This window comes from Falco peregrinus, chromosome 5 (assembly GCF_023634155.1).
Source record: "Falco peregrinus isolate bFalPer1 chromosome 5, bFalPer1.pri, whole genome shotgun sequence".
NCBI lineage: Eukaryota > Metazoa > Chordata > Aves > Falconiformes > Falconidae > Falco > Falco peregrinus.
Window position 1 is genome coordinate 13,220,529 of NC_073725.1, and position 206,936 is coordinate 13,427,464.

Consider the following 206,936-nt stretch of genomic DNA (forward strand, 5'->3'; position numbering starts at 1 on the left):
TTATTAGAAGTAGACACAAGAAATTACAAACAACCAACGGATCAGCTTCTACACTGATTTATACCTGTACCTCACAACTTCTATAACTTGGTTTAGCATCCTGAGAGATGGTGCTTGTCAGTAATTAGGAGAGGGAGCTCATGGGACATTCCAAACTACCTAGAATAGTAAAAAAAAAAAAACAGAATGGTCATTTATGCAAAGACAATTTAGCTTCTGCATTTGAAAGCAAGAATGAGATAAATTGTGACATATTTTCAACCAAGATGTTTGTTAAAAAAATTACATGGGCACAGCACACTGATAAACCACTTCCTGAAGCAGGGTTAAACTAGGTTTCACATTTTAAACCAGTGCTGGCAGTTTGTTGTTTCTCCATCTGGAGTGCTCACAGATACCTTCTTTATATGTATCACTGCGGTTTTAGACTGACAAATGACAAACACAGTCTGTATTTATAAGGGTGTCATTTACCTGACTTTTTATTAAAATCACCAGCTACAAAATAGACATTTTGTACATACTAGCGCTACATAGGCAACTATGAGAAAGTTACATTAGACCCGAAATGAGATCATCATATTGCGCACCGGGGACATGATAAGGGATCAGAAATAATAGAAAAGATATGGAGATTAGATAAAGTACGCACACCACACTGGAAGGTTAACCTACACCTTTGAAGAAAGAGGTGTACATGTTGAGCGGAGAGACCTACTTTCTGCAAACATAATTTTTTTCCATTTTGCTTTCCATTCGTTTAAAAATACTAGAGCCACTAGTGCTACAGAAGGGAACTGTGTTACTTCAGTCTGACATGTGCCACAAGTGTCACAGAAACAGAGAAATGCACTAACAACATGAAGAGAAACAAGGCAGGAACACTTCTTTTGATCATAGTGGTGTCATGAAACACCACAGACCAACTTCTTAGCTGATGGAAGGTGACATAGCTCTCCCTGAAACAAAAATCAAGTACTCACCAAGAGTCTGGACCATAATCAAAACATCCGGACACTGTATTCTGTCTTTCCCTTCCAGATCAAAAGAGAGAAGGAGAAGGGGTAACTGAAGGGGAACTGTCCAACTCAAGAAGCAACAGCAGCCATCCCATCCACCCAACACCCCTTCGTGCACTCTGCACTCTACCCAGAGCGCCTGGGAGGCTAAATAAGCCTTATGGGCCCTGAATTTAGTTAGGGGCTTTCCAAGATCACGACAGCTGGTATAGCCAAAAGCACAAGGCAATAAAGTGAACTTGGGTATTGCGGGGCAGAATCCAGGGGCCACTTTGCGATACACATTTTTATATTAATATCAATGTGGGTTTGGCTTAAAGTCCAGTGAATCACTGTAATAGCACAAAAATATTCACTTCCAGCACTGTAAAAGGCATCTGCCATTGCTGCAGGGTAACTCTTGCTCCTATCTACCACTCCAATAGTGTGACCTCCTTGGTTATCATGACCTTGTTAATCTTTCCACACCACCATCCTGGAGACTGAAAGAAGGAATTTCATGCAATGTTGGATCCTAGTACAATGTAGGAAATGAAGACAAGATATCATTGTGTTTAAAGACAGCTTTCAGCAGGACAGATAACGTTATAGCAGAAAAGTTCGCATTGGTCAGCGCTACTTCAAATGCAGAATAAGGAGCAAACATCAAAACTTTGAAGCTAAGCAGCTGTTGATTACAAGGTGAAAGGCATGGCTATTTCCATTACTTTGCTGCAAGAACTTCACCCCAAGAAATACATTTCTATCTTTATAAAATGGATCATTTCATAGAATCAAACCAGATCAAAACTGTTCTGTGATTCTTAACACAAAGTTTAGAACTTAATTTTGCAACTTAAGATTGACCAAAAATGTTCAAGCTGTTCATATCCTAAAATCACAGGCAGGCCTTCTCTGATCACCACCACCTTAATTTCAGTGTCAAAATACAAATTATACAATAATAACATAAGATTATGTTATATTATATAATACATGTTCTATATATTATATATTCTAACACTGATAACATCTCAAATCTGTAGGAAAATACAAGCAGACAATGACGTATAATTAATTCTGCTATATTCTTAATATATAGTCACCAGACATAAAAAACTACATATCTTTCAGGTAAATGTATTTTTTTCTGTTATAATTTTAAAATGCATCTAAAAGCTGCTAAATAAATCTTTACACTTTAAAAATAGAGGAAGGTGAACAGCAGTTCAGAAATGGTAGGTAATTCCTGTTAACAAAGAGGTACGAAGCTTTAAGTGCTACTGCAATATTCTTAGCTCTGCTAAAGGGGTTGTGATATTCAGGTGGGCAACGCTAGCAAACACCGACTGGGCCCAATGATTATATTTCACAGAATCACAAAATCCTGTAGGTTGGAAGGGACCTTAACAGGTCATCTAGTTTAACCTGCTTAAAGCAGGGTCAATATTGGTTGCTCGGGGCTTTGTGTAGGGGCATCCTGCAAACCAACCAGGACAGCGACAGCACAAGCCCACCAAGCCCCATTCTACCGTCTGCCTGTGCTCACAGCGGAAAACCTGGCCAATCCACCTAGTGAGGGGCCGCGAGGAACTCTTCATATAAGCCCACAACTTCCAGTCTTACCCGTGTAACTACCAGCCAGGCCTCTACCCTTAAACACAGAGCAAACTACAATATTGACAGAGTATTAACTAGCATTTTAAGGCTCACTGAGCTAAATCCACTCCTAACAGTAACTTAGAAGAGTATTGCCTGCATACGTAAGTGAGCAGTTTGAGCCACACTGTGCATAGGCACCCCGTAAATAGCTGCCCTCCCTGGGACGTAGACACCATTTTCAGAAGTGCTCCCTTTCTGAAGGAAACACTTCCCAGAATGGCGGCAGCGGCAGCAAGCCTGCCCCAAGCCACTCTCAGCCCCCATCGGCAAATACTTTCCTGGGAAGGGGTGTCATACCAGCAAAGCCCTTAGCATCACTCTGTAAAACGACAGTTTCCAAACTATATGTCAAGCTTTATACTACCTTCCACAATATAGCACCAGAATGCTGCTGCTGTTCTCCCTCCTTAAATATCGCATGTGAGCAGCGCCTGGTGCCACGGAGCTACAGCTACAAGTCCTTAGCAAGCAGTTCGATTTCATCCAGCAAGAAGTCCATGTCTTCTCGACTAACTTGCGGGCTGATCACCACCTGGCGGAAGAAGTTGACTTTGCCCTGGTGAGGCTGGTACCCAAGCATCATGCTGCCCTTCTTCATCATCCTTTCTTTAATTATAGGAGCAACCTGAAAGCAGAAACAAAAAAGGGTAGATGTCACGCTCAGAAACACAGCAGATCTGGGCAGGAACTGTATTTTGTGACTTAGGGAGTTTTTTTGAAGGTCCTCAGTTTTGCACCTCTTGCCTGCCCTTGCACTGCCTGCCCGCAGTTAATATTAAGCAAGAAGGTGGCCTGATCCTGGAGCTTAAGATTTCATCTCTTAGATTTAAGGCCTAAGTAGCTTTGGCTACACCACCCTTGTACCGAATGGAATAAAACCTCATAGGTGTCTCACTGCAGGAAAAAAAAAACATGGGTAAAATTGGTAGAGTCAGGTCCTTATAGCTGAACACCTGATCTCATCCCAGCAGGGCTATTAACCTTGTCCAGTTAATCTTGCTCTTAATTTTAAGCAGACGAATACTTCTGCGTTCTCATGCTTGAAATCAGTCGTAAGCTTAAACACATTGCTGGTTTAAGTACTCTGTTCCCTTGGAAGACATCATTCAATGTAAGTATTTTGACCAAAGTAGTATTTTTTAAGATGTGTTGCATTTTAATACATAACTAATAATATCAATGTATTTCAGAGCAGTGCATTCCTCTTCTTCCTTTTGTGACGGCTTGACTTTGAAAGAAGCAAATAGGTGTATGACCAAACCTTGTTTCTGCATTTTCAGCTCTAAAATGTTAGTGCCAGAAACTACCACCTAATTTGCAGAAGAAAAATGATGAAGCCAACCTTGTCTTAATAGGTTTATTTTTACACAGCATACTTTAATAGGCAAGTCCCATACAGTTTGCTTAGATAGAAACAGCTAAGGTTTTCAACACTAACAGCCTAGCTTTCCCATGTTTGTTTAGTGTCATGTGTCTAAATTACTTTTGTTTCAAAATGTGTATTAAATTCAGAGGAGGAGCATTTATGGCTCTGACTTAATCTGCCTCTCTGATTTTGATTTATCTTTGTGATAGAGCTATGTCTTTTTTTTAAATAAATATTTTATTAATTTTTGTATACATAAAAACTTACTGGTTTTGTATTTTTTATTACGTATCTACATTTTATATACTGTTTTTAAACTATGAGACTAACAGAGTCAAAATTCTAAGTCCAGACTGTGACATCAGTATGAATTATGTATATGAAAGCAATGACTATATCTTTTCAGAATGCAACGTGCAATCAGAATTTTGATTTTTGCACATTGCTGTAAGTTGTAAAAGTAGTTCTGATAAACATTTGGGAAACAAGAAGATAACAATGAGGACAGGAACACTCAGAATTACAGCAAAAATGTTAAGAGGCATACTGTGATCCCTTCAGTCACATTCAATAGCACCTTTTCCATAAAATCCGTAACATCTAATGTGGAGCTCCAGGTGTGCCTCCTGTGTAAAGATGCCCAATGGAAACACAATGTTCTTCTGTACCTTCAATGCGTACATCATTTAGAAAGAAGTCATCAAATATACCCCTATACCATCACCCACCTGGGTTTCTGTCTGCCTAGTAAATGATTCAAGGATTCCTCAATTTTCTTGTTTCATAGCTCAGAATTACTTCAGACTAACTCATTTAGTCCATACTTAATAAAAAAAAAAAACAATAACCAAGCCAAACATCTGGAGTTCTGCTTGGACAAAGATGGTAGCTATTTTGCATGAGACAGCCGCCTTCACCCTGCAAAGTATGTTATTCAGCAAACAATCCTCTCCACTCCAGACCAAATCTTCCAACCTGCATCCTAACAAACCACTGCGGGCAGTACTGTACAGGGCTAACACTAGAGCAAAATCCATGCCTTACAATTGTTCTTGCACAATTTGCCAGTGGTGGAGTCAAATGAGAGGACTTCTGGTTGGGAACACTCCGGGGTATGCACACTAGTGTATGGATCTGCAACACACGCTCTCTTAAACAGTGAATAACTTTAGCACGATAAAAATTCTCCTACTTCTACGGTTTGCATGTGTTGAACCCTTTAACAGCACACTAGGCTACTAAGAGCTCTACTCCTCCATTTTTATTCAGGTCAGCTATGGCCTGAGATAGTAATGACATCGTGACAATGCTCGGAAGACATTGTGCCCAAGAGGCATTGTGCTGGGCACCACACACATGCAGAAAAGAAAAAAATTTCTCCACTCCTGCACTTAACAAGAACCCCCAAGTGACTTCTGCTCATGGAATAAAGACACTACAATTGTAAGGGGAGAAGCAAATTCTTCTTAAAATACTTTCTCAAGCTCTTCTTTAAGGTTCAAAACCCTATGGCAAGTCTTAGCCTTTACTGATGTTCCATCAGAGTTATTTCAGCTTTTGTATCACACTATTGATTCTGTTAATCCCAACACCCAGTCCTCCACAATCCATCATCCCAAACTGTGTAGTAGCACAAATGGAGACCATGAAAGCAAAAACATTTAGAGCTTCAGTAATTCAAGGACTGTAAATATACTGCATTTCAGCAGATCATCTCTCATGGAAAGGAAAGGTAGAAAAATCTCACTTTCATTATCCCATTTATTATCTCATTCATCCTCCATGCTACTGAAGTTGTCCTCTTAATTTGAAGTGCATCCATCCCTTTCAGAAGGCAAAACAAATACTTCCTACTTAAAAAAACCCAAAACAAACCATAAAACTGTCTTATGAGCTTTTGATAGGATTATTTTTTGAAAGATTTTTCCACCAAGTATTTTGCGTGTTCTATTTACTAACATGACACAGTCAGCCTAACAAAACTATCGGAGATCCTATCCACAGAAAGCAGAAAGGTACAAAATACATGCACAAATGCTTGAATACGTATCTCGCAAAGGAACCATTAAATGATACAGGCATGCTAAGGCTTGGACTTGAGAAGCACAGGGTACGACTGCTAACTAAAAGTAAAGGCAGCTACCACTTTGCAGCAGAAAAATTAGACCTATAAGGAATTAATTGCTTAGTGAGGAGTTCAATGAATTTAATTCCCACTGAGTCAATGAGACCCGAGGATGCTCAAATATCAGGAAGAGCTGCACAGCCCTGTTCAGGATAGGCTCCTCAGAAAACAATTTACTGAGAGTGAGATTGCTTCACCAGCCCAATTATTTTCCTACGGAACTTACTTCAAATTGTACATCTAATTCTTTATGTGGCCCATCTGTAGAACAGTCTCAGAATTTTAAGCGTAATGTATCCTAACACCGAAGTCCTTTTCTCTCTTTTGCTCCCTTCACCTCTTCCTCCACACTGCTGGCCTCCCCTGCCAATCCATCCTGAAGACTATTATTTCAAACGCCCACTACAGCAGCATATGAGCTACCAGATGTGCCCTTCTTCCACCTAGCAGGGTGGGAAGGAGGTGCAGCGTGCGGCAGGCCATCCTGCAGCAGAGCTGCACACATCGCACTGTGCAGCCAGAGGACCAGGGAACTGCTCTGCCTGAGGACTGATGGGTGCATCACAGTCTCCCCGTGGAGACCTATCCAGAGGCTGAAAGATCTCATGCTTCCCTTACTATCAATAGCAGAGGTTTCTAAACTACAGGTAGTTCAGCTCCTTCCCCATCCACCTGGGTTACAGGATAATTTCTTCTCCCACTCTCAGCCATCATTCAGCCACACTACAAACAACAAAGTTTTAGCCCTAAACTTTAAGCTGTTTCTATCAAGAGTCCAGACCACAGCTGACCCTCACATAATTCACATGGAACATACCAATGCTCCTTCCCAGCACATACACACACACACACAGAGCAGTGTGATAAGTAGCCATGACCAGCTTGCACACTACAGCTAAAGTATCTAGTGCACCAGGAGGATCAGGAAAGTAATATATCTCCCTTTCCATATCTCAAATACCCATGAGAAGCGTGGTTCTGCACAATTATACCACACAGCAATGCCTTAAAAACTGCTGTGTTCCTCCTAACTGACTCATCAATGGCATTGAATGCAAGTTTCTCCGACACTTAAGAATCTCCACCAAGCTCAGGCTGTGACCACCTAATACATTTCAGCAACCACCATTAAAGACCAATCGATCAACAGAGCTGCGCACATTCTCAGCAGCAGAAGCATATACCTAGTGTCCAAGAGTTAGTTCCCAAATTTGGACACTTAAAAATCCTTTCAGAGGACTTGATGAAACACCTGTTTGAGATAATTTCCTCTTCTTCCAGCTAGCAAGGCCTCCAAAACCATTCTCACAGTGGCTAAGCTATCTAAGCCTGGTTCTTAAGCTAGAACACTTTCCTAGCACATGGGTGTCTTGTATAAAGTGAAATCTCCAGAGCAGCTCTGTTAAACAGGTATGTTACCACCCCACTAGTCATGGCGCAGTATTATACTTTGGAATTCATTCACTGTAAGCTGCCTCCTGTTGAACAGCGTGGACATTTACAATTAGCATTGGTTTATAAAAGTTTATTCTAACTACCAAAAAAAAAAAAAAAAAAAAGATAGTAAGATAACTGGGTGCCTAGCTTTTTCAAATCACACAATCCCACTAACTTCTAAAAAACATGCCCCGCTATTACTAGTTTATAGTTCAAGTCCTACACTTAGTCCAAAATAGCTGATGCTTTCTGATGAGAAGGGACAGAAAAGAGTAATGTAGCTCTTTTGTTCATAAGAGGTAAATCCACTGAGCCCCCAACCCCAGCTGCACTAATGCTGCTGGGTAAGTCGTCCTGAAGAGAAGCGAGATCTCCCAACAAATATGCTACCTTGTTCTTCTTGCTGAAATAAAGAAATAAGCACCTACTGGTTTTAATTAGCCTCTTATTTTTCTGCTCTAATGTAGTCTCTGACAATTGCAATTAACAGTTATGCTGAAAGTGCAAGAAAGCTGGATAACTGCAGAATAGCTTGCTGATAATGGAAGACCATGTCCAACCTTGTTATAAATTTGTTTTTCCATGCCCTCCCCTAACCTGTACAGGATCTCATTTTAGACTAATCCAGTATTTTCAAACTGTCCCATCACAAATGATTTTCTATGCTTTTGACACTACCCCTGCTACCCAAATGCTACCTTACTGCCGTCAGTCTCACAGAGTCTAGTTGTATTAATCTAGTCATACCAGACTCTGACATAACACAACAGCTCTTCCAAACTGTAGGCTAGAGGCTATACTCTTTAAAAGCAACATTCTGTAAATTTTGTATTTAAACAGTACAGCAACAGGAATGAGTTGCAAATTAATAATAATGCTGAGTTAAATTACTCTGATAAGCAATGAATTTATGAAAATACATTGCTTCAGGGGGAAAAAAATGTGGATTTGACAAACAGCCAAAGTGAAAAGATAGCATTAGCCAGAAAAATTAAGAAACCAGAAAAGCTTGATTTTTTTCTGAATTTTTGAAGCAAAAATATTTTAAGTATTTGCTTCAAAACACTGTTTTCAATTAAAACTTAAATTAAATTGGAAATTGACCCATTTTTATTGCAGGCAGTAGAAAAGGACTGAGGAAACCAAAACTAAGCAAATTGCTTCATTTTAGCTTGTCTGAAAACAAAAATTCTTTCTGGTCAAGTAAAACCAAGAGACTTGCTTCCAGTTTCTCAATTGAATGCCCAAGCCAAAAAATCCATTATTTGTACAACCATAAATATGTGGGATCAAAAGTGCTGACACAGCTGAAACATCTGCAGAATTTTTGATCCCCAGGAGAGACAGAAAGTGAGAAAATTCATGGGGCTGCCTGTTCTGTTGGCAAAATCTGACTGGAAGTCTCATGTGAACAGCTCTGAGTAGTGTGGATGACTCTAAACATGCTAGCCCAGCAAGTACTACAAAGTCAGAATGCTTAAAAAACCCTGGTGTTAATAGCGGCAGCTGCTATCAAAAACATTTTTCCAAATCTTTTGAACAGTTCCCAGGTCACCGAGCGTCGACGCAACATAAAGCTGAAGAGCTCTTCCAGCTGCTGGCAGCAGTGACTCTCAGCCCTCAGCCCCCATTCTGCTCCTCCTGAAATTCATTGCCACAGACTTCAATGGAAGCAGAGTGCAATTATCTAAATCTCCTCCTTATGCGTCTGCTTCAGGTGGCAGTTTGCAAACAGCCTTCAGCTTTTACTAGGGAAAGCCACACTCACAGTAAATCAATAACCTTTCTAGGGATCCACAAAAGCAGGCTAGACAGTGTTGGAAGGACAGGAGCAGGAGCACATTAGCAGCTCAAACTATTTCGCTTCCTCAAATACAGCCTTGATGAAATTTTCCGAGGTACTGAATACTGCACTAGAAATTGGCTGGAGATTTGTAGCTAGAAGACAAAAAAAGTCCCCCTACTGACAAAATGGAAAGATCACATTCTCATGATTTCACAAAAATGGAAAACACATTTTGTATTCTCGCCTCAATTATTCCTTGCAAGGGAAGACAAGCTTATACAGAACAGTGTCTCTCATCTGACCACAAAAACTATTTTGGCTCCCCCCCGAAGGGCCAAATTTTCATCTGGAAGTTCATGATTTTTTCTTAAAAGGCATCTTACCGGCTATTCAAAGTCTGACAAGTTATGCTTCCTGCTAGAAATTACCAGTTCAGATTCACATATATTCATAAGAAAACAACTACTGTAACAGCAACTGCCACCAAAAAAGTAAACAACGCCCCAATTCATTAATTATTTGGACGCAATCTTAAAATTTTACATATGGGCTATTAATTTCAGTTGATCTTCACAATACTGTTTCTTAGCTTGCTTAAATGATAGCACAGCGACCGAAGTACTGGATACAGAATCAACAAACAGGACTGGTTTGTAACCCTGCCAGAGGCTGTTCAGACCAATCACCCCATCTCTTTCAGATAACATGTTTCTTTTTCCCCTCGCAGGATGCATATAACCCGTCAGGGCAGGGAAGTCTCTATGTGTTCATATATCCGTTGTAATCAGCCCTGATACCTCATGGGTGCTCTGCACACTGGTAAGATATATATTAAATAATTCCTGTATCAAATAAGTCTCACAAACATCAGTCACAACATACCTGCTGCATTTCCCAGTGCGACTGCAGAAGATAACTTTGATATCAATGATACCAGTCAGTATTAAGTAAGAACAGTAGCTGGCATTTTAATATCAATCATTGGCTGCAATACAAGGGAACAAAACACATTCCTTTGTTGGTTGTAATCACAAAACTAGCTAAATACCATAAATATTTGGAAGTAATAGTGCTTTCAACGTATTACAACGCTGAGAAAGTATATACTCCACCGCTAAATATCTTTTCTTGCCTTTTGCTGCAACATCAGTTGCTGGCTTTAATACAACAGGCTTTTCCCCTTTTGGTGATAATTAAAAACAAACTCGGACCATTTGTCAGCTGTCACCCCAACTGGGACAATCGAAATACCAAATATTTGCACACCCAATCACAACTTTGTTCCTGTAGCCAAGGCATTCTGTAAAACCCAAACATGTTTTTCTTTTGTCTAGAATTTGTTCTGGGCCCACATCCCTAAACCACTAATAAATTATTGCCCTACCTATTGCGCCAGTGTTCCCCTTGTGCCACACCAGGCAACAAAAGGAGAAATAAGCGCATTTGTCAAAATAGCAGTAACCACTTCCACATTCTTCAGAGCAACTAACATATCAAAGGAGAACAGCTGCTGCTGCATTTTTGTCCCGATAGCAATGTTCTCTGTGCACCTCCAGCTCAGGGCCATGCAGTACAGCTACGCTACCGTATTTTGCACATCATCTTATTACCCGCTCTTTTCACCAAAAGATACATTAATGAACCCCACAAATCACTGAAAATGACCTGACTAATAGGAGATGGCAGCCTGGCTTCGGATTTTGATTGCCTTAAATGACTTCTTTAGCCAATCATTTATGCAACAAAAACCAGCCTTCAGATAATGGCTTTTACACTAACGGTATTTGCCTCTGAAAAGGAGGAGCCAGGACAATCAGTGCCCAGACCAGAATCAGCACTTAAAGATGTTTGTGCACGTGTTCTACTTACAGCTAAAATGTACACTGGTGAACAACATGGTTTTCCAAGTGGACAGTGCTATGTCTTCCATCTGAGCAGCACATGTGGCTTTTCAAGACAATTCATGTGTATTTCTTACTATTTTTCTGTCATTTCTGTGTTGCTTTACCAAGGCCTTATTAACAAGCCACGTGGAACGCGTAGGCATTAAGAAAACTCCTAAGGCTAGCACACCGCGCTATGAATCCAGTGCTCTGATCTGTTCAAACAAGAGTTGAGCACTACTGGTTTTATAAAAACAATTATTTTAAAAGCTTTCATAGCATAGATGAGGTTCTTCTGTGCAACATGTTGCTTAGTTCCCACTTTACTGACCAGATTTTCCAGTCCTTCAACCCTGCCAAAGACAAGCTCTCCTTCTCCATCCAGGATGAAAGGATAGCTTGTCATCTTGAAAGCAAGACTAACTAAAAAAAAAAAAAAAAAAAAAAAAAAATACCCTTTTTAGTTTGTATGCACTGGGATGACCTTCTGTTGTACTCCACTGGGGGAAAAAGAAATCACAGTGCAACATGAGCGTCTGGGGTGGGAAGGAGCACTTTACAGTAAGAAGATTACATTTATGGTGACACAAGTTCAAAAACTCAACACATTTCTGGTGTAGAAAAAGGAATGACGCTTCAGAAACCTGGAATGATTCCCATATGTTAAGATCTCATTTGCTACTTGCACAGGTCAGCTTCTGGCATAAGGTAGCAGCACCTTCTGTATTTGCATTATAGCAAGGATTAAAGAACAGTAATACATCTTTGTTCATATTATTTAACCAGATCTAAAAAAAACCCCAGTATTTCAACAAAACTAGATATGTTTTGTGTCTTTATTTTCTCCCTAAAAATATCAAAACAACCTTCTCAGAGGCTGCTTACAATCTCTTGGGGGTGATGAGGGGATGGTGTCTACCATGACCCAGGCTGCTACAAAAGCAAGGGTGCTGTCTGATCTGATCATCCAATTTTGCAAAGCACAAAAAAAAAGTCTGATCTGGCCACAAAATAAAGGCTAACAAACCCTGCCACGTGGAGCCTTATCAAAGTCAACAACACTTTTCCCATATACATCTTGTCCCAGGACAATGTTCATTCCAGCTCAGCCCTCCTCTTCTCCTCATCCCCAGCGAGCACGTTTTCCTTTGGGTTTTTTTTATCCGCAATTTAAATGCAACATATGTTACCAACCTCTGTGCTTAACTGCATGGACAAGCAGGGAACTGAAAGAACAAAGGAAGATCTCTAAGGTTTCAAAATTCATAAATTTTCTTGCAGTCTGAAAGGGTGGAAAGTAAAGGGAAAATAATCGTTTGCACCTACAAGTATTTCCAAACTACAAAACCAAAATATAGGCAATTATGATTAATAAAAGTCTTAGCTGAATAGAACTAGACTGCAGCCAATCCCCAGATAATTTAAGGGCAGCTGGACAGGGAAAGGCACACTGAGCTCAAAATCTAGCATCTGTTTTGCAGAGATTTGTAACCTCAAAGGAATACAGGGAACAAAAAATTTGCTAACCTCAGGCCTACCCTACACCCACCCCCACAGATACAGCTCAGCATTCAGAGACACAGATTAATCTTCTAATCCTGTACACCAAGTTGCTTTGAGAACCTTATTCTTTGGCCAGTCTGACCAGGTATTCAGTTTGGACCATGAGTAAAGCCACAATTTCCCTTAACACCAGAATTACCTACAAATCACACCAAAAAGGTTAAAATGGTACAATTAGAAGGAAAAGAATAGCAAGGTGAAAAACTTGCACATTTTTGTCAGGCTACCACACCAGCATAGATATTTTTACAAGAGAGAGAAAGCAAGAACAATCTTTTGATCTTTGAAAGCAATTGCAATCTACTATATAAAACTCATCCATGAAAGCCTGCTAGATTTCACTTCATTTATTGAAAAGGTTCTGCAGAATTTCATAAATACAAATAATCTTCCATCAAAACGTATAAAGTCTCCCATTGATCAGTGGCTCTGGAAAAAACTCTCTACGTTAATCAACATTCACCTGCAGAAGGCTGCCATTGCAGTCACAGGGAGTTTTATAGCTGAATTCACCTGCAGTAGAGTTAGACTAACACATGCTTCCTTATAACTCTATTAAATTTGAAAGGAAGGTCTAAATATCTACTGAACGGATATCAGTCTCTAGTATTTTCTACTGCTTTTAGAGGAATGCTTCTCATTTACAAGAAATTTTGTAAGACTTGTAGATATTTCTGACCATACTGACCCCTTTGGAAGGTAACAAGAAATTCATCCCTTGTAGGCATGAAAAAGAAATATATTCCATCTCAATCCTCTTGAGATGCCTACAGTTAGAAAGCAATCTGTGCTTAAATATCTGAAGCACAAAATGAAATCTGAAATCCTAGAAAAAACTCCTATCTTAGTACATATGAAGGAGAAGGGCTCCCTCCCACTCAGCCCCACAAATATTTCTGACACCACTCACAACATTACACAAAACATAGAGACTGCTTAATTGAGTAGATGATGCAAGCCACACACTTCTTCTGTGGCATTACTAGTAACTGATTTTTTTCTGAACATTTCTGAAATTTCTTTTCAAGCAACATAAGGAAGGGCAGTTTTAGATACAGAAAGGACAAGGATTTCAGGCCCCAACCCTCTTTTCCTCCATTTGCAAATTCAATGTTTTCTTACAGTTTCTTGAAGAGGCATTTGATGCAGCAGGAGGGAAGCGCAGCTACCCTCTCCTCCTACTGAAGTTGGTGATAGGAAACAGAAGAGTGCTAACGTAATAAGTAGATACTCATTTAAGTGGAGGCAAGCTTAAGATTTATTGACCTGAGAGCAAGAGGTCAATATTTGTTCAGAGAACAATAGATCTTGATACTTGGTTCTAACAGATGTTAATCCAATGTATTATTAAATCCATTCCATTAAAGCTAATTAGATTGTGTGTCCTTGTGAGCCTTGTTGCCAATAGTCATTAGTATTGCATGGGTCCTAATTACTGTGCTTTGATAATTAAATCATCTAATTTCTGATAAAATCAAATATCTAGGGATAGAAATACTTCTTTTTGTCTACCATAACTATATTATTGTACATTTCATTGGGTTCTTCCTTCATGCTGCTGTAGACATTCCTTCTTCTGCTAGGATGAGCACAGCTAAGGAATCAAAAGCTCTGTTTGAACTACATCATTTTTTAAACTTCCACATTTGTCTTAAAAATCTGATACTCCTAAAGCCACATCCATCTACTATTCATGCACTAGGCAGGTAAGGAGCAGGGACACAATCAGTAGTAGCTGCTGTCACGGAAAAGAAAAAGGAGTCATACTCCCAAGTATAAGTGAAGAATTCCTTCTATTTTGGAGTTATACAGTGCCTTCCATTCCCACATTTCAACGTACTTCATAGATAAGAGGAAATACTATCATATCCATCTTCATCTCTGGAAGGAACTGAGGCACACAGAATGGAAATAACGACCAAGATCTTAATCACAACTCTACGCCAAAGCTAGACATCACGCAGGTACCTTAGTGAGTTAGCAGGTGGGACAGGGTATTTTTAGTGCAAATTTAGTCTCGCAAATACTCTTCAGAATACATACAAACTCGCTGCCATGTGGGTCACAGTGGCTTCTTTCCTTGAGTGTCCCACTTGCAGTGCAGATGACAGCTCCTCCAGTGGTTAGCACTCCGTGCAGTCACAGCATACACCCAGGGCTGCTGACTGGTGTGAACTTCACTGCTGGTGAAGACTTAGTGAGGACATGAGGGATCAGAGAAAATCAAATCCTGGTCACTCCATCTTCTTTATACCTCACCCATCAGTAATATAGACTACAGATCCCAATTTCACATATTAACTTATAAAGATCCTTGACAACATTTCTGCATCAGGACCTGCGTCATTTACAGATGGTTATTTATGCCTCTCACACATGAAGGGAGTAAAAGCTTGAGAGGAAGTGTTAGGTGCATTGAACTGTACGTTATGTGTTACCCAGAGACATGGCCTCCAGCAGTCATGGTAAAATATGGAAAGCAGGATTCAACTTCCATCATTTTGGCAGTCTAAAAGTCAGACATCCAGCCTAAGCTAATCATCTAGGCTTTACCTTTAATTAACAGAGAAAAAGAAGCACCTCTAGAGAGCGATTCACCTCATTCTCGAGTAGGCACCTAAGACAGACTGACTCAATTTGGAAAAGCTTCTCTCCTCCTCCTCCTCCATGGGCTTCAGTGGAAGACCTCTACCCAAGTTTTAGATGCCTAAAACAAGGTAAGATTAAGTCTATGCAGACAGTTGATCTTAAATCAAAGATACCTAAAATCCACATTCCTCTACTGTTTCTAGGCTATGGAACTGCTGGACAGGCCCAAGAGCTGCACTGGTCCCAGTGCAGAGGGAGGATACCCAGAGTACAAGCAAAATCAAGGGGAACCAAGAGCTCCTCTAGTTACTAACGTGGTGAATGTGCATTAGGTGATGTGACAAAGGCTAACCATAGAGAACACAAAGACTCAGCAAGAACCAGAGAAAAAATAACAAGCAGAGGAACTTTAGTAACCTGATCAGCGAAAATGGAGCACATCACATGGACAACTACTCTGGCTATCAGAAGACACTTGTCCCTAGTGTGAAACCCAGAAAGAGAAATAAAAGAAAAACTCTCACAGGAATGCCAGGCAAGGGGTACAGTACTTCCTATGGGATGCATAGGGAAGAAAATTCTGGGACTGTAGAGAATGTAGAGAATGAAACATGGGATGTTCAGATGAAGGACTAAAGGTGTGGACAGAGAGAGGCCAAGGAGGACTGGGGAGGAACAAGCGTTGGAAAAATAGAGGAAAAAGAAGATTAACAGGGCAGTCAGATACAGAGTGCTGGTCGGTACTGTCACCTGGCTGAACCTTGTACTTGATCACTGCAGACTTATCCTTATTAAATTCTCTTTCTCTCTTCTGTGTGGATGTGTGAACACTAGTGAACTTCAAGACGGACAAGCCAGCTAGCAGGCTAAGAGGTCTGAGTACCTGTACCCTGAGAGGTTTGCAGACCAAGGCACCAGCAACTGGATAGACTCAATTTCTAAGACGAGCTACCAGAGAGACCATACTGTGCAGATATTTACCCCACAAGATTTCAGTCCTTTACCAGCTGAAGAGAATCTAGTTGTTCATACTGTTTGTGTCTGTATGACTGTCGTATGTGTTTATAGGGGTGCCAGTAAAGACACTGCTCTCTGTGTTGATCTACGCAACCAGGTGTGTGTGTGTGTGAGTGTGCGTCCATGTGCACCTATTGGTATGTGTGTACCCACCGGACCTGGGGACAGGGACCCACAGTGACCTCATACCTACTTGGCTGGAAAAGGAGGAATGCTCTTGGATCCCAAGGGCAACTGGATTCGGTCACCTTCTGACACTGTACTGAATTGCCACTGCTCTGATGTCTTTTCTGTGGTTGAAAACTGACAAATGGTGGGACATGTACTTTGTATTATTTTCCAGATATAAGAACTCATTCGCATTTGATCCCAAGAGCATCCCATCAGTCCCACACATATGTTCTGATCATTAAGAAAACTTTGTCTTCAGGGTGGAAGTTCATCTGACATAAATTTGAAACTGAACTTCAGACTAGGATTAAATCCATATATGCTTTTACCTCATTATCTTATCATATATTATGTTCTCTAAGATCAAAAACTTCAAATGCACAGAATGAGACAATGTGAGGTTTGCATTTGTGATTCTGTTTGAGGAGGAGCCATCTTTAACCAAGAACAGTTGTGAGAATACGTGCTAACATCATACTAAGGGCGTGCCTCAGCTCTCGATGCTATTTCCCTTCGACATTCAAAGCCAGTTTTTATACATTTAATGCATACAAATCCCTTTGGTGCACTGCTGTCAAAGCTGTCTATGTGTACACGCAAGGATCCATTTTTCATGTATACACAGATGATTTGCATGCATATACTACATGCATGCAAGTGTATACATGCAGCTGTGTAGGACCAATTTAGAACAAAAGGCAGATTTGTAGTGGACTCCTCCAAACAACACAAACCCAAAAAACAAGCCAAAGAAAAAACTCCATCTAGTACATGGCACAACCTCCATCTCTCGCAACTTGTAACAGAGCAACTGACTCTCTCCATCTAGCACAGCCACAGGCTACTGCCCTCCTACAAGCTTCAAACTGTTGTTATTTTATTTCTCTCAGATGATTCTCATTACAACCAGGCTGAGTGCTGAGTTAAAAAGTCAGTGTATGAATCATATCATCAACTCAGTTGTCTGGAATCTTGCTTTTCCATGCATTTCCTCATTGCTACATGGATCACCAGTGTAAAACATGTTGTAGCTGCATCAAATTTCCTTTTGCTCTTTTTAACCCTACAATTGCCTGTGAGCAGATACTTAATTTACCATTACCCAGCTTCCTAACCACTGACGGTCTGTGTCTTCACTGTCTGCTTTGCAGAAGGCGCAAAGAGTTACAAATATTTAACTTGTGGTTATTGCCCAAGGGGGATCACTTTATCCAGCTACTAGGATAAAGCCTCAGTGCTGAGCATCTGTGTTCTGCTCATGAAGAAAAAAAAGGATGACTCTTAATTCAAGCCTAATTTAAGCCATACCACTGTTCCACATACCTCCAGATCTCCTCCATCTTTCCATGCATGAAGGTGGCTTCACAGCACTGTATCTTTCACCACAGCCATCTCCCATGGGACCTCCTCCCATGCTGGAGCAGCAAGATGGTTGGTTCCACCAGCTTTAAACCCCATCAGAGCAAGGATGTATGCACAAGAGTGGCTCTGAGCACTAGTCCTGAGAAAGGATTCTGCTGCCTTACTAACAGACATACACAGCAGACAAAAAAAAGCAGCTCTCAGCTTTTAAGACATATTATTTATGTGACACCCTCCTCCTCTGAACTGTGCTGTTGGCCTGTCATGGCTATAGGACAGTCCAGTGTGTTGTACAATGGCATCTTACAGTCCCATGTGTTGTACATTCCCCTTCTACTATCTAAAGACTGCACCATTGCTATTTTTGACTACCACTGCTCTACAAGTATTGTACTACCTTTCCCCATGTCCCTAATCTGTCTAAGTCCATCTATCAAGTCTCCATTCCTGAAAATTTTACTTTAGTTTTTAGTAATTTTTTAGAATTTAGAATATTTTTTACTGATTCTCTTCAGTGGAATGCATTTTTCCAGTTACAGAATCCAAAATACATCCTGCAATCTTTCCCTTCGAAGGCAGCAGTATTCCCAAGGTACAGGATTAGAGCAGCTTTTGTAATTTCTGGGTGGGCAGTATGGAAACCATTTCTCCTTGGTTTGTTTTTAATCTTACAAAAATCTGTAATCGTGTTTTCAGAGCAGTGCTCCCCCTTTTCCATTACTACGTTGTATTAACCACTAGTAATCAATTTGTACATTCAGAGACTGCATTTCAGTCCATAGGAACAATTTAATGAACCGCTATATTTTAACTCCTGTATTGTGGAAACAACACTAAGCCCAGCTTGAAGTTATGGGATATTTTACGAATATTTTGTGATGACACAGACAGAAGGACTTCCTATGTGTTTATCAAACAACTGATTTAAAAATCACAGTTCCAACAGGATATATGAATTTAGCAGCACCACTAAACGCTTTCATTTATACCTTAACCCTTCAGAGGATTCTGCTAAACAGGTTAATCATTCATGGACGAGAAAAAAAGTTTAAAACCTTGGCAGGAAAAATGGTCAGTCTCATATGCTTTCATTTTCCCCTGTCAACTGTGACTTTGGGAAGCAGGAAAGAGCACAGACCTTGGGCTGCTTTCGATCACCACCTAGTGCGTGAATTACCGAACTGCACAAACTTAAGGAGCGACCGATTTAAAGTTAATTAATGGTTTTTTCATCATTTTTAGAAGACTTAAGATAGGCTTAGTGAACTAGAAAAAGCGGGAATTTCCAGATGCCCCCAGCTGCCTGATGAAAAGTAGATGTTTCATGATGACACTGTTTTCTAGTAGTTTGTGACTATGATGGTTTAGGGATATAAAGACAGCAAGACCTGCATAATGAAGGAGTATCTTTTCCAGGCCAAATTACTTAGTGAGAAAAAACAACATGGTTTCAGGCAAGGAGTTCTTTCATCAAGTCTCCGTGTCTTTTCCAGTTACCTAAATATGTTACAATCATTTCGTTGTTTTTTGGTTTTTTTGTCAAGATCGTCAGAAAACTATTTGCAAAAATTTTCCACTTACAAAAATGAATTGTACATGTTGTTATAACTAAACCCCACATTCTGATTAGGCTTCAACGTTCATCCATGCAACGGGGATTTCACGGCGGGTAAATCTGTAAAACAACTGGAGAAAGGAAGACCACCAGCCCCACTGGCTATGCAAGTCCCTGGCAGCTTTAGGTTTTGATCATTGCAGATGACTCAGGATAACTTGGACAATGCTTTCCAGCAGTGCCAGCCAAGCAAGGCCAGCTCTCTGCTCTCGGCTGGTAGCCCTGCCTTTCAGAAAGCACGCTGTGACTCAACACATGGAAACTCAGGATCTTCACACTGAGGAACTTAAAAAGTCTAATCCAAAGCAGAAAACATCTCTTGACTTAAACAGGATCACACTTGCAATGTTAAATAATAATACTATAAATTTTCATCAAAGATTAGCAGGAGGAATTTCAGGAGACACTTGGAAGAAACCTTTGCCTGTACAGAGCAGAAGAGCTTTCTTTTTAAATGGGAAAATACTACTTCCCATCCATTTTCTTGTGAGGCCAGGTCAGGGAGCATGCAAGGATACTCTTAACACCATTTCTTACCAGCAGCCTATAGTCACTGTCCTACGTTATCTACTGATGCTAAAATCCACATAGACAAACTAGCCAGAAGGGATGTCTTTAAGTATCCCATCACATCTGAAATTCAGACCATTAGCTGAATTGTCACTCAGTAAAAAAAAAAAAAAAACAAAACCAACTAGAACCCCCCCCAAAAAAACACTCATCTGGATTCAGACCTTATATAGGACACTCAGATGCCTAGAAAGGAGAGAACTGTAAAATCTTTACAAGCAGTTTTGTATTTTGTGAAGACACTGACCTCTCAATGATAATTATTGAAAATACCTTATTCAAAATAACTTTGTAGTGTAAACGTTCTAAGCAACAATTTTATTCAAAAGGAAAGAGGGGGAAGGAAGGAAGGAAAGAGGGGGAAGGAAGGAAGGAAAGAGGGGGAAGGAAGGAAGGAAAGAGGGGGAAGGAAGGAAGGAAAGAGGGGGAAGGAAGGAAGGAAAGAGGGGGAAGGAAGGAAGGAAAGAGGGGGAAGGAAGGAAGGAAAGAGGGGGAAGGAAGGAAGGAAAGAGGGGGAAGGAAGGAAGGAAAGAGGGGGAAGGAAGGAAGGAAAGAGGGGGAAGGAAGGAAGGAAAGAGGGGGAAGGAAGGAAGGAAAGAGGGGGAAGGAAGGAAGGAAAGAGGGGGAAGGAAGGAAGGAAAGAGGGGGAAGGAAGGAAGGAAAGAGGGGGAAGGAAGGAAGGAAAGAGGGGGAAGGAAGGAAGGAAAGAGGGGGAAGGAAGGAAGGAAAGAGGGGGAAGGAAGGAAGGAAAGAGGGGGAAGGAAGGAAGGAAAGAGGGGGAAGGAAGGAAGGAAAGAGGGGGAAGGAAGGAAGGAAAGAGGGGGAAGGAAGGAAGGAAAGAGGGGGAAGGAAGGAAGGAAAGAGGGGGAAGGAAGGAAGGAAAGAGGGGGAAGGAAGGAAGGAAAGAGGGGGAAGGAAGGAAGGAAAGAGGGGGAAGGAAGGAAGGAAAGAGGGGGAAGGAAGGAAGGAAAGAGGGGGAAGGAAGGAAGGAAAGAGGGGGAAGGAAGGAAGGAAAGAGGGGGAAGGAAGGAAGGAAAGAGGGGGAAGGAAGGAAGGAAAGAGGGGGAAGGAAGGAAGGAAAGAGGGGGAAGGAAGGAAGGAAAGAGGGGGAAGGAAGGAAGGAAAGAGGGGGAAGGAAGGAAGGAAAGAGGGGGAAGGAAGGAAGGAAAGAGGGGGAAGGAAGGAAGGAAAGAGGGGGAAGGAAGGAAGGAAAGAGGGGGAAGGAAGGAAGGAAAGAGGGGGAAGGAAGGAAGGAAAGAGGGGGAAGGAAAATGGAGAAAAAAAGCAGCAGCTAGTGCTGTCTCGAAAGTAGGAGATAACTCATGCTTGCTACAGTTTATTCTTTAACAGCTCATGCCTCCAAAACAGAGCTGGCAGTATTACTGAGGAAATTACGTTGATTTAAGAACTGGAAGAAATTTCCTCCCCTCCTCAAACACGGTTTTTCCCTGACTGCACCAAGCCGGCATTCAGGGGATGAGCGTCACGAGCAGTGCCGCGGCATTGCTGTTGCTCTGGTGCCCCCCGGTGGCCACCCGGCCTTACTACGAGCCACAGCTGCGACCCCTCTCGTGGAAAAGCTGCGCTCCAGGGGAACCCCCGAACGCACGCGCAGGTCCCCATCCCGCTGGAGCCAAGCTCTGAGCCCCCCCACTGCTACCGGCACTGCAGAATTCCCATACGTGGCAGCCAGAGGCGGCACGCAGGGCAGGTCCCGCAGCCCGGTAACCACCACCGCTAACCAGTTCCAGCGGAGCGCTTTGGCAGCTTGAGCAGTGAGCCCTCCGGGTCAACACAACCACCTCGCTGCCACCGTTGGTTGCGAAAATTAATCTGAGTCGCAAGCACAGATGCCACATCCAGGATCTCTGGAGGATGCTGCATTACAGTAACAGAACTGAGGCATCACTCAAGCAGCTAAGACACATGGATACCCAGCACCAGCTGTGTGTTCCCTCCCTTCCCCAGTCACCACATCCCGTTACCTCACGCGCTGACCTGGCACATCCAGATAGTCTCTATCTCATACAACAATCAGTTTTGCACAGCAATACATCCTGTCCCAAGTCACCAGCAGGGGTGGCATGGACCCAGCATCACATATCTTCATTTCCATCCACACCGTGGCACAGAGAAATTAATCGCTGGTCTATAAATCAGCACTTCCCTCTGTGAGATGATCACAAACTGACTACGCTCACTGCAGCCAAAGCAAAAGGATGGTCCTAATCGCAAAGGGTGTTTCAAAAGACTTCATTTCCAAAAAAATTCAGGTAGGAAAGACAGATGAAAGCTTAAAAGTCTTTAAGAAGAGATTAGATGGCCAAAAGCTGCAATCCTTCAGTCAAGAAAGAAGACAGCTTTATCTAAAAGTCCATCCTGGTTTATTGGCAAAGCGAAGGTAGCAAAGTAATATTTAACAAGTTGAAAGGGGAAAGTGTATCAGATAGCAATCAATACAAACGTGACACGAAGAAAATTTATCAGAAGGAAAAGAAATCCTTGATTGACAGGACTAAGGAAAGAAGAAACACTTCAGTATGTACATTACCAATAAGTGAAGCCCTACCTATGGTTAATAATTAAAAATGCAGGCAAGCTAAAAGTGTTCAAAAAGCTTTCAGTTTCTGCAGGGAATGATTCCTACCACAAACCTGATGAACTTTCCAAGCCATCAGCAGCTACTGGGATGTTAAAGATCTACTGAGGGCAAATTTTTAGATCTACAAGCCTGGATCGCTTGTATCCAAGGTTAAAAAAGACTCACTGACTCTTTGGATAATCTTGGGGATACCATGGAAATTTCAGAAAGCAAGCACCAGTACTAGAAGTGGTAAAGAGACAGACCTAGTGAAATAAGGATGCTTAAACCAATATGAAGTTACAAAAAAAGAAATACTCATACCAGATTTCATTTATAATGAATTCAAGGGCAAGAATATAAGTACATATAGTAATTTTAAAATTGATCGAAACAGATTAAAAATTTAATGTTTCGTGTTCAGTTACCTTTGCCAAACACCATTTTTTTTGGTCAGCCCCCCTTCATTATTTTGCTGATACTACAAGTTTTCTTGATGATTTACTTGCACATACAGCATTAATAAGAAAGCCTTGCACAAGCCATTTAGATGAAAAATAGGAACAATTCACACAGCAACAGCACAAAAAAATTAGAATCACACATTAGCAATACAGTAAAACTAAGCAAGATTTGAATAACTAGCATATCTCCACATGTAGTAAATAGGGCGTCAATCAAATGCTGCTGCTAGTGAGGTTCCACGGAGATCAGGATTATCCTTGATGCTAATTCTCATTGTTGGTTTTCTGGAAGTCAATAAACAACAGCCGATACCATTTGCACGTGAGAGACTCCTAAAAACAGAAAACTGAGGAAGACAAGCCATCGCACACATCTGGAGTGCTCAAACCTACTCTAGCAACAGCTTCTCAATACAGCCAAAAGGTAAAGTTGTGCATGTAGGGAAAACAAACACAGGCAGCTCAGAATGGATGAGCATCCCAAAAACAATGACTCTGAAAAGACTGTAACAGTCAACAATAAAACAAAACTCATATGAGCTTCCAAGTCACATATCAGAAGCCAAGAGCCCTTCCTGGCAAGAAAACTACTTCCCTGCAATTGTTTTCACTCTACATCAGAAACAAAATCAGCTTCAAAAAGTCTGTCAAGAGACAGGCTACCAAGTTTTGTAATTAGGTCATTTATGTGGATGCTTTAAAACAGTCAGGGCTGCTCTTACACACAGAACCCCAGATCCTAGGACCACTGGTTATACTGGGACATCAGTCCGTTTTCCATGGGCCAATATGAAAAAAAACCCTAAGTTGCCTTGATAATTTATTTTGCTCTTGAAATAGTCATTTATACACACAAGTTTTTCATTTCAGCATTTGTTATCACAATATATATATATTTTACCAAGTCTCATCAGCTTGAGCTCCCAGAGAAATACAGTAGAAGAAAAAAAGTTAATAAGATCCACAATTTTATAAACAAGTGCACAGGCATTAAGGAGGCAATTTTATCTCCACATACAGTAGTGAAAACTCAGGTGCTGGCAAAAAATACATAGGTCAGCTGTTTGCTTTTCTTTTTTTTTTTTTTGCCCCAAATGATAATGAAAACCTGGCAGGATGCTGATGACAGCCACAGAAACGATTCAACGGCTAATGAAGACTTAAAGATGTGAATCTACTTCATTTATAAATAAAAGAATGAGAGGTGACTTAATGATAGCTTATGAGCATGCAAAAAGGGAAAAAATAGAGGCTAGTTTTGTGTGGAAAGATATTTTTTCACCACCTGTTTTCCTCCCTTCTCCATCAATCTCCTTTCATACAGGAAGGCTAATTAGCCATTGAAAAAAGATGCAGAGGAAGATGGCAGTTTTACCGTTCCTTGGTATTTTCCAGTCAAGAATAGATGCCTTTCTAGAAGATGTGCTTATACAAAAGTCACTGGGCTACCCAGAGAAAAGTCCCCAAAATACAGAGGTGGCCAGGTAATTCCTCCTGTCATTAAGCTCTTTTTGATTCTAGGCTTCAGTTTTATGGCTAGATGCAAATCAGCTGCAAACACGTATGTTAGTTCGTTCTTTTATTTTCATAAGTCACATGCACCAACCTGAAGTTTGTTGAACAATATAGCTAGTGCATTCCTGTCTGGTAGGCTCAATTCAGTTGAAGTGTACTTTCAAGGCAAAAAAGTAAAGCCAGCTGATGCCTTCCCACACACCTCCAGACTGACTGCACTGGCTCATCTGCTCTGCCCGAAAGAGGAAAAGGGGAGAGGAACCGCATCCCCTGTCCAGACGCATCTCTCCCAGCACACCTGGTCTGTTCAAAGAGTAAGAGCACAAACACTGTACTGGTAAACAGCTGCGGCTGCAGGAAGCAGCAGGAAAGGGTGGGAATGGCAGGGAAAGTATAACAGCTTCATTGCTCTTCTTTGACAAAGAGGAAATGCTTTCCTCTTGCACTCCTATTCTGGTGCCCAAGAAACACACCTTTTGGATTACCAGGAACAAAGTAAGGACACTTCCATGCACTACCACTCTTCCACAAAATCTGTGTAAGCTGTCCAACATAAGCAGATTTGCAAAGCCATAAATGTTCCATTTGTACCCTGAAACAAAAACTAAACAATTCTCTGTTCAAATATTTGTAACCCAGGTATGTTTGTCATTCTTTTCTAGAAATGCTGCATATGCCCAAGTGGCCGCATCCTTTGCAAATCCACCTGACATGGGAGTTCCCTACTTACGCCTGATATAACAAATACAATTAAATATTTTCCCAGATAATTTCAACACTCGTTTAACCTATCACCCACGTTTCAGACTACAGCAAAAGTTTACCTTTCTGTGAGATAAAGGCTTACACTGTCAGGCAGCTTCTGTTTTCTAGCTGATAAGACAGAAAGATAACTCATTTCCCTTCAAATACATAGTAACTCATGCTATAGGGGGCCATTAATTAAGGGTGAAACTCAAAAGATTTTATTTTCCTTCTGTCCAATTCCCTATAAAATGACCAAAAAAATCACTGTGCTATTTATCTTGTAATCACTATTACTGCACTACAGCCAATTCATTGCTGTTATTTACTAAACATACCAAACCCAACAGAATACTAGAAAACACTTGGTTCATTCAGAAACCACGGCAGGTACTAGCTAGCAGGGCGCAACGGTCGTGATGCCACCAGAAATATTTGTAAATGGAGGAAACTTTATTGTGTAGTGTAGAAAGGGTTCATTTAAAAAGCCACAACCAACAGACCACACCAGCACTCATTTATCATTCATGAGATCATCATTTAGCCCACCCACAATTTCTGATACTCAAGTACCTTTATAAGGCATTTAAAGCATTCAGAGCGGCTCCCGTTACCACAGCCTTGCAGAGGGAGAGGCTGCACTTAAAAAGATGCTAACCAAGAAAGTGGTGGCTTTCATTATACATTGTAGTCTTGCTGCGTGCAAAAACATGAAAAATCATACACTAACAATTAAACAACTGCTGAAAATAATATTTGTTTGGCCATGTTCTTTGCTTTCACTCTCAATGAGATTCATCCTGTGCAAAGGACCGACAGGAGGGGCAGATGTTACTTTTACCCTACACATATCCTTCAGCATTGAAATATCAATTATTAGCAAGGATAAGGAATATATAATCATCATGTATCAAACCAGCAGCTCTGCCAGGCAGTCACCTCATCAATCCCTGGTGTACCCTAAAACATTCACTGCAAGTGCTCACCTAAAAATCATCTGTTATTCCCTCCTTCACGTTCCTCAGTCATCAACCCTATTCGTTCAAACTCCCACTGTATAACAGAAAAGACAAAACTCCTGATCCTCTGCACTGCATACCAAAATCCTCGCAGGAAGCCACAGCTTGGACAGCTGCAGGAAGGGCAGCTCTAGGAGCAGCTTAGAAGCACAAGGTGAAACAACGATGGTCCTCAAGGAGCACCACTGCTCACCATGAGATGGAGCTGATTGAGCTGCATGGCTACCTCTGACCCCAGGGGCTCTGGATCAGCCAGCATGGCCCACACCAGCAGAGTTCTGCTACAATCACACCATGCAGCCCTGGCACAGGAGCCCCCATCATGACAACTCAAGAAAAGTCCAAGGGTCTCAATCTGGCCAGGCTTCCTACAGTTTCATTCCAATTTTTTTTTTTTTTTTTCTCTGTCAGCAGGATGCTGCAAAAGTCAACCTTCTTTCCACCACCTTCACAGAAGAACAGAATTTATCCCCTGGGCAAACCACAGAGAACCAAGTCCACAAAACCGTTCTGTGATTGCTGCTTTCCTGAGACGAGACTATACATGCTCCCCATATCCCCACAATACCACCTGTGCAGCCCCAGGGTTAGCAAATTATTGTGTTCTCATCACCAAGGGACCAGTTAGGATCCTTCAGAGAGCCCCCAGGGCTTCTTCATATGAAAGCAGTAAATTCAGAGCTGGTGTGCCGATCAGCTTCACAGACCCAGAGAACGTGTTCAGTGCCCCTGTGGGACCGTTCTGCAGACACCCAGCACAGACACAGACAGCCGTGAGTCGAGTGTACTGAAGACACTCTGAAATGCTAATGCCTCTGAATGACTGTTTTCCTCATTCCACAGAAAATTAGGGGGTGGAAGGGAAAGAAAATGGAGTTCATTGTTCCCCTAAACACCAGATAAAATAATTTAAACCAGTGCATTAAAATTTGTTACAAAAAGAAAAGATGATGGAGGAAGGAGACAGCCTTTATTCAGGTAAAAACTGAGCACAGAATGAAGCTTCTAGTGACCTCAAGACTCCAGTACTTAGGCATTCCCAGGATGCTTCAATTATTGAGTTCCCCTCTGATGTATATTAGGTTTCATTTTGATCCACAGGCTATTAAACATGATCTATGACACCTTCAGAAAAGCAGTAGTTTGGAGTTCAGCCTCTAAAAACTTTTTTTTTTCTTCCATTGTTGGTTATTAATGTGCATATGGCACTGACAGAACATAATGAAGGGGTGCACAGATATGCAGGAGCACGGTGCTGCTTTATAAGAACATAGTCAATAGGGTCAACTAGAACTAAATTAACTCTGTTGAGAGTCTTCAAACTCTGCTTTCTTATTAAAAGCAGTTCTCTTCACTGGCAGGCAAAAAAAGGCTATTTAAAATATAAGTCAATATGCTCCAACTCCAAATTGAAGCAAAGAAGAGTACTTAGTCCTATTTAAGCAGAGGAAAATACATGATGTTTGGGCAAACAAGTACTCTGCAGTCAAGAATCTGGATGCACTAGCTGAAACCAACAGAATACATCAAGAGTGCAGCAACTTGCCATAGCTCAGAACAGAAAATATTTGACTGCAAATAGACTAAGAATGTATACTGTATTTTTGTCAAAAAATAAACCATAGATTTGGAGGTTAGCATTTCTTGGGAAGTGTATATTCACGAGTAATATGGTTGTGTGTGCTTTTGTAGGGTTGTGGGTTTGTTTTGGGTGGGTTGGTTTTTTTTTCCCTAGAAATAGCCAAAGACTATTAAGACAGCAAAAATATTCACCAGGTTTAAGAGGAACCGGAACATGCAAACTACAGAGGCCAGAGAAACGGGCTGACAAGTACCTCATGAAGTTCAAAGGAAAATAAGAAATCCTGCCTGTGGGGAGGAACAACCCATGCACCATTAAATGCCAGGCATCACCCAGCTGGGAAGCAGCTTGGCAGAAGAGGACACAGGGGGCCTGGTGGACACCAAGTTGAACATGAGCTAGCAACGTGCCCTTGCCACGAAGGCAGCAGGGGTAGCCTGGGCTGCACTAGGCAAAGCACTGCCAGCAGGTCGAGGGAGGTGATCCTTCCCCTCTACTCGCAACAGTGAGGCTGCACCTGGAGTACCGCATCCAGTCCTGGGCTCCCCAGTACAAGAGAAACATGGACATACTGGAGAGAGTCCAGTGAAGGGCCACAAAAACTATTAAGGGACCGGAGCATCTCCCCTGTGAGGAAAGGCTGAGAGAGCTGGGACTGTTCAGCCTAGAGAAGAGAAGGCTTGGGGGGGATCTCATCAGTGTACGTAAACACCTGAAGGGAGGGTGCAAAGGGGATGGAGCCAGGCTCTTTCAAGTGATGCCCCGTGGTAGAACCTGAGGCAATGGGCAGAAACTGAAATACTGGATGTTCCCTCTGAACATCAGCAAACACTTTTTCCACTGTGAGGGTGACTTTACACTGACACAAGTTCCCCAGGGAGATTATGGAGTCTCCATCCTTGAGATACTTAAAAACCACCTGGACATGGTCCTGCCTGGGCAACCAACTCCAGCTGTCCCTGCCTGAGCAGCGGGCTTGGAGAAGATGACCTCCACAGACCCCTTCCAACCTCAACTGTTCTGTGATTCTGTTAACAAGTTTTTCCAAGAATCTAGTTATTTCAGTAACAGTATGCCTTACTCCACCCTGTCCCTTTTCAATAATAATTTTCTTTTACAGTATTCCAATATGTAAATAAATAATCATATACATGCGTACATATGAGCACTCTTATTCATGATACACACATTTACATTCAAAAAGCACCTATGAACAATTCTAAAAAGTCTCACTGCATCATGTTGCATTACCAAACATGAAATTTTTCATTTCTATAGCAGTAATGAACAAAAATGCAATACTGTTCTGTGTGGCAACATGACTAAGACAGACATGTTTATTTTTATTACATTACTGGGAAATGATGAGAGCTACAAATAAGGATGACATGCTGAAGTGCTCTTTGTGCAAAAACAGAGGATAAACTCTTCTATCCATGCCTTTTTTTCCTTATTTTCTTCATCTGTAGAATATTGATAATTCATCATTACTTTACCTGCCTTTCAAATACGTAACAAGGGCTCACTAGTGGGACAGATTCAATGTAAATTCCCTTCGGCTTCCTATACTCTGAAAATAGATCAATACTTGCTCTTTAAAAATGTCAGAGAGTTGACTCAGTTTCTAGATTAGCTGGGTTTGCCTATTGTTCTTTTCTACCTTGGTCATTCGTAGTAGGATATACCATTCCAATGCTTTTTTTACCCTAGTAAATAACCTAGTTTTACCTTAGTATAACCCTTTAATCAAAATGACCATTATCTCCAAATTGGGAACATTACTTTTTCAATTCTTCACACACACAGATAAACTATTTTCTGAGGTATGTCACCAACTGCCTATTTAATTTATAAGAACCATGCCACTTCCACTTAATCCCCCCAAAAATTCCCTTTTCCAGAAAAGAAATGGGTTTTAGTTTTACCTTCTCGGTCCTTCTACAGTCTGTGAGACTCAAAACAACAGATGCAAAATGTCCACTGCTCTGGATAACATGCTGTATCTATTTGAAAGCCATACAAATTAAATCGTACTTTGTTCACACAGAAATAGCAAGAAGCACTTATGCAGTGCTTAAGCACCCTTTATCTGTGGCAATAAAGTGGTGAATGCAGTCCCACTGAATCCCCACAGCCTTTGTTGATCTTTCAGTTCGAAAATAAGGCTTTTTAGATGCTTCCTAAATGTAAACAGAAAGATTTATTGAGTGTGAAACTTTTAACCATGCAAAGGTTTGAAATCAGCTTGTGGGTCGTTTTTTTTTTCTATATCTGAACTGAAAGCTGCAATGACCCCCAAGTTTTAGCAAGGCAGTATACAAAATTTGTACGACATTGGGCAAGTGGAACCTATACTTCCCCTGTAAGAAGGGAGTACACCCACACAAAAAATACCCCACTATCATAGGTGATTTAGTTGGGTTCTGAGAGAAGAGTCAAGTTAAAAACTATCTCACAAGGACTAATTAGTTAACCTGAATTAAGTACCACACTTATGTGTAGCTATACCACTCCCAGTACCTGAGCTAGCTAAGGTACTTTCACAGAGCATTACATACTCCGATGAAAATACATCTTGCACTGATCTCCCTCGAAGGCTTCGTCCTTTACTTTGAACCTGTCACACTGTCATGATTTTATTTCGTCACAATATTCTTCTTCACTTTGTCTATCCCCCCCAGCTTCATTTCATGCCATCATGTGTATTGCCACACAGAGAAATTATTGGACCCTCCATCACCCTTAAAAGGATTTCAAGCAAGAAACAGCTACTGTGAAACCTACCTCACCTCCAGAGATGTGAGCAATCTTGCTCTGCAGGTGGCTCAGGGAAGATGAAATCCTTGTTCAGCCTAAATGCAACACATGGAGATGCAGCAGACTCCCTCCCCACAGCTCTGATGGTTTCTGTAGGCTTAGCACTTGGGATCAACACACCTCAGTGCCCAGCGGGCCTTGAACATGTACAGCTCAACTTTAAGTCTTTAACAAAAGTTGCCCTGCACTCTCAGCTAATAAACCATACAGCAGCAAAGCTACTTGGGTTTCTTCTCTTCGTTCCGAGAATTGAGGGGTAGTTTCAGCAGCTGCCTGACAGTGCTCTTAAAATAGAGATTTTTTTCTGCCAGATGTGCTGGATGGGATGTAAATATTGTCAGTTCAAGGTATCACCTGATATTACAAGCCTGGAAAGGGAGGGACTTAGGGGTAGAATAGAAATAGCCAGCTATCAAAAGGACAGAATTTAGATGGTCTAAAGTTAAATGGATGGTTATCTAGTGATATTGATTCTTGCCCTCAGTTGAAACAGTACCACCAATCTAAAAAAAGTAAATTCTGCATGAATACAACTGCTTTTAATTGGAGCCCAACTGGTACTACCCACTCCTGAAAAACCAGTCTGGAAGAAGGGCAAAGCAGAGAACTAGAACAGAAATCTCTATTTTGTTGAATTGCCATATCATGAATTACTAAAATATCACTTAGGACCATTACAGAAAGCGTAGGCTGGAAGCAGTTCACATCCTCACCTTGTCTTACTACATGTGCTGTAGGTTACAATACAGTCACACAAATATACCTCCTTTCTGTTCCCATGCACACATCCGATATGCCAGTCATGCCATAAAAGAGCACGCATGAAATCAGGTCAGTCTCACAAACCATTACATGCGGCTGAAAGTTAAGCAGGCGTACAACCCCAGCAATGTAAAATACATACTGAAGTGTGGCTAGCACCTGGGTCTAAAGCTAAGGTGAGATGGACACCGTCAAGGTGAAACATATTGATCCCGGCTCCTCCTGATGAGACTTTAACAGTGCATTTGGCCCCTTAGTCTAGCATTACTACTTCAGTACACATGCAAAGATAAATATAACAGAGAACAAAGACATTAATTCCAGTTATGTGCAGATTTACAGTCAGGAAATCAAAGTATTCTATTTTGAATTAACAATTCTTTTAAAAAGGCATCTTTTTTTGTGTTCTTATAACTCAAATCTACGGAGGAGACATTCAAGGCAAAGTCATGCTAAATATCTTTATAATTAACAGCTACAGCCACTCGTACTGATGAGTTATATGAAACTGCAGAAAAGATGATATTAAAAAGGGAAGTGTGCAAATCCCTCATTAACAAGGCACTGAAACACTGCTATAATTTTTCTCTGCTATTATATTGCACTGTACTGTTTCTTCTCATTTATCAGAGCTCAGATCTCTCTTCTTAACAATAATAGTCGTTTATATGCACCTAAACTACATTATTCTGCTGCTGTGTATTATATACTATTAGTTGCAAAATAAGAGGAGATGTTACTTTAACAAGTGACTGCTTATTTTATTATTAAATTTCTGAGCGCCATCCTCTGCTGAGGAACAGTCACACTACAACGTAAGTCCTGGTTATTATTGTATTACTCACTTCGTGGTTTCAGGGCTTATTGTGCCTCTCTCCCCTAAGGTCCTTGCCTGCAGACCTGCCTCCCCCGGGCCTCCTGCTCTCATCTCTCCCAGAATGCTGCATTTCTGCCCCTCTTGAACACAACACTGAGAATTCAGCTGGGCCCACTGAATTAGGATGAGATTTTGTAGCTCTTCTCTCCAGGAGTCTGTAAGAGAGGCCTAAAACAGCACACAGCATGCTGAGGATTTATTGTTTTGTCCTTCTTTCTTGTGTTTCTGAACTAAAGCAGCCAAGCTAGGATCCTCTCCTGAATCTTGAAGACTGACAATCTTTCCCCAGAGTGCTTCTGACTGTAGGTTGCCTAAGTCATGATCTGGGAATTCCCCTTCTCCATGTTTAAGATTCAGGGAAACTGTGCCAACTCCTCAAGTAGCTTCCTTGGTTAACTGCCTCAAGTTATATAGGATGAATCCAGAGCTTCTGTTGACCCTGAGGATTTCCCCGATAAACAAAATTTCTTCAGACAACCCCTTTGGAGATCCCAATCTGATCTGCTGAAATGACAACCCATCCCCCCCGGAAGGTCTTTCCAGGTCACTCCAGGGGGTCCTGCTGGCCACACTATTTCTGATACAAGCCAGGATGCTACTGGCCTTCATGGCCACCTGGGCACTCTGCTGGCTCATGTTCAGCCTGGGCCCCCCCACGTCCTTCTCCACTGGGCAGCTTTCCAGCCACCCTTCCCCAAGCCTGTAGCACTGCCTGGGGTTGTTGTGACCCAAGTGCAGGACCCAGCACTGAGCCTTGGTGAGCCTCATACAATTGGCCTTGGCCTATCAGTCCAGCCTGTCTGTCCAGATCCCTCTGCAGAGCCTTCCTGGCCTCCAGCAGATCAACACTCCTTCCCAACTTGGTGTCATCTGCAAACTCACTGAGGATGCACTCAATCCACTCGTCCAGATCATCGATAAAGATACTGAATAGGACTGGCCCCCAGTGCTGAGCCCTGGGGAACACCACTTGTGTCGGGCTGCCACCTGGATGTAACTCCATTTCCTATCAGTCTGGGCTCAGCCAGCCAGCCAGCTCTTACCCAGTGTAGAGTAGACCCATCCCAGCCACAAGCAGCCAGTTTTTCCAGGACAATGCTGTGGGAGATGGTGCCAAAGGCTTTACTGAAGTCTAAATAGACAACATCCACAGCCTTTCCCTCATCCACTGTGCAGGTCACCTTGTCATAGAAGCCAATGATTTAGCCATACTCCCATATACTTCTGTGTAAATTCTACCATTGATTTTCCGTGGCCCTCCACAGAAACTTGTGTCAAACAGAATTAGATGCTAGAGTAAGTAGGCTACTTGTTACTGTAATAATTACTCATGTAAGTAACATTCATAGAAATGGGTCTCTATCATTACTTTTCAAACACCCACATTAAAATACTGGGGTTTTGTTCAAGTGTAAGAAAAACTCAAAATATAGTACACAAGGATGCCAAGCATTCAAATAACATTTTACACACAAATCCCAAGTGGAAATAGACTTGCAGTGACATGCTGGGGACCTTTCTTATGCATAAAGCTGGGTTTACTGCATTTAATGTGGCGGTTATAGTCTATGTCATTTTTCTCTTGTTCTTCCAAAATATACAGGGCAAACATTATTAATATAACCAACTGGAGGTCTTGTTTTCCCTTCCATTCAAACCTCAAACTGTTGTCAATAGGTATTTTGAATACATAAAGAATACTGAATCGGGTCCTTAATTAGCGTTTGATTTATACCACAAAGACCGTAAGTCTCAGAGGTTGCCAAGGCAACACCACTTCAACCTCCTTACAATTCTGCTTTGATATGAAACCTCTCATTATATAAATGTATCACAACACCAGTCAGCATGACAGGCTATTTTACAAATATGTCTTCAGATAGCAGACAGCTATATTCTTCTCTTAAGTGGGGTGGGAATGGCAAGAATAAGGTTACCTATTTATTACTAAGGGGGAGAGGGGAGGGGCAAAATTGTCATTCCAAGCTGCACAAGCTTTAGTATAAAATTGTATTCTGAGCCTTCTAATACAGCCAATATATGTTGTATTATTTGGCCGAAAGTCCACAAAAGAGCAGGAAGCAAACTAAACAAAAAAACCCAAATCCACCACACAACTAAGAGTGTGAGATGGTAGACTTTTGAGTAATTGGAACTAACACCTGCATATAAAAGCTTTACTGAACCACTGGAAATCTGATAATCCAGCATATGTTATTTAGAACTACAGACCAGGCAAAGTTTAGTAAGGCAGAAAAGACCTACCAGGAGTCTACTGACACATTTTTAACACAAATTTCGAGGTCTAAAGGGGTACTTAGCAACATGCCACTAGCTGCCTTTACTGAGCAGTGTTTAATATGCAGTACTCTACCTGCAGTTACACTCCAGGATCCTTTGGCGAAGTCAGGCTCCCATAGGAGGGCTCTGTTAAAGACTGTTACTTCTGTGTCTCCTTCTTAGTCTTCTAGACCACACTGAGTTTGAGCAGACTACAAGCTGATCCAAAAAGCACAATGCATAGCTGGCTGGCTGTGTTAGCAACAGGATGGCAATAGTTCCAGATGCATCCCTCCAAACCCTCCCTTTGCCCTAGCATCCTCTGTGCTGCCAGCAGGGTTTCCAGAGACGGTATTACTATCAGCTAATTCTGCATCATCTGGAGACATTTCAGCATAAACTGGGAAAGCTGATTTTTCTAAAGAGAAGATTGTTACAAGTAAGAGCATGCACAGGTATTTGTAGTTATAGAAAAAATACAAAAATTGGAATGGTCTGGGCTTAAATTTTTTACTTCTCCCCTCACTTCCATTTCTGGCTTGTGATTTCCAGTTACTTTTCTCACTGTGACCCTGTGACATACTGACCATCCTCAGCAGTAAACAAAGTAAATCTTACAGTGTATCACAAGAGGAAAAGGACCAAAATTACCACAAGAGGGCACATACAGTACTAGCAAAGCAACTGTTCCATCATCCCATCAATTATGTCAGTTCCAGGCCAGAGACAACTGCCCCCAGTTTGCGATGACAAAATTACACCCCTTACAAATATCTTTAGCTGGATGTAACAGCAGCTCCCCAATTACCACAGAATGCCCATTTGTACGGTTTCTACAAGAAATCCGTCTTCACTTACTTGTGAAAAATGTCACTGAAAAACACCTTACATCACAGGTTTCTTTACGGGTTATGTAATCTGCTGTGCCCTCAGCATACTGCAAAACGTTCAGGGCATGGACTGCCTTGGACCACCCGACTGCACCCAAAGCCTTCCTGTACCATCCACAGAATCAGTTTCACTACACAGTCAATTCCTGCTGTAATCCCAAAAGATGAAAGTGGTGTAAGACTCTGGATATTCAGAGTCTTCTCTGAATATCCAGAATTCCCAGTTTCACTGGGTAGCGGAGTAAAGTATAATTTATGCTTTTCTTTACTTCTTCACCACCATGTTGTTTCTCTTTCCCTAAGTGTTCAGGTGTGGTGAATCAAATAACCAGATGGTGGCTGTCCCAGATCCTTCAGGCCACTCTTTCCTCTCACCTCTCTGGTTTGCACATTGGAGACTCTGAAGAGGGTAAATTTTATACCTAAAGTCCAAGACCCCAGATCTTAAAAACAAACAAACAAACAGCCTACCACACACACACACCCAAAAAAAAAGGCTTCTGAGAGACACAGTTTATGTAGGACAGCTAGAAGACCAACATCACAATCAGGTATCACACTGTGATACACCAGTCAGCCCTGACACTTTTCCACATAAAGTGGGCCGTGGAAGCTGGAGAACAACCAATACAGCAGAAAAGCAGAAAACCTTCAGGGTTATTTTGCATAGTACTACGCAAATTCTTCACGAAGCTGAGGACTTGAGATCAGAGCTATTTGCTTATCAACTTTCACCAGCACTAACTCACATAACTAACCTTAGAAGACAGTATGTTATTCTGAACAATATTGCTGAACAAGCAGTTGAATAAAATCAATTACTTGCTCAAAGGATTAAGACATACATTTCCTTAATTATTGTCAAATATGCAGATCAACAAAAAGGAAGATTGATTTCTCAATAAACAGAATAACTGCGATGTTAAAATGTTGTTTGAAAAGATAAATTGTGAATTAAAGCATTTTAATACTCGTTTTAGTGAAATGATGGAATATACAGGAAGCACTTGCAGTCAAGAAACTGTACACATCCTATCTGTCCATCAATGGCATAATGCAACAACCTCTTCAGTCTTCACCTTCTTATCACTTACACCTTTACTGATGAGGACACATTCCTTCTTGCCCAGCCATATATTTGTACTGATTAATGTAATATAATGACTATGCTGTTTGCATCAGCAATGTTAGAACAAAATGGACGTTAGCTGGAAAAGTCAAGTCAGTCTTATTTTTTGTGATCCACTGCTGTCATCTCATCTGCTCACTGATACGTGTTGTGCCCCAAACTGGCCCTCAGCATTCAAAAATCAAAGTAACCCTAGACCTGTCCCTGTAGAGAAACACGGAGATGAAATAACACATTTTAGTTGTGCAACGGGCTCATTTCTGTAGCGTCCACGGACTTCCCAGCAGCACCTAAAGCAACATAACTAACAATCATCATTTATTGTTTCCTCTGGGAGAGAAATTTGTGCTATTCAGTGCCTTGCTTTGCTAGGGAATTTTGGTCTGATTTGTGGTAAATATTTTTCAGGCTTTCGTGGGGAGGAAGGAAACAGGTTATGGTTCAGGATTTTGGGTATCTTGGTGCTTCACCAGAGAAGGTGTAAGAATCAAGAAAACGTCACCTTGCTCATGAAAAGAGTGGTTGAGATCTGCAGCAGTGCTCAGTTCTTGGGAGAAACTGCACATGAGCTCCTTTCTCTCAAAGTTCTCTTCCACAAAACACTGGCTAGGAAATCTGCATTTCCAGCATCAGTCTATCTGTATCAGTACATAAAATAAAGCCAGGCATCTATATTCCCCACCCTAACTAGAAGCACCATAGAGCAGCAAAGCAAAGAACCAGTTACTTGCACTCAGTAAGCCACTCATAATATATGTGCTCAAAACTATTAATCGTGTTTCACCCCTTCCTTCCTCAGTCCCTTCCACAGCATATGGAAATCAAAAGGTGGCAGTTGCAGCATTATTTCTTCTGTGTCTTCCCATTGCTTCTTTCCATATCCTCACTCCTTCATGGGTAGAGGAGCTGTTGTACAGCTCTGTGTGTGTGTGTGTATATATATATATATACACACACACACACATATATATATATAGGCTGTCCACTCCAACGAGTGGAAGGGAAGCCCCATATGAAAGGATTATAACCCATCCACGCTTTGTGAAAGCACAGTAAATGCAAAGCCCTTGTATCCATACTGTGCATGGCTTTGTGTTGCAAAAGTTAAATATACTTTCCAAAGCAATACAGACAGGGTTGAGGAAGACCTCACCCCCTAAAGACACCAGCACCCAGCATAAATTGAATACAAGTCCTGTGAAAGTAGAGTTGTTGAAAGGACAGCAGACACTATAGAAAGTGTGCATGTATATATAGTATGTGTATCATGTGTGTGGATAGTATGTATACCATATGCAAGTGTGCACACAGCACACACATCTATGTTCTAGTTTAAATTTCTGGTAGCAAATTCTAGGAAAAAATAAATGCAGAACACCAAAGCTACAGAGAGGAGCAAACAATGAAATAAATTCAACTCCTCACAGAATAGCTTATTCAGTAGAACATAATACCACAGTGTCTATTGGCTTGTTAATTAAGTCTTAACTACTTATTCCCCACTAGTAACCTCAAAATTTTACTGCTGATTTCTCATTGTATTCCTGTTTTCATTTATGGGTTGTTTAACATCAGAAATGTATTCTTAAGCACTTCCTCACTTGCATTATCACAGATTATCACAGATAATAAGACAAGTTCCAAGGACAGTGGTTAAGTGTCTGAAACACGTAACGAATAACCTGTCTAGACAGGAGATGCAGACAACACTGTTCCTCTTCTCTCAGCCAGCCAACAGCTTTGCTAGTAAGCTGAATACCTGGAAATGCATGCATCTCTTACATTAGCCTTGTCTAAACAGAGAACAAACTTAAATCCTACAAACAGCTATCTAAGGATTAGATCTCCATTCTACTGGTAGGTTAGTGCTGAACAAAGTCAAGGGCTATTTCACATTCTTATCTGGCACACAGAAAAATCCTTGAGCTACAGATAACACTGTTCATGTGACACTCACCTGGTGTAGCTTCTGCCAAAATTCAGGTCTATCCTCCATTTTTCTTAAGCTTGGTGGAATGTACCAAAAGCAAACATTTGCATACTCCGGCTAAACAAGAGAACAAGTGATTATTTATGAGATGCAACAAATGGGACAGGAATACATATAAAAGCTCATCAAAGAGTTTGCTTTATTGGGGGGCGGGGGGGGCAGGGGGAGAAGCCTTTGAGTTGATACCCTTCTCATTAAAACCTCCTTCTGCAACTCACCTTTTGTTTCCCTTTTTTGAAACTAGAAATAGTTCTGATATCATCCATTTCTCTTCTTGCTGCCAAAAAAAGGAAACCTGCTGGGGTTCCTTTTTTATTTCTCCTTCCTACATACATATTTAACTCTGCTTTGCTCACTAAAAACTTTGGTTAGGAAAAAAGTGCATGACAGAACAGAGAGATAACTTACAGATTTCAGAATAGAAGCAACTTTAAAGAGAAGAACACACTTTCTTTTTAGTGTTGTTTTTTTTCTAAATGGAAATTTCTATGATGCATTTTACACAACTCTATTTTTGTCACCATTTAACACTTGCACATTAATAATTTTTCTACTGAACAATGACAATCACCTTTTATATCACACAGCACTACATAGTACTGGAGTTAATGCTGGCTTTCTCAATTTCCACATTTTATAAGAATCTCAGGACCCCTTGCAGGTATGTGCCATATCCTGGATAGATCTTTTCCGATATCTAAGAAGGTCTTTTGAGCAAACACTAAGACTCCACGCCTCTGCTTCACTCCAGAGAAATTGTGCCTTTAAACTCAGCAGAGAGTTTAGCTGCAAGACTCCCAACAAAAACTGCTGTTCACCATGCATTATAAAACAAGGCATTTTGTGCTCAAGAGGTTTCCATTTCACGTATGATTGAGAAAATGTTCCCAGCAGAGCAGTCCAGGGTCTCTCTACATTTCCTGCTAATTTGGAGCAATTTTTATTTATTTTTTTTTTTTACCCGTACAGATAGCAATAGCATGAGGAACAGACGTACCTCCCAATCCCATCCAACACTATTTGTAAAACCACTCAAACTCTCTACCTACATTATTTGCAACACAGTATTTAACTGGAGTCTAGATTATAACATGGATTATAAACTCACACACCCCTCTCCCTTCCCACACACTATCCTCATTAGTGGTGGTTGAAAGAAAAAATAATTAAAAAAAAAAGAAGTTTAAAGGGGTCTTGGTAGCTGGGTCACACCTCCTCTTTGCCCCACTGTGAATGCGGCTGCTATTACAGTCCCAGGCAGTCTCCTGAATGAGGAGAGCCCACCAGCTGCGCCATGTTCTTTCATGAAAGGGCACTGAGAACTGCTCATATAATTTTCCACCTCACTTCAAAGAATGCATTAAATACAATTTAATCATCAAGAATATCGTTGTCAGCAGGAACAGAGCTGCAAACCTGCCACCTGCTGCCACTGAATGAAATAAAGCTCAGCTCTTAAAGTCCCATTTCTTTCCCCAAAGAGCACGCACTGAGTACACACATAAACACAGACCCTGAAAAGGCAGCAGCTTCCTCATGAGCGCAAGCACTAGCTTGCTGTTACAGGGTTTATTTTAAAACTACTTAAAATCAGACGGCAGGAGTAGACAGATGGCATGTATTACATATTGCCATTGCCTATATTGTATTCTTGATTATCTCAGTTTCTTTTCACACATCAAATACATCACCCCCCTCTGTAAATACCATTCATCCCAGAAAAATGTAACTACCCTCTGCTATGCTTCACTGTTTCTGGTTATCTTGTCACAGCTCTTACCCAAACAGGTAAGCAGTTATACCACAGAAGAGTTCAAGATGACTCAAGCCCGAGTGGCATTTCCAGGCGATAGGGCAGTTCTCCTTACAGGACTTTCCTCACTGCATGTACCACAGGATCATCTTCCTCAGCTTCTTGTCCAAAGCCCAACTTCCGTTCAGAAAGGGCTCACGTAACAGGGCCCAACTGCCTCCCAGCAGTCTGTCTTTGAATTCTCACTGCTTGTCCCCCTGCATTCCTGAAAACCTTTTCTTAACCCTTGCTCAACTCTGTTCTCATAGCCCATACTATAGCACTCCCCCCAGTCCCACTTTTAACAGATGTCCTGTTCCTGCAGGAACTAAACAGCAGCCTCTGCTCTCCCCAGCAGCTTTCACATCTACAGTAGATCTGGGCTCCCTGCTAAACTCTACGACAACAGAACATGGAGACCTTTTAAAAGGCTTGCCACTTCAGTAACCCCATCACGTGCTGCTGGCCCAAAATTCTTCATGTAAAGTCACCCAGTATGCACTTTCAAATCAGCAGTTTTCAAAGTCAAAGGGAAAAGTTTATATTGTATGAATGGTATAAATTATTATTTACATTTCATGTTTCTTCTTGAATGCTCATGGCCTAAGCAAGCGTAAACCAAACCTGCATCATTACAGTTTATCAGTCTCCACGTGTGGCACTTCCTCTGTTTCCCTTCCTACATCTGCTCTCTTCCTCCCCACGCTACATACCCAGCTGTCTTTCACATACATACACTTCCAACATTGCAGAAGGTTTTTCTAAGAATGACAGATCTTTGCAGATTCCCTAGATATTAGCCTTCTTAACCAAAAAGCAGATGATATGTGGAAAAACAGCACTTTAGCTCTGCCCCCTTTACTCATTCTCCCCCCAAGCAAGGTCACTAACAGGTAATAAGAGGACAGGTTTAGCAAAGATCAGTGAAAAGCAACTTTGGGGTAGTTTTTAGGAAGATGGGTGTAGAAACAGAGTCAAGGAAAAAAAACATGGACTTTGATGATGAAAAGTCCATTTTTAAGATCAAAATATTCTTCCATCCAGCACACAGTCTTATCTGTAAGTCTGGCAAGCACTGCTTTTTTGCAGCCAGACTCTTCACTTTCACAAAAAAGTGTTCCATCTATACCTCCTGAGGCAACACAGGACCAGAAGGTAGGAAAATAAGAGTGATGGGAGGGAATACAGAACATGTTATGTGTCTTCAATCATATCTGTATACCTCCAATACATAAACTTATTACATTACATATTTCAAATACAAATTGGCAATTGGCTAAAAAGAACAAAAATCAAACACTACCCAGTCTCCATAACATCAATAGTTCAGTTTCATTTTCACTTACCTCCAAAAGAAGCTGGAATCCCTCTCTTTTCTTAATTTCCTCCACTAGATATCTGTAATCAAAAATGCAGAGTTTAAAAGCATAGAATAAAACAATACATACAGACAACAACGAAAAAGGTCTTGAACATGTATACATTTTTTCTCCTCCTTTTCTTTTTCTCCCCCAGCCGCAAAGGAATCACAGAGTTAAACCTCATTTCTACCTGCTGTGAAAATGCAGTAGCCATCAATTCCTGGAAACAAATGAAGGCTATAGCCAGCCAAGGAGCACTGAGGAGAGGCCATATTCTGTCCTCAAGCACAGATTTTCAGTGGAGCCACAGAGCACAAATTGATCCTATTAGCATGAAGCCGAGAACTTCCCCAATGCAAATTTCCACTGAAGTTGCTCTCTACAAATTAATTCCTCCATCTCTTTTTCTCAAATGCTGATTCTGTGCTGCTTATTTCATGGTCATGGTCACCTTGACATCTCTTGTGCTACTCCTGTCACCATGACCTCTTAGTTTAGCCCAGAATTTAAAAGTTTCCACATACTTCCAGCCCAGCAATTTCCCCAGTACTATCCTTGCTCCACACTGTACACAACAGTACACATTTCCATTCAGTGAGTCACTGCTGATGCACAATAATCCCTGGGCATCCTACGTTAACAAAGCATTGAAGTAAGTATTTCTTTTCCCTTTCACCTGTCAATATGAAAATCACAGAAGCCTTCAATGGGAAGATGCATTTGAATCAAGACTTTGGAGCCAAAGAGCTTCAAATTATAGAATTTTTTTTCAAACATGACCTCAGCTTTGCCACGGCACACATCACACAGGAATTCCAAAGCAAAGAGGACGCTCTGACAAAACATGGACTTCTCTCTTCATTCCCCCTCCTCAAAGCCCTCCCAAGGAAAACTACAAAGAAATCACCTCAAATTCACACAGCTTTTCCATTTCAGCATAATTTTAGTCTTCCACATGAATATTTGCTGTCTAACAGTAATAAAACTGAGACAGTTCAACTACTGGTCTTTGTACAAATCTATTCTTTTGTTGTATTTATTTGGCATTTTCCTGCCTGCAGCTGTATAACTGGTCATCACACAAATTTCTTTTACCCACTACTTGGGGAAGAAAAATATTGTCAAAATAACCCTCCTTGGTCCTATCCACATGCCTGAAACCTGCCCCCACAGGGACACCTCTAGCACAGTTGTATCTGCAGTGCCTGCTATTAGGCAGACATGCTGCAGAAACAGGTTGGCTAGGGAGGCAGTAAACAATACCCTAGATGGTATACATTTTTCAAAACAGAGCAAGGGGATTTGTCACACTGTTTATCATTAACAAGTATTGTTCATGTGACTCATTACCTCTTAGCACACATCCCTGCAAAATGACTGCTGTGGTAGAGTGCCAGTTCCCACATCATGCAAGTCTATGAGTGTTGTGCACTGCTGAGATGTTTCCTCTCACTGTAACAAGTCAAGGTCCTGGATCTTTCCTGCCACGATCATTCAGATCCTGCTGTGTGCATTCATTTGTTACCTGCCTGTTAATGCCCACACTACTGGGCATGCCCACCTAGGCATGATTGCCTTTTTGAAGTCTTGAATTGTTAGAGCTGTTTTACAGTGCTTAATACCCTTTCCTCTTGCCACAAGTGCCTTTTTTACAAACCACCACCTGACGTCAAATCTCTTATGTTGGTCAAGCTCACAACACTGTTAATCATGTTCATAACTATACTGTCAATAGCTTAAGGTGGCAGCCATTAGAAAATCCATCACCCATGATTTATCTTGCCAGGACCATTTGATGGCAGTGGAGCCGTTTACCCTGTGTATCTTTCCACAACTGACAATGGAGTTTTATTATTGTGTCATGGTTGTAGAATGTCAGAAGAGTTTGAGTCTCAGTGAGGACTGGAGTGCAGAAAGAAGTGGTATTCGCTATGATTAAGCATTGCAGAAAATGAGGGGTGGAGATCTGCAGTGAAAGTAGACATATGCCTGCTAAGAGCAGGTGTCAGAACAGGAATCAGGCAGAAAAACTGCAGAGATGCTGAAGCATAAACCGCAGAGGTGGTTATAGTTATATTCTAAAAGCAGTTTATTTCTATTGTCTTTTTAGTGTTGTTCATAAAGCAATATCCCTGCATCAAAAATAACTGGGGGGGGTGGGGGGGAAGAGCGGAAGACATTCTGAAACAATCAGTAGGATGCTCTACTGTAAGTATTTTATAAATAAGCCTTTCCAAATAGGTAGTATCACAATGTTCCTGGGATATCTAATACACCAAAACCATGATTCATCTCCAGAACAAGAAGAGATTAATGGAATAGCCAATAAGCAAAGTTTGATGCAACAGAAATACAAGCCCACAATTTCCCAAAAGCCTTTGCAGCTCTGCCTGGCCATGGGAGGGGAAAAAAAAAAAAAAAAAAAAAGTAATCCTGCTCTTAAATTCTATAGCCAGTGGACTAGTTCCAGAATTAATCCAGGTCTGTGTTCAGGAATGTTGAAACACTATCTTTGCAACATGAAAGTAACACCTACTGTAACAAATCAGGAGAAAGGCTGCACAGCTGTTGAGTAGCTCAGAAACCTGGCATAGTTCCCATGTCCGTGCAAACTCAAGATAGCAATGCAGCTACTGTAAAGAATGCATTTCATCAGATAATGACTAAGAATTAAATTTCTTCTTAAAGAAGGAAAAAAAAAAAAAAAAAAGAAAAAAGACAATCCAGTCACTCCTTAGAAGCACTACCAGCTGAATCCTAAAGCTCAAAGAAAATATCGATCTCAGAAAGGTCATTAATCACTACACTTTCAGTCAAACGACCTTGGCCAGTGACCTTGGTAAGGCTAAATTCTCCGGCTGATAGTGGAATGAATTACTTACTCTGCACAGACACAGAATAGTACAATGCTTCTGAACAAAAACAAGGTGCAATTTAACTAGAGGTTATTAAGGAACACTTAACCAGCCAAACAATGAGTGGCTTTAAAAAAAATAGGAGAAAAAAGCCACAGCTCATTTGGGCTTTTCTGGGTTTGCTTCTTTTTATTCCTTTCTAATCCATTCTGGGGTTAGTTTATGCATATTTTTACCTTTTCTTTAAGTTACTTCATTGAAGGGAGATTATTCCTTTAATTTTCATTGCAGTGAACGTTCAGTTATTTTCAACTTGGTAGTTCATATAACAAATAGAATAGCAATATGATATGGGTGACTTTTTCAGTATTAATGATTTAACTTATGGTAGTGTGGTAAGGTAGCTAGCCCAGGAATTGGTGAAGATTTCATTGTGATGTATCTTGTATAAATACTGAACAAATATACTTCAAGTGAACTGTTTTTAATGGGCCATTACCTTATTGCAGTATTATTTCTTCTATCAGAAGACAAAACAACCTGTGTATGGAAGTTTCTTCCCAGAAACTGAACCACCACCATTACTTCAGAAACACCTTCTAGCAAGAATTTTGCAGAACTGACTTGTGAAACTCAGTTCTGCAAGACCAAAAACTTAGTAAAACTGAACAGGGTGAGCGAGGGGAAGATAGCAAGAAAAATGTGCTTCAGCCCCTAGCAGAACATACTGTAAGCATCAAGAACTTCAGCAAACTTGTGGAGAAAAAATCAAGCAGTATCTCCGAACAATATGGAGAGGGGGAAAAAAACTAACATTGTGGTCTGTTCCAGGATATGGCGTGTAAGCAGCGTCAACATTTGAGTCCATTAAACAAAGCAGACATATTGAAAATTAGGAGGTGGTACCTAGCCAAAGCCAGTGCCCTGTTTACTCTCTCCTCCAGGCCTGTGGTTCCCAATGCCTTCCACATCAGCCAGAATTTGAATGAATCCGGACGCCTGCTGCACTGAATGGACTTGTCACCAGTGTCATAGCTGACATCGTAGAACTTGTCCTGCTGGAAGAGGTATGCAGCCTTGGCAGAGTAACACTTCTTCAGGAGGCCCTGTTAGAAACACAGTAGAAACTTAGATTTCTGATAAGCATTTTCAAACTTTATCTTCACAACCCAAAGCCTTTTTTTCCTGTCTGTACCAACTGCTTAGAAAAACAGAACTGGATGTGCAAGAAACTATCCAAAGCTTATGGTATGGTTGAAGAGCTCTGGATGAATCTGAACCCAGTGAAGTCAGCACTGCAATGAGGAAACTTTTTTTATTATTATTATTTTCTTCATAACATCACTCAAGAGTTGCAGATTGAAGAGGAATTATGACTCAGATAACAAGAAAACATAGGAGTGGGTACCACAGAAACAGTTATCCGAAGACATACATGGGTGGGAAAGAGGGAAGAGAAGGAGAAGCCTATACCCACTGTTCCAGTCGTTAGATTGGAAGAACAGCCACTGAGAAGGTTCCTATACGTTCACAAATGGCTCAATCTATTCCTTCTTGTACAGCACAGTTAGTTGCAGGTAGGGAAGATTTTAGCCCTAAAAAATAAATGTTTAGCCCTTAGCAGAAAATAAAGCCACTGAGAATTTAGCATAGGCTTTCTGACTGAGTGGAAACACCACAAGGAAGTTAGTACAACCCCAAATTCTGTCTCTTTTCACAGTTCAGAGAATTTTTATATTTGAAAATAAAAAGGTACTTTAGCATACCCTAATTAAGGTTTGTTAATAAAATTATTTTTATTCAGCAATCTCTAGCCTCCCACTTCTGCGAGGCTGCCTGGGCAGAGATCACCAGCAGAAAACAGACAAAGATAAATGAGTAACATGGAAAGTTCCAGCAAAGAACAAAGCTGGGAAACAGAAAATACAGAGGCTGTTACAGGTTTAAAGGTACAGAGGAAAAGAAGAGGCACAGGACTGAAGAACTGGCTTAAGAATGAAATATCAAAGTATACTCCATAATACTATGAAGTAGAGAGAAGGGCTGGCAGAAAGCAGGTTTCAAAGAGCAGAGATAAGGGTGGCCCTACAAGGAGCCCAGGAGACACAAAAGGTTGTTAATGTCAGTGATATTAGAAGTGCGTAAGAAAAACAAACCACAGTCTAAGATAATACTAGAACAGAAATTCAGATGAGGTTAAAAATATGGCTACAGCATATGATTCACATCTGCAAGCAGGTATTTAAGTGACAGTTGAACCAGAAGTCTTCTGTGCAGAACAGACCAAGGAACAGAAGTGGAAAGCATGACAGAAGCTGTTAAACAGTATCTCGAAGAGCACAATTAATTTTCCAATTCAATATCACTCTTCAATTTGAACGAACTGAAAAAGTGTTTCACATTTTATTCTTTTCTCTGCATCTGCCACAAGTCTGATTTTAAAATGGCAGACAGTGTCTGACATCACCCTTAATCAAAGTGTCATATTCCTGGTACAGAGGTACAATTCTTGGTCTACATTACAATACCCTACCGATAACTTTGGAACTGACAATAAAATAGAGGGAAAAAAGGTCAGGACAAAAAAAATCCAACGGAGAAATAATCCACTGGGTTACACAGAATGTCCCCCTCTCTACTAGTCTTTTCAGCTCCCTCCATCAATACAAAACAAACAAGAACACCAACCTGCGCACCTATTCATAGAGCAAAAAAGAACTCCACCAAAGGTTTCTCCACAACTTCTGTAAGGATTTGACAATCCCATTGTAATATTGCTGGTTTGCAAAAAGGACAGCAATTTCAGCCTGAACTCTTAAGCCACAGCACCAGCACATTCAGCCTTCTGAAAAGACAGTTTATGTGACAGCTTGGGAAAAAAAAGGGGCAGTGGCTGCTCTCCCTCTGCAGTCATCAGTGATAACGTGCTGCAGCAGCACACGGGTAGCCATAGCTGGAAAGCCAATGCTGGGAGCAGCTTCTTTACAGTACTTAAGATTCTCACACCCACTTTTCAGCTTTCTCAGAAAAAGAAAGGCAAGCAGATGACATCAGAAACCAAAGAAAAGTCAAGCATTGAAGCATAAATAAAAATTAATTAAAATAAAAAAATAAATGGAAAATCTTAACAGTTTTTCTACAGCTTTGTATTCTCTGGTTAACAGCTGCATAACAGAGACAAGAATCTGTTTGTCAGGCCAGTGTGTCCTATTCATTTAGGTCTCCACACCTTGATCTTCAGGGGAAATACAAGGTTACTAGGAATGGTATTTAAAAAAAATTAGAAAAGAAGCAACATCCATAAATTTAAGTTAATTGCTACGTCTGTTACTGACTTTAAAATTCTGCAGTGTTTCTGCAGTGACTGTTTAACAGGGTTGATCAATGTGGGACTACCTTCTGCCTTATCAGAATCTAATACAGCTGCACAGTTGAGGACATCACAGGATACTAGTTCCCCTTGTGCTTGTTGTCTGAGTAATAGTAACTTCTGTTTCTCACAAGAAACCTAAACTAAACTGGCAATATTACTGAAAGACTGGAAGTTCACTTATGATCACAGTACAGCTCCAGAGTTTCATAGTTTAAAAACAAATGCTCCAGAATGAAAATGCAACAAGAAAAAATAGTTCTATATCTCTGAATGATCTCATATTCCTGGGAACATATTTCATTATGAAAAAAAAAAAAAAAAAGAAAAAAGAAAAGACAAGACAGGTACTGTCTTACTCTCCTGGTGCATTCAAATCTGACAAGATGTGCTGGCTTGATGAGCCTTTTCCATCTGCTTATCTTACTAATAATGCAACATGCTCAAGAAATCCTGCTGAAGATACTGTCTACTGTCAATCTCCAGAGGCAAGTACAGTGACATCCCCCAGCATGGAACTAGAGCAGACAGAAGAAACAAAACCCGTGCTTTGTGAGAAAGGAAGAAATATGCCAGACCAATGCAAGCAGCAAGATGGAGGACAAAGAGTAAGGAAGAGAAAGGGAATGCTGCAGAATTGAATTTGGGCAGGGAGGACAACAGAAGACGAAAAAAATCCGAGATAAATTTTATGCTCAAGAAAGCAGTTACTCCTTGATTACTGTTGTCTCAAAAGTAATAGACTCAGACAGGCTGCAGACAAAGTCATGTCATTTTTCCTAGCCAAACGATGGAAAAGTAGAACAAAATAAAAATTAAAAAAAAGGGAAAAAACAAAAAAGTAGACTAACTCAACATCTCAACATTCTTAGTCCCAAGAAGACCTTAACAGTTTTTCACACAAACTCAGCTGCTCCATCTACTCAGAAGAATTGCAAAAATTTCATTAGAACTGCCCTGTTTGACAAGTTAAGAGACTCTTTCTTCAGCATCTTTTATCTTCCTACCCTTTGTACAGAGACTAATGGAAGTGCTCCGACTTATACTGGGGCTGTTAAGGTTTAGAAAATGGAAATACTACTTTTGTGGAGGGCCCAGTCCACTATGAAGTTTCAAATAGCCTTTGGTTTTGATGTCTATGAATAGTTGCTCTGCATTCTAATTAATGGCAAATAAATTAATAGTAATTGATACTGAAATCAATATATAAGAGCTCCAGTTTCATAAATCAGCATATTTTTCTCATTGAACACACCTACAGCAAGCCTTCCAATCTCTTTCCATTTCCATTGCTAGTTAAAGGTGAATTATAATTTCATTAACAAAACACCTTTTTCCCCCAAGACTTCTTCCTGATTTGCCTCATCTGAAGCAATAACCACAATCTTTTGAATATCATACTTGAAAATTCTCAAAAGCAAAGGGTCACCCCTACAGTTCAATTCAAGAGATGAGAAGGAGCTCTCAGTTGTACTAACCCCAAGCAGAAAGCAATGGGAATAGATTATTTCCTGCAGCTGCCCTGAAAAGGAGTCAGGAAAGTACATATCTGTGATACTGCTAATGATGAGGAAGAAATTAAACTGTAGATGGCTACCATGATCACCTCAATTATATTCTGTGCTAAACTGGGATTTCATTAGCTAGATTCTTTAAAACTTTATTTTTATCTAGTAAGTGCAAATTCTGCTCATTACCTAGAATTGATTACTAATCACCTAACATAGTGCTACACTCCTAACGAGTCACAGAGCTTCGGCATTGGTGATAAACATTAATTCTCTATTTATATAGATTTTATAAATCTATCTAATAGTTATCTATTTATATAGATATTTACATGGATTATAGCAAGGACAGACTGGAGTAGCTCTGTGGTCTTAAGGGAACAGGTACAACCCAAAATGGATTCATAGCATTTTAAGATCATAGAAGAATAAAGTTGACTCACTAATGTTTTGAGAATATTGGTCCATCTAGCTTTGTGTTTAAACAGTCACTGTAATTCACACCACAGCAATACAAGTGTTTTCTGAATAAGTCTTTCTTATTACAGAAGTGATGAAAGTTACTCAGGGCATGGCAGTGAAAAAGGAATAGCTATGCATTTCTTGAGTGCTTTAAGCACTGAAGAACTACTGCCATTGATCTGAGCTTTTACAGAGGATTAATCAATCTCTCTTCCCCTTTGGTGAAAACGCTTCTCCGTTCTAATCAAGTCAAACATGTATTTCTCTTCTCTATCTCTACCTTCTTCGGAAATCATTCCAATTCTGTTTCACTAAGGCTGGAAGATACTCTGTTATCAGCATTTCACTGCAGGTTTGTTTTTTGGGTTTTTTTTAACCTGTATAGGAAAATATTTAAATACAATGTTTCATTCTGTTAATCTAGCTGCAATGTTTTAAGCCTATTAACGTTACTAAATCACATAGCTTTATTGCTGCCGTGTGGCAAAAAAACCCAAATCAAACAAAACCAGTCACTATTACTTTTGCTAATGGGAAATCAGGGTATTACCACTACATCAAGACCTGTGATGATTCATTCTAAAGATTATTTTTTCATACAATAAGTAAAATACAAAGCTTGGGCTTATTGAACAATCTATACCTTTAAAAAAAAAAAAACCAAAACAAGTGTGAGAAAGAAAAACTGAAGGGGATTATTTGTCCACTTATAATCACCTAACCCTACTCCTGAGGTAGCTCACAGTTTCCAAAAGGACCTCAAAGCAAATGGGAAGACAGGTTACTAAACTTCCTTAATTAGATCTCCAAAGGGAGCTAGGGCTTGATTCCTAAATGGGACTTAACATCTATGTTTAACATTTTGCTGCTCCAATTTCTTGCAGAATTTACCACTTCAGAAACTACTTGAGGTTCCTTGAACATTCATGGTCACTAGCAGAGCAATGTGTGCCCAACTTCCAGCTCCCACGATGCATCCCAACCACAGTGTGAAGAAACTATGTTCATATACTAATGTGTGCCTCACCTGCAGCCATAGGTATTTATGTCATTCAGGAGCAGTGGAACAAGCTCCAAAGTGAGAAACCCAATACACCTACTCTTCCCTTCTCTTACTGGTGTGAAAACAGCATTTTTAATGGGAAACTGGATTCATCTGCCTGTTCTGGTATGGAGAGGATCAAAGTGAAGCAAGACCTTTCTGCCTAAGCATCTTAAATATATGTTTGATCTCTTTTTTTTTCTTAAGCATTTATGTTCCAACACTTTCAAAAAGCTGATAAAGTACTGAAATTTTTATGTGCTTGTTTGCGTATAGACTGCACTGGCACGTACACAAAACACAAGTGCCAATTTTCCAGGAATTAAACACAAGAGTAAAACACCCTCTCCTCCCCATGCAGAGAAATCCTCTACTTGCCAGAATGTGTCTCACTGTACAACAGGATCTGATTGTATGATCAGTAATACTTGTGGTTTACCCCCCAACGGCCTAGGATTCAGCTCTACAAGTATTTCCAGCACAACAGTGGCTAGCTGTGATTCAGAAGTTGAATAGGTTTGCTCTACCAGGCATTGCACTCCATGGAAGGAGAACACAGAAAGGCTGCCAGAACCCTGAAGTTAGAACAGTGTTTGTAAAGTGACCCTACATGCCAGAGCAGCTCCTCTCTGCTTCTTTCCTCTTTCTTCCTGACAAATTTCCAATACGCAGTCCAAGTAGTCTAATCATTACCTGGGGCTGTATCTATGTACTGGGCCTAATTAGTTAAAAATATAGCACTGAATTCTTCCCAAGCCTGCAATTAAGACACCACATTAATCTTAGTCACTAACTTCATTCTGCTTGTTTTTCTTCCTGGAATAAAGATGAAGTGATGGATGGGTAGTCCTGGAATCTAATCCTCTTTAATCCCACAGACTCCAGTCTAAGGAAATGAGGAGGCACACTTCTCCTTGCTGTCCTGCCACGTTTCACCCCTGACTTAAGAGCAATCAGCTCCAAGAGAGCACTGATAGCATCTATGTTCTTTGGTTCTGATCAGTTATTACTGTTAGTAACCAATTACATACATAGCTAACCACTAGCAGCTGAATACAAATTATCAGCTGTTTTGACACAAGATTTACAAACCATGGCCCCAAAACAGTGATGCATACCTCAGGGGCTCCATATCTTCATGACATTCAGTCATTTATAACCTATGAAGTATAAGCAAAAACTCAGCCCTGATGGGGTGGACAACAGGCGTAAGTTTTAGCGGGGCTGAGTTTGAAATGGGACTTATAATAATTAACCACTTACTGGTTTCTTTATTAAGACAGAAGAACTCCACAAAGATATAAGCAGGGACTTTTATGACACTGCAGACTCATCCCACATTTGTGCCACTTGAGATCAGAGCTCAGTTGTTTGCTTGCTAGACCTTTTAATTAGTCATGGCTTTTGGAAAGCCTAAATCACCCCGGTGATGAAGAACTAGTAGAGCGAGGAAAAAGGCTTAGCACCTTTACCTGCATGTGCTCCAACTCCTAATCCCTCTCCTTTCCCACTCTGGTGCACCCATTTAAGGGGGTGTAAAGAGGAGCTCTGCCTTCTTTAAACAGAGACGCAGTACTGCCGCAGTCCCAATGGATGACAGCTATTCTGAGGACTCTGACGAGCTCAGTGTTTAAGTGCTGCAGACCCAGGTGAGAAAATACTCAATTCTGAATGCAAATCATGCACAGAAGTTAACCAGCAAGGGCACCAGTTGCAGAATTTGACCACAGGTGAGCACGGTGACTTGGATCAGTTTGACCCTGCTCTCTTATTCACTATTTATTCATTCTGTGGTGAAATTAAACTTCAAACTAATACCATTCAGCCTTTGCACTGCAGTATAGTAAAACTGACTTGCAGTTGTTTCTTGTTTCCACTTCCATACTACAACAATGACAGCCTACCACATTATATAAAAAAAAAAAAAAAAAAAAAAAAAAAGGACAGAAAAGGACAGGAGGACTTACAGAGTTGTCTTTCACCAGAAGAGCACAGCACTGGATTCCGGCCAACAGCATTTTATGGGGATTCCATGCAACAGAATCAGCCCTACAAAATTTATAAATGGAGAAAGGGAGGTGGAAACCACATGTATAATCATGAGTATTAGGTAATTAAAAATGGCCAAACACAACGCAAGCAGACAGATTTCCCCTTTCCACACACACATTCAGAAATCTCGCCAATTAATAGTAATATGTATTTTGAAAAACGCAGCTCTCATGGAGGCCACAGGCCCTAACTTTCACCTCAGCCCCTGGTAAGCGTGCCCACCAACTGTACTGACATACCTGTGGATGCCATGAAGAAGTCTGCAATGCTTCCTTGATACCAGAGCCGAGCCACCCCAAGAAGCCTGTTGGAACATTTAAAGAGCCAAGAAAATATTACTTGTATAAAGTTCTTTTGATAATGCTTCAAGTAATAAATTTCTGAAGATGTTTCATCTCATTTAAAACTTATTTTACTGCACAGTCAGGGGACTAAATTTTGCCTTTAGTATCATCTATTGAAATAAAGATGGCAACCTGGGGCTATGCCTAAAATAGAGGCGTTGATGGTTTGTGTCACTATGTGAGCCACAAACGACACTGTCCCTTCTATGTAAGCAAGGGCACGAACTGAAGTGTCCTTGCATAACCAGCCCCATTCCTGGTACTGACCCCCAGCGTAAACCTAAGCAGTGAGAGCAGAAAGGCCCATTTTACATATCTTCTTCCTGCTAGCAGTTTCATTTCCGAGACGTTCACAAAGGATGATACAGGATGATAATCTCTGCCAATTGCAAAGCCCAGGCTCAGTTTTTCCAGAATTTGGATAAAGTCAGTGAGTAGGCAATAGCAGCATTTCTGTTACCAGCAATACATCCAATGTTAGAAATGTTACAATGGAGTAAGACTCACAGCATCTCCCCCAGGTCATCTAAGAAACTAGTGTGCAGTCCAAGAGTCATTTAGGCATTCTCTGTAGTGAGGAGCTCTCCACTGAAACCCTTTATCAAGTGTCATCTTATCTATTCTAGATAACTATCTTTGGGTGACACCTTTTGCAGATGCCTCTCTCCACAGACTAATAGGAAGAACCCTGACAACAAACTTTTATAACACAAGTTTAATTTCTGGGCAACTGGAGTAAGGGAAGGTGATTGCCCTCCATGAATCTGATTTCACCCACCAGGTGCTGTGAATCTTCAGTTCTCAACAGTATTTGCCCACAGGGGAGGGGTGGGGAGAACATGCAAACAGTAGACATGTCATACTGAGTGCATCTGAGAATTATTAAACATGAAAAATAGGATTTTCAATGTTTATGCAGGCAGAACCCACTTAAGCAAATTTCCCGTGAAGTAAGCAAGGCTCCTCAGAGATGTGCAGGAGGTATTGGTTCATAAAACAACTGGACTCAGCTTATTTAAAAAAAAATAAAATAAAAAAAATAAATTCATATATTTTGGGCTAATGAGAAGAAGAAAAAAAGTCACTGACTTGAAGATTCCTGAACTAAGCATGGAGAATACATGCTTGTTTGGCTTTTGTTCTTTTTTTCCTTGAAAGAAACAGTGTGTTAGCTGAACTATGAATTTAGCATCAGTATTTGCTTCACAGGCCATACATTAGGAATAAGATCTGCTATCTCTGGTAGACAAAAATGCTAAAGACTCACAAGAGAAACAAAAGGTAAATAACTTGTCTTAACACATCATTCTCATTAATGCAGCACATTAACATACCACATCATATTTTATGTTACCATGCTCACAAGAGCCTTGCCGAGGAAAGGGCTGCTGCTCAATCTACAGGTGGGACCTAAGGTAGGAAATTATTTGCCACAAACTTCACAGTAGTCCCATGGCAGAACCATGACTTAAAACTGGGTTTCTCCAGCTAACCCAAATTTGTCATGTTATGGAAAGACAATCAAACCAGACTTCCTATTCATAGACAAATTTTGCTCTTTTCATTCCCTGATCAATAAAGTCAGAAGAGTTACTAAATTATTTCCTGATTTTCATAATTCATAAGCAACCCACTGAAATATAATAAATCTTTACAAAATCTGCATCCAAAAGGCTCTGTATTTGAAAAAGTTGACATAGTCACACTTTCTCTGAAAAACAGGACTAGAAAGACCCTCAAGAGGTTATCGCAACAGTATGCCACCCCCAAAGGCAGGATTAGCCACACTCATCTCATTTCTGTCAAACACTTGTATTTTCTAGAGGTTATTAATCGATTAACAAAACAGCTTGTGATCAGCATCGAAGTGAAAAATAAGGTGCAGACAGACATCAGCAATTGCTACCTCCACCACACTACTGGCAGTACTTTCTGCCTTTGTATTAAAAATTACTGCTGGAGATCTGGAAGAGAAGGATGATAGTACTGGAGGTCCAGACATTTCCACCACCTTTCACTCTCTCCTTGAGCCATAGTACTACAAGATGAATTTGTGCTCCACGCTTCTTTACCCAGCTCAGAAACCAAATGCCTAGGGATCCAGGGCTGGCAAAAAAACCAAAAATGAATGAGAAGACACCTAAGACAACTGAGAATCACTGGGTTTGTCTGTTTTTAAAGACCTCTAATGATGGAGGCTACACAAATTAACCACTTTAATCTGTGTGAATGGTAACCCTACTGATTTAAAAGTGTCAGTCCTAAGCAGCCTTACCTGTTGTCATACCTGCAGCAGTTACGGGAACAGATTATTCGTTGTCTTTTTTGCAGCAGTTTTCAAAGCTTCTGTAGACTACTACATATTGTCTCTTTTTCTCTTCTAGCCTCAGTAACAGCAGTGCTTTCAATCTTTCCTCACTGGTCGTAATTTCTAGACATGGTTATGTTTACCCCCATTGTTTATTTTCTTATTTTCTAGTCTTTATTATTTTCTAACCTTTCTCCTGTAGGTCCTTAACCTTCTTGAAATGCAGCTTTTTATTTGGGTGCAATCTAGATAAAGCAGATTGAGTACCAAGCAGAAAGAGACAATTATTTTATATATCTTCTTTATTTAATTCTCAAAGACATCTAACTCTGTTTGAAAATGCTTATGATTGCTGATTCGTGATATACTCCAAACCCCAGATCTTTTTCTGAAGATCTGCTGTCTAGCCAACAATCCCCAGCCTGTGTTTGTGCAGTTGATTATTACAGCTAAACTTAAAAGCTCTATCTTTATTGAACTGTAGCCTAGTTTTTTCCACTTTCTTCTCCAAACTGTCAAGATCTCTTTGATTTCTAATCCTGTCCTCCCACTGCCTTTTGCAGCAGTTTTGTGTCATTTGCAAATTTAGTCTGCATATTCTTTTTCATCCAAGTTATTAATGAAAATACCAGATAACATCTAACCTAGGATGGACCTTTGTGGAATCCTGCTCGAAATTTTCTCCTCTTTCAGTAGTGAGCCACTGGTAATGCTCTTTAGGACTTTCCAGCCAGGTTTTCACTCACTACCACAGCTGCAGCTTGGCATGTTTCTCTGGCTTTCTGACAAGATATTGCAAAGACAAAGTTAACTGCTTCTCCTCCATCCATGAGGATACAGAAGAAAGGTACGTTGACCACACTACATTGACACATCTTGTTTATGACAAATCCAGCTGAGAGCAATGCTGAGTAGCTCAAAACACAAAGACTATCACCTGTGTCCCACGCAATGTAATTGGTAACCAGGTATGAGAAAACTCATATGCAACAAACTGATTACAGCTGAACGACGGGAATCACAGTGATCACAGTGTGATTAAACTAACCACCTGAGCACAAGTTTATAGGTCAAAGCTGATTTTCTGTACTGGTCTAGCCATAGGAAAAAAAAAGTCGAAGGACCAGCAGGGAAGAAATACTCATAGTGTTTAAAGCTACATGAACACAATACATGACATATGCAAGTGCTGGAGCTTGAGTGCATATTGATGATACAAAACAAGTCATCAAGAAAGGCATCATAGATGTATGATAGAATGCAATAAGCAACTGGAATGCATGTATGAATACTGTAATATACACAAAATAAGCCTGGTTATAACCTCTGCACTTAGGCTATTGAACTGCTTGACTGCTGAGACAGTTTGGGTTTATCGATATTACCTTCTTGAAACAACTTTTTCCTTAACTCCTTTTTCCTCTTTAGGATTGTCTCCATATGAGAGCTTATCTACTATTTCTGACTCTACTGAAATTTGTCTTCCTGAAGCCCACTGATTTTATGTTGATATTCTCCCTTTTGCCCTTCCTAAGAATCGTGAGCTTTATCATTCCATATTTAATGAAAAGAGTCTCCCTAGGGCAAACATATCAATTTTCAGAATCAGAAAATATTCTGAAATGAGATACATCAGTGTAAATCTGGAAATAACACCACTGACATTCATGTAAGATATTCTTCTAAACACCTCGAGACCATTTGCAGTAGATAATCCCGATTCCCATCAATTATACATGAAAAGTCCTAAATTAGACAGAACTTTCCCTGGTTTTTAATCTGTTTTAATTGTTTTGTATTTTTTCCTCCAAAGTTACAGCAGGCCCAAACAGCAACTCAGCACTCTCGTTTGCTGTAACTCAGACTGCATAATGTGCAGATCATTCAACAACAAGCCAGGCCTTTCAGAGGAATGCAGATCCTCGGAGCTTTCAAAAATACCATGTTCTTGCCTACAAGGCTAGAAGCAGGTAGGCTTGCTTAAAAACAAATAAAAAAAAATCCATCTCTTCACTATATTTCTTGTACTCTCTTTCTGAATGGCAGATGCCTGGTCTCACTGTACCTCTTCACATATTACTCTAGTAAACCTATTTCTGACAGTGCTGTGAGTGAAAAAAAGGTCACATTATAAATTACAGTCTGCTTATTTTATTATAGCACATTCGTATATACATGTATGGCTGGTGTCACATGGAAAGCTTTGTCATTTCCCCACACCCTGTTCTCCTACAAAAACAGCTAGAAACTTTAAACAAAGAAACAGCCATCCACTCAACTCCTCATAGAAAGCGAAAGGAAAGATGGAAAAAAATACTGTTAACTCCCGAGAACCACTGAGAGGTTCAATACATGAATCTCATCTTAACTGAATGATTGGTCTTCCAGACCATAAACCCAAATTATTACTGGACATTTTCCCTTCTACTGGCAACCAATTAACATCTGACTAATACAGTCACTGTCCAAACAGAAAATTAGCTTTAAGATATTCACTGACACTTTTACCTTACTCTTACACTTGAACGTGAGGCAAAACTGGAAGAAGAAATTTAATTCTTTACAAAACACTATCCACTGCCTATGACTTATATAGTTCAGAATACGGCCCAGGCTCATCCCACCTGATTTTAGTTATTTGGCTACAGGGGTTATGTTAGTAAACTACTCATTGTCCTCCTACAGCCATTGGAGATGGCTCCAGCTACGTCTATTCAACACACCTAAGATCCAACAGAGTTTGAACACATCCCTCTTTCCACCAGCTATATATAGACATGGCAAGAAACTAGCACCTAATGCTAACGCTGCACTTCTGCTGCAGATCGGCTGGGTTGTTCTCACCAGCACACAGCAGACATTTTAAATACTAGGGCTAAACTCTGCATCTTTGCCGCCAAGTCAATAAGAAAACTCTTTTGCCTCACACACGCAGCAACTTTATTAACGTCTGTGAGACATTTACTTGAAACACACATGAATGCCTAGGTAATTTTTCTTCAGATACTCAACATTAAACAAACACTTCAAACAGGTCTAAAAATCTCAGTCAATGCTGCTCCAGATTCTCCATTGCTTCGTGGCTTTTAATCTATCCATTCTGGATTTGTGGCATTGCAATTCTAAAGAGAATGCAATTTTAGAAAACATAAGGGACCTAGTTTTAGAATAACACATTTACAGCTAACTCTTTCAGGTAACAAAAAGGCTCAATGATTATTCCAAAAAGATTTATAGATGGATTTTAATATCAAAACCTAAAATGATAAAGAAATGAGAAAAGAAAATTTCTGAACAATTCAGGAAAACATAAAGATATCTACAAGAAACTCAAACCTGTAAATGTGAAACAGAATAATTCACAACTGGTTGAGTCAGAATCTACCTTTATCTTAACCTGTACAAACCACAAAGCTAATGTGTCTATTCTCCAATAGAATATGGAAACAATCTGAAGTTGTATTTGTATATAATCACCCTTGAAGCATTGATTTTAAAATAATTTTGAAATATAACCCGACAATGACAAAATAGCTTTGACTGCTTGTCACAGCCAAATTATTTGCTGTTTTTCAGCACGTGTAACAGAGACAAATCAGAATTTACTTCTGGTCTCTACGCAAAAAAGAGAAGTATTAGAGCCCAACTTACTTCTACAAAGAAATATTAAAAGTCAAGAAAAACATCAATTATAAAAAAGCAATGCTAAACAAAACTACACAGTATATAAAACTCACATCAACATGAAGCCAGAGGCCATGCTTTTCACAGATATCGGCAATGCTATCCAGAGGATCAAATGCTCCCAGCACTGTTGTGCCTGCTGTAGCACAGACAAGAAATGGTGCTGACCCCTGCAACAGGATTAAAAACAAAATTGTCATTTGCACTGCTCATCTCCTCCAGTGTACCTGCAGAGCTAAAGCATGAAAAGGTCTAGGAATGTAGGACAAAGATGTGACAGTCTACATTTAGTTTCCCAGCAGAAGGTATTGCATTTAAAAGCACTTAAAAAAAAAAAAAAAAAAAAGGAGGCGGGGGGAGGGCATTTCCCATTTCCAGATTCCCAGTTAACACCATCACAGGGCAGACTTCGCCAGCTTCAGAATGTTTTGGCAGATGCTAGTTATGTCAAGATCAAAACGTACTGGATATTTGACATCTCTCTTCATACACTGATTTTCATTTTTAAGTCTTCCACATTTTACTACCATTCTGCTGAATAAAATAAAGCTACTAGCTCAGCCAGCGGGCTACCCATGCAAGGTAAGGGCTCATCCCTCTACGGTTTCCACCTGCATTGTCTCTGTAATGCCCCTGTTCTCTGCCATCCCTCTACGGTTTCCACCTGCATTGTCTCTGTAATGCCCCTGTTCTCTGCCATCCCTCTACGGTTTCCACCTGCATTGTCTCTGTAATGCCCCTGTTCTCTGCCTGGTGAGGAAGAACCTTCAGTTATGGAACACTACTTGCCTTCGGTAGCACTGGCACAAATTGTGACTGGGACGGTCATTGCTGCCTGACCCCCGTGCCTGATCTACAGCGAAGTGCTATTCTCTTCCTCCTACGCCTGTCTAGGAAACAGGAAGGGCTGTAGATGTAACTGCATGTTAGGAGTGAGACTGCTGAAAAATCTCAGGCAGTGTTAAGGCTAGGCAGGTGACATAAGGTTGCAGTCTCAGACAACTACCGTAAGCTATCCATTTTGGTTTCAGTGGCTTGGCTCACCACTTTCCCTTTCAACTAATATCAACTAATAGCAGGAGTGCAATGACAATAGCAGACTGGGTCAGGTACCCTTGCAGATGTATGTTCCTGTGCCTACTCAGAAGCAGAAACTGAAACAATGAGAAGAATCGGTGGAGTCTGTAACAACCCCATGAAATTGAGGGTATCAGCCCTAGCAATGACTGTGGGGTCTCACTTGCTGGTAAATACATGCTGAAGGAACTCCTCTGCATGTTTCAGCATCTGGCCCACAGCACGACAATGCAGTTAATAACAATGTTGTGACTCTTCAGTACGTTGTACAATCTGGGAACCCTGGAGTTAATTTGCAGTGAATTAAATCTCACAGATGATGTAGAAGTCTCTCTGCTGATGTAACTCAATGTAGCTTCACTGAAATCAGACATCAGCTGGCAAGTCAAACTCTGCATGCGTCTTTATGTATCTTCAGCTGAAATCTGATTTCTCTTTTTAAAAAAGATTATTGTTACTTTTAAACATCTGCTACAGAGACAGACAGGCTTGATTTACATTTACAATCTGACAGTTTTATACTTCCTTGACAGTGTAGAGGACTGTTAGAATGGTTATTTGTATTATAGAATTCCTTTACCAATTGCTAAACAGTGAAAAGTAACCTTGGAATGAATTTAAATTAATCCCATACAGTCACAAAGAATTACCAACCTATAATTCACTTCTTGATCATTCATTCCTAGTACAACCTACCACAAAAGTCAATCAAACTTACAAACAAGCCTGAAGCTCAAGTATAAAACAGCTGCAAGTGAGGCAAAGATATATTTGCTGCACCTAGTTTCTCACCAATTTTCTCCCACAGCTACATCAAAGTCAAAGGTCCTCCAGCAGCCAGCAGGTAACATGACTGAATATGGGCACAAGCCTTGGATCTTTACAAATTCCAAAGACAGTTGCCATTACATTTTTCCCTGCAAATAAGGGAATTAAATTTCTGTTCTTCTTGACAATATAGTTAAATACATCTTCCAGACAAAATTCTCTAAAAAGAGGCCTAAGACTCTTGCTATTCATAGCCAAGTGATCTTTTTGTGCTCCTGTCACTAGCAAATACACCTCTGTTGTCTAGTCACTCGAATATTTACTGTAATTCACTGAAGTGTCCTTCTATAAAAGTTGTAAAGCAGAGCTTCATGAAGAACAGACACACTTACTGAAACTGATGACATAAAACTTTCCAATATCCCTGTAACTTCTATTAAAATGCAAGTAAAAGAGTGTTCTCCTGTAAGCAGAGCATTTAAATATAGAACAATTGGTTTTAAATTGCAGAGAACCCTACTGAGGTTGATCTTTTCTTGTTTCAAGTCATAAATGCCAGAGGATTTCTTTCAAATAACCACTTATTTTGTTATTATACCAACAAACAAGAATTCTGGTTCTGCAAGAGCAAAGAGGTTATTCTTCTGTCAGCCTGCTTCCTCTTGTTCAGTTTTATTTCAGATCTTTTCTTCCTCCAGCTTGCTGTTGTGGTTTAACCACTTTGAACGAGTGAAGGATAAGTTGTCTTCCACAGGTAACACGAAGTACAGAAAAAGGCAAACAAGAGAGTTTGCTGGATCATTAGGGTCAACATTAATCAACAGTTACACTATCTAGCATGAAACTCAAAGAAGAGCTGATGATCTGCAGAAGATGTATGTAAATCAGATCTTAGTGAAAGCTGTTGTGACCATGCCAGTGCACAACAGGGCAGCACTGCCTTTGCTTTTCTATCAGCTACAAAAGCAGGCTTCCCAAGGTAGGATTCCACGGTAGGTATCATCCACACCATGCACATTGCACTAGTTGCTTGGTATTCACAGACTGTGGACTAAGAGCTGAGTGCTGAATCCTACTGCTCTGATGCACAAACTGGAATTGAGAAATAAGGTGAGCTAACCAAGCCAAAAGATGCTCTATGCCTTAGAACTCACATTCAGTCCTCCAAGCTCTCTAAAATAAATTACGCTGACTACAGTAAGTGCTGTCTTACAGATTGTGGGAACGTATGTTAAAAGTTGTCCAACACCCACATCAGTACATTTCCACATGCTGGCCTTTGACTGACTACTTGGCAGAGTCCCTGGGCGAAAAGAGACACAGGACTGAATCTCTGCATTCTTACTACAACACTAGAGAGGACCACATTTAGCATTTGTAGCTTGTACAGTAGCCTTAGAGAATGAGCCACGTGTTACAGTTCTTGCTCACTGTAGAGTACAGAGCAATAGCTCCTGTAATTAACTGAAAAACCTACAGTTTTCATTTACCGTTTAAAGAACACAAATACTGCATCCATTTAAAAAAGGATTAAGGGCAAAAGAAATCCTAGAAGAAACGTGCTAAATACTTCAGAGCAGCACTGTACTCAGGACTTTGATTAATAGTAAACACTCTGTGGAATTTTTCTCCCTCATTAAGAGTGTAGCACCTAGAAGTCTTGGCTTGCTTCACAAGTTTGTGGCAAGCAGACTGCACCTGTAAGACACACACTGTCACATTAACTGCCCTATTTTTAAGATTTCACTCACTCTTAGTTTCCCTTCCTTTCACTCAGACACAAGCACACAGTCTGCATGCACTTTTCTCTCCTTCATGTTCTCCTTCCCCCTCTCACCTCTTTCCTGGCCCGTTGGACTTGTTTCTCCAGTTCCTCAGGTACCATCTTACCTCTAAGGGACACAGATTTAAAACTTTTTCAGTTACATTCAGATAGGTTAGTTATCTACCACACTACTGCATTTTAAAAAGGCTCAGAGACCACAGTCATGGCCTTTGTTTCCTTACCTTTCATCTGTTTTGATGAAGTAAACGTTCTCTGTACCAATACCCAGGAAGGAGGCTGCCTTCTTCATGGAGTAATGACACTGTAAATGAAAGAGGCGTGAAAGAACAGTTAAGTACACAATTAAAATGAAAGAAAGAAATTTCTCTGCATAGGGAAAAGGGACATTTCAATTAGTTTGATAGCAGCTAACAGCCATGGTAACAGTGTATACTAACACAAAAAGCAAACTGAGAAAGCTACACATCACCAAGACTATCTTGTATTTAACAATGACACATACTGCAGAAAATAAGACACAAAAAAAAAAAAAATGTGCACTGTGTTTAAAATGTAGGCTTAAAAGAAATTTTCTACTCCATACATTTTTTTAAATTGCATTAGAATGAAAAGTAGAAATTTTGAAGTGTTGTCAGGGAAGACTTATTAACCATTTTAAAATATTTTAATAGAACCTTGTCAAAAGCATCATGGAGTGTAAGAGTTAGAAAATGCATGAGAAGGTGCAAAGGCTGTTGAACCCAACAGCCTAGAAGCAATCGATAGGTCTGAAAGCCCAAAAGCACCCCTCCTTGGAAACTGGACCCTTAATTAGTATGTATCTTATGATATATCTAAAGCCTCTACCTCTTTATCCTTGTAATTTTTCTATAAGCTTTCTTGAAACAACAACTGTTGGCCACTGCTAGAGATAAGGTACTATGCTAAACTAACCCTTGGCCTGATCCAGCAACTCTCTTCATGGGATCAAGAAGCTCAAGTCCCAGGACTCGCCAAAGCTTGGAGAAGTGGTACAATTGGGACTTCCAAGGCCTTCAAAGCACTATCTCTGAAAAAGGAGGCATTGTGAAGGTTGTTCACATGAACGTGATCTTAGAAGCCATTGTGAAAGCAAGCAGACTTTAGACAAGACTCAGCACATCTGCAAAAGTTAGCATGGATTTTGCAAAAGGCTGCAGTCCGGACCAGTCTGCATTTTTCAGAAAGTGAAGTTACTATTTCAGCAAGGTCTCATCACAAGGATGTCTTTGAATAAGTACAGATACATGGAGCCCAATTCCCACTTTGCATTAAATAAAGGGCATTTATTTACTTATGAAGGCTATGAAGTGAGTGTAAAAGATGCCCCTTCACCTGCTCAAAGGATACTAGAAATGAGCCTTTATTCAATCAGAATGTGGGAAAATGGCTCTGGTGAGAAGGACTCAAAGCCCACAGTCCACCAAGTACTTTTTACAACTTTTTTTCTATTAAACAAACATTCAAGGTATATATTATCATATTTCCAGCATTCACCTCAATAAGGACTTGCTCTACTGTGTTTACTGTTGTTCCAGTATAAGAATATTTTCTTATTCCAGAATAAGAGTATGTTGATCTTGGCTTAACTCATTTTCAAGATTAGCCTGGGAATTCAAGATACAGTGACCTTCTTAATCTGAAGATATTGTTAGATGTCGAAACCACTCTGAATAACCTGCAGCATGCCAAATGTCTAGCCATTCATAGCAAAGGAATCCATTTTGAGAGTATGCAGCATATCATAGGATTACACAGTTCTCAGAATCAAGATCATCCAAGCCTTGGCCTACCACTACTTTTCCTCAAAAATAAAATCGGCTCTTTTTCACATTATTACTGAAGAGTTAAAATAACACATACTCCAGCAACTGTGAAGATGTCTAGAATTGTTACTTTTCAAACAGGAGGTGAAGCCAGGTGGTTAATTAATTCCATTTTCTTCCAGACAGTTCACACAAATGCAGTTACTGTGGAACATAATTATGAAAAATGTACAACATTTTAATGTGTGGGCACGAATATATTAAGGGTATTAAAGCCTGTCATGCTTATTTTGATCAGACTGATCATCTCAAAGGGCTCTTTTTCTTTCCGACAAAAAGGTTTCCGAAACCATCACCTGCTTTTTAAATAAAGGCATACAAAGACACTACCTGATACTACCAAGTAGTTTAAGAAAGCTTAATTTTGTAACATGACACATCCACAAAGCCTTCAGGGCTCATTCATTTAGACTGTTACAAGAATAATAACATACATAGGTGGATAATTAGTCTTACATTACATCATCAAATTGCATCAATAATGGTAATAATGATTGTAGAGTGGCTGTGTGTTGTTCAGTAGAAGTTTGGAGGTGTTTTCAACTAATTAGTGAATCACTTAAAATACAAGTTGCCTCCATCACTGATTTCTATCCATTAGGTTCAAATGAAAGGTATGAATCACCAAGCATAATCAGATCGCTCCACACTGAGGAAGCAGTAGACCTGCAAATTCAGTATACTAGTAAACAGGCAATCGCTAAATCATGTATTTTATTATAAAAAATGGTATGGGAGACTGGGAGGAAAAATAGAAGAGGGTTGAGCATCTGAGAGATGATACCAAAAAGCAGAGTGAAAGAGAAGAACAAAGGGAATACCAAAACAAAACAGGCTGCAAGACACAATTTCTTGTCTCCGCAAGTACTTCTATACCTCTAGGAAAATTTTGTCACGTCTTCAGCAGGACAGAAAAGGGACAAGATATGTACTACTACATGGACTTCGAATATGCTTTCTTTAGTGAAAAAAGTAGTCTTTCAGTTATACTGAAAGTCAGTTATACTGACTGAAAACATAGAAGAATTTCTTTTTTTTTTTCCCCTATTGCTATTATCACTAGAAGCCTTTATGCTAAATTACACTGCATCATTTAGCAGCTCCAGTTGCAACAATGTCAATTCACTTGTTCATAGTTCACTGTCGGGAGGGGGGGGGGGGGGGATGTACTTGTAACTAGATTACATAGTAATTACAAATAATTTAAAATACAGAGAGTTCAGTTTACTCTTGCCATGTCTTCTGCAGTTTTGTTTGTTTGGACATATTAAATTTGTATCCATTAGTAGTAAGAAATGAATGCCTTTGAGCACAGCATCAAATTGGAACAGCGCATTTAAGATGTGCTACTGTACTACTTTTAACTATAGCTAGACACAGTTTTTGTTTCCTAATAACGTTTACAAAGACATGGTACTTTCCCCCGTGCTCATTAAATCAGAAGATAAATTTGTATTTTCTTGATTTAGAAAAAGTTTCCTAGAAACATGATTGCATAAAGCAATTACATTATTGTTAGATTGTTTTATTACTCATTTTTGTCTGTTGTAATTTCAACAGGGGACAGCATGTTGAGTTAATGTTGTGCTCTCTCACTTTATTACTTTCATGATCAAGTTGCACTGGGGAGGAATTTAGTTTCATTGCATCTAAAAAACTGCTTATATCAGCATGCACATTTTACAGATCTTCTACCCTCAGCTACCTCAAATTTAGCAGATTTCTACCTTTTAGATCAATGCAATACAGTCTTGGGGCAGAACAAAGTTGAGATGGAACTCAAACAGCAAAAAGTGATCAAAAGGTGAGCTGACATCTGTAACTACAACTGTATTCAGCTCCTACAGAGCCACAAATGATGCCTCAAGGAAGTGGGATGTAGCAATTTCTCTACTACTGCTACTGTCTCCATAGGAATCACTCTGTAATGGTCCAGCAAGAGAACTACACAGTAGTAGCATGAACAGTGTTCATTGTGTATAACCGTAATTTTAAGTAGCTAAGCATTTTACTTGCAGGAACAAGGAGCCTGTTTATTCCTGAAAGCAAAACAGCACAAGAGGACCTTGGGTGGGCCATGCATTAAACACACATCTTCATGTCATCCAAGAACATACAAAAAGCACATAGCCCCCGTCCACATAAAATTAAGTCACTGACAAGTCTGTGCATTTTCCTGCACTACAGCAAGGCAACTTTTTCAAGTCTGCCAAGTGCTAGACTGAAGCTCTGGGACATGGCAACTCAAGATAAAAACAATTTCATTTCAACAGTGCTGAAGCCAAGCCCTAAAATGACACAAGTGCCTTCAGCAGCCATGTGTTTGGACTCCTTATCAATACTCTCAGTTCATTATAGCCTCATGGCTTCTCCATGCCAACGGTTTGTCTGATTCATATTGAAGATAAACACAGGTTGTTAACTTCTCCAGGACCTTTTATTTAAAAAAAAAAATAAAAAATTTCTTCTCCAGGTACCTCTTCAGGGAAAAAAAAAAAAGCACAAATGCCAAATAGAAGAAATAAAAGAAGACTCAAAATAAAAACAAATTTTAAAAGATTGTGTGACACAAGCATTTCAGCATACTTTTTACTACACATATACTCAATATGATGTAAACAAACTTCCAAAAGGTAATATAACTTGAACTCAGTACAGGTGGATCTAAAATAAGTATATATGAATATATTACCATTAATAAACACTAAAGACCTTAGACAAATGCCACAATATCTAACCACTAAAATGGGCAGTTTTACAGCAAGTGATTATTAAGTACTGAAGACAACACCATTTTGTGAATCAAGCAAATTATTACAGATCAAAAGCATCGCCTTACAAATAATTTACCAAGTTTCATGGTTTTGGTCTTCCGGGTGAACCAAAGAGACCAAAATAAATTTACTCTGGCAGTCAAATAAAATTTCTTTTGCCATGAAATTAAATGCTTGTTTGGTTTGGAGTATGAGAGTATATGTTTTAGTAAAATCTTGCAATGAAATAAAATGTTACTTTGCGATAAAAATTCCACATGCTTCACTTCAAAAGTATTAATGGAACATGTTTCAGTCTCATTTTCCCCTCCTTAGCTATTTTTAAGATATAATGTGGTGGATTAAGTATGAACTGGCACGCCCATTCACATGCACACTTTTCAGAATGAAAAACCTAAATATATTTTGCACGTGAAAAAAAAATCCCTTTATTTAGGATATTTGGATTCAGTACTAAAATATATGTGCTGTCTTGGACAACTTATGCAATACCTCAATCCCTCAGGCCTCTTCAAAATAAGTCTCTTGTCTATTTACACTGTAAACTGTTTGAAGCATAAACTTAACAGCTAAAATTATTCTAGTAACTATATACTTCCTAACACAAGATTCTCACTTCCACTGGGGCCTTTATATAGTGGAGTCAGAACTAGTAACAACTCTGTACTAATCAAATTATAAATTCTTAAAATTGGAGGGACAAGTGAGAGAGAAAAAAGCCTTAAAAAAATCTGCTTCAGAATAAATGTATGACTATACCTCGATTCCCACAGGCAGTTTGGGCACATATGACCCAAAAACTTTAAAGCTAGCCACATATTTTCAGTTATTTAACGAAGAACTGTCTAAAGTTCCAGCAGGTTTTTTTTTAAATGCTTTATGGTGGGTTTGGTTCTGTACCACAACCAATCTGTATCAAGACACAGGGCAGAGTGTGAGCTGCACAAAACTATCCCACAGGTCCATAAGTGCTCAGCTTAGTACAAATAAAAAACTGCAGAAAAAACTTTACATCCAAAACCTACCTAAGGTTCCTGCTAGACTTTATGCAGTGGGAAACAAAAAGCTACAGACCTCCACAACACACCACATGCATGCTGCTTCAGGTTTGCCCCATGTACTACCTATTCTTATATTAGCAATTTCTAAGAGCAGGAACATCTGTGTTTGTGTTCTGAAAGCAAGTAAGCTTCTGCAGGTAAACTTACCACTAGACTTCTCCACTTAGTTCCAATATTCCACGTCACACACTGACAACAAATTTATTGTAACAGTGCCCCATCAAATATGCAAATGATACAATTTTAAAGCCATTGAAAAATAAAAGCTCAACAAGCTTTTTTTGTTTTGTTTTTACCTCTTCCGAAGCAAACAGGACTAGTCTTGGCAAACCTGAAAGCCCTTTTTCCTTTATCTCAGGACAAAACTTGTATCTTGCTAAGTTCATCGCATACATATTAGAAACAGAGCCACCTGCAGAGAGACATACAAATATCATATTAGCCTGAGTCCTAGTATCTCTCCTGTGTTTCAGTGCTTGACCTATTAGGGAAAAAATAAATACAGTTAGCCTATAGATGCATCCATCATGGCCTATTTCCTTCTCAAAAGCCTACAGACCATTTGAACTTTGGGCTCTGCAGCATGCATGGAAACAGAGTGTATTTGAATGCTTTTTGGGGGTATTTCCTGAAGAATAAGAATTATGCCCAAACAGCTCTCCCCAACAGAGAACACCCTGCAACAGCTCCTTCCCATTCACCCTGAAGCACTGCCAGCTCAGCCGCCCGCACTGAGCTCTGCCGTGGCCTCACCATACACAGCCTAGGAGATCTCTTGGGCAGCCAGGGCTCATAGTATTGCGGGAAGAAAAAAGCCATTAGAAAAAAACTACAGTAAGCGGGAACTGGAAGATCTGCAAGGTGAGATCTGTATGGGCTTTATTCACTTAAAAGAACAAAACCAAAGCAGTAAGAAAACCCTGACATGAAACTAGCACAAAAAAAGTACAATTCATTTACCTTTTGACAGTACCTCAGTAAGTTTTAATTAAACAATTCTGCCATAAAAATCAAGGATTCTACTGAAAATATACATCAAATCTGATATAGGAAAAAAATCCACACCATTAGTATTTTTTTTCAAAAAGAATTCTAGGGGATTTTCGTTTGTTTGTTTTCCTACTACTACCATGTAAGCTAAAATTACTAACTTTGTTCTGTTTTTGGAGGGGGGTGTTAAATCCATTTACTCATTTAATTTCTCTTCTCACTCTCAAATTAGATAGAAAACCTTCACATTTAGCCTTATCATTTGTTATCCAAATAATCTGTGGAATAAAATCATTATGCTTCATTATTTCAATACAGTGGGCTAGAACACTGCTTTAAGAAACAATGGAAAACCATAGCTTATCAAGAAGCTTAAGAAATATTTGTTTGCTTGGCCTTATTGTAACATTTAATAAAACTATCAAAGGAATTAAGCTCACGACACTCCCACTAAGATAATTCTGGCTCCCACAGCTGATAGGCAGGATACACAGATCAGTGTCCTCAAGCACCACTGGTTGGTGGTCTCTGGCTCATAAACTGGCTCCCTGTCTGTCAGTTTGACTCAGTGCCATGAGGTTGTTGGTATGGCTGTTAATAAGGGTAGGAAGGGCACTAGTTACAAATAATTAATTTCCACATAATTATAGATTTATATTATTTAATATAGAACTGTTTTCATTCATTTGCTGATCAGATTCACAGAATTATTACCAGAAACACGTAAAATAAGCCTGAATTAAATAGCTCTGTGTGTGCATCACTTTTTTTTTGCATGCATTTTCAAATACTCTAAATGAATCCAATGTTCATGGAATTACTGGTATTAGCTGGTTTATAATGACTCAGCTTGAAATTTAAACAGTTCCTACCTGGATTAAATAGACCATCACCTTCTTCCCAGCCTATGAACTCAATCATTTTTTTGATGACTGCTTCTTCCACCAACAGAAACACAGGGGATACTTCATATGTATATCTGAACAAAAATAAAAACATCATGATTGGCATTAAGAGTACAGAACTCATGCCACACAATATTGCTAAAACTAAATAAAGGTTTCTTGCAGCTTTCTCTAATCTATCAGAAGCTGACCACCACCAGCAGAACTCTAAACTAAAAACACTATGTATCCAACCCAGCAGAGTAGCTGACAGTTCCAGGCTGCCTTGCATTGACACTTCCACTCTCAAAGTAATTTACCAGAGTTTGCTTTTAATGTAAGTCTGACACCTAAAAATCAGTTATAATGATCTATTGAAAACAACAACTACTTTTTGTTTAGGCTTTACATTTGCAAGCAAACAACAGGCAGGTAACCATTTGCATTCTACTCTGTGTAGAATACTTCAAAGGAAATGAACAATGGAGTAAGTCCAATTAACTTTTGTGCACTAAATAAAAGTCTAGGTTTAAAAGTACTGAAAAACAAAGATCTCTCCTCTTAAGCCTCACCTCACAAACTATGAAAAAAGGCCTTGTCAGATTACCCAGCCTTCTGGCAAGCTATTCAGCAAATCCAAACTATTTTCCCTCCCAAATTCCTGCACAATTCCTACCTCCTCTGTAGTACTGAAAACAGAAATCAGAATGGGCGGGGACAAAAAAACGCTGTTATTCCAAAAAGCATGCTAATTCTTCATCAAGAGAAGAACTACACTTACACACTTGGGTTCAGTGCTTCTGTAATGAAACGAGCCACTAATGAGTAATAATCTATTCCGGCATACAGCTGATTGAAAAATCTTGGATGACCTGAAAATGCAGATGAAAAGCAAGCAGTGACAAGACGTACATAAAAAAGAATATATCACAGGCCCTCTCAGTTGAACACTGATCACTGCAAACCACAATTCACTCCATCATTCTCTCAGTATATTCTGGACTTACTGTCCTTTTCTTAGGCTAGGCAATCTTTTCAAAGGAAATTTAATAAGCACTTTCAGGTCCCAAAACTAGGTCTGATTGATGTAAGTAGTGCACAGAATGAATGCAGGTTTTTCACAAGTTTCACAAATCAAAACAAGAAAAGGCATTGACAATTGAGTATACACGGTGCCTTTTAACAGTGGTCTTAAGAACCTGCAATGGATGCTTAGCCAAATTTTGCTAAGCAGTAGAATACAGAAACCTGCTGATCCCAGGCAGCTGTGCTTGTGCTCCCACCAAAGTCTGAGTATTGCAAGACAGGTAGTGTAACGGCTTGGAAAATACTGATGCAGACTTAAAACGACAAGTTAAGAGAATTTATTTACCTGCCTTGAAACACTGAGATATAACTAACTACGAGAAGATTCTGTACTATTGCTGACTATAAAAATGTCAGTTCAGCTTACGAGGGACCATCACCTAAATTTTAATCCACAGCATAGTAACTTTTACATGCAAAACCAGGTAAACTCTATGGCCCCATTTTATTATATCTGGGGCTTCACTAGATGTTTATACTTAAAGACTATTTGCCCAGCACGTTTTTACATGCAGTATCCTTCCTAAGGTCACAGTGTAACAAATGAAAATCTAACAGCAATTTGCAAAAGTAAGATAAACAGAACACCTTCCAGTAACTCAGTAATTATATCTGCATATTATTAGTGCACTCCCCCTGTAGATCAGTATTGCTATTTTTCTATGGTTTTCAAAGGCATGAGTTGACTCTCAAAATTATTTTACAGCTTTACTTTGTAGAAACGGTGACTGTAGCAGGGAACATGCCCTGGAAAAGCACAACTAACTATATCAAACGTTCTTCTCGCTTTCCAAAACACCGCTTAAGCTATGCTGCATCTGAAATCCTGAGCTACTGATCCACAGCGCTATTTCCTGAACAGATGTTGTTCATCTCTTTTCGCTAAAATTGAATTATACTACACGTGCTGCAGAAAGGTTAGCTGTAGAGAACTAATCCTGCAGAGATGTGGCGTACTGTCTCTGAAACACTGCAGGCTCTCTTCTCACAGCATCTGGAAGAGAAATTACTGCCTATCAGCAAATTAACACCCTATGAGACTATTGCTCAAAAAGAACAATAGTAAATGTAGGGTAATCATCACTAAGAATTTATGAGGGCAATGATGGTGACTCCACTCCTCACCGCTCAACAAGAAATCACGCACACAAAGGTCCTTCTCCTGCCGCCTGTTTTGCTACACTGTTATATCACACTTGTCTAGGCGACTTTCACAAGACTTCAAAATGACAGAAACTACCATTCATGTCAATGGCATTACAGGAATTAGTTTTCACTTAGTTTGCCATGATTACACATTTTAGTCAAACCTACGGTGACCAGCATTCAGTCAAACAGAAACACGGCCAAATGTTTGCATGCTTGTACAGGCAGGCAGAAAACAAACATTCACCCCCCTGGTCTTCTGAAATGCAACAGAACATTGTAAACATTATCCTGTCTTCCTAAGATAGCATACAAAATAACGTCACTAGCAATCACATTCCTACTGGTTTTGACGCTGTATTGTATAACATCCCGGCAGAGTTGCAAGAGTTTCTGATGAGATTCTCCCGTGTCCCTCATCTCCAGGTCAAGAATCTGCTTCAGTGTTTCAGGGGCTTGCCACTCACAAACCTAGTGAAGGGGATGGGGCGGGAAGACATGAGCAGTGAAAAGGTTAGCCAAGAGGAAGAGGTCATAAAGGTACAAACGCCACAATCAGCACTAGATGCCACCAGAAAATATCTCTGGTAAACCGGTCTCACAAAATCTTGGTTTTATTTTGTCTCTGGCATTGCTTGACCATAACAATTACGGTGGGAGATGCTGGAAGGCAGAAAAGCAAGAGGCCTGCAGCTCAAATTCTGTCCTTAGCTAAGGATTTGTAATCGCAGCATTTTCACATGCTGTTCTACCCAAGGGGTGAGAGAGCAACCAGTGCATGCCCAAAGGCAAGCATGATTAATTTGCAGCTCCTCTTCCCATACAGCCTCTAAAGCAGGGGTTCTGCAAAACCCATTGCAATCTCATAACACTGCCCTTTCGCAGTGGAAGCACATCTACTGTTCCTCCTTCTCCAGTACCAGTGCCCTTGAGGAGCGAACAAATAACTTCCCCTGCTCCAAACAAGAAAAACACTACACCCATTTGTCATCTCAAAGAAAGTGACCATTGTACTCCGAGATGAAAAAACTCATTATTTTCTGGCAAATATGCATGCTAACTATGTTCTTGAAAGGTTTTATAATATGATCTTTTTCAATTTGTAAGGCTGTCTTTTTATTTCAGAGCCAGGCGCAGACTAGAAGCAATTCTGAGGCTATTTAAAGTGCAATAAAATACAGCTTAGATGTATTTACTGTTTTTTTATCTCTGTTACAAATTCTCAACAACACTCTATGCCTTTACCTTTTCTGTTACATCATCAGCTTTCCGGATGACTTCTTCCATTATAATCTTACAAGCCTCTTCCACAAATTTCTCTCCTGCTTTTGAGTCCATTATTGGACCATTTAGGATGACCCCATCCACCAAAACAGCATTCTTCTTCTTCTGGAGCATCTCCTGTTTGCAAATACCAACTGTAAGATAAATAACTCATCGTTAGAGCAAGGCCTGGACAACCAAACCATCAACTAAAGAAATACTCTTTCATTGCTGAAGATTTAGTCAATTTAAGGAAAAAATTCACATGGACTTTTCACATGTACAAAAATCCTAGATTTTAGTGGAAGAATCTTTACAGACAAAAAACCCCGACGCGTTACTTCAAATCTAGATTGTTATTATGTAGATAATAATAGCCTACAGTATGGTATCTATTGCTTTCTGTAGCATACAAAAGCAGGCACGGCATCTTCCAAACACAGACGAAAATAACAGTTCTGGCCTAGAACATGATACAGCTGGATAAACAGAAATAATGTACGAGATAATAGGTATTTTTCTTAGCTGAAAATGTTTCCTTCCATACGTCAACCCTCCTGCTCCCCTTTTTTCACAAAATAATTTTCAGCTTCATTTCCCGTATCTTTATGCTGCTCCTTCCCACCTGCCAGTCCTATTGCTCTGAGCCTTCTTCGTCCTTTGCAAAGTTTCACTGACCTACACTCCGTGAAGATTAAAACCTCTTGAGATTGCTGTCAATATCACATACCTGTACTTCTCTCCTGTCTACACTTGTCCTATTAAGTGCCCTCAGTCACTAATTACAGTAATTTTCTGTGCAGATTATCTTGTTTATTCACTTTGATGACAATCTCTTTCCTCCCCCTCACCTTCATCCCCTACAAGATGTACTCTCCTGATGTGTTCCACAAACACATTGCTGCTTCCCCCTTTACGTTACTTCTGAAAGCACATCCAGGACGCTTCTAAGACGCTAGCCGATAGCAACAACCACATATCTATTTCATGTATTGATTTCATATGGCAAGATCAGGACTCCAGTTTTAATCAACATGAGGATAAAGGCCAAAGTGAGACATCTGGAGATATCAGGGAACAGACATTTGAAACAGTATAGCACTGAAAGGAGAAGCTGGAACTACCCATATCCAAATTATCTGGGTTACAGACAGCATCTGTCCACTGATCGCGCCTTAGAACAGCTAAGATCTACAAAGCCAGGCAGCGTTGCCTTGAAGGGTTCTCCATCTACAGTGAGGATGGTGGAAGGGTAAAGTGTATGAAGGAGAAAGTTCTATGCCCAAAACAACTTTATCGACTGCTTTACTTTTTGCTCCAGTTATAAAGTGCAGAAGAAAGGTAGCTTTTTCACATGTCTAAACAAACAACTGAATTTCCAGAAGACTGCCAGACACTGCCGTCTAACACATTCATCACACTTATCATAATTACAGCTTCTCATGCGCAGGAGGATATAGAAGAACAATTCTGCCTAGAAAAGCGTATGACTTTGAAGTCCATTGATTGAAAGAAACCCTGTCAATCCCATGAGGTTTTATTCACTGATGACTCAGAGAAGCTATTCAGTTTACTTTCACTTATCAGGAGAGATATGACAAACAAGATAAAATTCTAACATGAGATGGAACCTCAGGCTTCCCATAATACTGATAGCAAAAATGAGACCCCTAGCCTCTGCATTGCTAAAATTACTTCTATTTTTAATCCAAAGGGGTAAAATACTGAATTTTGCTGAACAAAGCAGCCTTTGGCACATTATTGTAGAAGATGCATAAATGTTCTTGTGGTACAGATACAGAACAAGAAGGTAAACAGTATTAAATCCTCAACAGGCAAAAAGGGAAAATCATAGGCATCAAAGACATCAATTCTCATCATGCTTCCCACTGCACCACGGCAGAGGCACCGTACAGAAACTGCAGCTTTGAAAGCCTTACAGGTTTTTCTCTCAAAACACAAGCTAGCAGGGCAACTTCACAAAACCCAAAACACCAGGTATTAACAAGGAATTGGAAGGCATCACGTCTTTGGGCAGAGAAAACAGGGACTATTTTTGGATTAAGAGTTATTTGATGCATAAATGGCTGCCTTAAATACCAACTAGGGTTTAACAAACACAAAAGAATCTCAACCTTGACATCACCTGGAGATGTTACCACCTCCACATATGTCAAAGGTGTTTTGTTTCTATGGAAAATCTAAAAAATTGTATGGGAGATTAATATCTATCACAGAGCACAGATGTTGGTACTTCCTTTGGTTACAGGAAGAACTGACAGTGGAGCAAAAGAACTCACTTTTTTATTTTCCCTCTGCTCCACTTCTCAGGTGTCTGCTAGAACCAAAGCTGTGCAAAAGCTTTTTGTTGGTGCCCTATTTCTGACACTTTCACACAGATACTACATGGATACTTTCATGACTTTATAATGACCTCTTCCAGGGATTGCGTAAAAAACAAAAGCAGAAGTTTACATTATTTTTTCTACCAGGTCTTTAGGGGGCTGGGTGATAGGTCTAACAACAGCTCCCTACTTGAAGCAGGTCTATTAACCTTTACACACAGTTTTACAGTCTCCATAGGAGACTTTGTGGAGCCCAAGGAAGAAGACATTCTCTAGAAAATGGGTGAGAGTCTACCACTAGTCCCAACGCATCTGTGTTGAGCCTCAGGTATAGTCTATGAAAGAGAAAGGCAAAGCAGAGGGGTCAGAAGGAAGGGGGGGAGAGGAGTCTTCATTTCAACAGCAATTTACCTGTGTAAGGCTCCAGCAAACAGTTCAGGACTTAGACCACATTATATTTCATGAAATAATAAACCTTGAAGTTATTTAACACTTTTTCAATATTTTTTTGGTTATCACTTACCGTTTCAGTCTGAACTTGCTGAGAGAAATTCTGCCCTGGATCACATCATAAGGATGCTACTGGAAATTAATAGGAACAACTATTTCATAATCAGCAGCTAAATCAAGCCCCCAAAATACACAATTTCTAAGATAAAGGTCTTCAGGTCTGGAAGAGCACTGTTGGATATACATACATCATGACTTTACTGCAAATCCTGTGAAACTTAATCTACTTATAACTAACTGACTTTGGAAGTTCTTATGAGAATTCCAAACTCTTCTTTACTGAAAAATAAACTTAAGATTCCTCTTGGTAGATTAAAAACCTTGCAGAGGAAAACAAAGCAGATCATAAAAAGATCTGAATTTCCACAATATTTTTTTATCATGTATATTAAAAGATCCTATGACCAATTCATTATGTTTTAGATAGGTGAAACTCCAGAAAGATTCAAGGTTCGCTTTTTATGTCACAGTACCCAAATTAAATAGCACATCTTTTAACACCTTCTCAGAGGTCAGCATTCAAGGTAAGAAACACACACGCTGTCTTTACAAGCTGATAATTCATGTTGGCTCTTTAAAAATGCTCAAAACATTATTTTTAAATAATTTGGGGCCTTTTATGTATCTGTCTCAAAGACACCTGATTGCACTAAGAGAATGTGTTTCACATGAAGCCCACTTCATAGAAACTGCACCTTGTCACATAAACCTTTTTTGTTTCCAAACGTGATAGGCAAACCATCTAGAGATGTGGCTGCAATAAATCTACTCTTTTCTATTTAAAAATATAGAAACAGACTCCTAAGCAGACTCAGAAAACAGATTTTCAGAAAGTATATCAAATGCAATTGAGCCAAACGGCCCCAGGCTTGAAACAACTAAAACTTTACCAAATGGAAGTGCTTTAAATCAGAGATTAAGGATTATTGACTGTTGAAGATATCCTTCTGCAAAAGGGAAGACTCAATCCTGCTCCAATGGAAGGCAACTGGGCATTTAGCCACTGGCTTCAGCAGCGGCAGAATCAAGCCTGCAATTCTTACATTTTATCCTGAATGAAATATTCTATTACAGAAGCCTAAGGATTTCCAACCAGCATTTCATTTTTATGATCAATGTTATTCTCCCAGCAGAAAACAAATCAATTGGAGCTGAAATAATGCACAGAAAAATAAACATTATTTTAGATGTTTCCGTATCTTTATGTAAGCGCTACCAAGTATTTTAAAAGCTGCATCTGTGTTTCCATAAACATACAGAAAGTTTCACTGCTAAATTCTTGCACTACAGAAAGAAACTGGAGCCTTGTACTTGGCATGTTCTGACAACATTTGGGAGAGTAGAATAAAATAACCAGAAAGATTTACTGCTCGCAAGAAAGAGGCAGGAACAGAAGGGGGTGAAAGAGTAGCTTGTGCTTGAATGCAAGAGCCAAATCCTGTTCACCGCTGACTATTTGAGCAGATGCAAAAGGCTGGCTTTGGCCAAAGGCTGATTTCTCCTTTGTAACAAATGCAACAGGAATTGTCAGCATTAATCAAAAACAGAATTTCAAAGTTCTTATTCTGTATGATCTAGTCATGGTTCTTCTTTCAGAAGACCTCAGTATTTTCTCCAAATGTGTCCAGCAAAAAAAAAGCAAACTTGAATGTCAAGACTCCACACCACCATGTTTAATGATTGCTGTGGTGCCATGTGGTGTATCAAAGCATTAAAACACAAACTTATCCCATAGTATGCAGCTATTTGAGACCCCTGGCATACATGATCTTTAAAGACACTTTTTTTTTCCCCCCCTTTAATCACAGCTTTCTGTATGCACATGACTGAAGTAAAATCACTCTGGTTTTTAAAGCAAAATACATTGTTTCTTAGTAAGCTGATCTCCCAGACATGCTGCCAAGTAGAGGAGATGCAGGTTTCTTAGAATACAGTATATAAGTTGACTTGGTGTCCTGATAAGACCATCCATATGAAAAAAAAGTAGGCACAGGTCCCGTAAGGCTCATGCAATTGTGCCTGTACTAGCTGTTCCTGTTTTGCAGGTTTATGGACCCGGCCTGTGGACAGGGAACAAGCTGGGTGCTTCCTTCAGAAGGTCTGCAACGGCCCTCCGCACCCAAGAATCCTCCGACTTGAAAATGCAGACATGACCTTCACAGAGCAGGACCAGAGGAACACAAAAGCGCTTGTGTTCAGGCTCAAAGGCCCCTCAACAGACTCTCGGAGCACACTGCTAGCACTGAACCACAACAGTACAACAAACGGGTCCTATTCTCCGTCCCACACCAGAGTTTCCCATTCTGGAAGGACAGGTTGGGAGGAGAGAGAGAAATCTGGAGAGGAGCCCCACAGAGAATGCAAGGTCTGTGCTAGGAGAAAGGTTCTGCTTTCCCGAGTCCTGGCGGATCACCCTCATTAGCTGAGTGGCATGATATATTGCACCCGTTCACTGCGTGCCCAGTGTTTGCTATACACAACAGTACTAGGCAGAATATGCTTTTGTCAGTTTTTTCAAAAAAACGTTAAGAAACAAAAATCAGGAATTTTTATGTGGCCAAACCTCAGGAACTGATGTTAATATTTAATAACTTCTCAATGCCCTAACCAAGTAACTGCAGGAATGAGTCATGCGGTAACATTTCCAATTAGGAAGAAAGGCTGTGGAGAATTGGAATTCACCTTGATGCAAAACTGAGAAACGGCAGATGCCAGCAATGAAATGGAAATCACAGCACCCTGACCCCAACGAGATTCTCTCAGCTCACATGTTCTGATTTTTAACACCTCCCAACAACAGGAAGCATCTGAGAAACAAAATGGCTTTTATTTTAATTAGAACTTGCACATTGATAATGAACATTCCTTTTTCTGTGGGGAAGTAAATATATTTGCAACATACAAGTCAATCACAGGCACTATGCATGGGACAGCAAAGTTAACAACTTCAGCAGGCGAAGTTCAGACAGAAGTGGTGAATAAGTGTGACTGACATGGAATATAAAGAATCCTTGAGATTTCTTTCTCTGCTTCCCACTGGAAAAAACTGAAATGAAAATGCAATTGAGGTTGTTTTCCAAATGTAAGTCCTGCAACTTGACTTAAGAGTCCACTACAGCCTGTAATTTCATGCAAGAACTGTATTTTCAGTCACAATATAAAACCAATTTTTAACTCCAGTCTTTCAAAAATCAGCTAAGAAAGCAGTAATTTACTAAAACTGAGTTTTCTGGGATTCAATGCAACTTAAAATGTAACAATAGATGGAAAGCCTAAATTTCTTTTTAGGAAGTTTTCCCTCTACGTTCAAGTGACAGACAGAACAACTTTCATTTTTTGTTAACATCATAAACACTTCCATATTTTCTGTTTCCTACAAAGAATTTCCAATTACTGCTCACTAACTTAGGTTAACGACATTGCTCTGAGATATGTCATTATTTACTAACAACACAGGGAAGCTAGTGCACAGTAAAATGGGATGCAACTTCACAGCCCACTAGGTCCTCTGAACTAGTTTCTACATAGACATTCATAATTTATTAGCATATTATGTATGGCAAAGTAGTTCAATCCACTTTCAAAATGTAGCAAGCTGCCTTGCATAAACTACTTTAACATTGCTGGTGAGATCAGCAGCAACCACACAGATGAGGGACCCAGCAGGGCTCTGGATCCATCACTTCAGATTGTGCCTGCCTTGATTTTTCCATGTGGTTTTGGTGAAACCACTCCTGAGCTGCAAGAAGCCAAGCTGCTGGGTGACAAGACACATTGGCAAGTGCCCACAGAAGACACTGGCAGTCCTTTTCAAGGGCAGCAGCCTGGATGGTGCATGGCTGAAGCACAGACCTGACCACGCTATGCATCCTAGGGCTCACCAATGAGACTGAGTAAACCCTGCCCCAGCAGGGCAGCTGGAAGAGGCCCCGAAGGCCCCACACCACTCGCAGTCTGACTGCACTCGTATCTTCCATTTTTCCTCTAAGGAAAGCAAAAGATGGATGACCTGCTTTGGGGTTTTTTTGACCAAGCCAAAATTTTAATCTGTCATCTGAGATGAGCATCAGCACTGCAACCAAACACCAGGTACATACAGGATTTGTTGCCTGCTCTTCCCCCTTCAGGCAGGTGTAACAGCTTTTTAACAAGATCCATTGGCCCCAAAGGAGGCTCAATAATCCTTGAACAATGGAGTAGGTCTGCTTGAGAAAAACGAGTTCAAGAAGTGCAATGAGACACAAGCTCTCTTGCAGTGTAACCAGTGGAGGGATGCCAAGCTGCTTATGAGACAACCTTTCTTGTTGAAACCCTGACATTTGCCAACGGATAACATCATATTTATGAGGCTTTTCAGCTTACGTAAGGTGAGATGTTACGAAGGGCAGAGACATCCAAGCTTTACAGCCAGAAGCTCTTCCAAAGTATCTAGATTTAACCAACTACTTTGTAGAGTTATTGCTACTTCACTGACAAAAGACCTTGGTCACTAAGGGCCACTTTCTTCATCATATTTATGGCACTGAAAAACCTCTGGTCCAGTGACTTTTTCTTCAAAGACACCTTTATTTGCTGATACTTGCAAGTTTTTCATTTAAAAAAAAAAAAAAACAACACACAAATAAAAAAAACTCAAAAAGCAAGATCACATATACTCAAGAAACAGTAATAGAGATGGATATACACACATTTCAACCAGGTCAAAGCCACTCTTTTATCGTCAGACTAGCCTGACAATAATCAACAGAAACAACTGCCACTGACAGGCCAAAAAGCAACAACCATTTGCTTTTAAAATTTATTATTTCATCATTGCACACATATAATCCCCATTAATGTTAAAATAACTTGCATGCACAGACAGGAGAATAAAGGGGGGGGGGGGGGGGGGGTAGTGGCACCAATTTAGCCATGTAAGCTGAGTATCCTTGAGCTATCAATGCTTTATAACCAAACACCTCCAACAACCTCTATAGTCTGTGACACAAGAAAAGGCAAAAAGGGGACATAAGAAATTTAACTTTTTTTTTTTGCAAAGCCTGAAGAGGTATTTTCTGTAAATATCTGGAATAAGCGTTAGGACTGACTGTCCCAAACCTGACTGTGGGGGGCCGGAGGAAGTCAGCAAAATACAGACATGCATTTCAATGGGTCCATTTTTTCTGTTTTAAATATGTAATAAATGCTTATGGAAATACAAATGGTCTAAAAAAAAAAGCAGACTGCTTAAAATAATCAAGGGCAGCAAAATTAAGGCACATGAAATCTAAACTGTTTAATAGGCAATAACTGCTGAATCAGTATGCAACAAGATCTCCCAATGCATTAAAAAGTCACAATTCTTGGTTGTGTAAGTGACAGCTTAAAAGATGCCTTAATCAAGAAAGAAGAATTATTTATTGAACTTCTCAAATGTCAAATTAAGCTTCTTCACTAAACATTCATTAACTGCCAAGAAAATTCTTATTAATTTTAAAGCATAACAAATGCACTCACACAGAATGCCTTTATTTGATGCAAACTTCATTTCTTGCAAACCTATGTTTCCCTTCCTCTGATGAAATAATATTAGCAAAGATCCTAATATCTTTTTTATCAGATCAGATGTTAAGATGCAGGAGAGATCCTGTCCCTCTGTTCTGACCAAAATACTAACGCGAGTGTCACATTACCAGAGCTTTAAAGTCACCCTAACTTCCAGGATGTTTTACCATGCTTCACATTACAGCTGTTTGAGATGGCAACACAGCAGCATCTTACATGAAATATATGTTTGCTGACTTATCTCCCCAGTCTGCTGGCAGACTCAAATGACGTAACACCTCAAACATACCATAAACACACACCAAGCAGCCAGCAATTCAGAAGTCAAAAAGCAGCATACTGCATAAATGCTGGCTGCTCCCTTCCCCTTGTGGTTTCCAGCTCCAACTCTGTGGTACTTGATGAGCTAGTAAACTACTTCAAATCCTGCTTAATAGACTCAGCCTTTATCCCCACAAGGAAACATCTCACCTTTTTTTTTTTTCCTTTTTTTTTTAATCCAAACACAGAATTATCCAGGCTTTCTCCGTGCCAAAACAACCTTGGAATGCTACCTCATGTCAAATGACTGAAGGATATATGCAGTCAAGATCCGTTTCTGCAGCTAGAAGTCGGAATCTACAACTTGGCTGCCTCTCATTAATGGGATTTTGCTACCTTTTGCGTTACTGGGAGCATAGCCTAAAAAATCCTCCTACTCACCCCTGCACAGTCATTAAGGCTGACCATGTGGACAACGGTGATAAGGTCTGCGAGAAATTAGGCTCAATTAGCAACAAGCAAGATGAACCTCACAAGCACTTGCTTTCAGATACATTAAGGGTGCTTAAACAAAACCAAAAAAGGAAAAAAACCAAGTGTCACCCCCAAAGAGTACTCCCGCTGTATTCACCACAGTGGCCACTACAAGGGTAACTCTATGCACATCCAAGTATCTGCTCCAGCTGTACCCACTCTGCCAGCTGCTCCAGATGTGCAAAGCAAACGCAATGCTACTGCTGCAACAAGCAGGTACCTTCAGACTCTCTCTCCTAGATGTTCTCCCATATAACCTTAAAAGCTAGGAGTACATCAAACTAGTACTGAAAGGAGAAGTGCACATATCAGCCCAGAAGGCCTGGTTTTATCTGTGGATTCACAACTGCCAGGGGGAAAAAAGGCAGCTTTCAGCAGGCAGCAAAGACCTTACCACCTCAAGAACCAATGAGCCCCATTTCTTCAACAGCTCATTATAACAGGAGCAAAATCTTTCCCCTGATCCCAAATCACCTGAATTCACAAATAAAGCAACGATCACCATCTGTAGAAAAGGCTACAATGCAGCTCAACCTCCTTCACCATCCCACCCATGTGAAGTTAATTCACCAGACACAACCTGACAGAAACCACCACAGCAAATCACTAAAAGTAAAGGGAAGAGAAGACAGGGAAAGTAAAGAATTCCTCACAAGAGATAAAAGTATGCAAAAGTTACAGATGCTACTAATGAACATGGCAGAGACTGAAAATCCTGCAGCAATAAAGGCAGGGATTGTATTTTCATTAGATGCATTCTGTCTTAACAGTACAAAGGCAATTAGACTTTTGGTAGAATACTTCAGGCAATACTTGAACAAAAATGCTACTACCCAGCTGAAGGGGAACACCAGGATCTCAGTCTTAGCAACCACTAGCAGCTTATACTTGGTGTTGTCTTGGCAGAGGATATTAAGATAAGCTGCAAATAGCTTTTGGACCTGCTGTCACTCATACAGTACTGCCCTTGATACTCACATACTACAGCTGTTGCTACTTGCACAGTACAGCCTTAAACTACTATGCACTTTAGAACACATTTACTGCACACTAGAATTGTCACGTAACTCTACAATGCTCATTCAATTTATATCAAATCAATCAAAACGGAACCACTGTTCTTAAAATACTAAGCTTGTGGACTTTTCCTTTAAATACATTATTTTGTTTGGAGATTTTCCACCAGTACAGTGCTAATGACTTGGGTCACCCATAAATACACGGCACTGAACATCTGGGAGACTTTCTCAACCAGGGAGTAAAAACTTTCATAGCATCTCATCCATGCTTAGGGTAAAAAAAAAAAAAAAAAAAAAAAGTGCCCGAGTTTTTTTTGTTTTCATAAGAGATTCCTAGTTTGGGGAGCAGATAAATTCTTATCAAGAATATTGATCTTGTAGGAAAGGGGGCAGCCATCTGCAAATGCTTTTACAATTTTCTGACTTTGCAACTGGTTTCCACTTGCAAGCCCAAGGAATTAATTTCTTAACTTTGCACATAATGGCACAGGTGAAGACCTGGTGCACCACAATTCAGTCTCTGCACTTCCTAGGCTTCCCCAGAGGTCTCATTACTGTATCAACCATAGGTCTTCCACATTCCCAACTATCACAAACACATGGTCGACTTTTATTTTTTCCTTACATAATGATGCAAGGCCTTCCTGTTACGCAGGTAAACTAGTTAACTCGGTAATACATTTGTAAAACAGGATTAACTTCTCCCTTCCTGGGGCCTTTTGCTGCAAAGCGAATCCCTGTATGTACGGCCATGCCCGTTTTATTCTGATGCCTAGCAAAAATTACAGGACACCAGTCTTTAAGGATCATTTACTTCAACAAAAATACTGTGCCATCGTAATGTTTTTATAACCACTGTTGCAAACTCTGTACCTGATTAAACCCTTCTGGCTGCGTTACCGCGGCTCTGGAGCTGGGCAGCAGCAGCCCCCGCACGGCTCCGCGCTGGGGAAGCCCCCCCCGCCCCGCACCGTGCCTGCGCGCCCACCCTGCCTCCCTCCTCTACCCCGGGGTCCCTCTCCTGCCCGGGCCCGGCGGCAGCGGCGGCGGGGAGGCTCCGGGAGCCCCAGCAAGCCGGCGGCCGGCACAACAAGGGGCCCAAGGCCCCGCGCGGGGCAGGGAGCGGGGCGCTCCCCTCCTCCCCGAGCACCGCCGAGGGGCGCCGCGCCGGCGGCCGCTGCCTGAGGCGCGGCGGGCGGGGGCCGCTGCCCCGCTGAGGTGCGGGGTGAGGAGGGAGAAGGCGGCTCTGGCCCCGCCGGCATTTACCCTCCATCTCGCCTTCGTGGTGGGAGCCAGGTGCGGACCGGAGGGGAGGCACCTCCCCGGCGTCGCCCTGTCCGCTCCCGCGCCGAGCCGTCCAGTGCCGCGCCGCGCCCGCAGCCTTCCCCCCACACGCCGGCAGCCGCTCAGCTGCTGCCTCCGGGCCGCCTATTAATACCCTCGGCGCTGCTGGCCCGGCGCCACCGCCTCCTCCGGCGGGGGGGAGGGTGGCGGGGCACGGCCGGGCGCGGGAGGGAGCTGCCCGCAGGGTTCCCCTGCCCGCCGTGAGGGGACCGGCGGCGGGGAGGCTGCCCTAAGCAAGGAGGGAGCTTTTCTTGCCCGGGCGCTGCCCTTACTCCGAGGTCGAGGGTTCACTGCTGTCGCTGCTTGTGACAGAGTTTGTTTCGGTACCTCAAAAAAGCCTGACCCGGCGCCGTAAAACCCTTCCCGGGGGTGAGCGGCGGCAGGCGCGGTGAGGCGGCCCCTCCAGGCCGCCCCTGCCGGGCCCGCCGCCCTGCCTGCACGCTGCCGCTCTCAAAGCCCGCCGGCCGCTGAGACCTATTTTAAGGCCTCCGAGCGAGCTGGGGCTGACCTCCTTATTCCAGTTGATTCCAGGACGCCAGCCCCATTCAACGCAACACAAGCCTTCTTGGTTCTCACCCCTCTATTTCCTCGTAACTGCCGCCGCCTTTAAAAAAAAAAATGCAAACAAGCTTGCTTTCTGTTAAAAGGCGTTAGTGCTGTCACAGCAAGGTCTGAAAGTGTCCAAAAACTAACCACCAAAGCCCCCAAAAGCTCACGTCTTCCTTTAAAATTTCAGCCTGATTAAAAGTTTGGCAAAGAGTTTTGGAAGCTGGTGAAATACCCGGGTGCGGATTAAACATTTATTCATGCGTAGTATCCTCATCTTTCTTGTTTGTGAGGAAACCAGCTTAGCTGTTTTCTAGTTTCAACTGCAGACTTTACTAAGTCATTAATAACTTCTACAAGTTGCAGAAGGTAATTCTGTAGCCCAACAGCTACCCTATGCTGCGAGAGATAAGTATTTGAACCTCATTGTGCTAGACAAAAATGGTAGATAGCATAAAATTAAAAGTTCATCGTTGCCTGGGAACAAGTGATCATGGCCAGATAGCGTTCATCATGGGTGAATGAAGGACAACCCTAATCAAAACTATGTATTTCTGCTGCTTCAAAAGAGCTGATTTCCACAAACTGCAAAAAACAAGAAGGGGAGCTGACATGGCAAAACATACTTGGTGAGAACACCGAAGGGAGGGCTCTCTTAAGAACTCTATGAAACGGCCAAAAGATGATGATTTTGCAATCATAGAAGGCAGTCACTTTCCCATAAAAGCTCAAAGCTGGCAGTTAGAAATAAAATGGAAAAAACAAAGATAAATGATATGTTACAGTTGCTGCAAATTACAAGTTACAATATCAAAAATTGATAAGGGGAGTTAATAGACAAGAAAAAAACTGTGGTTGTAAGAGCTGAAGACAAATGAGACATTTTAAGCGTGTTGGGAATAAAAGAAAACCCAGCGGTGATACTGGCCCATCAGTAAATGTAGTTCATAAGCAGTTTTGTGCTGATGTGGAACATCTAAATATGTTAAATAAGTACTTCTGCACTACAAAAGAAACAAACAGATGGATCTCAAGGGGATTATGAAGAACTGCCCCAGCCTGCCAGTAATAAGAAAGACAGGAATGACCACCATTCTTCTATAAGCAAACTTAGGTAACTTTTACTCCCTGTTCCAGGATAGCTACTTGGACCCTTTCACATGTTTTAGTAAACTTTGGAATACTTGTGAAATTCCAAAGGGGTGCTAATGTTATTATCAGTAGTCAAAAAAGGACAATTGCAATGACAGGAAAATATGGGCCAACATCAGAACCCTAAAAAATAATGGGAATACCTGGTTTAAATTAAAAATATTTCAAAGACATTAATATCAATAATTCCAGTCTTTTTAATGAAGACCAGGTCTGATCACATTTCTCTGATTTTTTTATGAGATTGCTCATTTGGTTAAGTGCACATTGATGATTTCAATTGTTAAGACAGTCTGAAAGAAAATGTGGTACCCCATGATGTCATTAAAGCAGATGCCAAATTGACTAAGACTTGCCTAAAGGACTGATGACAAAAGCTAGCTGACAGTAAGGAACCTTCATTGAATGGGTCTGTTTCTGTGAAAAGGGGGTCATGTCTGAAAACAAGACAAAAAGGAGAGAAATGGTAGAGTTAATAAGGACCAAGCAATAACATGAAGTAGTCTGAACTGAGTGGCAAACTGAGCCTTGTCAAACAAAATACATTTACTGTAACTAAATCACTGTAACAAGCTTGAAAGATTGTAGGTGCTGTGTACTGAGAGGGAGATGGCACTTGCTGAAAAAGATTTAGGGGTTGTAGTCACCAATTTATCATAAACGCTCACACTGACACTGGTGACAAGAAGGATTAATCTGCATCAGAGGAGTAGGAAGTAGGGGAGATAGTTTTATCTCTGGATGTATCACTGATGAGACCAATCTCGTGTACTGTGTTCCTGCCCATGTTTTGAAAAGAAACCTTGAAAAATTGGAGAGCGAGCAGATTAAGAGCTGAAAATGTGATTTAAGAATTGGAGAAAAATGCTGCTGTGAGACTTAAAGAGCTCAATCTGTTTATCGTTTCAAAAAGATTGACTTGATTACAGCATATAAGTACCTCTATGGAGAAAAAAAAAATACTGAATTCTGAAGGGCTCTTTAATCTAGCAGAGAATGGCATAAAAAGAATCTGTGGTAGAAACTGAAGTCAGACAAATTCAAATGAAGGACACGTTTTTTTCTTCTTAAGGTGGACAATACATCACTGGAACAAGATAACAAAGGCACCAAGACATTTTTAATGGGTTTATGTCTCCCAGCCAGGACAAGATGTCTTTCTGGAAGACAGGTTTTCACCAAATGCAGGTTACTGCCCTCAGTGCTTGTACATGCGTGAAATTTAATGAAATAGGATACAGAGGGCATCAGACCATATGACTAAAATGGTCCTTTGTGGTCTTACTTGACTATTTCTTGTTATGCTAAGTAAATATAAGAAGGGGTGGCTGCTGGTGAGCATCTGCTCAACATGATATTCTTTGTCAACTGACTGCAATCAGTCTCTGAAAAACATGACTACCCTGGGTGTGTAGGATTTTAAATGATAGCAGTACACGAGACGTTTTTGGCAAGCAGAGTATGAAACACCAAAAGACAATCAACATTAGTCACCTATTTTCATTTGTCAGTGCACTAAGCCGACAAGATTTCAATTCATCTGGGTCACAAAGGAGCTCAGAAGAGCTTAAGGAGAAGCTGAAGGAAAGGGCAGAAGCGTGAATCCATTAAAAACATTGGCCATCAGACTTAGGTAACGTGATAATTAAACTGCAAGCTTTGAAATGCTGGCAGACAAACCAGACAACTAATTCTATATGCAATATTACACTAGTAAATATACATCAGTTTTAAATATTCATAGATTTCTTGCCCAGCTTGTGCTTAAACGAATCAAGTTACCTCACCTGAAGCTATGATCCCCCATAATGAGCTGTGGTATGCAGTGAAGACTAAAAGGTTTGACACTGACAAGTAATACCTACCTCTCTGAAAGCAGCCAGGACCACACAACTGAATCATGTTGCACATAAACTATTGAGAACTGCATTTAAACATTAATGAACTAACATTCTTTTTAAATTGTTGTATTTGCCAGGATGTGAACTTGCATCTTCTCTCTTCTGCTTACAAAATTAACATAGCAATGTTCACTTCAGTGCCCTTTCTGTTCACATCACCTGTCCCCCCCTCCCTGAAGTTCGTTACATGAAGATGCAACCTGTTCAACCAGTGGGGAACCTCCTCTAAACTGTGCAGAAAACCAATGGCTGTAAACAAATAGTCAGAACACTGGAATAGCAATACATTCCTTACTGAAGGAAGAAAAAATACAGTTGGAGAGGGAGAGTTAATTTTGGAGATAGCATGTAAACTTTTTTTTGATTCTACTACTCCAAAATTGAAACCAAGGGTGCTTTCCAAACAAGAAAGCCATTTTATCTGAAAGAGACTCAAATATTTGGAACTATCTAATTTTGGCATGCAAACCCTAACACCCTGTGAATGGTTTGGACTTAAAGAAATTATTTAGAAAAATGTCAGGCCCTTTAGATGGTCTTAAAGATGGAAGCTTTCAAAATTACCATATACTTTTGCAAATCCAACCTGGAAGGTGCATAAAGTAGGGTCTCAGCTCTTTCTCTGTCTTTTTCCCAGGAGAAGCTGTGGGCTCCATTTTTAGAATTACAAAGAATTCCCAGCTCCAAATGGAGTAAACAAAAGCTGCAGGATCTCTGTGCTTGTGAAAATCAGATCCTGGGGCCTTAATAATTGAAGTGTCATGGTTACCTCTATTGGTATCAACATCACTTGTGGAACTCAAACGTTAGTAGTCTGGTGCAGGTAACTGAGATGGGGAAGAAAAAGCATTAAGAGGTTGAAGGGCATTAATTACCTTTTTGATGCCTAGAGGAGTAATGTTGCTGTGCTACTGGAGGCCAAGCAAAGGTGAAGGCTGATCATTCTATACAGTAAAGCGAAGAAGTAGTTAGGCTCTCAAGTTGCAGCATCTGATGCCTTCAAAGGAACAATATTACATTAGCTGGCTGGCAAAACACATTGTTCAGAACGTCAAGGCTCAAAACAACAAAGCATCACTAGGTGAGGCTTGAACCCTAAAGGCATCAGCAAAGACAACAAAGCCAGCAGAAAGAATGCAGAATTTAGGCAGCAAAACATGGTTACAGGACACTTCCTGGAGATTATATTCTGCATACCAAAGTGATCAGATGTCATCCCTTGAGACACACATAGGCCACACCTTCTTTTGGGCAGCAGATCAGACATCCAAAGGTCACACATCCTATGAAGAGTCTAGGTGGAGGAAAGCGTGGGGAGCAGTCCACAAACAGCAAAAGCCTCTGCATCCATAGGAGGCAGGGCAAGGAAGGACCAGTCAAATACCAGAACTCACCGCTATCCCTGCTGCTGATGCCAAGGCCAGGATGAGTGGGAGACAACAGCTGCCTAAAAAAGCCAGAGGCACTAAAAACATCCCACCACTCACTCCACTACAGGCCTGGGCTGGACATCCAGCTCAGGCCTGTGACAACCTCATGTTGCTAGTTTTATCCATTCTTAATGCTTAAATGGAAACTCGCTCAAATTGCTGGCAAGCCTTTTGTGGTTTCATAGACCCAGCTTAAATACCCTTGTTGTGTATTTAAATCTATCAAATCGCATCTACATTTTCGGGGGGGGGGGGGGGGGGGCGGGGGGGGGAAGTAGGGTAGTCCAAACAGGACTGTTTCTGATCTTTGAACACACAACCTTTGAAGACTGACTTTCGTTGATTCAAGTCAATAATAATTACAGATCTTACTTATATTCCCATGTTTAATAAAAAACCCTTGCAACATACATTATTAAAGGACAGACTACGTAAGGTGCCTGATCTCAAAATCTTAATACTCTTTTTGAATAACTGATACGTTGTGTACATCCTCCTTTAATGTTGGCAAACCAGGTCATGTCATCTCCCTTCCCTAATGCTAATTTTGTTGGGAGGTGAAAATTTAAAACCTCATAGGAGGAGGGACCTTGCAGGATTTGGGAATCAGCATACTGTTTCACCCATTATGTTTTAATCAAATATTTTCCTGGGGTAGATATGTGCTCTAGGAAAGATCCTCATGATAAAATAATGCTTAACAAATCTCATTACTCAGGCTTATGAATTTGCTTGCCCCTTCTCTAATTCAGAGGGATTAAATCACTCCTGCAAATTAAAAATAGGATGATCAACCAATTAAAGCAGGGCTTCTGTTTGCTGTTTGAATCAGGCAGACAAAAGAGGGAGCAGAAGCAATAAGGAAATCACATTCAAGAATTGTAGCAAATAAATGAGGATATTTAAAATTTCAGACTCTAATTTTATCTCAATATCTCATTGATTACATAGAAAAGACTACACAAGCTTCATTCTATTGGTTTATAACATTACCAAAATCTTTTGATAGCATAATTCACATTTGCCTGTTTCATTGTGTTCTAGACATAGAAACCTAGGGGAAAAGGGCTAATAAAAACAAGGTGTTTTCATCCTTATTATGTGTCTGTACTCCGTGTTTTTTAACAAAAAGATACTAGAAGTGTATTAGGGTTTTGGTTTTGGTTTTTTTTTTAAATGCAAGAACCTTAACATTCTATTTTAAATATAGAAAAGAGAAAGGGGATCACAGAGGAGGGGTAGAGAACAAATAGATAAACACCAGATAATGCTCTACTGCGGTCACTGCAGCTAGTGTGGTCATGTATGAGCTACCTTTAAACTTGCAAGTTTGGATATTGCCAAAAAAGTAGCAAAAGTAACACAATGCTCAAGGCAAGCTGCAGACTTTTCCTCAAGGCTGGGTGTTTGGCACATGGCCCACATGGAGCTACACACTGTTGCAGCCAGAGTGCTATAATACACAGGGCTATAAAAGACAATCGTATGTGCTGGCAGAACAGATCAAAGGTCATCCTTGGTTTATCTTGGAAGTTAGGAGATAAAATCCATGTATGAGGGTTACAAAAGTTGAAGATGCAATTAGTTAAATGACAGAGGTTTGCTCATCAATCAGCTGCATCAATTAGATTATCCCATAATGGTTCTTTTCCTAAATCTTCTACAGATACTTTTGAGTCAGGTTTTATTAGGTGTTTTTGGGACAATAAACTCTGAAAAGCACAACAATAGAGGTGAAATGCTCCACTTGCACATTTTTGTAGTGTCAGGAATCTTAAGAAAATGCTACATACCTGGTTGTCAACATGAAATAGCTTGCATGTTTGTTCCCCACTTGAAAAAAAATCTCTTGTGATTTTCCAAAAGAATAAAAACTAGGAAATTTTGAGGAGGCTAAGTATTTGCCATCCTGAAATACCTTTATGGCAAAAGCTGTAATTGTTGTAATTAGCATGCCATAAAATAAAAGGCATGAATATTGTTTCTAGAATCAGGATCTCTGTCCTTTGTAACTTGCAGCCACCAGAAGGAAACATGAGCCCGAGAAATGCACTCAGAAAGGTCTAACACTCCATCCAATGCAGGACATTATGTGGCACTGTAGGGAAGCAGATGCAGATACTGCAGAGTGTAAATGGAACATATCTGCATCGTCTTCCAGAGCACGTAACCATGTTAAGTAAGAAGAGCTAATGCATGAGATTCCTGTCTCTGTAAACTTCAGGAAAAGAATGAAGTTTATATCATTTCAAGACAGATTGTGTATTAATTCTTTCCTGTTGCAAAACAACGGCCAGGGACCATATAATATTCAAAAGGATGCAAAGCAGCAAGACAATTTCAGAATCACACTGAGCTAAGCAAAAAAGGAGCCTGTGGGTTCTGCAAGTGAAATGACCGCAACACTCACTTGCATGGCAAATGTAGAATTCTGTGTACAATGTACACTGAGCATCATGAAACTGCATTTGGGGACAAAAAAAGGTTTCTTCAAGCCATCTTCATATCTGATGTGACCTTGTACAATTTCACTGCAATGAGCACTATTCTTTGTATTTGTGCAAAGACCTGTTATGACTAAAGAACTCCAAGGTAAAATGAAATTGCTGTATGCAGGGACTATAATAGTTGATATCATAGCTGGGATATGGAGACTAGGCACAGGAAAAGAGCAAAGAGATATCACCATCCCACACCCAGAACCAAGTATTTTTTAATGGTAAAATGTTTTAAACAGTGTAAATACTGCATGTAGATTAGAGAGCAGGTTTCAGTTAAGTGGCTTACTACTTCTCTGTCTTCCAGGAGAAATAAAGCAGCAATACAGAGAGGACCAACTTTTTCAGGACAGTATTAGCTATACGAAACAAGAATGCACTTCTGTCCTATGTTGGCTCTTTCATGCTAGCGGAGGCAGAAATTAAGTATTTCAATGGCCCCTTTGTCTGTACACTGTTGGTTAAAAAGCACAGCTATGCCAAACATTGTTATTGTGATAATTGGAAGCAGTTTTAATATCTAGGCCCCCATGCAGAAAGTAAAGCGACCCAGTACTTCCAATGGAAACACATTCAACTGCAATTTGAGTCTGTCCTGATATATCTGGTTTTCATACAGCTTTCACAGCACTAAACTACGTCATCGGCTGCAAATAGGCAATGTTGTGCAACAAGCTGGCCGTGCAGACTCAAGCTTAAGACCAAGAAACAGATGGCTGGGAGTTGAGCTCAGTATAGCGCGTACCACTAATGTCTGTAATTATTTTTTTTCTTGGTGATTATTTCTCCAGCAACTCTTTTCTAGTGAGGAAAAAGGTTAGTTTGTGACAAAGCATCTCTTCTGAGACCAAAGAACATAAACAAGAAATACAAGCACCTCTCTGGACAAGAATTATGCTCACTCCTCCGAGCATCCTCAGCTCTTACATAATTTTAGAAGATCCTTTTGTTAGATCAAAAAAACCAGCTTGCATACAGGCAATAGTGTACAGAAAGGCCAGGTTAATGCCAATGCATTGCTGAAAGTGACCTACGACATTCCTGAGAGAGCATGGATCTGAACTCCTGTCTCCTGCACCTAGCATAGTGCCCTGCCACAAGGAGTACTGAAGTTGAGAATGAGCCAGTCATTTCATGTTGTTACATGGCCAAAATGTAGTGGAAGTGGAAGTCCCAGCCCCTAACTAGGAGAAAAACCTATCCTTGTTGCTGAAACACTGTAACCCCTGTTTCTGCTGCTCAAGGACTTGGAAGACCACTTCCTCCAGAGAAGGCATCCATGAAAAGCACCAGCTCTTTCTGCTGTTAGAGCTGAGGCAAACCTAGGACAGGTCTACCTGAGGAAGGCGCTGATGTAAGGTGTGGTGCCTGATGAGTATAGCACAGCCTTTATTCTGGAGTAGAGTTTTGACATGGATACCTGCAGACCTTTTGCAATATGATCAGCATACTAATAAAAAACCTAGAGTTTCCTGTATAGAAACGGCAATGTGTAAACAGATGAGAGAATAGGAGAACTTTGAACAAGAGGGCTTTTGAACGTTTTCAGCCACATTTTCACTTTGGCAAAGACATTCGCAACTGAATAGCTGAACTGGAGCCTGTGCACTGCTATTTCTTTCACCATCAAACACTTTGGGAGTGGTATTAGATATTAGGATTATGTGAACTGGTCTCTTGAAAGCAGCAATTCACACAGTATTTTTGAGCATTTTTTTTAGCAAACCAGCGTTGCAACTTGAGGGAAATAGTTCAAAGTCCTGGATCTTTCAGTTATGTAGACTCTTTCATGAGGTGTGCTGGTATCAGGCTGCCCAGGCAGGAAGAAGGATGCATTCTTTCCAATAATACTTTTTTATTTAATCATTCAGAACCTATTTTACTCTGAGACACCCTCCACTCAAACTTTTAAGGCATTCTTTGCCAAGACGCCTTTTCTCTTGGGGTCTCTGGATTTCACAGGTAAAGAAATGCAGACCGTGATTGCTCACTCAACCAGCTGTATTCAGAATAGTAGAGACGACAATGTTGCAGTCTTCTGTGCTTGATGACACAGAAGAATACACAGACTTACTCTACAGGCATATCAGAAAGAACAGAACCAAATGAGCCACAAAAACAAGGCCTAACAGCAGTGCGATGGAAAGAAATCAAAATGAACTTCCACCCTGTTTTAGAAAAGATGCCAGTACCAATTTACAAATAAACTGAACTATAGGGAAGATCTGACAAGTATATAAACCTAAAATGCACAAATATACATACTGTTAAAAATTAAATAAAGAGAAAATGCATCATTTTAACATATTCTTTTAGTACCTACTTACATAAAGCAATACAGAGTGGTATATAATACATTTAGGGATAAAGATGCCATTAAATTATATACTTCACAGCCAACTGTGGTCCATTAAAACCAGTTACATTCCCTCCTGAATCATAACCATCTTCAAACATTTAATGTCAACAGCAACATAAAACCAAAATATGTAATTTTACGTCATCTATGTTGCATGCTGCACACATGCAACCCATTTCTAAAGGTTTGCCTACAGTCTACAGCAGCTCAGACATAGAAGAACTAACACAACCACTGAAGCAGATTCTCTTACCACTGGTATTTAGAAGTGCTAAACCAGTAGCTCAAATCAGCATACCACCTTTTAAAATAGGGCTATTTATATTGATATAGATAATTCTTCTTAATTGTGTAGCTATTTGATTCCTCATCAAATGTCAATCCCTATAGTTTAGAACTTTTCAATAAAATTTCAATAATACAGTTCTCTAATATAAATTGACCGACTGTAGCAAAATTAGGTATCTCAGATTACTTCCAGTTTTTCAAGGTGACCCTTTAAGACCATTTGCCTTTTATTACAGTATTTGGCCATCAAAGGACAACACTGCTACTATTTTTTACCTTTCTCTGTAAATCCATAAATTTAATCTTAGTCCTTTGTTACTCAGTTCATTTATAGTGGCAGAGTGGCAATAAGGGTATTTGTTCCATACTGGATACTTTGGTTTCTTTTCAGATGTCAAACAAATTACTGAGTATTCTTAGTACTAGAACGAAGGTAATAGTCATGTTATTAGCTTTCAAGCAGAAACCTCTGTTGATAGCAAACAAGATTTTTTTGCTTAACAGTTCTAGCCCTGAGTATCTTTTACACCTTACTGCTCCCATTTTCTCAGAGGCTAGTCTTAAGAACTGGTGTAGTAATGGAAACTCAAGTATCCCAAAGAGTACTCTCTTATCTTTTTCCTTTCCAAAGAAAATATAAGTTTGTTGGAAGAAATACGTAAGTCTCTGACCCCGCACAGAATCATTAGAAAAATCTCATATTTTTAATTTTGTTACTCTGAGGGTTTTTTCAGTATTCTAATTCTCACAACAATAAAAGTCAGACACTAATTAGTTTTATAATAAGGCAAGCTATCAAAAATGGAGAGAGCTAATTAGTATTTCTCCCTTACCAATGCAAAAACCCCAATTCAATAAAAAGGTTACAGCAAAATGGTAAATAACAGGACTGCATTCCAGGGGTTTCTAGAATCTACTCAGCACTAAAAGGAATATGGAACTTTTGGTATATTAAGGCATTATAAACCAAATCTTTCCCACCTATTGGTAACTATGCATGACACTTTCAAAGTTACACAACTCAGAGTTGAGTTTGTTCGGAAACTACCTGGCGATATGTGTGCTGAAATGCCAGTTTCTGCCCAAGGACGACATAAATAATAATGGACTCTTTCTCAGCCACCTCTTTGCTGTGCCCTGTTCCACAATGTTACGTACAACCTCTTGGTGTAAAGAATGGGCTGAAGCTTTCACTTGATTTCTCTTTTACACCGTCTATACATCTGCTTTCTTCTGTTTTGTTTAAAGGCTAGAAGCTCAGTAGCCTTGAAACAACACAGGATCATTTTAAGAGACATTGTCTATGGCAAAGAGTCTAAAAGTTAACCTAGTTTGCAAGCAGTCCCACCTGGAGGGGTTTGATTTATAAAAATGCATAGGAAAGGCCAGATTTTCTCTCTCATTCTACTACTATAGACAATGACAGTGAAAAAGCAGATAGACACATAAGGTGGCAACATAGGAAAACAAACCAACAGGACTCCTGTGCTAGTCTCTGATGAGCCCCATCTCCTTTACCCTGCAGCAAGGTCTAACAGGGAAACAAACAAACATATTTTAGAAAGCTTATTTCAGAATATTATTTTTTTCTACAAGATTTGACAAGATCTCTGTAATGGCGGGTGAATGGTCAACATACAACGGATCTGTCTAAAAATCTGTGTCCAGTCAGTTTCTGGTGTGTCTCACTATCACTGTATCCATAATTGATACTAAGAGAGAACCTCGTTAGCTGTCTCAGAAGATAAAGGCCAGTGAGAAAACTGAATGGACCTGGAGGATAAACAGCTGTCCAAATCATGATGCACCTTGCTCAGGCATCAAGGGTTAAGCTTGTGACCAGGTTTGGGGCAAAAAAATTATTTCAGAGCAGAACGGCAGTGAAGGCTTGGAAGGTTTTGGTCTCCATCGATAGCCTGAGGGATTGTTTACTTTGTAGGACCTTCCAGACTTCTTTAGGGGACAAATTCTCCTGATACTTTAGAGTCTGAATGCACTGGTGATGCCCCAATCTCTTCTTCTCTTTTCCTGTGGTGTGGTGTGCTTTTGTGGTTCTTCTTTTTTGTTATGAACTTTTATGTTATTACAAGTTTGGGAGAAGTGTTCCGTGGCTCCTGGGATATACACAGAGTAGTATTTCTGTTGACTTATCTGTACTAAACATTTATCACAGGACTGCCTGCTACTGCAAAGGACTAAATTTGATGACTGAGGTGCTTCCTTCAAGATCCCTGTTCCATCTAGGTGGCCCTTTGAGTTTATGCCTTAACCAACTTAACAGGCAGCTCCCAGGATGTGTGCTCCAAATCTGCCCTGACCTGCCAGCAAAAAGAAAACTAGAGTCTCCAGAGCCATCAACACAACATAAGCTCAATATTGCTGTTAAAATAAACAACAAAAGCAGAGATTTCTCAGTCTGACTGCAGCTGCTGCTGCTGCTTCCACCATCTCCTTTCTCACCCCAGGGAATCAAGCTTCACACTGCAGATGTTTTCATGATACATCCTCCTGCCTGGCTGCCTAATATACTAACACCAGACTCAAAGCAACACAGGTTTTCCATCTACCTCTTTATCTAGCTCACTGTAATCCTTGCTCTGCAGATTTCAGTCCTTTCCCTCCTGAAATGTGTCATTTCATTTCATTTTTTCACCTCAAGCAGCCTACCGTCATTGCCACATACACAATTCCAGAGCCAATAGTAAAGAGCAGTGCTGAGGACAAATAGTATAATCAATGTGTTACCTAGATCCTGCACTGAACTAGTTTAGGAATTACAAGGAAAAATGCTGCCCCATGCGAGTTACTAAAGCTCCCAGTAAAGCTTTATAGTTAAACCTCTCTCTATGGCTACTGCCCAAAGACCTGAATCAATTAGCAAGGTATTTGGAGGAAAATATAAAGACAAAAGTAGATCCACATTTATACACACACACACCCTCCTTCATCCATTCTCCTTCTCCAATCCATCAAGATACCTGACCCACTTTCTAAATCCCTGTTGTTGCAGATGTTGCTGATGCAAAGCCTGTTTCAGCTTATTGGAAAGATACATTCATCAGAAAAATAATGCAGTGCAGCAGTGTCTTCTTTTGTCAGGAGCAGCTGGAATTATTGCTTACTTGGTCACCCCAAGGCATTCATAATTGGGAGGCAGGAGATGTGTGTGCCAAGACAGGCTGTAAAAGACACATTTTATGCCAAAAGCAGGTTGGGAATATCTTTGTAAGTACAGCAAATGCCTTAATTTATACCTTAATGAAGGCAGTTTTCTTGGATTTCATTTTCATGGTTTGCATAGAAGCATTTGATCTGGTGCAATAAAGATTCAAGCAACATACATTTACGATGGCGCAGTACCAAAACCTGTTACTTCTGTCTGCAACAGATTCATAATTCCATGACACAGAAAAAAATAACTTCGCAACTGCTCACATTTCTGAGTATTCAGATATGAATCTGAGGGTTTAACTTCACGATGGAGTAACATTAGCTTAACCAAAAGCATGATTTTCTATTAATATAATGCCATTTAAAATTTAAGTTAATTTAAGCATTGTGTTAGTCTAAGCCCTGCTCACCAAGCTTAATATAAAATCACTTTATGTCCCAATGCACCCGATAGTTTGCAGTACCAAAGAACATGGGTTTCCACTAAGATGACAGACTGGGAATGGGAATGGCGGAGCTGTGGGCACACAGTTCTTCCTGACAGGTCTCCTATGGCAATAGTACCTGCTGGCAGAGCGAGGGTAGCAAACAGCAAGGAGACTACAGGGCTTAAACCAGTGCAGCTGTTTTCTTAGCAACTGACGTAATCTTGCCCGCAAACACGCAGTTCTAGCAGCTTCACCACATGGGTGACAAGTTGTTACTTGTCACATTCCTTTGCTTGGCCATAGTCTGACTAGAGCTATCTGCAAAGAAAGGAAACCAGCAGTCTAGCTCCAGATGAAGAAGGATTGTGGGCAAGGTTGCCTCTCTTGACTCCTTCAGCTATACTGCTCACTGCATCCAGCTCAGGTCCACCACCAGGACCGTGCTCTGCAGTTTCCCAGTGGTAAACCTTCCTGTCCTCTTGTGTCTTCAGGGGCAGGCTGAATAGACCAATTCACCAGTCTCTGAGCAAGCCTGTCAGGAGCCTTCCCCCTGTCAGAAGGAATTATTACTTACTGCTTTCTACTTAGTACTATGTATTACCTATTACTAAACTGTACAGGCTTTGTGTATGGATGGAGAGTAAAGGAGAGACCTTTTCTGGCTGAGGAAGTCCATGTCAAAGCCAAACCCACGTGCAGGACTATCCCTGTGCATTTGACACCACTTTGGCCGTTCCTGTGAACAACTCAGCTGGGAATCGAAAGTGTTACAAAAGTCAGTCATCAGGATGGGACATTGTAGGCCACTGACTCCCAACTTTTTTAGTCTACGCCACAGTTCAGTGAACCCTTTTGCAGCTGATCGCAACTCGTGGCTCTTCAGCAGTATTGTTTGACTGAGGGCTCTGCAACGCATTGGGCTAGCATCTCTGCACCATCTGCACGTGTGACTGCAGGCCAGTAGTACCCCAGAGGTCTGTGTGTTGACTTTCATTACATGATACAGAAATCTCCTCCGTGACCTCAAGTGCCTCTACACAGCATTCAGAGAAGTCCCCCTGCAAAGATCAGGTTGCGGGACCAGGGCCAAAGACAGTCACACACAAAGCTGCACCATAAAAAGCTCTTTCCTCATACCTCTTCCTGGATAAATAAAACTTACCTCCAAATGATCAAATATTACTAAAACTCCTCCACTTATTTCAAAGATATTATCATCTTCGTTGTTTATCAGGAAACATTTTCACTGGAATTTTCCAGAAAAAAATGTGACCTCAAATTCCCAGATGCCTTTATATTTTAACCCAAGTGAGTGGATGATCATTATTCTTCTAAAAGCAGAAAAATAAATTAACAGTCACAAAACAGAGAAAGAGAACACTGATCCATTTTGACACTTACGACTTTCAGATCAGAGACCTATGAAAACAGTACTGTCCTGTCAAGATATAAGAAAAATGAACCGGATGAAAATCACCTAAGGAATGCTAATTAGGCTTATGCTTCTCTGTCCGTTCCTGACATGCTATGCATTGAACTTGTGCTTCTTCTCTTTGCAACTGAAAGTGAAGGAGTGAAATTTCTGACATTTGTTGCTGGGCTGCACTGACCATTAAACAAATAGGTGAGGTTACAGGCGATAGAGTTGTTACGTCATCATCTAACTGAGCTGGAAAACATGCATTTTTAGGAATGAAAAGGAAGGCTTGTACCAAAGCACAGGATTATGGCTACGTGATTAGAATTGTGCAGGACAGAGTACCTCAAGACAAAAGCCTGAAAGGACTTGGCTCAGAGCAGCAATGTGCAAATGCAGTTTCCATGGGAATGAACTATTTTGGTCCAAAAAAGAAGCTGCTTTGGATTCAAGCTGGGGCAACCGTACTAAGGCAAAGGCACCACGTGGTCATCATTTTTTTTCCCCTTGAAGGGGCAAAGGTTTTCCAACCTTACCCCACTTACACATTCATAATCACAGAATATGAAACCAATTCAAAGCCAATGGAGTAAGTATTCACACCTTTTCTTCACAAAGTTTCTCTACTATTGATGGCAATTCTTAGCCATTAATACCAAAGGTTCTTTTCCTTGCTGGTCAGCCTTCTTGCTAACTGTTGTCATTATGACCATGCCACCACAGTGATCATCATGACAGTGTGTTACAATGGAACTTAAAATACTCAAGAAATCCAATCTTAATAGCTATATACTGTAAACTAAGCAGGCACTGGTCTGCGTTCTGAACTGTGATCATCGGTACCACTGAGGTGTTAGCATGCTCCCAGCCCAGTTCTCACCCATGCTAACTCCCACTCTCCCACATCCTACCTGGGCTCAGATTTGGGGTGGAACAGTATTGCCATGTCCTTATTAAGCCATTTGGGCTCAGTCATCATGTCTGAAGAGGGAAAGAGAATTAGCCATGTGAACGTGATCTAGGCTACACTACCTGGCCTAAAGGCAGAGAATGCTCCCTGGCCCGATTTATGCAGTTAGAGACAATGCCCTTACATAGTCTTTATAGTACTGTGCCACAGAGGCCCATCTTAAGGCCAGATTGTCACACTAATTGCCACCTAGAAAGCCCTCTAGATGGCTTTGTGTGGAATCCATTAGTAGTCAGAGAGGGAAGCAGACCCTGGGTGCATCTTAGGCTTCACAGTATATTTACAGGTGCACTTATTTACAGCTGAAGGGCTCTGATCTCACTGTGAGCTCAGTGAGTCTCCTCAGTGAGACTGAAGTGATTTAAATATTTGACATGTGGTCACGAGTTATTTTTGAAAAATTTCTTTGAAATAGAATATGTATATATTTAAGTGTGATAAAACTAGAACATTTTCCAACAATGAAAGTCGGTTGACACTGCTTAGGAAATCTGTACAACTTTTACTGATCTTTCAGATCATCACAGTTCATATCACCAAATTACATTTTTTTCAAGAGGAAGGGAAAAGAAAATTAACTGCTTTATTTTGGAGTCATTAATGATCTCATGTGAACTTTCCCCACAATGATTAATCTAACAAGGACACTTTCAGCTCCAGCAATCTGTGCCCAAGTGCAATGGATGTGAATATTTAGTGTTTTTTAAAACAATGAGACACTATCTTGTGGATAACTGACTAGCTGAAAAGGGTCACATAGACATAGTCCAGCTGGCTGGACAAAAATGCACATCGCTCTCAGCTTATCTGAAGTAAAGCAAAATACACTGTCTTTGGCTGTCCTTGTTACACAATAACAGGAAGATTTTGGTGGGAAAAGAATGTTGCAGGTGGGAACAGAAAACTACAGAAGAGAAACTAGGGGTGGGCTTGGTATTTAGGCAACTAACCAATAATGAGCTTAACTTTGTAATATGTATGAGCTAATTATAACAAGGTATAAAAGATGACTGTAAGGCACAATAAATGAAGTCTGCTGATCACTCATATTGAGCGACTGTGTCTTCCCTCCGTCGCGACAAATGGCGCCCGAACAGGGACCCTAGAGAGGGCTGAACCTGCGAGCCACGGTTCGACGGAGATTCGGGTACCGGTGCTGAAAGCAGCGCAGGAGGCGGAAGGGCACAGTCCCCGCGCCCGGGAGCACCTACAGAGGGTCCCGCCGGCCACGCGTCGCCGAAGTCTCGCAAAGGCTGCAACAGCGCTGGCGAAGGTATGGAGAGACAAGCGACGTACGATTCGCTCATATGCTTTTTAGAAAAGCGGAGCGTTCGGGACATAGATTGTAAAAGGGAATTCCTCGGGTTATTAGCGTATGGGATAGCGTCCGGGTCCCCCGCGGCAGCGGCGAGCGGCGGCGCAGCCCGGCAGGCCCCGTCCCGGCCGCGGTTTCTCTCCAAGGCGGCACCATCCCCCCCCTCCGATCGGCGCCATGGCGATGCAAGCGGCCAAGCGAGCTGACATCCGGCTGCCCCCAGAGGTCAATCGGACCCTTTATATTCGGAACCTGCCGTATAAAATCACAGCGGAGGAAATGTATGATATTTTTGGGAAATACGGACCTATTCGACAAATCAGAGTTGGAAACACTCCTGAAACAAGAGGAACAGCTTAAGCTTCTCAAGGAAAAATACGGACTTGATTACAAACCCACCAAAAAAAAAAAAAAAAAAAAAAAAAGTGCTTCAGATGTCACCTACAAGAAATGGGTTTCTGCCTTGAACTATCAAACATCTCTGTGCTTAAAGAGAAGCCTTTTTGCCTTGATGGAGATAATTTATTCTGTATTCTGTATTTATGCTGTATTCTGACTGTGGAAATTGGTTGGGACTAGGAGGCTGGCTTAAAGGCATTTTGCAAACGGGATTATTATTTTTGATCATTATTGTAATAATAGTTTTTTGATCAAAACCAGCCAAAATTATTTGTAAGCATTAGGCATATCTGAAGAGAATGCCTTTATTTGAATCAGCAGTTAAGGTGTAGTTTAGTCTGATGCTGTGGTTTTATCTGCTTCTGGTGAATTTTTGAAGTGATGAAATCAGAGATACTAAGAGTTATGAGGTAATAAGGTAATAATCTAAGTAAGGGTGCTGTCTTTTATATCTACAAGTGCAATATGCTTTTATGTAGCAGAGAGAAACTTTAACAATAATGTTGCTTGAGCGAGATGTGCATGTGACAACTTGGGAAAAGGGCTATCACAACTGGAGTGCAACAGTGTTTCTATGTCTGGCAGAGTGAAATCTTTCAAGCCCTGAGTTTAGACAGTCTAAAATAAATTGTTAGTATTCAGAAAACCCATCTTAAGCCTCTTTTGCTTACATAGTGTTATGGAAGTCAACTGCTATTGTAGAGAATTAATGATTTTTAATACATATTAACAAATACTACTATTTTAACTTGAGGCAGTTGAGTGAGAAATACTCACGTGTAGCATTTGAGGGAATGTCAGCATAAATCGCACTTACATTAAGACTGCATTTTTAATTACTGTACTCGTTAAGATTCAATGACGCCATAAGGCTAAGGCCTTTTATCACAGATTGGTTCTGAACTAAAAGGTGTGTGCACATGTAGATATGCACATTTGTGTTATTTTCCTTAATTGGCTACAAAATAATATAATTAGGTTGGGGACTAGATCTTGGGAATTTGTCTATTATACTTCTGTTTGTTAAGGAACGTGCATAACACACAGCACCCATGTAGGCTTGGCTTGTGGCATAGTTGTCAAATTTAGCATAGACATTCAGACAGATAAGCAACGTACTCTTCTTGTGTGTATCACCTACAAGCCATTATGGCTTAGTGTGTAAATCTGTATGTAACTATTGAAAAAAACACTTATGAATGTATATAGCTTAGAACTAATTTTTCCCCTTTGTTAATTCTTTGATATCAATGAGGTATTCTTCAGAAAATGTATGGACTGGTTGGTTGCATAAGGGCAGTTGTTATTTGGACAGAAAATTGTTAATGGTCAGGGATTTTCCACTAAAATATTTGCAAATATTCCTAGTCAAACATCCGTTTGGTTTCTTTTTGGGTTTTGAGCTTGCATTAGTCCATGTTCAGAACTTTAAAATTACCTTTGAATTTTTTAAACTTTTTATATCACTGGAACAGAAAGAGCATCTAAATTAAAGCTTCAAGCTAACTTTATTTTTCAAGTATTTCAGGAATTATACTTCTGAACTGACATTTTATAAGTTGGCTGTGTATTTTCCTGTGTTAAAACGCTGTTATTGAAAATGGTCAACCAGGCCTATGTCGCCCAAAATAAAAACGGGGGAATTGTGGATAACTGACTAGCTGAAAAGGGTCACATAGACATAGTCCAGCTGGCTGGACAAAAATGCACATCGCTCTCAGCTTATCTGAAGTAAAGCAAAATACACTGTCTTTGGCTGTCCTTGTTACACAATAACAGGAAGATTTTGGTGGGAAAAGAATGTTGCAGGTGGGAACAGAAAACTACAGAAGAGAAACTAGGGGCGGGCTTGATATTTAGGCAACTAACCAATAATGAGCTTAACTTTTGTAATATGTATGAGCTAATTATAACAAGGTATAAAAGATGACTGTAAGGCACAATAAATGAAGTCTGCTGATCACTCATATTGAGCGACTGCGTCTTCCCTCCGTCGCAACACTATCTAACTGCTTTGTTTGGATTCTTCTTCAGGAAATGTTCTCCATATTGATATTTTCGTAATGTTACAACTGAATCAAGGATCTGCAAGACATTTTGAACTGGTTTAACATCATCAAGTAGATGAAATGCTATGAAGTGGGCAAAGCGTGAACTTGCGTGAGATACTAAACTGGGGCCAAGTGAAAAGGGAAGGTGCCAAGATGGGTACTTGGGGGGGGTGGGGGTGGGAAAGAACATCAGGAGCAAGATTTCTCAGAAATCCCATTCCCTGCAATATCAGTGACCTGTGCAGGTCATAATTAGATCAGAGTCCCTGCAAACCCAGAGAGCAAAGGATGGGAAAAGCCACAGAGTTGTCCCAGATCACTGAGATGAAGATAAGTCTCAGGAGAGAAGAACATACCACCGCAAAGGCTAAAGGCCAAAGGAAGCAAGCATAGGGCCAAGCTCAGGTCTGTCTGCCCAGAATCCAAAAGAGCAAATTCCAAGTCCCAGAAATATTAGACAGGAATCCCTAAACCAAGATACCAGTGCAGAGTATATAAGGAAATAGTACCCACTGGGTATGTGCACACAGATGGAGAGGCCGAGACTGTGAAGCTCAGAATCAGATTCCCAGAATTCAGTTTTTAGGGTATCGGTGCTCAAGCGTAATGGGAAAGAGACACAGTTAGGAATCAAAGATCCTGGATTTGATTTCTGGAAGCTAACTAGAGGAACTCAGGGTCTCCAGCACTACAACCTCTGGATGTGAAAACAATAAATATTTTTTGAAAGTTTGTATGCCAGACAACTGTGTACAAGGTCAATTTTCAAGAGGGAAATAAAAACTATTCTCTGTAACACAGATAATCAATAGGGATCAGCGCAGGGGACACTGGTAAAGTTCTCAAATTATGTGATGTATGCAACCAAAGTACCTGTTTTCTGTGCATTGTGCCTTCAGACACCTGGCAAACAGAACATTTTATATCAGAGTCACTTCTGGCTATTAAGGAGGGTAGTCACATAGCCTTCACTGAAGGAGATTGGTTTGGTTTGGTTTAGCTTTATTGTAGTCTTTGCAAGTTGCTGCTTTCCCAATATTTAAGTTCCAGCACCTTCACTGTGTGATAGAGAAGTGGATCTGGTAAGCCTGTGACAGGGAGGGATCTTGGCAAAAGACTCTTGCTGAAGACGTTCTGAAAGTCTCTTTCAAGTACTGGGTCTTATGAGAGGGCTATCTGTGCTTCACAGTAGCACCATGGTCTTGCCTCTCCACCAACCCATGCACCAGGTGCCACTACAGGCAGATTACAGATCATACTGGTCATGCACATCCTCCATCACCAGGTTCCACAAAGCAGGAGAAAGGGTAGGGTGTTACCTAGTGGATGGCTAAGACAAAGGACACTCAGGTGAGGAAAACAAAATGTGATGCCATAGCAGGAGCCTTCAAGCAATCATTAGATTTGACAGGTCTGTGATTTCCTCAATCTAAAATAAAAACCCACATCCTTTTAGGAGGAAAAGAGCTTGGGGCCCTAATGACAATCATCGTAATAACATCCTAAAAATAATCCTAACAACAACCCACAATAACTGAAAGGTCAAAGAAGGATTGCTACTAGGTTTAGCTAAGGAAATTCACTTATGGTTTTAATTAATGATATCCAGCTGCCTTAAACACTGTTCTTTGGGCTCTCTTGAGCATGTCTCGGAAGGAGTCCACTGGGCCTCCCCATCCTAAACTTCAGGGAAGGACTTGGTGACAGTCGCCACAGAGCTAAACATGCAAACACCAACATAATGAGTCAGCCTGAGCTGCCTAAACTTGACTGTACCCCTCATGTATTTGCAGCTATGAATACTGTGGGGGCTAGTTCTCAGTTTCTCAGGCCACTTGCCAAGCAGGAGACACTCTCAATGAAGCATACAAAGAGGGGAAAACAGGACAAGAGACTTCCTTGATGGAAAACGTCTGATCAGATTTCTCCAGTATCAGAAGCATTATACAAACAGATCTTTCCATATTCATCTTGTCAATAATTTACAGTAAAATTAGCATATACTTAAAATCTCCTACACACAGATGGACTAGAAAACTTCCATGAAGCATTACACAATCAAGAGGGCAAGTGGATGTCAGATGCAAGAGATCAGGGATCAAAAGCAGGAGCCGCAGCCAGTACAGGCAGAGAGGTCTAATAACCAACTGCTGCTGACATTGACTGAAGCTTCAGCTAGCAGCAGAGAGCAGCATGAAGCCACCATTGAATGGAACTTGCTTTCTAATGTTCAACTAAGAAAGGAGACAGCTGACAGGACTGAAATGGGTTCTGTCACAGTTAAGGGACCAACTTTATTCTCTCATGGGTGCTATAAATATTCCCTTGGTTTAACTGGTTTCCAGCAGTAAGTGCACAGACATGTCAGAAGAGAGATACTGCCTTTTTTAGCAGGATTTCAAAATTGCAGTCTCAATGGCTTACTTTTAGGGGGGCATTTAAGTGCCATTCCAGATTGGAAAATTATGTTTTTAAATGGCCTCCTTTGAAGCCCCACGCTGATAGGTAGCACATCTTGACAGGCAGAAGAGAATTACGGTATTTACTAATGTGCAAAAATGTATGGTTGCCTAGAAATAAGTAACATTTTTGCTTTATAGTGTATTGATAGAAAGTGAAAAATATTACCAAGTGCTCAGCTAGCCTCATGCACTGTGAAATGCACTGCACTTTGGTCTGCTTTCTTGTGCATAGTATGCTAACAGCTCCCCAGGCAAAGCAGAGATATTCTGTACTGCATGTGACATTCTCACCTACCTTGCACATTTGAACATATATTGTCCTGAGCCTGTTACAACTATCCAAGATTATAGTAAAGGTCATGTAGATTTCTGTAGTGACAAATTCAAAAATAAAACTGTTGCAAGAACTATATGAGGAAAAAGAAGTCAAATGTGAAACCTTCTGGCCCAAAACAGAATGGGTTCCAATATCGAAAGCAGTGTACAAGAGCTAGAGCTGTCTGAGGGGGTGCTGATGGATTTTTCAACAACTTCACTATATCATGAAAAGTTGCATCTAAAAAGCACGTCTCAATGCAATCCAACACGTTTTCAAGCACTGTGCTGTTACAATCTGGATTCCTACTAATTAAGCCTTGCAGGTGAAAAAAACCCTGCAGAAATCATTCAGATTTCCTAAAGTTTCCTCCAACTCATTTTCTTTGTCTAACTCGTACAGCTGGCACCAAACATACATTACTGTGGTTTTCTTGGCATGAGGTTGCAATGGCAGAAGACCATGTTGTTCAAGTGATAAAGCTACAAAGTACTAGATGCACAAAAAGGCTGGGGCATCTACATTTCACTTGTCTCTGTATTTGCCACCCAGCCCTGAAGCTAAGATACGTAAAACTGCTGGCTGCCTCTTTCCCTGGTTAGCATGTCAATCCTCAAGTCCCTCAAGGGACTCAAGTGTAAATGTGAGTGTTCCCCAAGGATCTAGAGTACTTCTGGCGGTGCACATAGATACTTAACATCACTTGGCAATGGAGTGCCAAGCCCTGCCAGGTCCCACCAGTTGGTGTTCCAGTTGATGTGTGATCCAGGTGGTGGTCTATCAGCCTGTCTAAAGGAAGTTACTCCTGCCTTTTGGAGCACAGCTAACAGATGAACTGCTGCTCCCCATTTTGTATCACAATCTAGTGGTTAAATTCAGCAAATGAAGCAGCAGAAAACACACATCCAAAGCCATCTTCTATCTGACGGGATTCAACTGGCCTCTCCACAAGAGAGAGCTGTGTAACTTGCTGTTACAATTCTTTGGCTATTTTATGGGGCAGGAGTCCAAACCTCTGTGTCCGAGTCTGCTTCACTTTGCTTAAGAAGTTAACAGCTCATTTGGGTGAAGGAAAGTAACCTGACTGTCACCTACTGGTCAGGATTCTCCCCAGGGAGTTTACAGTCCCAGGTCAATAAAAGCGACTACAAATTTTGCAGTGGAAAGTTGCAATAAACAGTGAAATGAACATAGGTGAAGGGGTGGTGGTCCCAGGACTGTCCGCTGAGGAATCACTGAATACAAAGCACACATCCCAAATCTTTAATTATTTAAAAAAGCCAAAGAAACAAACAAACAAAAAAAAAAACAGAATGAAAGGGTGTAAAAGAAGAACTGTCCCTTATCCTCAGATGAGGGCAATTCTGTCAAGACAGATGGGCTACATCCCACCCATCAGAACAGAACAAAGTGCCCCGGTGTCTGTGTGCTGCTCCTAGCCTCTGAGCTGTTGTGCTGCTGCATCATTGTTTAAACGAAAAGGACCAACACAAATCCAGGCTTAAGAAAAAATGCATTCTGCAAACCAAAAGGTGGCTGAAACATAACAAATCTCACATTCTTAGAATATACTGATTTGTATTCTAGCACTTATGCCCAGAGGCACTGGGATCCTCAGAGTTTGGTTAGCTTGCCATCCAGCAGCCCTTTCACAGGTGAAAAGGACACCTGGAGTCACTGTACTGTACTGGTGCTTGTTTTCTTTCACAGAGAGAGATCTCTGAGTCAGCAGCATCATTATTGCCTCCTTTTTGCTTACCTAGCCTCATTAAAAGGATTAGACTGATCAGCAAGGGGCAGCAATTTAACCAGTGTATACTTCACAAACAAAGCTTCACCAATTTCTTCCATCTCGTCTGATATTTTTGCCACATGATGAAATACTGTGGCCTGATATTCCCTACGTAGGACTTCTGTTCTTGAAGTGGCAGTATTCATTATTTGCTATCTCAAATACAGAATGTGTACATGTTTTAATCCTTCCCATCAGCCTAATGTCTCTATCTATAGTAAGTCTAAGATGCTTATCATGCTATAGGCTAAGTAACTGCCTGTACATGGCAGAGAACATTAAATGCTCCTTAAATCCCATTACAGCCAAAGGAAGATGAGTCAGTGGCAACTAAAATAACCATGGCATTGAAGTTGTTTTCAGTGATTATTGCACAAAGCCTGTGGAAAGTCAGGATGAGTGACACCAGAAAAGAGTCTATTGGCAAAATCTGTCTCTTTTCGAAATAAGATAGTAACAGTGGCTGAGATTAATGATCTAAAGATCACAAAGCATATATATGCTTACACAGAAATAAGCTGCAAACATCTCTGAAATGCAATAAAAGCCACTTTGAGAAGCTGTCATATAGTACAGAGCAATGTTAGGGGACACAAGAGTCTACTCTTCTCCTGCAGCTGAAGGATAGGTTTGGCCAGGGAATGTTAAAGGTGTGGCCCGTTCTACCTCAACAGTAAAACTAATGTAACAGCTATGGGCAATGACAACCCTTCACTTTGGTAAGGAATTGAATTCTCTTTCCTACTCTGCTAGGACACCATTTGGCGCTGACCTGGCATGGGGAATACCACCTATTGCCCTGAAAAGCAGTTCTTCATTTCAGGAGAAAATTATTCTCCTGTTAGTTTGCTACATGAGCAGGCACCCTGCCCGGCCTGCCAATCTACCTATAAGCAGCTTGTAAGCCTGCTATGATGCCAGTGTTTTATAGTTGAGGATAGCAGCAGAGAATTCTTTATCTGTGGGTTTGACTAAAGGCAATACTTGCATCTCTCAAGTGAATGCTGAAGTCCTTATTCCTCTCACCTCAATGGAACCTCTGCCAGAGAGGTATCAAGGCATAAGGATGCAGCTCTCAGGATTTCTGCTCTTCTAAACAGCATCTTAAAATTCTACGGCTATTGTTGGAGAAAAACTAATAAATAAGATTTGGCACAAAATAATAGGACAGGTTTTAGGACTTCTGTTTATTGCATTTCATTTAGTGAACTTCCTTGCATGGGATTTAAGATGCGGCTTTCTACAGCAGCAGCAAATATTTTTATTTCTAATAAAAAAAATCATGTTGATTATTCAGGCCAATGGATCCACAGCAACCGTGACATTACTTGTGACAAGTGACGGGAACACTGGATATTTTTTGCTAGAGATAGTAAATAGGAAGACAGCTGGAAAATGGAGCCAGCACTGGAAGAGATTAATGAGAAACGAAGTGATTTACAAGTAGCATGTCCTCATTTGACTGGGAATTAAATAAATTAACCAAAAAAAATCAATGCTCTAATGAAGCTGAAGAACAACTCCACAAACATATCACAAATGGACTTGGAGACAAGGGGAGAAAGAAAACAAAGGAAGAAATGACAGCCTACATTTAAATGTGCTTAGCAACCCAATGGAAATGGTAACAATTCAAGCAGAAGCCCTTTTCTGTTTCCTGAGGGTGACAGGCAGGGAAGGAGAAGCTGGTACAGAATAAACTTCATGCAAGATCATTGGTGTAACTGTTGAATGTGGCGAAGTCTTGTAAGACAACTGAGGCATGGTACCCAAAATGCTAGCAGAAATTTTATTTTAAACATAATAGACTGGCTGGACAGAGGAGAGTTGTAAATGCTGGAGGTAGCGGGAAAATTAGCCTATGTTAAGGAACATACTTTGGGGGATCTTCCAGGATACATTCCTCTAACAAAAAAAAAAATGCGGAAGCTATGTGATTTTTCCTACTTCAGCAACTTCCATAGCCACAAGATTAAAAGTATTGATTCAGCACCAAAGATAAAGTTCTGTATGAAACGAAGTACTTCCTGGGAACCTGCAAAAAGTTACTGCATAGCAGGATTTTAACAAAGGAAATAGCATACCTGCTTCTCAATAATTATCATCACCAGATCCATTTCTCAGGCACTGAATTCTATCTTATTCTTGCCATAGCCAGAAAAGGGGCCACAGCTGCAGCAGAGGATGACCATTCATTTACATATTAATGGTTCGCCCTCCAGCCTGTGGTTTTAATGACAGGATTTTCACTGAACCTGGAACTGAGCGCTATTCAGAAAATTTACTGCATTCCTGGAAAACTGGAAAATTATTCACAAAAGATTTTTACAGGCCAGGTCTGTTATACCTGCAATCCATTGAGTGATTCAGCTGTATCTTGTTAATTAAAAGTCTGTAAGATTTTGCATCAGTTTTACCTTTGGTAGGAGTTCGCAGTTGAAATGCTATGTCTGCAATGTCTGCATAATATACTCTATTTAAACTACTGTTTAACCTGCTTAAAGCTTCTTGCTCTAGCACTTAGTAGTGCACATTATAATTAATATGTACATTATTAAAAGCATATTCATCTGAAGCTTTTCCCACTCATGAATAAAAAGCAGAAATATCCAGTGTTTCTGGTTCAGCTACCAAACCAAGAAATGGAAAAAATATTTTGACCTAACACTACACTATTTGTTTCCAAAATTGAAAATTATCTTCAATATAGAGCATACTCAAATGTCTGTTTGTCAAGAGAGGGACAGTGAGGTTTGCTCTGGATGATTTCAGGTCTTACTTGTAAAGGAAGATATCTGGCCTCTCCTATCTGCTGTAATAAATGCTTCTACATTACTGTGCAGGAAAAATGTTACATCAGGAGGAGTCAACACATAACATCCTAGAGATGAGCAACAAGGGCTGTTCCAAGATGTGAGAACCACTGTTGTGATTTAGGTTGAGCCTGGGTTTAAAACCTCCTCATCTAAATCCCAAGCAAGAACCACTGCAACACGGGCTATTAATGGAGAAAAGAAAGGCATCATTCCCTTCTTTATTATTGCAAGTGGTCTAAGTTCCTTTCTGAATCAAATCTCTACTGCTGAAATACTCATATTTGGAAAATATCAGAACTATTCCTGTCAACATTTCCACCTCTTCTCTTCAGTTTTTTTGTTTGTTTGTTTCAGCCAGCATAATTTGCTGAATTTATCTCAAATTCAAGAATTGTTCTGACCAACCAGGTATGACCTATTTATTATTGAAGGAAGGTAGGGAGCAACCAAGATGCAATTCTGCTCTGGGTAAAGGCATTTTATAGGTACTGTATGTGTATAAAAGGTTAAGGAACATCACAGGGACCATGAGATGAGCTGTCCCTTCAGTGTGACATATAGCAAATTTTAACAGCGTACTTAGAACTACTGGAGAATGAACTTCATCTCCGTGTAGAAAAGTGCACATAAACCTTCAAAACAAGGCTTTAAGTAAGACACAAATGCTTGTCTATACTTTTTCCTGGCTCTTGAATGGAGCTGGATTTCCTCCCAAGAAGTTAGGATAAGCATGAATACTCCTCTTGAGAAACTGCAGAAATGCCAAAGGTAAGCAGAAAAATCCTTGGTTTAACGAAGGCTTTGAAACACAGGGTGTTGTGAATTCCTCTGAAGCCTGCCCATTTGCAGAAGTACCTTAGTGTACAGGATACTTTCTGGTTAAGTGTATTCACGTTGTGCCTCTTCACTGCTTGGTAGGCACAGCCATAGAAGCCGTGAGGATTTTTCTGTATTTACTCCAGAGGATTTTCCTTTTGATTCCATTTGACTGCTTAGGTGGAACAGAGCAGAAATATACTACCCCAAAAATATCATGTGCACGGGTTACCTGTGCTACTTCAAACAAGTTTTGTTCAAGAGAGATTCATAATTTGTTTTAATTCAAAAAGACTTTTTTGGACATAAAACCATAATCAATGCTTTCAGTGGGGCATTCTTAAAAGATTCCTAGATCTTCTAAAAGTGAGATCCAGTTTTTGCTCCAATCAGCCAAGCACATTTTTTTCAAGGATTTGGATGTGAAAATAATGTTGCCATGGAGCAGCACAAAAGAATATTTTTCCAACATGACATCAAGCACCCCTTAAAATCCAGTTTTGCTAGGCGCGGAGTAATCTGATGAGAGCTGAAGTTGTCTCTGCGCTTTGCACAAAGGTTCACAGTCCATAACAGCAGGATCAAATAGAAGGGAAAACAATATGAAGATGATAAGAGAAAAAGAAGTACATTACCCTTCTGTTCTGTCTTAAAGGTATTTAGGTATTTGCTATCCATGTTGACAATGTTGCAATGAACTTAAATCTATCCTATGATGTTGTATTCTCAAACAAACACATACTGATTTATTTTCTTCATATAAATGATATATGCCTTTCTAGCAGAATTGTTGTAAAAGGAGTAATTCCGAGGCACAGAGAATGTTCTTTATAGATCTCTCTAAACATACACAGTAATCCGAACTGCCAGTCTCAGTGGGCAGGCAATGAAGGAGCATGAAAGCCACTGCTCCACTGGTATGGAAATTGCCAATCTCTGTGTGCAAGGACAGAAGGGCTGCTTCACCTCCCTCTGAAGAGGGACACCTCACCTGCTAGGACATACCAGGTGGTGAGCAAATTATTCCAGCACAAACCACCACCAATGGGCATCTACCAGCAGAACGCAGAGCATGTCAAGTGCTTCTCGGACTGCTGCAGGGATGAAATGCCTGCAAGAAAACGTGAGTAGGTTTGAAAAGGAGGCAGGAGGAGGAAGAGGGGAAAGGACAAGATCATCTACAAGGTCAGAGGTGTGAGAGAAGGGACGTTGGTAGCTCCACTCAGTGTACCCTTGAGATTCTTCCTACCAAATACAGTGGGACCAAAATGTTTCCTGGGCCTTTAAAAGATAGATTGGAATAAACTGGATGCTGTGAGACAAGCCTTAACATGAAATCACTCTCATAGACTAGTAAACTCTAAAAGGAGGAAGATCAGCTTCTGAATGAGTAAAAAGCTCCAGGTGCCCTGCCATCAATACACGAAATGAGCCATCCTTACTCTCCACTGACCATGGAGAGTAATGGCAGAGATGTTGGCAGATTCAGAGGAGTTCCAGCCATGCATACATAACATACACTTGCAACTCCTTATCCTGCGGATGACTCGGGACTAATCTCTGAGCTGCTGGGTGGCACTGCCAGAACTCCACAAACCATTGCACCACAGGAAAGCAATTTTTTAAAACAAAAATGGAGATCAAGATGAGAGAACCCCAAGGACAAATTATTTGAAGTATTTTAACACCCCATTGCATTCCTTTAATTATAAAGATCACAAACAAAATTTGATGGATCAGTCAAAGGTGCCAAAGTGTAAGACATTCACTTCATTATTAAATTTTAAAGCTTTAATTATAAAAAGTCTGACCAACTCTAACTGGCACCTTTACCTTCATGATAGTGAGAATAAAAAGCAAGGGGACTTAAAGAGACTGAACTACTTTTTCATTCCTTTAGATCAGCCCTTTGGATGAAGGCAAAGGCATAAATCTTGTAATTAAGAGGGAGTCTGAGCTGCCAGTGTTTGAGCTTGACAAACTAGTTTTGTCTTGTGCGTAAGCAGGGGTTTATAACCTTGGTAGGATAGTTAGGACACACTCATTAATGTCTGTCTAGATCTATAATACAGGTATTTCTCTACACATCTGTGTCTTTCATCCTCTAGTCACAGGCCTTGAAAACCAGCCTTTTCTGGCTCGCCATCTGCCTTCTCACTCATTCAGGAAACCAGCTCACACTTTATGGACGCAATGCCAACTTCATGCAGAGGGTATGTAGTACGTAGTATGGCCTATGTGAAGCAGAAAGGAAACCCAGATGACACAGTCCTTGTTCTAATCCCCCACACGCATACAACGTCTGTCCCTTGTGACTACAACTGAGTGAATACTAAGAAATATTTGTTGTAGGTGGAATTCAGGAATGTAGTAGCAGTTATGGCAGGTGTGACCAGAGGTCCTTCCTGCCACCCCACAATCAGGGGTCAGAACTGGGCACTTAGGGAAGAGAACAAGAACAGAGTTAACACATAGAGAAACTGTCCCAAAGTACTGTGCCAGTCATCAGTAGCCTACAGCTTCCTAAACCATTGATGATGTATTTTTATTTCCTAGTCCATGCCTTTGTCCTGTCACTTTTGGAACCTGCACAAACTTGTCATGTACAGAACCATGCTTCCCTCAGGCAGGCCTAATTTTGCCTAACTTCTGCCGTCTAAATCTCAAATGTCTAGTCTAATCCATTTTTATTATGTTTCCTTGACCAGCTGGGAGAAGCAGGCTTTTCAGAGGGAAATTTCTCGTCCTAAGGTTAGATATTATACAGATGTCAGAGGTAAGCTGCCTCCTGGAGATGCTGTTTCTTCCTCCATTGGCTTAGAAGGGAGCCTGATGAACGCCTAGCTTCTGACAACTATAGTGAGGTGACACAGATTCATTGCCAAAAGCATGCCTCCAGAATGCAAAGATACCGTTGCCATAGATGGCTGATCCAAGAAACCCAGAAAATAGAATTAAAAGGGATTTAAGAGAGTCCTGTTAACTACATGGAGATTCTCTGGGCTCTGATCCATGTGATCCCATTGCTCTTTAGGACAGAGCTGGTTATTGGAATGACCTACTCACAGTATGTAGTTTCTTAATAAAGTCCAGGGCTGTGACAAAGGAAACTGAGATCAGTGCAATATCTGATGATGTACTTGACGTTTCCAAAAGAATGCACTATCTAACAACAACAACAACAATAATAAAATGTTTCAGAAAAGCTGAATTTGATTTTATGTGGTGAACTGCAAAACTAGAATCTGAACAGAATTTTTGAAGGGGCGAGATAATTAGGCAAATGTTCAAGAAATAGTCTCTCCTAAGAATGTCAAATGTCACAATTATCCATTTACTTGATAAAGCAAGTACTCTGTTGATTAAATTTTATTGCTCTCACTGCTTCCTGCTTTAAAGATTAAAACATCAGAATCCCTGCTAAGACATCAGGTTTGTTAGAAAGGAGGGGGAGGGTGCCTGTGGCAGCAGAAGTCCTCAGACAAATTCTGAGGTGCTTGGGAGAGCCTGTAACATCCATCACCTTTCACATGCCTTAGTTTTGCTGCCTGCACTGGAGGGATGGGTAGAGACCATAGTTTTGTCTTTATCAGACTTCCCTTTGGGAAATCTAGTCCACCCACCACCACCAGCTATTCAACACATGCGGTCCTCACTGGCCACGAAGGCTGGTACTGCAGAGAGCAGGATGAGGAAGACTCCACTGACACTCTGCTTTTCTGTAGAACCAGCTATCACCTGGCTTTAAGCAAACACACAGAAGTCATTACTATTTGTGCTCCAATGTGATTCACCATGGCATTTCCATCCCAGTGTAACTTTATCATGCATCAGCAGAAACCTGGACTGACACAGGAGTTATTCCAGCCCGGTATATTTAGAGCTCCTCAGAGATGAACCGTGTGTGTTACAGTTGGTCCACTTATATAAGAGGGGGATGTTGTGATTTACAGCTCATCAGAATTTGGAAAGGCCAGCTGGCCAGCTGCTTTCAGTCTGTATTACACTACTGCTGGCTCTAGCATGAAACTGCCCTGTCAGTTTTGGAAATCCCTTGGTTTCTACACAGGGCTATTTCCACATCTTGCTAATCACGTGTAGCAACAACAGCTACCATCTCTGCCACCAAATCGAGACACACTGGCTCCAGTCTTCTGGCCTGCTTATTCAGTGCCATCACTGAGGCATGCCCTGCATGGTGTGGAAGGGTGCTGCCATACCACGGGGTCCCCTAGCTTCTTGGCTCAAGCTTTTAGTGGTCTAGGAGCAACTTTAAGCGTATCAAGTGCCTTCTTGTCCATCTCCACAGGGGAAAAGAAGAATGGGGACTGTGCAGCAATACTGGCTAAATAGCAGCAGCTGCAATGCTAATACCTGGGGGGATGCCTGGAGAGATAAATCAAGTGTGAGGAAGGGGAGCGAGAAAGTGGGAGCTCCTTCAATCACATCTTCTTTTGATACATACAGATGTACAGGAACAGGAGCTGAAGGATGCTCAGCCTGACATGTTGATATTACAAGATATCTGCCAAAGGACAATGAGTACCATTATCCCTATTCTGCTACATGTTTTTTTTCCTTTGCAGCACAATTTTAAAAACCCTGAAGACTCGGGCCAGAGGTTTCAGAAATAGAAACCTAGAGCTGGAGCTACTTTTAGACACTGGCATCAAATGGTCAGTAGTGGCTGCTGCATGCTCAGAAGCTTTCACTGTTAGCCTGCCCACGTCTCAACACAAACTTGGCTGCTCAGGTCTGCGCTTCTATTTCTGAAACCCTTGTGTGGTGAACCCACTTCCATCACACGCCGACCCCCAGCCCTGCCTGCTCATTAGCTTCTGATTCAGTATCCTGCCAACCAGCCTTATGTGCAGACGAGCTACACGCAATTCTTTCAGAGCCTGCTATCACCTTTCGCTGTGATTTCAGCTGCTGGGCAGATTAACATTCAGAGGGCACGAACAGCTACATTTTGCTTCATTACTTTTAAGTAATAAATAAAATGAATTCTGAAAGTTCTCCCAACCTGTTCCTCACTCTTTATTGCTTTGACATACTATACCACAGCATCCCAACCAAGGCATATTTCTCTTACATTCAGCTTACTTCACCGTGAAATGACTCAATTCAGCAAGAGGGTTTGAAATATACACTGAAGGCAGTGTAAAACAGCACCCTTACCAAGTGTGGAAAAAAGAAATGTAGTTTATAAACAGAGTAGAAAGCTTATTTAAAACAACTTCTAATGACCTCCAGAGACAGCAGAGCTTAAACCAGGCAACATACCCCTGACATCAGCATTGGCTTTCGAAAAATCACATTGTCCATGGGTCATATATTTCACTGCATCTCTGAAGAAATGTTAAATCAATAAAATACCTAAAGGTTGCCAATGAATCAGACAGTGTTCTATAAAAAGCCAACCATTATTGCTGAGGGGCAACATAAGAGCTGAAGAAATATTTGCAAGGAAAAGGCCATCCCTCCCACCGGAGCCCATTCATATTCGGTCGTCTGACACATTCCAGCGGACACTGGCGAGCAGTACCGGGAGCTGGAATCGTTTCAGCCAACTCACTTTGCTTCAGCAGCTTTCCTTGTTGATGTAGGATATCTCACACACCAGCAGTTTGATTTCTCAAGTGCTTCCTCTCCCTGAGCCTGGTTTTTAGCAACATAATGAGAACCTAAGCTGGTGTTGGCCACACATTCACCAATTAATGTTTGCGATACTTCAGTACCCATTTTTCCAGACTGCACATTCTATATTCAGCCTTCAAAAGGCCACAAAATTATCCATACCTTGTCATTGTGAAATCAGATCTGGGCACTTTTTAATGACCCACAGCAGATCTTTGTTTCAGTTGTTTACGTATGTACCACACAGATGCAATCTTCTTGCTGAGGAAAATATACAGGGAAGAATAAAATACTCTGTGAAAGCAAGCTATTCTGCTGTGAATCCAGAAATTTAGCCTATTGGTGTCACAGAAGACTTTTGCTTCTTGATTCCTTCATATGCTGACATCCATCTTACTAGACATATTAAAGTGCGTGGAGTCCTTAGAAAATCAGACTATCATACTCGTCTGCCTCAGTTTTCACAGTTGTAAAAATAAATGTAGCTTTACTGTACTTCCCCAGCTCCTGCAAAGCAGTTTGATCTTTTTAGGCTAGCAATTTTAATAGAGGGAAAAGCAGTCTGAAAGCCATCCAGTGTTGATGGGGAAGCTAAGCACTACTGGAATTAAAATTATTTTGATGTCTTGCAAAATCTGGGACTAGAACCTGTATCTCCTGAAGTTAACATTATATAAAGCCCTCTCTTTGCAGTTGTGGTAGCATACCACTCTGCAGTATTTTCAGAAAATAATAATTAGTTCCAGAAGAAGTGTATATTACATATACTTTGTCTTGCCAACACAGTTCTCTGTCCTGCTTTCCTGTTGCTAAAAACACAAATTGTTCTCAACCACGCTTTCAATATCCATTTAATATTTGCAAACAGGGTGTCTTTGACAAACACGGTTTTTGGCTAGGCTTCAATGAGCACTATGTTCAGCTCCATTACCTACAGCATCACAGTCCTCTGAAGGTATATCCTCCCACTGTTGCCACCAACGTAGACACAAATAAGGGCCCTTATTCTCCTCACAGTCACACTCCTGCAAGCTTCATGGTTTGAAAAAGGCAGCCTCACCTACATTTCGTTACTCACCTCAAAGAATTTGCCAGTTCAGAGGAATGTCAGGCAGCCTTTAGGCTTTATACTTGTCTTACTTGAAGATGTTGTTAAGTTTTACCCCAAATCTTTACCTCTCCCTCCATGCTGGATACACTTCTAATAAGCGCTTGCTCAGAGTTACAGGCGCTTAGTAATGCCAATGACAACACTTTCAAGTGGGTGACCAAATGCTGACATCAAAATTGTTTACATTAGTTTATAGGAGTGCAGCTCAGAAAGGCTTATGGATTCCAAACTCGCATTGCCACATTGTGCTTGCTGGCAGGTGTTTATTAAAACCTTACTTTCACCTACCAGTTCTGTAGAACACTTACAATACATCAGGTTTTTCTCTCTACTCTGATAAACCCACTTGATCCACACAATTTATGGGTTACGAATCCTCCCCATTCCTTCATACTTTTCCTAAATCAGACTGAGATACTGGGCAATAAGAAACAATGTCAGACAGCATACTGCTAATGTCTTTCCTTGTAAATGCATCAGACGTTTCCATTTAGCATTGCAGTGACTTTTATGCCCTTGAAATTATCTTTTTGATTCTAATTGCATTCTATCATCTTCCTGAGTAGAGCATTTATTTTATAATCGTTTTAAACCAGTTTCTGGAAAACAGTCATCCTTTTAGCCCTAATATTAAAAAAATATATATCCTCTGCTGTATAGTGTTTTTTGTCATTACACTGTATCCCTTTTGTACAACACTGATTTCTTGTTCATATTCAGACCTGACAAAAGTGGTGTAAGCGGGAGCGATGATGAGCCAAATTCAGTCCATGCACCTTTTCAACCACAGGGAGATTAAACCAAAAATTAATTAGGCCTAAGTAAGTAAGGCTCTACAGCAGAAACGACAAAGCAGAGCATTTTGAATACTGAGTGTGTTGCTTAGGAGTGAACATTTACAAAAGATCACCAAATACAGAGAATCATTTTCCTTTTCACAAATTCTGATTCCCAGAATGCCATTAACAACACCAACTCACTAAGTTTAACACAGGTGCTCCTGTCAGATCCCCATCAAAGGTAAAGTTTATATTCTTCACCCATCAGAGTCATTAGTGCTAACACAATGTCATAGTCCCACAGAATAACTGCAGATTAGTTTGCTTTGTTCAACATTTAACAGGCTCTAAAATGAGGACAGGTCACACCTGGAGTGGACTTCCCTGCTTCCCCTGCCCAAACTTCTGTGGGGCACATCATGGTTTTTGTTGTGGTAGAATGAAAAAGCTATGGGGAACACCTTAAAACCTTAAAAATGGTCTTTTAGATGAGCAATGCCTGTATGTACAAGCTCCTAACATCAGGATGAATCTTGCCAGATTTCCAAAGCTGCTAGGCAAACCCTAAAAAGTAGGCTGAGCGTATTCCCATTTCTTCCTTGTGAGCCCTGATAATGCTGGGCACAGCACGACTCCGGCTCCAGTGTTAAATGGAGGCTGGGAAAAGAGCTGGCTCTTTGTTACTGGGGTGCTGAGGGTAACCACAGCGAAAAGACAGTGAAGGATCTAACTAAATCAACATTTCTGCAGTAAAAAATGGAGACAGTGGTAAAACGTGTGCAGCTTTTATAGCATTATCTGTATTGGGCTTGGGATATGGTATTGTAGCGGTATCACCTCTCTGCCTGAAGTGTGTCAAACCTAAAGCGTATAGGTTTTGAAAGAAACTGACTGATAGATATAGATATATAGCAACTATACCTACAAGGCCTTTTCAGATGAAATATTATGGCACATATGTCCACCTTTTTCTCCCCGTACTGTTCAAAATTTTTAAACTGTCTCTGATTGTGATCTGAATCTGAGTTAAGAATATAGAGGCTGATCAGCTACAGCTGCTGTAGGTGTAAGTTGAGGTAATTCAATTGTATTTTTTAGGCTGAGGTTTGCTTTCCATCTCCAGAAGAATGCTGCTTTTGCAGCTGACAATTTGGAAACCTGCTCTGGTATCGGGATCAAGAAAAACATAAGACTAGGCAGAGTTCGCAATTGCCAGCTGCCAAGGACAGTCATATTTTGGACCATACTCCAGGAATGAGCTGCCTGAGCTCACACTGCATTACTGAACAGCCACACAAGGCACTGGGTACCACTGGACTCTTGCATTAGATCCTTGTGATAGAAGCGTAAAGCATTAAGTGCTCCAGTGCATTCAGTCAAGCAAGGTCAGAAGGAGGAAAATTAATGTCACATTACACTTGGTCTTCTCTACTAAGCACAGTCCAGTGTCAGTCAGGTTCAGTTTCAAATGAAGTTGTGTCAGTAGGGCTCAGGTCATTGAACTCTTCCAACCACTCTTGTCTCGTTAATTTTGCTTATTATTTGACAGCTTTCAGGTATGGTGCAGTTTGCTGAAAACCTCCAGCCACTGTGGTATAGAATAACGCACTGTAATTTTGCCATTTCATTTTAAATCTCAGCTGAAAACAGCTGTTCCCCAAGCCTATAACTTGCGGTGACTGTCTCCTTCTGCTGTTATTTATATCAGTAGCTCTATTATTTAACTTTGTGAAGCATATTGGAATACAGTTTATCTGGAGAACACTATTAAGTGCAAAATGAAGTGGTACTCTTAAATCAGATTTCACTGATTGCTTTGAAAAGCTTTCTAAAAATTATCACCTGATGCTTCCCATAAGTCATTCTTTGCACATCTACTCCGTAACACAACATGGAAGGAATTTCAGGCTTCAGCCCTTCTACTTTCTGACTCTGCCAGCTTCTAAAAATCTTTCAGATCAAAGAATAGACAATAGTTTGTCATCTCTGTAATGATGCGTTTTAGGTATAGCTAGCGGAAGGAGTTACATGTACCTTTTCTGTGTCAGTGCATCTTTCCAATTAAGTAAGATTCCCCGTTGCTGCAGGGTTGACTGGTCAGATAATGGACTGCAGTGAGATCTGTCCTGACCTGAATGCTGTAACATGGACAAAAATAATACTGGGGGGAAAATGACATTAAAAGTAAAGTTAAGTGGAATGATTGTAATGCAACTATGTAATTCACTTCTAAATGGTGAGAAAAATTAGAAAAGTGTTAATATTTTAATATTTAATGGACCAAATTAATCCCTAGTTTATACAGACTGTTAGAATCTAATAGAAAAGTGGAAAAAAAATCTTATGAAGACCATTTGGGCAAGCTGCTGAACTTGGTTGAAAATTATATCTTTACTACATAATACCACAGGATATATTTTTTTCCTAGCATGTAAAAGATACATTTTATAAAGATACTCTGTTGTTGCAAGGCTTTCATATTCAGGGAATTCCAGCCAGTCCATTCCTGACTGGTGGAGACAGTATCTCTCTTTGGCCTCTGGCTGCTGCTGGGTGATGTACAACTAATTCTGTTACTGCTCGGCAGTGTTTTCCCTTCCTAGTCTTCAGATACCTGGTCAATTTAAATTGAAAATTTCCTGAGCCCAGACTGTCACTTATTTCTTGCGTTTACAGTAACCAGTCTACTGGTGTGCTTGTTGTGCCTTGATCTTTACTTGATCTTCAGCAGGAAAAATAAAGTAGGAGAAATATGGAAGATTGACTCTGGTTGCCTTTTATTTCAGCACTGTGTGAGCGTGATGAGTAACTAGACTGACAAGCAGGTCTTGGGCAAGGAGACACTGTTCACACGCAGTGTAACCAGTGGCCCAGAACAGCCTCAGTATCCCACCCTTGGCCACAGTATCCCACAGCTGTGCCACAGAAGGGCAGGCTGCCCAAAAATTCAGGTCAGTTTTCAAGTTGAAGGGGTTCAAATTGCAATATGCACTCACGATACCAGATTAAAGTACCTTCTGATCAACCGTTGTGATCAGTAGCTTCTCTGATATGCAGCTAGACACAGATTTCAAGATCTTAAAAGTAGCAAAGGGTCTTACTTAAACATTCTTTGTGGGAAGGAAAAATGCAAGTGAGTGAGTCATGGCTTCAATTAACGTCAAGTGCATTCTAATGGCCAGCCTCATTCTGTCTGATTCATCATTTAAAGCTACATGTACTACTCCAGAATTAGTAACTAGGGATTCACTAGTGCAGTCACTCAACTTGTGAAGCCCCTGTGGTGGTTTAGGACATGAAAGCTCTCTAAGCCTGTGACTGTCCCGACAAAGATTCGGGGTTTATAGATACCAGGGCAGCACACCGCATCCCCAAATGCACCTGTCCAAAAAGATGTGGCCATGACGGGTGTTTGATGGAACTAGTCTTACTCTGAGAAAATAAGCCTCTTTATGAAATGCATACAACAATAAAATGTCATAAATAGAAAGAGAGCATGACCTATGTGGAGAAATGTTCTGATTTCAGAAAAATAATATATAATTAATCAACACATCTCTGATACTACAATTCCCTTTTAGTAAGGTATTGTCATGAAGAGGCAAGGACTGTACATTGACACTGTTATTAGACTATTGCCTCTTAGCAATTAACTGATGATTTTGGACTAATGGTTAAAGTACTTAAAAATATTAAAAGCCATAAGATTTCCTTGTATTAATTCCTGCATCAAGTCCAATGATTGTGTGCAATTGATCTAAAATAAATCTTAAAAAAAAAATAATTGACAATTGCTGAGTTTTTAAATCAGGTTGCAAGGACCCACTACTATTCTACATAAACGGTTTCCAATGATGAACTAGCTTCTTTATTAAAAAGGTGTACCTTATTTCCCTGAATCCCAGTGTCCACCATCATAGACAGGTGCTACAAAAAAAATTTTTGGGGATCCTTCCAGGTGTAAACAAAGCTACAGCAGGAAAAGCAAATGATGTCAGGAACGGCACAGAAGAGATCCTCATACAGCTTATACCTTTTATTTACACCTAATGGCTGAACTGGAAACTAAAGGTTTCTGTCTCATTAGAAATGTGAATGCGAAATCAGTTGTTATAATCTTTTTCATTCATTCAGGAAGGAAGATATTTTTTCTGCCCTAAGCAGCAATACAAAATGAATGAAAAAACTCAGTTTTGGTTTTATTTTTAATCAACAATTATTCACTAAAATGGGACAAAGCTGAACACAGCACTTGAGTATCAAGGAAATGCTACCAAGTAAAAAATCACAGATCTTCAAGAAGGGAAAGGCCTGATTCAGCAATAGAGGCATATTTTAATACATTCTGAGTATACTGCTGTCTTATAAGCTAAACCATAATACTAAGAAATAATGTATGCATGTATTTTATATCACTTCGCAATAGTTTACAGAGCTATTCAGCCAAATTATCTGCCAATTTTAATTCACAGCACAGATTGCAGTAAAGAAAAATATGCAAGCTTCCACCAGATACCATAGCCCATCTTCTAGAAGCAAACAGAAATGAAAATGCTTCCAGGTACCATATTAACACTGAAAATTATCATCCTATCTTTTACCAGTCTTAAAATTCTCGAGCATTATTTGTCTGTTTGGATTTAAAATCTGAGAAGACAAAGACTTTCCTTAGAAATGAAAGATATCCACGGAGAAGGATCAAATCTGAGAAAGAGGATGATCAATGGTGATCCAAAAACTCACCAGTTCATCCTGGTCTGGTGCTGTAGTGACAGGGAATACTGAGCGTATTGGAAAACTGCAAGACTCAGTTCCCCTTTGCTGAACCTCTTCTTACTCAATGGCCAGCTAAAAGGATGCTGTCATTTCTTCGTCAGCACTGCTGACAGTCAGCCTCTGCTTTGGGCCAGAGGACAGAGTGGTACAGGGTTGTGCTAAGGAGCAAGAGCCATTTGGATCAGGATGCCAAGTCAGGATAATTATACAAGTCATTGATTTTATCTCAGGCAGCCAAAGTATTCCTAACAAACTCCAACATCCACATTTATTCAGCCAGTTTCCTCACAGATTTCTCAAGTATTCACATAATAGGAAGACAGCAAGCAGTCACAATTAAATGTACTTCTAAACCAAGCATTACTCCCCCTCAGGTCCTTCCCACTTTTCACCGTTATTTACTCTGCTCAAATAAGCAGAATTTGCAGCAATCTGTTTAAAAAAACAGATCAATTCCTTTATTTCACGTTAGAAAAAGATGAGGTGGTGTGTGCAATCCAAATAGTCATTTTCCAGAAACAATAAAGCCAGTCTACCTAGGTTTGCATTGCTTTACTTGCATGAGGTCCAGAGGGGCTGTACCTTGCTTTCTTCCACCTTTGGCATGGAAATTCCTATGCATCCTAAATTTTACTAACAGATGAGACATGGACAGCAAGATATTTTTTGTGGCTAAATCCTTTTAAGATCTCTGCTGCTAGGCAACCTGCCTTAAGCACAGTGTGAGTAAGGTCAGTCAAGTTTGTAGTTCAATGGAATATATTTTCCGTGAGCAAAATCTGGTAGATCAAGCAGACTTGATCTCTCTCTTGACTCCAAGTTTCCCCTTACTCTGCATCTCTCCCTCTCTGTACTTGGTCAGCTGTTTATCAGCTTTGAAATACTGCAAGGATGAAGCACCTGCTTACACAGGGTGATGCTCTGATCAACACAACCATCATGGGAGAGGCTGATTATTGCAACGCACTTAAGCCTGGCAACCTGCTGAATGTTCTGCCGCACTGAAAATACATGGTGCAAACCCTTGGCAGACACTGGGACAGGGCAGGCAAAATATGTTAAGTGCAAATAGGACAGCTGTAACTACTACGAGATTACCACCCTCGCCCCAGGTCATATATGAGGGCAGGCTGGAGAAAGCCACCCAGAGCCACTGAAAAGCCTCTGCTTTTTCACCAGCTCCCTGTATCTGGTGAACAGGGCCACAGAGACCGCAGCAATCTAACTCAGCACAAGGAATACGTGCAGTGCCACAGCACAGATGTGGTGGAAGCAGAGAAACTGGGGCTTTACTGCTGCAAAGTGACTCACAGGCCAAGGGATAAATCATTTCATAGTAACTTGGTGTTACGGGCCCAGATTCACCCCAGCTAACTTCAGGTCCTCCACTGAGGCATCTAATCCCTAGGGTCCCTCTGCACCTGCCCTTCAGCGGGCCGTTCAAATACGTCTCTGGCGGGAAGTAAGTTGTCCTGCCACTAGCCCATATGCTTCAGCTGAGTGTCTCTGTTGAAGTGGGGTGGATAAGGAGCACAGAGCCCTAGCACTGCAGGGGTTGCACTATAGTTTCCTACAGCCTAATTCAGTGGTGACATGATGTCCCCTAACGCCTGTTGGCAGCAGTTGTAGCAGCGTCTGTTTGAATTGCTAGGATAGCTGAGGACCCTGCTTTCCACTGTATTAGAAAAAAAACTGTTTAAATAACAGTTTCCCGTTTATATGTCAATTTTTCCAAAATGCAGTTGTCCTGGAGAAATGGATGGTTAGGAAAGATGGATTACCTGCCCAAAGTCTTCTTTGTTTTGACACTGGATCTAGATATTTATTAAATAATGAATACACAGCAATAGGAACATGTATGGCCAGATACTAATCCTTACTCCTGTGTGGCAAAATTGATCAAGAAGGCTTTTGATCTAACTTAAAAACAATGCAAGCAGTGAATTGTGTCTATGCATTTTAAATAGGCTGGATGCATAATAACGTAATTTTTTTTCATTATTTCTTATATGCAATACAGGTGAGTTGAGCACATTCAAAATACACCAGGGTTTTTTGCCTGATCTCACAGAACAGTTGCACATCACATTATGCTATGAATATTATGTTTGAAGTTTTATTCAGATTTTCCCCGCTTTCAACAGAATTAGCTGACATGTTCAAGACTAAAATGAGCTTGGTCATACAACCTTTAGATAAAAAACCAATAGCCATTTTCACTATAAAGCTAAACCTGGTAGACTTTCATACAAGAAGTGCTTCCTGAAAGACTGTAGACAGAACGCAGATGGCAGTGAATGTAGTTTGCAAAACAAGAACAAGCGCAAGAAGTAACATCCATAAAAGCCCCCCTGTTTTGATGGCCAAAAGAGTCATTGTTACAGTTTGGGTACCTGAAATCTTTATAAAGGCAAACAAAACAATTTTAGCCAGCGACTGTATGCTACCTAAACTACATCATTACAGGGTAGGGGGGTTTTCTTACCACCAGATGGTTGTTGCTCCGGTTGTGCTAGCCTAGATGTGTGCTGACATCTAGTGGTCCTTTGCAGAATAAATACAGTCCAAACGTTTATTAATTAGCAAAAAATAATAATAACCTCAGATTGAAAAAAAATATTTTCTCCCTTCTCTCCCTTTTCCCCCACAGTACATTTAATAGGGTTTATAGATAACTGGAATGCTAGTGATTATTGCCCTTTTCGGTATTTATTTAAGCTGAGGTTTTCTAAAGCACTGTTCTCATTGACATCATGCTGAGTCCTTTGGGAAAATCCACCTGGAGGCATTCCTTGACTGATAATCACCACGGTATTTAAGCAGAGACTGTAAAATTGAGAAAGAAATAGATAGAAGTGCAGTTCTGAATGTCTGGAACCACAGTATGATCTGTATTACACCCGATTTCATCAGAGACCCCTTAAGCTATTCCTACTAAATTCAGATAAAAATTTGGCCTTAAACTGTTATTTACCTATTCATGTAAGAAAATGGCTACAAATAGCCTGTAAATGATAATTTAGTTCAATATTATATTGAAAATGTCTTACCATATTATAGAATCCAATGAATATTTATGAGATAACAGTCAAAACTCTACTTAGAAACCCACTTTCCACAGCATTTACTCCATCTTCATTTAGCACTCGTTTCTGTTCATTTGCAAAGCCATGCATGTAATGCACCCCCTACCCAGGGTAACTAAATTGGGAAGAAAGCGTTAGAGCTTTAGTCACTGACTCAAAGTAGGCTGAAAGAGGAAACACAACCAGAAAATCACCTGCCTTTAAGACGAACCGATTCAGGACACCAAAAACTCCTGCTTAGGCTTCAGCTGATTTTAGAGTCCCCACCACTCATAAAGGTGTTTATTACTTGACAAATAACGTAACTGGAGGTGTTACAGTGCTATGTTTGGTCAGAGAACCACAGTCTCCAATATGGCGTATTCAAACCCTGAAAGAAGGCCTATACCACCTCCATGGGGTCCCTGAGGCCACCTTTTAACCAACTTTGATTTTCAGGAGGACTAAAGGAATAGCCTGATGCAGAAAACTCCAGGTAAGAGAACGGGAGAGGAATGGTATGCTGAGCTAGCACTGAAGAGATTTATTTTGAAGGAAGAAAATGGCCTGATAGCTTGTGTTCACGTGCTGTCACTGTTCCACACAAAGATCACCAGCATACCTTTAGTGTTTCCCTGACATGTACCCACCAGCATCCTTAGCAACCCGGTGTGCTCAGTTCCTCATGAGCAGGTCATTACTTACCGCTTGCATGATGTTCATTTTGGGGGTATTACAATTCAAGTGGCTGCTCAGCTGGTACCCTATAAAGAGTCTTTCCACATAATGTTATTTTTCATTTTTTGCCTCAGCGCAAGACCTGCTCGTGATTTATTGGCTGTAGGAAAGCACAAAGCTATAATTTTCTTTTATTGAACTCACTCTGGGTAGCCATCACTCTGCAGAAATGCAGATGGTCATCTTACTCTTATTCTTAGTGACAGGATGAATGCCACAACTCTGCTGACAAAGACAGCAAAGCAGTCATTTATAATAGTAAGAGGATCGTTCAATTTAATATCTGTATTAACTGCATGTAGTTAGGCATTTTGGACAGAGCTTTTATAAGATCCTTCTCTGCTAATACTTTAGGAATACACTGTATTAAGGCAAGTTTGCATAGCATGTATGCTGGCATCCAGGTGTAATTTCTGCGCTTATAGCAAATGAAACAGAACTATACTGCACAGAAAGTGGCCCCCAATTGAACTCTGATCACAGTTTTATTATGTGTGTTTGAGATAACGGCAGTTAAATAATTCTTCTATCTCTTTCCTCACTTCACACTTCAATTTTCCAGGGGCATCCACACTGCAGATGAAATTCTGGATCCGGATCAGAACCTATGAGCTTGAGTTGAATGAATGTATTTAACTAGTTCATTGCCAGTGGAATTAAGGAGGCAGTTGGCAGCTTTCCTTCCGTCTCAGAAAATGCGGATTTAGGGAATTGCTGGGACCAGCATGATGCACAGAGCACACTTTCTCTGTTCTGGGGTGAGAAGAGTGGCAGTGAATAATTCACCACACCTAGTGGAGTGCCCAGAGGCATGCTCTGTGATGACCAGTGAGTTTGTGGAGAAAGAAAATATGGCGTTGAATATTAAACAGAAAGGATCAGGTGTTTTTTTAATAAGCACCCTGCCTATTCCTGCCAAAGACCTTAACAGCTGAATCTGGAATGTGCTTCATTTTATCACAGAACCAACTATTGCTACAGCACTTGGAGAATAATTCAAAGAAACAAAACACAGATGCAAGTAAAATCCAGGGTTTAGACTATTTAATCGTTTAGAATAAGGGGAGCTTTACCTAGCATATTCAGTGAATGGATTCAGAGCAAAAATACATCCAACATCTGCTAATGCCACATTTTAGTATTGCCTCTTCAATCAGCGTAAATTATACAGCTTAAGTGTTCATATCACCAATTAATCTCTCCTGAATCAGATCTGCATATTGGTTGCTTGAAATAGGCTTAATATAGTCATAATTGTACAAAACACGAATATCATTTTTCATAATAATTAGTCACATTGCTTTTTTTCTCGTTTTGTCTAAATGTTCATATGCACACTAGAAGTTGGCAGTTAAATTTTATCCGTACAACATCTCTCAATTACTCCAGGGGTCTGTCTATAGCATCTTCTGCTTAAGGCACCAAACCTGTGCAAAGTCTAGGTGTTCCATATGCAATGTATTCATTTCCTCAGAGGCCCATTTCACAGGATCACAGAATCATAGAAACAGAATCATTTAGGTTGGAAAAGACCTTTGAGATCATCAAGTCCAACGTTAACCCAGGACTGAACTGATAATTTGAAAGGGTTGGAACTCTGTTCCAGCAAGCGTGTGGCAAGGAAGCACATTAAGATATTTCCCACTTTGGAAAAGGCTCAGGGCGAGGAACCAGGCATGCTGACCATCAGAGCATTTCCTTGCAAGCTGAGAGCAGGACATGAGCTTGCTGTGCGAGGGCCATGGAACCTTGCAAAGGAACTGCATTGTGCTGAAACTACCCAAGCATTATAATGCTTTTCCATAGCAGTTTGGTTGCCTCATTTGCTACAAAGACCCCAAAAGTTACAAGGACATAATTACTCTGACCTCTGCTTGTTAGAAGTTGATAGAGAGAGAGTTGATAGCAGTACCATGAACTGTCCTCATGTTTCATTTGCTGATGTGTTGTAAACCTTTGACTTGCTGCCAAAATTTAAGGTTGCCTATGAGATAATCCCAGCTAAGAAGTTCAGTTCATATGCATTTTTCTGCCCTTCTGCTGGAGACGGGGACATGATGCAGTTAGCTAAGAAACGAAACACAAAAACTCCTGGGCTATGAATAATGATCTTGAATAAGTTCTTGGATTTGCAAAATGGTGATAATAATATTTACCCTCATATTAAATTTATAAAATACTTCTCCCCTGCTGGAGTCTCTAAATCCCTGATTAGACCACCAACAATTCCCTTATACATTTCCTGCTGGTTTTAATCGCCTATCCCCATCTTTTCAAGGATATTTTCCCTAAAGAAAAAAAGTAAAGAAAAAGGCAGAAACTTTGCATTCAGAAATGAACAGTTACAGCTGCACTCAGGAAGAGTATGAGAGCTGGCTTGCAATAATAACTTTAAAGATACTGTAAATGCTTTATTAATCCATGCTGTTGACAGCTTTGAATGCCAAATTATCTGTGTTGCACTGAGCCATGAAACTATCCCGTGAGGTACCAAGTCCACCCTGAGACAAGAGCGAAGCCAAAGCTTTGATCCTCAAGGCTGACTTGAGTAAATCATTATTTTTAAACTCTTTAATCCCTCATGCATCCATAACACATAGTTTTAGAAATGCATTTTACTTCAATTTCTTATTACTTCAGAATTCAGTCCAACTTCTACTGCAAATAAAGTCAGAGCTGCCAGAGGCTCCAGAGAGCAGAACTAGTCCTGCTCTACTGCAATCCTCCACTGAACTGATGAGACGACAGAAACAGTATGTCAGCAGGGACCATAGTTTTACCTTCTTTAGATGCTGCTTTTTTTTTGCTTTTTTTTTTTAAACAGTGTCTTAGTGTAGCATTTTCTGGAGATGAGAAGGACAAAGTTTGGGAGTCTGGAGGTCCTAAACTTCAGCTCTTGCTCTCATGCCCGTTCATGAGATGACTGCTAGAAAATGACCGCAGGTAACACTTCATACCACACAGCATCTTACATCAGCTCAGATATACTAAGCTGAGGATTCAGACTTTATCCATATTGCTAAATAAAGCTCAAGGCCCCAAGTGACATTGCCTAGCCACTCTACATAATGTTTGGCCCAAGGTTTTCCTTTGGTCTTCTGTAGTCACCTCATAGCCTGAATGCATAAACATTATTTCACTGCATATTATTCTCAGTTCAGAGCATTTTGAATAATGTGATGGCTGTGTCTCAACTCATCAAAACAACATTTGATCAGCACAAAATTGAGGCTATAGGTTGCACACTCTGTGGTGCAGCAGAAGCCCTGAAGGTGCAAAGCGTCCGAGGATATTGTTTGAGGGTGGGGAAAACAAGCCCGGGCCCGACAACACAAAACAGTGCCAGGCTGCACAACAAGTATTAAGCACGAGGGATAATCAGCAGCCCCAGGAGCTCATTCCCTGGCCCCAGTCTCTTCTGCAGTATCGACCCAGCCACGGAGCCCGACATGCTCCAGCTACCCCAGTCCATACCAGACTCTCTACCCACTACAGACTGTACAGGGTGGCCTCAGGCTGCTCCTCCCTGTAGATATACCTCTTGTGCAGCCAAATGTAAACTCAGTTTCTGCCTGTAACGCAACGATAATAACATTTACCCAATTCCTTTCCGTAAAGTTCGCCTTATCAATGCCAATACACCATTCGCTGTATTGAAAAAAATGCCTTTTTTGTGAACACATATCCTGAATGAGGAAAGTCAACAGGGAGATGTTTTTTATCACTGCAACTGCAAACCGTATCTGTGATTTAGGCAGTCATTTGCAAAGTGCTGTAAAACACACCCAGTTCTGAAAGTGCCCCATCTACTAACTGTTAGTTCAAAATCAAAGGCCAAATGAGACCCTTCTGGCAAAAATAATTAGTGCCTCAATATTGCTGCAGCATTCTGTTGTCGGAGAGGAAACCAAGGATGCTCAGCTGCAGGATTCCCCCCACAGATGCTGCCTACCGAAAGTATCACCAGCAAGGCTGAAAGGAGCTGTACATGGCTGATCAGAAATCCTGCATACTTCTTGCTTGGCTGATCTAAATGGCCATTGCTTTTCATGGTGCTACTGTAACTCAAATATCATTCCAGTTGAAGGAAGCTTATTTTGTATGATACACAGTGTCCTGGAAGAAAGCCTGTCACTACTGTCTCAAGCTTACGTTGCCAGCAGGAGTGAATGAATCTCAGGGAACTTGACAGTGCCTTTTGAAAGCAAGTTTCTTACTGGTCAGAAAAACATCACATGCTTAGTGTGAAAGTGGTTGATAAAACAATCCCTTGCTTTGCCTGCTCTGCTCTTTTCAAAAATCTCCTTGCTGGAAAAAATGAACTGAAATGTGGATTATACATTTCTGTTTACCAAAGGCATATATTGCACGTATGGGCTAGTGAACCTATTTTCTAAATAGCATTTTTAAAAAAAATCACAACCAGCCAAATGTTTCAGATTTTTGCTCTTGCTTTTAGGGAAGCTAGATGAAAAAGACAGGGCAAGGCAGAAAAAAAAATGTAATTTAAAAGAGTCACATTTACTAGCATAAAGCATGATCGTTCATCAACGAATACTGTTTCTACTTAGTACTGCACACATGGCAAGGGCAACAAGTCCACACAGACCAAGCGAGGGAAAACAGGGAAAGCGTGCTTCCACCTACCACCCTGCAAAAAAGATGAATGCTGGCTCTCTGAGTTTTGCCCAGCAAATACCAATCCCTTTATAACAAACTTGCTTACATAAGCTGCAAAAAATGTCAGTTCCACCACCACCAGCGAAAACCCAACCCACAACAGAGGGAAACAGCAGACACCCTCCCATGCACAAAGCTCTCAGTGAGCAGTTTGGTGTCCTCACTTTTTGGTGCTTTTGTTGCTGTGTATCTCCCTTATCTACTTGGGACAAGCACCTGATTTCTACCATAGAAGACTGTTGCGTATAAGACGACACACATTTTCATGGGCTGCCTGTCAGTTGGTCATTCTGTCACTAACTTCTGCAGAAAATGCAGAAATCAGTGCTAATAACAATTCTGACAACATCATCATTTCTGTATATTGCAGACCTTCACACTTGAGACATCTGTAGCTAAGCAGCACCATGCAGACTAGCTTTGCAGCAGAGGATTAACAATATGACCTCCGAATCACTTTTGCTTGGCTAACAGACTGAAGGCTAAGAGGGAGACAAGAAAGTCTCTCCAGGAGTCTGACATGAAGAATTTCCATATTGGTGTTTTTGAAAAGATAGAAACAGAAAGGAAAAGAAAAGCCAGTGAAACTGTCCTTTCACAGTTAAAACGAGCCATAAAATAATTGCTAATGAAGAAATTAGCATGCTATGAATACAGAATTTGCAACTGTAGATCTTATAAGAGAATCAATTAAGATCAGCATAATGGTAGCAATATATAAATTTATATGACAAAAAATTATCTTCAACAGTTTATTAATACTAAAAAGAATATGTTGCTAATATTACTTTAGAAAATATTATGTAAATGTTTTCAGGTATATATTTTTAATTTATCTGGCTATTTATAGAAGTCCTTATGGCTACTATGAGCATGGTACAATTTCCAAAGGAAGTTCATTGCTTTTCCTTCACTTTTCTTCAAGGATGGGAGAATATAAAGATCATGAAAAACAGTCAAGATGCTCTATGTTTTGTCTATAGCTCTGCATATGCACTGTAGAGTTAAACATAGTTCTAGACTTCCTGGTGTAATGATGTCAATCAAAAGCTTTGCTATTTTTACAAGAAAAGATAAGAAATGCACAACCAACAACTGTTGAGGCCAACTGAGAGAAATAAAATGTGGCTCTAGATTCTGCTTCCACTTATAAACTCTCCCACAAATGCAGCAAGGAGCAGGCTGAATATCACTCAGAAATTATCATGCATGTACAAGGAGGTACTTACCTGTTAAGACACAGCAAAAGCTTCATCTGCATTCTATGCAGAAAAGGAAACTGCAACCTGCCATCCAAACCAATGCCTTGGAACTGCAGGCACCTATGGGATTTTGGGAAGACAGAGAGATTGTATAAGCCAGTTTATTAGGAAAGGCAAAGAAAGGCTCTATGCAATTATCATAACAGTCAGACAAGCCCAAGTGCAGCTACATTCTGAATCGAGAGAACCGAAGACTAGTGAGACGCTTCTGATATTGGGTAAACGTCAATGACACCAACCACGCTACTGAAGAGGGCTGAGCATCAACAAAAGCAGGTAGACTGCATCCCAGGAAGACTAAGCTGGAAAGAAGTGACAAGATTTAATAATAAAAAGGTGTCAGCATGGGCAGCAGCAGCGGGAATTCTATAAAACTTGCCTTAATTTCCTTATCATCTCATCATCCCTACTTCCCATACAGTTTTGCCTACCTGAAATACCCTCTCCTTCCAGTCTTTGTCTTTTGCCATTCTTTCTCCGAACAAATGCTTTGGTCTTTTAAAGTCCACAAAATCAAACCTGAGCTAAGAAATGAAACACAAGATCTCAGAGAAGAAAGCACAAGTGGGAAGCCAGAGACAGGGGACCATTTAAATAGTGGAAAAAATGCTGGCCATGGAATCAGAAAATGGATGAGCACATCCCTGTCCTAAAAATCCATGCACTTCCCACCATCCTCTTCAATTCAGACTGCCTCTTATGTCTGCTCCTTTCATCTAACAGAGTATAGGCTCACTCTACGAAATGTGATCATCATCACTCCCGTGAACCTTCTCAAATCTAGAGTAGCTTCTGCAGTCTTTGTAGTATGCTGCTTAGAAAACAAATGTACTACATCATGTTACTTGGGAGATCAGAAATATAGGGTGAATAGGTACATTCTTCACGTTAATATTTGGTCAGCTGAAGCTGAAAAACACTGCATGCAGAAATGCAAAAAAATTTTGAAATACTTGTGAATTTTAAACCATTACAGAAAGGAATATGGAATTAGAAATTTTCTCCAGTGACTTGGATAGATACATAAATTGCACTGTTCTTTCAGAACCACCCCATAAATAAAATCAGACTCACAGACGTGTTGACATGTGTTACTCAGGATCAATAAATAATTTAGTAATAACGCATTCTGAGGTGTGTAAGCTTTAGAATAGGCAGGGTACAGAAACAGGGTAATATCAGTTCTGTGAGCCCTTTCATGATCTTCACTTATTCTGTGTCCAGAAGGCTCCATGAGAGCAGCTGCATACAAAAGGAACTAGTCTTCACCTGCTTTGTATGATTAATAAACACATTCCTTGGTTATTTGGTTAAATATCTTATTATAACTATGCACATAGGCAAAAAAATGTTCTGTTTGTGCAAGTCCTTATCAGGCTTATGTACAAAGCGACAACTACATCATGCTAATATAATATAGCTAATATGTTTATTAATATGTGGTAAATATAGCTAATAATTTATATTTATTATATTTCAAGTATGCATATAAATACAATATCTCCCAGTTCCAAACATCAGTGTTTCCTTGTTTCCTTTAAGCTGCTCATGTCTGCTTGGAAAGGGTATTCCTGAGGCTGTTCTAAACTACTCTCAAACTTTCACCTCTTGCGCCTCAACTCCTCACAGACCCTTGAATCTCAAGCAGACCACAGGATTCCCCAATCTGAGAAGAGCTGTAATTTGTAGTTAAAAGGCATCTCAAGATAAACTGGGCCTTCTGCTTAATTATAGCATAGTATGGAATCATTCTGTACACCGTGCAAGTACAGACAAGTATAGTGGAATATGTTCTCATCCTTTGACTACAAAAGAATGGTGTAATAGAGGATGGTCAAGTCTCTGGTTCGTTATTGGATGGGTAAAAACAAAGTATGGCTTCTTTTGACACCCAGGAGATATACATTCTGCAGGGCACTGTGCAGGCATTCTGTAGCCTACACTAGAAATGTCTCTGATATAACATGAATAAATGTGAGATCTGTGGTCTACAGATTGCATTTAGGCAAGCAGATATAGCAGCAAAGAAAAGCTTGTTTTTAACAGGGTTTCTGGCATCTTGGAATCACATTCTGTGAACTGTGTATTTGAACTTGAAACTTCTAGTACAGTATTAGCATACTTGTTTCAAAGCAAGAGATGGCCTGTAACTGGTAACATTCAGGAGACATTTATACACCCACTTGCAACATGCACAGATAAAACCTAAACAAATATAATACAGTGTTTAAGATTATAATGCATACATATCTCAAAACTGAGTGCTGTAGAAAAGAGACATATGGGTAAGAGAGAATAATTTCTTTCAAATGCCATAAATTATATTGGAATGAAAATATTGCATGCTGTCTGTGAAAGATACTAAATTCATTCTATTTTATATATACACAAATATTTCATCACTTTGTTAATTTAAAAGGTTTCTGCCTTTTCACATTTCCCTATGATTAAATCGAATCAATTACTTATGAAAGATTGCACGTTGCCAGTACATTTCACATGGGCCCAAGGACTGTGCTTTTTCCTTCGTTAAGCAACAACATTATTTATTTGGACCTGGGTGGCCCGAAAGTAGCAATCATGGGGGCTAGATCTGAGTCAGAGTTAGCTTCACAAGCTGGGATGTCTCTGCATCCCGGCAGTAAGTCCCAGTCTGAGTACAGATGAAGGGCACACGTACTTTGTCCTCTCTTTTCCTACGGAGGTAGTTGGCACAGTTCAGATTCTGACCTTGGGCTGGTACAGATGTCTGATCAGCAGAGTAAAACATGCTGCCCCAACGGCTATTCCCCGCCTCTTCCAAGGAAGAAGCTGCCAGCCTCATGGAAACACCCCACAGCCTCCATCCACTCCACAAATCCAGCAGCAAAATCTTGCAGCTTTTGGACTGGCAGCACCAAAGTACATGTGCAATTTTAAGCACATGAACTAACAAGACCTATGCCCAGTACTCCACTGAGTGTGATACTACAAAGGTATTTAGAGCATATCGAAAAATTCCCAAACCATCTCATCAACTTGCCACAACTTTGACACAGAGACACTAACACGAGAGTTATTCAAGCTCCAGCTGTATTCATCCTTTAGCTGTTTTGCTTAACGTTTCCACAAAACTGATAGACTTACTGGCACATTTTTTTTCATTAGTAAATAGACTGACATCGTATCAGTCACCTACCGGCTATCAAAGAGTAACAAAGCTCCATTTCAGCTGGCATAGGCCACCTTTTAACTGGCTTTGATATGAATGCCTCGGGTTATTATATGCAACAGCACATACACAAAGCACATCTCCATTAGATCCCAAACCGTGCACCAAAGCTACATTTAGGATCACAGAAAAAATGCAGACGCTTCAGAAACAGAAGATACGTTGCCACGGTAGGAAATACAATACAGACAATGCTGAGAGAAGGAGAAAAAGAAGTCGGTAGGGTTAAATGAAAAGTTCAGTCCAAATGCTTAGCAGTGTGAATGCAGTTGTCTATCAGACAAAGAGCATCGTTTCCAATACAATGAAAACTACAAAGTTGCTTTTTGAACTGGTCAGAGCCCAGGAGACTTCACATGAAATGAAAAGCAGAATGAAGAAATGCCAAGGCGGCAGCGAACTGTTTAAAGATCTTTCCGTTTAAAAAAAATAAAAAAGACACACACACACAGATCTTTTAAGTTAAAAAAAAAAAAAAGAGGCCAGAAAATAAAGATAATTTTACATAATTTTTATGTTCAAACATTCCAACTGGTCTTGAGCACAAAGTAATCTCCTAAGTACTGTCAAACAGAGCTCACCAGTGAAAGCACTTCCCCAAGTTTTATTGCAATAGCTTAAATTTTATGGAGGCAGTTAAAAGGGATGTGAAGAAGAGAAGGTATTCTCTTAGCCTTTTATGACAGGCTTCACAAATTGTTTTATTCTAAGGAAACAGCTGTACCTATTTCCTACTGTATACAACAGTGATGCCTAGGAAATGGTTACTTCTGTAGGATCAATTGTATACCAGGATTCTTTTTATTTTATATCTGATTTGGTCTCCAAAGATATTTCCAGCATTAAATCCCTGTCATTTCTTGGCCATGTAGAAAATCAGCAATGGGTAGGCGTATCATGCTGCTGTACCTCTAGAATTACTACAAAAGACTTAGCAGGACTGGAAAAAAAATGAATTGTAGGAAGAAAAATCTATTTAATCCAGAAACATATTCAGAGATATAGCTCAGGTATGGAGGAATGATTTAAGATTTAGTCTTTCCTTTACATTTAGCTAGTCATTAGTGAGAAAAATGCTTCTGGAATATCTTTACAGAACATGAAATCAAAGCAGGGGTGAATAGCAAATCCAAACAAAAGGAGAAAGCGTTTGCTATTCAGATCTGTATCTCTGTGAGGAAGAGACTCTCATTATTCCAGGATGTGTGCACCAGATGAATGTTAATCTTTGCCTTGTTAAGGTATCTGGCCAAGTTTTCCTACAGGTGCCCCAAATAATATGATTCTAATTTGCAGACACAGCACCATACACAGGCATCCAGGCAAGGATTTCCAGAAGGTCAAACAAAGAAGATGCCACCTTCTGCTGAACCTCAGCAAGAAGTGGACGCTTAACTCATCTAGGTGTCTTGGCAGATCCAATCTGGGGACACAGGACAACCCTGAAGGCTGACATTTCCGTTGTATAGGACAAGGAAACGTTTGAAAGGGCATGTTTGAAGAGGTGCCTGTACAGTTCGGCATTAGTCTTTCAAAGCTTCACCATTATTTCTTCTACATTCAACAGCTACCTATATTCTAATTCGCTTATAAAAAAAGGCATCAGTCTTCATGAGGGGGTTTGTTTTTTTTTTTTTTAGAAAGTGAAATTTATATCTAGATAGAGCTTTTCACCTCAGAATCAGAGTAAATTTCCTAATTGTAGCAGTGATATTGATTCCAGGACATAAGGATGGGAAGAAGAGCTGTACCGTGCTGCATCTCTGCCATATCATCAACTCTGCCACTGGCCAGTACCCCTCTGCCTAGAGCAGAGTGGAAGAAAAGAACCATTTACCCACAATACTGCCCCCAGCTTCTTGCAGTTTATTGAGTCAGAGGTAAAAACTTTCTCTTCAGCAGCCCTACTCGGATTTGCTTCCATGAGTCTGTCAACTGCTCCATAAAACCAGAACAGTTTTCAGCATCTTGTGTTGATAACTTTCTTGACTCAACTACACACAGAAGTGCCTTTTTTTGCTGTGAAACTACCACCTTCTGATTTCGTTTGAGCTCTCCTATGTTTTACACTGGAAAGGACAATGAACTCTACTCACCTTCTTTATATCAGGCTTTACAGACTTCCAGCGTGTTGTCCCTTTGTCAACTTTTCTCCAGGCTAAACAGTGTTAGCATAGTCAACTTCTTCATATTATGGAAATTTTTCAATACCTGTGATTACCTTGGTTTTTCATCTCTCTAACTTTTAAAGTTATTTTACATTTTATTTTAGAGGAAGGAACCAGAACTTCTTAAAGCATTCAAGATCCAAGCCTAATGCGAATTTATACAGTGGTATAATAATGTTTCCTCAAAGTCGTAAAGACAGCTTGCTTTCATGATATAAAAATAGAGAGATAAAGCATCAGGACTTAGAGTTCAGTATCTGTAAGAGGATTTAGACAATATTGTAAAATATCCTTGCTGTCCTAAGGGCAATCTTATTTTCATATATATCCATATACATCCAAGAGAACCTACAAATCACTACAATCCAATAGCTAACAAAGACTCACGTGCATTACCTCCTGGTTTATGATTAGGCAGAATTACAGTCCATCAGCTAACACCCATATGGTTGCTACTAATTCTGTCAAATTATTAAGTCATGAGATAACACAGTGGTCAGCCCATTAGAAGAACCTAGATGAAATCAGGCAGAAGACTGTAATCATTCAGCTTACTCTTCACCTGCCCAGTGGTGAGGCAGACACAGGACTGGCAGGAACAACTGCTGCTCCTTTTGAGGAAACAGAGTTAATGAAGTTGATCAAAGTTTAAAAGGTCCACCAAAGAATTTCCCTTGCATTGAAGCCCTACACCAGACAGGTGGCAAAAATATTTTAAGTTCTCTGTTTGGTTCTTGCAGATATTTGCATAACAAACAAATGTTAGATGACTGTGATAGCCTGTGCTCCGTAGCAGCTCCTGGCTAACAGCGGAGTGGGTAATGCTCCATGCTGAGGTGGTTGGGCTGTGAAATTCCCTATGACAACCCGATAAAAGCTGTTACATCTCCTCTGTAAGTCTGGTAGCAGAAAACTACGCCTTCCTCTTTGAATGTTGTAAAAGTGTTATCAGGTTGAACGGGATATTCCGCGTCATAAGCAAAGGATGTGTAAGTGAGGTGATACACTGAGGCACAGCACTGCTTTTCTTCCCTGGATCCCTTCCTCACAGCAAAGTGCCTGCTGAACTGTGTGTGGGCAGGTCTCTTCAGACCAAAATGGGACAAGAAAAAGTTGTTCCCTCCTCTTTAACATCACCCTTTAGTTATGGAGCCCTCAGCAAACCACAGCAGGAATAACCAAGGGACTTAAGGCTGTATGCTGGAGGGAAAGGACAAGAGAGCTGCACTAATGTACACATACAGATGGTGTTCACACATTTCTAATACATCCAAACTTAGGCTTGTCAACTGGTCTGCAAGAAGTAACACCAGATCATGATGATCCAGGTTGCAAGGTCAGCCAACAAATATCCTGGGAGCTGCTCCTCAACACTGCAGAAAATCAAAGGGAAAAGTAACTAGCATTTTTCGGCTCCTGTGAGCTGTTCAAAATTGTTTTATGTAGGGACGTACATCATTCCTTCTTGTAAAGAATATCTATGGTGCCAATTTCCTACCAACACTATACAAACTGAGACAACAAGCAAGTACCTGGAACTAGATATATATTACTTGGCTGAGCAGACTAAATGCAATAAAACTGAACTGACTCCCAAGAGTATTTTAGTTATTGTATATACCATCTTTAACCACTTCTCACTCTTTCTTCCAAGAATTTAATAGAAGTACAAAGGTTTATGGGTGTTCAAAAAAAAAAAAAAAGTTAAGATTAAGATTAGCACTAGGAGAATGTTTTCCAGAGAAAGCAATGCCAGGGTATATTGCAGGATGTTCTCACTCAGATGTCTAACAGATAAGGACGTATTTTTGGATAAAGCACTGCACTAGAAATAAGGATACTTACATTCAATCGGCAGCACTGCCATTAGCTTCCTGCTTGACCTAAGGCTAGTCAGTAAATTACTCTTTTATTCAATTCTTGTCAGTGAGGACAATAATAGCTATTTTTGCCTACTTGTGCTTATTTAGACAGGAAACCATTTGAGGCAGAGACTGTACCCTCACGTATACAAAGCACGTATTGCAAAAGAATTCTGATCGTTTGCGTTGCTGTAATAGGAGTAATTGTACATATTATTTCCTCCAGGTATTCCCCTGTTCTTTGAAAGTAAACTCCTGGATCTACAGGAAGGCTATGTAGTCACCACTAGAGGCAGGGTAAAACTGTGTATAAAGAAAGATACCCTGAGGTAACACAAGTACAAGGATATTTATATGTTCATGATGTATATGACTGGAACAGGTCTTGGCAAGACATTCCAGTTCATTTAAGCCCTGATTAACAGTCAACTTGTGTTAACAAATACCACCTATTTAATTAAGTTATTCTGCAAATTACCTGTAATAAGAACTTTTGTGGCTAAGATGACAAGATATAGCAACAGCAGAGAATGACTCTCTAAAATGGTAATCATTGTATGAAGACATGGTATACAAAGGTACCACAGTTACATGGAACTTCTCCCCTCTGCTTTATATATAACCGCTATGCATTAAAAACAGAAAGCAAGTCCTAAAACTTTACCCTCTGTTGAAAGTTTAGTCCTTGCCCTATAATATTTGCCCTTTTCTAAAGCACAGTCAACCAATGCTCTATTTTGATCCTAAACAAAATTTTAGAAAACGTGATTCTGAATGGTAACTATTACAAAATAAACTTGCCAATCAACACAACAGAGCAGTGAAAAGTGTTCAAGAGACTGACCTATTGCTGTCTCTTGTACGTAGAAAATGAAACAAATGAGATAAAGTATCTTAGATAAAAGACCAGGAGAAAAAAAGGAAAAACGGATTCTTAAAATATATCAACATGAGTTTGAGTATGACTCAGCTGCCTTTACTCCCCGCCCCCCCATGGAAGACCAATCCCTTTCAAATCTCCAAAAAGTCAGATAGTCAAGTAGTATAAAATCCTGTCATCTATATTTAGAGTGCTCAGAAGATTGTCTGTATAGACAGTCTCTTGTCATCAGCACAAACATGCAGGGCTCTGGAACGTACCAGAAAGGTGAAGTAAGAAGAAAAATAAAAGATGGAAAATTATTTTTAAAACTGTATACGATAGGGTATGATTTAATAATGTCAATGATTTGCAAGAGTTTAACGAGCATTTGTACTTTGATTCCTACAGAAGAATCACAGTATTTTGGCTAACACAGAGGACTGAAATTAAAATGCACTTTCCAGGATGACAGGGAATTAATTCATGTTTGTCAGGTATAGGATATATTATTGAAAACTGACATTTATATGTTTAATGATCTTTAGTTCTACAGATTCATTTCAGAAAGCTAGTGTAAACTGTACTTGTAGAAAATCTTCCCTTTGTGAATTATCACTAGCAGATATCAAAATTTGGATCCTGAGAATTTTGTCCCATTGCTCCAGCTGCTTTTCAACTTCTTGTCTGTGATTGAGTCTTTCATCAGAATTTATATAAGCTACAAACTGGATCTAAAAAGCATAAGACCACACCATATTTTCTGAAATCATTCTTGAAATAACCCTTCACTAGGGTATTCTATGTGATATGAGTTTATGATACTTACTATTTTAGATTGTAAGTTCTGAAGTGAACTTTAGCGTTCAAGTGCTGCTCGTATATACTATAAAGGGCAATGTTTGGAATATGAACAAAATTATGGTCTGCCACTACAAAATGACATTGTGTTATCAAGTAATACATGGCAAGATGAAGCAGTTGGATGGGGATCTAAACACTTTTGATATTCATCCAAAGTGAAGAAAATCATATCTGCTCTGACTGGTTGAAAATTGTTTTGAGCAATTTATCAGACTATCAATGCCAAAGTTAGCGCTGTGAAGTACAGACTGAGACAGTAATACTGGTCTGGAAGACAAACTTTAATTCTGGTATTAAGAAAACATAGTATTAACACACATTGTTGTAATTCAGACAGCTGTCTAATTAGTTGTGCCATGAAATGAGCTTTGAGAGATATTAAAGTGCCAAGATACTTTGTTAATTACTTCAATAGAGGATGATGCACCAAGTATGCCTAGCAATGAAAGCATCCATTACAGAAAGCTGTAACTTGATGTAAACTAATGCTGTTTGTTTCATCTGAATGGCCCTCTCACTGGAAATAGCTGACATACACAACCAAAAGTTGCCATCAGAAAAGTTGCTTCAGCTGTTACTTATTCAGCTTATCACAGATCTCGTTTTGGATGTAGAACTGTGCTATTTTATATATTTATATGAGAAAGTAGCGCAATACTCTCTTGGCAAACAAGGCGCAGATACAAATGGTGACCTGATAAATCAACAGAACAAAAGAATTGCCTGACCCCAAAGGACTGACAATATTACCCCTAAAAGATACCAGTCTTTAACACTTTCCTCTAGATAGGCCGTAGCTATATACAAATAGAATTGGGTTTAAATCAGAAGATATAATGTTACGTGCTTGGTAGGAGAAATTAACTGGAGTTCATGTGATCATCACAATCATACGTTATTTTACATCTCTCATAGTTATGTTTCCTACCTCTCCCTTGGCCACATATGGAGTTTCTCCTGTTCCCGGTGCTGTTGAAGCAAGTTCTCTGCTTTGCTCTCCTGTTGTGCCCACTGTCCCTTCCCAGATCCTCAAACACAGTCCCATTCCGCAACTGGTTGAATCTTCATCACTTTCAGCCTGTTTTATGTTGCTTTACCTGCCTGTACCATAGCTGTCACTACAGCACCCTTTAAAATTTCTTTCCATTTAATGCCCTTTCATGTGGCTTCAGGATTTTTTTCACCTTTGTCATTCTCTATGGACCCACAATCTCTGGGCTTTGTTCCTAATGGTTCTGCATACTCCAACCCCTTCCATCATGCCAAGCAACACCACTTTTTTCTTCTGTATTGCAAATATACTTTCTACTGCTATCACCTACCCATCTGATGCGCTCTTTTCTCTCTTCACTGCTTACAATACCACTCATACATAGAACACAAGAAAACTAAAATAATACCTTGAAATTAACAGAACGTGTTCATTCACCTGCACCATTTATTCTTTTTATATTCCACCCCTTCGGACCCATGCCCCAAAGACGGTATTTGTTACCTCTTTTTGTTCTGCTATACAAAGATGCAAAGATCAACCAGAATTAGTCTGTCCCCACTGGCAGCTCATGTTTCACATACTAATTCACATTGTTAGGCTGCAAAGTCATTGAAGCAAGGATCGTTCTTTTAAAGGCTTTTTGGGCTCCATTCCTCTCTCCCATGCCCTGCTTCTCTACCCTGTCTTAACATCATGCAGCCCTTCTCTTTTACCTGTGAGATGCTGCAGCCCTCAGTTTCTACCACCATCTCCCTCCTCCTTCTCAAGAAGCACCGAAAACATCATGTTTGTTCAGTCCATAAGCAAAAGTTGGAAGAGGATGTCTAATATCAGGGTCAGAAGAAAAGAGTTTAAAACTAAAAGACCAAAAGGAAGGGGTAGGCATCTCATATGAAATTGAGGGCTCCTTTCAAAGCACTGTAAGCCTCAGCTAGAACTCTGTAGGGGTTTTAACTGACTGCTATGCCTCAAAAAGACAGGGACCTAAAGAGCTGGGGAAGAAATTGCTCCCTTTTAAGAGAAACCAAAGAAGTCAAAAGTGCTTGCTTAATGGCGTTATCCACCCAACACGATGGAGGCTGAGCATTACAACATGCAACAGCTGCAGTATTTGAATTATGTAAAACAAACCATTATCATGCACTGCTAAATCATTTCTGACCCAAAGATTCAAAAATTATGTATAGAATGACACACACAACCCTACCCAAAGCTGGTCAAATCTGTGAGATTACATTGGCCCACTGGAATCAGTTATACAATTCAAGGCTGGTTTGGATGAAATTCTGGCCAATGTAAATATGCAGAATTGGAGGCTGCGTTCAATTCTATCACTAATGAACAATGAGATGATGTGGAATGATTAAGAATCATCTTGCACTGAATTAGGTGTTCTCATTCTTGTGGTTTTCCTTTCACATTTTCACAGGAAACGTCTCACAAATTAACAGCTATAGATACAACGATAAAAACATACAAAGGAAAAATGAATAGAACATGGTACACAGAGAAATCTACTGCACTCAACGTCTCCTATTTTTGAGTCAAACTTTTAAGTTTTACATCTTAGAGTATCTACCAGTGCATTCTTTTATCTTGTGAATGGAGTGAGAACCAATTCCTCTGTGTTAGAATCAATTTCTTTGAAATTATTTTGGCACATAAATTACAACATGCTTTTTCCTCAGATTAGCCCACTTTTAATTTTTCTTAAGATTAAACAGTACTAAATGAACTTTTTCAACCTGGAAGTCAACTGAGTTCTATCAAGTCTGATGATCGTATGAGATCTATATCTTTATTTGTTCTAGTCTCAATTTCTGATCTATAAAATACTGTCTCCATGAATTCTTATTGATTGCTAACTGCTTTTTTGAAGGGAGTTTATTTTCAGCATGCTTTCAATGGCAGTGCTCACATGTACTGCAAAGACATTGAGCACTCTGAAATCTCCAATTGCTTTTTTCTTTCTAGGCCAGTCCTGTAGTGTTCTCCAGAAAAGCTGGAGTGGTTTAAAAGAGTGAATGTTTTTCTCTGTTGTTCAGGCTTTGATTTTTATCTGTTCGGTAGAATCACTGATATGCCTTGTTTCATGTATGTTTTGAGGAGCTGAACATCAGAGTTCAGAGTGCAAGCACAGAAGATTAACACAGACTACTTCTACTGAACTCTTTCTGTAGGCACCAAGCACAGAAGCACAGCAGGACATTTTGTTCTCAACAGTTTTCACAGCCTGCTTATAGATGTATGTCTATATATGCGTTTCAAAATATCTAATGCTTTCAGGTGTTTTACTAACCTGACATTTCATGGGGGACTATCATTTTCCTTTTTCCCCCAAAATGAAAAAGCCCCCAAATAATATTTTTATATATATATGTATGTATTTATAAGTACTTACTATAAGAGGACAACAGGGTCTTGCATGAGAATATAGTTGAAGTTAACCTTCAGTCTTATACCCCAGCTCTCTTATGTGCTATGCATCACTATAAAAAGGGGTGCTAAGGACAACCAATGAACCACTGCCAGATCTAGAAGATCTGGTAATGCATGTATTCTGTTCTTTTTGTAGAGGGTGCAGGAGTGACTTCACTTACTGAATTGGTGAGGATCTATACAGCATTGCCTCAAACTGGAGCAGGGAATTTATTTTTAACTCTTCTGCCCACTATTTGGCCTGACACTCAACATTGGACTTGACCCCAAACTTTAAAATAGACAACTATTTTCAGCAACAAAGAATGCTCATATCACTATGTTCAGAGTAGATTATAGACTAGCAGTCAGAGATCAAAAGGAAGAAACCAATAACTTATTATTCTGTACTACTTTCCAACTTAAATCTGCAGCCCAAAACAGTTAATTTATCAGAGCATGCAGGGTTGTGGCAGATGAGGCAAAATGCCATCAACCTTAGATTTTGTAGACAGACTCATAGCTAGGAATTCTTAGAAAAATAATATCTGAGAAGTGGCAGGAAAAAAATGAACCAACAGGGACTGCATTTCTTTGTCGTAGGAGAGAAGCTGAAGAAAAGTGGTACAGGAGAAATACAAGATTACAAAACATGTACTTTGCGTAACAAAGTCCCATTCTTTCCCTACACTAAGGGTGCCAGTCAAAGCTCATTCACCAATGACATATGGTAAGTCAAACATATGACTTTATTTCTTATGTAAATAGAGGTAATATAGGTAAGAAACAGAAAGCTACAGATATATATACCACAGGTTACCTCTTCTGATCAAAATCACAAGAGGTAAATGCACTAGCAAAATAAGACATAAGAGGAATCACTATCGGTGTACCAAACCTCCCTTCTGCCTCCCACACCTGCAGGGATCCACAGCAGCCAGGAATTTGTGGAAGTCGGTGAAACAGAACTCGAGTGTCACTGTCAAGTCTCCCCTGGCCCCCTTAGTCCTTCTCTCTATTATGTGGGCAACACTTTGCAATCCTGCTACCTTCCTTCTTCAGTACAGCCAGCCTCCTGCCAGGAGAGCTCCAGAGACAAGGCCAGGACCTCCACTTGAATACAATAAAGAATAGCAGAAAAAGTTTTATCGTGTAGTCTGAGATAGTTTATCCAGGGGAAATATCCATTGCTCTCAGTGATAATGAGGAGTTCTCTCTCTCCAAGTCTCTCAGACTGAACCAATTTGTTTCCTCTGAAACAAATTCTAAGAGTAGTTCACTTGAGGAGCTACGCTTGCAGAGGTAGCACTGACAAGACCACATAGATTTGGCTTCCTCCATTCTCTCATGGCATATTAAGGACATGCAACACAAATTCTTTGTGCCACATTACAAACTGAGAAGTACAATGGGCTGTAACACAGCCCTTATGCTATTTTATGGGATCTGAACTGAGGGGGAAAAAATCAGGATGTCGCCTTGGAATCCCGAACAGACTGAAGCCAAGTGTCCAGAAGGATGGGCTAACCCTGAGGGGAGCATACTCAAGGTACTCTGTATAATGTGGTAGGCCTTCTAAAATGCTGAAGGAACACAGGGCAATGCTTGCCACATTTTTGGAAAAGACTGAGCCTGTATGTGTGATTTCCTGAAAGGCCAGGGCAAACTGAGCTGTCTTGGCCACTACCTGTTCCTGCCAAAGCCTCTCACAGTGCTCACCCAACTTGTAATGTATCAGTACTCCAGGTAGCATCTGGTTGTAATACACAAACAGGATTTAGGAAATACAAAGAGTACCTGGATGATCCCCATTCTCATTATACATCTCTGCAAGGTCAGGCAAGCACAGTATGACCTAGAGACATTAACTCTGTGCCAGCTGTTCTCTTATTCCAGGAAAATAATCTTGCTTTAATCTGATTTGCAAGAGTCTGGTAAAAGAGAACCATTTATCATCCACTTTAAATGAATAAATCTCATTTAAAAATCATTGTGATGCAGCTTATATGTGATCTATATTGTTAACTTATCACTACAAAAGCTGACAGGCCTAAAATTAGATCGTCCGGCTGCATATGGACATGAGGAAGTAAGATTGAACACCACGCTGTCCCTCTGCTTCACTCTGCTCTGTGGTGGCAAGGAAGAGTGAGGTCAGAAACAAGTATAGCAGAGACCAGGATCCTTGCATATTTCATTCTTTTGAAAGGTCTTTCAGGGCCCTCCTGAAACACAAGGAAAAGATGATGTGGAAAACAAAAGATCACCGAGGAGGTCAGTAGTGTATGGTCCTGGGAGCATGCATGTGTCAGTGGTGGCGGTGAGTTGTCTGAGAAGCTAAAGTGTTACCTGTGCTACAGTCTTGTTTTGTTTGTGTGTACACCTTGCTCACTTCTTACAAGCTATAGGATAAAAGCTGATCAGTTTTTCGGTTGTTTTTTAAGTGTCGTGGGCATTTTAAGACAGTTTATATATTGGACATGTCAGCCTTGAAAGTGTTGCTTGTAAAGTGGCATGTGAAATGAACTATGTGGCAGGACCTCAAGACTACTAAATCCATGGACTGCTGAACATGAGGGTTCAGAAGACAGAAGAACGTGAATTTCCTGATAACCAGACACTTCATCGACAGCTCACATCTTACTTTCAACCTTGGTAGAAATAATACAAGAAAATATGATCTGTGACCCCCCTCCAGAGAGCTGTACTGAGGGAAGGATGGTAAGGATTAAAATTACTTGTGTTCTTAGTGACTTGTGCTCTACATGATCTGACCCTCCCTCTTTTTTTGACTTGCACGCACACATAGGCAGAGTGGTTGAAATTGGCAGGTGTGTGCAAGTACACTACACTAGCAAGTATGTGTACAGGCACTATCTGTATAAAGGAAACGAGACAAACAAGGATGCCAGGACTTCAAAATGTCTGTAAAAGTATTACAAATCCCTGTTTTGACCACTGCATTTGTTAAGACTGCAAATAATCCGATGTACAGAAATATCTAGGAAAGATGGCACACAAAAAAAATAAGGATCTGAGGAATCCAAGAACAACAGTCTGTGCAGTGCTTTGAACTGAACGCAAAGACAACCACTACTTCATGAAAGGCTTCTGTGTCTGTGTATCTCTCTACTGAGAAAACTAATGGAGGATGCTTAATGCTGTACTTCTCTGTCTGTAAGATGGAAATTCTGCACAGTAGAAAGTTACCAGAGAAACCAAGTGTTAAAAAGGAGGTCTGTAATGTAGGAATCTTCAGGGAGATGAAGAGGAAGCTTTGGGAAGGAGATGAGAGGGGAACATTCTTTTTATAGCAGGGATGCTGGTCTAGCTCCAGGAACAACCAGGGTTAAAGAGGAGCTAAGCTGGAAAGATTCAGTGGCTCAGGAGACCAGTCATGAGCTACAAGAAAGCAATTCTGGACCATCCCAGAGCAACTGACCCAAAAGCCCAAAGGATGTTTCAGTGTTGTAAGAAAACCGAGTCATAGAAACATATCCAGCATTTACTGTTTTGCTAGCTCTGTTTTTTCTCATGCAATTAAGAGCACCAGCACTTCCAAAAGGCATATGCATAACATTTACCCCAGCCTCCCTGAAGAGTTATACTGCAGCCCAAGGCGCAGATGTAGTTGAAATTTTGACAAAGGGTGCTAAAGGTGCACAGATGATTGGAGATGTTAAGGCCAGTTTTAGACCTAAGCTAGCAAGGCATCAGAGGCATAACAAAAGAAACAGTGCTACAGTCCAGTGGCACACACAGAAATTTCAAGGATATGAGCTCAATAGAATAAAGCCCAATACATCAGCCTGCCGAGTGTCAGTACTGCAAAGACCTGATCAGATCCCTGACAAATCATTAGGCATGTCTTTTCAGAGCAAGCAGGGGCTGAATTAAAAAACTACACAGTTAACCCACACTTAAAAATATTTGATTAACTTTCAAGCGCATTTCATGCGCTTGAATAATTTGACAATCACTCACATTCAACTTTTTACATGAATATTTCGTGTGTTAGGAGAATATTAGGAACCAAATAAAATTATGCAAATGTATCTCTCCATGTCTTTCTGTCAGGTATCTGTGCTACTTATTTCTACTACTCACCTAGTGTACAGTTTGGGGTTTTGGTATTACTGTTCCTGCCATCCCTGCTTTCTTCAAATGATTTTGCTGTTCCACAAATACCTGCACTGCCCTGTAAAACACTGCATTCGAAAAAATTAGGGTACCAAAGCAATCTATGGTAACCTTTCACTCCAGCCACTCTAATTTTACACGCAAATATAGCACACAATACAGATATGCTCTCAACTCCATTTTCTTGAGTGTTTAGTTTTGCTCTGGTGCCAGTGACAACTTAGTTTCTCGCTGAGTTCACACCCAATGAAATGCTTGTCAGTAAAAGTGAGATTTTTCTGAGTGCATGGAGTACAAGAGGTACAAATTCTCAGCACAGTAGCCCCTCAGTTTTATTCCCTTTGCACAAAGCAGGAGATAGCTTTCTCCATGTCACATAAGCCAACTCATATTAGATGTGCTGTTAGTGCATACTTGAATGGTCTCACAGAGGCAGCATGGCATACCTATTGCACTTTATACTTGTAGACTTGACGCTAACTTGACAGCTGCTAAGAGACATCAGGTATGGATGAGAAATAAGAGAAATAACTTGGCAACAGATTGTTTACAACCTAGACAAGAACAGGTCTGTAGAGTGCAGTTTGAGGGATCTACCATCTTGTACAACTCCTAGTAATCTACTTATGCCAAGTTAGATAGTTGTTAGCAGATCTCTAGACAACAGTTGACGAAAAAATTTCAAAACCATGCAGGTCAGGGTTCTGTTGATAGTCCACATACATAATCTAAAAAAAAAGTAATATAAGAAATCTATAGATTCAAGGAATGAGACAAGGAGAGTAGTATGTCTTCCTTAGGCTTCAACATGGGATGAATGTTATTTACTTTCTTATTAGCTTCACTGTTTGAAACTAAGATCAGAAATAGCACTTCTGAGACAAGGTCACAATCATGCTCCATCTTGTTGTTAAGGAAACAGCACACAGGGTCAGAACTTGTGCCTTGTTGAGACTTTACTGTCTCATTGCAAGGTCCCTATTACCACAGCTTCTGATAGCTTAATGCTTCATAAAGAAACTGCTGAAACGACTGCACACAGAAATCAATAGTGTTTCTTTCACCACTGATACAGATGATTGAAATATAACTCACAGAATTAAATTGATTGGAGGGAAAGTGAAGGAGTAAAGACTAGAGAGAAAGGAAAAACTTTAGAAAGTGCCAAAATCTTGGCATGTGCAAGTAAGATCATTAGCTGTTCTACACTGCATAAAAGGAAGTTTAGACTAATCAAGAGCCAAGGTCACAAATGCGACAAAAACGGCAAGAAGAAGTGCACAAGCCTGCCAGCCTACTGGGCAGGGTGTGAAGACATAGTAACAAACATTTTTTCCATTGTTTTGTCTTTACTTTTAATTAGTGGCTTTTTACTGTTACCGCCCCAAACCAGTTGAAACTATTGCAGATATAGGTTTAAAGGTGAAAGACTTGGAAGCCTAGGAGAAAAACAGACTCTCTCTAAGAAAATCTTCCTTAAGTGATCTTTTAACGATGCATTAAATTTCTGCATGCTGCTGAAACCTAGCAATTAGGCAACTTAAAAAATGAACAGAAAAAAATGGGATTGTCATGTTGCCAAGTAGCATTGACACCGAGAACACAAATGTCAGCATGACAGGCTTTATAGTTCTGTTGTTCTCATTAATATTCGAGTCAGTCTTTCTGGTCTATCGCACCTAGCCATACAGGTCAGTTTTACATGATCATGTGTAAATTGAAAAAGAATAATTATAAATCAAAACCATCATAATTTACAAGTGTTTGGCTGAAAGGCAGCCATGTTTTACTACTTCTGATCAAGATCACTTACATGAGCTCCAGACTTTTCTGTACGCTAAATATAAACTCATCTGCTCCCAATTCTCAGTTTTAATAAAGATATACTCTAGGAGAAAAGAAGTATCCATGTAAAAAAAAAAAAAAAAAAAGAATAATTCTGAAGTGATGAACTAGAGCTCCTAAGTTTAGGGACCATCCAGAGATTTGCTGCAGTTTATGCAGACGCTCACATGCAGACCTAAGGAAGGCTGGGAATGTTTGAGTTAATTCTGTTTAGATACATCAGCAATACTTAGCAGCTTTTGGCAAGGTTATACCTCAAGGTGACTATACTGCTTCCAGTAGTTTTAGTAACTTGTGGGTCCTGTAGACATATCCTTGTGATATTCTTAGTGATCTCATTGCAGTGCTGCCCATTCTATTAGTCAAATAACATTCAGGCTGCTATGCCTCAGAGCTGCATGATGCTACTTAGGTTGTTCGGAAATCAGAAATTCAAAGCGTACAGTATTTCTCTTATCATACCTTTTTGTTCAAATGGCCAAGGTTTCCTTTGATGAATGAGAAGATTTTCTTCTGCTGGGATTACCTAATTCAGATGCAAGATGGTTCACATCAACACACAGCAGGGCAAAGATCTAGATATTGATGGGGACAAGTCAGCAGCCAGGCAGGATACAGCAGTCATGTAAAAAGATTCCTAGCCATGGACTAAACAATTTGCAATTGATATGAAGAGGTAAAAATTAGATAAAATCCAGATGCCACTTGGCCTCAAGGCAACATCTTCAGAAAAGCTGTCTTCCTAAAAAGATACTGAAAAGACAACCAGTTCAAATCTGCCACAAAAAATTAGGTGGAGGAAAGAAGCTACATATACTCTAAGAATAATCAATAGGACTGGAATAATTTGGGCTCTGAGCCTGCACTCTATTTCCCTGTGCTCAATCCTTTAAGTGAGAGCATTACTTGAAAAGAAATGGCACTCCACAAAAGCAGACATCTTGCCCTGTGATTTCAAGATTGAAAAGAAATAGCCTAAAATGCAAGTGATCCAGAATTTATCATACAGTGAAAGCAAAGTATGTTTTTTGAGGGGAGAGAGGACCTGTTTGTTTTCTTGCCAATTCACATGGTTTAAAGAACAGTCAGTGACTAAGGAACCTCATGTAATTAGGGAGCTGAATAACCTAATAGAAAATGCATCTTAAATGGAGTTGAATGCAGAATAATGGAAGAAACGAGATGAACTTCTTGCATACTCTGAAGGCTTGTACCCATAGCCATTTAGAAAAAAAAAAATTGGTATCTTTCTGAAAAGCACAATGTCCTGTGGCAGTACAAAACCCCCATATAAATATAACTTTTTAGCCTTCATTAAGGAAGTGATAACAAGCAATCTGGAAAATATCAAAGTGTCATTGTATGATATCAGTGGTACAATCACATTTCAGTTCTGGTCATCCAATTTCACAAAAAACAAGGCAGAAATAGTAAGGGACAGGGAAAGGCAATAAATAAAAGCTATTAGAGACCCAGAAACATTTCCATATTGGAACAGATTAATAACAAAGAAAAAGAAATATTATAATTCTTGTTTGGAAAGAAAGAAAAAACCCAAAACACACAACTGGGAATATGACAGATCTATAAAATAAGTAACATATAGAAAAATGCAACAATAGGAACCTAGCTAATCATGAAACATGCTAGAACAGAAAATATTTTTTAAACCAACAAAAAACATGAAATTCAGTTCTACAAGATACTATTGAAATGAAGAGTTCAGTAGTATTAAAAAGGGGACGTATTGCTCCAGGCACAAGAAAGTCTCCATTTGAGGCTACTAAAATAAATACCCTTCAGTAACACCAACCTGCTTGCTTTCAGATATTATTGTGTATAGGAATATTGCTGCAAAATTGTCCGTGGAAGATTAGATTTTAATTTTTCTCTAAAACTTGTGGTATTGGATGCTGTTGGTCTCTGGAAATGCAGTTCTAGATGGATCTTGAGTTCTGATCAATTACAGCAAGCCCTGTGCTACTTTTGAAATTGAATAGCGTAATGTTTCCTCTCATAGCTTAGTAAATAAACAACAAATTGACCATTTTCTTCAGGGTGAAAAAAGTTAAATGCAAAAGATAACATCCCAGGGAGCTATATGTACAAGAGGAAACTAAAAAAACCAAAACAACCACCAAAAAAAAAAAAACCCCAAACACGGAAAACCCAAACCAAAAGCAAAGTACCAGGAGCATGGTACATATCAATAAAAGTGTTGTTGCTTTGAAGTGCTTAGCACAAATAACTTTTGTCAATCTGTTCAAGAGCTACAAATGCTGAAAACTTTTGAAAAATGTGATTGATAATTACTCCTGCAGCTACGGTGCTTTAGGTAAATGTTAAAAAGGCTGATTTTTCTCATGCTTCCCAGCCAAGGTTAGCAGTTGATCTCACCCATAATTGAGCTCCTGCTTCGGGAAGTGAAGTACACTCTGAAGGTTTTCAACTTTTTATGAAAAAGCAGGACAAGGTTTAATGATTCTAGGTGTCTCATTCCACCACCTCCCCCCCCACACCTTTCTGGCTCATGGTAGGAAGTTTCACACAGTATAATTGAAATAAATTAGATATTAAACCCTATAAGTCAAGGTACATATAATTAAAAAGTAATCACTGTTCACTTCAGCTACCTGCTAGGACATCATCTTGTAAGTCTCAAAAGCCACATCATTTTAAGCAACTCATTTCTGTCTGCCTTTTATTTACAAATTGCTAGCACAGTTGAAGTATGTCTGCTTTGATTATTCCATGGACACCACCTAACAGAGAGGTTTGAGCTTTCCAAGCTCATTTGACAGAGGTTCACAGATCTGACTCAACCCAAGGTCTCTGAGATAAAATGCACTTATTTATCCACTAAAGCCATCTACTGGAAAATCAATATCTCAGATGTAATGAGTTGTAAGACAAGTAAATTAGAGTACAGATTACTCTGTCAATTGGAACACATAACTTTCCTCTGTAATTAAGTATTTCATATGGGGTACATTGCATTTGGCACTGGTCGCTTTGTCTAATTACTGGACATTTTATTTTAAATGAACAAGAAACTTCCTAAAATACCTTGGCTTCCACTTCCAAATGTGCATGAGCCAAAAGAGAGGCTCTGGAGCAACCAGAAAAATTTCCTGCCCTAGCAGGAGCTGGCATTGGAAATAGTGTGCTGTATAATTAATGTGCCTGTCCTTTCTCACTTCAGCCCTGCTACTGATATGAAAGCAGTTATTTAGAATAGCTCTAAACATCGCTTATCCTAGCCACAGGAAGAGCGTGGATATGGAAGGCAACGTGAAAAATTGTAGTTCAAATCCATAACTCAAGGAAATATTTCAATTTAAAGATGCAGCTAAAAAGAACACACAATTACTTCATGTTGTTCTTAAAACAGACGTTGACTAAGAGATGCAAACACTGTTCAGGTTTGCAGATAGTTGAGGTATCTAAAACCTGTTACACCTGTACTGATACAGGAGTATGCTGTACCTTCAGGACGTACACAGGCAACATCATCAACTTTGGAAAAAGAAAACCTTGAAGTGGGGTGAGATCCTGGGCAAACACAGAATATTCTGAATGCTTCCTGTACCATAGCTAGATCACTTACACTGCTGAAAATAAAGGAAGAGTTTGGAGTTTGGCCATATTACAACTGTAGCATGAAGGACTAACAATAATCCGAAACTGAGAGCTCTTACATTGTGCAAACTTCCATCCTCGGGACATAGATACCAGAAAGGATAAAATACCTGCATCCCAGGAGTATGCCTGCAGACTTAGAGATATGAGTAGTGTCTGGACAATTAGATTCAAGAGGAGTCTGAAAGTTTAGTTGAGTTCAACTAGCTCTAACAAGATTTAAACACAGAATGCTGATAAACGCTATGTTTGCATTTGAACAGATCTGAGACTTACATCTGTTTTGTAAAAAAGGGCTAGAAGACTGCCCATGCATAGTTGTGGAGGATGATGTACCAGAAGGACCCATTGCCATGTATGCACTGATTTATTTAAAAAAAATAAAACAAAAAAAAAAGACATCTCCTATTATACTATGATTTGCAGGTACTGTATATAGAAAGGGTTTGCTCACTCTAAAAATAAAAAAGTACTGTGTTGTCTGTAGTTCTAAAGAACATCTTTGTGGACAGAGATAAAAAGTTCAGTTTTTTAATGTTGTTCATCTGTTCTTTAGCTCCTTCCTTTTCACTGCTGCATCTGATCCACTACCTAGAGAAATCAAAGGAAGATTTTTCTGATCAGCACTCCTCTGTTGGTGTCAGATACAATCAAAGACTGGGAGTTTATTACATTACAAAGTGTTGGGATTTAGTGACAGATCAGATCAAATCAGCTGGGGAAAAGCACCACAGATCAACATTTAAAGTACATTGCCTTTTTCTTGAGTAAAACCTGGCCTGTCGTCAAGGAAGAAAACTTTTAATATTTTGATACTCACTTTGTCCTTTCAAACAAAGTCATGTAACAAAAAGCAGATGTATGAGAAAATAGCTGTTTGGACTGTCTGTTAAGTCAGAATTATGATTTCTTTAACATGCACTGCAGAGAAGATAATTTTTGGTTCCTTAGCAATAAAGTATTCTAGACCAAAGCTATCCTGTACCACCAGTAATACAGAGGAGAAATTATGTAAGTATGAGCTATACTTACCTCCATTCTAAGTTCATTTTATATTACCTGAGTGATGTAAAGAGGTCATGGTGTTAATTAAGATAAGGCCATTTAACATCTTCAAAAACCTTTACCCCAAACATTTTTTAGACATCTAGTTGGTAGCTCAAGTACCTCCTTTAGGCCTATCTACACCATGCAATGAAGTAACACACAAGAGTCTCTAGGCAGTAAATCTAAACAGCGCAGCACAGAGCTGTGTGTGGTGACTAGCTCAGGTCAAGAAGCCATGTCTGATGAGCTCAGGCACCACACTGGAACAACATGCCCATCCTGCTTCTGAGACTGACTGGCTCAAACACCCCTGACATAACCTGTTCTCTCAAAACATTTCACGAGGCAGGCACCTTTCTCATTCTTTCAAACCCCCTCACAATCAAAAGTAATTCATTTCCAGCAACAGAAGTATAAGTCAATAAAGCAAGGACAGCTTTAGGATGCTTTTGTGAACCATGGTTTAGCAGATCTAAAAAAACAGCAGCATAGTTGTGCACCATAATTCAGCTGGCAGGAATCATGACTTCTTCACATGACAAGTCCCATCAAAATCAGAAAGGTCATAAGGACTTCAGGTGCAGATATTGCAAATGACACCACACAGACAGACAAACTGCTAAGACTACACGCTGTCCCACTGAAAATAGGAAGACATACTTTAAAATCCCCCTCTTACTCTCATGCTACCAGATGCTGAATTTGAGCTGCGTTTTGCAGTCTTATAGTAGCAATCAGACAAAGAAAGAAAATAACTTGCCTGCTTGTGTTTTTATATACTGGTTATGATATTCTGCAGTCCTGAGCTCTAGTCAGTAAACTGCATCACACGAGTTTTCCACAATAAGCATGCTATAGAGACATATACACTGGGCTAAAGAGCTTATAGTGTAATTTTGAACTTCCTGTGAAATGTGTGTCTCCTTTCTAATGACAGACAACTAGCTTTAGATGACTGACCTGAGAAAACAAACAAAGAAAAATTACAATGGAAACAGCACTGTAATTTTTTAATTTTTTTTTTTTTTTAAGCACAGCATAGCTAGGCAAAGTCACAGTAGGTAAGATTTGCCACAGGCTGGCCACATCAAAAGCAGAAATTCCTAGCACTTTATCTCCATCAGGATCAGATCAAGGAAAAGTTAAAAAGCCACACTTTTAGAGTGAAGCCGCAGGACACAAATAAGCCATGGAGCTGCACACACAGAGTGATCTCTCCACCTGGGCAGTCACCAGCTCAAAGTCCAGACACACAACAGAGGAGCTTCAAAACTTTTCCAGTCATTCAGCACTCAGCAGAACTTAAGGAAAAACTCACCTGCTAACCTTAAATAGCAGAAAAGCAGATTACATAAGGAGACTCATAACAACTTCAGAGTACTCTGACCCTAGAACAGTAAGATTTCATGTGATACAACCTGTCCACCCTTATGCTACTTTTCCATCCAGTTTGCTGCTAAAATCAAATGCCTTTATCATGCTGTTTGTAGGCATCCACAGTATAGACATTGAAAATATGGAAGAATCATAGCCTGAACTGTTTTAATTTTGCACATAAAACTACAAAAAGATCCATCTATTTTATTCCTAGCAGTCACGCAGACACTTTTTCCTGAGTATTAATCATAGGATCTGATCTTAAGTGCCAGGTTCAACTATGCCCTAAAGCCCTGAAGAAACAGCTGAAGCTGTTTCTGTTTTAATGGAAAGGAACCGGGTGTGGGAGAATATTCAGGAAAAGTAATCCAAAGTCACTTGTTAAGAAGATTAGTTAAACTGCATTAAGCTGGCAAGTGGATGCTTTTACTCAGAATGAAAGTGTCCTTAACTTGGTTTAGTTTAATTTGCTTTGAAAGAAGATGAAGAATTAATCTGATTTAACTAAGCCACTTTAAGTCTATTAATTACTTCTGATTCTTGAGTTTTCCAGTGCAGGCAAACTCACTTTCATCTTAACAGTCAAAGTCTGAGCTTGCAGATCTAGTTGGAACAGTTTAAGGAGCACATTCCAGATAAGGTTAGCCTCTCCATGGCTAAACCTCATTAAATGATTTTGTGATCTTACCTAATACAACTCCATTGCAAAACAAAAGAGATTAATCACCTTCAGCGGTCTACAGAGTAGGCCATGTGTGCACCAAATACAACAGACTAACTTAGGGCAGGCTCACTAGATACTCTGTTGCTCAAGAGGCTTTTAGCTGAAAACGTTTGGAGGTTTTATGGGTCAGATTGTTTTATCAGCTGAACTGGTATATCGAAACTATGAAAATGGATCTCAAAAAAGAAGAAAATACAGAACTTTCCCCTCTGACCTAACATTAGCATTGGTCTCCTGTCCAGGTTTTTAAAGAGTTCCTCCTAGAACAGTTGATATGCAAACAGGGTAGATGCTCTGAGATAGAAACTTTCAGGTGGCCCTGGGGCACTGATCCATCACCTGGAGATGACCCTGGTATGAGCCTTGCTCAGTATTTTCAAAGATTTTCCGTCTATCACCTAAAGGAAGGTCAAATACATTGATTATTTTGCAGAGCCTGTGAGGATGGAAATTACAATTAGATTAGGGGAAATCTGAACATGTGACACATGCAAATGGTAGTTCACTCCAGGGAAGAGCAGCTGAAGTCAAGCCTGCTGCAGTTATTCATTTGAGGTTTGTGACGCTTGTCAGCCATGTACCACAACCTTGCTTCAGAGAACAAGTAGAGAACAGCCCTACTATTGCCAACCCAGCTCAAATATTACCCGCAGTTCTCACCTGCAAATGTGGTTTTGGAAAGAGAACTTATGCTTCAGGGAGAGCTTGTGCCTTCACACTTCTCACCATCGCAGCTCTCTCAAGGAAGGGCTGCTACTCTCCCTGCCTTACAACTTCACTGACCCCGGCAAGCAGGACTGAGTACAACTGGGGCCAGCCACTTCACAGAGAAACTGTTTAACCCAGGTAGAGAATGGCAGCTTAGGGCAGGATACACTGAATCCATGCTAATGTTCCTTCTGGCCTCCAGGAAGAGGGACCGGGAGGTGTGGACTCCAGCGTGAACCTCAGACAAACACAAGGATATGGTACAGATGCCATTTTGCCCTAGGAACAGAAATATCTCCCTATGGCTCTGCATATAATTGTCATCTTGTCACAGCACTCTCCAAACTATCAAGCTGCAACAAGGTCTTTTACCATCTCATACCAACACATGCTTCATGCCAGTCCCTCTGCTGCCTTCCCCTAGTCTCACCTCATCCAAAGCATATGTTCTCTCTCTTCTCTCTGCTTCTTCTCTCTGCTCTCTCTTCATTGGCTCTCAACCCCTTAACAGAACCAGCCACAGCTGCACCTTATCTACATCAGCCAAACTGCCGCCCCTGAAGCCAACCCACAGCTGTATATTATCAATGCTAATTAACCCAGCTTCATTCCTCTACACCATCTCACTGAGGTACTTAGAAAGTCGACAGCAGGACATGTCAGGTTTCAGATAGCATCTGAACAGCATAGGACCCCAGCTCATACTCTGCTACACAGCACCAGCACAGCGCCTCAAATAGTTTGTACTCTGCCTACACTTACTGGACTTACTCCTAGCAGCAAAATTCTCTCAAACCCATTCATGAATGTTGGTCTCAGCCTGTGTTCCTCGGGCTATCATGTCTTGAAGCCAATGAGCTGATGCCCAAAGCACAGCTCAGAGGGGTACGTGACCCACTCAACCACCGACTGAACAGTAGCTGTCCTACCTGAACACTACCCCATACCCTCCAGCCGGTTAAAAACATCACCAGCTACTGGCTGTGGCAGGCAGAATGGGAGAAAGCCTTTAATCCTCTAAACCATGAGCTTCCCACATCACCATGAGGCCTGGGAGATGCCTTGTCACTGATTAGCTGAACATGCATGGCACTTTCTCTCACATTAGATTCTGCCTAAGTGCTCTCCAAAAGAGCAGAACCGATACAACTGATCCACATTTTAACTCACCCCATTTGATCAAATCCAGTTGCTATGGTAATAAAGCCATGATGTCCTAGTCTCAACTGAGGAGAGTAACCTCACTTACAAGTTTAAATAGATTCATCTAGGAAGTTAATGCTAGAAGGTTGTAACAAGCCTGGAAAATAAGTATGTTTGTGGGGTTAGCCTTTTCCAAGATTGTTAAGCTTTCACAACAGTAAAGCAGGTAAAATAAGTTTAGCACTGAAAAGCCTTTCTATTTTAAGGTATATTTATGACAATAAAACCTGCTATCTTACACACTCATGTGCAAGTGTTATTGTTGGGGGTTTTTTTAATTGATTTAGAAAAAGAGTCATTTTTCACTAGCCAGACATTAAAGCAACAAAATAAAAACCTCACACACCCTATAAACAAAATGTATTGACCATAAAAGCCAAATTCCATGATGAATATAGAAATGAAGTCTTATGTCTTAATCATAATGTTACCTGACTGTCAGATACAGCAGACAACAACAACAAAAAAGAATACTTACAGCCCAGCCTACAGTGGCCTACAGTAATATATCGCTGTATTTAGATGCAAGTGATAGATAATGGAACATCTCCATCACCAGCTTGTGCCTTGCCATTCTCCAGCTTATCTACTTTGTTTTTTGGATGGAGGAGAGATTAAATCCATGATTAATGACATTTTCTAAGTGTTCTATTTTACATGTACTTAGCTTCTCCATAAGAGGAAGAAAGAATAAGAGCAAGGGGAGAACCTCTCAGAAGTGCTGTTACAGATAGATAATTCACAATGTACATTCTCCCCCACCATGATTTTGTGCATGTTTTCAATTTTTTTATTTTTATATGTATATAAAAAATATTTCCAGACAACATAATGCAACATAGGATTTCACACAAAGTTTTATATGACCAAGTTAAGCAGAAGAGAAAGCTATAGGAAATTGTTACATTAAGCAGCTCAGACACCACGATTTTTTACAAATTTTATAAGTATAGACTCAAGCCACAAAGGGAAGATGATTTGTTTGTTGCTTCTCTCTGTGCCAGGCTTGAAAGACCACAAAGCCTGTGGTTGTGGAGGCTCTGGGCTTAGCAACACAATAGGAAGACCTTCACTCAAATTGTTCTTGCACTGTTTCAAGGGATGGACAGAAACACAAAGTACTCACCTACTGCCCCAAAGCCTACTCCAGCATGGCTGTGAACCTGTAACACTGCTGTGAGATACAGGAATAAAAATCAAATCTCAGTTCAAGTCCTGGATGACATTGAACCTACTTTGTGTGAAAGTCTTTCGTAGTCATCTTCTTCCTTCTGAACAGTAGGTCTTCTCTTCTTCCTTTGATCAGCCCTATCACCTTTTCCTGTTATCTAAGGACTACAGAACAGCTCCCTAAAGCGTCTACCACTCCACCGCCACCAGCCTGCTTCCTGCCTGTGCCTACAGGTAACTCAGATGAGCTTCTGAGCTTTTTCTCCACGACCTTTCTAGGTCCTCAAATTTGAAAAATTGTCAACATTGCTTCTGACTAGATCTTTTCCAGACTCCGTCCCTTCCATCACAAATCACACTGCTCATACACCTTCCCCTGGCCTACTTTTCCTACCAGCAATCCTTTTTCAGCATCTCTTATGACTGATTTCCTTTACCTTCAGCTTTTCCATGTTTCTTTAATGATGCTACTTACCTCCTGTTTCCCCTTTTCTTCCTCTGCTCTTTTTAGTACTTTACAATTTCTTTCCTATCTCCTCACAGATGGTTCAATATGCCCTTTTCTCACCTATTCCACAGGCTGTATATGCTTCTGTTTTCCACTTAGCCTACTCTCTGCTCTTTCATTCTCACATTTGATTTTGAAGCTACATTCAACAAAATCTAAACAAAAAGCAGGAAAGAAGGCAAGCACTAGTAAAGCCTTGATCATAGCTCCACACACCCCGCAGCAAAGTTTAGCTCTAGTGACCCCGCTAACAGTTAAAGGAGGGCCAATAGATCTCGTTCAGGTAACACAGTAAATGGCTGTGCTCAGCTGTCTTGGCTCTATCTCACATCATTAGCACAGAGATATTGCTGTGCTCCGTGAAGCCAGGCATTACTCTTAGTGTATAATATAAACACTGCATAAGCAAGCAAAATGTAAGACAGGACAAAACTACCTACCTCATATTAGTAAAATAAATTCCCAGAGGACTGCTGCTCTTCCAGTTGTGTGGTCTGCAGCCTTTTGCCTTTCAGCAATCCAGCTGAGGCAGTCAATAACCGCCCTGAAAGACAGTGCTGCCCTTGGTGAATTATTGCTTAATTAGAGGAGCCAGGTTGTTCTATCACATGTGCAATGCTTTATGAATAAAATTAAGTGTATCCTGCTTTCTAAGCATTCATCTCACCACAGCACAAAACCTGGGAAGTGACAGCTTGCTACCAGAAGAAAATCTACCCAAAAGAGATATCTGTTACGTTTTGGAAAAGGAGTGCACCTATAAAGAGTTCAGATAACTCAGTAGTCTGAAGTGCTGTCATAAACGCTTATGTGGTGCAGCAGCAGAGAAAAGCTCCAGTCAATATCAAGACCCTGCTGTGATGAGCTGCATCAATGTGGGAAAACAGCCTGGCAAGAGTTTCTCAGCAAAAGCAACTCCATGGTAACTCCTCTTCTATACTTGCTTTAATTCCCCCCACTAAGGATGCCTTATACTAATCTGCTCCCAAACTAGTTTGAGGCAATTTCAGAAAGATCCTCTGTTTGGATTAAGAGTGGTGACATGAAAAGTTTGTGCAAAAGTAGCTGGCATGCTTTAAATTCACATTCTAGATTGTTTTGAAACACCTTTCATGTACAAGTATATAATTTAAACATAAAATCTCTACCTTGAAGGATTTATTATTAAAAAATCCAATCTTGCAAACCTTAGCTTGCAGTGCACAATTAAACCCTTCCAGTGTGTTTTAAGAAGGTTGCATAAAGTTTCATGATCTAAAATGTTAGGAACAGCTTTTAATTTCCAAGTTAATTGGAGGTGATCTCCCTCATGTCAAACTCCTAACAACAGGTCAATAAATTCAGTAGGAGGTCTTTTCAAGCTGTATTTAAATTTCCAGTTCATAAGACAAGACTCTAAAATCAGCATATACTTGAGTGAATACTGCACTTCCCAAGAGGTTAAAATCACTTATACATCCCACATCTCAAACATTTTGTTAGATCTAATACTATAAAGACACATGTTAACACTTTAATTATTTGGTTAGTCCATTACTGAGGGCTTTCTATAGAAAACTGGCATAAAATTAATTCCCTGATTAATTTAACTCTTAGAAAGTAGTGCAAAGAGTGAACAGAATGATGAAGGAAGACTGTAACTAATATTGCTGCTGAAAGGATTTGTAATTTGTGTAGCACAGGGAAAGACCCTGCAAATGGGGTGGGGGTGCAGGTGGGGTAGCTAGAAGTCCAGGGGAACAGTGCTAGTAGTCCAAATAAATCCAAAGATTAATTAATTAAATAGAGATGGTCGTAGTGAAAAGTGATTCCAGCCACCATTCAGTACAGGGTTGAGGGCAGTAATCATCAGGTCTCACTAAAGGGTGACACTGTCTGCAGAAGGGAGTAACCCAACCGAGAACAAAGATGGTGTACTAATTCCATCAAGCACCTCTACTGATAGGTCTCTGCAAAAGGTCCTGGCTAGATGAAGCTGCTGTTCTCCGAAGTAAGCCCTGAGGAAATGTAATCAGAGGCTCTAACTAATGGGTGGAAGATGGACTGTGTCACACTGAAGGCACAAACACTAAAGGCAAATGTGGGCGGTGCATATTGCACTACTTCTCTTTCTACAATAGCTGTCATCATTGATGTGTCATGTGTAAATATCCTTTGAAAGCTGGTATTTTACTGAAGACCATGAACTTAGAGAATGTATGTGTAAATCACCCCTTCTGTAACATTAGATATGTGACATTAATAGCTCCAGCTGGATATTGAAGTACAAATTCCTCAGCCCACCCTGGACAAGAGTAGCTAGCCAGCAGGCTAGCCCTCAATGCCTGCCTCCAGATAAAGCCATCAAGCCCTCACATTTTTATTCAAATCCTCAACTCTCAAAGACATGGACCATGGGTGACAGAAGACACTAAAGTTTTCAAAAAAGAAAGAGAAGGAGATTAAGTTCCTACAGAGGAGGGAGAGTCCTGTTGGCTACTCAGTGCAAACTTTGAAGTTGAAGCAGTGAAAATAAGTGGGAAATGACGTTGGAGGAAGGCTGCCCAGAACACAGACACGTTTAGGTTCTGGCTGAAAAAGAATAAGCACGGCTACCTACTTATTAAGACTAACTGGATTTTTCTGTGTGTTTGTAACATTTCCTTCCATATTGGCAGGCAACAGTACGGCCTTAACTCTTGCTTGGCCTTGTTTGGCCGTCTAAGTTTGTCTGAAGTTGGCTACAAGGTGGCCTGGGGGAAAACCATTAAACTGAGCAGATGATAGTAAAAATTTCAGCAGGATGATGATCCCTGCAGACCTGCAGGCATTTTTAGGAAACCCAGTACTGAAGGGTACTTCTTGCTACACTGCTAATGACCCTTATTTGCAGTTGGTATCACTGGTGCCAAGCCTTGTAAAATAGTTCCCTGTGGCAAACACAAACCATCATTTCTCTTGCAAAAAGCAGATGGATGAGTAGTACCCTGGGACTTGAGGCAAAGCCTGAGGCATCACACTTGGGAAATTTTCAGTTATCTTTCTTTTCCCTGTTTCCATAATTTAAGGAGAGATTATAGAAGAAGCCAGGCAAATACTGCCATAACCTAAATAACATTTCTGAAAGTCATGTGTGGTTACATTGCTTTACTGGTTACACTATTAACTGTTCCTTTTTTTTTTTTTTTTTTTTTGTTAATCAGGGCAACTGCTGAAATCTTCTGTTTCACTTCAGTGGCAATAAATGCCTTTAGTTCTCAGCATCCCAATTCAGAGTGAATACTTGAGACTACTGCAGATAAATCAGCTGGGGTAGCAAGAAGAAAGAGGGGCAACAGCTGCTATTTTAGAGGACAGTGGATTTAGTGTGCTAGTCTCTTTCCTGATTTACATTGTGCAATGTTGCAACATTTATATAGTGGGAGACACCCTGGCCCAGCTGGTTGTGAAAGTAATTTGGTTTGTATCTCTCAGTCTGCAGCTGCCTGGCTTGGATAGATAGCCACCATTCTCCAAGTGAGCCTTACCTTAGAATGAGATTTTGCTATTCATCACACATTGTTCCTCATCACCTACAGACTTGTTTCTTTGGGTTATGACAGTTCTGCCAGACATGTGCTTTTCATGAGAACTTAGTGCCAGCAGCCCCACAGAAACAGTCTGCATGCAAAAATCATTTACATTGAATCACTGCAGCATCTATTTTATCAAAGCAAGTGCTTCTACACTCAACCAGCGTAAGCCACAGATGGGAGGTTTTAGGCAATCAGCTGCAAGATTAGGAAGAAATCCAAATATATAACCTGCTCATGCATTTCTGAATGTAAAAAAATAAATATCCAGTAGCATAGGAACAGTAGGCAGCAGGTCACTGCTGTCCATCAAATATTTTATCAACTTTGGTAATGGAACATGGATATTTATCTGGGATGAAAACACATTGCTGTATAGTCTGCTTTGATTAACTCGTCACATAAATCCTCTCTTACAGGAATTTTCAAGAGGTATTGAAAGCATTATTAGAAACGTCAAGGCTAGAACTGTCAGGAGCTACGGTGTGGGGAAGCTTCAGTTGAACAAGGCAACTTGTAACAAGAATAAAACCCTCTGAATTAAAAAGGTTTGATTAATTTCACTTAGATGGCACCAAAACCCTAGTTTGTTTTCTAATCCTTCCCTTGCTGGTCAGAGAGGCACCTGTACTTTAGAACATTATTTTGATTCAGTTTTCTGCTATGATTTCCTCAGGCACCTTTCCCAGTTGGATGTCTCAGATCAGGTGAATTGCCATGAATAACTGGACTGCTGATAAGTTTTAAGCTTCCTATAGTTTTAATGTTGTCTCAATAATTATATATCATTCATATGTCCAGAATTAAACATAGTTTTTCAAAGAGGTTATATCAGACGAAGAAGATCTAGATTGAGCTGAAGTCCTTAGAGGGTCTGTGGAGGATGAGAGGACATCCCACAGACTGAAAAATGAACAATACTGTTTTGGAGTTCCTAAGAAACCTGCAAAGACCGTAGAAAACCCAGGAAAAGTCACTAGACCCTTGCAAGGAAAAGGAATTTTACATGTTGTTGCTACTAAAAGACTCCTAAAAAATGAATAAAATTAGGAATCAAGTTTTGATAAGATTCTCTCAGTTCTCATTTCAAATCTCTTCCAATTCCTAGATGTAGTTTTTGTGATGCTAATCATCTTTTAGCAGCTACACAGCATCTTTACTAAACAATTTACTGTCTTAGAAAATATTTCATGTGCAAAATAAAACAAAAAAAATCATAAAGCTGGAAAGATCTCCATATTTGGTTTACATATGAAAACCTAACTATTTTATTTACATGTTTTATTACAACACTTCATGGAAGTCATACACTGGCTGCTGAATGTTCTGATTATCCCCTGCACATTGTGCTCCCTAGCTGGATTTTCTCTTCTGTCATTAAAGACATCTCTCACATAGGATGAGGCTGTCATAGTCCTATTATGAACGAAACAAATTATGAGCCAACAAGGAAATATTTACAAATCTAAAATATAACTTATTCAAATTAAATGTTCCATTTTCAAGTGTTTTGCCAAAAACATTTTTTTTAAGACAACAAAAACAAACTAAAGTCACCATACAGATTTATTTTAAAGTTTTGTCAACAATGGGAACCATTCAGGCGCCACAAAGTTTGCCCATAACAATTACTTACATAAGTGTAGGAAGGCTAGAAATCCCCAGATTTAGGCATAGTAAAGCCAGAGTATTTCTGCAATGACAGTCACAGAATCATAGAACCATATAATGGTTTGGGTTGGAAGGGACCTTAAAGATGACCTGTTTCCAATCCCCCTGCCATGGGCAGGGACACCTTCCACCAGACCAGGTTGCTCAAAGCCCCATCCAGCCTGGCCTGGAACACTTCCAGGGATGGGGCATCCACAGTTTCTCTGGAAAACCTGTTCCAGCGTCTCACCACTCTCATTGTAAAGAATTTCTTCCTTATATCTATCCTAAATATATCCCCTTGTAGTTTAAAGCCACTGCCCCTTGTCCTATCGCTACAGCCCCTGCTAAAAAAGTCTATCCCCATCTTTCTTATAAGCCCCCTCTAGGTGCTGGAAGGCTGCTATAAGGTCTTCTCAGAGCCTTTGCTTCTGCAGGCTGAACAACCCCAACTCTCTCAGCCTGTCTTCATAGGAGATGGGCTCCAGCCCTGTGATCATCTTTGAGGCCCTCCTCTGGACTCACTCCATCAGGTCCACGTCTTTCTTATGCTGGGGCCCCCAGAGCTGAACGCGGTACTCCAGGTGGGGTCTCATGAGAGCAACAGGGGAGAATCGTCTCCACAGACCTGCTGGCCACGCTTCTTTTGATGCAGACCAGGGTACGGTTGGCTTGCTGGGCTGCAAGTGCACATTGCCAGGTCATGTTGAGCTTCTCATCCACCAACACCCCCAAGTCCTTCTCCTCAGGGCTGCTCTCAGTAGATTCTCCTCCCAGCCTGTATTGATACCGAGGGTTGGTTGCCCCTGACCCAGGTGCAGGACCTTGTGCTTGCCCTTGTTGAACTCCATGAGGTTTGTACAGGCCCACCCCCCCAGCCTGCCAAGGCCCCTCTGGATGGCATCCCTTCCCTCCAGCACATTGACTGCACCACACAGCTCAGTGTTGTCAGCAAAGCTGCTGAGGGCGCACTTGATCCCACTATCCGTGTCGCCCACAAAGATGCTGAGGAATGCTACTCATCACTGGTTTCCACTTGGGCACTGAGCCGTCAACCACAGCTCTTGGAGTGCGACCCTCCAGCCAACTCCTTATTCACCAAGTGTTCCACCCATCAAATCCATGTCTTTCCAGTTTAGAGACAAGGATGTTGTGTGGGACAGTGTCAAAACCTTTGCACAAGTCCAGGTAGATGATCTCAATCGTTCTTCCATTATCTGTCAATTCTGTAACCTCACTGTAACAATAATACTACTGAAAATACCGCTATTATAATTTAAATTACAGTAGGTCCAATTTAATTTATCCAGGCAGAATTTATTCTTCCCATAGGAACATCTGTGAGAGGGGCTGTTGGAAAGAGACAAGTATCCCATGCTTTATTCTGATTTCTTTTGCTAAACCAAATATATTTACCCACACTAGATAAATATCACCATAGTAAATCCAGAGGGCCACAACCGCCAGGGAATGCTAAATTCTTTGCCTTCCCCAGAAGAAGAGTAGAGCAAACAGTATCTGTGAGAAACAGAAAATGAATGCCTGTGATTCTCCAGTATAAAAGCAAGCATGCCCTCCAAGTCTGTCCCACACGTTGTTCGGGCACTAAATGCTTTCTTCACCATAGTTTTCAAAGTGAGGAAAGGTGTGATACTGCAAAGAGGGTGAAGAATGGTAAATTTGAAGGAATAATGCCATAATAATCCCGCAAAGATTCTTTGCCTGTGTTAGTGCTACAACCACACGTGTTCTTAAAAAGATACATCTTAAAATCTGTTGTGTTTCTTAACATATATACTGCTTGTTTCCCTCTTCCTACACACTTTGACAGGTAGGTTCTTTCTCTTGTTTTGTTTCTCCTTCATCTGTTGGTTTTCAGGAATAAGAACTGTGTTTGTGTTTTGAATTTCTAGCACAGTAAGAACATATTGAATTTTAAAACCATAATCTAATGTAAAGACATTCAAATCACTACAAATAATAAAAGGCAGATATAAATTGGCCTATACTGCATAGTCATTAATACAGGAAATATGAGTCAAGATTCAGTTGTAGTGGCATTTTGGCTGTCTCAATATAGACTAAACAGAGATGGAACGCCTGCTCTGATCTTCATAAATTGAAGTTCAGTTCCTGTGTATATTTGAATCCTCATCCACATATGCAAATGACACCATTGTTTATGTAAATTGGACATTTATTCACATAGCAGAGTAGCAAATGTGCAATACGCCTACACACAATTAGTGCAAGCAACTGTGCTATCCACATACACAGAAGAAACCCTAACTACAAGAAGCAGCTACTGAGTAACTTCCAGGTCAATGCTACACTTCCCATGCTTCAGCAGCATGCAGTCAATGACGTTACTTTAACTGTTATTTTCAAAAATTGCCAATAATCCAAAAAGGGAAATAAATCAATTTTCAGATGTAATAATAGAGAGATGGCAGTTTTATCTCTCATACTGAGACAGGAGGAAAAGCAGAGATCATTCAAACCCAGTATTCCTGAAAATATTTCCAAGAGCCCTTGCACTCCAGCAGACCTGAGCTACCGTCACAAGCCACTCACTGTTCTCTGGCTACAGCAAATAATTCTCCAACATCTGCACATGTATATGATTGCAAACAGATAGATAAGCCAATGAGACACATACTAAAATTGCTGCAAAGTAATACATTCTTCTACTTCAGTTATTAATCCAAAAATAATTTAATATATGCAGACTTTGAACACATCATGCAGGTCTGGTTTGGCAGGGAGGCTTTGGTAAGTGAGTGAAACAATGAACAAAATCTTTTCTAGGAGAATAAAAGTTACCTTGCAATGACTATGAAAGTTTTTCTCATAGCAACTTGTGACGAGATGCATTTCTTTACTCTCAGTTTATATCTCTGTGGCAGGTCCAGTCTGAAGCATAAGCAGAATGGCAACCCCACCAAGAGAAAGGAGGGGGGGGAAGTAAGCGTCTTATTCAAAGAACAGATATACCTAAACAATGACCAGAATATCTGTCTGATGAATGAACACTGAAGGCACTTGTTTGATCCATGTTACTTAGTCTTATCTAAGAAAGATTGATACAGCTGTCAGAGTTAATATATAATTGCTGCCATTTTCATGGAAATAAAAGAGTGTTCGTGAAGTCATTTCACTCTGTAGTCCTTCTTTACTTGTAGTGAAATTGAGTAAGAATATGGCTTGAAGCTGAACAGAAGCCCCCTCCCGCCCCTCAAACTATTCTTTTTGAGCACCCCTACAGGTCTGTACACACTTTACTCTTTACACTTCAGCAATAACACAGCTGTTCCTCAAATGTGTTCAACAACTGTTCTCTAATGCCACCAGTTTCATAGTGTAAATGGGTCCTAAAATAGCTGGAACATTATGTCCTTTACTATTATATCTTCCTGCCTGGCTGCCAGATTGTTCTCTTTTCCTTTTTTGATGGATTAAGTTAGAACCACAGCAATTTGTTGATTTGAAAACTAAGCAATCTCTTTAAACTGTCTCTGTGCTCATCCATTGCTGTCACTGACTACCTGAATCATTTTGGAGCCTGCATTACAAAAGCTTTATTCATGAGGGATATGCATATGCAAGCAAGTGTTGATGAATCCAATAAAACAGACTCATTTCATATCTAGAGACATCTTTAAAGGTTTACTTTTTTTGCTCAGTTGCTGACGTTTGCTCCCTTCACTTATCTTCTTGCCTGCTTTTTTAGGGGCATAGGTTGAGTCTGCAAACATTTCATTGTAAGGGACGTCGTTTCACAGATGCCCCTCTCACTGGACTGTGCAGAAATGCTAGCAATTATAGCACTCCTCCAAGATTTGGCAGCAGCAATGGGGCTCTGTTCAAGTATCGCTGTGATTTTTCTTGAAACCAGCAAAGAAAATAGGCCCAATTCCATTGCCAGAAACCAGGAAGACATGAATTAACTAGAGACTTGACATAAGAAAGACATTCTTCTCTGCAACTTAAGAGCTCCATTCTTCCCCATTGAGAGGTGTGTGGGATCACAGGCCAGCTGTTAAGATTTGCTCAGAGTTATGCTCAGAGGGCATAACTACAGCCCTTTGTCCCAGAACAAGAAGAAAAAAAAAAAATTTTTTTACCCCAAAACCTCAACATGGGGCAAAATCTTGCACTGATACAGGAGGGAACATTAGCAAGGTCAGCTCAGGCTGCCTTTTCTCCTAGTTCACCAATAGATGGTGGCAAAGACCCCCTCCGAAGCTGCCATTGGACTTGGAACAATTAACGTTTTTTAAATCCCTCTAATAACATATAAACTGGGGAAGGCAGATGCAGACGTCTCCTTTGCAACAGTCACCTATAAACAAGGCAATAACGTGAGTTTTTTTATTTCTGACATACCTGTACACAATTACTCTGCTAATGCTAGCTTGCTTTATCTTCAGATATGAAGGTATTTGTTTCTTCTTTTGTAAAGCAACAATAGTGTTTCTCTTTAATTTCTCACAGCAGAACATAAGGAGGGACATCAAAGCAACCTCTTCTAAAACAGGTTAAGAAATGCTGCTTGTGCCTAAGAACTCAGCACATCTCTGCCTGAAAGGGAGGAGGGACTAGAGAAGACTCAGAGAAAGCAATTTCAAACTCTCGTTACAGTATGTAATATTTCAAAGAGTAGGCTGCTCTCTTTGAACTGCTAACAGTTGAGGCATTTTCATGTCATTTCAAGACTCCACATAGCTGCATGCCTCTCTTGGCCACCTGTGTCAGGCTCAATGGAGTTTTGATGGCTCAGAGAAGCCAAGTATCAGAGCCTTGTTAGGCAGTATTTGGTGGTAAAATCAGCAAAGGTTATTTTGTTTTGCTTCATAGGCTTTTTAAGTGCCATCTTTGTGCTTCAGGAAGTTGTGCAAGAAACCTGTTTCTGCCTGACTCAGGAACAGAACAGTACGAGTGGAGCACCAAGGGTGGCCAGAAAGTCACTAGCAGAGGTGATCTGTAAAACAGGATCTCTGAATGTTTGCAAAGAAGCCATCACAATATTGGCTGAAGTAAACCAGACATGCTGGCCAAATTGCATAGCACATAATAATATCCTGCCTATCTTAATATGACAGTTTTTTTCAGTTCATGATGATATTCACTGCTTCATTTCCCGATCCTGTGTAATGTTGCCAGCCAATGACTGGCCCATTCCACATCAGCTTTGGAGAGATGGCCAAGGTTAATTAATCTTTTATTTGAGAACAAAGAGCTTTGAGGTCCTTGGGTTCAAACTGGTTAAAAAATGTGATTTTAGTCTCTTTGCTATCAGGTTCACCTCTGAACACAACTGTGCTGGTTTCTTTTACCACACACCTTTGCAGAGCACTTCACAAGGATTTTCTGTATTTAGATATTTCACTTATTTTATTATTATTATATTCACTTTGCTTATTTGCAGTAACTCATCTCCAAGCTAGGAATCTATGGTCAGCTTATTTGTTTAAGTGCCAATCTGTCACTATAAATAACCCATTGTGCCTCAAGCTTTCCATCTTGAAAATAAGAACAAAAAAGATATTCTCAGCTGGTTGTTTTTTTCCTAGCAAGTGTAAGGAAACCTTCCACCTCTATTTTGCACATAGAATAATCATTTAAATTTTTGTATGGTGGCTCTAAACTGTTTTTTTCTAAATCATAAACTTGATTTTTCTTCTGGTTTTGAAATGTAAGTATGTAGAGAGACATTCCTAGTGAGCCATGGGACTCTATTTCCTACCAAGAGACAGAAAAAGCAGTTCTGAACCAGATATCTGTGGTGTTGGACCAGGTGAGCTCTAGAGATCCCTTTTGACCTAAATTATTCTGTGAATCTATGACTCTATAATTCGTTCAGCTATTAGTTTGCTTCTCTGTGTTATTTATGGTAGAAGCGTTGTGTTTCTAAGAAAGAGGTATGTTCAAAACAGAGAAGAGGAATAAGTAGTTCAGTTTCTGTTCTTATCTAGTCCTCAGCTGACGTAAACATAAAAACTAATAAAACTCACACTCCCAAAAGGCAGTATAGTGTGGGTACTAATACTTTGCTAAGAGATCATCACAGATAATGCACAAACCTTCTAACACTCAAAGTCTAAACAGCTCCTTTTCTACATCGATAAGATATCCCTATTGTACTTAGTCACATACTCTTCATTGTGTTTTTCATTGTCTACATGAGGTGAGATGGTACCTTTACTAACTTACAAAGTGAATGCTAAACTGTGGGATGTGTCTTGTGCCTTAATTCGTGCCATCCAGAATCGGCTTATGCTTTTTGTTTTCATCCATGCGTTTAGCTGACACAAGAGGATGGCAAGAATTTGCACTAGGATTTTTCAATTATTATTACTATTATTGTAATACCATGTAGTTTTTTACAGAGCATCCTGGGCAATAGTAACAAAGAAAACTAGCAGCAGTCCTACCACAAAGGGACAAAATCAAGTAATGGCTCAAACAGTTTAGCAAAACAGTAGGTGAGGGTGTAGTGCACTGCACTGAATAGTGGCCACCCTTCCTGCCAGCATGCTTAAAAGATATTCCTTGGGAAGTGTGGATTATGACATTTCATGGACTAAATAGCATCATGGCCTGAGGGCAAGAAGTGAAACACACCTTCAGAGGTCAAACGGTTTCCAAACCCACCAGCTGTGCTCCAGCCATCCAGCAAAGACTACATGCAACAAAGACACATTTCACATATGGTTTTCCCATCCAGCAGTGTTTTCTGGGTCTAGACTACTGCTTTGATCTAAAAAGCTTCTTCAACATCTGCGCTGAATTGGAAGTAGTAGCAGGAGCGCTATGGCTTCAGTTTGCATAGGCAGGAAAAAGGGACTGCTTGTTTGTTTGTTTGAAGTCAGGGCACATAATGGAAAGAGCAGCATTCAGCCTGAAAAGAAATACTAGGAAGCTCAGCATACCAAGTATAATTATTCCTAAAAGCGCAGCACTTCATCCAATGCCTATTTAAGTCAATGGGCGTTTTCCATTGACTTGGGTGATAGATAAAATGGGCCATTAGTGCACTTTTTAAAAGCTCTGCTGAACAAACACATCACTAGGTGATTCAGGTCTTTTTTATAATGCCTTTCCTTCTCTCTCAAATGCTGCATTTATCTCTACTCTTGTCCTTTACTGCAGCTTGTATTGTAACACTTTCACCTGCATCACACAAGGAGGAAAGTTCTCAGCCTTTTTTCCTCTTAGTAACAGAGAATCTGCTCCATTAGTGTCCTCATACCACTGCACTCTGAAGATTAAGAAACTTTATCAGGGTATATTTGGGTACTTAATGCTGCATAGCCAAGCTTTTTAAAAAATCACATTTTAAAAAAATTCTATTTTGTTAAAGAATTTCAGATCTCTCACTTTGAATTACAGCAGAGTGAAACAATGGGGCAATAAGCATGTATTCATCAAATGAAAAGTACTTTGATTTTTTCTACTCATGCTGGACATTTCCCTCAGGGGTAAAGAGAGAGAAAGAAAACAACTTTAGAAGAGTCATCTGCGTTATACCAAATTGCCATTCCATTCTGCCTTCTAAAAAGGTCTTGTTAACTGATGGTAGTGTTATTTAATAGCTAAGATTAGGTAAAAGTAGATACCATCGAGAAAACACACAGCACACAGCAGTAATAAAATACAGCAGCAGGCTCTCATTTGCCGCCCACATACTGTAAACTTGTGGGTAACTCCATATGTGCTAAGCACCCTGTATTCAATTCACAGAGAAAAAGAGCCAAAAAAAGCCACCGACTCTGTCTGGACTAGTAACACCTCCTACCTGCAATGGCACTTGTTTACTTTTTATTTTTTCAGTTTTCTGTTTACTTGAGATGTAGTACACCCAGTCCTAACATCATTGTCCGTATCAGGGAGCAGAACATGTGCAGACAGGTCAATGATAAATGCAGTTTACCCACCTTTCACTGCTGGTCAAGACTACCAAACAGACATGTTTACCTGCTGGTTTTACTGGCCATTGCAACACTGGAACAGAAATGCTCAAACCTAAGCAGTCTTTCTGCAGCTTGATTCCCCTAAACAGATGGAATACCTACAAAGACAACATTATGAGTTCTTATTAGTACATAAAAGCAGTAGGTCAACATTTCCAGAAGCATCTTCGTTGCTTAAAGGCCTGCATGCTAGTGAATGTCATTTTTATTTGAGATGCAACAAGCAGTGTTTAAAAGCAAAACCTTTGAACTGAAGGATAACATCATTTTCAGAAACATTGACAATGTTGCTGAAAACGAAATGTTGGAAATGAAACATTTTCAGATAACACTGCCTTTCAGCTCCCTTCTGCTTTATGAGACAACAGTGAGTCACAGCATAACAACCTTAGTGATAGGCAACACTCTGCTGACACAGCGGTATCGTGAATCAAAAAATATTCAGTATCACGTAATTAGAAAATTAATAGGTGCTGATACTGCCGTGGTGTCTCTGCTCAGTGCTCCCTATGCCTCTGCCCCTGTTTCCTGCCCATGTGAGCCTGGGGCAGCACTGGCAGATCAGCTCCACTGCCTCAGCCGCAGATAGCTGGAGGAACTGGGATGGCTCTGCCTCCCTGTTAGCTAGCAGCCTGCCTTCCTCTGCCCAGGATGAATGCCAGTGCTGTCAGCCTTGTAAGCCTGTGAGGACCTGAAGGTCTAGGGAAGAGAGGAGAGGAAGGAGGGATTTAACATTTTTACACCCTGTACTGCATGCAGGCTTCTACTAGCCTGGGAAGCTCTCTATTGATATAAAGTCCCAGCTCCCCAAGCTTTCTCCCCAGGACAACTAATTCCTAAACTGAAATCAACTGCATTGCAGTAATTTGTGGCAGAATACTCTTTCTATTAACAGTTACAGATTCACTAGGTATTGCCCCTCACTAAGCCACCTATGTATCTCCTATATCAGTAGCGAAGGAACAAAAATGGAGAATACAGGACTTGTCTTCAGGAAGAGTGTCAACAGGGGCTTGGGGGGGACACACAACACAAAACACCCTTTTGTTATTCATGAAAGGGAACACTTTCATTTTAAATTAAATCATGAGGCATTCTATTTGTCTGAATCACAGCTTTTTTGCTGATACCCTCACTACTCACCGTGTCTAGAGTTTCTGGTTTTCCATCTGGGTATTTAACAAACAACATAATTTGCCTCATAAATCTTTGTTAAGATTTTTTGAATGCTGGCTACTTCCTCACACACAGGCATGCACATTGCACTCCCATTTCGTCAGTAAAGCACCACATCTCACAGCAGGAGAATGAAGGGGGGGAAAAAAAACCAACAAAACAAAAACCAGCTGTAGCACTGTCCCACAAAAATGAATGTTACCAAAACTGATACAGTTACCAAAACCAATCTGCTTCCCTTGAATTCTGTGGTTTCTCAGAATGAACCCAGCTTTACCTCCCTTGTCAAGGAGCAAGGAGAATGGTTTTTAAGGAAAAGAGGTATTTGAAACTGTTCAGAGAGCTTCCACTTTCCCAAAGCCTTTGCTTGAACTAGAAAGATGGGTAAGCAAGGGAGGAGGGAAGGAAAGATTTGTCAACAGTCAGTAATGAGAGGAAATCAAGGAAATAACTGTTGCAAACTATTCCAGAATTGCATGCGTTTGCTCCCCTCCCTCAATCCCACTCCCCAGCTTTCTTGCCATCACTTTTGAAATTAATCACAACACACTGTCTTATCACAAAAGTTAATACTCCGTCCTTTGTGTTCTTCCCCACCAAGGACAAGCAGTGGTAGCTTTCAAGGCAAAACTGTCAGTGTACACTTGTAACAGTAAATAAATAAACTAAGGATTACAAGCTCCTAATGAGATCTTTGAGGCTTTACAGATCAGGTTTCTCAGATTGCTGTTCTCTGAATAAAGAAGTCCTGCTAATCACTGGATTTGTGCTTTACAATTTTGAGAAGTTTGCAGTGCTGTTCAAATGATGTGATCTGCTTTCAGATTTCTTTCTTAAGGAGCTTAATAGAACTATCTGTCCCTTCTTTTGGCCCCACTGCAGGAAAATATTTGATCACAGAATAAGTCAGCTTTTATTCATAAATTCACCTAGGCATGAGTTTCAAGCATTGCACATAAATCCCAATGGAGTTCAAGTATTCATTACATGAAAAGCAAATTTCCCTGACAACAGCTTTGAGAATGGATTCAACAATTGAAAAATCATTTTGTAGAATATGGAGACCTGTGTCTGGTGGACAAGCATTTAAGAATATGCTCTTTCAAAGGTTTTGTTCTTTCCTTGTGTTAAGTTTCCTTCCCAGAGTTCAGATACGCTGAGGTAGCAGGTCGCTAAGATGCTGGCTAGAGAACTGCAGAATTCTCTTTTTTCTGCTGGGCTTTGACCTTATCTGATTTCATTTACATATTTTGCAGCTTCTCGCTTGGCCTGTCAAATTTACTTTATATACGCCTAACTCTCTTCCTGACTTCTCTTCTGAGGGTTTTATCACTCCTGTTTACTTCAGTGCACCTACTTTTCAACAACAGTTTGGTTCTTATGCAGAAAAAGCCAGCTCTCCCTTTGGTCCTTCTTTTCCAGCCCAGCAGTGCTCCACAGAGGTGGATGCTCCTGATTGCATGAGACTTTGACTTTAACTGGAGGAGGCTCTTTTTACACCAACAAGGACCACAAAGTGCAAATCAAATCCAAAGGGTGTTTGACTGAGAATTTAGAAAGTTAAACTGCTGAAATAAGTAGTTTATAATTAAAGTACTAAGAAAACCTTAACTGAAGAATTGCTAGAGCAACACTGTAATTATGCTGTCCTTCATATCCTGCCATTAGCATTTCTAGAAGTGACATAATAATAATGTGGCTTTTTTTCTCTTTAGGAACTGTCAGCTCTCTTTACAGAATTCAAGTAAGTTTATAAAGAATATCAAGTTCTTAAATGGAAAATGCAAATGATGATTTTTGGGTAAGAAACATGACAGTCACGTTAGTAAGCTCATGAAATTCATGGCCATATACGTTTCAAGTCAGTAGAGTAGAACACCTTTTTTTTCCTCTCTCCCTTTTTCTTAATCTATTCAGGGTTCAAGAAAAAGAAGACCTAACAACCTGTCTTTTGAGCTTTTCTGTTAGCTATTCAAATTTATTATTTTTGTAAAAACACAGACTGCCTGCACTTCCAGGACCTCACAGAAAGCCCATCTCAGTTCGTTAGAAGGAAGGTTCTGATCCTAGACACCAAAAAGACTTCATGCAGGTAGCAACCAAGCTTGTAATAAGAAACACATTCTGGGGGATGTCCCAAGGACATCCTTTAGGCCTCTGTTGCCAGCAGATAATGTTCCTTCTGTGCCATAGCAAGGAAAAGGCGGCAGTACCAGCTGTGGCTGTTGCGTGCCTGGAAGCCTATTTGGGCATGTATCCTCCAACCACTACATCCCTCAGGAGGTGTAATTTGATTTGCATTCTGACTGGTCCTAACACGTTCAGAAGAGGTAAAGGAAAGTATGTGGCCCTGTGTTACTACACTGAGGATGCTAGTGAGACTTACTGCTGATTCTGAAGGAGAGCTGATACACTTTCAAAGCAGAAACTGTCAAAGTTGTGGCTCACAACAGGACATGAGGCTTTGACAGCCAGTTCTGTTCTGTTGATTCTCAATCAATCATAAGTGTTGATACAAGAAAAATGTATTTAGGAAAAGTGCATTTTCTGTCAAACAAGGAGCACAAGTATGATGGAGTTGAAATAAGATACTTGAATGTCTTAAATCTTTGCTGGAGTGTGGAAGTAAAGGAAGCACTAAACCAAATCTAAATGTGTTCTTTAATAGATTTTAATTATTTACTACTTGAAAATAAATTATTATGTTCAGAAAACTATGTGATGTTGATTGAATTGCATGAAATTATATAGTTAGGATATTTTATAGTGTCTCTGGTATAATTTGCTGGCTTTTAAGGTCATGAAATATTACCCTGAGCGCAAATATATCTCCTTATAACAATTTTTGGGGAAGGCAAGTGTCTTACATCTGACACAGGCAGATAGCATTTACCTGTTATATATGTACATACAAGACACTGATCTACTAAGGACAGACAGGAATTAGAGAGAGGTCCTGCTGTTGCCTAAACTCCCGAATTACCAAACTGGTTTAGTTAAACAAGAATATGCACAAAGTTTAGGTCAAGCTGATCCACCCCCTCCAGTTGTTAAATGACTCACCCTCTCAAGTACCCATCATCTCAAGTTGTCAAAACAGATGAATGAAAGGACTTCAAATCAAGGAGTGAATCTTGGGAAACAAAGAACAGATAATGATAAGAACACATAATTATGTAAATTATGCAGAAAGAAGCCCCCAAGTGAAAAAGTTCTGGCCACAAGAGGAGACAAGCTGAATCCTTAGAAAATTAGTTGAAAGTAGGACAAAGGTAATAGTGGTAATGGGAGATCGAGATCTCCAACTCCAATAACACACACACACCCTCCAAAGAGGGCAAACTCCCACCTCGGGAGCATGCATAGTTGGTAAAAAACTTCAGTAGTGCTATCTGAGGATACACACTGATCTGCATTAAAAGATAAAAACTTGTAACCAATCCAGTGCGTGAATGAAAATATGTAATGTACTATGAACATGCAAGTACTCTACTGTATATAATGTGTACCATCAAGTGAGTTGGTGTGCATGTTAGGGGGAAAGATCCCCCATGCACCCAGCACTGCAAAAAAACAATGTCGGCTTTTTAAACTATTATTTGGTTTGGAGAGTTTTCCTGGTTACAGGTTTTGGTAACACTGGGAAGATGTGACCTAGATGTGAACTAAATTTGCATTTACCAAGTTAGTGCAGCACCAAGCTCATGTCATAAACTTCATGAAAGTCAGTGTATACTTGTTTAAGTCTAGTACTGCTTAAATGTAGCTATACTTCTCTCTTACATCAGTTCCCACCAGCTCAGAGGAGCAACAGAAATAACTCACAGCTGACAAAACATGCCAGGAAAATCGCTGCTGATAAAAACTTGAACTTTTGTTCTGGTTTAAAAGCCTGGTCCAGAACCTGTGTAATGCAAGATGTCCAGGTATCCTCACTCCCTGCCAGCCAAAGCTCCTTCTTCCATAACAGGGATCACGGTGGTAAGAGATGGACTTTTCTGTAAGTCTCTTTCAGGCTTCATACAGTGCAAGAAAGGGTTTGTCTTTACAGCACAATTAAATCAAGCTGTGACTCCAAAATCTCCCTTTCCTTATACAATCCATATACAGCATATATGACAAAGGCTTCCAACTCAAGCTTGTAAGACGAGGGAACTAGATCAAATCAGCACAATTTGGTTGTTCACCCAGTCATTCTGTGTAGCATATTTCATTGTGGCTAAGGGCTGGTCTACGTCAGCTGGCAGGGGACGGAGTTCTCCCAAGTGAACTAGCAAGCTTCTGCCAATTGGAAAAAAAATCTTCCAAAAGGGCATTACATTCATTTCATGATTAGTTAAAGCAAAGGAACAAAAAGTTCATATGGTTGCATCTGTATGTCAGATGTCCTTTTTTAGACTTTGGCAGTCTTCCCACTGCTGTCCTACACTTTACTGTCTCACACCATGACCAGTCTGTCAGATTACCTAGCTGCCCTGTAAAGCACTAGAGTCAAGCTGACCAACTGCTAACTCACTGCTTTTAAAAGTTGGCATGATGCTCAGTGCACTCCACTGGTGGTCACACGCTGCTAAAAGCTGATTATCCTACTCAGCATCACAGAAATCATGCATCATGTAACAGCCTAGCACTAAGCAGAGATCCCAGATTTCTCTGACACCTGATAGAAAAAATTACTCTTCTTTAAAAGGTATCACTGTAGCACAAAGAGTTATGAACTATGAGTAAATAAAGGTAGGACAGGGTCTTTGCCTAGAGCATATCTTAGGTAATGTCAAAAAGAGGTGTAACTTTTTTAACAGTGCAGAAGAAGAAGAGGTGTTCTAATAATTGTGCAAGTCCTCATCCTTACTCTGGGTTGGACATTATGGAAAACATTGAGACACTGAAGATACCAGAACCAGAATTCTGATGAGCCAGAGATGAAAGTCAGAATGATTTTGCTATGAAGGAGCCAAAGAAGAGAGGAAGAGAGAGGGAGAGAGGGAGAGACTCCCAAGCTCAACAGGGTTATGAAGGAGAGCTGGCAGTACATCCTACGTTAAAGTATGCGAATGGACAATCTAAACAAAGACAGATCCTCTGTGTCTGACAGAGGGTACATTTTAGGCAGGTTTTAGTAAAGACTTTCTGAACCTGTTTGGCTCTGTCCCCATACTCTCACATGTATGCTGGGAAACTCACATCAGCAGCAATTATTTTCCTTCTGTTTTCAGATGCCACAGCCCTCAGCTGCATTAGCACTTTCCCCTCAGCTGTCCCCTTTCATTTGGCTGGCATTCAGGGCATACTCCTGCCCTCCAAGTGCCCTGTGTAAGGCTTCATATGACAAAGCAACAGAGGATAAGTTGGAAACCTCAACATCAGTGATGGATTAACGAACCTTTGGCAAACCTTTGTACCTTCTGTTCCAAGTGCAAGGCAAAGTCCTTTGATCTTTCCTTATCTACCATATTTATGTAGAAGCACGTAGACTGAAAGAGCAAACAAATAAATATAACCCCTCAGGTCCACCAAAACAAGTGACCTAATTGAAAAAGTTTTTCCTCCTAGAAGGAGAATCTGAGAATAAGCATGTAACAGATGTAGAAGGTATGTGGCTTAACGCACTAACAGAAGGCTCTCACATGCCACAGGGATGAATGTAGTCTGGCAGTCCAGAGAAAATGGAATTATCCTTAGTAGCATAACTGAATGTTACCTTTTGACATATACTATGGGTACGTACACCATATTTTTTATATACATACATATATATATATATATATGCTTGTTTCCTCTTTTCATTCATTTAAGGTGTGATTTTTCAAAGTTGCCTAAGTGACTTTCACACTTTAATTTAATTGAATTGCATAATTACTGAAGATGACAGCATGAGGCCAAACGCTGCCCTTGAAATCATTGACTTCTCTGGGAATTGTGTGTATTCAGAAGACCACAGGCTTTTGCAGAGGCTGAATCTGCAAAGTCTGCATAACTGTAGTAGTCTGGTCCAGTTGGAACTGGCCATCAGAATTATGCCTGCCCAGGGACTATTGACAAAGCCTTCAACATACACACCATTTGAAAAAAAATCCTTGACAGAAATGGTCCATTCTTCTCCAGATGTCTGTGCTGGGCTTTCCTTAACATTTATCTGTAATTATTTTAGGGCAGGTGTTCCATTGCAAACTAACAGAACTTCTTGATCTCTCTGTCATTCAGGTGGCAGTGCCATTTCCAAATCCCCACCAACCACAGTGGAGAAACACTGCCATGGGCTGGGATTGTGATCGTTCTAACACAGATCACTGAAGATTTCCTTCTGACCATCCAGCCAGGTAGCTTTAGCAGGTACCAGTCCGGAAGGCTTTTGTGCAGAAAGAGGTGGATGCCTTGTGATAGCTCCACCTGGATGAACTTTTCCTAAAGTTGCTTTACTGAGATGGGAAAACCAGTTGGAAAATCATCAGCTTTTGTTAGGAAAGGACAGTAATGTGGTCATGGCAACAGAAACCAATAGAAGGAAACAAGCACATTGTGCCTTGTATGTTGAGGGTACCACGTATCTACTTGTTTATGCACACCCTGACCTGCTTTAGCCACAATAACCACTTGAACATAAGCAGTTTACATCATAAATGTAGCTTGGCTGGACTCATTTTGATAGAAGAGAGTTAGTCATTGCTGGTAACCCTGAATGACTGATAGCTTCTCATACCACAAAGGGTGGTGATAAGCAGTTGTGGCATGAGCTACTGGTGGTATCTGCTTCCCATTGTGAACAGAACATAGCATCTCTCTATAGGCTTAAGAGCTAACCTGTTTAAAAGCAGAAAACCAATGGTAATGTTTTTTTTTCTTTTTTAATGTGAAATGTCAGAGCACAAAACTGATGCCAGTGCTCCTGTGAGCCAGTGGTGTTAGAATAAAGTGCAAAACCCCAGGTTATCTTACATTCTTGTGTGCCACAAAGATGGGGGAAAAGCTTCTAGCTTGTGAAGCATCTGGTAATAGCATTTGTGGAGTCTGAATGAGGAATCAAATCCCAGCCTCCTTTACTCATGTGAGTAGTTTTATGCTGAGCTATTCTTAAAATAATCATCAATTCCCACTCAGTGCTTTCCCCCATAAATTAGGTTTTATGATGGAAGAATTGAACAGGGGAAATTAACTTGCTTTTCAGTAACAGAAATTTATCAAGGCCACAGTTTTTACTGGGACAAAAACAATTCATTTAAGCCTTGTCAAGATTCCTAATTAAAAATCCTCTACTCCCAATTGCAACTTCCAAATACAGTGCTTAATTTGGAAGTTAATAATATTTCCACGCATTTCTGCTTCACTCTGCTTTAGCAGCTATGACTCTAGTCTGATAACAAGAGCACTGTACCCTAGCCAGCAGTAAGTGACTTCCCTCATTTCCGTGTAAAAATGAAACTTACTTTGTAGGAGGGGGGTGGGGAGGTTTGAAGCTGCATTTATTGTCTGAATTTCAGCTCTATTGTATGAGATAAGAAAGATCTGTCTCTTTTAGGCTTAGGCTAATGCATCAGATATTGCAGGCCTGAAGAGCTTTGACTTTTTATTGTGAATCAATCAGCCCCCACTAGGCTACCTGCTGCCTGGCAGGTCTCCATTGGTAAGTGTTTATGTGAACAGCTTGGATCACAGGTCACACTAATGGAATATCAAGCCTTCAACCAGCTAGCCCATGAGTAGACTTCAACTCTACTTTTCATTAGATGTGACTTGGAGGAGGTCTTTTCCTTCAAAGACTTTGGTAGTATAAACCTTCAGCATGTTCAAGGACCAGGAATATGAGTAAGATTATTCTGTTCTGTCATGGATGATTATGATTTCATAAGTAATCATTCAAGCCTATAGTAGTTTGGATTTTGTTATGCAAACTACATTATGAACTTGAAAGAAAATCAACTCTCAGCCTTCTCCAACATGTAACAGTTCATCTTCCTCTACTTACAGAGGAGTATTACAATGAAGAACTTGACATGTAACAAATCTGCAATAAGTCAAAACTCAACGTCTCTCTTAGATGTCTCAAAAATGTTTTATTTTCAAGCAACCCATATTCTGCCTTCATTATACATCAGTAACACCATTTCCCTACTGTCTCTGTTTGCCATTTGCCTCCTTGCTTATAGTCTGCGAGACAAGAGCATGCACGATATTGTTTGCTAATCGTACAATGATGGTCCCAAACATTTCTTTTCCTGTGCACTAGCAATTTCATTACCTCAGTAGCTAATATGTTGCCAGACTTGAGGATATCGCTTAAAAATAGACAGTTTTAGGGAGAGATCTGAGAGAGAAACAGAAGGAAACTTTTCTGATATTTATTGGGAAGGGGTTTCTAATCATGAGAGCTAGCACAGGAGAAAAACAAAAGGTGTGAGTTTTAAAAAAATCAGACTAGATAATATGGAGGATGTGATCCCTTCCTGACCACAAGGCTATCATTAAGTTTGACCTAAACCATATTTTCCAATAAAAAACTGAAAACCAGGCTTGACTTTCCTGATGTTTACAAGCACTTAAACAAAGAAGCTTGAAAAACCTTTTAAAAGGAGAACCAGCCTTTCTGTTTGTATTGTTATATGAGTTGGATATAAATATATCCAACAGTTAGAAAGCAACTTAGGAAATGACAGTGTAAACATTAAGGGGGAAAAGTCTCAGTACAATGATTTTGTCCCCTTTTTTAAGCTGAATTTAAATATTATTATTTGCCTTTGAAGTTTCAGAGGAATTTTATTGTACACCTCTCACTTAAACCACCTCAGGAATCATTAAGAGTCAAAACCAAGCTAAAACTAGGTACTAGTGAGACATTTTTTCTTTAATTGTTAAAAACTGGCCACATACCAGTTTATGAACTCAGAGATGCAATATGCAAATCACATGACTGACAAGGAACCCTCTCAGGACCTCCTTAGCTAATACTATGCATTGTCCCTTTGAGAGTCATTAAGAAACAAGATAAGAAAACTTCTCACATTGCTAGGACCTGGTCTAAAGGCACCAAAGCCAATACAAGTCTTTCCAATGGTCTCAGATCAGGCCATAACTCCCAAGATGGCACCATCTCTTGATTTTGGTGAACTATGATTCCTCAGCACTGTTGGCACACACTGTCACTGGCAAGGTCACATCAACCATGAAACACAGCAGCCAGCCTGCCTTTGGTGATATAAGAGAAATATCCAATGGGCTAATGTTTTTTGCAGTTACTGTTTGCACTTAATGCATAGGGAAAGAAAGGGAGAAGAATGAGTCTCAGCTCAGCCATTCTACCTGATATTCTCTGGGATGTATTTTTTCCCCTAGTTTAAATACTATACACTTTATATAGCAGGGGTTTTTACTTACTCTAATTAAATGATTCTTTTTTTTTTTTCCTTCTGCTCTGTAAATGCAAAAGAACAGATGTCTTGGCCTATTGAGGTGATATCACTTGAGTAATTAGGCTGATGTTGGGAGCCCACAGTTTGACCTTTTGTGTGTTGCAGTGCAGTTCTTAGGGATATAACTTTTGTTAGACAAAGTACAGTTGGACAGCTGTTATGAGAAAAATCATAACTGACAAGAACAGCAGAACTAACTTACAGAAGAGTACCCAGTGACTCACTAAAACTGAAAGAGCAAAAGATTACAACATTCCTTCCACCTCATAAAACTCATTCGCCTCAGCCCAAAGAGGGAGCAGAACAACTCTGCCTCTGGGGATACCTGACCTTGGAGGATCTCTAGGGATGTCTGGGACCAAAATCATGCAGCCCAAACCAGCACACTTAATGCCCTACTCCTCTGAACTGTTGACAACTGCTGCTCAGGTGAGCAGGCAAAGTGGAAGTAAAGATAATCCCATTTCTGTCACTTTGTAGTCTTCTATGCATTAATAATCACTCTTTCACAGAGACAATAAATAACCAAACTTCTTCATACAGATCTAATTATTGCATAGTATTTGATGCATGAGTTCATTCTGTCCTGGCCTAAACCACAATCATAGGAAATGCACTTTGAAACTCAATAGTCTCACTGAATTCATATTTATTGTGATCTGCATGAAAAAAAGCAGGACCACAGACAGGTTTGGAAAGTCTAGAAAGGGTTTAATTACCTGTTACAGCTATTCCAAAGCATTAAATAAATAAATGCAAACATTCTTCCTACGTATGAGATCCCATTAAAAAGAGCTCAAAAAGTCATTACTTCCTCTGTTGTTATTGTCATGGGGCTGGTGTCACAAATTTGGTTTCTCTGGACATACAGGTTTATCCTCTTGCCAGAGATGAAAGACTTATTGATACCAAAAGAGCTTTAAAAAAACCAAAATAATGCTCAAAAACTACACACAAACTTGCATTACTTGCATTTATAAAAAAAGCAAAAATATCTAGTTGCCATAAATTTTGTGAAATAATACATTTTCTGCTTTCAGACTTAAAACCTACACCTAACCACTCAGGTGCTCAGGAGGGCACTTAAAGTAAAGAACACATTAGCCTCATTTCTATATGAAGCAGGTGGTTTCTTCCACCTTCCCTCTGAAACATCTGGTGCTGGCTACATTCAGAGACAAGCTTGTGGAGTAGATTGATATGAAGTCTAATTTGCTGCGGCAAATCCTCTGGGACAAATTCCACCATAGTGTGCAGATGTACCATTACTCTGAAGTCAACAATGTTGCATCATTTATGTCATTATAGATTTGTCCCAGGTTGGTTTGGTCTGGGTTTTGAGGTCTTGTTGCTGTTCTTTTCCCCCTTTTTAAGTAGAATTTTACTGGATTTTAACAAACAAATATTCACAAAATTGTGTCTTCTTTAGCATATGGATATAGCGATGGGTTTTCTGTAAGGCTACTGAATGCAAACAGGGAAAACCACACCCTGTTTCAAGAGATGGTCACATTAGTCATATCAAGAAGTACAGTGCAGTACAATGGGCAGTGATCTTCTATATGCAAGTGCCTATTCTCTAGATCTAACAGCACAGTTATTGCTCCTGCACCAAGTGTTGCCAGGTCCTACAAACACAATTAATCATATTGTCTCCAGCTGTATTACTCAACATAAGGTACACTTCATCAGTAATGCTTTTGACCACCTGCAGACTGCCCTGGCAGTCAGTTCTTTTCCTTCCTTCATAAATGCATGTAGAATTGAATTTAAATCAGAAGCAGGGATTTTTACCTGGAAACAATTTGAGAACTTATGACCTGTGCACACAGGGAACCCACAGATGGTCCAGTAGGTCCTGGGAACAAATGGAGAAATGAGAGGAATTAATAGCCTTATCCTCATGTTCCTGTTCTCTGCTTTTGGGGAAGACACCTGTAGACTATTTGATTTCTTCTCCATTGAGAAGTGATTTATTTCTACTCAACACCTGGTAGAAAAGGTTGTGTTCGTGTTAGATTTAGCAACTACTGTTTTCCTCCATGGGAACTACAATCCTGTTTCTCACATGGCATTAAATAAACTTTTCCAAAAGTTAACAAAGCACTAATGGTCACACAAGTGCAGACCTTTGATTACATTTACATCAGGCAATGATAACACCACAAAAAGGGTGTCATGCAAAGGTAAACTTAGAAAACAGTGAGTTTGCGTAGTCAAGCTGGGGACAGACCTCTCATAACTGATAGTAAGTCTCCATGAATACAGTTGCAAGCTGTAGATACAATCAAACTACATTTTACTTTTATTTCAGGACTTAAAATGGATTCCCTCATGCACCCTGAATACAGCAAACACCAAGTATTCATTACAATCAATAGAGTGTATAATATTGTGACCTCTCAGCTGTAGCAAGATCTTTCACCCAGCAGAAATCATTCTGTGTGAAGGGCCCTTGAGCACAAATTAAATGAAAATAGACTGCAATCGAGGGAAATTATAGTCATAACTGCTGTAGAAATGAAGTCAACTCTTTCTCTGCATGATCACAGCAAACAGTGCAGATGCTCTCTGCTACCAGCATTGATGCAGCTGCCAAAATTCCTTCCTGCTAAAAGAGTTTTATTAAAATGCCTTTATCCTTAAGGGATGCATCATCAGTACTGTACAAAAACAAAGACAGAAACAAGCCTTAAAAGACAATAAGAGCCCAGGAACCAATTTGATGTACTAGTGCCATTATAATACAAATGAGTGTCTAATGACAGACATTACACTTCAGGTGTGAATACATACCCTGCCTACCTGATGTGTGTGGGGTTGTACAAAACACACTTAAAGGTCTCCTGCCCCAAGAAGGGTGACAGAATCACACTCTGAAAAACCCAAAACATATGCTTATTTAGAAAACCGAATGCTTTCTTTTTCCTGCCAACTGCTTCTTCACCATAGGTTTTACAGTAAATCATTTTTTCTCTATAAAGCTTATAAAAGCAAGTGATAGATCCTACAAAGTACTAAAGCATCGGAATTTAAGATAGCTTGACAATAGCCAAAGAGCTAAGAATGCAATGGAATCTGCTTGCCAATAGCCACCAACAGAAAATGCAAAATATTATTACTTATGACCATATTTATCAGAGAGAACTCACTAGCTGGTATAATGTACTACAGTCAATAAAAGATCATAGAAAGGGCAGACATACTGTTCTTCTAAGCAGAGACACCAACTTCAGGGCTTTAAGCCTCTAAACAGAAGAATGGGTTTAGTGGAGACTTTGAGCTCTCTAGGAGAATACATGGGCCTTTCATGAAGGTAGAAATCTCTGAGTTTCCTAAAAAAATAAATACAAAATGCACAATTTTCTTTTAGGACTAAAAGACCTTAAATGTAGATCACTGAAGGAACAACAGGTCACTTTATTTCAAAGGGAATAAGGGGGGAAAAAACCAACAAAAAAAAAACCTTTAGGAAATTATGGTCAAAAACTATTTAAGGATACTTTCTCTTTAAAAATATGCTTCATAAACATATGAATGAAATTAATCCTCCTTAAAGGCTAACTCCTAGTATATGTTAAAGATGAATTTACAGTGCTGAATTCTTAAAGAGAAAAATGCAAATTGCAACAAAACATGTTTTCTTAATTGAACTGCTTTCAACCATTTCCATCAATAACAAAGAGCATGCTCTGGGGACCAGGACAGAGGGATGACAGGCAAATAGTGAGAAGTCTGAACTGATCATCTCTAACATCACTTCAGGAATCCCTTTTCTTTCCATTCTGAAACTGTTAAAAGCTGAGAAGTGGGACAAAATGTCACAGAAAGGGAAACATCTCTTTTCCTCATTAAAAAAAATAATAATGCACAAACATACTATCTTTTTTATTTATGGCCTCAGCTCTTTATTGAGACAGCAAATATTTGTGCATATATATATGTGTGTGTGTGTGTGTGTGTGTGTATTCCCTCCCCTCCCCTTAAAAATTTTGGAAAAATGTAATGGGAAGTCAAATCACTATTTGTCATAGTCCTGGCTGAGTCCCTTTCATAGACAATCAATCTGCTGTAATTGGACCCAACAGTTGCATCCCACACGTTTCCAAGCCAGCTGGATCTGGCAATATTACAAATACTGTCTTTACTCTGGGTCTCTCCAGCAAATTTCTGGATACTGAAATTCTGTCTAAAGCCCTCTGCAAGGCATCCTTTAGTCCAACTGCCCAGGGCCCGAGACCAGTAATAAAACACAACTCAATTCTGCTGTTAGGCACGCTGTCTCAGAATTACACCTACCTGTAGCTGTTACGGTTCATGTTAAAAAAAAACAACAACAACAACCAAAACCCCACAGTCATTCAAAGGAATTTCCTACAGAAGTGTACTTTAATTTTAGCTAGTGCTAGAGCATTGCAATGTTTGCAAAAATAAACCACAAATACTTGAAAAAGTCTCTCTTGGGAGCATTTGGATTTGGTCTTTGTCCTCAAGAGAAGACAACAATCCGCTTGTTCCCCAGCTTCTTCAGCTGTCCAGAAGTAGGTTGGACATACCACCTTTTCTTTTATGATAGGTCTCCTTTACTGCATCAGAACACTATTCTTTTTCTTCTTCCTCTACTTGAAATTTTCCTGTCTGCCCCCTGCCTCCCCTTCTTTATCAGCAGCTGAGCAGGGGACACATGAAAATCGGTGATTCTGGTAGCAGAAGCCCTTTTATTCTACCACAGTGGAAACATTTGCTGAGACCTTGACTGGCCTCTTTCTGATTCCCAGATGCATTCTGCACTACAATAAAATGCATATTCTTCTCTACATTGAAGGTCACAATCATAAATGGTGCTCATAGAGCAAAATAAAATTCTTGTCCTGACAGGGGCATATTCCCCACACTGTCACACTATTGCTCCTACCTTTATGTACCAGAGAATCAACAGACTCTGTTGAAGGAAAGCTACTGTAGCAGGGTGTAAATAGCCTCCTGCAGCAGAGTCGAGCCCACACGCTAATCTAACATGGCTAGGCTGCCTCCAGTCCCCATCTCGGCTACCTGTGCTACATCTGTGTGGTGCTACCCAGGTGGCTTCTGACCATTAATCTACAGCTCCTCTTTGCTTTTGCTAGTCGGTGTTTATGGGAGCAGAATGTGCTTTGGATGCAATTAAAGAAGCATTTCTGTCTATGGGCTTGCAATTTAAAGTGATTGTTTTGTGCTAATGTTTCCTTACAAAGGGATCTAATAATTCATCAGTACAAAAACATAAACATGAAATTAAGGCATAAGGAGCCTCTCTAATGTAATGGTCCATGAAACAGATGACTTCACAAGATATTGTTATGGGTTTTCAGGCTAGAGAACACAGATACTCCTTCTTAAAACAAGAATACAATACTTATCCCTAGGCTCTTCATTTGTCAATTTCCTTCACAAATCCTTGTGCAGCTATAGTGTGAGTCCAGTCTAATTTTGAAACATATTGTAAACTGAACCTTGTCTCAAGCTGAGCTCTCCAGATCAGGTAGTGAGATCAACTCACTGAACATGCAAGCCTCCAGCTATACAATCAATCACAAAGTCAGGATTTCAGGCTGTGTGTATTTTAAATACAACACTGAAACTCGCTTAGCTACCTGACCTGTTGGTCCTAAAAGTGAATAGATCTGCTCAGCCAAACCCTGCTGACACAAGGAGATTCATTTAAATTAAAATAACCCTTTCTTCCTCTTCCCATCGGTTACTACCTAATAGATCAGCTTGTAAGACATAAACCAAAGAGCAAGTCAGAAACAATTAAGGAAGATTTTGTGCAGGCTCAGAGGTGGCCACACATGAGATCTGAGAATAGAATTCGGATAGATTGATCGCACCACAACTCAGGAAACCTGTAATCTTCACATCTTAATTTCTTTTCCCTCCCTCCTAACAAATCAGTTTCTTAAGATTAAGAATTGTATCTTATGAGTTACATACAAAATTTTTGCACCCTCTACTTACTATCTTCCAAGCCGTACCTTGTCATTTTCTTCTTTCAGATTGCTCAATATTCGCACCAATTTTCTCCATTCCTTGTTGCTGACTCTCAAGACACTTGCCATTAATTTGTTGCCTAAAGAAATTATTCTGGAAACCTTCTGAAATAACTCACTTGCTTGGTGCATAAAATTAGGCACTTCTACAATAAAGGATGCAACTTCATCAAACAGCTAAGTTCTAAACAGAATTACTTCAGTCTTGATTTTATGCCTTTAGGCACTATGCTGGCATGTAAAGCATTCATTAATAAAGCAAGTATAATTTGTACACCTAGAACAGTTCACTCTTCAATTGGGAAAAAAAGCATACCAAATGATTTGAGCTAAATTCTGAAGAATCCCTGGGAAAAGGGCCAAGTTGCAAAAAAATCCATTTCAGCACAAGACCAAAGAAAGCAAAGTAGAACAGGTTTTTGATGTTATCCTTTAGACAACTGTTGACCTACAGCAAAACAAATCATAACCACTTCTAACTAATCAGATTGCTGCCTTTTTCAGTCTTAGTGTTTCTTTATCTATGCAGATAAAAGGAGTTGATGCAATATTGGATTCCTTACTATGGTCACCTTATTCAACAACTTCAGAAAGAAGGTGACAGCATTATTTTCATATGCAATCAACAAAGCAATATTATCTGGGAATAAACATGCTTTACCTTAGGACAGAGGAGATCACATTACATTCTCCATGCCAGAATTAGTAAATCACTTCAGCTATCTGAGAAGTTTTGTTAGTTGACTGCTAAAGGGCAGTTTGCAATTTGCTTAAATGGAGTACAAACTTATTAAGCAGTTTCCTTATCTTATCTATAATATTAATGGGCTACTGTGTACGTGCACTAATGTCAAGTACTTCATTCTGGGAGATGGGGTATGGGAGGTGTCAGAGAGAAAGAAATTACATATATTTATGTATTAATATATTTTCATCTCAAGAAGCTGTATATAGGATCCTGTTAATATGTCAGCATTTTGACTTGGAATGAGTTTCAGCCTCATCTCTCTCCCGAAGCACTGGTTGTTTCTGGGGAATAGGAAGAAAAGGCCTATAAAATTCCTTCCAGGCTGAACAGCAAAACCAGCAAAAACAGCAGCTGCAGGAGGTATGAGTGGCTTTTTGGCAGAAAGGCATCCTGTCATGCATCAGACCCACACTCATTAGTATTAGTGAGCATTGCTGCAGTCAGAATTAACTATTATGCACAGCACTCAAAGATAATTTAGCCTGAAACAATAAGAAAGCATATGTATTTTAACATCAGAAGTAACGGTGTCATCAGCTCAGCTGCACACTTAATTTTTTTGAACAGAATACAAAACTAACCCCATGCAGAATGCCCTCCTATTAGTCTAGTTGAAGACTTCCAAGATACTAAATAGAAAATATAGCACAATCTTGTAATGGGGCAAAATAAAGAAAAGCCTGATGTGAAAAAAACAAAACCAAAACCATCATTATTTGAACCTACTTCTGCACAGCACTGAGCATATGCTGAACATTAAGCATTAGTAAGCATTAAGAGGTCTCATTAGCATTCAGGTAAGAGCTAACAGAATCAGGCCTTTAAAGAGAAGACACCTACAGAAAAGATCATAGCAGCATTTTTCATCAGTACATCTCAAAGCCCACATGAAAGAGGCTGGCATCATTATGCCCATTTTGCAGATAAGGAAATAGAGGCAAAAAGCTGTAAAGTACCTTCATCAAGACTTGACAAGCTACTATTACACCTAAAAATAGAATCCAGTTCTCTTAAATCCTCATCTAATCTAGTCACAAGCTTCCCAGGAGAAAAAGGAGACAGTTGTTCTTGGACAATGATAAAGACCTGACTTTTCAGAGGTGAAGCCAACAAGGGAGACAGATACTTGAAGCCTACAGGAAAAAAATGCTTGTACTTTTTTCCCTTCTTATAGCCAACACAGTTGCCAGATCAATAAGCAGCCTGGAGTGCTAAGACCACATTTCCTGGCCTGGTTTCGGATGGCATCCCAGACAAACAAATCCAACTGCCCCTAAAGGGTTGCTCTGAACTGAGTAGGAATCCCTTCGGGCAGAAAACTCACATGCACAGGACAAGATACAGGATCAAGATATAATAGCACGCTGAACTACTAATTTTAAAATGTTTAAATTTGCAATATCCCTTTAAATATAAACTATTTTCCATGTAGTCTTGACAGTAGTCTCATTAAATGCCAACAGATTGTTCTGTAATAAACAGAAGCTTAAAAAAGAATCACATTTCTATACCTTGAGATGTCATGAGTAACTGTTTTGCAACTTAGGAGTGCAGAGAATCTTTTTTTTATGATGCACTGACATAATATTTTACATTATAATTTTATTTCTTTTGTACCAAAATGTGTAGTTGTTCTATAACTTTCAAATGTTAATTGTATAATTGTCCTTTATGAGGATACAAGAAAGTCTTTTCAGATTCACCTTTTTTCATACATGCAGAATGATCACTCCCTTGTGTGCCTTAACAATGACAAACCTGAGGTATTTTTTTTCTTCTACGCTAAAAGTGATATACCATTCCTCTCATTAGAAATGTAAACATTTGGACTGAATAGAAGAACTGTAACCAACTAATGTTTTCAGAAGGTCACTTCCTGTGACCTACTGTCTAATCCTTCTCTAGGTGCACACATCACAATCTATTCCAAGCAAAGCTGCTGGTAATGCTGAGGTTACAGTTAATTAAATATATTGTTCTAAGACACTTTGGAATCCTTCATTCAAAGGCACTGTGCAATTTCAAATATTATTACATCCAACATCACTGTTATCAGCTACTATAACAATATAAATTACATTAACACAAGCTGCAGGCTTATCAGTGCAAACAAACTTAGATTTCAGAGGAGTCCTAAAATGAGATTCTGGTGTTGGGACAGAGGCAGGTGACTCAGCCATTAAAAATGCAGCACTGTCTCAGCTTTTTTTCTTTGCAACAAACCTTGGAGCCATACTGTGGGGTACATCTTGATTCCAACACAAAAACCCAAAGAAGTCAACAACTGTTTATCACCGCTCTTCACACAGTTCCAAGCTCATCGTAGCCACTAGCTTGGGAAACCACATGATGTCTGCATATTTGTGATATTCAAGCTGAAAATAATAGCAGGGCAAAATAAAAGCTTTTACATTAGTTTTATATTTGGAAATACCAAGGGAAAGAAAACAAGATGAGAACCAAGCTATTTACTTATGTACAAAAGAATGTGTATAGAGATCCATTTTTAGCAATAAGGTAAATTACAAACATTGGTTGTGTAAAAAAGCAGACAAGCATACCATACCATGTAAGTGCTGCAGTTTAGTGGCAATGTTGGTTTTAATCTAACAATTATTAATTACCTGATTTAATTATTAGTAGTTGCCTTGCATGCAGGGCTACAGTACAAACATGAACCAGAAGACTTTATTTCCTCTTTCTTTACATCCGCAGGTTCTAATTCCGTCTACTGTGGGGTTTTACACAATCGTAACACAAACGTTACTATTGCTAGATATGACAATAGCAGGATCAAATGACTTATTTTATTTGCTCATCTAGATTTTAAAAACTGCCAAAACACAAGTTTAATAGTTACTATCAAAGTAGTTACACCAGTGCAAACTTCTAGAGGTACGTGCACATACAACTTCCTGTGATGTAAAGCAAGGTATGTATTTAGAGATACAGTAGACTGATAGGAGGATTAAAACAGTGTAGCTTGAGTATGTGCACGTCAATGGACACAAATAGCTTCTATTTAATTTAGGCTAACAATTTAAAGTGATTTACTCAGGTACACAAAATAGGTTGTTTGGAAACTCTCAGAAATTGCCACACAGATATATTAAAATAAGGAAAGAGGCTACCACGTATCAGCTGATCTATGGCCACAGTCCATGTCAGCTTTCTTAACCTGTAACAAAAAGTGAGATAACCAAAGTTAGCTTAGCCACCGTCCCATGAAACCTAAACTAATTCAAGCAGTTTCTCATCTGTCTCGGACAGATGCACAGTCACTGTAGATTGGCTGATACGAGGTATCTTGTCAAGGCACTGCATTGGATGAGGAATGTGAGAACAGAGTAAAATTGGTCTGACTTCTGCACAAGGAAAATAACTAAATGACCAAACTAAAATGGGGTAAATTCCATGTTGTTCTAGTTGGTGCATTTTTCAGGGATCTATGTCAGCCTAAAATAAATGGTACTGGTGCCAATTTTCTTTACCTTGATGGAAACCTACAGAGCCGTCTATAAAATGTAGCAGTAGTTTAACTAAGGGTACATTTAAAATGATTAAATGTAACTCAATTCAAACCACTACATTTAAAGTAGGTGTATTTTCATTTGCCTTAAATTGATTAGGAATGGGTTGAAATTAAACTAATATATTCATAAATCAGAATGCTGGATCAGAATACTACAGCTATGCAGATATTTTCACCTGCAAGGTTGTTTAAAAACCCTATCTAACCCTCTCATCAGATAGGCCAAAATTAATACTGGTAAAGGTAGTAGAAGGTCCAATTAAAAGTCCTCTATTTGTTGCCAAGAAGCTCTCAATTGTGATAGTCTTTTGCACCTGCAAATGACCCAAAGGTGGAAACATTTGCATATGCAAGGTTATTATAACTATCTGATTTACTCCTGGCTGAAATTTAATCCTACCTGAGGAAATACTGCCAGGTAACCCAGAAAGAGTTAATTATTATCCTTGGAAGAAATTAAATATTTCTACAGCTTTAGCAATCCAAATTAAAAATGTAATACCTTTTACTCCTCAGACTCAAGGATTACAGCTAATTAGACTGAATCATAATACTCCCTTAAAACCAATACGTATCAAAAGAATTGTATTTAAAAGACTAGAAAAAACAACATAAAGAAAAAGTAACAAAATCAGTAAATTCTTCATGATTCTGCAAATCAGTATCAAAGGGTTTTCTGTCATCCTCTTTTAATGTCAAACTGTATGAAAGAGAATTTATCTACATTTTTTGAAGCAGGAACATCTCAAAAGAGATTTACCAGGTATATTGCTTTGGTTGGAAGTGCCAAAATATACAGAATAAATATTACTGTCCAAGATGTCTAATCTGATTTCTAAATAAAAGAAGTAATAGCCTGAGTTTCATCTATTACAGGAATCCCAATGGTCTGGAAATCACTCACACTAAAAGGACAGAGCAAAACATCTCAGCACAGGCAGGAATCAAGGCCTTGATCCAGGAATCTGCTCCCTGCTGTGACTACTTGAGGTCAATTAGAGTCAGGATCGACATGGGACCTGGTTTATTCAGAGCAGTTTGCAAGACAGGCCAAAAATCTAGAAGAAAACTTAAACAGAAATTCTTCTCACTGCAACAAAAAGCCTCTTCTACATTTTTTCAGTTTTCCATTTTTGTTGTTCCTTCTATATCTTGTTGTAAGATATTAGGAAGGCCAAGGTTTATTTTATTCTTAACATTTTTCATTAATAAAAAGGTGTATTACCAGTTTAAAAAAAACATTTAAAATAAATCATTTCACATGCACTACTAATATTCAGGATGACTTCATAAGTGGCCAAAACATTTCTAAAGGACTAAAAAATTTTAGGGGGAGGATTCCCCAAAAACCAGTCAACAAATTCGTTTTCTCTCCTAGACGCAAACTGCCAGATAACTTTTATTTTCATTTAAAAGTTTCTCAGCTTGTCCTTGTGGGTATAGGTGGTGTAAACTGGTGGTTATGGAGAAGGCTCATTCCAGGCTGTTGTGATTCAAGTGCTGGCACAGGTTCTAAAATAAAGCAACATTCTCAGTGCTATGATAAAGGCCAATCCTCCAACACTTCTGGTTTAGCTGCTATTGAAACTATTGCTGCTGTACAGGGTTAGTTAATCTCAGCAATTCATAGAAACCTTGGAAAATTTGCAGAGAAATTGAGAAATATCCCACTGTACTTAAAAATGCACTGTGTATCTACGTTTTCAATCCATTAGCTTAACAAAACAATCTATTACAAAAAATAGATCTGATTCACCAAAAAGCTTGTATGGTCTTCCTATTTTCACTGCATTAAGTGAAATGGAAAAGGCAGACACTTACCCCAGCAGGAAATAGCACTGAGGTACTTAATAAAGGAGTTTTAAAGCATCAGATCATCCCATCTGCTTCAGGTACTTCATAATCTATTCTGTTTCATCTAGTCACTACTCCACTGAGCCTCCTCTAACTTGTGTTTTTTGAATGCCTGTCTACCAAAGTAGACACCTGGTGTTTTAGCTTCACTCAAAATACTGGTTAAACTGTGGTCTCTGTGGCTCCTGCTGCAGCTGCAAATGAATCCTGGGCTAAAAAAAAAAAACCAGCACAGTTTTGTGTGGCACTCTCTGCCAGGGCACGTCACACACATTGCAACTCCTTGTGTTTACATGTGAAGACAAGGCTGACATAAGGATGCTCGGCTCCTTCACAGTTTGTGGCACTTGAGGACTCTGGCAATAGGAGTGGCAGGTATGTCAGTGTAATGACAAAATCTGAAAAGCTAGTTATTCTCCCTCCAGTACCTGCTGGTGCAGATGCCATTCTGAGTGACTGGCCATCAGACTCTTTCCTGAAAGGCAGATGTGAGGTGTTTCAGGACTATTGGTCCAAAAGTGACTGGAGCACTGATACAACCCTAGCACCTGGTAAGGCAGGAAAAACTACAGAACAGATTTTTACAGAAATCAGAGAGTTCTTTCACTTTGTGCCTATGCAGATCTTTGAAACTAGGACACTTGTAAAGACATTTATCTGTACTATAGCTCCAGCACAACTGAGATTAACAGCTGGCTTTCAGGTAAACATAGGCAATACTTCACTGTCTCCTCTTCTTTTGTCATTTGACCGGCAACTTTGACAGTGCACTTCCTTCAATTTGAACTTCCCTGCATCGCTGACACAACTGCAGCCTGGACTAGGTTGTATATTAGCATACTTGCAGGCCTTTGAAGACAGCTGCTACCCTTTCTCAATCTGTTCAGCAACTGATGTAATCATGACCAGCATGGCAACGCAGGTATGCCCATGCAGCGGAGTATATTCACCAACAGTAAGTGAAAATGGATCAATATGAGCATGGCTGTCAAAAAAAAAGTAATTCAAAGGATTTCTGAAGAAGTTGGAAGGAATTTAGTGAAGGGATGTAGCCACTCCATCTTTATATTCTTGAATGAGAACATGAAGAGACACAGCAGGGGCATACTTGTCAAGTGTGAAAGAAGTGAATCTCCCACAGGGCTCAAGGAATAGAGAAACCCTGACGCTGAATTAAGAAGAGAGGGGAAAGCACAGATGTCCAGATGAAGAGTCCCATGTGATTCCTTCAGCCAAGTGCAGTTGAGTTGTTGTGCTATGCCACAGAGGAAAAGGAGAACTGCTGTCAAGTCTTTCAGTAGTGATACAGAAAAAAACATAAAGAACCACCTTTTTCCTTAAAGTTTCACTTTCTAGTTCTCATCTGCAACACTGTGACTGCACTGCCTGCAAACACAACACAGGGACCTCTCTTGCTCTTTTTTTCCCCCCTGTAGTCAGTAATTTCAGCCTTTCCCTGAGGCGCCACTGAACTCTAAAACTCAAGGAAGAATTTAGTCAGCAAGTGGGTAGGAGTACAAAGGAAAGAAGGGGGAAGAGAAGGCAAACAAGCAGGTAAATGTCAAACCAAACAAGCAAAGGAATCTATAGCACTAATATTAAAGCAGCAGAAGCCACAATGGCTGAGAACCTTAGGATGATGTGATTTACTTTCATGCCTTAGGACATTCAGTTCCACATAACCCACTGTCAAAGTCAATTATAAATATTACAGTATCTGCTACTGGAACTGATCCAGTACATTCAGAAGAACATATCAAATGCACATGAGCACTTAATGACAAGGATTTATACCAAGATACAATCAAAATGAACGAGCTGTACAAAAAAGCAAACCAAAGCTAGGTTGCTTGTGTCTCTCTGTTTTCAATATCTGCACTTGATTTTTCAAGGGATTATTTTAAACTAACTTTCTTCAAACATAACAGCATTAGGAAACAAAGGACAAAAGATTTTTTTTAACGCTGGCCCATAAAGTTATTTTCATAAGCCTATGTTAATATATAGAAATAGACATAATTATTAGATTTTTAAAACAGAGCTTGGAACTTTCTGCTGAAATCAGTAACACCATCTATTTCTCTTGGGTTTATCACTACTGAGAGGATGATCCACTTTTGAATATGATGAAGTACTGCTATTTGAAGAAGGAAATTGTGCTGGTAGGCATAGGGAAGTGCTGTGAAGAGTTTGAAATCAGACTACAGTCTCTTTTTGTCAAAGATATACAGGCAGAACTGTTTATTTAGAATTGCAACTGCTCCATGGATTTTTCCCAGTTTTAGGGCAGACAGGTGAGTAATGATTTTTATTATATCTCTTGGCTAAGAAACACCAGCCAGTTCTGGCAAAAAAGGACTTCAGCCATATTTATTTCTGTCTTTGCCCTTTCTTGACTTGTGTGCAATCGCCATGTACTTCAGCACAAAGCCTCTTAACATTTTGGAAATTCCAGCTGGCGCAGAGCAGAGCAGCATGTGCCCTCAGAAACACATGCTGCTGTGAGCGCCTCAGATCTATTCTCCTCACTTGAATGTGGCTTCCTAACAGGCAACAAATGAAATTCTAGTTCCACCAGATGGCAGGGTGTCTAAAAGATCAACAAAACCTCCAAAATGAACATTATGACCAACATAATCCCACGGCCCAAGCCTGCACTATGGGAGCTGCCCAAACCTCAGAACACAACTACAGGTTAACCTTCTCTTCTTCTAGCATTAACACACAACTGTAGAAGAAGTATATATTTTAACCTTAAATTCCATTGCACATATTCTTCCTCCTAAGAAACCATGGGGTGGGCAGTACAGTCAGGCAGCCTGTACGCTGCCATGTGACCAGGAAGTATAAAGGCCATACCTAGTGGTGACATGGGTGGGAAAGGACTAGTGGATTGCTTAGCACACTCTCATCTGGTGTATAAACCCAGCAGAGGTAAACAAAATTCCTAGGAGGGGCACAGAAGTGCATTCATCACAAGAATCACTCGATCCTACTGTAAAATCAGAAAGTAAGAGAGGAGACTGGATCAGATTTTCATTTCTAATTTCCAACACCTCGTCGAGCCGGGTCCGGACAATCATGATGCACCGATGCAAGTGTAACGTGTGGGAAGCAAGCTGGTTTACTGGATACACTTTGCTAGCAGACAAACTGCTACGGCACAAGCAGGCTCGGGGAAAACAAAGCCTACAAGAACAGAAAGAATCCTCTAAAGTTATGTTCCAAGTGACTGTAGATATCCTTTATAGAGGAAAATTGTGCTTCTACTGTTCCTCTTGAAAACAGATACAAGATTTTTTTCCAGGCCTGTTCATTTGACTTCTCCTGAGTATGTTAACAACTTATTCCTATGTTTCTCACTTCTTTCTAATAGGAAGGATTCAACTGAAAATTGTGGATAGCACAGGAGACTAGTTTTAGTCCACATTTTTAGCACAGTAAAAATCTTTCTACACTATATAATTTCATTTGCTACAATTAATCATTATAAAGTCAGCTAAAGTGCAAGATAACCTATCTTAAGAACCTTCAAAGAAAATAAATATAATGGTATCTACCTAATTATATATCAAACAGTTCTGTAGGAATAAATTCTGTTATCTGCAATGTTAACATTTTTTTTAGTGCTTTAGTAATAAAATAAGAACAGTGCTGCTTGAATTAACCACTCTGCATAACTGTGCTCAGATATCAAGGGTGTCCAAATGTACTTTTAGATGTCCACTCTATTCTTATCGTTAGAGATTCTCATTCCATATTTCCCACAAAAGTATTCAATTCTTAATGCAGAAGTACTTCCACTGTGGTTTCACTGTGGTCCTTCTTAATAACTTTAGTCTTGTCACAGTTCAGTATATTTTATAAAGCTTCTTTTGAGTTAAAGGGCATGAAGTTCCAATAATACCAGTAATGCATATTGCAGTTGTATTTCAGTTTTCAATTATTTTCATATTTCTATTATCGCTTTCTCCACGAAAATGTTTAGATGGGGACAGTCTCATCTTACACACAAGAATACATCTAATTCTGACATCCATCTGGTATGCTGTCTGGAAATCTTTTTTATTATACTTGTCATAGCATATTTAGAGGTAAACTTACTCTGTGACATTTCAAGATATAACAGCATTTTCTCATGCACACTAATGAAAATCCTAAAAATCTTCTATAATATCTTGAAATTTTGCCCTAAATCATAGATACTATGTTTTTCAAGGTACTTTGAGTCTGCTTGCTATTTTGCATTTCAAATGCTAAATCAAAGTTGATCAGAGTTGAAGTTGGAAGGGACCTCTGGAGATACCTTGTTCAACCTCCCAGAACAAGCAGGGCCACCTAGAGCTGGTTGCCCAGGACCATGTCCAGACAGCTTTAGAATATCTCCAAGGTGAGAGACTCTACAACCGCCCTGGGCAACCTGTGCCAGTGCTCAGTCACCCTCACAGTGAAGAAGTGTTTCCTGATGTTCAGAGGGAATCTCCTATGTTTCAGTTTCTGCCCATTGCCTCAGGTTCTACCACGGGGCATCACTTGAAAGAGCCTGGCTCCATCCCCTTTGCACCCTCCCTTCAGGTGTTTACGTACACTGATGAGATCCCCCCCAAGCCTTCTCTTCTCTAGGCTGAACAGTCCCAGCTCTCTCAGCCTTTCCTCACAGGGGAGATGCTCCGGTCCCTTAATAGTTTTTGTGGCCCTTCACTGGACTCTCTCCAGTATGTCCACGTTTCTCTTGTACTGGGGAGCCCAGGACTGTACATGGTACTCCAGGTGTAGCCTCACCATTGCTGAGTAGAGGGAAAGGATCACCTCCCTCAACCTGCTGGCAGTTCTTTGCTTAATGCAACCCAACAATACCCTAGACTTTTTTTGCTGCAAGGACACATTGCTGGTTCATGTTCAACTTGGAGTCCACCAGGACCAACAGGTCTTTTTCTGCCAAGCTGCTTCCCAGCTGGGTGGCCCCCAGCATTTTTGGTGCATGGGGTTGTTCCTTCCCGGGTTCAACATGAGCCAGCAATGTGCCCTTGCAGCAAAAAAGGCTGACAGTATCTTGGGCAAAATTAGGAAGAGTGTTGCCAGCAGGTTGAGGGAGGTATCTAAATACCCAAAGGGAGGGTATTGGATCCATCCACTATTGATCCCTTGGGTACATCACTTGTTACTGGCCTCCAACTAGACTTTGTGCCGCTGATCACAACCCTCTGGGCTCAGCTGTTCACTCAGTTTTCAGTCTCCCTCACTGCCTGCTCATCTAGCCCACACTTCAGCTTCTCTGTGAGATCTTTTGGAGGCAGTGTTGAATGCCTCACTGAAGTCAAGGTACACAATATCCACCGCTCTTAAGTTTACCAGAACCATGATTTCCTCTCATATTCTTTTATTGTTCATTAATACATCAATATTCCTGATGTGCTACAGTTAACATTTTAAAAAGTGAGCAGGTCAAACATTCAGCATTTATCAATTGGTTCATTGCCACTGAAATCAGCGATACATTGCTGCTTCCCCATTAGACCAGGAATTAGCCTTTAATACTGGGAAGACAGAGCAAGAAAAACAGACAACCAACCAAGTTCACATTTTCTTTTTTTTATATTTTTACCCTTTTTTCTTTATAAATTCATTTCTTTGGGGCATCCTTGAGGATGTCTCTATGAGATGTCTGAATGAACAGAGAATGGTGGGCTGGTAATTGGGATAGAAGAATGTCCTACACCCAGAAGTTCTTAGAAAAAAAAGAAACAGAAGAGTGGGACAGGAAAAGCTGGAATCACTAATAGAACAAAAGAAGGAGTGGTGACACTATGAAAGACTATTTAGAAAAAACAGCCTCCACTGCTCCTCAGCTTTGATTAAACCCCAGAGTAGGCTCATCTTGCATACTGAACGAACCAAGGGGTACTTTGGAAAAAAATAGGAAAGCCTTGGTGGCACAGCACCTATTAAAACTAATTGAAATCATATACCCTATGTATGAGCTGTAGGTTCCTTACACATGTTACCCCAGTGCAGTTTCTCTCTTTCAAACAAATATCATATTCAAATGTAGGTATGTTTCTAAATTATTCAGCTTTTTACATACAACATTCAAAATCTTTTAAATAATCTCCCTTAAAAAAAATTTTCCTTCTTTTTTAAGATGTTAATTCTCAGAGCAGAGGTGTCATAAGAGACAATTAAGAAGTCTCAAAGTAAAATATATCTTTCAAAAGGTAAAAATTAATACAGTTACATAATTAAAAAGGTAGAGTAATACAATAATAGCCCTGGCAACTTCTTTCTAAAGATCTTGG

General features: G+C 40.1%; 1 protein-coding gene and 1 long non-coding RNA gene across 3 annotated transcripts; both read right to left on the bottom strand.

Annotated features, from left to right (window-relative positions):
* Positions 1-456: 456 nt before the first annotated feature.
* GADL1 (glutamate decarboxylase like 1) lies at positions 457-136,038 on the bottom strand. Of its 2 annotated transcripts, none has more exons than XM_055806581.1 (15): positions 135,954-136,038; positions 74,234-74,406; positions 73,333-73,459; positions 71,538-71,628; positions 70,745-70,851; positions 69,179-69,294; positions 63,425-63,504; positions 63,255-63,309; positions 59,626-59,742; positions 53,476-53,540; positions 53,152-53,233; positions 45,709-45,908; positions 41,933-41,984; positions 38,762-38,851; positions 457-3,285 (listed from the first exon to the last, which is right to left on the bottom strand). In XM_055806581.1, exons 2-15 carry the CDS (start codon positions 74,384-74,386, stop codon positions 3,112-3,114), a joined length of 1,509 nt encoding a protein of 502 aa, XP_055662556.1. In that variant the 5' UTR covers positions 74,387-74,406; positions 135,954-136,038; the 3' UTR covers positions 457-3,111. The 2 variants fall into 2 exon arrangements, with proteins under 2 accessions (XP_055662556.1, XP_055662554.1); XM_055806579.1 differs by lacking the exon at positions 135,954-136,038 and adding an exon at positions 85,731-85,889.
* A 46,098-nt stretch (positions 136,039-182,136) lies between these two features.
* LOC129784453 (uncharacterized) lies at positions 182,137-200,826 on the bottom strand. The gene is made up of 3 exons (XR_008747198.1): positions 200,608-200,826; positions 190,272-190,335; positions 182,137-182,206 (listed from the first exon to the last, which is right to left on the bottom strand). It is a non-coding gene; the product is annotated as an uncharacterized LOC129784453 (long non-coding RNA).
* Positions 200,827-206,936: the final 6,110 nt, after the last annotated feature.

Coding starts and splice junctions, on each gene's coding strand:
- GADL1 (XM_055806579.1), bottom strand. Junction 70,852..71,537: donor GAAGCACTGAACCCAAGTGT/GTAAGTGTAGTT, acceptor ATTTTTGTTCAG/ATATACATATGAAGTATCCC. Junction 63,505..69,178: donor TCCTGTTTGCTTCGGAAGAG/GTAAAAACAAAA, acceptor TTTCATTTACAG/TGTCATTACTCCATGAAGAA.